The sequence below is a fragment of the Anoplopoma fimbria genome, chromosome 8 (genome assembly GCF_027596085.1).
Source record: "Anoplopoma fimbria isolate UVic2021 breed Golden Eagle Sablefish chromosome 8, Afim_UVic_2022, whole genome shotgun sequence".
Taxonomy (NCBI): domain Eukaryota; kingdom Metazoa; phylum Chordata; class Actinopteri; order Perciformes; family Anoplopomatidae; genus Anoplopoma; species Anoplopoma fimbria.
Window position 1 is genome coordinate 12,106,701 of NC_072456.1, and position 270,850 is coordinate 12,377,550.

Genomic DNA, 270,850 nt, shown 5'->3' on the forward strand with positions numbered 1-270,850 from the left:
GGATATGGTGAGGTCATCTCACAGTGTCAAACTTTCCTTCAGAGAAATTGCATCCAAAGAGTGCAACGGCTGTAGGCCTACAGTTTGTTTTAAGTTGCTTAATCACTTGCCAAGAGTAAGATGAGAAGAGGATGTTCTCATCCAACTCTCGGCAAGAAAGCAAATAACCATATACCCAAAAAATATCAAATTATTCCTTTAAAAAAATAGAACACTTCACAAAACAGCATCATGTTTTTTCCATGTTTACAAATTTTTTTTTTTTTAGGAATGAGATTAAGTTATGCTGACAGCTGTGGTACTGACAGCAGCATACAGGACAATAATAGAGAGGTTTCGCCAATTTGTACCAAAGGGAAATAGCCGATGAGCCTTAGGTGTCTTTGGTCTCTTTTTCTAGCACGCAGAGGATTTACAATCTGGCTTCTTTTCTAACTGAGCCTCTGGGCTGTCTTGTGAGAAAATACAACACATATGTACGCACAATCCTTTTCTACACACACTGCTGCACACACAAAGCTATTCAAACCACTTGCTTGCTGCTGGCTCAGGCTTTACAGACATTGCAAAGGCGGTCTGAGTCCGTCCCATAAAGTTCATGGTAATAGAAGAGAGGAGCAGGGAGAGGCCCCACTATCTGAGGGTGAACATGTGATTACCCTTTGCTTTGTGGAGGCAAGGATTGTAAACACGCAGCACACACACACACACACACACACACACACACACACACACACACACACACACACACACACACACACACACACACACACACACACACACACACACACACACCTCTCGACCAAAGAGAAGAACAGGATAAATTCAGCAAAACCACCTCCTCTCCAATTTAATCCCTACCTGTGCATACACTCAATCTCACATGTATATGTATTAAACTAAAATATCTCTAAATCATGATATGCAAAGCAGATCTCGAGGCTGTTAGATTAAAATACTACCACTACTATGATACAACCAGTATTAGTATGATGCTTCCACACTGACGGCATAATTCTTCTCCTCACTGTCTGAAATGCTGTCAATGGGCACCAAGACAGATGAGAGTTGGTCTCCTCCATATTGATAAGACATAATGCCCCTGTGGGTGAACAATTGCCCTTGTTTAAGCAACGACACGATGCATTTGGTATCTTCTAATTGGATGCAGAGACTCTCTCTGCTTTTTCTGTAGATTCCCACTCGACCCCACAAATCCCAAGAGGTCTGCTTGTTTTTTGTTTAATTAATGATGTGTGTGACTTGTGTGCATGTTACAGTGAGGTTAGCACATCAACAAGGTGTGTCTACTTATGTGCATACAAACTGGAAGACGGCCGACTTGTGCGTGTATCGGTGTATGTGTGTTGTTTTTTCAACAGGGGGATTTAATACTTAAGTCACCGTGATCAGGAAATATTGCCATCTGGTAGTTTGAGCGGAGTGCTGAGACACGTGCACATGAGCGTGTACACACACATAAATATCAGCACGTAATAAATAATTAAAATACACAGAAGAAAAAAAAGGCAGCAATGTCCTTCGCTCTCTTCCATCCGTATCAGGCAATCACACACTCATATACATAAATAACACTACCACCATCTAATACTATGATGGTATTTCCATACGTACTCTCTTGTTCTTACAAGATGCTGCAGATTTACTTTTAAAGTTCCTCACACTAACACAAGAGGCTGCTTTCATATTCTCTCCAGGAGTAATGTGTAGACTCACGTGAGTATAAAACACAAAGTCTGTAAGGAAGAGTTGAATGTTTCTAGGTAACGTGTTAAGCTCTTTGTGTACTGAATAAGCATTTTTACACCTTAGACATAAAGACAAACTTCTTCCGTTTTGTCAGTGTTGCCTCACACACACTCACACACAAACACACAAACAAAACTTCATTCCACTGTTTATGTGCACAGCAGTTAAGATTAGTTTGACCTTGAAAGCCACTGAGACAGGCTGATGCATCACAGCTTGTTTGTTGTGTTTGTCCATGATTATAACCACAATTCCCTTTGTGTGGTGTCAGAATTGGCCACATTTTGACCAAGATAAAGGTCAAAAATGTTATCAGTGTACCTTATGTTGGTAGGCAGTAAGCAGAGGTAACAATCATGACCTTTGCTGGCAAATGTATTTGCAATTATCTTGACTTATTTAGTGTTTCTCCTTTTAGAAAAATAACACAACAAACCATTCTGTTGTAACACTGGAGTTTTAGCTTTCAGCTGACCTTTACTGAACCATTTTCACACCAGAAGGAGCACATAGCCTTGATGCATTCTGAAGTCAGGTAGGGCTGGAAAGGACTTTAATATATATATATATAAGTATGAAATTACATTATATGTTTCTTTGCATCAAAGAGCTTGTTAAATGCCACTTTTTCAGATTGCTAATTGAATAATTCTAACCTTTTTACCCAACTTAATCTTTAGGCAATGTCAACATTCATGACAATCAAACAATTTCACATATTGTTTCATATATTGTTTAGATAACTTGAGAGATTACTAACTAACTACTAACATGTTGTACGGTTACCTGTGTCAGTGACCACATCCTTCTTCTTCTTCTTCTTCTTCTTCTTCTTCTTCTTCTTCTTCTTCTTCTTCTTCTTCTTCTTCTTCTTCTTCTTCTTCTTCTTCTAGGCTATATCCGATTACAGGGGCAGGGTATGTAGGATTCATAAATTATGTATTTTATAGTATGGTATAAAAAATAGGTTTTTGAATACTAATATCCTGCTCCACTTTAGTTTTAATTGTGTGGCCACACAGGTACACACCTTTTTTATGTTTTCTTCCTGTATTCTCTGCTCAGTGTGTTCAGTGTTCGTAGCTGTAGCAAGAGTTTTTTCATTGAAGTCAGGTTACTGACTTGCTATGTTTTTCTTAGTCTGTGTTATGAGGTTGGCAATTTTTTGGAATGGGCACAGTTTGTGCTATTTTCAGATCATTACTCAGTGTCACAATTTTCACCCTCATACTCATATAAATGAACACATAAGGACAAAATCATTGCACTCCCCTCTCACTGACTGACTTCCCCCCCACACACACACACACAGACACACACGCAGATCACTTGTTTGGAAAGCTTCTACCCACTGCTCATCCTGTGTACAGTGAGCGAGGCGTGCTGAGAGGTTTTGCCTACACACTGTGGTATCTCACTCTCCTCTTTGCGAGTTTAACCCATGAGTCCTCACAGCATGATCTCCAAACACGACTCACCAGCATAACATTGCATCTGTTCACACAAACACACAGATAGACACATGAGCATACATGTTACGCAAGAAAATGTGGAGGCACAGTTTATTCATCTTCATTTACACTTACATCTTTCACCCCCATAAAGTAGACCAGTGGCACCCTGCATGAGCTCAAGTTCGGCTTCATCGTCATCACCCGTTATGTTACAAATGTGTTCAGTTGAATTGATAACAAACTGGAGGTTATTTAATACTACTAACTGTCAATGTTTAGGTTTATTTGGTCAAATTTGTGCTACTATGTGGCAGAAGTCGCATTTTTCACTTTATTCATTACTTTGAGCAATTTCAAATATATATCCACTACTTTAACTATCTATTTTAACCATTTATCCATGGCTTTTCTGTTAGACATTCCTGTTGCTAATTACTTCACGCACTCTCAATCTCAGTAGTTCAGGTGCAAATTAGCTGATGCAATCTTGGCAGTAACCTGTGGTCGACAAATACCCCTGGTTGGGAATAACTTCTATAGACACACACACACACACACACACACACACACAACCAAACAAAGTAGAGAGATCTGCATATTGTCCAAATATTAATATTCTGTGCAAGAAAAAAAGCAGTCAGGCACACATGCAAGGACTAGCTTTTGAAACTATACAGGAGGTGTAGGTTCTCACCACAAAAGACGGTAGATAACAACGCAATAACACAAAGACAATTGATATTCATAACATGAGCCATGCATTCAGCGCTTCGTACAGTCTATTTTCCAGATGAAAGGGTTGAAAGAGTATGATTTAATTGACAGATCATATGTGCGTTCTGTTTCAGGGTCAGTGTTTTTCCCCTACATCTCTCTTTCTCCTGGCGCTCAGTCTTAATATAGTAATACAATCTTTGCATATAGGCTAATAACTTAGCACTGCATGCAGTCAAAGGGCCTAATTTGGAAGCCCAAAGAAACGTAAATTCATATAAATGCATGTAGAGATATACAACCAAGAGTTGACCTGCAGCATTTTTTGTGTCATTCTGGTTCCACAAATATGCAATCAGAGAGAGAGAGAGAGAGAGAGAGAGAGAGAGAGAGAGAGAGAGAGAGAGAGAGAGAGAGAGAGAGAGAGAGAGCTGGGTTATTATTTCCATCAGTGGACAATTTGTGGACAGGTTAAGGTGAACACAGTAACACACAAGCAGTTCAGTGAAACAGGCAAACAACCTTAAAGAGCTATTCAAGCATCTATACTGTTTCTTCTTTACAGTTTTAGCAAAAAACACAAATACATTCAACCAATAATACACACTTAGAGAAATACTTCTGTTGAAACAAACATGCCTTAGCCTCTAGTATGTTCTCACGCCAACATGCTTTTACTGAAATCAAGCCCTCCCTCACACACGCACACACCCTCACACACACACACACGCACACACACACACACACACACTATAAATCCATTAGGGGACTAGCCGGGGGAAATAAATGCTGAAATATTTACAGCAGAGTGTCTCTATATCTATGTCCATATATGTTTATCAACATAAATGTCTCTATCCCGCAGAGTATCCTCTGTGGGGTATTTTTTTAATGGCAGACACCAGTGGGACACAGAGAAAACAGGAAAAACCATATGTGTGCTGAAACACTGCTGTCTTTGTTTTTATCTTCAGCAAAGGCTTCACAAAGACATTAGAAAGCATAATCAGAGGAAAAAGACATGTTATTGCAATTTTTCTTTTTAGGAATAAGTGCCCGAATACCTCATTTGATTCATCCATCTGACATCTATTATTGTTGTTCATGGAGTATGTGTTCATTACAATGAACGTAGCCCGTGGAGTTTATTCTGGAAAGCTCTGAGATCAATGAGCCCAACGATTCACACAGCTTAGGTTGCTGATTTACACTATTTTTCTAGTTTGACAAGCTGAGCGGAATAAACTGCATGTTTGTTGCAATGACAAATACAATATGACAAATATTTGGATGACAATGAGGTGTATGGCAGGGAGGCATGATGTATATCAGGCTGGTTTTATTTGCCACAGGTAGTATCATTAATTACTATGAATGCACCATGAGCAGTACACGGAAATTGGTTCTATTGTGTCAGTTTCTTTGTCTTATAATGAGTCATGAAATAGAGGCTCATGATTTCCATGTAATCTGAAGGACAAATGGGTTGGCAGAAAATATCATAATCAACCAGAGTCTTCTTTGCAACGACACAACAGCTGTTTCTCTGGCTCGAAACACTACCTCGTCATTCTATTGTGGTTTCTGAGACATTTTCTGTCTCCTCTCAGACAGTCACATCAAGCTAACATTACTCTGAGGAGACACAAAGACACTTTTCTCAGCCGGAGAAAAGGCAATGAAACTGTAATAATACATTTTGCAATGCAAATAAATCTTGGGAGTTAAAAGATTCAGTCTCCTCTGCAAATGAGTCAGGTGTTTGTATGTCCCAAAGAATTCTGTTACTAAAATTCCCCTTGGTGGAGTAAAAATGCCATGTTGAATCTTCTTTGTAAGAGTGTTTGGAGAGCAATCACTGCAAACCCAAACACTCTGCAGTTTGTTACATGGTGGTTAACAGCAGAGTTTTAGCTCAGGGATGATGTAAACAGAAAAATGACTTGAAGAAAAATGACTGAAGGTGAGGACATTTTTGGCAAGTGAGGACACATTGGCCTGTCTTCAGGACTTCAAAGGGCGGTTTGAGGGTTGTTCAGATATAAGCTTGTTTGCTTGCTTGCTGAGAGATAGATTATAAAATAGATACAACTTCCATGTTGTGAGAAATATATCAAACATTTAAATGTTTTCTTTATAATTCATCTTTTTTTAGAAGTCACTGCTCCCAGCCTAATAGTTAGGCATTCAACCCTCCTGTAAAATCCCTATTTTCTAAACAAACTTTTGATGTTGCTTTGAGGATTTTGTAAACTCTGGCCAGAACCAAGCTAGCTGTTTCCCCCAGTTTTCAGTCTTGATGCAAAGCTACACTAACCAAACGCTAGCTCTTGCTAGATATTTACTGTGCAAATAGTGTATGAGAGAGCGGTATTGAACGTCTCAAATAACTTTCAGCAAGAAAGTAAATAAGCATAGTTCCCACAATTTTTAACTACTCCTTTAAGGTTTAAGCTAGAAAATGCCTTGTGTGAATGAGGATCCTTACAAGTACAGAAAAACATGTCTGTGTTTGTTTGTATGTATACTGTTTAAACCCACAGGCTGTATGTGAACTCATGTATAATGTATGTAGTGTAGGTGGGAGGTAGACAGCTTCGCCTTGGGAGAATAATAACTGTGGACAGAGAAACGGAGGAAGACTTCACAGCCAGAAAAGGAAAGTCATAAACAGCATCAACATCCTAAACAACATCTGTGAAACAAATCAACTTTTTTGGACTCAATGGCAAATCCATTGTGTTATTCGGATTCAAATATGGGAAATTATTCCACCAACGTACTCAACAAATTACAGTCATTTATCAACCGTTGCATCCTGGGAGCCTACTGGCCGGACACCATCACCAACAACAACCTGTGGGAATGCAAGCAAGAACAAGTGAAGGACGTGGCGCTGGAACACCCACACACTCAGATGACCACGTAAATCAATCACTAAGCATGCATAACCATGAAACCTACAAAGCAAGAGAAGGAGAGAAAGACCTTGAACAACATGGAGAAGAAGCTGATGGCAGCAACTGGATCAAAAAGCACAAGACTGGAGAGATGGAGGGCTTTTGACGATGGCCTATGTTCCCTAGGGAACACAGAGGCCTCAATAAGTAAGTAATCATCGGTATGCTCAGCTGAATGACATTGACAATGACAATGAAATTGAAATAGACAAAGAAAAATCCATTCAAGAATAATGAATGTGCCACAGCTGTTGACTCACTCTACAGGTAGCTTCTTTTGTAATTTCTGACAAAGAAGCTACCTGTAGAGTGATCGTTAATGGCGACGATGACAGAGACATTTAGCTTTGTTTTGATGCACCCAAAGGACATCGTCATGGCGATGAGGAAGGAAGTCGTAGTTCATATGGAGCTCTGCGGAGACAAGGAAGGAGGAGGGTCTTACAGCAAAGTGTGTGTGTGTGTGTGTGTGTGTGTGTGTGTGTGTGTGTGTGTGTGTGTGTGTGTGTGTGTGTGTGTGTGTGTGTGTGTGTGTGTGTGTGTGTGTGTGTGTGTGTGTGTGTGTGTGTGTGTGTGTGTGTCACTCTCTGCCTACTTCCTACCTCCCTGTATTCTACATTTAGTCACAAAGGACTGGAAATCATCAGTCAACACCTTGTTTGTTTTTTATGTGTCACATTCCAATAAAAGTGTATAATGTAATAAACTGCTTATAATGTAATAGAAATGTTGGGTACGTAAGTCATACTTTGTTTTGTAATGTTAATAAGTTATTATTATGTTATATGATTATTCATTTATATGATTTTGGTGGTATAACGTGACATATATGTATTGATATAGAAACTAAGACACAAATAAACCAATATGCACACACTTAAAGTGCATTTTCTGGAAAGCTTTTTGTCATGCATTTCAACTATATATGTTAAAGCAACACACACGACAAACATGGGTTCCTATGCCTGTAACTTGGTAGAGAAATGTTCTGTATTTGCCCTGTAGTACTTTAAGATGATATAACTTGATTTAATCAAGGGAAAATGCTGTGCAACAATTGCAATACAAAGTGGGAGGAGTACAAATATAAAGATCCAAATATCCAAATTATGTATATTTTATACTATGAGAAAAATCAGGTTTACAATATGGATCATAGAATAAAAGCAGGTTAACTGTAAGAATCAGTCTCCATGAAGGAGGTTTGCACATATGTAAGTACAATATCAAATCTGATGTAAGTGAGAACTCACAAGGACATTATACCAAACAGCTGAGAAAATGAATTGCTTAATAGACTGCAAGGCCCTGAAATTCTTGAAGCTCTTGGATATTGAAATACTGACGTATCTTTTATTATTGCTTTTCTCCCCATTATAGCTCTCAACACTCAATAAATGAGACATCTGTTTTAAGCTTCATTATTGGTCTGTTCTCATATATCAGCTAAAAGACAGAAATTCGGTTAAACCTATTTTACACACTATTGGTGAAATCATATGTGGTTTTATTTATAGTAAAATCTGCTGCCAACGCTGTTTAATCAACGTTCCACGACTAGCTTATTTCATTGTTTATGCATCAATCTACTGACTCTGGTAAACAGCACAGGCATCATGGTATTATTATAACAATGTTGTTGGAGGAGGGGATGATGAGGGAGATTAAGATGTCCATCTGTTGCAGAGCAGTCAGCTCGGATCAGCGTGCGGATTTGGTAAGATGCCTAAATTGAAATGATTGAAAATAGGAGATATATGTCTCTTAAATGGGGAACAAGGATAATTGATTAGCAAATTCAACCTTTGTATAAAACCAACACTCAGGGTGTTAGATGTTCATCAGTCAACCGCAGTATTCAGCAAGGAGAAGGCGAATAAATACTACTGGGTCTGTGTGGTGTTTACAGACGGTAAACACCACACAGACCCAGTAAGTTCACCTTTGGACCCATGAGATGTATCGAATCAGAAAAAGACAAAATTTAAGATATTGGTATGATTTAGTATTCAGGGAAAGAAAGAAATATACACTTTGAGTATATTTTCAGTATCTCATATTGCTCTGTTGTGTCTAGGCAATCTATGGCACGTTCCTTATCTTAATAAGCTGACTAAAATAGAAGGAGTTTGTCATTGTGAAGTTGTTTGAATGAGCAGTTCTTGATAAAACACCGGAGGACAAGCAACCCATTAGGAACAGGCACTCCATTAGTTTACATTATTATTATATTCCTTTATTCCTTTACATACAGTATACAATGCAGAATGTTCCTAAACAATTATGTATAGACTTGTAATAAAGCAATTTCACTCAATATCATGACCCACTAGAAGAGGATGGCTGTGTCTGTATCTGTACAGACCATGCCTTAGGCATGTAATGTCTTATTTACGTGGGCTTTTAGTCTGGTTGAGCCGGGGAGAGGAGGGGCCAGCTTTTAATGTTTACAAAAAGTAAGCGACTTTTCCTGCACAGTATACTCAAAGTTCATGACCCAAATTTTGCAACATGGAATTGGTGGAGCTGGTGGCTATCTATGAGCGAAATGCAGCGTGGCAGCCATTAGCTGGCCCGGGGACACAACAGAGAAACTCACAAAGCAAAGAGAAGCTCGTTTTACAACACACACACACACAGAGGGAGGGTAACTTCATTCTCTGCTCAGGATGACATTACTCCACTATATATTTACATTGCAAATAGTTGTTTGCTGCTATATTAATGCTCTGAATTTCGAATTTTAACACCTTTAATGTATTTAATTCATCTTGTTATTAAGATGTCCTGGCACATGTGAAAGAATATGTTCACAATTTTTAAGTCTGTCTTCAAACAATAAGATAAAACAAGATTCAGGTGTACAGATTTTTCTGGCTGTCACCATTCTTCCTGTTTTAATACCGGGAGTATGGAGATCCCTTTCTAATGAGCTTTCAATGTAAGAGATGGGGGACAAAATCCAAAGCATCTGTGCAAAAAAATATATTCAATTTTTTTATAAGCTAATATGAGACTTCAGCAGTCTGTCTAATCAAGTGGATATCTCCGTCTCTTTCAGTATGAAAACCCCCCTTGTCTTCCTCCACACAGTCTTTCCATGAAAACGACATTTTTGAATTTTCATCTACCTTTATTGGACTTTCTATTTATCTAAGTCTCATCCATGTTTTACATAACTACTTGCGAAGTCTCTTATCTACATTTATTCAAATGATCCCTACAGCAACGCCGACCTCAACGGATCTTCCAAACGTCCATCTCCATCTCTTAATCCCGGTTCCTGCGGTGCTCACCGTATCATTCTCAAAGTCCTTTTACGGACTTCTTCTCTCCCCTTGTCTGAGCTTTATCCTCCCTTTGTGACTTTCCTCTCCTCCTGCAAAAATAAATCCCTCTTTTCATACACACTTCACTCCATCCCACTTCTGCTTATCCTCCCCCTCTGTTTCTCATTCCTTTTCTATAAAAAGGTTTTACTCAAACAATGAAATTAAGCAATCGATCATCAGTCTAAGTAATTACTAGCACTACTGATGGTGGTGGGCTATTCAGAGTTACTCTCTGTATTTGGTTCTTGCAGCTCCCAAGACAAATCTGGTGTGCTTCTTTAAGGCCTGCTTTTTTAGGACTCAAGTCAAGATGCCCTTCACGGCTGCTTTGACCGTACAGACTGCTCCGTCCTGGAGGACTCATTTAATGAACAGCCAGATGTGTTGTATGTCTACTTCACAAGTTTTTGTACAAAGAACAAAGCCATGCCTGACAGGCACTCATTATAGAGGTAATAAAATAATCTCACTGGATGGTTTTTACTTCAGCTGCCAGATGACCTAAATCATTTTTATCCGATAGTTAATACTTCTATCATACTCATACTTTGTTCACTTCTGAGATTATAATTTATGTGATCTTTCCAGGTCTGCTCCTACAATTGACTTAAATGGAAAGTGCTAAAGAGTCTTAGGGCCCCTAAACTCTAAATCAGTTCACAACAGGTGCTTTCACGTCCCTGGTGATGAGTCACTGAAGATCATTAACCTTTTTATTTTAACATTCAGAGCCCCCTTCAATCGCCTGCATAGCTTGTTTTCCAGCCTTATGTGTTTGCTGAAACAAAAATGTAATGAACTTCTTAGAAAAAATTATTCAATAGTGAACCTCCTTTCCAACTTTTTTCATATACAGTCTCCACGAAAAGCAAAGCAGCCTGTACAGTCAAAGCAGCCCAGCAGGACTTGACATGTCCACTGTACATAGTCTGTAGCAGTACAGAATTGTGAATTGGAATCAAATCACTGCAGGTAGCATAATTAGAATTTGCAGATCTAATTTAATCATTAAAAGTACAACAGTCTGCCATTGCTGACTGCTAGTGTCTTATTTGATACAACAACTCAGGGGGCACCTATGTCAGAGATTTTCATTTTTCTTTTACCATCGTGGCTTTAATCATAAGAAATGTTTCCAGAACCAAATACATGATCAGTGATTTTACTGGTCACCAATCATTGTGCACTAACATGAATCATAGTAAATGGTTTTCACTTCAGTACTCTGATGAAGGCCATGGGCTGAAGCGTCTCTACATCTCTGCACTCTTCATTAAAATCTTTGAAATGCCTTCAGCATATATGGTCATCATTAGTACTATAAATTTGTTTATGGTGCCCAAAACAAATACCAAGCATGCCAGAGACTCTTCCAAAGGACTAAATGTTTTAATGTAATGAATGCTGGCACCAAGAAGTTGGCTCTTTACACTGAAGCACTTTACTTGGACCGGTTCTTACTGTTAGGCTTTTAAAACGTCAATGTGACAAGAGCAATTCTGAGTTATCTGTCGGTGTCTTTTGAAGTTTTTATTTATCAGCAGTGGGGACTTTATTTCGACTTTGATCTGTTATTTATTTGATTTATTTTCTGGTTTCATTGTCCTGTTTGTGGGAAAATATTTTGTTTTATGTGATGTTTTCAGTATTTTTAACCCTGGCTGCAAAACAAATTTCCATTGGGACAATAAAACAGAAGTTGAAGTTCATGGGCTCCAGACACATAGGCATCAGGGACAAGAGGATATTTTTCTGAAAAGCCGACAGAGGAAAATGGAGTGAAAGTAAAGGACAAGTCCAACTGAGGGATGATATCAGACTATTTTTATCCAACTCTCACACACAGGAAGACACACTTTTCTCCTGCCTCCTATCGGCTCATCCTATCATAGTTTACCCACTTTAGAGAGATGAAGCAGCACTTTGCAGCACTTAACCTGCCTGTGTAGAGCTGAATTAGATTCAGTAGGAGAGGAAGACAGAGACACCCTTACCTACTGTACGTCCAAACTGCACTGCACACCCTTAAAGCCAACCTTCATAATGATGCTTAAACCAAAGGAGGCAGAACTGATATCCCTATTCTTTAGCTAAGAGCTGTGACTTGGATGGATTGGTCAGAACAGACAATTATTGACTCCAAAGGGTGAAAATGAATGATCACTGGACTTTTCCATAAGCACCACCAGGAGGTTGACATTTGTGGTTTCCATCGAAATGTCTCCACATATGTTGGATATAATGCCCTGGAATTTGGTACAGACATCATGTCCTCCCTTGGGATGAATTGTATTAACCTTTGTGATCCTCTGCTATCATCAGGTGAAAATAGATAGTTTTTCATTCATGAACGAATAGAGAGGCAAAGTCCCTCCCAATGGTACCTTATATTGCTGACATAAAACACGTCAGTTAATAGCACAATTTGGGATTTTTTAAGCGCTTGTGTATCCTAGAATACATTAAACTTGTTGCTAACAAGTGGCCTAATGAGACCTCAAACACGATCATGTGACTGTGGTGTAGTTCATTTATAGGCTAACGTCAGTTTATTACTTCTGGGGATTGCATTTACGCTTCAAAACTCATGGGTTCAATTGTGAAGACTATCTTTTTGAACACTATGTGTAAGCATCATAAACCTTTGATTGCCACAGAGTTAATTTACTGCAATAATCCAAATTTCAATGGCCTACAAAAATACGTCATCCAGAAAGCGGTACTGATAATGGAAATGGTTGACTTTGTCTCCTGGAACCACTTCACAACATTTTTAAAGTGCTCAACAGAATCAAATAATCAAGTGCAAAACAGGCAGCACAGTCCACTGTATATTAGTTGCGGGGCGGCTGTGGCGTAGTGGAGAGCAAGGTCTCCAATCAGAGGGTCGGTGGTTCGATACCCGGCTTCAGCAGTCGATGTGTCCTTGGGCAAGATACTTAACCCCAAGTTGCTCCCGAAGGCTTGCCATCGGTGTGGACTGGATGTTGTATGAATGTTAGTTAGAGTCTGATGGTGGCACCTTGCATGGTACCCTGTCATCAGTGTGTGAATGGGTGAATGATATGTAATATACTACTGATTTTAAGTCACTTTGGATAAAAGTGTCTGCTAAATGACTGTAATGTAATGTAATGTTGTGCATATCTGAAGAAAACACTCCCCACAGGCTGAGATGATGAAGCCTGAGCAGTAATCTGCCTTTATATAATGCAGATAATTAGCATAAAGCTGCGCTTAAAGGTCAATTCATCTACAGGCCTGTGTGATGCTAATAATGAAATTAAAGTATGTAGCACCAAGATAATCAGATTTGCATAATGATTAGAAGACCATCCTTCATCAAATTGGCGGGTCAACAACCTCGGTAGGTGTTTCTCACTGAGGAGCATTTGAGCAACACAATCAGACCTCAATACAACTCCAGGGCCACCGTTTCTGACCTTGTGCTATGGATGGGTGCCAAAGAAAAAAATTATAACTACAGCAAGATAATAATTGCAGATAAAGTGCCCCCTCTTCTGGTAATTATGTATAAATGCAGTAGTTCATTAGGCCCCAGCTTCAGAGCATAGTTTTGCCACAATTTCCTTTCATCACATGGATGCTTTAGGTCTTTCATCACCCGCTAATTCAGAGATCTGATCATTATAAGAGATTATTTTTAAGATTCAACTCAAGTCTTTAATGTGGAGATAAGGTTGATAAGAAGATAAGATTATCTTTGAAGTTACTCTCACACTATCAGTGGTTGAAGGACAGATTTAACTTGAAGGTCCCTGCCGTCATATTCTTACTGAAAACAGGGATACAAAGAAATAATTTACTTTATATTCCCCATAATCCTACTAATATATCAGTAGGATTATGGGTAAAACTGAACAGAATCGATCCAATTCCTCTCCTTACTTTTGGCTATGACATTTATTTTCTATTGGTACTGGATCTCGAGGACATCTGATAAAAGGAGAAACTTTAGAAACAAGCGCTGCTGGATAAATGTAGATATCTGTGCAGAGAAATTGGTTAGAAGGGGATATTTTGGGTGGATATTCCTTAATTATTGCTACAAGTAAAGCTTATAAGACGTCATCCATCCTGAAAATATAAATTGCTGCCTTTATGTTTAAGCATTTTTGTGATTTTGTTATTCAAACCATTGCAATACTCCTTCAAAACTACTTGAAACTATAGAAAAGCTCATTCGCAGCAGTATTGGCCTTTTTAATAACAACAATAAAAACAGTCAAGAAACAACTGTGGTTTTTAGCCAAAGCAAGCATTTACAGTAGTAGGCCAGTAAAAGTACAATACAATCTGTAAATACATGTAACTAAATATAACAACAAAATCTAGTTTGGACAGAAGATTTAAATCAAAATAGCTGAGGTCCACTTGTTTCTCTGTGAAGAGCCTACTGGAACTACGGCTGTCTGCTTCAGGCCTCGATACTATGAAGTCAAACGGTGGTCCTCACATCAGCAGCTAGCTGTACAGCTTAACATGAATTTTTCAAACCAGCATTGCATTTTCAACTCAAAATGATGGGTTCGTGGTCATAGAACAGCTTTCAGCGGAAAAAGGCAGGAAAACACTTGTGCAAAACATAAGAATGTGATCACAACCAAACAAAAAGGCAGTAAATAAAGTGGTGGAAAAACTGGAATTTTAATAAGAAATGATTTGGATTATGGTTTCAAAAAGTTGAACTTAAAACAAAAAACTACTTTAAAAAAAAAAATGCTATCCCTGTTTCAAGCCTCAGCCAAAATGTGCCATTAGGCGGTACGGTGCTGAGTCTGCACCCTGCGAGGCAGCCGGGAAGAATATGTGATCAGTACATTCAGTCGATACTCTAGACTCTTCAATAGATAGGCCTCAAACCGTGCAAATATCGGTAGTCCAAGAGAACAAAACCAACTCAAACCTTCAAGTTTTAAGTGAACAGCTGGTCCACTAAATCAAAACATCCTAACTTTATTAAAGATGTTAGAAAACACGCATATAACTGTAGGTGTGATACTTCTGTAAAGTTCAGCATTATATAAACAGTTAAAAATGTTGTTCAGGTTAAAATGGCCATTTGGGATGTAAGGCCACTCCATTTGGGATGAGGGGTCCATTTCGTGGACCTACGCAGCTCCAATGCCCGTGATCTCAGTCCACGTCAGAGCTCCCTTGTGTCCATTTGGTTGAAATCCATTGGGAAAGGTAAATGTAGAAAGCAAGAACAACCTAGTGGGTTCAGGTCCTGCATTTCTGTGGGTCAGTAGGGGGCCACGTCAGTAGTTCCTTGCAAGTAAAAAAAATCTGCTTAGCCACAGACTGTTAAGTCAACTTCAAAAGTCACCAAAAGTCCAAATGAGCGGCTGCTCTGCTGTCAGTCAAACAGGAAGAGTGGCAGTGAGGGCTCCCTGGTGTACAGAGGGCCGCGTTGTGTTAGCTTATGTAACAGACTGTCAGGAACACAGGCCATCTGACTTGGACAGACTGTCTCATAAAACCAGGCGAGCTGCAGTGAGTGAAGGCGACCATTATTCGTTCAATCGCTGAGGTGACAGTCACACAGCTCCTTGTGGATTCTCTTGCGGATACGTGGCATGTCCTCCTGCCTGAACAGTAGAGGCTGCTTCACAGAGAGACAACGGCAGTACTGACAGACCAAGACAGAAAAGAAAAAACAGTGAGGCGAAATGATCCATAACCACAGCTATTATTAAACGTGGACAATGACATAAGCTTCTCCTCTAGTGTCTTTCGCCTCCTTTGAGACTGAGCAATTATCAAATGTGTGGAGAAACCTGGGGCAGGAAAGACATGCTGAAAACACAGCTAAGCTTAATATCTTTTTCTCCCAGGAAAAAAAGACAGATGAAGCAAAGAGATTGGAGGTGAGGAAAATGAAATGTATGAACAGAGGACGGGAGGACAATGTGGTAAAGGTGGGAAAGAATAATGACTCACCTCAAGGACAAAAACTCCACAGTCGCTGTCGTTTTTCTGCTGAGGAATACCCTGAGGAGGCAACAAGTCACAGTCAAGATGACAAAAGATGTCACACTCACAGTTACTGGGATGAACAGTTGATGTCCCTATATGTATGCATTTACTGTGCACACAAGCATCTTTATTATATGTTTGACTCTGTAAGTTAGACAGTGATTAAGAAATAGTTACTGGGGGAAACAAAAGAAGAATGCAACAAAAACTCGATGTACTGTTCAGGGGTCATTTTCTGATCACATGTTACTCCTGACTCCAGCAACAACAAAGAAGACTACAACATATGTGGAATTTACATTGTGTTGCTGAGTCTTCAGTTTATATCTTAAGTAACTTGGCAATATTCAATTTGACTAACATTAACTGTGCCGGGCAATATAAATGCTTTCAGGATACAAGGTGACAAACAGAGCATGAGGATTACAGTCAGGGTTTAGCGTTACCTTGATGATGGTTATCTTCCAGCCTTTCTGGAAAGCTGCCTGTTGCTTCTCTCTGGCTTCAGACTGAAGATACTTCATGATGTTCTGACAGGGAAGCACAAACACACAGGAGGACAGAGTTATGCTGCGCAAAGAATGCAAAGGACTAACAAAACATGTCAGTTTGCCACTGTGAGACAGTATTTATTTGCTTTTATAAGTGTTCAATACTTTCAACAAACTTTAATTTCAATTCAGATTCCAGTATGCTCTCCTTCTGCACAACTAGCGGAATAGTTTTAAAGAAGAACGGCCATAGTGTCAACAAGAAAGGGGAGGTTTAGTAGGACTGAAATCAACACTTCTCAGTCTAGTTAAGCAGATTGTGAGAATGAGCAGAATTTAAACCGGAAAATGTCTGGTTTGACATCAATGATTTGTTTTTCACACATTAATGTACTAATTAACTGTCAAAGTACGTTCCGCCTTATTACAGCCTTATGATGAAAAACCTTGATTTTCACTTGCAAATGATGACTATCTAACATTACCGCCATCAAACTGAGAAAAACGGAGTCTCTCGTCCAATAATTTATCAGAGCAGAAACGCCGGATTACTGATGATCTCGTTTGTTCCGCAGAGATGCAAAATCACCCAAAAACCTGAAACAAAGAACGACAAAGACATCAACATGCAAAGAGGCCCTCACATCTGTGGTGTGTCTGAAGACGATGCCTTGGCTGTCGTAGTAACTGATGGTTTTGGTTGCCATGGTGACCGTGATGAGAGACCAGTGGATTTCTAAATGGATGGGAAATAGCAGCAGCCACTTGGAGAACAGGTCAACCTGAAATAATCCCACAAAGTAACACACACACAAACACACACAGACACACACAAACACACACAAAGACACAAAAAACATTAGATATCCAAGATACAAAATGTTGCATGTGTCTACTAATGTCAGATGATCGGGCAACACTTCCAAGAGTCAAACTAAAGGACCAACAGGCTTTTCGGCATTTCTGTTTGATAACTTTACTTGCACGTCTAAGTGAGGTGATTTGGGGTGATTTCATGAAATACTTCACATTCTCTATGTATTTAGCTAATTTCATTTAGACTGTGGTGGCCAGCCATGGCAATGACTCCACAAAAAAAAAATGGTAGACGGTGAAATCTAGTTTCCTGCAACAACTTGGCAACTGAACCTGCGAAGCCCCGACTCTGACAGGCGAACTAAAAAACGGAAATAAAATAGTGACATTAAAGTTCAACTAATACTATACCGTGAAAACAACCGAAAAATGGCAAAACTCTTTTATCCAACTACTTACTTTTTTAGTCCATCTCTTCACACCGTCATAACCCTTGGCAACCAGCTGTTTGTGGAAAAAACTGTTGAAAAAATGAACCTGAGAGAGAGAGAAATAATAAAATAAATGAACACCCAGTCGACATTTCATGTTTACATTTATTTAAAAAAAACGGAAAAAAACAACTAAATATTATCCCAAGTCTTAAAACATTGTAATAAAATTCTCCTCACTCCTACGGTGAGCTAAATTTATATTTTACAAGTTATATATCCTTTTGCTATATTTTTCATTTTCAGCATACAAACACAGCCACACTTACCTTGTGTTGTGTCGCCTCCATGATGAGTTCTCCATACATGTTGATAATCTGAGCAGACAGAAAAAACAGAAAAAGTCCATTTTAAATTGAAAAGAAAATGTGATCTTTCTTTTCATTATTGCTAAATTCCACTTTTAAAGTGACTTTTTTGTTAGAGGGCCAGACAGCGTAAGAAGAAGAGTGATAATGGCTGAACGAAGCTTCATCCGTCTTCACCTGGTCATTAAGCCAGTTCTGTTCCTCCAGCGTGCCGAGGTCCTCCAGGCCCAGAGTGTGTTTGTTATACGACACCATGAATCCTGCGATGGGAGCAGAGGCCAGCCCCGCCCTATACCGAGCAATCTCCCTTTTGATGTCCAGCTCCCTAAAACAAAAACAAGGGGAGGAATGCAGTAGAAGTTAAATGCAATCCTCTGAAATATTTATTATACTTTCAAGGACATTTTAAAAGAATACGATGCCACAGGGTCAGAGATTAAAAATTAATATTCAAAAAAAGGAAGGTGACAATTTTTCAACAGAAATGAGACTGCTACAGTCAACATTAGGATAATTTGACAACTGGCCTGATTTAACATATATTAACATGATGACATGCGCAGATCATGGAAGTTCCCACACTTACTGTAAATAACACACATCATGTTGATCATAACAGCAAAAATTACCAGCACATAGTAAGTTATAAATGTTATGGTTCATTGTGTTTTATTCGTGTTTCAGTGTCCTGTTGGGAAAAAATATGTGTATATGCCTCTTTGATATACGTTATTGTGGTCCACTGCTGCTTGCATAAACTGTTTTATCTGTATCATTGGATTATTGTGTGGTCGATGCTTAGTGCTGAAACATCTGATAAATCCACAAACATTCAGGCAGATTGTGTGTGTGCGTGTGTGTGTGTGTGTGTGTGTGTGTGTGTGCGTGCGTGCGTGTACTAACTTGCTGTTGAGGTCAGAGTTGCCTTTCTTCTTCAGGTATTCCAGGACATCGCTCTCAGTGAGAGGAATGAAACTGCCGTACTTCAAGTAGAAGCTCTCCAGAAACTCTGAAAGGGAGAAAATCAACAAGTTGTTGTTTGGATGATGAGCAGTTTTGTTTTCTCTGTTGTTAAAATCCAAATCCCACGAAACAAATACTGAATCCATTGCTTAATCATGGAATTGCCTGTTCAGGCCTGTGTGTCCATTTAACTGGAGTAGAATAAACATTGCTGATATTTGCAAATCCTTTACCACTTGTCTCTGAAACAGTTTGGGCTTGTTTGTGTTAAAGCTGCAGTCCTGTTTTTTTCACTTGCAAACATGAGTGATGCCAACAACACGCTTTCCCGAAACAAATACATAAAACTTTATTCTAAGCGGGCAGAACTATATGTGTTGTCTCTTGAAATTGCAAATGAGAAAAATTCTATCCCTATTTTTTATGTGCAGAGGACCAATTTTGGTCACCAATTTGGAAATATTTGGGGTATGAGGGTTGATCTTAAATTAGGGCTGTTATGAAAACCAAAATACATCTTAGCTTTCTGGACAGTTTCTTAACAATATAGTCAATGATAAACAAAACATGCAAAGATATGCGTGTCTCAGCTTAAAAATTGCAAACATAAACAGTTAGGGTTTTACCCATATAGATAAGTTCTTATTTAACAACAATATCCTATAAAAGTTAAACATTTCCTCGGCCACATGACTTATGACAGAAAAGGCGCCGTCCTCAGCACTTCTTTTAGTTTGTGTGCAAAAAAACTCCATGATTTACAATGCTTAACTTCAACAAACTGCGAACACATCTTACCGTGGATCATATCAGTAAGCTGCTCTAGCCTTTCTTTGTTCTGCTTCTCTCCATCTACCTCTCGTCCGTTTGTTGTTTCGGACACTTCCTCCATCCCCTCCTTGTCCCAGGTTTCAGGCTGACAGTACAGCCTGTGGTCCCTTAATGCCCGGCTGTACTGCATGCTGAGCACTGTAATAGGGCCCTGGAATGGAGGAGCAACCACAGCTGGATGAGAAGTTTCCACCTCCATAAGTGTGGAGCAGTGGTCAGCATTTGCGGGTGTGGGGACATTTCCGTTGGACAGAGTTGCCGGTACAGACATCGAGTCTGTTCTGTCAGGAGTCTTGTCCACCTGCATGTCGGAGTCCAGGTCCTGGGCCGACCCTGACCTTGAGGCACCTGACTGCCATGAGACAGAAAGTAGCCCATTTGCCATTTCCCTCACCATCATGTTACCCTCCTTCATATCCTCTTCAGGTTCAGTGTCACTCAGGTTTACCGTGTCTCCATTTCCAAATGAAGATTTAACTGAGCTGGGGTCGGTCTGCCCTCCATGGTCCATCTCTGCGTCTTTGTTTTGCCCCTGTGTCCGCACGAACCCTAATGGAGCCTGGGCATCCATTTTAGAACTGATGATAACACCACCTAAACCTCCCCTCTTTATTCCACAGTTTACATCCATTTTTGATGCAGTCTTAGGTTCCATCGTTACCCTCCCTCCTCTCCCTCCAACTACTGGTGCTCCCCTGCCTGCTGTTCCCGACAATATCATCTCCACATCCGTGCTCTCACCAGCTCCTTTCCCCCCTGACCCTTCTATCAACATGTCTTCCATTTTCTGCGCATCCCTTTTCTCTGGAGCAACATAGTTCCTAATTGGTTCATCCTGCAGGGAGACTGTGACAGGGAGAGCAACATCCGTATGGGACGGTGTATCAGCCACAACTAGAGCCGTTTGCACCTTCTCAAAGCTGTCATCCTCATCCTCCGTTTCCTCCAAATTCTCCGTGGTCAAATCAAAACACCTTAAACGCGTCAGCTGGCCCTCCACTTTCCTTTTTGGGGTGTCTCTGAGGTCACTTCCAGCACCCCTCCCTCTCCCTCTCCCCCGCCCTCTGGCTGAGGGTCTGACATTGTGTCCTTTGCTGTTGGGGCCACAGCAGTCACAGGCCTTAGGAGTCCTCTTCCTGCCTGACGTACGGCCATTGATCTGGCTCTGAGTAAAGGTAGGTGTCTGTGTGGAGGAGCAGGCTGACGCTCGGCTGGAGTTACAAGCAAACGCTTCTGCTGAGGTGACAACAGGGGGCTCAGGTTCAACAGGAATTAGGGTAGAGGGCTGGGTCAAGACTGAGTTGGAGGTAAGGTCTGTGGTGAGGAGCTTGGCAGGGGTCAGGTCCTGGTCTGTAGTATTTCCATGGGGAGGCACTAGATGAGGAGCTGCTTGAGGAGCAGGTGCTGTAGCAGGAACAGTTAAATGAGGTGATGCTGATGGTGTTGTTTTCACTGGGGATGCAGAGCCGCTGTGAACCATGACGTCCTCCTTTGGCTCTTCAACCCCATCCCCAACACCCCCTCTCCACACGCCTCTTTTTCTCCTTTATCTGAATATTTGGTGCTGTGTTTTATTCCTTGCTTGCTTTTTATCCTGACGCGTCCCTCCAGGTATTCTTCTGCAAAGTACTTTCGCTGTGTAGAAGAAACCGTTGTTCTCAAGCCTTTCTCAGGATAGAGGTCATTGACTTGACAACAGACTACAACATGTCAGATGTAAGGAGTTCCTCAGTGATGGGTAGACTCTAAACGGAACAGTAACACCATCATGGTCCCCTAATTAGAGCATAGGGAGAGAGAACGAGAGCCAATGAAAGAAATGTCAGCAAGCTCTTCTCAAGTAGATCTTTGATTAAATATTAACAGTGTAAATGTGCAAGGCAGGACTCATTTCAAATGAATATATATATGAATGTTTATTAATTGCGTAAGCCAACTGCAAAATTGAAGTAAAAACAGTGATATCATCTTCATTTAACAGGTGGCTCACTGCTCATTTGTTTTAGCAACTAACTCACTTTTTGCACGACAATATAATGACTTACGTTAGACAACAAGTAAGCAACTTAACTGACTATTGTGCCGCACCATCACCACGTCATAGAGGTGTCATTTAGTTTAGAGACAGTCGTATTTAGCTGATGTTAGCGACACTGCAGAGATCATTATTGCGCTGCACACATTCAGTGTACGCCGATAAATGAGCTATTAGCAGCTCTGATAATCATTAGTATATTTGACAGCGAATGCTAAAATCCCCTCAATCATTAAAACTAAGAAGTGAAATAAAAAACTAACGTTACCTCTGATATTGTGACATTTGAGCACCGGGGCTGCTAGATCATGCCCACATATCTTTACGAATATAACCAAAAAAAAAAACCCAATGATTTAATTACGAATTGCATTATACAAAGTTTTGAATAAGTTAGTCATTCCCTGGAAGCTAGCTAAGTTAGCTAACTGGAGCCAAAACACAGGCGTAAACACAAAGCACCGACTGCACACATTTCCTCCATTTTCAGTAGGAAGTTGAAGGCGTCTAAAGACAGAAGAGGTGCTGCGGATCTGTTTTTGAGGTAGTATGGAGTATAAGCCAAAAGCATGACGGAAAGTAAAAACAAAAACATAATCATACACTACCTTGTCTTTGAAATAACAGAGTTTCATCTGACCACGATTTGAAGAAACAACAATTCAAGCTGTCGTCGCTCTTTGATTGCGTCACGGCGTCGCGCTCTGCTTGCGTCTGCTGCGTCCGCATTCTCTCCGCAAGTAACTTTCAAATTCCCTTTCTTATCATCCTACCTCGATTATCGGCTCACAAAACATCACAGTAACGTTTCTTGAATCTGGACTTCATAACAGACAGCAAGAGGATCTACAGCAATCGAAATCCTGTTCACATTTTCTATTTCAGTGTGTTTTGTTAGGAATAACATGCAAATGAATCTGTGTTGCCATACCAAATAAATGAAAATAGTGGTTAATAGAAGGGCAACGATTGTAATCCTAATTTTGAATATTGTACAATAATATATAATGCAAAATATAATACAATCTGGTATTATCATGGTATTATCCCTGTTATTATCATTTCTAACCCACAGATCACTGAAAACACACGGAGTATCTTGGTAATATTTAATTACAAAAAAAGATGACAGGAAAACAATAAATAAAACTAATGATCGAAAAGTAAAGGAATTAAGTACAAATTATCAACAGTTAAATGTCATAAATGGTTACATATAGAGAATATTAACATGTTAATTACTGGTTGCTTGACACTAGTAGATTCCAGCCTTTTCAAAGTAATGCCACGACTTGCTGGTAGCAAAAACAAAGACATATCTACCACAGTATTATCTATATTAACTATTTTTAAATGTCATATTATAGTGAAATGGGTATATCATGATGCAAAGTAATGTTGCAAAAGGCCCAAAATGTATCAAACAAGAGATTTGAGTGAAAAATTTGCTTTTTTAAACATATGAACAAAATATTAAAATATATTTGAGCTTATTTCAAGGCTTCTGCAACTCAGACCCACTGGCTCCAAAAAATAATGCAGCAGATTATGCATTGAAATGAACACAGTCAGTCTGTTGCTATACATTTATATTTGTACATATGGTCAGTGCTATATCATTCTCTGCTTGCATGATCAAAAACAAAAGGCATTATAAGTCTCTTTACAAGTGTCATTTGGTTCCAGTGATGGCAGATGATTAGACATGACCTGATTAGTCCCATTTAATCACCAAAAATACAGATGCAGTCATGCAAGGTTTCTCGCTTTGCAAATACATTTGCTCTGGCAATGATGCCAAGAAGAATCATTTTGAAAATGCTGCAGCTTTAATAAAAAATAGAAAAATATGGTTTAAGGATACACTGGGCATCATGTACGGGTAAAGTTATTTTTTACAATTTGTACAACATTTGGTTTGAGAAGTTGATGTTGGTGAAGATGAGCTTGGTGCAGCAGACGGTGACAGCTGTGGGGTTTGGGCCTGGAAGAGATGATTGGTAGGTGTAAGTTGACAAAAGATGAAGGGTGTTATCCTTTCATAGAAACATATACTCGAAACATGACATGATAAACTTTTTCATGTTATAGCAAAAATAGAGTGACTAGTTTTTAACACACTTACACAAACAAGAAGTATGTTCCTTAGAAATCACCATTACCTATCAAAGTGAGGTATTGATAGCTGGAGTATGTATGGTCTTATAGACTGAGGCGCCGTTGCTGCCCTCTGCTGTTAGCACCTGGAGCTGCAGCTGGTAAACACTGTTAGCCTGAAGACCATGAACTGACACCAACCGCTGAGACTGAGGATGAAGCAGGGTAAGTTCAGAGACACACACGTACACTCGTCTTGCTTGACATTAACCACAGTATCACCCTACTTTTCCTTTATTGTACAGTATTTAAATGCTCTGTCATGATGATCCTTTTTGTACTACTTTCCATTCTTTTAATGATGGCACTGCCTCTTTTAAGTATAAACTAAACAGAAAGAAAAAGCAACTTGATACAGAAATACTTATTGACTCATCATCCCTACTGAAAAGACACACACACACACACACACACACACACACACACACACACACACATATATATCCTTCTCATTTTTCTAAGGCATTTTCGTCCTGATGCTGGCAGAACATAATGCTGTCACTTTGAACCTGTCTCTGTGTCTTACCGGTGCGATTGTCTGTGTCTGGGATATAAGTGTGTCATCATGCCCTTCTGTTGCCAAGGTAACTCCTGATCGCAGTGTCCAAGTGAACTGGAACCCCTCCACAGCTGCCGGGTCCAGTGCATGATGGGATATCCTCCAGCGAAGCGTCATGAGCAGTGTGCCATTGACTTGTTGAAAGTCTGCAGTCAGTCGTTCTGGACGCAGTACCACCTTTCTGCCTGCCAGGAGGCGCTCTGAGACAAACAAAAGACACAAAACATTTCCTTCATTTATGACAGAACACTCTTTTAAAGTAGCTAAAATATGATAATAGTTTTTAACATTGTGACAGCTATTTGAAGTGCATATAACGAGCTCATTGTGTGCATGTAAAAAAAGTATTTTTCGCAACACACCTGGAATTTAGTAATAATATAAAGTCTTACCCTCATTGTTGCAGGTCAAAGCTTTGCCTCCTCTGACCCTAATGGAGGAACAAGTTGGGGTCGTAACCCAGGCAACAGCCTCTGACCCCTGGTCAGCCTTCATCACCACGGCAACCCGGTACTTACAGGCAAACAGCAGGCCTGTGATGGTGTGATGGGTGCCCTGGAGAGAGAACATCAAGAAAGAGTTTAAACTACACGCAGCTGGTTGTTAAAACTGACTTATTACAAGGTTCCTTAAAAAAAACACATTACCTCTATTTTTGTTTGAGAACCTGTCTTACATAAGCTGCTTGTTAGCTCCATGTTAAAATAAACACGACAGTTTGAAGCAGCACTTGGCAGCTTTGCAGCTTGGCAGCTTCAAATTGTTAGAAATGACCCAACTGTTTGAAAAAGGCTGAACTTCAATGAGAGGAAATCAAGCTCTATGACCTCAGCAAATTGCACAAAGCACTTTGATATTTATCAACCTATCGGGTCTGTGATCATTTCAGATGAGAGGTTGACTCCAGGACAACAGTGGGTAAAGATCAAATGTTGACGAGTCCAGTTTTCTTCTGGTGAATGGGCTATGGGCAGATATCAAGTGCACTGTATGCACTCAATACCAGTTTCCTTTTAAAATTCCCCTCTCTATTGCAGCTTCACTTTGTGATTTGGGTTTAAAATAGCTGCATTTTTAAGATGGTGGTAATTCAATTTGTTTTTAAAGTAGAGTGTGTTTAGCCTATTTATATTTGGTGACGCATTTAATTCTACATGTCACTTTCCCATACAGCACTCATTCAAATCCCTCCCTATATTTCATTCTTTGATATGCAAATAGAGGATAATTCAGCCAGGGATTTGACAGTGTCATGGTAAAAGTGATGTTAGGCAGAGACAAAGCAAGTTGATGGCGGAGAGACAAAGTTACACACAGAGAATCAGAACATTCCAGACTGATCTGAGTTATGGTGATAAAATCTGATCTCTGATACGCACATACAGACAAAAAGACACAACAAGAATGTTCGCATAGAAACAGGACACAATTTCACAAATACAGAGAGACACATTAAACCCAGCCGGGGTAGTTATACCTGCACAGTTGCTGTTCTCTCTGTTCCTGTAACATTAGGACTGCAGGTATGTGGACGCCAACGCAAAATGTATGGACCAGGATGTCTCTGCTTGCCTGTGAAGCAAAAGAAAGACAGACAGACAATACATAAGAAGACATGTGTGTTTATCTTGTGTTTATATTCATGAATTCGACTGTTTGAAAACTGAGACAAATATGAGAGGATGAACGCTAATTATAGTTCTACTATTCTCAACATTTCTCTTATACATTAACTCCCTTTTCCATTTCCTGGTAAAAAAGTTTCATATATAGTATTTTGTCTTTATTGTTTTTGTATAATCAGAGTTTTAAAGTTTCATCTGAAGATTAAGATTTTTGCTAAATCTGCATCTCAAGCCTCAGTATATGCAGAAAACATTGCCATGGTCACTGAAAATGATGGATTCTGATTGGCTGGAAGGTGTATATTCATTTTTAGTAACCAGAGAGTTTAACAACATGATGCATGTGTTTGATTGCAGTTCTAAATCAATGTGCCTGTAGGTACAGACTACAACAATGAACGTCAGCCTCAATAACTTTATTAGAGTGTAATAGAAGTAGTTTCTCAATGAGAGCCAGGCTATTTAACCATACATGTGTCACAGGAGGAAAGAGAGGACTTTTGAAATAACATTAACTGCAATTAATTTGTTTTGCATCTTTCTTTTGTTTTCTACTGTGTTCTATTTTTTCTTTATGGTTGTGTAGTTGTTTGGAGTTTCAAAATCAACTCACCCTGGTGAGGCCATTTCCAGAACACCTTGACCTGCAGCTGGTTGTCATGGTAATGAGGGGCAGCGACCTCCAGGCGCAGGTTGCCAGGGGTGACAGGGTCAAGAGGGGATTCAGGGTGAGGCAGAGAAGAAGAGAGGGGGAGGTCAGAGGAAGAAGGGGAGGAGGATGAGAGGGAGGGAGAGGAGGAAAGAGATGATGAAGATGAGGAAGACGGGAGCTCGTTGGAGAAGTCTTCACCTTTGGTGGAGGAGAAGAGGAGAGAATATAATGTTACAATTTTTAACTTTGGCTGATTTGCTGGTATGTCTTCTGCAATGAGGGCAGTGAAAGGAAAAATAGTTTGAACATCAAGCTCATAAATATCTGACATATTTCTTGCACATTTTCACAATAAACCTTTCATGGGGTCAGAAACTTAAAACCTTGAGTGCAGGAGTGGTTTCCTAACAAATCTAAACTAAGCATTATTTATAGAGTGGCTGTTCTGAATACCTTTAACTTGCAAAAAACAAATGATATGAATGAGTGGATGTATTAAACCTGTTATATAACACATGGAATTTATAAATGTATTATATTGTGACAGGAATATCATAAACCGGTGACAAGAGTGCAGCTGGTAGCTAACTTTCCTGTTAATTCACTCACTCAGAAACACTAATTGGTTTAATCTGGCCTAACAGACCCGCATGAGGAAAACATGGCAAATACGTGGACTGTGTCAAATATTAATGCTGCTAAATTATAAATGGCAATATGTTCCATATAAAATTGTTGGTATGTGGTTTGATAATTGAGCTGCAGATGGCTGACCGACAGGTCACCTATAAATACCTCGGTTGCCTGGACGACCATTAACATTACCACTTTCCACTGTATATGTGATTTTAAACAGTGCAGCTGCAGGGAGACAAAATATGCTGACACCCAGTAAATCCAGGAGCTCTGAACAAAGTACTTACTAACTAAAATAATTGACTCAATAATGTATGGCTCTGTTAACAAATGGGTGCTGTGGGCTCTACATGGCAAGTTAATGAAATGTTCAAAAATGTGTACTTGAGTGTGTACTTATTTGGGGTAGGGTTGCTAGGAGAGTCCTTAGGTAACTGTATTGTTGAATCACAGTAACACAAACAGTACAGCTCCAGTTTAAACTACTTGGGCAAGAAACCTCAGTGTACTGGGCAAATCTTAGCTGTGCAGTCCCTTGCTGTTATTCCAACAAAACAAATCTGAAAAAAAAACATGATGTTCATCCAAACTGCTGAAAAAGGAAATGGTGAAAATACTGGATTCATGGCATGTAATATCAAGCTACATATATTCCATTACATTTTTTTTTATCCTTAAACCATGTATAAAAACTCTTTACAACCACAGTTAAGCATATTAATAATTAATAGTTAGACAGAAAAATAATCAATAAATCACATTCTATTAAAATTATGAGGAGAAAATGGAATATGGCAGTAAACAGTGTTAGTGTCAAATATACAAAGTATACCATGATGAGGAAAGTGGTTTGTTTGTTTGTTTGTTTACCTGTATGAGTTATGGTAGTGAAGACAATTTGGGCTCTGGGACTTTTCAGCCTCTTCTGACCCCAGTAGGCCACCGTCTGGACAGACAGGAAGTAGGAAGAAGCAGGCAGCAAACCCTGCAGCCACAGCTCACACTGTGCCTATAACACATTAAAGTATGGGAACATGGACAGAGAAGTTTTCTTTAGTCTTTGGGAACGGTGGTTCTTGGCTACATTTCAGTCTGTCCTGATTCACTTTCACTTGTCAAATCAAAGACAAATAGCTCAGATGACCTTGTGTTCTTAATTCCAAACACAAACTCAGGATCATCATTTTGGCCAGCACAGTTACTGCCGCCAATTTCATCATCCTCACTGTCATCACAATCCTCATCACCATCATTCTGATGTGTTGTGTGTCAGTCCGCTGGGACTGACAGTCCAGACCTGTTCTGCATTACCCTGCTGTTTGACTGACAGCTCATTGACAGCTCATTAACAGGCTCTTAGTCAATCAGGTCTGTCTGTCTGCATGGATTTGAGCTAGTCACAACAAAGAGATGCTTGGATGATAACAAGTGTGTGTGTGTGTGTGTGTGTGTGTGTGTGTGTGTGTGTGTGTGTGTGTGTGTGTGTGTGTGTGTGTGTGTGTGTGTGTGTGTGTGTGTGTGTGTTGTGTGTATGTAGTAGGCACACTTAAGACAGAATTAGTTAAAAGCAGTTTCTTGGTGACCTGCAGACGAAATGGGTTGAGTATTTCCATTACGCTAAGATAGACAAAACATATGGCATGTACAGCTGTGTGTGTGTGTGTGTGTGTGTGTGTGTGTGTGTGTGTGTGTGTGTGTGTGTGTGTGTGTGTGTGTGTGTGTGTGTGTGTGTGTGTGTGCGTGTGCGTGCGTATGTGTGTGTGCGCATATGTGTGTATTTGTAAAACAGAGAGAGTGAGAGCAGCCTGGATTTCTATTTTAGTGCATAATGTCAGTGGACATTATATGTAAGAGGCTGATGTATGTTTAAAGTATTGATTCAAAAGAGGTTTTTACGATCCTCCAATTTCCCCTTTTACTTCAGGTTTAATATCAAATCCCTTCAGTCCTGCATACATTCCTGACTGACAGGATGTGTGTTTCATACACATCTAGGGAAAGTATCATCATGTGCTAACGGAGAGCAATAAAACATCAGTTCTTTCTATGATATGAAAACTAATTCACACAGAAATGTTATTCCTCTACCTTCCTACCTGTTGTATGGCTGCTGTCTATGTGTGTGTGTCTAGATGCAGCTGCAAGTAGGAAACACTAGTAGGGGGGGCCTCATTTAAATTCCAGGCGCCCCAGCCAAGCAGAACAGAGGACCAGACTAGAGATAAATGGCTCCAACAGGCTCAGTCTGGGAACGCCATCACTACTTAGGACAGCTAGGTCCATATGAGCGTGCTTGCATTCAAACCTTCAAACTCTGATGTTTATGTTTTTAATTATGTTGTCTCTACTCTTGAAGTGAATGCTCATATTAGTGTTAAAAGAAGGTTTAAAGCTGATGGATCCTCTGCAAAGAGTACTCTTCACAAATTTAAGGAAATAATGCTCAGTCCCTACACAAGCAATCATAACTGTTGCATCAAAGCTGTAATATCTCTGCTGTTTACTGTTATTATGGGTACTTTGGCGCTGCTGACTGGACTTGGTTGCAGCGAGAACATATTACATCACCATCACGCCTATAATCACGATAGTAAAATCCACCCTCTTGACTGTTATACCAGCATTACATATAATTTAAAAAATACAGCAAGAAACCCTTTGTATTTCTTAAGGAGTTCTTGGAATTGAGCAACAACAAGACAGCAATGTTTCACTCTCTTTGTCTTTTGCTTGTTATCGCATGCACATGTTGTGCTAGCAACTGAAGTTATGAATAATCATCTAAACATCAGTTATATAACCTAACCTCTGCACAGATCTCATGCTTTACTTCTATGATGACTGAACACTCAGTCCCTAATGCCCCTGTGCTGTAATGACTAACATATTGTCAGTACATTCCCAGATGCTTTGACTTTAGTTAAACATGTTATCCAAACGCAGGAAACCCACTTCTCTCTGTTGTCAGTCACTCTACATGGCTAAGTTGTCATGTTATTTCAATGCTGTGAACTCTACCTGCATGTTTTCATAGTAGTCTAACAAAGTTATGTCCCAAGAAGATAATATAATGTCTCTCTGAAGACAATATTGCATTTTCAGGTACACAAGGAACATGTGCACAAATTGTCTGCAACAGAAATGGGAAAGCGTGCCAATCAGTGATTTCAAGGTGAATATGTCAAAACCAGGTCTAAAGTAGTGCACATGTTTAAAAAAAAAGGTAAATATATCATGTAACATCATAATACTTCTAGAAAACTTGAATTATCTTTAAAAAGTTCAATTAACTTTGGTGGGATGTAAGTTTCAAGTTTTAAGAATGTGAAATAATATGCACATCATTTTTGGTCATTGTATTAATCCAAATGCTTAACTGAAATGTCTGAGCAGTTCCACTATGCCTCCACCTAATTCTCATTTGTAGGCTTTTTTACTGGCTACAGATGGTTCAGCAGGACATTCTTTAATTTAAAGTAATTTGTTCCTATAGTGTGTGTTATTTTTTTTATTTACTTGTGTGATGCTGAACCTCAAACATACAAGTTTCTATTCTTATATTAAATTAGTTATGCACCACCACTGGCATACAGTAGCTGTTTACAGAGCCTGTTCTGTTTGAGCACTACAGAGACCTGTAAAATCAAAACCAGGGGACAACAAGGAATGTATGTGTAGGTGTGTTTGTGTGTGTGGGTGTGTGTGTGTTTGGTGCAGGGGTTTAAAGGCCTTGTAAAATCTCTCAGGTGCAGCTATATATTTCTTGTGCATGCTGTGTGTGTGAGTGCTTTTAATTATTTTTTTAAGGACTCATTTGAATTTTATCCTACCAACTGATGTTTGTGTTTGAAGAGTGGAGACATTTTGCCCAGTATTCACTTCAAATGGTTTTTTTTAGGGTTACAACTTGGTTTTAGGGTTAAAGTAATAGTTTGATATGATGCTTAATATTCACATAGTTGCTTTCTTGCCAAGAACTAACTGAGAAGAGCTCTTTTCTTGGACTGCAGTCTTATTGTCACCATAAGGTTGCCAGAAGACCAGTGGAGACAACACAAAGTCAATGATCCTGGCCAAAAAATAGTCCAGTCCAACAAAACCCCCCTTGAAACCACAACATGCCATTTTCACCCTTTAGTTTTTGGACAGATTTAAAAATGAGATATAACGTTTCCACCTGTTTCCAATCTTTAAGATAAGCTTATGGTCTCCTGACTTCATATTTGTCATACAGACATGAGAATGGTATTCATCTTCTCAACTAACACTTGGCAAGAAAGTGAATAAACATATTTCCCAGAATGTTGAACTGTTTCTTTAAGGTTAAACTTTGGTTTATGGGCTGTTCGAGCAGGTTTGTGGGTCCCTAGAAGTATAGAAGTAGAATATGTGTGTATGTGTCTAAGCACTTAGACAATGTGCAAAGAGGTAGCACATTATATTCATGGGATAGTATGTATATCATTAGTCAATGTGGTCGTACATGTTTGTATCTGCTGTGAATAGATTGCAGAGAAAGGAGAAAATAAAGAAATTGGGATAATAATACAAAATCAATCATACTTAAATCACTGTATAATCTCGTTTAGTGTGAATATGTTTATAAAAATGTTTCCTTACCCCTTGAGTCACTCTGCTGTTGCTTTCCTTTTTACCCTGTTCTGGTATGCGTGAGTGTGTAGGTTGTGTGTGCACTTTATTGCGCACTGTGTGCATGTGTGTATGCAGCGTGTGTGCATGTTTGTTTGCTGTGTGTGCGTGTCGAGACATCCAGGTGACTCTGTAGTTGTGGACTGGCAAGTCTCCCTCTCTGGGGGGCTCCCAGCTTAATAACAAAGCCACCGTGATCCCACTTTCCCCCGACCTGAGGGGAGACAACAACAAGTCATCAAACACCACCACATCATGGATATAAACAAATTTGTGGTAATAAAGTAGAAAGAAAGACAAAGTCAAGTTTATAAGTAAATGTTTTTGAACAAGTTACATTGATTGCCAGTAAAATATATGCAATTCTTGTTTGCCAACTGCTTTTAAAGTTTGGCTTCTTATCTTTCATTCGTTCTATGTATGTGCGGACATTTTACCATTATGTCGAACAGAAGCTACAATGTAAGTCCTCACCTCAGTTATTAAATGTTTTATTGGAATATTGCTGCTAATCTAAGATACGGTCTGAACTTTATCTGACCTAGAATAACAGCACACAAATAGAAGACGCTGCAATATATGATTGGAGGAAGGTCAGGGATGAACTGTAATTAGCATGCAGCTACGCCATCAGACAAGCACTGACTAACTACTTGACCGCATTTTATGACTGACTGCCCACAACGGTAGCCTGTATTCCTGAAAGGATGCATAACTACTAATCCAGCAAGGAACATAGCATTCATCTGTCTAATCATATTTCATCCATTGAGATACCTTTCTGTGTGGGTGCCTGGTTGTGAAGCCGTCCAGTCTATAGTTTGGTTGCTAACTCTGACATTTATTGGAGGTTCTGGAGATGAAGGGTCTGCAGTGAGAGAGAAAAATGCTGTCAGGAGAGAAATGGCAGAAATGATCATCAAAATAATAATGGGTGTTGGTACTTTTCTCAGCTCTTGGTAATGCCTGTATGTCAGAGCTTCTTTCATGGGGATTTTGGAGGTAGACAGTGGACATTGTTTAGAGAGACTGCGCTCAATAAATCAAAATTAAACTGTAAACATTCCCTGTGAAAATTACACCCTGAACCTGTTTGTCCCAACTGTTTTTAACATCCAATACCAGATCATCTACTGTCCCTGTGGCAAGGAAGGATATATTGAGATTTAGTGAAGACTAATTGGGGTTAAGATCATGATTCCCACAAAGCAGATGCCGTTCACCAGCTTGACTGAATTGTCCAATAACCCGATGCTCAATTTGTTGCAGCACAGCAAAATAGAGAAGCCATTCTGGGGGCAAAAGCAGAATTTCCTCTTTCTCTTAGTCTCAGTCAAGTCTACAAAGCCAATTAGATTTACAGCATCAAAGGTGAGCGATACTGGAGAAGCCTGAAGCTGCAAATTTTCAGTAGCTACCACAACCAAAACCAAAGGCAACCTCCACTAGTCACAGTTTGCCTCCAAGATTAAATCCTGAGGTTTCTGCGCTTTCAACACTGGCTCTGTATCTCATTAGAGACTCAAACCCCAATCCTGTATTTAATTAAAACAACAAAATGTATCTGATTAGAACTACATTCCCAATGGCAGGCCTCCCACAGGCTTCGGGCTGTTCTCGGCTGACCCAGATGCAGAGATCAAAGTTAGGGCAGCGTAGTAGGTCTGCAAGACCTGGCCTGTTTGTGTGTGTGTGGCTTGTCTTTGAAATAAGCAGGGTGTATCTCAATGCCAGCAGTAGATCAGAACCAAAACACACCAAGGCCCTTTTCACTGTGTGTTTCTTCTTCAATCAGTGACTTTCAGTCCATTGTTTCATAAGATGAAGACATCAAGATGAGTTTTCTGAAGCAGACATTCCCTCGTAATTACTGCTGGCAAGTACTGTGCAACCCTTATATCTGAACAAACAGGAAAGGGATTTGGAATTCTGATTCTCTCTCTGGTTCGCATCAGGTCACAGTGGAGGAACTCCAACCATCCTGACATCTGCAAGCTTCCTGATTTGGACCCCTGACATCCAGCCCCTGACTAATCAGACCAATGAACTGGAAACACAAGACTCTGACTCCTTCAAATGTTGAAGTGTGTGTCTTTAACCTTTAACCCTGGCCCTCAAAACACACACACAAGTGAACAAACACACACACACACACACACACACACACACACACACACACACACACACACACACACACACACACACACACACACACACACACACACACACACACGCTGTGTCTTAGAGCATTAACTAAATATTTTGGTATATACGCTTTCTTGCTTTCTTCAAAGTTAGATAAGCAGATCGAAACAATGCTAATATCTGTATGTTGTATCTATAGCCAACAGCCAGTTAGCTTAGCTTTGCATAAAGACTGGAAACAGTGGGAAACAAAATATCCTGGCTCTGTCAAAATCCACCACCTCTAAAGCTCAATCCATGCATTAGAAAGCACCCAGCAGGCTGTTTTGAGTTTGGCTGTAAATGTCAGCAGGGTAACGTCACTGCCATTAGTGATCTTCCAGTAGAATGAAAGGAAAATAAACTCCTCTTCAAGACACTGAATATTGTTTAGAATTTATGTTGATAAATCCAATTCTTTTACTTTTTTGTAAGGGATTTAGTGGTTTGTATGCACCGTCACTGGTGGAAATAGATTTCTGTTTCCTGATTTCTCCTCTGTTTACTTTACATTTTGGTTTGCTAAACATAACACTGCTTCCAGATAGACACGTACGTTATACTCTTAATCCTCCATTTGTAAAAGTAAAAAAAAATACATGCCGTCTTGTATGCAGGCAAGAGTAGTGTAATTATATATAATCTACAGACATAAGAAAGACTAACCCTCAGCAAGAAGTCAAATAAGAGTATTTCCCAAATGTCACATTAATTATTGCTTTAATATATTGACGGGCCACCAGGAGCTGACAGAGAAGTTTCAGGTTGTATATTCTCTTAACGTTATCACATGAGGAATTCTACTATTTGGTGTTTTGTTGAAGCCGGTGGAAAATGCTATCTCAGAAACCTCTTTTATAATCTGCCATAAGTGCTCAACTGATAAAGAACCTTTTTCCAAAACTCGGTCCAACTTGAAGTCATTATTTAAATGCAAACATGCTTCAGCCAATCCTGGCAGGGGATACAAATGACTAGCCAATCCTGGCGCAACACCAATATTACCTAAGCCTGCTAAGCATTAGAGCTAAGACCTCCTACAATGTGTGTGTGTGTGTGTGTGTGTGTGTGTGTGTGTGTGTGTGTGTGTGTGTGTGTGTGTGTGTGTGTGTGTGTGTGTGTGTGTGTGTGTGTGTGTGTGTGTGTACTTGTGTGTCTTATGCTTACTTTCACTTTGTCTCACAGACCTGCAACAGGGATTTGGCACTAAACCAACTGAACGTGTACGCGTTGGCCTACTGTATATGTATGTGTGAATACGTGCATGTGAAATTGCATATATTCTGTTTCCAGTCTGTGTTTTATGGACTGCCTTTCTGCTGGGTGTACCTTATCCATCAACTCTTAATAAAAGAGGGGGAAAGAACAGGGAAGGAGAAGACAGGAAGTGTCCCTGAGGTTCTGACTTTTCTTTAGAGAGGTGTAATATCTCTCATGAAATGACACAAATGGAAAGCAAGAGTCAGTGTTTTGGTCAGTGTCTCGTGACAGATTATCAAAAATTCAACAGGTAGGTTAGGGGAACATGCAGGAGGAATCATCACTCTCTGTGGGACTCTTCAAAATAAATTTGGAGCATGTGTTTAGACTTGTTTGTGGTACCTTTACTGGAGATGTAGTGTTTGCTGGGTGTGGTGAAACCTCTGCTGCCGTGGCTGTTGATGGCTGCTACTCTGAACTGGTACCAGCGTTGAGGTCTCAAATCTGACAGAACCACATCTTCAGAAAGCGTCTATAAATACAAACACATCACATATAACAATGACAACGTGCATGACAGAGAAATACTTTTGTTCAAATGCATTTTAATTACTTTTTTTGTCATCTAACAGATACAATTGTACATAATTCATGAACGATTTAGAGATTTAAGAGTAACTTAACATCCCTTACATATTTTCATTTTGCTGACTTCCAGTGATTTAACCTCTCACTTCATTAGAGTTATGCACAGTTGTACTCCATGACACTGTGACATCACAATCATCAGTGATGCTGGGTGTGGTCACAGGTGAATCAGGCTCGAAATGTTCAATCAGCAAAAAAAAGCAGCAAAACCCATCTTTGAGGGTAAGATACAGAAGATATTGATTCTTAGAAGACAAAAACTTCCACAGCCTAAAGGGCTTTACACACATCTTTTAAAAATCCATACTATATATATACACAAAAATATGACCTGTGTACTTTAAGACATATATGTTTCACAAGTTAAATAGGTAGAAAGTCAGATTGGAATTCCATCTGATAATAGTGAAATTAAATGATTTGCCAAAATGATGGTTCAAATTGCTAAAGATTCACATGTTTTGTCTCCCTGACAGCGCAAATGTAATCAACTGCTTAAAATCTACTCATTCACACACACAGAGACACATACACACACAGACAGACACGAGCTGCCATCTATTTAAGTCTATAATGAGTGTTCAGTCATTCAGAGTCAGCCGGTGGAACGACTGTGGCTGCCTGTGGTTCCTTTTTAAGCTCTGCTTATTTACCTAACCTCACACAGGCACACACACACGTGGACGTTCGGTGCACACACACACACTCACTCATACGCACACACAGACGTACGGTTTACCCTGGCAGAATAGGAGACTGGCTGGGTTGGAGAGGTTTAGACAGCAAGGCAGCAGACTGATGAGGTGGAAACAGAGTCTAACATCCATCTCCATAGCTGAGAAGTTTCATCATTCGAGGCAAATTGAGAGTTATGAGTTAAAGATATGTTACAAACGTTGTGGCGCTGTTCCAGTGTTAGAGGCACAGGGAACCATTTTTATAACTTCAATGACTCTTAGACAGAATCACTTATGTGCCATGTTGTTACATATTTTTTTTCTTCAAGCTATCAGCTTCCTTACATCAACTATTATCCCCAATAATGTAGAGGTAGTGATAATAACAGCATGGTCTCTTTAAAAAATAAAAGATGACACAAAATATAAATGTCTTTATGATCGCAATATCTCAAACTTTCTAATCCTCAATATAAAGACCCAGGGTGAAAGGTGAAAGGCTGCTGGCTACTGTACAATAGTTACCATTGCAACAGTAGTCCATGGAGAGGCATGGTCTTCACTGGGATGAATCCCGATGTTCCAGCGAGACTGGAGCATGTAAACGACCGGCTCCACACTGACGTTGAACTTTGACACCCACACTACCTTCACGCGACCCTCTGAATCCTCCACGAAGCTCATCTCTCTGCGAGGCTTCAGAGGAACACCTGGGGGAAATCAGTGAATTATTATTTGAAAGGCCAAAACAGGAAAGAAATGTACATAACACCAAATTACCTAAACTGATTGTGAGATTGATGGTCTGAGGATAAAAGGGTAACGTATGTTGAAAAAATTGTAATTGGTGGGACATGTAAATAAAATGACATGGCTATCAACATTGTGACACTAGGAATAGGTGGTACATGGACAAGTTTCACAGGATGTCTCAAACTCAACAATAATATCTAATTACTGGATAACACAAGGTATATAGTCAGTGCTTTTGAAACTGATGAGTTAATACAATATTCTCTTTGTGTTTAATTATTATGGCAGCCCAATTTTCATTACATGTGTGTCTGAGGCAGTTTGTACTCCAGACTAACTTCACGCAGATTATGAGCTGGAGCTTTTAACCATAGCGGGACCATCTGGGACAAGCAGACAATATTTAAGGATCTTTATTACATTAAATTGCATTCCTTTATTTGGCTGACACTTTTAACCAAAGCAACTCACAATAAGTACATTTAAACACCAAAGGAACAAGAGCAAGATGTCATTAAATATTTAAAAGGCATCCCTCCCAAAAAACAACAAAGTATGTTCAGTGTTATTAGTGCTAATAGCCTGCTTAACCAATGATCAGCACCAGCATCAATACTTTTCATCAGTTAATTGAAACAATCAAAAACAACTTTGTCAAGCAAGTTATCTCCATCGGTGCAGCAACCTCTTGCAGTAAAGCCACCAAGATGTTACAAACAAGTGCCAACCTGCCTTCTTTACCTTTATATAGATTGGCTGGGGCTTGGCAAGTGTGTCCACAGCCATTAGAGCAGCATTTCCTGGGGGAAGGACAATGCTGGTCCGATGAGCAGCTCTCCACGCAGGCTGCAGCGAATCCAGTGGCTCGCTGAGGCGCAGGGCAGTCCCCCTGACGAGACAACCTCAGGGAGGTCAGAAAGTCCCTGCTCGTCACACACTCTGTCTGCTTCTGAGAGAAAGAACAGGGGGGGGGAAGTTTCATCATTCGAGGCAGTATAAACACACACACAAGGGCAGAAAAACACACAGCAGAGGTGAAAGGGTTTCCTTTGGTTAACTCCTACTGACTCTTTGAAGGCAGCCTGGTCTGAAAGGGGGTTCATATGTGTATTACTCTGTGTGTGTGTGTGTGTGTGTGTGTGTGTGTGTGTGTGTGTGTGTGTGTGTGTGTGTGTGTGTGTGTGTGTGTGTGTGTGTGTGTGTGTGTGTGTGTGTGTGTGTGTGTGTGTCTGTGCACATGGCTGCAAATCAAAATGTAAACATCAGCTTTAGCTATTAGCTCTGAATTACCCTGTGTTCCCAACAAGCCAGCCAGTCAGCCATTCAGCCAGTAACATGCTTCAGCTATTGTGATGAAAAACTAATCTGAAGACCCCAGCGACTGGCTTCACAAATAATAATTTAGGGCCCCACACACACACACATTATACACTCATGACTACAGCACACTCACGCATATACATTCTAAATCTCACAAACATGTTTTTCATAACACATAAGCTTGCATAAACCCACACAGGAATGCTCTTTCATTGCATTCACAGTCAGAAAACAGCTTCATGGTGCCAACAAAAGCAAGTTTCTATTGCAGGAGTGACACAGCCACCAAGGGTGTTGTCACACACACACACACACACACACACACACACACACACACACACACACACACACACACACACACACACACACACACACACACACACACACACACAGTTATACACTATGCGTTCTCTTTCTGTCTTACCTCACAGGACTTTGGAGAAAGCACCTTCCTGGTTTCCCACAGTTCTTTGCATGGCTGAAGGCACTACACATAAACAAACAAATAGAAATAAACAAAATATGAGGCTTTAGGCACAATAAAGTAAAGGTTTCACAATCCACACTTGTTTCATTCAATTTGATGTTATCAGCTGTTAAATGATATCTTCACATATAATCCCTTACAAATTGTTGTTGAAATTGTTGTTTATGCACTTTGGTTTTTATTCGGATTAGACAGACAAGATATAAAATGTTACACACGTAGACACATATAGAGGTCCAGTTAAAGACAGATTTTGTCATAAGGCTAGGTTAGCTCTGTCCCCTGTTACCAGTCTATGTGCTAAGCTAACTAGGTACTACCTACAGCCTTATATCTAAAGGGAACTTATGAGAGTGGTATTGATCTAACTCTATGCCAGAAAGTAAAAATAGGAATAATTCTAAAACTGCCTATTAAGTAGCTGAGGTTTGAAGAAATACAACAACGAAAAGTGTTTGAAAAAGAATAAATTATAAAGTGTCAGAGGGTTTTAGCGTTTGCAGAGCTCTCAGTGTTTGAGCAGGTCGGGAAAACAGAGGAAACACACACTCCTAAAGCACACATGCATACACTCATCTGGTTTGCCACCTCAGTGAACTGGTGAATGATGGCTCTTACCAAATTAAATCCAGACAACATATAAAAACTGCGGTTTCACCCCCAACCTCCTCCCCCGTCCTCTCTCACTCCCTCTGTCTGTCTCCCTCAGCTCCCTCAGTGTGCCTGGCTTCAATCATTTCTCCAATTTATTCCATCTCACTGATTCCAGGGGAACAAACAGAATCAACAAAAATACATATAAATGTCATCTTTTGTACAAATATAGCTACTGTTGGATGAAAAAGCGTTCTCCCATTTGCAGACTCATGGATTTGCATACTGTTACAGCTATCATCACACTTGAGCACTGCATTAAAACCATGTAAACTTTTATTTTATGTATCAAATAAGGGACAAACACTACATAGGTCGCTGGGATTCATTTAGCATCGACAAACCAAGGACAGTGAAGCCACATGTGCTGGTTTCTTGAACCTGTAGGACATAAATTGCAGTCTCAGCGTGAAGCATGATAACTGTTTAATGTTGTATAGTCGGCTCATTTCATTCAAGTCATGGAAGAAGAAGTTTGGGTAAGCTTGAAGTGATACTCCACCCCCAAAGTCTCCCTACTGAGTATTAAACATTCTGTAGGCTTGAAAAGTTTGTAGATTGATTCTCCAAAGGGCTGTAGTCATCTTAGAATTACGTAGGCTACAATGGATTCCAAAAATGACGATATAAAAATATAAATATGGAGAGAAATGACTTAAACACCTTCTCCACTGTCCATATATGTCCACTATGTTCCAGACACTCATATTTTCACTGAAATCAATGCACATCTTTAACAGAGAATTGATTTCGGTCTTCTCTTTCATGATTGTACAACTTAAACTTTGTGGGTCCTATCATAACACCTTCTTTCGTATATTGTCTGAAAAATAGGTAAACAAAAATCTATGTTTAAAGCTGGTTTGCTGGCTATCACACAGCTTACTGCCTCCGTCCTCATGCACGTTCTCAAAGAGTTTGTGTTGTCCATTAACTGTAAAAGCCAGCTAAGCACATATTTGTATTCTGTAAAATGTTGATCTAATAAGTAAGAGTTAGCAAACTAATTTCAATATATATCTCTGCAACACAATACAGATATGTAAAGAGAAGTTTTATTTTTTTTCAATGTTTTAAACTAAGATCTTACAAGTTGCAACTTTAAGTTTTCTTTTCTATTACATCCTCTGTAATTTTACTTTGCTGTGCATTCTCCAAGGAGTCTGGGTATGACAAGACAGAGAGATAATACAACACACACACACACACACACACACACACACACACACACACACACACACACACACACACACACACACACACACACACACACACACACACACACACACACACACACACACACACACACACACACACACACAGTATTGTAACCAGATCCTGTAGTGAGATGCGTTTCTTTAAGGAGCACTTGTGGGTCTCTTCACTCGACAACGTGCTACCCAGGTTTTTAAAATCTACTTAAAAACAACTCTCTCTCTCACACACACATCACACACACACACACACACACACACACACACACACACACACACACACACACACACACACACACACACACACACACACACACACACACACACACAGAGCCCAACCAACACCAGTCTATCTTGCATCCAAACCCAGCCCACTCTGTATCTCTGTATTCCCCCCTCTCCTCCTTTGCTGCCACTTTGATGAAATACAGACACGTATAATTTTTCATACCCTCCCCTGCTCCTTTCTCCACCTACCATCCCTTTCCATAATCCTCTGTTCTTTTGGTCTCCTGTCTTCACACTATCACTCCTCTTCTTCTCCTCCTTGACCTTTAATCATCTCTGTGCTGCCTTTCTCTACCTCCTTCCTTTCCTCACCTCAACACCTCTCCTCCTATCCTTCTGCTATCCCTGTATTCCAGGACTAACACTTCCATACCCACTAAACTTTATTGTTTGTTGTTTACTCATTTTAATAGCGAGCACTTGGGGCATCCCTGTTAAATAGAAAATGCTTAAAATGCTGACAAGGTAACAGCAATGTTACATGTTTTTAACGAATACCAACTCTTGCAAAAACAAATATCAATTATTGCTCTTCTTGTGCTTTTTACAAAAAATATATTCCCCACTGCAATTTTGATATTCAAACTGAAACTGTACATTGTTTTAAGTTTACACCCTGCACTCAGTTTACCCCTGAAAGTGTAGGTTTACACACATCATCTATATCTTGATGATGTGTACATTTGACATGTCTTAAATGGCACTTATTCTCACATTTTTATATTACTTTTACAAAATAATTGTGGTTAAAAAATAAAATGTCTTTTTTGTATTGTACAGTAGTGAAACAAAAAAATGTACTACTCAAGTACTGGTCTGAAGTAAATTACATTGAATGCTACTTTTTCTTTTTCCTCACCATATTTCAAAGGGAAAGTAGTATTTGCAATTAGCTTTACATTAAACCTAACTCCAACATTTAAATACTTCTCACATATTAATGCAAGAACAATGATAATCTAATAATATATTAATGTAACACTTACGAGGGAATTCAGCATAAGGAGTACTTAAAGTACTGTTTGATATTTAACGTATATATTTTTCTAGTAATACTAATAATCCCTTCTTTTACTATTGGTAATAGTGCATATTCAATGCAAACCATTTACATGTAACATAGTGGTTTATGTTAGTTGTACTTAAGTAAGATATGTAAGTTTTTATTCTTTTACAATAGTATATACATCCAATAGGGAGAGAAAATCAAAAGAGGAGGGAAAGGGGGAGTTGAAACAAATGGATTGAGGCTGAAAACACTTGTGGTATGTACGTGGTAGACACCTTACTCTCTCAAATATCACTTCGATGTTGTAAATCCCTGAAAAGTACATGCACTATATTTGTGTAAAAAGAGCTAAGGGACAAACTGACACTTTTGGCCTTGAAGGCGACATGATGAGTTATGTGTGTAAAAGAGAGAGAGAGCGGTAGACACAGCAGAGGTCAGAGGTCAGAGATGTTACTGTTTAACACACAGACACACTGTAGCAACAGAGCCTAGATTAATGGCCGCGTACGTGTCTGTTTGTGTGCAGAGTTTGCATGGGAGCTCCTCAGATATCTGTATAATAATTAATCAATCACACACACACATCTTGTCTCTCGGCCCTCCTCTGGCCTCCCCTGCTGTTTTATGGCCTCACCTGCCACGAAAGAGGGATGACAGCCACACTCAGCAAGAGGGAGGAGAGGAAATGGGTGAGGGAGGGGAGGAGAGATGTGGTTTCAGGGTGGATAGAGGGGGGGAGAAGTAAGTGTCAGTTGAAAAGGAGAGAAGAGATGAAAGACAAATAGTGAAACAGGTCCAAAGAAAAGGGAGCAAGAAAGAGAGAGAGAGACAAAGAAAGACAGCCACAGACCAGATGTGCTCTCTCTGCTTATAAAGTCAACAGTTCATTCAGTGGTTGCAATGTGAAAAACTATTTGCGTTCAATTATGTGTTCAGTCTATTTTAATATTTTTTAACATACAGTACGTGTGTAGCCTTTTGTATTGTGTAACAATTTTTATACTATTCCTTTTATCAATTTCAAAAATCACAATTCGACAAACAGTAACCCTGTATTTATTTAATAAAAGAAGCTCAAGTTCTTAAAAGTACACACAATCAGTCCTTTTATTGGTGGTAGCGACCTGTCAATCAAAAGGTTCCCTAAAGTACCCTGCTTTATCATCTATTTTACTCTAAAAGGGGCCATCATTTAGTAAATAAACAACAAGACTTTTAACTAGCAATTAAAACCATAAACTCATGTTTACAGTGCTTAGTGAGGTAATAAATCAAGTGACAAATAGGGTAATTTTCTCATAGACTACCATACAATCAGACTTATTTTTGCAACCAGAGGAATAGCACTCTGCTGGTTATTAGAAAGAATGCAAGTTTAAGGCATGTCCATATTAGCTTCACTTCTCAGAACTGGAGGTTGCCTCCTTGGTATTACCAACTATCTCTTATAGGTTAAGAACCAAATTTCAGATAAATCTTTACAACAAAAAGTTGTGGTTTCTTCTTCAATAAACTATTATCTTTAAAACAAAGAATAACTGGAAAGTGCTTAACATCAGCTTTTATCATCTTCCCCCAGCAGCTGTTTTGAGAATGTGAACGCTCTGTTTAAAGTGAAGAATAGCATCCTCGTTCTCTCCTGCAAAGCAATCCAGCAGATTTCCTGCGAAATCCGACCTGGTGGCACACATTGAAACCTTCAGATTAGTGGTTGATGGAGACCAACTAATATATATATCATATAGACATAAAGTAAAAAGTGTAGTGAGAGAAGTAGAGGGCCACCCCAAACAACAAACTGACAGGAGTATAACTGTATGGAAACAATAATAGCAGCTAGCTATGCTAATAGTCTGTGACTAATTCTGTTAATATATCTAATTGTAATTTCTTGGACCAATGTTGTGATTGTTATTCAAATCACAATATGTTAAGTATAGTATTTCAAAATTGATTTTGAGAAAACTTTACATAAACTACAAGTTTCTTAATACTTTAGGTAACAAAAACATTTTTTATCACTATTTTAATATTAATCAAAATTGAGCTTTTACATGTATTCATTCAGTTTTTCCCCTCTTCACGCTTAAGTTAGTCAATAATGGTCACACTATTGCCTCAAATTGAATTCATGTTATTGTTGTTGCAGTGCACCATACAGTAGTTTTAATACTGCCACATAAATGCACAATAAAAGGAAAGAGCATTAAAAAAGTGTTTGACTCTGTACACAACTAATTTATAAAATCTACATTATAATTGTTTTTAACTATGTTAAAATTACAATGTATTATATTCCCAGTAGGTCATATTCTTATAGATTACATGTACATGCAACATTTCAGGGCACGAGCATGCTTGTTTTATATTTTGCATATGGACACACACATAGATCCATACACACTCGCACACACATCAGGCTTTGTGGAACCCAAGTGAAAAGTAGACCAATTCCACAAATCCCTTTAAAAAGCATGTTAGACTTTTGCCAGACGTTTGAAAAAACATGTCCAACAACCAGAGCTAACGTAAGTCGGCAGCTTGCAGGAGTATAGGAAAAGAAAAAGAGATCAGGAGGACAGTCAAAAAGACAAATGCTTTAAATATGGTGGTTAACTTCCTCACCTCTCAAACCACACGGGCCCACAATAACTTCAGACAAAATCCTGACAAGCTTTCCCTCTCTGTGTTTCTCCAAATCATTTTCTTTCTGTGCCTTCTCTTAAGGATTCTAGACTGACTGGTTTTCATGGAGAGAAGTATGAATAATATTGAAATGGATATGTTGGTGCAGGGGGTGGACAAAATACTTCATCTACATGGGGTTCATTGTTAACAACACACAATGGTTTTAAACTGTAAGATCAGCCGGTTCATTAACTCTCTTAAAGGCGAAAAAGACAAACACAGAATCAATCAGGGGAAGATTAGAAAACCTGATATATTCCCTCAATGCTCCAGCATGAGCTGGCATTTCTATCAATATTTTGACAGAACTGCCACTTATGTCCATATAAATGTAACATATCTCAACCAGACATCATATTAAACTACTGGACGAGTCTGAACAGCAGAGGGAATGGAAATGATTGTGGGAAAAGGAGAATAAAGAAAAGCATTTGCAAGCTTAAACAGGCTAGCAAGCTGTTGTTTGCAGCTGTTGTACTGGGTTGAGTTGTTCTTTAAAATCTGTGGAGGAGAGTGCTTTGGAATGGCACACATGGATGACTGCCTTTCCAACATTTTCCTCTTCTATCATTTCCTCCCGTCAATATCACTTTAAGCCAAAACTTGATTTGCAGCAGACAGAGACTCAATTGAAGTGAGAGTCAGCACTTTCAAGTCGGCCAGCAAACAAAGGACGGACCCAACTGGAAAGAGAACGGACCAAACTTACACAGTTCGAATATCTTGTTCATAAGTGAAGGTATGATGGAGCATGTGTTCAAAGGTGAACTGGTGCACACTGACTGCAGTAGTGAAGGTGAAGGTTATGCCGAAGGTGGAACTGAGCCCCAAAATCAAAACGTTCAATCTCTACTCTGAGTAGAGATGGAAAGAATGTCTAAAAAAGAGATTGTGGATACAAACAGCGGAAGGTTTTCTTCATAGCGTGTTTGGCCTTACACAGACTGAATAGCCTCTTTTTGTTCTTATGTTGTGTCTCTGTGTGTTAATTAAGCATCTACCTCTTGCTGTTTGTGTCTCTTTGTAGTTCAATTTAATTCAATTTATTTGTATGGCCGAAAATCACAAATGTGCCTCAGAGGGCTTTCCAATCTGCACAGCATACAGTTGTTTTTTTCCTCATTGTGGTCATTTTGTGTCTCTTTGTGGTTGTTCTGTGTATCTTTGTTTCTGTTTTGCATCTCTTTCTATTAGTTCTGTGTCTCTTTGTGGTCATTTTGAGTATCTTCCTGGTTGGTACTTGTGTCTGACACTGACAGTTTGGGCCCCTGGGCCTGTGCACGGTAGGCCCGTTCAGTAATCCATCTGTCTTAGGGGGGAATGGGGTAGAACACAAATTATTTCTGTGCTTTCTATGAAGAAATCAAACAGCCTCTTATAAGTTGAATGCATATGACAATTGTATAACTAGAGGTCTAACTTACAGCATGATGGGACATCTAAGCATACAGAACTATTTCCAACGGGTATTACAAGTAATGTGATCCTCTTAACAGCGAGTAATGAGGAATGAACAATGAAGAGATGATAAGAGGGAAAGTAACAGTGACTTGATAGCTCTGTTCTTTGTTCTGCATCAGACCTGTTTGTTAGTGGACATCCCGCTGCCTCACACACCTGGTACACATTACTATGTCTACTTTGCATGTGTGTAAGAGAGAAAGAGAGAGAGAGAGAGAGAGAGAGAGAGAGAGAGAGAGAGAGAGAGAGAGAGAGAGAGAGAGAGCAAGATAAAAGAAGGAGGAGATGGACAGATTGAGGAATTGAGTGAGGGCTGTAGTTCAGTTTTAGTGAACTCTCTCATGTGTTTCCATGAGAGAGGGTGCAAACATAAAGTGAAACAAACCATATGTGTAGGGGCAACATCTGCCTGGTGTGTGTTTATGCGTCTTCAATCGAGAGACTCCGGATCCTTATGTAACAAAGGAAAAGATAAAGCACCACAGTCGATGAAACCATGCTTACCTTAATCGCTTTTTCTTATCTCATCCTATCTGTACTGTAGTCAAAAATGCATTCCACTCACTAGAAGAGTAACTTAAGAACATTTACACCCATTTTTTCATTTTTAACATTCTTCATGTATAAAGGAGAATGTCCTACATGTCCTGCAGATGCACTTAACTGTCCCCTATACATTCTGAGATTAAAGTTGCTTAAAGAGAAGGCCATGAAATTTAAAAAGATTATAATAAAATATATTTTTTAAACTTGCTATTGTTTAATTGTGTAATTGAGAACAACCTCCTTCAGTACAAAAAAAGTACTGTAGTTTCCTGAGACTCTGGTCTCATATCAGCACCAGTCTAGACTAACGGCTGTTTATTGGAGTTGAAATGAGGTGTTATCTATACGATGCCTCCTCATTACTGTAAAAACCTAAATAAGGTCGCAGCTGGCTGGAGGGAGATCACCAGGGAGCTGAACATTTCCTACTTCTTGTTGACTATATTGTATGTAATTTCAAGTAAATATCAAAATATCAAACGTGTGTTTTCTGTTTAAACTGTTTAAAAGCGTCTGGCGATAGCAAGTACTACTAAACCGTTATGAATGCATTAAGCCTGTGCGAGGCCGTGGTAGTGCTGCTTTTTTTATTTCTCAATTGCATTTTAATTTTTGTATTCAAATGTCTGTTGCTGGGTTTTATTACAATTCAAAAATGTATTCAGATTTAGAATATTTGTTGACAGCCCTATTGCGAAGATCACTAGTAATGCAGGTATTTTGACATAAATCAAAGAATATAGTTACATGAATAAGAATATAGTATTATAAGCTGTTGTTGGGATCTGTAGTTTACCTTCTTATAACAAAAGTGGTACTAGAACAATTGCAGAATAAAGAATAGAGTAGAATTGAAACCTAGGAATATTAGTTAGCCTAATATAACCATAATACAGTGGACTGTGCTCATTGTATAATGCTCCCAAAGCGCATAATGAATTACAACAAAATAGCAAGTCTTAAATATCTCCCACATATCCTGTTAACAAATATACACACCTTGGGAGCATTAAACAGTGTTGGACCTTCTCCCCTATATAATTTATTACTTTGATTAATCTTAGGAAATTAAGGCTGAGGGCTGGGATACTTGCTTTTCTGTTCTAATTTATTTTTGTTGGCCCGCTCTGGTGACTTTTACAAATTGGGCTGCGTCCACTTTCAACAGACTGTAAAAACGGTAAGAATTAATAACTCTGCAATTCAAACAAGCAAGAAGAGACACTGTGTATGTCTGTGCAGTATCAGCGTGTCTGAGAGGAAAATTATGGTTTACACAGCGGCAGCCCCCACTGACTGTTGTTGGACGTTGGTTACAACACAGTGCCACACTGGCATTCACACATGTACAACAGCAAGACACGAAGCCAAGGTCATAAAATGTAGACGTAGAACATATTTTCTCATCTCTCTGTGTTGTTGTTGAACTCTAATTATAAGGGGACAGAAACAAAGGAAGCGAGAGAAGGAAGGAACGGATATAGATACGTTTGTGTAAGGTCAAAGGAGCTGTGTGTGTTTGTGTTTGAGGTAGTGAGGGGGGTTAGGTAACGCTGAAGTCTGCTCAGTGAGTTTGCTCAGTGCGGTATCCACTGAAACGGTCTGTTGGTGGGAGATTTGGAGGAGGCCAAGTTCTTGACTGTTGTTGATATTAACCCGGACTGACCTCAACATACACACACTACTGATATACACGCTGTACAGAAGAAAAAAAAAAAAAGGTTTCCTGCTTTTTTGCCTCCATCCAACTGAGCATTTGTAAAAGAATCTTGGAAGTGTTGCAAGATGTAAAATATGACTCAGGTGTGCTTTCAGCTGGGATGAAGCTCTTAGGTCTGAACCTGAACGGAAAGTTCAGAACACACATCAATAAGAAACCAGACAGAATCTTTCAACAAGTCATTAATATTGAGTAAGTTAAGGTCAGTAAGTAAAAGGTCACGGTGGATAGATATTTTACAGACATTTTTGGGCTGCAGATTTCACAGCATCATTATTCAGTCTATAAAAGAGTTTCGGATGTTACATACTTTGTTTAATAGTAGCAATTTTCTTTTCCTCTTAAGTGTAAAATCATTTTTTTTCAATACTGAAGATTTTTTTCTGATTTTGTCTTGTAGCCACATAAATAAAAACATTTCTGTCTCATCCAAAAACTGTGGTTAGCGCTCTAAAACACCCACAGTAATGTTCAGGAGGCTGTAACAAGCTGGACCTGCAGCAGGGACTGGCAGCTAAAAATACACAGCATGGAAACTCCTCTTGAATCAAACAATGAACACACACACACACACACACACACACACACACACACACACACACACACACACACACACACACACACACACACACACACACACACACACACACACACACACGTGAAGCCTCCTGGCAGGCAGTGTTAAGTGCATAAACAGGTGATAATGTTTGCTCCAGGGTGGATGGATAATGTGGATATAGGGGAGGACGTTGTTTTAACTAAAAACACAACCTTTGCTATTACAGGAGACGTGCGGCGGGGAGTTAAGATTCCACACATACGGGAGGCAGAAGAAAGACTCTCTCTCTGTCTCTTTGCCTCTTGAGGCAGAGTTGAAAAGAGACACTCTGCCTCTGCTTCTTCTGTTGTTGAGTCAGGCTTGTTAGGATTATCTCGTTGTGTGTAATCACTCTTATACTATGGCCACTTACTACAGCCACAAAGACAAGATGGGCTCAATTCATCAATCTCTTTTTTTAGGGCTTCTCCCTCTTAGTCCCATTAGTTGACTAATCCATCATTTTGGTCTAAAACAGAAGATTAAAAGTGGTGCTTTTGCATGATTCTTTGTGGAGAAACTCAGTTTTACAAATGTGTGCATTCAATCAACTTATCTATTAGTTGGCTAAGAATGTCGTTTGTTGAGAACCTTTTCCAGTGAATACGGCCATTACACCAGTGACAGTTAGATTGTTATGTAGCACAAAGCAAACACACTGTTGTTGCTATGATTAATTGCATTTTAATGTACCTTGCATGCTAATTTAAACTGTTAAACAGATATGAGTTTGAGGTATGTGCCAGCCAGTCAGACACGCATAGTTTCCATGGCCCTGGTACAATGACAAGACATGATGCTTATATATAATATGATGTCACAATCGTTATTTTTTCTTAAGTGCAAGCAATGAGCCTCACTGGGAAAATGTAACATGGAGAGTCCAACCTATTGACCCTCCGGTCTTTTCTCCTACATCGAAGACTCTGTTTTTAGGGTTACACGGGTTTAGGAACAGGGTTATGGTTGGGGTTAGGCACAGAGTGATTCAGTTTTGAGTAAGACTAAGGAACTGAATAAAAGTCAGTAAAATATCTTTATAAGTAAAGCTGTAAGTTGTAAGTTTGTGTGTATGAGTATTTACCTGCGCGCAGCGTCTGTGGTTTTCACACCAAACCAGAACTTGGTCACTCTGTAAAGAGACAGAGAGGATGAGGATTAAAACAAACACAGAGAGTGAAATAAACAGAAAATCCTGTGTTTGACACATTCTGCCCACATTTGACCCATTCGTATGAGCCTTCTGTCTAACATGCAAGGAGACAGAAAGCTAAATATTGTTAATAAAAGGTTAGAATAACCAGAGCAAGCCTGACAGACACAGACTCAACCTTTCTCTTATTTACATAATTATTCAAAAGGTGCAATATGACTTAAAACACTGTGTTTGTGGTTTCTCAGCCAGACAGAGGCCGCGTCAATCGGTGAGTTGTATGTTTATGGGTGTGTGTGTGTGTGTGTGTGTGTGTGTGTGTGTGTGTGTGTGTGTGTGTGTGTGTGTGTGTGTGTGTGTGTGTGTGTGTGTGTGTGTGTGTGTGTGTTTGTGTACAGTAACTGCTAAGTGAGTCAAGACCACCAGTAAACATGGCTGCTATAACCACCGTGACAGAGGAAGACGTCATCTCATGACCACAGGGACAGAAATCCAGATCAACCAAACCTCCCCCTCAAGTCCTTTCCACTTTTCAAATGTGTCATCAATCCAAATAAGACACCGTAAAAAGAAAGTTCTCCAAACTTGATATGTAATGCACAAGAACACACAGACCTGCAAGGTGTTACACAAAGAAGCATGTTTGAAGTATTTTCTTCGCATAATTACATCATTGTGAATTTTTTATTATATTGTTACAATTACCATCAACAAATAATACCATGGCAAAGATAACTGCTAGCCTCTGTTAGTTCTGGTAACTTATGATTATTTTAATTATCAATTAATCCATTGATTATATTTGTTAAATCCCAAAACAGTTTATCCTATATCCTGCAATAATGCTTCAAGCCGACATCTTCAATTTGTTTGTTTTGTTGAAATAAAAGTATATATATATATATATATATAACATATTCAATTTACAATGACACAAAACAGAATAAAGCAAAACAAACTCTATAAATGACTTAAACAACCAATTATCAAAATGTTTTAGGATTTATTATCTGTCGGTCGACTAATTCCTTTATCAACTAATCATTTAAGCATTGTTTTCCATAAACCCTTTTGGTTTCACAGTTTGGATGTTACATTATCTTTGAGTTATTCAGTTTTATTTTACTTTTTCAGCACTTTTTACTTAAATGGTCTGGATGCAGACTGAAAACCTTACCAGCTATTTTTAAGATAGTCAGTCAGTGTGGCAGAACTGCGGCTCTTTGCTTTGTCATCCACAGCACAATCTAGAGGCCATCATCCAACATCAAAACAGCTATTACAAAACTAGTGTGTGTGTGCAGTTGTGTATCTGTCTGTTGTCATGTGTATGTGCCTCCAGGGAGTATATGAGTCTCCATTGTGTGTGTGTGTGTGTGTGTGTGTGTGTGTGTGTGTGTGTGTGTGTGTGTGTGTGTGTGTGTGTGTGTGTGTGTGTGTGTGTGTGTGTGTGTGTGTGTGTGTGTGTGTGTGTGTGTGTGTGTGTGTGTGTGTGTGTCTGTGTGTATGGGATAAGCCCTCTTAACGACTCCTAAACCTTCTCCTGAGCGGGCTGTATTTAGCCTGAACCAAGCTCATCTCTTTCCACACACACACACACACACACACACACACACACACACACACACACACACACACACACACACACACACACACACACACACACACACACACACACACACACACACACCTCTCAGGGCTTCTCCTCTTTAAAGTAGCCTTTGTGCTTCTGGTATGATGAGGGTTAAGGGTGAGAGTTGGGGTAACAGTGCAGAGGTTAAAGGTTAGAGATTAGGGGTTAAGGGCTTTCACGGTGCAGAAGATGCAGATTTGACTCATTCACTCTTACCATTCAAAACAGATGCATACTGACCATTCTGGTGAGATAGCTGCTAAAGGAGCTAAATTAGAATTTAATGTATGAAGGTGAGGACGTATTCCCTTGATAAGCCCTATAAAATGCTGCATGTAGCAGCTTAAAGAATTTACTTTCACTGCAACAGCAGAGGATTTTTTCTGAAGTGAGAGTAAGAACAAGGCTGTGACTTACTGTCGTGGAAATGTATTACTCATGAAGAAATGTATTATTTGTTCATTGTCACGGTTTGGTATTTTGAGAGGCTTCAAAGTCCATCCCAGTTGGCATGCCTTGTGTCAGGAGGCTCTGGGTGTCTGGAGGTTAAGATAAGACGAGGACCTTGATGATGTTCCTGAGTCCCACGGTAAACAGTCTGGACCAAAGGTTATACATTGTTTTGTCTCTGCTTTGTGTTGCGATCATGTATTTTGTGGGGTGTACTATGTTACTTGAAGTTTTTGGTATGACTGTGTGAGATTTGTGTTGTAATAACTTATAAATTAGAAGTAAGGACAACTGAGAATCATAGAGTTATTATTTTTTTTTCATCTAAGTGATGTTTCCCACATCATATTCAGTAAATAAGTGCTGGTCGGATGGTAAAGATAAAAGCTTCTTTCTGACTGTAAGACAGGAAGGGGTTGCCTCTCACAATTTTGGTAAATTTCCCAAACTGACAAACTATCAGTCATGCCTCCTTTCTCCAGAGACTGGCCATTGATAATATGTGTGAAAACGGTCAGAGTTCCAAGTTCTCTACAAATTCTGTTTACATCATTCCTCTCATACTATCACCCTTGTCCACTGCTACAGCTGTTTATTATTGGCTTGGCTGTCCAGCTGTTGGCAGCAGTGACGAGATGGTTAGTTTTCAGAGAGGAGACATCAGGAGTGCAACCAAAATCAGGATCAAGTTCTGAACAAAGACCACAACCATTTTGCTCGGAGTTTAAAATGCTTGAAACAGAAATTCTGTCTGTCTTGTTGTTGGACATAATATTTGAATAAATACAAGTGTATTTCTTGCCCATGCTAGTATGCCTTTAAGACCCTTGGCTTAACAGTAATCTGTTAAAAGGATTAATGCTAGGACTGCCGCCTCACCAGCCAATAAATTAGATAAGAAAGAAGAAGAAAGCAGTAGCGCATAAAAGCAATGGTTTATTCTCTGATGAATAAATTAGTAACACGTCTGTGGGGAGGGAAGAAACACAGGAACGGCTGTCATGGTATCACTACAGAGAAAGAGAAACACCTTCCTCCTCTGCCAAGCTTTTATCTCTTTCCTCCTCTCTTCAAAGCACTTTCTGACTACGCAAAACTGACGCCGCCACAGTGCTACTAAATTCATTAAAAAGTTGCCATGGATACAGCTCTTAAAGTAGCAGTTTATGTGAAACAGACACCAAGTGTCCCACTGCATTTTAACTTATGTTCTGAATCCACTGGTAGTTTATCCAGAGACAAACTTTTGAAGACATTCAAAAACACAAGTGTTACCCGTTCGCAAGTTTAGGTGTTATGTGCTTCCTCATGAAACATTTGCGATTGCACTGTTTTATAATAATTTAAAAAATGGGAATAATGTGAAAACACTAGCAAAAACAGGGATCCACTCACAAAGACATTGCTCACAGTGGTCAAAAACTCCACAAGGTATACTTTAAGTTGCATTAGTGCTGTAGAATTTGGGCACTGGGGGTGCAGCACCGAAGCGAATTCCACCCTCAGATCCCCTTTCAGCATATGTTTGTGATGTTCAGTGAATTTTATGTGTTTGAGTGATATAATTTACTGCCTTTATTAGTTTGGCTTCTGTTACAAACTCTCCACATTTGCTAGAATGTCTCTCTAAAGGTGCCAAATGAATGTAACTGAACTGGTTGGGTTTTATATGTACAGTACTGTGAGCGACCAATAAGTGTATTGCAATCCAGTCTTTGCAGGTTGCTGTAAGTAACAATTCTGGTACGCTGCTATGAAATACATGAGTAATTAGACAGAAATAGTGTGGTTAAATTGCAATATTGAGCAGAGCTCTCCTGCTCCTAGATGCTCAATCCAGGTGGTAAAGATAAAAGGTGGCTTGAACAAGTTTGTCCTCCAGCAGAAGGATGGCTAATTCAACCGGCCACCTTTCTTTCTTCCTTTGGGTGGAGAAAAAGCAGACAAAGAAGAACAATTTGTCATTCTTTGTGTCTTTAATTTGTACCCTCCAACTCTTTGCCTCAACATCCCCACATTGCTGCCAACTTCTCTAAAAATGACAGGAGAGGACTTGAAAATAATGGCGTTGACATAATGTAGGTGCTCAACTCAAAGAACTGAGGACAGTTAAACATCTCCAGATTTTCATTTTGGAGGTATAAAGCTGCTTTCCCCGCTACTGGCCTCACATCTTCATCCCCTATCTTAATCTTTTTCACGCTCTCCTTCTTTTTCTGTCCTCCTCGCCATAACATCCCCCTGTTTCTGTCACTCCTCTTAAGAACCCTCTGCAACACACCCAATAGTGCACGTAGACGTGGATGTACACGTATGCACACTGATCCCAAGTCAATTTCATGGGACATATTTGCTGTCAGAGCCAATCAAGGCCATTTTGATGGGCCTGTGTGCCGTATGGCTATTAAATGGTGGTCAGAGTGGAGTTTTGTGGGGTCTCAGTTCGTGTGTGTGTGTATGTGTGTGTGTGTGTGTGTGTGTGTGTGTGTGTGTGTGTGTGTGTGTGTGTGTGTGTGTGTGTGTGTGTGTGTGTGTGTGTGTGTGTGTGTGTGTGTGTGTGTGTGGTGGCAAAACAGCTGCACATGTTGAAGAAAAGTGGAGACAAAGTTAAGGGGAAAAAGGGAGGATTGGACCAAGGTGACTGGGAGAAGAGAAGAGAAGTTGGATGTGGGAGACTGAGAGGAAATGGTAGAGAAGGAGGAAGTCGAGAAGAGCAGAGGGAGACGGACAAAAGAAGGTGGAAGTTGGAAATAAATAGTAGTTAATAGGAGCAGAAAGGAGACAGGCTACCGCTCTTGATCTGTCCGGAGTTATTTTATTAACAGGAAGCCAACAGTATTTTCATCCATAGTGGAAGAACATTTAAAAATGTACAAATGCATTTATTATGGCACTATAACTCTGGTTATAGATTAAGTTGTATGTGAGATATTTAATAACAAATAAGTATATTAAAATTCATATAAAAACCAACAAAACGTTTTGGTCCAAAAAGCTTTTGTGCAATGCACTAAAAAACAGTGTTGCTCACAAGAACCCTTGCATGAAAAATACCAAGAGAATTTCACTCCAACCCAGTTTATGATCTATGATATGAATTAGAACGAAAATGTGCAAAAATACTATTTCATTTTTATGATGGATTTTCACATGGCTGGATTTCACACCAACACTAAAAACTCAAGGTCTTAAAACTGTTTTCCATCCTGAGAAATTTGTCAGAGCCTGAGACACGAGAGACACTTCAGATCCAGAACCGATCCACGGAGTAGGAAACACTTGCACTAAAGGACTTCCACATGGCTCTGATGACTTCTGCCTCCACGGTGATCATTGTTGAAAAGTAACAACCTGATATTACTGGATGCAACAGGGGGGACACAAACACACATACACAGAAACACCACAGCTGCACACACCCTTCAGTGTTTGAAAGAGAGTGAGATATAAATCACACTTCTGCCAGATGCAGCGATAAAAAGTGTGTGCGTGTGTGTGTGTGTGTGTGTGTGTGTGAGAGAGACAAAGGCAGAGTGTGTGTACATATTATGTGTGTGTGTTGTGGTCAGTGTTTGCGGTGAGGCGCAGTAGAAAGTCTATTTAACACGAGGCATTAACTCCGCTAATCACACCCAGATGACCCAGAAGTAAATCACAGCTTTGTGTGTGTTGTGTGCGTTGTGTGTCCGTGTTTTGTGCGAGTGTGCGTGGTGAATGGACCGTGACTAACTTCCACTCAACAGAATATGAAGTTCTTCCAAAAAAGCCCATGTTGAGGTCTGAGCATTCCCGACAGAATCCCCTAATTAGCTAACGTGCGTGCGTGCCCTCGTGTGTGTGTGTGTGTGTGTGTGTTTCTGTGCAAGTGTGTCAACGTTAGTGTTTGTGGTGCCCCACATCCTGTAAACAACAAGAGTCACAACAAAGTGGTTGTTACATGGTTCTGAACTTTGCCTCATCCGACAATTACGGCATCCGTCTTTCTGTATCGGTTCACTTACAGCAGCAGTGATGGTGACATACCGTCGGTAAACAAAATACTCAAAATGATCAAGATATTATAAGAAAAGTTCCAACATTTTTTTTAATGTGCTTTCTTGCCGCAATTTGGATGAGAAGATTTATACCACTGATATAACTCTATGCTAATTATGAGGCTACCGCCAGAAGCCAGCTAGCTTAGCAGAAACACTGTTACCTGGAGACCAGTGGAGACACCGGGAAGTTGCTGGTCCAGACAAAGAAATAGTCTGACACATAGCTCAGTGTAAAACTGTGATTTGTCTTTTTTTTTTTCTTTTTTAAGAATTAAACAAATAAGTGTCACTCCCAGGGTAACAAAAAATGATGTTTTGGCACTTACAAGGCGTCCTTTCGCATCTGTATGAGACGCACCAGGCTTTCAAGTGACACTCCGATGTAAACCATTCTGCAGTGCTATTAGACAGGTTACGTAGTATAAGGAGCAACAGAGTCCCAGAGGGAGGAGGATAAGATAGATGGAAGTCACTTAAAAAAACTTACTTCAGGTAACCAAGGCTTTATAAAGTTATGCAACAAACATGCTTATTTTAACCCAAACCATGACCATGCTTCCATATGAGAGGAGTTGGGAATGAAAACGGGTTGTTTAAACGGCCAGCAGCTGTAGCTTCATATTTGAGGGGGACAAATAAGAGAGGGATCACCACTGTGGATGCTCAAGTATCAGATATAATATGCCGTCAAGGTTTTTATGTGGTAAAATAGGCGTCCTGTCTGTCTCTCTTTTCAGAGCTAAAAGAACAAAGCCATGCCGCTCAATGCCATGCCATTCCAGCTGTGATTTACTGTCAAGGAATTTCTTGTCCTGGTTTCAGGTGAGAGTCACTCCTACGCTGCCACAATTTTATCACCCATCTATCCCTGCTTCTGCTGATCAAATGACAGGGCAGTCACAAAGCCGCAGAAAGAGGCAGATGCTTTATCTCTGAGCTGAATCAAACAAGCCTTTGTCTCCACCTCTCTGCCTGTCTCTCTGCCTACCTGTCTGCTTGCACGTCAGTCCACTTTTAAGCCAGTGTATTAGTTTGTCTGTCTTCATGTATGTTTGTTACACCTGTCTGTGTGCTTCCACCTGCCTGCTCACCCTCCCGTCTTTCCATCTCCCACCGTCTGTCTTCGTGCTTGACCGCATCTGTCTACCTGACCTTATCTCCCCTTCTGTCTCTGTGCAACCTGACCTGACCGTTGTCTCTGGTCTTTTTCAGAGCATGACTGGTTGGCTGACCGACCTCTGGGCTGATTAGAGTTACCTACCGCAGAGCAGCTGGGACACACACACATGCACATAAACACACACTCACACACACACACACACACACACACACACACACACACACACACACACACACACACACACACACACACACACACACACACACACAACACATAAATGCACAGGCCGTTCATTCAGCCTCGCGCTGGCCCTCAGCCCTGGCTCGAACAGCTAACCAGCTCATCAGCACCACAGACCTGTGAGTGTGTAAGACACTCCAACTAATCTGTTCTACTACGTATGTGCAAAAAAAAAAAAAAGATCCAGCTCTGCAGGCGAGGCGGCAGTTTTTTTCGTATTTTTAGGAGTTTACATCAAGTAGGAATTTGGGAATATGACAACATACCAGCAAATATATACTCATGTGCACTCACACACACACACACACACACACACACACACACACACACACACACACACACACACACACACACACACACACACACACACACACACACACACACACACACACACACACAAAGAGCTGTAATTACACTATTACACCATACAAAGGAAAGTAGTGGAAAACCCAGAGAAGAAGCAGAAAGAGAGGTGTAAATAGAAAAGTGGTGACTCACATTCTTGTGGCTACACACTAGCCACACACACACACACACACACACACACACACACACACACACACACACACACACACACACACACACACACACACACACACACACACACACACTGAGAGAGAAAGAGTCAAAAACACAGGGTTCAGCCACATGAAGCCAGAGGAAGCAATGTGTGTGTTTGCGTCTTTTCGTCTGAGTGTGGTGACAGAGTAGGATGAGTAAAGCTCTATTTGCCGTCACTGATGTTATAGTTACTGGAGCTGTTATCAAAAAAGGTTCGTTATGTGCTTTAAATAAATGAACACTGTGACACACGGTCTCTCCCAGCCATTAATCACTCTGTGTTCTGCTACACTGTCCTATAATAGGTTCAGGGAGTGATGCTGTTCCCCAGGATGTGGCTCAGAGGAAACTTGTTTCCTTGTTTGCTCAAAGTTTAGAGGCTCTTTTTAATTTGCTAAAACATACAAAGTTTTCAGTGCCCCTTTATATCCAAGAATGAGTTTCTAAATCGCAGGACAACATCGTTCTTTCTTGTTTGTCACTGTCCCGCCAAACATTAATGACGTCAGCGCCAAGTTCTTTTTCTTATACATACTTCAATTAGCGCTATAACTAATGCTTACCTTCATTATTGATTAATCTGACTATTCATTTCTTAATTCAATACACTTTAATTCCAATGAGATTATTTCCAATGTCTTGTTTTGTCCAACTAAGAATCCAAAATCCAATGATATTAGTTTTGCAATGATATAAAACAAAGTAAAGGATGACATTTTTGAATTGGAGAAGCTGAAAAAGCTAATGTTGTCATTTGTGCTTTAAAAAATACTCAAATAATTATTTGATGATCAAAAACGTGTAATTCAAAAAGTAGTTAATAATAATTACTTTTCTGTCAATCAACTAATCAACTGCACACTGCTAATTTAAATGACGTAAAGCAAAAGTTATTCATTTGAAGAAATCCTTCCATGTAGCGTTGAGTTGTCCTCTTAAAGTGAGTAAAAGATCTGACTAATGGAGTGAGTTTACTTCAAAAACGACTTCTTTCAAGAAGTTTCATTAAACATGTTTTTACTATCTAGATTCTTGTATATTTTCATGTTAACGTGTAAGTTGATGATTCGTTCACAGGTATCAGCGTACGGAGTCAGAAAATCCTGGAAGTCTAAAAACTCCATGGAAGTAAAATAATGCCAAGAGTATGACAGAAAATAAACTCACACAAGAAAGAGTTTTTCCAAGGATTAACGCTTCCACAATAAATTGTGTTTTATGGTCATTGCGGTGTCAACTTTCCACATAAACTGTCTGCGAAAGACTGCAATTTTTCACTTTTAATATAGTATCATTGTTTTCAATTAAAATCCGTCTGTAGACTCGATTTTGTCCAATATGGCCCATGCTGTTAACTCTCTGGCCAATCAGACAAAGGCCCTCCCCATTATGCAGGTGGTTTCATTTCCATTGCTGCCGTTTTGATGCTCAACATCTGACTACTGACGTGCACTTCATAAAGTTTAAACCAAATGTTCCCTTTCTCACACCTCCATTCCAGAAACCCACAACACACACACACACACACACACACACACACACACACACACACACACACACACACACACACACACACACACACACACACACACATCTCACTACTAGAGAGTCATCCAGGGGCCAACCTCATTACCCAATGCACAGGTGCCGGGAGTCTATTCTGGATGGACGCAGACCAGACCAAGCTTTCGTTTTATACATGAACATATGTAAACCCCCCCACAAACACACACAAAAATACACACACTTTCTTCTACACACCTCAGAGCCACTGGGGCTGAACTCTGTGGTTAATGACTTTCCCACCCACTACACAGCAGGCACATGCTGAAGCCGTTAACGATAAGTGGCTTTTCGAACTTGGTAACGTCCTAATGTCCCCGTTAATCACATTCCTCACTACAAAGGCCACAGAACATGGGCAAGCGATTTCCCTGGGATGAGTACTTTTGTCAACTACTATAAACCAGTAACCTTCCCTTTTTTCAGGGTACCTTTGGCCCTCTGAGTTCTAACACAGGGCAATTTCAATCCGAGCAACATCAAAACATTCGTTCAAAACATTCCTGAAGAAAAACCATGTTGGAAACAACGCATTGTTTTAGGTGAGATCCCGCAGTTTCTTCTGGTAAGGCAGTAAGGGCTCCACTGTGCTCTTGCTGTTTTGCATTACAACACCTCGAAGTCTGATTGAAAATATCTGCACAATATGGCATTGAGTGGCCATTAATTCTGTAAAGACTCTTAAAAAGGAAAGATTTTTTTTAAAGATTTGGATGAAAGCCATAAAATTGTAATGATTACATAATGTAGCAATATCAGTGGGGCCTTTTCATCAATCATACAAAATAAATATTATTTTATGTGATGTTTTAATGTTTTGATGAAGTTTAATGGCCCAATTTGGAGTTAATGTTAATGTCTGTGGCTAACTGCACAACTGGGAACAGTTTCAGAAACGTATGCACTGTAGCTGCTTCTGCTTCACTGAGGTCATCATGTCAGCGGATTATGAGCAGATTATTTATTAGGCCTATCAATTTGACACCTGACTGCACCTGATTGATTCAAGATGATCATGCCTGAACCTCATTTCAGTTAATTCCACCCTTCAATACCCCCCCTGTGTAATATTTTAGGGAGATAGGTCAGTCTGAATATGAAAGTAAACATATTAGTTAAAATAATAAAATAGCATTACGCAAAATCAAACAAACACGATTTATAGTGACCCCATTGGACTATATGGAATGATGCTGATAGAGATGCATTAACCAGTATGTTGTCAACAACATTAAGCAATCACGGCAGGTGGCCTGTACAAATATCAGTAATCCACCTGAAGAAACAATGTAGGGTAAAAAAAAATATAATATATATATATATATATTTTGTAGAGACACTGGTTGACACATTGACCGGTCATATTTGAACCAGAGGATCGGTTAACACTGTTCAATAAGGGACAAGGTGGTGGTAGGTACCTGGAGGTGCCTGAAGGCAGCAGTCAGCTGAGTCATGTGCAGAGTGAGGCACCTGGACGTGCATCTTGCGCTGCCGATCTTCTCCTGAACGTCCTCCTGCTCCGGTGAACTCCTGCGGGCACCAGTCACCGCCAGCAGCGCGCACAGGAGCACAAAAGCGGAGCGACAGACGGACATCACACCGACGAAAGAAAACGAGTTAAAGGAACGCACGAGTTACACGGTACACTTTCTTTCCTCGTGTCCCTAATCGTCAACGTCTTGCTCTCGCGAACCTTTGCGATCAGAATGAAAACATCTGAGCGCTGCTGCTGTGTGCGCGCACTGAGCAGTGAGTGGCTCCCCCCCGCGGACACTCCCACCACCGGTACAAGTTTTTTTAACTTTAGTGTCCTTATCATCATCATCATCATCATCATCATCATCATCATCACAGCCTATTTGTTTTGATTCACTTCCTCCTCCAGTGAGTCTGTCAATTATCATCACCATCACTCAAAACTATCACTCCCATCACCTGAAAGCATTCAGCTCATATTATGATTATCATCATCAGATTCAAATGTACCTCGCTCACCTTCATCATCATTCCTTTGGTTATATGCCATTGCATCATTGGTGCTTATGCAACATCCCATCATCAAGTCAACATTAACCTTCACCACTCCCTTACTTTCACTCTCGCTCACTCACTTACTCACTTTGAACCTGTGCACATAATAGTTACCCTGCATGTCAACATTATCCTCACCGCCATCAAGCATCACCGTCACCTTCATCATCATCATCATCATCATCATCATCATCATCACCATCATCATCATCGTCATCACAGGTGCATATGCAGCAGGCTCTTGTTGGTCAGCACCACAGTGCTAGGAGACATAGACCTTGTTTTGGCATGTTACTGTAAACAAAGTGCAGGTGTAATCAATTAAATTAACAATGGCCGAGTTCCATTAAGCTGCTCCAGTTCCAAATCTTGGTATTGTTCATGCAGGCTCACTGTCACTCTTTTATGACTTGACCTTTTACTTTTTATTTCTGTCTTCCCCTCTTCAGAATTATTCATTATCCCCACCCCATCATCATTATCATCATCACCACCATGACAACCATAATAACCACGATAACCCTGCTTACAAGCTAATAACCAATACTGTACAATAATCCTATTTTCTCTTGTTTCACTGATGGTCAAGCAATTATGCATCATCATCATCATCATCATGTTCATTATCTTTGTTCTCCTCTTTTTCATTATCATCCTAACCTCCAACATAAAGTTGGTCTTAATATCTTCATTATCATCATTATCAAGGTTATCGTCATTACATCAGCATTTTCAGCGTCGCTGCCTCACTTTCACCTTCATCATCATGCATATTTTCTCCTGCCTCACTTTCACCTTCATCATCATGCATATTTTCTCCTGCCTCACTTTATCATCCCAAACTTCATCTTTTTCATCATCCACAACATCATCATCATCATCACAAATAAACAGATTTGCTTACATCAGCTATTTACTCAGTGGAATATAAGGAACACTTTGTTAAAAATCAAAAAGGTGCTATTAATAGATTCAACATGCAAAGATGCAGTGAGTGCAGTGAAGCCAGAGAAGGCATTTATGGCCTAATGGTTTGCATGGCAGGCTATTGTACTGGGCCTATTAACACTTTTACTCGGTTAGTATTCTGAACAACAAACACCCCTTTATAGTCTGGGAATTCTCTCTGGTAATTATTAGAACAGACTAATTACAGAGCATTTATTTATGGCAGAGAGACCTGAAGCATGTGTTGAGGTAGGTGTCTGTCACAGAGCCAGTCAGTGTGTTAGTCACCACTTTTCAACAGCAACTGCAGAGCCAAATGTGGTTTATTAGATCCAGGGCCAAGTCAAGATGTTTAGGACACATGGTTGAAAGCCCTTTTTGTTTACATGAAAGACTGTAACCCAGCAGAGGAGTCATCTCTGCTGGCCATGAGATGTAAAAAGAATCACCTACGTTTTGATTTAGGGGAAATGGAAATGTATAAATATTTAGTACGTACTGGCAGGACTGTTCTTTGCCCTGCAGTTTAAACCAGCCTTGATTTTGTCCTCATATAGAAAGAACTGCATACTGTAGGTATAATAACAAGAAAAGTGATGTAGAATCGTTCTGGTTGATTAACCCTCAAAAAAATATAAAGATATTGGTAGAGCTGTAACTAATGATTATTATTATTTTTTGATTGAAAGTGCCAAAAAGCCAGATCTGGCCGTTATAATTCCCTGCAGCCCAAAGTGAAGCTTTTAAGCAGCTTGTTTTATTCAAAGCAAAAAGGACCAAAGTTTATGACAAAGATCAACATCAAATTCTGACATCTGAGAATCCTGAACCAGCCAATGTTTGCCATTCTTGCTTGAAAAACGAAAAGACAATTAACTATAGACCAACTCGCAACAAGATCACACCAGCAACCGTGCAAAATCTGGCCGGCGGCCTAAAGTTGGGGGGCTAGATCCCATTCCCCACTTCTTACCCCCTACACCCATCTTCGACCTCTGCCTCAATTTGATCTAAACTAAACACCTGTAAAGATGTTTGACTGCATCTTGCATGGCTGCGACTGTACCACCGTGACAACATTTGTTCACAGACAGACAGAAGGTCATATTAACACTTGGCAAAGTACTCAAACCCACTTCTGTGGTAATCAATTGTAAAAAAAGTCTATTGATAGTCTGTTGAGCCACTAATTGATAACTGACAAATTGCAGCTTTAAAGATTTAAAGATATGCAATATGTACTTGTGACCCCTCATTATGGGCTATGGACTTATGTTCAACCAAATAATGATATTTCCTCTGGGATTCCTTCATCTGAAGGACTTTTACAGGCCTAAACGTATAAAAGTTTAACAAATCAGGAAAAAAATGCACACAATTTTGTATAACAGATGTGCTTTTTTATTTGTATTCTTCCTTATTTCCCATAATCATTCTGTTACCCCTTGTGATTTATCTTGGGATCATCATGGCCCCCAGATTGGGAACCACTACTAATACAGCAAGACCTGATCAAAACTGCATCGCTAGTACAAGTGAGACAAATATATAAAGTTAGAATGAGAGACAAAATGTGAATAAGTGATGTGCAGTGAAGTCGAACACGTAGTCACTGTGTTTAAAGTATGTGTGTGTGTGTGTGTGTGTGTGTGTGTGTGTGTGTGTGTGTGTGTGTGTGTGTGTGTGTGTGTGTGTGTGTGTGTGTGTGTGTGTGTGTGTGTGTTCACTTGACCTCAGAGGAACTATGCAGTCCTTAAATCAGAAAGCATGGAATCAATTCTTGCATGGACACCTACTTTTTCTCTCTCTCTTTCACACACGCACACACGCACACACAGTAGTTGCCCATTATTTATTCAACAAAAATAATATTTTCATATTTTCATTAAACACACTGCTCAGGTTTCTGAATAAACCAATAGCCGAGCAAAGACCCTCCCCAACACCCCAACACATACTCAAACATCACATAGTTTCACACACACACGCACACACACACACACACACACAGAAGCATTCACCATCTGGCCAAATCTATTCATTGATTAAAGCCAAATGTCTTTGAATTTCATGGAAAGTGAGAGAAACACAAAAAGGAACAAAGAGATCGAGAAACAGAGTGATAGAGACAGAAAAACAGAAAGAAAGAGGGACATACGGACAGAGGGTCATTAATGGGCCAGAATCTCAGGTCTTAATCAGTCAGTAGAAATCATCTAGAAGGTGAATAAATGATCAATCAATTATTTATTTTTTTAACTCGATTTTCAACCTGATTTTACTAAATTCATACCTCTAGCAAGCAAGTTCTAGCCTGGCTTCAGACCTCTTAATCAATGCCTGCTATCCTATTATTTCAGCAATCTATCTATATTTACGCTGGAAATCTCAAGTCTATACATTAATTAGTGAATACACTGACCTTGTTTTATTTATTTAACATATTTAACAAAACTTTTTTTAAATATCATAGAGACAAGCTGATAAAACAAGTTGAAAGGTTTGCTTCCACACAGTATCTCGCTCATGTCATGGACTATAAAAAAACTGTAGTGGAAAGAAAATGTCAAAACTTTGAACTATTCATATTTCAAGTGATTTACAATGGCATACAGACTTAAAAAAAAGGATTTGGAATAATCTTTACCTTTACATGTAAACAGACTGTGATGTAGTTTTATTTCTTATATTTTACTGCTTTAGCCTATTTGTTTGTATAATTGGTGAAACAATGTTTTCGCAAACTTGAACTTTTCTGTAATAATATGTTGAGTGATTTTTTTACAGTTTGGTAAATCTGTATATGCGCCCCAAAAAAATGTTCACCTCGTTTTGGGGAGCTCAATGAGAACTCAGACTTATAAAGTTTTTGTTGAAAAAAGAATATCATGCATGTGATTTTGTAAAATGTATCTGGACTTCAGATGGTGGGTTTTTAAAGGCTCATTCTTGTGTTGTATTGAGCAAAATTATCTAATGTGACTGTTTAGATCAAAAGCATAAATTAAAGTGAAGGTTTTTTGTATTTCTCCACCATAATATTATTTCTAGCATTGTGGAATCAAATAAGCAGAACACACATTTTAACAGTTAAATTAATAAAAGCTGGTTTTGTCAAGTATGTGTGAGTCGGTTTTGTGTGGAGTGATAGTGTTCTAATTCACTAAGAATAATGGCTTTTCATGTTAACAGAGAAGCTTGAGTTTCAATATTTGTGTTAATAAGGGAAGCTATAGTACCAAATGTAACCCCTGTGATGATGACATTTTATGAAGTGGTCTGTTGGACGTCAGACTTCTGGACCTTCATCACAACGCACCACATAAACACATCCTATCACAACTAAACCCAATAGAATTAACCGTCTCTATGAACAACAAAACAAAGCTGTTTCCAATTTTTACAAAAACAATCTTTATGTGTTTAACATGTCACTGATCTAATCCAAACTGTCATCTACTAAATCCCAATACATTTAACTGTTTCCGTCACAATGCCTACATGTTGTTATTATTCCTGTCCCAGATTATTGGAGCGGTCATATATTATTCCCTACAGCTGGTAATACTCACTGTTCATCTGTTAGTCGTCTGATCTCTGTCACCGTCAAAGTCTTCAACAGAACTGTTTCTCAAGCCATGGTCCAGGGACCCAAAGGTGGCCCACTGTGAATGCTTACAGTCAGTGTGCATATCAAGAGCAAAGGAAGGCAGGGTGTTTCTGAATGGAGCTACAGTGTCACTATGTGGCATGTTACAGCAATTGTTGTTTCAGTGTTGGTTTAATAAAGGACCATGCTGTATAAATGTAAGGTTTCAGGGAGTTAATTTTAACTTTTAATTTAAACCTTACTTTGAAGGTGAGCTTTTTGAAAACTCTATAAGCATTAAAAGGAAATATGGGGATCGTTTGCAATGTTGTTATCACATAGCACACCACACAGTTATCACTGACAGAGTAGCAGTGTTTTCTCTCTGTGTATGATTGAACACAATATTTCAGGGAAAATATGTCACTCATATCAAACCAAATGTTCAGGAATTATCAGCCTCACGTGACTCAATGGAAACTATTATAAATGATTTTTAAAAGTTGTTTTGCTGACGGATAGACAGTTTCTCCTCTCCAGATAATTATTTGTGTAACCTATATCCATTCTTTCCGTCAGTGCACAGCAGATCAACTGACCATGTACACCTTTTTATTGTGTATTTGGGCAAGAATACAGTTCAACAACACAATACCGTTAAAAAAAACGTAAGCAGATTACTTGTATTTTTTTGTTGTTTTTATTAATACATTTAAAAGATTCAATGTAAAATCCACACTATCCAACAGGCTGACATTCTGCTGAATTGCTGTACATCTAGTCTGGTTGTAATGCTCTAAAATGTAACAATGTGAGTGGGAAACTATTCTCTCAACATCTGTACAGATTTCAAATGTTATGTAACCTTGGTGAAAAGAATGTTTGTGTAAAGAGGACAAGATAACCTACTCAGCCACAACACTGACTCCCAAATAACCTTGGGCTGTCTACTCCCCCGTCAAGACTGCCTTTGTGTTTCTCTTCAGAGGACTCACATACTCGCCTGCTGTGGGTTTCTTCTACTACAGAACTAATATTCTTTATTTCTCACTAGATCGAGTCTCACTCCAGTCCAGTCCCTGGCGGTAATGTAGCAGCACGAAGAAGAAATAGTCGTAGAAGAAGAAAGACCCGGAAGCGCAGCAGTTGTTTATGGAAACTGCCAGATTAGAGTCACATACATTGGCTGTATATTACACATTTATTCCCAATAGACGGGCTTTATGCCACTCAGTTCGTGTACCGCAACGTTTCAGGCAACAAAGAAGACAGTTTGCTGCAGGTTTGTGTTTATTTTTCAACGATGACTTTCAGCTTTTGGTTGTGTGTTGTGTATCTAGCATTCAGCTCAAAACGTCTATAGTGCTTAGAGATAGCTATTCTATTGTTTTACATTATATACAGTACCAGTCAAATGTTTGGACACACCTTCTCATTCAATGGTTTTTCTTTATTTTTATTTTTATTTTTTTCTACATTGTAGATTAATATTGAAGACATCCAAACTATGAAGGAACACATGAGGAATTATGTGGTAAACAAACAAATGCTCAACAAACCAGAATATGTTTTATATTTTAGATTCTTCAAAGTAGTTGAATGAGAATTAGTGTCCAAACTTCTGACTGGTACTGTACATGAGTTGAATATAGGTTTACCAAAACTTAAGATGTGAGCTAGTCAAGTTTGTGTCACTACACATTGTTTATGTAATAAACAACTGGTTTGAATGGATGTCATTGACTTGGATGACGTTACCAGTTACAGCCACAGGAGAGACGTAAACTTGGTCTAATCAGTTTGTATGAAACATTATGAAATGTGTTTGTAGATAAAGCGTCTAATCATGTGACCCTAGATAGATAGATAGATAGATAGATAGATAGATAGATAGATAGATAGATAGATAGATAGATAGATATTTTTTTATTTTCGTGTCATGCACAAAAACGTGCCCAACCCTCATGGGTTTACAAGACACCAACAATACTTATATTGTTGTTATATAATTATACTAATATAAAGGGATATTTCCATTTTATATTTGTAGTTCCTCATTAAAATATTATGTGTATTATTATATGTATTTCTAGTTCTATTTATGTTAAGAGGCAAATAAGGTGCTTAGTTGAAGATCAAAATGGATTGTTGTGTAATGTGTAAGGATGATGCATAGTCACTGAAGACCTGCTTTTCAAAATTACGTTTATAGGAAAATGTCTAAAATATCAAAGAAGAGAAAGCACAAGAAGTCGTCCTCAAGTGAAGAAGATGAAAAGGTAAGAAGGGATTCTACAGTTGTTTTGTTGCTAGGTACTGTCTATATGGATACACTCCTCTGTTTCAATGCATGTTATTTTATGTCATGATATCAATACATATTGTGATATAATATCAACATAAATTTGTGGAAAACCCCTCGAACAGTTGTTCAGGAATAAAGTAACCGATCAGGAATGTCTGTTTTTGATTGGTGTAGCAGATATCGGACAAATCAAAGTGCTTCGTCAAAGTCATGCAAAAAAAACAAAAAAACAGTCAAAGACTACAAATAGAGATATTACAGGGTTAGCTACCACAATATAGACGGTATGGCAAAATCTCTTACTGTAGACAGTAGGTCTGCAAGTAAAGTTTCATTATAAATGAATCTGAAAATGATGTTTGCGATTAATCATTTTGTCTATAAAGTGTCACATCACAGTTTCCTAAAGAAGAAATAGACATATATTGATTGTTTGTCCAACAAAATAGTCCAAAACCCATAGAGATATTTGAAAACCTGGAACCAGCAAATATTTGAAAACCTGGAACCAGCAAATATTTTTTTTATTAATAATTTTCTGGTGTGCAAAATAAATGTAATTTTTTTCCCCCATGTTTTCAGTCATCCAAGGAACGAGATACTATGAAGAATTACAAAAGTGGCAAGAAGAAGCAATATGTAAACAGTCAGGAGAGGTAAGATACATTATACTTGACTTTAACAACAAACATATGTTGATATTGTGATGGAAATCTTAGAGCTAGTTCCCTCGAGACAAAAGAAGTTTCAGCAGACCCAGATGTCTTAAGCAGCAACATTTATTGAAGCTTGATCGAGGAGAACAGGGAAACACCACGTGTGAATCACAGCGTACAGCTACCCAATGCTGAAGATGGTGTCCTTGAGCACAGTATTTAACCTTCCCCAGACCAGTTAAATCCGGCTTTATCCAAATAGGGTTATTTCTACATCAGCCTGGCATGTGTGAGGATTCTATTGGATATAAGATCTAAACAAGGAAATACATCTACCTTTGCTGTGCTAGAAGCAGCATAGCCTATGTACAGTCTGTCTTATCCAGCGTCTCCAACCAGGCGCCAGCCTGTTGAGTCCAAACCGAATATAGAAGTTTTCTAGCTGACCTTGGCCTACCAGTCGCCATAGCCAGCTGGGCCTTATCAGGGTGAGGCAGGCGAAGAGAGACAGACAGTTGACCTGATCTGTGAAGCCCTGTCTTAAGTTACCTTTAACCTACATGAGGGAAGTTTAACATACAATAAGGAAAATTCCTACACAGATATTATGTAGTTGAATATCATCACTTAATTAATTTGTTTGTTTATTATCTCTGAGTGTGATATTTCTTCTGTTCTTCTACATGTAGCGGTGCAGCAAAACAGGAAAAGTGTGCTTTGCCTACCGGTAAAGATGTTTCCCAAAGCACCCGCCCCATCAAAAGGCCTGTCTACAGAATGTCAAAAACACAATCAACAGACCAGAAACCTGCTTATAAGCAAGAAGAACGTACAAAACCAAAACATGATATTTCAAGTAAAGACATTACTGTCAGTAGGTGTAAGACTGTGGAAAGGGAACCCTCCAAACCCTCGAAAAATGCAAGTACAGTTCCTCAGAGGAGAGAGAAGACATCTAAAGGCAGCACGGATAAAAAGTCTACCCAGAGTAGCACATCCAAATTAATGAAGCAGCAAATGAGTCCCAGTTTGGTTTCTGCTGAACAGAAGGAACAGAGGCAGGATGTACTGAAGAAGAAGTGCAGAGCTGAGGAACCACCAAGGACTGGAAATGAAAGACACACTGTCACAACCAGAGAACCAAGCAAAGCCTCCTCTGTCTCTAAGGATTCTTCATGTGAGAAGAGAAGAGAACTGTTCAAGAAGATGTGTCAAAGGCATCAAGAAAATAAGGCCAAAAGGAGCCCCTGTACAGAGGCAAAAACTCCCTCTGTCTCTACCTCAAAGAATTCCTCCACTTCCTCCAAGCAGTCTACCTCAGTTAATAGCTCAAATGTGGTGAAAAATGTCAGAACCATCCCAGGGAATGTCACATCGATGTCATATAAGACAGTCAAATCATCATCTGCTGAGGTACAAATAGGCTATCATCCATCACTTCTGCCTATTCGGTTTAAGATATCAAAAAAGGTTCAACCAAGACCAGTAGATTGCACCCGTAACAATAATGGTGCAAGTGTTTCTAACAGAAATCTCAAGCTTGGGACTGAGCCTTCAGACTCTGGGGCCTCGAGAAGCAAAGCCACGCAGGAAACTGTCCAAAGAGCTCCCTGCTGTTTGGATGTTACACCTAGTTCTTCATCTGAAGGGCAAGATAAGAGGTCATATTCGTCAGGTCAACCCCCATCTATGTCTCATACAGTCACCGAGCCGTGGTATGACCAGGTAATATAAAACAATATTAATTTAATCTGAACAAGTCAATGTTTGTTTTACATTTATTTACTTTTCTTTATAATTTATTCACACAGAAACATTTTTAAATGAAACCATTTTGTCAACTAGTATATTGAAATTACATCCACATTATGTTTTTAAATGATTTATAATGGAAAGGGGGCATTTGTATTTTATTTGTTTTCTAAAATGTGTTTTTCTGTAGATGCAAGTGGTTGAAGAGCTTCATCTTGCCCGCTCTGAGAAGCGATTGGAGGTGAACGTATTGCAAAGCTATGGGGAACTCACGTGTATGGACATAGACCCTCCAGAAGAGGGAGCTGCAGACACACACTGTACGTTTTATTGTTTAATTGAGAGACGCTTGAAATTGTGTGCACTGATCGTAGTGTAAATATAAACTCTCTGTGGAAAGAAGACTCAAATGACCACATAGAGGCACTATAAGTTGAGTTTAATAGTGTTAGCCTTATGATGGCCTCATTTATTGTGATTAACATGAAATATGATACATATTTGATTTACTTTTGCCTCAGAATGACACATGAAATGATTATATACCAAATATTATGTGTCAATTTACATTAAAGCAAGATTGAAGATATTCAAAAGAATAAAGCTTAAAGGTAAAGAGTAACCCCACATAAGATGCCAAGATGATAATAGTGCCATGTAAAACATGAGATCACAGAACAAAGTCATCACAAAATTCTGTTAATGAAAGAAAAAATTCTAATCCATCCAATTTTATTTTATTTTATTCTGTTGTTTACTTTTGACAATGAACAACTAACAATTTTACTATATATGAACTTGCTTTTTACAGGTAAACAACCTCCGCAGCAAGACCTGATCCTTGTTTTGGACACCAACATTCTCCTCAGTCACCTGGATTATGTGGAAAAGATCAAATCTCTCAGTCTTGGAGGTGTTTATAATGATTTAGTACTTGATGATGCAACATGCCATTATAAAAAGTATCCAGTTAGTTTTCACTCCCAAGTTTTTCCAGTTGTGATCCAATTGCTAGAAGTTCTTCTGCAGCAGTGACTTAGCTATTATTGTACATCCTCAACAGATGTCCCCACCTTCTAAACAGATCTCCAGTTCAAAGGCCAAATACATGTTTAACTGTCCTTGGCCCTTTTTGTTTCATTTTGTAGTTGCCCTTATTCCTTGCCCTTACATTTTCCAGATCATTTTAATTAATTTCATAATATTTTATGGCCAATGAACATGTCAAGTCCTTATACAGTGATTGTAGCACACTTGAGGAGCAGGAAGATAATCTAAGTTTTTAAAGAGAAGACCACTCTAACAAGCATCTGCTCACAAAACCTTCATCACACAATCAATAAATAAAAAGGACATTATTGTTGGGGCATTATCATAAAAAACATACTCCGATAAACTATGATACCTATTTTTTTCTAGTTATAATAATGAAAATGCACTAATGTTATGAAATATGGAATTATCAATACTTGCTTTCTTCCCACTTCATGTTCTCTTAGCCCTGGGCGTCCCTATAGTCCTGATCCCCTGGGTGGTGCTTCAGGAGCTGGATTCCCTAAAAAGGGGGAAAGGCATGTCAGGTTCTGTGGCGCACCTGGCAACTCCTGCCATCTCGTACATTTACAACTCTTTGAAGAATCGGGAACCTCACCTGTGGGGGCAGTCTATGCAGCAGGCCTCTGAGAGCAGCAGTGAGTGTTCATTTAAGGAAAATATGGGAATTTTCTGCGCATTGAAAGTAGTACAAATTTATGTCAACCAAGTACGCAAACTAAAAGTTAAGAGTGGTTATTGTCTCCATAAGCTGTCCATGTGCACATGTCAGATTTCTACAGGGAACTGTTGGCTGTTATCTTAGACAGAAACATTAAGGCTGAGCAGGCTAATATAAATGTCACCCTTGGTTACAAAAGAGCACACATAAACAAGACAGAAATTGCAGTCAAAGAAAAAGCACTTTTTAATTTATTTTTCACATCAACAATCCAATCCTTGTTTAATTTTTGTTGCAGTTAAAGCCAATATTTTGGAAGTATATTATTGAGCGTGGTACAGTGTTTCAGGTGTTTATTAAAGGCTCTATCCCATAATTAACTTAACTACTGACACTATTGCATTATGCACATATATAGAGCTTTTCCACCTTTACACTAAGTTGTTACAGTTATTACACACAGCTTCAGAGCTGCCATGCATCCATGCCCAACACTAACACAAACACTAGGTGGCACTATCACTAAGCTAGTCCTCCAGAATTCATCATCATTGCACATGTTGTGAATCTCAAGGGCAGGTTTCACCCTTGCATAAGGTAACCCACTTCTTAGCTGTATATATTATTGATCAATTGTTTTCTTCAACAGTGCTGTAAGGTTCTCTTCTAAAAGATGTGTGATAAAGGAGATTTAGCAGAGATTTTGTTTACTATTTAGGAGCATACAAGCAATTAGTGCATTTCTTGAAATCGCCATCTTGTGTTCTTCCTCTTTGAATCTTACACCTTGTCTTGACACCCTGTTGTACAGTGTGGTAACACGCTAACCATGAGCTATCATTGTACTGAATTAAACATGTCTCTTATACAGACTGTCATGTTTTTTTCTCTGTCACTCTTGTCTTTTTCTTCCACTCCCTTCCCCTCTCTCTTTGTGCATCCTTGTCCCCAGATGGTCTGAATGCTGAGAATAATGATGACAGGGTGCTGCAGTGCTGCCTGCAATACCAGAGTCTGTACCCAGAGTGTGCTCTCATTCTATGCACGTGAGTTCCCCCTCCCCCTATGGCATATAGTGCTGCTGCTGCAGAGTCTCTGTCCTCTGCAAATAATGCACATGCATGTGACTGAGAGTGGGCCCAGCCAGATAGTTCCAGTTCATGAGAGAGAGGGCCAGACAGAGTAATTGGGCAAGAATAGATGTGCTGAGCATGGAGAGTTTGGTTCAGGGATTTTTGGCTTGCATAGTGGGTGGCCATTGTATTGTTTCACCTTCTTTTTCCTTTTGACCTATTTACTCCAAATGATGTAACTGATCATTTTGCTAAATTAAAGTACAAAATGAGTGGGCAGGCATTCCATTATTGTTGCACAGCTACAGCTCAAATAATTCAGAATTTGATGCTAGCGACCAAACCTCTAGGCCGATTTAAGAAAAAAGAAAAGATGCATCTTATTGTTGTTTGTGTTATCACTGCTATGTAGACTTGCCAGATAGAAAAAAAAAACATGTTATCCTCTCTTTCCTCTCTAGTAATGATAAGAACCTATGCAGTAAGGCCCTTCTGAGTGGAGTGAAGGCCCTCAGTAAAAATGATTTGGAGGCAGAGATCGGAAAGTCCAGACGTGGCTTTCATCCGCCGCGAAACATTAAGAGTCCCATGCTGCCCCACGTCAGCCCTCACCTCTCATCACCAATGCAGAGCAGGAGCTATACACCAGCCCAGCCACACAGTCAAGAGAGAACAGGCCTTTCTGTGGAAGAGAAAGGTGAGCCAAGGATTAATGTGTACTTGTTGCAAAACAGGAAATGACTTGCCATTTTCCATCATGGTGTAATAGTTAACAGCACATACCATCCATGCACTTGCCATTTCTTCCCAGCCTTTCTAATTTCCATGTTTTATTTGCCTCACTTCAAGTCCATCTGAAGTAAGTGTTTAATTCATGTGGCAATTTAGCAGTTTTAACAAACACAAAATACTCACACTATAGGGTGTCTTTGTTGTGTAACAGCTGCCATATTACCTAGTGTGTATTTTGTGCTGCCATATGCTCCTGCTTGATCTCCTGCTGCAAATATATGCATATATTCTTTTGTAAAAAATGACTACTGTCCTGCATTATGGGTTTATTTAATGTGTCCACTTTTATGCATTATGTATGTATGTAACACAGTTAACAAGCGACTGAGCACAAATGAGGACGAAGAGAAGACAAAATGGAACCCCAGCAGTGTTTCTGAACTAGAGGACTGCCTGCGAGACGTGTTGTCCGATGTGTTAGAGGTGGAGATGAAGGCCGCTTATGAAGACCTCTGGCTAGAGGTAAAATTGTGAACTGGAATTTCACATTATCTTTTAGACTATATTTGAATTACTGTTTCTAAATGCATTTAAAACATGGGGAGCTAATATCTGGTATTCATGAAGGTATTAAAGGTGCGTATTTGGTTTAACTTAATCATTTTAGATCAGATAAATATGTTTTTGGTGGGAAATTATAGATCAAATATCCTCTTGTGAGCTATTCAAGAGTCTAGATAGGCCAGATTGACTGTTATTTTGAACATTGCAATCATTTTCATTTTTAATTTTGGTGATTTCTATTGTGGTTTCTTCTGTTAACAGATAGTTTACATAAAACCACCCTGGACTCTTAAAGATGTCTTGCAGTGTTTAAAAAAGCACTGGATTGCTGTTTTTGGGCAAGTTGTCCCACGGAGGAAGCTGCAAAATGTTTTAAACCTCATCGAATTCTTCAACTCAGGTATGTTGGTGGAAGAGGGTTAAGGGTCAACAGTCTTCTAGTCAGCCTACGTTTTTTAAATGTTTTTCTTTCTATGAACAAAAACACATTTGTTTTTTTACCCCAGGCAAAGGTTTCCAGTAAAGCCTTTGGGGATTTGTCTTGAATCTTGTTGCAACTATGACGACTATGAATTGTTCAAAGTTAACTTAACAATTCACACTATATATTGAATAACGTCCAATGTTCAATAAAAGCTAGTAAAGATATGATAAGACAAGGAAGATAATACATGAAACAGTTAACTGTGGATCATCTGGTCAGGTATATGTGTCTAAATGTTGGTTAATGTAAACACTCTTGTCTGTCTTGGCCATAGTCTAAACACTTAAGTACTCAGCGTGCAGTTGCAAACTTAATATGTAACTCAGTGAAAAAATTAACAATCTTTTCCTGTTGTTCAGACAAATATATCAAGCCTAGTTAGAACTGAGTTCTTGTTTTTAGCTGTGTTGCCATAAGCTATGATTTCTAATATTTTATTTAGCTTCTGTTGCTGGTATTTGGTGGGGCTTTATAACATCATACACTGTAGATGAAAACATTTGATGCCAGTTTCTCCAGAACAGATTTTAATCTTCCTTTGAATGTGAAATAAACTTGAGCTACTACATGATACATGATACATGAGCATAATATTTCATATCTGTGGAAACGACCCAGCTGAGCTCCCAGAGGTATCTTAATGCAAAAATATTCTTTATGCCACTGTAATAATTTAAATACTGCATTTGTTTCCTTTTATCCTTCTCCGGAGAGCCGGAGTTAAGATACTGAGTAAATCCCTCAGATAAAACACGTACTCCACTGGGGTATGACGTGGTCTGCCCTGCACTGCGCTACAACCCTACAGAACTACATACAGAATCAGGTCATCTGCTAAAAACAGGACACTAAAATGTGTGTCAGAAAGATGCTGAGTTGTCCACTGCAGCACTTCTTTCCCTGGATCTCATGACTCAATCTCATTACACTATGCTTACAGTGCTGTGTGTGTTGGTCTCATCCTCTCAATCATTCTCTCTATCAACCTGTGTGGGGGTGACTGCTACAACAGTGGCACAATGATTTTGATCCCTCCAAGAATGTTAATAGATGAGACAATGGAGTTTTTCCCCTTGCCCTGTGTATCCTTTATACACTAACATGATTCTGGGTTTCTTGGTACCACACAGCCTGGCTCTGTGCCAGGACTGTGAGAGTAGGGGGAGGAAGAGGAGGAAGGGAGGAGGAGGAGGAGGAAAGGAAGGAGGGATAAACTGTATGTGAGGCTAAGAACAAATCTTGTAGTGGAAAAGTACTGCCTGGTCTCCCTTAAGCAGGCTGTGAGCGTGCACGTGGTAAGTTGTAGCTACACTTGGGAGGACAGACCTTTTTACAGACTCCCAAAAAGTGACACAAGCAGAATTTTAAGGACATACCATGCAGGAATTGTTGTGTTCTATTTGTTAACACAACATTCAAAGTTGTCCCCTCCCCTCCCCGGCTCAAAAACAACAGAAGCGCACATCCCCTGACAGAAGTTAACAAAAAAACACAGCCCAGTACAGCACATGCAGCATCACACAGTGCTTTACTCTTTACCAGAGTAAAAGCCAGATCCACTGACATTCGCCTCACTATACTTCCATTGTTTCAATGTGTGTCCTCCATTTTCGTAGCTTCCTCGTGGATGCGTGCATGCAAATTAGTGGGGGCTACACACCCAGTACCCAAAAAGCTGACGCCAAGAATTGTCCTGAACACAGCAAAATGAAAAGAGAAGAGAAAATACAGGAAAAGGGCAGAGTCTCTGCAGAAACAGATGCTGCCACACACTTCTAGATGATTTGAAAGGGATTTATTTTGTATGAGTCGTTACATCGTTTTATTTTATACCTTTTAAGGCTTGAGTTAGATTTGCCTAGAAGTAAGTTAGGTCAGGGCTAGAGAATGGTTTCACCTGTCATAGGGATGATTTATGACGACACAGCCTGATACCACTACAGGTCCAAGTGATGGCTTAAAACATCATTTAGCATGAGTAATGTCTTTCCATAGGAATTCTCAACCACCTTCTGGCACATTTTAATGTGTATTGATAAACTTATGTTTACAATGACGGTTAGGATTATGGATAGGTATGTATCTGTTATGTTTAAAGTCCCAGTATGCCCCAAGGGAATTAATGTAAGACCGTACAATGCCCTTTTAAGTATTCAGTAACTCTAATGTCTCAAAACAGAGTTGGACATAAGACACAATCACACAAGTCCAGTCTGAGACTTGTTTTTGGTCACCTGGCTGTTTTGCTTTACATCTATCTATTCATAACAGTTATTATCAAAAGGCTGCAGACACAGAACATACTCATCATGAATGTATGTATACCTTCATATGTATCTACTGGCACACGTCTGATGGCTCATATCTATTCATCATGTGTTTACTCAGGTGAAACAGCAAACCGTAGCTCTACCTCAGCAGCCCTCCAAGAAGCTAAGGAGCTTGTGAAAGTGTTCCTGAAAAGCTCAAGACTTGTTCCCAATGCCATCTCCATAATGGACAACATTTACAACAAGCTACACCCGCAGGTCAGCTCATTTTGAAGTAGCACGCAATCACTAGTCCAACAATTTCCTCTTCTGTTCTGTTCAAAAAGTAAACGCCTTTTCTTGTACTGCACCCTCTGAATTGTGTTTTACATTGTGGTGGTTTGGAAGCACAGAAATACACAAAGATACCTGTTTCTGTGGTGTATTGTGTTTATATGAAGATAGCACTTGGGGGGGAATCTATTCTCTATTAGATTTGAAAGGGTTGATAATGATTACCAAAACTGTCATGACTCAGACAGCAGGAAGCATATTCATATTATACATTTTTCTTCTGTTCCTTTTTATTTGACACATTGCTGTTTGTTTGTGTGTGTAGTCAGAACCTCCACCCTGTGATGTTGTCATGAATGATAATGATGAAGAGAAACAACCCACGTCTGCTCAGGTCTCTCACCAGGAAGTGTGGGCCCTGTTTGAGAACATCTGGTCCTGTGTGTTTCAAATAAGGTGGGTGTATCAGGGATTAGACTGGTGCAGTGCTGGGATGATAATACTGTAGAGAACATTTGAGGATGATGTGTTTTTTTGTTTGTTTTTTTACATGTTCTTACAAAAGAATGCCTTGATTTTTTTTTTTGAAGGAACAAAACATTTCTGTACAGTGATCGAGGTCTCTTGCAGCGCTGCTGCTGATAGAAAGTGGAGAGGAAAATGAGGAGACAATTTCAAATAGCGAAAACAGCTCTTGAGAGGATGTTTATTTGGTTTTGTATCCCATTCCATGGGCCCCTTTGGTCATTTTTTTCTGTCCTGTTACAGCTTGGAAGTGTTCAAAGCTCTGGGCTTTGACCCTCACACCATGCAGAGACCTCAGCCGGCGGGAGGTCCTCCGCCACCACAGGACGCCTTGGTCTGTTTGCACAAACTCTCCTCCACGGTCTCACAGCTGCTCCAAGCCTTCAGCAGGTATGTAAGTCTGCTGTAAGTCTTAACATACCACTAGACATTCTGCTTCTCTACCTGTTGACTACTATGCCATCTATGTCAATTGTATATTCAGTCTACTCACTTTTATCATTCCGTGTTAAAGAGGCTATACTGTGGTTTTATATTAGCAATGAGTCACGTGACACCTTGTATGTGAAAGGAAGTCGATTGTGGTGAGGAACCCACAAAGAAGTAGCACCTGACTTTGCAGTTCCTCTCAGCTCTACAGAGCCTTATAGCACCTTTTAACCCACTGTTTTAGTTTGACAGCCTGCAATGTTTGCCCTCATAGTGTAGTGGTTTTCATTTTTTTGCAAAGTTGGCAGTTAGCTGGTGAACGTAGTGTCGCAAATAGCAGCCATACATCATATAGTTCCCTTGGGAGATGTTGGAGACTTTGCTGGGTGTGTAAATACAAACTATTTGCTCATACGTTTTCATATTAACTTAAAAGGTGATTATATGTCAGTGTTATATAGACATATATTATATGTCACATTTAGTTTCCGCTGCCCCCAAGTGTCAAAAAAATCTATTTTTGCAAAATGTAATTGGTCTTATCTACTCCTACTACTTTCTGTGCAGGTTTGCCCTGTTTACAAACGTTATACTTGTTTGCCATAGCAGTATCCATTATGCAAAATCCTTGGTGGGTTTAAAGAGCCTGGGCTCTAAAGCATGAGAACAAATTGAAGTCTAGAAATACATTTTGAGCAGGAGTTTGTGTTGCACCTCTGAATACCTCTCCCTAAGCTCCTTCCGTAACTATTGTAATCGATTTTCCTTGTCCCCACTTGTTCATGTTCTTTAATCTCTTAACCCTCCTTATGCCGTCACAGGTGTGTCTCACCTTTGTATTAACAGCCAGTCCTTCTGAGAAGCCCCTGTAAACTGTCCTTCACCTGTCCTTAACCAGCCTACTCCTTCCTGTGTCCTGGTTATATGTGTGTGTTGTATGCTCTCAGCTCTCATGCACTATTCGGCATGTAAAGTTAATCAGCTTGACCTTGTAGCTTTGCCTTATCACCTTTACCGTGACGCAACAGACAGCGCTACACTGTAGCACAGTGCAGTTTCTCACAGTGCCTTCCAAAAGAAAAATGCTAACAGTTCTCCCTGATATTTATTCACTTCCTGTAGGCTTTCCTTGTGTATGCTTAGGCCGTCAGTGGGATCTGAAAATAATTGCACTTGCTTACATTTCACACAGATTTGCACACATGTCAGAATGGTTATCACAAAGGGGAAAGAAGTTGATTGAATCTTTAGTTGAGTGCAATGAGAATTTTCCACAATAAAGAATTGATGCCATTGCAAAACAACATATCAGTGGGGTCTTTATGGGTTTTGTGCTCTTGTTCTGTCTTCTTTCATAATATCACCATGTGTCTCAAGATGACATCAGTTGCTTGCAGTCACATCCTTCAACTTGTTTCCCATTAAGTTGGTGAGGATTCGCATTGCTGTCATGGCAGGTGCAAGAAGACATCCCACAGTTTAGAACTCTTTCAGCTCCATTAATACAATATAACTGCTTTACAAAGATTGCTGGACTTTAATTATGAAGTTGCTCAAATCTTAACAATATATCTCTCCTATTTATAATTGTTTACAGTCTCTTATACACACATCCCAACATCACACAAATATAAGGTCCAGTTAGGAGTCAGTGAATTATTTATTTCCCGGATGGGATTCACGGTGACATTTTGGCCTCTTTCATGGAAAATCAACTCTTGACATCCAAAAGGGCAAAGTGTCGATTGATCCCTCTGTTTCATCCACGTTTCACCCTGAACTCCTACTGTGTACACTTTAGGTATCAGGTACTAGTGTAGAACACTTTTCCTTTGACTGTGATATGTGCCGAAAATGTAATCATGAAATCAGAAATCAAATTGAACATTTGCTGAAGTTTCACTTTTTAGTTTAAGCTGTACATCAGCCAAGACAATTGATTTGAGATGTCAGTTCTTACCTACCACACATTGCAGTTAAATGGCTGTGCTTCTTACTTACTTCTGCCATCCCAGTTTGTTCATTCTAACCATAAAACACATGATGCTATGTTTCCAGGCTTGCTTTATTTATTGTGCTATGTGTCTGCACTCTGCGGTGCTCTGTTTAGTTATCTCTCGGTCGCATGTGCTGCCCTTTAAATCTGTTTCATGTTGCTTCAATATTTCTAATAGTGCAGAGGCCGTACAACCAATTAAAAATGTTGATAAGAATTTGGAAAATAATGTTTTTAACTACAAGGGTGTTCCAGTAAAGGAAGATGATGATGTGTTTTCTCCACTCAGTGGCTATAAAACAGACAAAACAGCCCTCTCAGATTATAGCCCACTAAACTCAGTATGTGTCATAAAGTATGTGTCCCAAGTGCACTTTATTACCACTTTAAGCATCTCGGCCCTCTATAGCTCACCTGTTTAGTGTTTTTGCCAATATACGACAATATAGTGGTACTTCATTACCAGATGTTTTCTCATTTTTGGAAGGTGTGTGTTTTGATTTAATTTCCTGTTGACGATGTCATGTGACAGACAGTACACCTGTAGCTTCTTAAGTAGGACTTTGTTTGATGTTAATCAGTCTCAAGAGGAGAAGTGTCCTCAAAGCATCACTCAGTAATATTGATGGCCCTTTTAATACTTATTTTCATGTGCTGATTTAAGTGTGCAAACCCATTCTTCATGTGTGTGCATCTTTGCACTTATGTGCTTATTTATGCACATGCATGTGTGTGTTGGGCTGCTCAAGTTCAGTTGCCCAGGAGACAGCCAGACTCATGTTTTGATATGTTTGAGCAGAACTATGACTCATTCCATACAGGCTATCTCTCTTTGCCTCCTTATCACTCACTTTTCTCATTCTGTGGACACTAGATATGGATCATTTAGGGGAATTTTCCATTACTCATTCTTCACTCTTTTGCTGTCATTACTTACTCCCTTTTTGTCTGTTTTTATTTTTAATTTTGTTTCATACTCAACCTTTCAAGCTGGAAGAAAGGTTATGCCTCTAATGGTGATGTGTGTTTTTTATGTCCATCTCAGAGTCTTGTCATCAGCCCCTGGTTTAGAGGAAGTTCAGGCACTACTCGGCATCATCCTCTCTAATAAGGTTGGTGCCATTTCACATGTTATTGGGATCAAATTAGATTGGAGCCATTTATTAGAGTAATTTGACCTTTATCTGCCACAGTGGTCGTTGTCATGTTTAACTCACCTTGGCCTGTTCATTGTTAGCTCAGCTCATATGCATTGTTTTTCAGATTGTTGAAATGGATTCCAGATTGACAGCCAAAGACCTCCTTGATTGTTTCTCACAGCAAGACTACAAGTAGGACTAGCACGCACACACACACACACACACACACACACACACACACAAATAATTATCATTACTGTATATATATTGTTGATACAGAGCAGAGTGCTGTTACGCTATGACTTCAGTCTGTTTGGTAAATCCGATGGGTATTTTTTGACACAACTCCATAGTACAGCTGGAATCTCACCGGTCTATGTTTTTCTTTTTCTATTTATTTATTTCAATATTTATTTATTTATTATTCTATCTATTTCTTTTGCTTTTTGTTTTAACACTCATACTTTTGGTTTTCCTTCTTTCTCCTTCCTTCCCGCCTGACTAAATCCTACTGCTCATTCTGTTTTCTTTGGCATCCAAATCAACTTCCAAGTATTGAAGTCGTTCTTCCAGAGAACGAATTATCTTTTCTTGTGAATTGACATACACACCTTAATTGTGTATGTCAGAGACGAGAGATTCCATTCTCGTCAACTGATTCAACTTTAGTTTCAATAGGATTTCTTAGGAGGATAAGCATATTAAAACTAGTGAAATAGATCCAGCAACCTCTGTACCCACTCAGTATGATTTATGCCCTTAGCAATGACATTCTTCTGACCCGAAAGAGACAGTTTGATTCCAAATCAAACATTCTCGAGTTCTCTGAACTCTTGTGCTCTTTGTTGAAGCATGCCTGGGCATGTCTGTGGCCTTAACCCAGCGTCATAGCCATTACTTTGTCATAATAGCCCTCCTCAAAGATACCCCCAGCAGAGTTCTGACAATAATGGTGGACATGTCAACAATTCCAAACAATTGCACTCTCTATTAACATATTTCATCAAATGACCGCTTAATAGATCTTTGTACTTTTGTAATCTAATCAACCCATATCATTCACCACGCTGGCATGTAAGGGGCCTGCAAGCACCGTATTCAGTTGCCTGGATTACAAATCAGTTGCTTTGTTGGCTGTTGAAACATAATCACACCGGCGTTGTCTTGTAGGGTCACGATTTATCTGTTGCATGGACAAGAATGAATGCTGCTCCTGCACTAGGACTTCCTTTTCAAGTGGCACTGTGAACGAGAGATACATGCTTGGGTGACATTATTTGAACCATGGAGATTAAACAGGACTCAAATATACTCTCATGAAGTTAACATAGTGTAGACTTACTAAGCGTGTTCTGAATTACAGTTAATAAGAGTCGTATGTCACTTCAACAAGCTATTGTCGATGTCATTATCTTAACACATAATTTTAACCTGTGGCTTACATATCATTATTTTTAAGAAATAAATTATCTATATAAATTACTTATATTAAAGTATCTTTACGAAGTAGGTGATTGTGTGCAGCTTGAGAAAAACGTAAAGCTGCCTGACGGGCTGAATTTAGGACTACGTAGTGACCTCTACCGCTCATCTCACTCCCTCATGTAACACAGGCTTTACTCTTACGTCTTCTCTAAGATTATCTTGCCGGACTTGAGACTGAATATTAACACATACAAGTACACAGTTATCCTACCTGTGCTTTTATATTTTTGCAGCTTTCTTCTGCTTGTCACACAAGTGCATACAACTTAAGATTTGTGAACAGCTTTGTTACTGACACCGACTGATGTGCTAAGCTACCACATGTCTTTCTATTTAAATGTTAGAGATACTATTATTTAAATGCTACTAAACTGTTACAGTTCAACTTTTGCAGTGCTGAAATGATTATTGGTTGTTGGTAAGTTGAACTACAGAAAATGAATCACCAACAATTTTGATAGTCAGTGGATTGTTTTATTTCGAAAAATCCCACATACAGGGATGAACAGAATTAGTAACATCACTACAACAGGGCCATGATAATGTACCTCTTAAGCTAAATCCCTGCTGTATATATAACTGTAGGTTGAACACAGCAGCTTCCATGGAAACGAGCCAAAGTTCTATGTATTCAACAGTTTATTTGTTTTCCGGCCATTATGTGTCATCTCTTAATGACTCAGCCTGACTGTCGGAAGCTGTTTCTGATGATTTCATTACGACCTAAAAGATATTGACTTTCACTTAGAGTATAAGAGATTTTATAGCTCTCGGTCACTTGAAAGATAATTCTAAATTAGTACTGTGGTTATTGATAATAATTATCATATTATCATAACCAAAGTAAGATTTCTTGTTTGGAATAGTGGCGTGAAACCCTGATGAAACTAAAGGTTTATCAGTATTAAAGACAACATCTGCTGTGTCACAGCTTTACGGGCACTCACCAGTCACGTCATTCCAGCTTTTGTTAGAGCAGGCACCACTGAGAGATATAGTTAAGCTGAATGTGTTGAGATTGTAAATATTTTATTTGGTACATTCATTGTGAAGTGATGTAGGCCTTTACTTAGCGAGCGCATTATCCGTAGTGTTAAATATTTGATTTCGGTGCTCAGTGCAGCGTTATGATGTCATCAGTTATATAAAGCCCTAGGGGAGGCCTTTTCAAGGAGCATGTTCGGTCACCGGCAGGCAGATCTCAGTACAAGTGGGCCTCAACAGCAGATAAGATTTTTAGAAATGTCCGATTAAAAAAAACATGTTCTGTGTTGCTTATCACTCTCAACAAACAAATGCCTGTTGGCTTTTAAAAAAACACCAATCAAAAAGTAACCACTATACATATTTATTTATAAAACTAGAGGCATAAAAACACTAGTTATTCAGCAATCGATAAAGAACAAGTCCACGTCAATAGTTTTAAATTAGAGGAGTGTATGGTACAGTCTTAAATGATTTGTATTACCGTTGGGAAAAACATGCATGAACATATTTGCTCTGTTAGCTGTCTGCTAGAATACCTTCAAATCCAAGACCTATTTGAATATATGCAGCATTTCATGTCTTTCTACTGTACCTGCCAAGTTTTATGTGCATGTGTGGTGCTCGGTTGTTTTCGCTACACCTGGATTCTTTTCACCCGTGGATGTGTCATCGCGGTTGCTGCCTAATGCATTTTAATACGGCTTCGCTGTCGGGTTGTAACGGCTGATAAGTGAGAACAAATGCCTCAGTTGTATAGCGACCCCTCCTTTCAGCATTATTTTAAATCATAATATTTGCACTTATGTTTTATGTAACTCAGTCATAGAATGACCAGGAGCAAACACTGACTGCTGTTATATAAAACTTACCAACCTATAGGGAACAACACGTAGTTTATTTGAAGAAAGCCCAAAGTCTTACATAAATGAATCTTCAGATTTTCTTTATTCAAAAGCCACACTGAAGAGAAACTGCTTTGTGTTTGATTAGACAGATCATTCCCATGCTGTTTTTTCAAAACTAAATGAAAAATTGATTATAGCCATGTGAAAAAATAGAGGAGAAGGCATATAGAAGCATTCATTTCATCCTCTATTCCATATAATTACTGAAGTTTAATACTATTTCATCATTTCTGATTGGACTGCAGCAAGTCTTTTGAGGTCAAACATGTTATAAGCAAACGCAGGGCCACCTTGTTATCATTAACTGGCATTCCTTCATAAGCCTTTCTGTGAGTCACACTCGTAAGGTCAATGTTTTGTTTTTTAAATGAAAGTCAAATGGAAAAACTGTCTTTTAAAACAGCCTTGGCTTTACCATTTTATCAAAGTGTGCAAGTAGATTTCAACACAAAAGCCATCACAGCATAATTGATTTCCTGTGAAATACGGCAAACACTGTTAATAACATTATGAAAAAAAAATATCTCAAAGTATGTGCAATGAGTGTAACTTAAAATAACCAAAAACCTAACCAAACTATCTTTTATAGGTTTCATATGTGAACCTCCTAGCCTTTTTTTCCTACTATTCTTCTTCTCTTTCTATTGATATTAAGCAGTAGATTGAGAAGACCAACAGTTAGTCGCCATGGAGATGATCCATGTGTCCATAGCAGCATAAGATGATTGGCATGAGGAGAACAGCAATCAGTTATGTCATCTCGATTCATCGTGTGGTTCTATAATTCAGTGCTAAACGCTATTATCTCCTGGGGTTATCCATTAATTACCTATCAAACACATATAGGCTGTTATGTAACGCACACGAGCAGCTCAGCTCTGCCTCTTTGTGTATACATTGCCGTTCTGGGTCGTTGACTCTGCACACAATTGATGTGCGTCACTGACTTTGCATGACTGAGTTCAGAGATCCTTCCTGGTAGAGCTTGATGCTCTTCATTCGTAGTTCTAACAAAGTAAACACATTGACAGGAAGCCTTTCACACAGTCCCTCTGTCCATGGAGCATGCCGGAATGGGAAACCGGATCATTTGTGACGGGCCAACACATTCTGGGTCTAAATCCAGCAAAAGTCTGTGACACAACCTGCTGATTCCACAGGTTATGAAAACACACAGCTGCACTATTGGATGAAGTAGGGGAGGTGGATGATGGATGTAGTGTGAAACTGGGTGGGGGCGTCGTCAACAGCCGTCAAATACTGCTCTTTTTCTTTCCTCCTTCTCTCCGCCCTGAAGTTGCATAATGTTCCACTGGAAACAAAGAAGAGGAAGAAACAAACAAGCAACAAGCTCCTTCAGTGTCTCCGCTGCTAGGCAGCTGTTGCTAAGACTCTAGCAGCCCATTTGTATACGCGTTTGTGCTCCCAGGGACGACCATTTCTGTGTTTTGTCTGTGCATGTATGTAACTGCTTAGATGTATGTGGTGTTGTGACCAGAAAAAAAATGTACAATGAAAAGTGTCCCTAAACAGCTGTCATTGAGACCCAGAGCTTCTGGAAGCTGCAGCCGACACAGAAGCTCTTTTGTCTGTCGTGGACATTCTGTGCTGAACATGATTGGCACATAGAAAGTTGACGCATCAAAGTGTCTGTGGGGTTATCCAGGTTCATCCAGATAGTACAAAGTGAACTTGTACAATTATTCTCTGGACAATTCAATGTGAAAAAAAAACACGGGATACTTTGGCTTTTGCTAAAACAATAAATAGGACAGAAGAAATCTCTTAATGAATATACAAAACGCGTTCACAGCATTTTTTGATACCTGAAAATTGGTGCTAAACAAATCCTTTCTGCAGCTTGGCTCATTTGCCATACAGCGATAAATGTACAGATCTGTACAATGGTTGAAAACAAGTCATTTGCCCCATTGATGCATGACGGCAAACTGTAGAAGAGCAAACGCATAAAGTCAGGATTCAGCAGTAATAAGGAAACACTGTTTTCAGGACTAGATTGCACAAACCCCGGACAGAGAGTATTGAGGATTGTTTAAAATATCCAGTCCAATTAACCACACTAAAAGAAAAACACATCTCTGGCAGAGATGTTTGTGCTCATGTAAGACGTTGTCGCTTTTAGAAACAAGACGGTTGGGGTCTTTAAGGCTCACCATTTGTCAAGCACAATACCCGGTCCTGTCTTTGTATCTAATTTATCTCTTTGCTTGTGTTCCCAGGGAGAAGCTGAGAGTTGGAGGGAACCAGTTAATGGGGCTTAAAGAGGCCCTGGATTGTTGTGTTGGGACCACGGGTCAACACATTAACTTTACCACAGCACCGCCCTGACTGGATCAGAATCTGGGAGTCTGCAGCCAAACAGACACACTGAATAAACTGATATCTTTTACTTGAAGTAAAGACTGTTATTTAAAAGGGATGTCTGATTATAATGTACCTCTGGTGACTGGAACAGTTTACCTTTTTTCAATTATTGGATAAAAACACACATTGTTGTTCTGTTTGCCTAAATGAATGGATCTCTCTGGATGTTCTCCATCATTGTAAGGGGCAACACATTTGTTAAACTGACCGTTTTTAGTTAAATCAGTGCTTGCTTTCATTATTATTAGAATTATTATTTAAACAATTATATTTGCTTTTGACACATAGTTTTTTACATAGTGTGCAAATAGAATAAGATATATATTTATATTGACATTGAATGAATGAAGGTTCACCTCTCGGCCCAATGTTCCTATTATTGATGATTATTCAACTTCAGCGTAAGCTTCTGTTCACTGGGCTTAAAGGAATAATTTCATGCTGACAGGTAGACAAGAAGAAAAATATACCACCTACATGTCAGTCCATTACATATTTAGGTGGAGTTAGGAGGTGATTAGCTTAGCTTAGCATAAAGACTGGAAGCAGGGGCTAACAGCTAACCTGAATCTTTCCAAAGGTAACAAAATCCACTAACCAGCTCACGTCTTAACACGATACAAATCTCTTTTGTTTTTTTCCATACACTATATATATAATATATAACTTTGTTTTATGGTGCCAGGCAAGCTGTTTACCCGTTTTCAGTCGTTATACTAAACTAAGTTAAGCTAACTGTCCCGTATTTAGCTCACAGACATGATAGAAGCATATATGCTCTCATCTAACTCAGCAAGAAAGTCAGTAAGTTTATTTTCTAAAATGTTGAACTGTTCTTTTAAAGACTGACAGATTGTCGCATTGGACTGTCCAACAGAAACTGACACGAATGACTATTATTTTTTTACTAAAGCTATTGGTGAGGTTGTCACACATAATCACAAATGATTAAGAACAAGGCTTAAATATAGACTAGATTGAAAACCAGTGAGTTTTCAGCTTTTCCTATTTTTGGTTGATTTTTAAATACAAATGTAAATAATTTGAGAACACAAAATATATTTTATGTAAAAGAGTTAAATGTTTACAACAACCAAATAAATGTTTTGAAGTTTTGTCTTATTATGGATTTCTTTAACTTTTATGCATCATTTTCTTCTGTTGATCTTTGATTAGAAATGATTTCCAAACTATTTCAGCCTTAGAAACAGTAATTACAGTATCTTAACATTGTGTAACTGCTTTCCTCGTGGTATTTCCTGCAGTATGTAGGAGATTCCCACCTGTGTGTTATAGTATGTGTGTATGAGTGTGAATGTATGTGGTCGCACGTGTGTGAGCATGACGACTAAGGGGATTAGACCGCAGGTGACGCCAGCAGATGGGCTGAGATTACACCCACTGCTGCTGTGACACACACACACACACACACACACACACACACACACACACACACACACACACAGAGGCTAAAGCATCAGACGTCACACAGGTGTAGGGAGGACAGGAAACGAGGGACAATGATCGTCTTAACTCATTGAACTTCCTGTCTCATTAAATCATTGCAGAATGGGATGCTAATCAGACACAGCTGATATTGAACATTTTGTTCAGTTGTATGCATTGATTTTTAAACATACTTAATTTCTAAATTTAAATCATTTTCGTGCCAAGCAGTCTGTCAAAAGGTATACATGTCTTTTTAAATCTCACTTCGAGTCAAAGGGACCCTTTCTCTCATTAGATACTGTATTATGAAGGGCCTGGCTAATGTGAAACAGCTTTCATTTAGGGTTGTTGATGTGATGGAATTTTGCCATTCATTTCCAGAGTTACAACCACCAGTTTTATTTCCTCTTAAAAAAAAAAATGTCGGTCTAAATTTGGCTTTGAGTGCTGGTTGTAATTTGTAATGTGTAAACAGAAAGATCCAGAAAATGACTAAATACATCATTTGTTTATTATCTATTTGCCGGCTTAGTAGCTTTTACATTTCAACAATAGATTATGCCTTTCCTTTTGTCAATTTACCAAGTATTTGATTCGGTCTGTTCCATTAAAGGGTTGTATAAATCCAAAAGAAAGCAGAAATCAGCAGAACTTGTTCCCATTAACTGTGAAAAGGAGAAGGGCTGCTGATAATAAGCCTGTAGTTTTTTGCTTGCCACATAAAAGAGTACAGACTCATCAGAGTCCAAGTATTTAGTCCCTGCTTCCTGTAGCACATGGCCCCCTCTGCTATGTTCATTGCTGTGACAGTCAGTGTATCAGCGGGTTATCAGAGGCAAACTTGTGAACGAGTGCAGCGTAGGGATTTCATAAACTGTCTGGCAGTCTGTGATGTCTGAGGTCATGCAGATTCAGCTGGTCCCCTCTCAACACTCCCACAGCGCAGAGGGACTGTCGTAGTCCCTTCCTGCTGAGCGCTGTTAGCCAGCTTAGGATAATCGCTTTTCTAAAAGACACTTAGAGGAGCAGAAAAAAAAAAAACGTGGCTTAGTGTGGTAGTCCCTGAGGAAAATGGTGGCACTGAAAGCTTAGACAGCAGTGACCAGGAGACTGTAATTACTCCACAGAACACGAGGTGACAAGGGGGCAGTAAAAGCTAAATTTAGGTTCAGCAAATCAGCTGTTGGAAATTTAGTCAAGGCTTGAAGCACCAGCTGCTGATCTAGACCTTAAAAATGCTGAACCCTATAAAACAATCACAACCAGACATGTCTTCAATATTAACTTCTAGGGCCTTCTTGGTTAAAAAAAAAAAAACATAAAAACAATCAGTCCTGGCAAGAGATCCAAACCTTGATATTAAAAGTGAAAAACATAATGGCCAAGCTGCTTTTCCCCCATCATCCCTTAATGACATTTAAAAAGTAGGCATGAGACAAATGTTGATTTAAATGATTTATTAGTTAAGAAATGTTACAAATGTGAATTTCTTGTTCTAACATTCCTTCCAGATGAATCTGCCAATGCCTGACACTTTAAACACACACACAAAAAAAAAAAAAAAGGATCTTCAATAAATTGCATCTCTACATACATCAATTAGTTCAATCACAATAACAAAAGTTTGGTTAGCAGAAGCATGGTTGTGCATGTGTGGTGTGTGCACAAAAACTATACTAAAACTGGCACTGGTTAGATTCATTGACTCTAAGCTGTCTGCTACTACTTTTATCGGTAAATCAGCAGTGTATAAAAAATATAAAAAAGGCCATCATTTAAGATTCAAAAAGCAATCCAGCTTTAAAATGACACAAAAAGCCATGAGGTGTTTATCAACTTGCACTCTGAGTAAGGCTTCGAAACCACTGACCTTTAAATATGTGAGCAAAATTACATTTCCCCAACAGAAATATTCTTGAATAAAACTTTTTAACTTTGAAAAGTCAATTGTCACCACTTCATACTGCCACGTTGACCAAAATCTGTTAGCTCAACTGAAAACCCTCAAAGTGACGGTTCAACTCTAAGAGAAAAGAAAAGCACTAAATGTGTATTAAATGTTGGCATATGACAAAAAATGAGGAAGAAACAAAAAATATATACAGCACAAAAAAAAACATTGTATGCAATATGCAAAGGCGTCATGTTGCTTTGGGCAACAACCCCCCCCCCCCCCCAACCCTCCTCCCCACCCACCACATATAAGCCAGTCTTCACTGAAGACCCCTCATCCCAACAACCCACCCCCACCCACACATATCCGCTCATACACACACACAGAACATCACGAAACACGATTACATCACTAAGCCTGTTAGTTTGGAAAAAGGTGAAACACTGTGAAACTCCCCAACCCCCCCTCCCTCCCTCCCTCCCTCCTCCTCCTCCCAACTCCCTGTCTCCCCCATCTTCAGTCGGAGAGGGGAGACGGGGCCTTGGTGCAGTCGTTCCACTCGTCCGTCTCGGGGCTGTACACCTCCATCGTGTTGAGGAACTCGTTTCCGTCGAAGCCGCCCACAGCGTAGATGGTTTCTCCCAGCATGGCCACACCCGCGTTGCTGCGGGAAGAGGTCATGCTACCCAGCATCCTCCACTCGTTGCGGGCGGGGTCATACACCTCCACACAGCGGAGCGCGTGGGAGCCATCGAAGCCGCCAACAACAAAAAGTTTGCCTTGACAGAGCGACAGAAATTAGTATCGGCACAGTGTCAAAAACTGAAACACTGACTCTGCACAACATGATGATTTTGTACAATGTCACAGTAATGAAGCTGCCAGCTGATTACGCTGCTCACAGCCCTGTTTGTGGTCGTGGGCTTACCTGCATGGACAGCAACGGCGGCTCCCCTGCGAGCCACGTTCATGGGGGCAATCAGGGTCCAGGTGTTGTTCTCAGGGTTGTAGCGTTCCACAGTGTTTAGGCAGTTCCAGGACTCCGCCCCTCCGATCACGTACATGAAGCCATCCAATTCACACACTGCTGCCTGGTGCCTCCCTGAAAACAAATGTACTTGATGAATACCACGTTCCAATTTCATTCTTAAACATAGATTTACTCACAGCTGCAATAATGTAATTTTCCAGAGGGAATAATTAAAACTTCGTATGAAAGACAAACATTTGTAATCATGCTGAATAAAGATTTGATCAGCTCTATGGTCGAGGTTAGACCACGTTATATACGTGTCAAATGGAAGGTTCCGAGTGTATGCGAGACTTTGTGGACACGTACTGATGTTAAGAGAGGCACAGTTGGACCAGGTTTTGATCACAGGGTCGAAAGCATCACAGTTCTTCAGGCCCTTCTGCCCGCAGGGGTCCGACCCTCCCACAACGTAGAGTTTGTTGTTCAATGAGCAGACACCTATAGACAGAGAGGACAGGAATGAGCCAACAAGGCGAAGTAGCCTGAAGTCAGTAACAGAGAGGCTACTTTATTGAAGTGTTTCCCTGGAAAAGATCTTTAAATTCAATAATCACTTTACGAATCCTTGCAGGAGAGACTCACCTGCATTGCAGCGGTTTGTCCTCAGCTCTGGCACCTGAGCCCATTCATCAGCATGTGGATTGTATGTCTCCCCGCAGCTCAGCTCGTCAGAATGTCCATTCGACCCTCCGATCACGTACAGCTGACCCTGTGAGGCGCAAAGGAACTCAGTCATTAGATAACAATATGTAAACATGGCACTTAAAAACGCTCAATTCAATTTTTGTTTCCTTATATGCTTGGAAGTACAAGGACATGGAGTTAACAAAACTTTGAAACCCCAACTATTTGGACAGGGTGTAAGGAAGCAAGGAAGTATTTGCACAAGACAATTGAAACTTGTTTAAACATCGGATAAGTGCACTCCTAGAATAATATGTAAAATGTAAATTCATTGTAGAGTCAATAAATCTGAGATTATGATGAATAGTAAACTGTACCATGAGCACAGCCATCTGAAATCGAGCCCTTGGAGTCCGCATGGGAGCGATGAAGGTCCAGCGGTCCTCTTTGGGGTCGTAACACTCCACAGTCCTCAGACACTCTTCTCTGTTGTAACCTCCTGCAGGGACATCAAGATGCATCAAGGTTACAGTTGAGCTCTGTGGTCGGACTTTTTCCCCTAAACCTCATTTTGATATATGCATAATCACGATTTCTACGCTAAAAGAGAAACATGCATATTCCCATGTATCCCAGCCTCCAATACCGTACTCCAACCTTCCAGCCATGTTAAGTGCTAACCTGCTGCGATGAGTCTTCCGTTCAGGGCTGCGGTGCCCAGGCCAGAGCGAGCGTAATGCATGGGTGAGAGCGGCTGCTCCTCCAGCTCCTCGGGTTGGGCCTCGAAGCTGAGGCTCTTCATCAGGCAGGGGGTGGCAGAGGGAGAGGTCTGGGGGCTGCTGCGACCGTGCAGGAAGATCACACACAACACACCGTCCAGCACAGCCAGACACAGGTAGGTGTTGTCTAGAGGCAAGATTGGAAATAAAAAATATAAAAAAAAGTCTTCAGATTTAGCTCAGAATTCAGATGCTATGTCCTTTCATGTTACACCCGGGTTTTGAAGCCAGCAGACTTCTGACTCTAATGTCACATTGTTCAACATCTATGGGTCTTGTGCATAGAATATGTTTTAATGAAAAATATCTTGACAATTCACACGTAGTTCATGCACACACACACACACACTCACTTGTGGTCTTCTCAGAGGCGATGTACTTCCACTCTCTCCTGCCGGGCTGTTTTGGGGCATTTGCTGCTTGGTTGGAGGGCGACAGGCTTCCTGAGGAGCTGCAGCTCATCTGTCTCTGGGTGCTCTCCCGTACGGGTTTCTTCTGCAAGAGCACAGCGCAGCTACAGAAGCCAAGCTTGCACCACGGGCCCACCAGTGGCCACAACACCAGGTAATCATACCCCGAACTACGCTTTGATCCAACGGTTCTAATTTTAGACGTTTGTTGGGTACGTATTGAAATCTCACGCATCTGAAGCCAACAACTCCACACTGCAAACAACAGTCTCAGACCACACTACAATCAGAGCTAACAGCACACAGTTCAGTGACAACTCAAAATAGCGGGCAAAAAGCTGGGACAGCCATTACTGCCCACTCCCAATTTGTTGGGATTAGCTTAAAAGATAAAAGTGTTGTTTTAATATATGCTCAACAGCAAAGCAAGGCAGTCATCATAGCTCATTTCTTGCTAATCTACTGACATTAGTCTTTACATTGTTGCTTAACTGTGGTATCAAATGAGCCACATCTAATTCTTACCCGGCACAGGCTGTATGGTATTTTTATGCATGGCCAGGCACAAGCTGTACAATTTTTAAAAAAAGCTACAAACTGCCAAGCAAAATGTAGTAGAGACTTCATTACAGTGAAGCCAGGCACAAGCTGTTGAGTACCTGCACAAACTGAAGGTGGTCCTCCTCGCCACCAAACACCTCACTGTGCCCATCAATCACCAGCCCTCCATCCACCAGCTTATGGTCAGGAGAGTAGTACAGCGTTTGCACCTGAAAGACAAACAGGAACAACACCCATGTGGCTGTCTCCATGGCAACACACTCAGAACCCCAGCATTAAAAGGGGGGGAGGAGGGAGGAGGGAGGAGGAGGAGGAAGGGGGAGGGTGCTGTGAAGAGGAAGAGGGGGAGGGGACGAAGGTCTGGATCTTCAGTCGCTTGGATGGAAAGCTTCCTTTAAAAAGACACACGCTGCTGCTGCCACTGCACAGAGTGGGTTAAGTGTTGGAGCTCAAGAAGGTGTCGGACAGAGGCTTTTCCTTAGTTTGCATCTAAAAAAAGAGGGAGCTGGTGAAGAATGAAAGACTGCATCTGGAAAGATCTTCAGTGAAGAATGAAGAAAAAGGGGAGGGGGCTGCACGCGGCCATCTTTCCACCTCTGCTGTTTGGAAACCGGTCCTCTAGCTGAACAAGTCGGTCATTGTGATGGCAGCCACAACGGGCGGTCAAATCCAGATGACTATTGATAGTGTAGCATCTATTACGCCAATTTGAAACATTACCCATTTATAGAAAATAAACGCAAGAAATAAGAGCAAACCATATATGTTCTGTTGATGCCAGACAAAATTATAGAATTAGAATATGTGTTGAAGTCACTCAGTTGCCCATCTGAAGGGCAATTTTTTGAAATTGAGAAAAAAAATAAAAAAATAAATAAAAGCAAAAGGCTATAATAATTGAAGTGAAAGTGAAATACAATATTCGTGCTGAGCATATCACTATGCTCATGTGCAATGCTGCTTTCTGTCCAATGCCATATTTGAGTGGTTCTTGAATATGTTGCTAGGTAAGTAGGCCTGTATGACGTATATTATTATGTGAAATATAGGGGCATTCAATTAGATGTTTTTAATGCTTAAGGTTTGTGAGGAATGTATTCTGGTAAATGCAGAAATGGGATGCATCTGTATATATGTGGCATGGACAGATGGGAGCACAGTGTTGCTTGGCTGCAAAGAGAGGCTGCTGAGAGGCAGTAGTGCTCCTCTCCTCCCTCTTTTTTCTCTCTGACTCATTACCCTGGTGGCTCAGTCCTGGCTCTTCAGTCTGGTCTCCTGCTGCTGCTAATAAACCTACAGGAGAGATAAATCAACGGGGAGGATTGTCTGTTAGTGCTGGAGCAACAAATACGAACCTGTTCAGATAGTAAAGTGGCAGTGAGACAGCAGAATCAAGGGTCACACCTTTGAGAACCTGTGTTTTTGTGTTTCAGAGGAGAAGAGCACTAGAATACTCAAATGGGGTTGAACGTAAACCAACCACATACCCAAAAGAGAACAGTGTAAACAAAAAGACATGAGCAGACCGCAGCTCTTTTTGGCTCACCTCTAACTTGTTGTACGGTTCAGGGGTACAGAGATTCTGACTGCAAAAACCTCAACAAATCAGAGGAAAAAAAGAACAATCCTGACATAGCAGCATGACAATGGCATGCCATTTCTACTTCAGCCCCCTTGATGACTTCTTAACGTCAAAAACAGGAGTCAGAGGGAGGGGAAGGGTCAGGGTAGGAAAGAAGAAAAGTCAATTCAGACTGCACGCCCTGGTACTGACCTCCTCCATCAGTCGCTCCAGTTGGTCTCCATTCTCCCAGAGGCTGCGCTGCACCCAGTTGAGCACCTTCGAGTAGAGCTTTCCATTGCTGGGCAGGCTCAGGTTGTCTTCTAGCATTACTTCTAACTGTAAACACACATAGGGGATGAAACAGTTGTTAGATGTACACATGGTAGGAATACAATGAACTGAAGAAATGTGTACCATCACCCTTGTTGTTTACTGAAAAGCTGATTATAAATTAACCTTAGAATTAGGTATACGCAATTCATTGCCTGTATAAACCTTTAATTTTGCTAGTCTGGTGGCATTCACTTTAGTATCACGTAAAGTTGCTTGGGAACCACCCGCGATATTCATTCAACTGGTGAGCTTGGGTAAAAAAAAAAAGATATGGATTAATCACTGGATGAAATGTACTTTCCCCAATATGTGACTCACGTAGGACAGCAGCAATTAGCTAACGGGCAAAATAACTGCCAGTCATCAATTTTCTAATAATGATCAATAAACGTCAAGTTTCAGGTTCACTTCAGAAGGATTAAACTATAAACAGGCGGCATTCACACCAAATCCGACTTATATAGTTTTCTACGATTTGCTGTAGAGTTTAGCGGCGCTGCTGGAGTGTCACTTTTAATGGCCCATCCACGCGTAACAATTAGCATTTTTTTGATCCCATATGACCGGATAGTCGATTCAGTTCAATCTATTGCAGCAGGCTGCCGCATTTTCTTTTCCTCCGGCAACCACTACCCATTTAAAATGAATGGAAGGGCTGCCGTTTTCAGGGCAGCACCTGATTCGGTGTGAAGGCAGCCTCAAACCATTAGATCTTAATCTCCCAACTGGGGCTTTAAACAAACCAAATTATTTAACATCATATCTTCAAAACTCTTATTTTGTATGTCTTATAGTCAAAAAGGCCCAAAGTAATGCATTGACGATGACCTAGATCTAGAAGAAAAAGCCAAATGCTTACATTTGAGAAGCTGTAATTAGCCAAAGTTTGGTATTTAACAAATACAGTATTTCACTGTCAAATAAATAGTTGCTGAATAAATCAATTAACCAATCATTTTAGCAATTCTCCCAGAGTATTTGTATTCCAAACCAACAACTTCATTTGATTCATCTGACTGGAACAGCCTCAACCAAAGACTGACCGTATAAACCGCCTACACTTGACCCAACTATTGCATACGTTTTAAAACCCCTGCCCTAAATACGTCCTCAACAGGCTTTAGCAGTAGGTAAATCTATAAGAAGCACACCTTTATACTATAAATATTGTTAATCTCATGTCAAACTCAAGAAAGGTAAAAATACAAAGCCTAATCCAGTATGTGTTATTCAACTCAAGACCACCAACGCTGGTTAGTTTAAGGGGAGGAACCAAGGGGGACTAGAACAGACAACCATCCATCCGTGTTGCCATGTAGCTTCATGATCAGAGAAGGCTCCAACTCTGCCAAGCGATCTATAACTTACTAGGACCACTCAAACTGATAGTACTAGTAGTAGTTTTTTTTTTTTTGTAAATTACTTTTAAATATTATGACATGTTCAAATTTAAGTACCTTGAGACGGGGAAGTTTGAGGAAGTCCTCCTGTTCAGACACTTCCAGTAGATGGTCCTGGATGAAGGCGTCCACCTTGGCCAAAACTCTGGCATCTCCCATAGAGCTGGAAAAGTTACGGAAAGAGATGGCGCTCTGGGAATCCATTTTAGACAGCAGGTAGTCGCCACAAATCTGAGGAGTGAGGGTAATATTTTGAAGTCATTCAAATGTGAAGTTCCTTGTAACCTGTAAAATGACTGCGGAACCAAAATTGTAACATTGGAGAAGTAGATGTAATAAAAAGCAGAAGAGTGAGAACAAACCTGTTTGACTCGCTCCATCTTGAACCTTTTGGCTGCAGAGTAAACTTCCTTAACCCGTTCCTTGTCTGCCTTTAGCCTGTTTTACACAGAAGACAAAAGAGAAGAAGAGGTTTTTAATCATTTAAAAAAATGTTTTTGCTTTGATAAGATAAGAGGAAAGGTCAAAAGCCAAAATGCTACGTACTGGGCAGTATAGGCGTAGTTGAGCAAGATCTCCACAGCCTCCGGGTCCAAGTCCTCAAAGGTGACATGTGAGACTCCATGAGGTTCGATGTCACTATTAAAGATCTCAAACAGGTAGGGACTGCAGCAAGCCAGAACAGCACGGTGAGCCATCAGCTCATGACCACACACCTGGAGAAAAAGAAGACGACAAACAATTATGTCTTTGAGTTTATTAAATCTGCTACCAAACATGATATTCAGAGTTTAAGCGTTAAAGACAACTGGAGAAATAAACCCAATATTGATTGAGAGACTGTTCTGAATAAAAAAGCAACATGATCATTAGTTACAAATCAAAGACATTTGAGTCCCTTGTGCCTCAATGGCTATCTAAATGTTGATTCCTGATCGGCTTCTTTCTCAGAGGTCTACATTATAGAAATGGTGGGAACAGGTTCTCCCATTTGAGATACGAGGGCAACGAAATAATAACAGGAAATAATAAAAATAAATTCTCAAATCTTTTCCTGGTTTCCAAGTGTTGCATGACCATTGGTTTATTGTTGTACGTCATTCTGACAGACAGGGGTGTTAAATTCCGTCATAATCTAAACTATGTATACTCCCACGAATTAATTTAGCCCCACGGGTAGTAGCAACATCTCAAACTGTTTCGTATCAACATGTTTCTCTTGTTATCACTGAAAGTACACCATGGCCTCTTATGCGTTTCACAGAGGGACTCTGTGGCTTCTCTGAAATAGTGTCCGAGTGCATGTTTGGATGAACCGTACCTGCAGTCTAACATCGCAGAACTGACCACTCTTTCTCAGAGCGTTCATTTTGGCCACAGTGGAATCCAGGAAACTCTCATCCTCAAAGATCAAATAACCGTTTGGAATCATCTTGGCGAATTTTGATGGTATGCCTGCAGAGAGAATGTTAAAAACAAAAATGAACGTTTGCCAAGTAAAGCAATAACACCCAGCATGCTTGTCTTCTGCACTCCATCCAACATTGTCATAGTGGGCTTCATTAATTGATAACCGGAGAGGGGATTAGGATAAGGTGCCTGTAATGTGCATTGTGTATTATGATCCGTTTTATGCATTAGTCACGGCCTTACCTAATAAAGAATAATGCAATTCCAGGGAAGCAGCACTGCTGAGAGTAGAACCGAAGGTAGGCGATGGGCAAAGCAGACTGAGATCACAGTGGAACTCAGGACTTCTTCACACGAGGAGGGAAGTTGTTAGAAGAAATGCCAGTTGACTAGACGGGCGTGAGCAGAAGGGAGAGGGGGAGCAGCCGCACGGACAAACTATCAGGCTTGAAGCGACTGTAATCAAGTCCTTGGGATCCCGTTGGCTATAGAGTTGTACTTATTCTGTGTTGGTCATACATTATAACCTAGAAGAAAAGGAGAAAAGGAAAAAGGGACATGAATATTCATTAAGTGGAGAGAGGCCAAATTCTGCTATGAGTCAGTTCCACGTGGTAAATCTAGGCAGCCTTGCACACGGGATGACAGTTGAACACTCACAACACAATCTCCTTTTCACAAGCCATTTTACAAACATGCAGCACAGTAAACAATGTTTACATCTCCCCCACATGCATACAAAATTTAAAAAATCGATTATCCGATTCAGGACATATTGGTCACTTCATCTGATCGCTCTATCCTCATCAAATTCAGAGAGAAAACTGTAATTCAGCATTTTATCCCAATACGCTGTTAACAAAAATGCCTCCATAAATTGGGAGCTAAGCCAGTGCCTTTGATACTCCTCCCTCACAACACCCTCTATTAAGCGCTTTAAATCTCCACACCTGCTGATGCGTCCCACCAGGCCGAGCAAGACCGTTTAATCCGTCTCATGCCTTGAGCTCTGTCTCCACTCTCTCTGAAGCAGCACCCCCCCCACACACACACACACACACACACTCACCTCTATCTAATGTGACAAGCCCCTTTGACTGGCTCCACCCTATAGAAACCCTATAGCACATAACCCTGGCCCACAGGCCCCACCCACCTGCAAGTCACATCCAATAGAGACCGCTCATCCCGTATCCCTCCATCTCAAGATATTCTATTCTGATATTTAAGAGTTTGAATTCCACTAGCTGTAAAGCCACTGGCAGCCCAAACTGAGCTAACAAAAACACAAATCACTTTTACCAATTAGATGTTCACAGCAAAAACTCAACACAACTGACACAACTCCATGCCTAACCAACTCAGCACCATGCCATCTGCAGCCCAAAGTTCAATAACTAAATTACACTGCAGTCCCAACAGTTTTATCACTATACCAAATGGGGAGAGAGGTCAAGACAGACCACAGCAGCTGCCCATAGTCTAAAAATTGTATCGTCACTCCATGTGACAAGGCGTTCCTCAGTAGCCCAGCTTTGTGAGAGTGTTGCATATCCAACTTGCATGCCGTTCAAAAAGTTGTGAATTACTCAACTGCTGCGCATATAATGTTCTCGTGACTCTAGCTGCTGTCAGTGGCACATTCAGAAGCCCCGTGTGAATTATTGTGGAAGATTTTTGTTCAGTGAAATCCTCTAGTTAGTGTGCAGGTTAGTACTCTTCATTGTCGCCATAAAGCCCTGTAACAGATAAAAGCTGGTCTCTATTCCTCAAAGGACCATGCAACTCTGCGAAAATGTCCTTGTCAGGCATATAGCAAAAATACTAAAATATTGACTTCATGAAATAGTGTTCAGCTGAAAAAAAATGAATTCATACAGTGCAATACAGTTATTTTCTGCTGCCCTGAGCTGTGCCCTTACAGTATATTATGACAAATAGATTTGTGTAAGGTGCAAAAAAACTGGTTGAACAAGAAAATCACAACACCAGTTACGTGCAAAACAACGATTTGTATGCCAATAATCTGAAACCACTAGACATCAATCCTTTATTTAAAATCACCCACAAACACAATACATTACATACGTGTACTGTGGCAGATCGCAAAACATTAAAATACTGAAATCCATTGACGTACTAATCAAGATCACACTGTGTTAATTTGATAATGATGAATTTTCTTTATCCTTTTGACAACATTTACACAGCACAAGACAAACAGTCGAGGGGAAAATAAGGACAAAATGCACAAGGTGGGGGAGAATTAAAAAAAGAAGGAACTGTGAAACTAGACTCCATCTTGTGATGGGATCACAACAGCTGCAACACCAAATCGGGACAGGGGCGTAACGTGGGACGGTCAATGGCCCCTTCCCCACACCCAACTTGGTAATGGGCCGTCATCTTAATCTCAACTACACACAGTTTTGTGACGGCAACTTGCACAGTTGTGACACTATCACGTTTACGAAATCTGTCCTAAGACAGACAGGCATGTAAACATCTGGCAAAGTATTCAAACTCGCTTCTGTAGTAGTTCCAACTACAGATGGTGCCGATACTGTTACTGTCAAGTCACTGAACATTTCTACCGGCCACTTCATTTTAAAATGGCACGCTGTCACGGCTGATAATTAATTGCTTTGCTCTGAAGAAGAACATTGCAATATTTAACATTCACCATCAGATGAGTTGTAGTTGAAAGTAATCCTTCTAGAAAGATGCTACTCATAAGCCGTGAGATTTTTAAACACATATGGGACATAAGTACAGCGTGTGCTGCACTACTGTGTGAAAGGCGAATGTGTAAAACTACCAAGTTAAGACTGCTGGAAAGCGTGCCAGACATTTCTATGGGTAAATGCTCAAGCATGATAGCCAATGCTAGAATACAGTCTTTTGTATTGCACTGAACAGCGTGAAAAGCTATAATTCAGCCTGTGTGTGGATGGAGGGAACACTGACCCAGTTTTGAGTTGTTATGCAATATCTGGCAGAAGGCTTCTTGTGAAGGCTCAAAAGCTCAATTCCTCCACATGTTTGGGTCCAACAAGCTCGCCTGTTGCTTTGTGCCCTTTGCATGTCTCCACCTAACACTTAACCCAACGCTCTGCCAGGCAGGCCGCACCTTCAGGTCTCTGAATGATTATTTAATACAGAGTTGCCGCATTAATCACAGCTGTGATTAAATAAAAATCTTCTGCGGACTGATAATCAATCTCTTGCCATTGCCAGCGTTACCCCGATAACCAGGAAGTGGCTACATGAAAACTGCTATGTTAAGCATAAACACGCTGTCTATATATTAAATTGTTGCCGTCTAGAGAAAATGTTAATCTTTTGGTCACGTATGTGGACACAAGATCATTGTACAAAAACTAGAGTGAGGAGATCAGGTCAGTGTCCACGCATTTGGGAATGTATGTATAGAAAAAAAAAAAAAAAGGCAGATTTGGTGGGCTGTAAATGTGGATATTTGGGCATACACTAGCAAACCAGGCATCAACGGGAGAGAGAACAAAAGGCACAAAAGAGAACAAGTGAGTTTGTTCACAACTTTGTCACAAAGGTTAGCCCTAAATGTTGTTTTTTTCTTTTCTTTCATTTAACCATCAGATTAGTCATTCACATAAGTGCAGGCCTGACACTGAACAATCAATGCTTGTTAGACACCCCTCCAGTGGAGAAGAGAGGCATTGCTGGATATTACCCAGTTCAACTGTATGGAAATTTACTGCTTAAATTTAACACATCCTGAAAAGGGAATCCATTAAAGGTATGACAATGAAGACGAAGGTCGAGTTAACACTGTATTGGTTGTGTGTCCATAAAATGCATAAACTGATGAAGCACAATTGAGAAACTATATTAACTTAAATGCAACAACATGATTGTGAAGACAGTGAAATTGAAGATGTCTTATTTATTTATTTTTTTAATCAAAAAACACCCACATTCAACTCATTTCGATACCACTAAAGGAAGTAAAAAGGAGAATATCTGAGCATGACCACTCAGACAGAAATCATGTTTTATTAAATCACCTATTGGATAAGCCTTAAAGAGCACACTAAAAGGATTTTTCACCCTTTTTTTTTTTATATAAAATCACTAATCCACAGCATGTCATTTGTAAATCATCTTCGTTGTTGCCAGATTCAGGACAGATTAAAAAGCACAGTAGGTCAAATACTACCATGAACACTGAAGCACTTTAGGAAATCTGAAACGTTGGACAATTTCCTTTTTAACCAGACAATCGATACAATACAGCCAATAATGCTCAACGTCGGCGCATCAATACCATGTCAAGACAGGTCACAGCCCAGAAAAGGTCTGTCACTAAATGCATGGTGCGTAAAGGACAGGATGTACCCATGCTACCTTACCCACCCAGCCACCCAAGCCTTACAACTGGCAACCCCACTATCTGCTGCAAAGCAATGTCATTCACAGGCCTCTGGTGGAGTAACGTACCAGGCCCCATGTCTGGCAATATACACCCCCCACCCAACCCAAAAAAAAAAATGCATATAGCAGAGTCTGTGCACACATCCCGCCACCAGAAACTGGGTCAGAAAACAAGAAACCCCACCCCCACATCCACCTCTCCACCCCTCCACAATCGGATTAACTCAAAAGGCAGAGATATGCTTAAACTTGACCACACTAGTCCCTCCGTCCCCCCCAAGTTGGAGCCGAGCAGCGCTGACTGGAGATGGAGGTCGGGCACGCGCGGAAGCTAGTGCGCGTTGGCCTGCTACGTTATAGAGACAACCTGCGGCCAGATGGGACGCCATGAGACAGCCATGAGACAGCCATGAGGGGTGCATTTTGTTGAATTATTGGCCAATTTATCCCGCCGTTTTCTCTCGACTCGAGACGTCTTTAACACGGTCTCGTCATGCGGCCGCAGCAGCTGAAACAACGTTACCCGCGTCATCACATGTAGTCCGCGCCAGTCACGTTACAATAGGTGTTTCTAGCATTTTCCACCCAGTCTAAAAAAAAAAAGACAGCGCAAAATAACCATCTAGCAACAGCGTAGTGTTTCTTCTTAAACTCCCGTCAGCTGTAACCAATGACATGTTTAATTAGTCTAATTTGCCAAAGACGTCAAACAGCAGCATTTCCTCTTTGATTGTTGGTAAAGAGCGAGAAAACGTCTTACCTGAGGCGTTTGACAGCAAACGATGTTAGACATATTTAATGCAAATTCAGAGTTGGTTGGTTCGGGTTAAAGCAAAGACGCAACGCGACTACAGGCTCGGCTCGGCTCGGCTCGGCAGATGTCTGATTCCTCTTTGTAGGAGAAGCACGTCCTCTCTCTGTCTGCTCTGGACTCGCTCTGACAGAATGGCAGGGTCGGCGACGAGGAAAGCGCGCTCCCGACAAAAGCTGTGCGACCGCCACGCTAACTATGACGTCAGCAGCGGTGGGCGGTCCTACAACGCCCACTCGCACTGGGGAAGGTGATGAAATCCAGGATGCGGTGTATGGTGAATGGCTTCATAGGCAATTTATGTTTAACAAAAAAATCAGCTTAAGATAAGTGCAAGCACTTCCTAGGTATTACAGTTCATCAGACTTCTAATGAAGAGGAAATAGTGAGTGGTTGAAGTCGTCTACTCAAGATTAAAGAGATTTAATCATTCACATACAGTACCAGTCATTCAATGGTTTTTTGTTTTTTTTCTACATTGTAGATTAATATTGAAGACATCCAAACTATGAAGGAACACATATGGAATTATGTGGTAAACAAACAAATGCTCAACAAACCAGAATATGTTTTATATTTTAGATTCTTCAAAGTAGTTGAATGAGAAGGTGTGTCCAAACTTTTGACTGGTACTGTATAAGTATTTCTATGACTACAACATTGTACAAATACTTCATTATATAGTTGGAGTACGTCCCCTGTGAATGTTATTCCAGACTACAGTTTATTACTTGATTATTTTTTACTGACACATATACAGTACATTTACTCTGCATTTTAGTTGGTAAAGTTGGAACTGGTTTTACTGGTTTGTGTATTAAATTTGTGATTTGTAGCCATGGCTGTCAGATAATTAACATTTAGGTAAATATTTAAAGGAGCAAACAAATGGGTGTTATTTAGTAAAGTGCAAGCTCCTCAAAACTGTACTTAAGTAAAGTACTTTAGTAAATGTAGTCACATGTAGTTACATTCCATCATGGTACTGTATGATCTGATGGTAATAACCATTTGCTTTTTGATGATCCAATTCTTTTTTATAACAAAGCTTCAGTGGAAATATAGGCCTAATTATTTGTTATGTTCATATATTGTTAATTGTTTGCCTCATGGTGATCACCAATGGGTGAATTTTGTTCACCCAGTGGCAGAAAAAGTTAGATTTTAGAACTTTCACATACTAAAGTTGCGAATCCATAGTGAAAAACATTCCAATACAATTAAAAGTGCTGCATTCAAACAAGAAGACAGTTGTACTAGTATCTACAGTAGTCATTGCAAAGTAGAAGAAAGGGAAGGAAATATAAATGAAATAAATTGCGATGAAGAAATGAAGATAGATGATATCAGCATTATTTTATGACATGTTCCTTAAGCTTATATTTGAGTACAGAATATGTCTGGACCAGTTGGATATTCAATAATGAATGTTAATGAATATTCTTCAGGAGTTAGGTCAGAGAGCAGTCCATTAAGAAGGTACATCCAGGCTCAACCCTCTCCACTACTGCTCATCTAGAGGAGGAAGGACCCATTCACCTGCCTTGACTGAACAGAGCTTATTACTACCTCAGTGCATCAGTAATTAGATTAAAGGATAAGAATTGCTTCAATACCAATGTGTCAGCCAGCTTTTGTATCTGCATAGTGAGTGTGTGCGCATGTCTGTAATTGTCTGCATGTGAAGTTGTTGGTGAAAGTCTGGCACCGAATGTAACTAGGGGACAGCAGCACAAGATCATTTAGCCGTAGCCCTAAAACCATGCTGACCATTGTGGTAAAAACCACAGTGTTAACAACCAAAGCCAGGGGTCCAGTCAACGCAGATTAGGTTTATCAACACAACATAATCTCCTCATAAAAGCTCTTGTGCTGGAATTATAACAACAACACGTTGTGCTTCCATCCGTGTGGGGGTGACATTCCTGTCAAGGTGAAAGAACTTATTGCTGGCTCATTGGCAAGAAAATGAATGGCTGGTTTCCAAGGATGGACACCTGCATCGTATTTCATCACTATTTTTTATTTATTTTGTAGCTGTGTCTTTGTGTGCCTGGATTGCAGAGGGAGAGCCAGCATACAGACGGGCCAAGAAACCAACCAGCTTTAAGGTCATATCACCGAGGGTGTTTTCAACAAAATTGAATTGAAATTGAAGTACGATACAGTGCATGCTATCACTGATGCATCACTATGCAACTTCCACATGATGATAATATTTATGTCTTAAAATAGATTACAGAGTGCAAACCTTCAAATCAGCACATTTTCCTTCATTTCACACAAAATAAAAAATACTCTTCTAGTCTTTCATTCACTAATCCGTTTAAGTTTTGTCTTTGCAAAAGCTCCTTTGTCTGACTTCGGCATTTGGACTGTCTGCAAAGGTGAATGAAGACCTCTGGCAAGCAGTCAGTCCGTCTCCTCAGCACAGCGTCTGGGGTGTCAAACAGGGAAGTGGTGATTACAGCTGACGGTGCGCAGCCAACCGACAGGGGCCTGACTAAGTTTCTTAAGTAGGTGTTTTTATGAATTGGATTGGGACCAAAAGTGGGAAAGAAAGCTTACCTTTCCATTATGAGATATCATCCTGTAAATCTAGCCTACAGGTTTTAAGTTTAATCTTCGTCTTTTACCTGTCCCTACCAACAATGTGTTTCACTGTAAATATATTATTTGCAGCACAGCTGTTGAACAATTTAATGCCTTATGGTTAACATTTATACTCCCCAATACTCACTATGGCTATGTTTTATCAGACATATTGACAGTAAAATCAAGAGATATCTTAAGGAAGGTGATTTTCTTCATTAAACATCTTAGATTTACTGAGGAGTTTTATCTCTGAGTTGTTATCAAGTACCTGTGTGTGTGTGTGTGTGTGTGTTGGCTCCGTCTTATTCCAACACAAAGGATACGGCCCTCATTTTGCTGAGTCGTCTTGTAAACTCTGGCGCCCCCTCATTCTTTCATTCTACAGAGGTTTGTTCAGTGAGGCTGCACAAATGTGTTCTGACAAGGACACTATGAATATTTTAGGTATCTAGGCCCGGCAGTAACACGTGGCAGGCACTGCTGTGTGGACGGTGTTGATGTAAGCAGGATGTTCAAGTCTTGTGAAGAATGTAGAGCGACATTGCAGTGTTGAAAAACGCTACTGAAGAAGGTTTTTTGCTATTGCTAAAACAGAATTTCTGAAACAAGGGCCTTCTTTGTCAAAACTCTACACACAAAAAACTAAAACATGCACAAAATAAAAAATATCTTAAATCTCTTTAAGCAAACACATCATTAAAAACTATATAAACTCTTCTATAATTGTATTTTTTGCATCACAACAGTAAACACAAATATGTAATAAATAAATATTTTCAACTGCATTTGGCATTTTCATGTGTAGCATGCTGTAAATCTAGACTATGAACATAAAAGTATTAGGGAAACAAAATAATTTGTTTATTCTCAATACTCATAACAGTATTAGTCAAAATTAGTCCTCTAACTCTCTCCAAAATTAGCATCCGTTGCACTCAAAAGATTAAACTTGAATCCTATTCATAGTGTTCAACCTCTAATTTCTAAGTGATCTAATTGGTTACCGTAAAGCTTGTCTTTTTTAAGCCTAAATTAATTCAATGTATACTGTCAAATATTTCATTTAGCAGTATATGGAATTAATTTACTGATATCATGCACTTCATTCTCATCAGCGTGGATTATTTTTACACTAAAATTATTCTGATATTGTTATCATTATTATCATAAAGTGTATAGCTTGGTTTTGCATTCATGTATTATCATATTTCATTGTGTATGGTAATGGCCAAGATGGCATTGTGTACCTTTAGTGTAACAGCAGCCTGCAAACTTGTAGCTGCCTGTCGGAGTCATTTAACTGGACTAACAGAGAGTTTTGAACCTCCCGACCCCTCACCCTGGGGCACTGAAAAAAAGAACAGTGCCATGTGAGTTACATAGTCCTCTGATAAGGTACTGATAAACTGTGAAACTCTTTAAGTTAACCTTCTCATGACAGACCAATGACATTGACTAAACAGAGGCAGTTGTTTTTCAGTGGGGGCCAGCTCATAGGTGAAGACAATCATTTATTTTTACTTTAGTAGCCTACTTTATGGTCTGCCTCATGAAAACTTCAGTCAATACTTATAACTCTTCTTCAAACTCATTGAATCCCCAATAAAGTCAACATAAAGTCCTAACACTCTTTGAGTTACAACAGTGTGTGTATGTGGTTAACCATAACTTTAATTTGATGGACGTGATCATGTAAATAAAACTGATACTGTGTTGTGAAGTGGTGCATGCAAAACAGCTCAATTTTGCCACATTTAGATAAAAACAATAAAAACAGAGTTGAAGTCACCTCTTTAAAATGACTACATTTTCCAGACTGCTTTTTCAGAGTTGCATTGAACTAAATGTGGCCCAATAGAGCTGTTACTTTGAACCGGCACCACTTGCAACCCATTAACCTGCATCTGCATAAACAGTTGACACTGTGAGCCGTCAGTTACAATTATATTATAAGTTATCGCAAACAACATCTGCTATAACTGATTAGTGTGAATGTGCAGATCCACAAAGGCTGCCTGTAGTCAAACACCCTCACTAGTGTTTCCCACAGATCTGTGCCAGGCTCTTCTCTCGTCCCAACAGAAGGAAAAGTCACAAGAGTGTCACGAGAGTCTAGCTTTGTGTCCCATGTCAGTACACAAAATCTCCCAGACAATCTTTTTTTTAAACCCTCCGGCCTCCTGTGGTCCGTCCCACTCTGCAGGAAGTGGGTCAGTTCAGTGAAAATACACTGTACACATGCGTGTGAGCACACAGACACACAAATCCAGATTTTGTAGGAATAAAAGGCTTGGTAAGCATCACAATGAGCTGCTATGTTGACTTAATGTTGAATTGATCTCCCTGCAGGACACACATATAGAAACAACAGGCCCTATGTTTTGATTACAGTAAAATACTGCATTAGCCTCACTCTCTTATTTCTTTCTCTAGTCGGCCAGAACCTACTGTCAGATTCAGTTTCAAAATTGCTAACATAAAACTACTCAAAACGCATCAGCATTGAAAACAAATGTGAGGAAGACAAAGTCATGCATGTATCAAATTTGCACAGAATTTCAAGCAAATGGACGACATACCTACTACACCCTTAAGCAATCAAATGATACTGTGGTGTCTTGGTCTTGTAATGTGCAGAGAGATCCAGAGGTCTTGAAAACACTTGCGTCACGTCTTGCCCTCTGATCTCTGCATTTAAACAGTGATGTAACAGCACCAGGCTGTGTAGCCTGTTTTGGTTACTTTAAGTTATGTAAAAACTTAAAAATAAAGTATAACAATAACTAATAATGTCCCCGCAAAACAATACCTTGCACAGTGTTAAACGAACACATTTATCTCAAACAATTCTCACAAGTTAGGATGATGTCAACAATGCACAATGCATGCAACGCAAATCTGACAAGCATATCTGGGTCCCTTTAACTGATCAATGACTTTAGAGAACATCATATCCACATCTATTGATGGATTGATTTTATTGTTGTGGTAGAAATCTATGTACAGATGTGAGCGTGTGTGCAAACTTATGTGTTGCGTAAATGATTAAGACAACACATGATCTCTCGTACTGCTCATGCTGGTGACCTAGACAGCACCAATTCAAAAACATGCAAATCTGTAGACTTGCATGTGACAGTGTGTTTGGTCTCAGATAATTTCAATCACTGGCTGCTCCTATCTGCTCCTCTGCTCTTCTCTGTCTGTCGGTCTCATCTCTCTCTCTTATCATCCTTCTGTATTAGCCTATGATTCTTATGTTTTCTCTTTTTGTGGTGATGATTTGTGAATGCTCAATCTTTTCAAACACAAAAATAACATCAGTCATTCTTTTTACTCTTTATATAACTACGTGGGGTTTTTTTTAATCAGATGCCGAGCTGTCTTCTCTTTTCCTCACAAATTTTAAAACAGGATTATCTCAACTGAATTCATAAAACCTCATACATATTACACAGTGCCAGGAGCAAGCGTTTCTGTTATCCAGAGATAACAAATCTAAACAGATCAACACATCACATGGAAGCCTAAAGTCAAGAACGAACGCAATGCATCATCAAACAAGCACATGTTTACAACTAAAAATGTATCCGTGGATGTAAATTATTCATAATAAAATCCACATTACAGTACTACAATTTCTGTATTCCCTCATGTACAACAGATTATTTTAGGCGTTTGTGTTTCCTCCAGGACAAGTAGCTGGGTGGAAAGAGGACATCAAAAAAATAAAGAGGCAAACACGATATGTGGAATTGAAGTCAATGCACTCTACCTTTCCCTTTGGTGTTTAATTTCTCTGTGTCTTTCTTAACGAGATCTAATATGGCACAGCTTTCCTCTTAGCACCCATGGTGACAACTTGATCAGTTGTGTACCAACGGCCAGCTCATCACACACTGGGCTTTCCCTAATGAGCTAGTTAGCAGCATTTCCCCTCTGAGGAATAGTACAGCGATACACATTAGTGTTGTGATTGCCAGGAACGTGTTTTTGAGGCCATGGTGAATGGACAGTTGTATGACCACCAGTCAGCTGTCTCCACTCTTATTTGAATTTCCTTAAGAAAATTGTCAATTTCAACTAACTATAAACTATGACACATGTATGGCCAACAAATAACTATGACAATACATTAAACAGGCAGTCAGAGAATTTGTCAGAGAACACTGCATACACATTTAATCATTATTCTGTTCACACACTGTGTTGTTCAAAGGGAACAACTGGGGCCTTTAGCAGTACTGCTGATGTTGCAATGAGATTTTTCTGTTTGTCTTGCTGAAAGGGGTTAACTCTAAAACGGGTGGACATGAAATCTAACCTGGATAACATCATGGGTCAAACTTCAAGTGGGAAAAGGGACACACAACTCAAATTCGTGTTGTGCACACATCTGCACACGCACAGTGGCTGTTGGAGATCAGTAATATTCTGTTTAAGCAGTTTAACTTTTAACCAGTGGGCCTCCAGCAAGGAAGCCTTCGATCCCTTTAACCCCAGTCACATTTATATAGTTATAGCCAGAGTGATTGGCAACTCACACCACCAGCGTCACAGTAGCAAGTAATACTTTTAATCCCAGGAAGGCAATTACTTTTCACAGAAAACCATCACCATTAACAAACCTTGTTGTTTGCACAGATTGATTGTAGAAAATACAAAGTACATTTTACTATCTCACCACACTGGCAAGAGTTAGTATTAAACTGTTGTAGTTGTACCTGAGATTCACCCTTATCAGCTCAGCTGTCTGGGTCGAGGAGCTTAACTCAGAATTAATCAAGGGGCACCAAAGTAAACTGGAACATTTTAGATTTTCTACTGATTAACAGGAGAAATGACCAGACATAGAGTCACATGTTAGAGCTTCAGAATTGAGTGGCGTTATATGTAGGTCTGGACATTTGCTTCCACATCCTTTATTGGGCAGTTGACCTGGTTTCTATATGCACTGGTTTCTTCAGAGTTCATTTGGTTTGCAGCTTTCATTGTGACTGTGAATTTTGGAGGCGCGTTTTTTTAAAACATTTATGCCTGTATTGATATTTAAACATGCTTCATGCCTACTCTTGTTTGAATGTATCACAGGTAGAATGCCTGATCTTATCACTGCAAGAAAGGTTGCCTCTTAGAAATTGAAGTCAGGGCTTCTAATGTACTTCTTTTTCAACTTCACCATTTTGTGATTAACTAAAGCAGACGATGTTAAAGTCCCCAACACAGCAGTGCTGTAACAGGAGAGGCCATGACATTTACAGTCCAGGCTAGAGAGTGAATTAATTGTGGAGCTGTGGAGAGACCAGAGTGCTAATGCAGGTTGATAAATATGTGGTAGTCCCCTGTCTACCTTTTGCATACTGTATGTACTACAGAAAAACACAGACACAGTATGCTTTCGACTTTCTTTACAGCTACAGTTGTGCAAGTAAAGAGAGGTAGCATTCTGTTTGGGGCCTAAGGTCAAAACTGGCATCGATGTTTCCTGTTTAAATTCAGCAGCCCAAACAGACACAGAGCCAGTGGCCTTGATCATATGACTGCCCTCTCTGCTCGTTAAAGTATATAATAACGAGAACCTGTGCTTATCTTGTGGAAAATTTGCAGATCATTCTCCGTGTTGTGATTCCAGCAGCTTCTGTTTTTATCATTGTTGTCTGTGATGTCTTTTGTTATGGCAGCAACTGTAAATGTCAGAAGGCATATTCCGCCGTGGCAGACCATAATATTTACTTTAGAAATTGGATCATAACAAATCCATGGCTGTCTCGCTTCATGAATATACATAATTGAATAAGGCACAACAATGTACCATATCATTGCATTAAGGGAAATTACATATTCATGTTAATTACATAACAATTTGCACAATATTATATAATAGATCTTTCATACATTATAAAATACATTATATTATTTAGCATTTTTTTTGCTGTAATTATTGCAAAAAAACTGGCTTGTGGGAAAGGTTAAGTTAGATGGCAGTAATACAGAAGCTTGATAAATAAAAATGTTTCATCACGTGTCACTTTTTATGCTTTGTTTCTTTAAAGAAATGCTTTGAACAAGTAAATATAATAAGAGCTAAAGAGAGAAAATAAAAGTTTTTTTTCCTACAAAGCAACCAGAAAGAAGAGGACAGTGGATAAATTGCAGCAGCCAGACAGCAACGTGAGGTGCTTTTTAAGATGTATTTTTCAGCCTTTTTTGTCGATGCATTAATAATGCAAACCGCCTAAGATGGAGAGGCTTCTTTAAAAATAGTCTAATATTGTGGCTTGTTTCCTTGTGTATCTTGTATTTTTCTCAAGGTCACATTCCAGCAGTGAGGGACAGTGTTTACATTTTGGCCTGGACCTTATGTTTTGGTCAAAAACAATAGCTCACATTTTCACAATCCTTTCTTTGGCCTTCCTTAAGGTCTCACCAAGATGTTTTCATATTATAATCAGGACACACAAACAGTCCTCACAGGGCTGAGAACAGGTTTGTTCAGCTGGAACTATCATGTTTTGTTAAGGTTGCCATCATTTCCTTTTAATGCAAAGGACTAATAGTCTTTGTTTTTCCATAAAACTCAGACATCACACTTTGGTGCTTAGAGAAAAATCTAAATACCCACATTTTGCATTGGTTGATCTAAAATTTAACTTTTTAGCCCTTGACATGCACAACAAATGTAACATTGATTACCGCAGGCTGCAGACTAAATGGCCCTTTCAAGTCTAATATGCATTAGTGCCAGTCAACTCGACATTGTTTATACACAAAAGATGGATTCTTGGAAATGATATGGAATAGATACATTCTGGTTGGATTTGATCCAAAGCTCACAAAAGGTGCATTTAGTTTGAGAAACCTCTGCTGTCCATTTCCTCAATTACTGAACATTTGGGTAATCTTCTGCCTTTTGCCCTCACTATGCATGACCGGAAGCATTTGTGAAACTGTGAAAACTGTATCTGATAAACAAATTCAATAATAGTGATGCAAATCAGAAAACGATGAGATTGTATAAAACAGAGTTTGACCACTGTGCTTGGAAGAAACAAAGTATGACTATTGAAAGATGAAAAGGCTAGTACAACACAGCAACTACTAATTAAACATTTTTACATTTATTTTGGTGCATATTTCCCCTAGAAACTGATTCAATATGCCAATTTCTCACTAGATACCATAAATGAAGGAAAGACTAATTAAAGGCTAAGAGATTGTAAAAAAATATTGTTAATGTAGATCAAAACTAATTAAACTTTCTGCCTACCCACCAGGAATTTTAGCTATAAGACAGATATTTTTTCATAATCCAGTGCATATAGACTTCCCAGTCAGATGTAGGCTAAACAAGATGACACCAGAGCTAGACACACATATTAAACTGTTTAAACTCCCCCCCTAGACCTTTAGGACCAATGCAGACCAATGAAACCATCTTTAACTAGTACACAAGTTAATAGTTTTCTCAAGGAAGATTACAAGCTGGTAAACTCATTTTAAAACACATGTCACATTTGACCTTTAACACAATTGTTTGTCATATTTTACTTTACTATCCAAATCAGTGGCATTGGTGTCCTTCTTTTAACTGACAAGAACTAGCTAACACTATCTGACGTTAGCTCCCTAGTTTCAACAGGTGCATTTTTGTCACCCAGTTCTAGCTTAGGTTAGCATGTGCAGCTAGCTACAGGCTATAACATATTTGGCTGTAAAATATTGCCACTACAATTATTAAGACACATAGCATAGTTAATAGTTCCTATATCATTTGATAACATCCTTAATGTGGATATTTTTGACTGAGTTGATTTGGAAATAAAAATGTGTTGTTCCATAATTTTAGTTTATTTATGTACAACTTCAGCTAGAATACTGTAGCAATTGACTAATTAGCAATCAGTTAGCTAAGCGCTAGTTATATATTTCACTCTTTATACCTGTCCTGTATGACAACATAAGCTACCTAGTTTCGTTTGCTACCTAGCATAGGCTAGCATGCAGAAGATAACATGATTGGCCATAAGAGCCTGCACTCTACAGTGATTTTGGCCTATGTGGATTATGTAGTGACCAACTTTTCTCATTTGTCAGCAATACTTGGATTTTAAATAATTTGTCAACGTTACAGATATCTTAATGCTAACATTACATGTAAAGGTTATATGGAAGATGAGGACATGTGAAAAATGTTGTTATTATGACCATGAGCTAGCTCCCATTGCTGTCCATTCATTTACTTTTGTGAATATTTATTGTTTTGACTGACAGGGACAATACTTTACTCTCTTTTTTAATCATATGAAGAATCTATGATGCATGTAACGTTATCTCAGTAGCCGCCTAATGGTGTGCAATTGTTACATTTTCACTTGCAGGCCTATCCGTCATGCTGCTCATGATAAGTTTGACCAAGGATGTGTCGATAACTGCACTGTACTGTGCATTGTGGTCTTTCTTTTCTTCACGTGTATGATGTTTAAGACATGTAACTCATAGTTTTACAAACAAATTGGTGGCAAAAAATGTTTTTGGTATGAGTCCACCAGACAGATATAGTATGAAAATAAAGCACTACATAATGGCAGACACTAAATCGGAGAACATATATATTTTGTTTGCACAGAGCAACAATTCTGTGGAGAGGCTGTAGGAAAATATGTGGTGGGACTCACATGCTAACTAGAGGCAGAGAGCACAAATTATGGAACACTTCCTGACCTTGCTCAACAGAGGCCAAGTAAAAATAAAAATACCTTGAACAACATTGAATTAATTCTTGGCATGGTTTTCTACAAGTGATAGAAACCTTTGATTTACTCGACTGAGCAGATGTTACAATGATGAGGCTTGTTTATTACGCATCTGTTCAACTGAAGAAAGCCTGTATTTCCAAACATACAGCAGCATTTTTGTCCATTCTCTTATGTAAGATAAACATCCATGAGTCAGCTTCCTCAAGGCCATGGGAAGTGGGACTTACTGAAACTTGTCTATTTTTTGACTTATGCTTCCTTGTTGGGTTGCATTTGGAGACATTATGTTCCCTTTCATACAAACACATAAATGTATATGAACACATAGTATGTCTGATGCACACACAAATGCCTTCAGTCAACAGAAGATTTAGTGGACTGTGAAAGACTTTATTGTCTGAAAAGCCACTGTGATTATAATAGAAGTTCTTCGGTGGGATAATGTCAGGGAGATGTTTTGAGAAAAGGTTGTATGGGAATAGATAAAGTCTGCTTTCTCATAATATTCTAGTGCACGTGTGTATCTACTTCTTGTTTTGTATCGTGTGTTTGTGAATGAGAGGGGGCTGCCTACATACAGGTGTGTGGGTTAACTTAAAAAGGGGAGAAAGAAGCAAAGGATGGAAAACAGGAAGGAAAACATGGGAAGCAGATGTTTATGACAGAAAGAAAAGAGTGGAGTGACATCAGCAATAAGGGTAAGAGGGATGCAAGGAAGGGAATGGGATGGAGACAGAGAGATGAATGGAGTAAAGTAACAGAAGATATCACACAATTCAGTAGAGTTCTCTCTTCTCTTCTCTTCCTACTCTTGTACAGTGTGTGCTGTGGACAGATTGGCACATAGACAATAGCCAATTCGTCAATTTAGTTGAGAGGTAAAGAGTGGAAACTGAGTGTTTCTCCTGCACAGACTTAGATATTACAGTAGTATGGAACATGGACAGCATCATGTCCTCCTAACAGCTTTGGTTTTACTGTGAATCAATTTCTGCTGTAGGATTAAACTTGGTGTATTTTTTTTTGACAAATCCTCTGTCCCCAGGAGGCAGCAGTAAGTGAGCACAATAAATGCCTTGGTTCTGTTTATTACTTTAAATTCTGTATTTATCTGTTACTTTTATGAAACCATGTATCTTTTTAATGTTCAATAATTTGTATTAGCAAATCCTTACATTTAAAAAACTGGAACAAACAAATATTCACCATTTCTGCTTGAAAAATATGTATCAAATAGTTGCAGATTAATTTGATTAAATAATCAGTTAAGGGGGAGGGGGGTAATCATATGTGTATGACCATGGATACCAAGGCAGTGACAGCCACAATGAATTGGGACAAACAAGTTATTCTTCAACTGTAAATGAGGATTTCGAGTTTACTGTCGGTCAAGTTATGTTCTTGCTAAACCACAATTTGCTCTGCCTCTCTCTCTCTCTCTCTCTCTCACCCTTCTTCTCTGTAAATCTCTTTGACTTTGTGATACGCCTGTACACTTACATGCGCACACACACGTACACACACCACACCTGCAGAGACTGCTTTTATGGTCAGTGAAAAACAAAGCCTGAATGAACGCTTAATTACGTGATCATCATTAACGGTAGCTTTCAAGATAGGAATGTGCAGACCACATGGTAGCAGATTAAAGAGGGTGACAGAGAGGTGCAGTCCAGTCAGATCTGGGTCAGACGGAGAGAAGCTTCTTCTTTCTTTGTCTGTCATTTCCATTATCAACCAACTAGTCTGTATATATTATTTTTAGTTATTGTGGATTTTTTTTAACCTTTTAACTTATTTAATATTGTTTACTGTGTGATTACTTATTTACTTATTTATAATACTTGTTTTGATCTTGTTTTTACTATGTCTCTTGTTTGCACTATCCTCACTGCTGCTGTAATCCTGCAAATTTCCCCGCTGCGGGACTAATAAAGGATTATCTTATTTTATCTTATCTTATATTATCTTACATAGTGTGATGAACGACCGCTGTCTGTCATAACTTTTCAGAAGTCAGATGTTGTAAATTCTCATTGTTTGAGTTCTGCAGTGGTTTATGCATTAAAGTTACAGATAGTAGTAGCCACATACTCGGTTAAATGTCTCATTGTTACTTTTTTATACCTTTCCCTTGATGTATACAAACTCCTGATAAAAATAGCAAGGAACAAAGAAATATTTTCATTGTGTGTGACTGATGTCTGTGTTGGTGAGAGAGAGGATGAGAGAGTAAGAGAATGGGGACAATTGTTTGTGCACACAAATGCCGGTGTTTGCGTGGTTACCCATGCCTATACTGTACAGTGTGTGTTTATGGAAGCAAAAGACCCAGAGTGGGAGACAGAGAAAAAAAGAAAGAATGGAGAGGGATTACAAAGGATATGTTGGTGTGTATGTGCCCAACCAGTGAGCCTCATTGGCCAGATGAGTTGTGTTCCCTACAAAAGAGTGACTTTAGTGAGATGAGAGGCAGTAAACCCAGGGATTAGGGTCTGTTGGGCAACAGAGCACAAGGCCCCAGGGCAGGTTTCTGGTTGGTTTACTGGGGGGCTGGAGCCCATGTGTCATGTGGATCATGTTTGGAAGACAGAGGGGCTGGTGTTGGTGCTACAGTCATGCCTGTCCTATGACTCTGCACTCACAAGCCAGTAATTAGGCAGCTTTAGAAAACTGCACACACTCACATTGGGGAAAGAAACAGCTTAATGTGGTTCACCTAGTTTATGCAGAAGGATTATCTCACAAAATGATCACAAACATATGCAAAGGAGCTCACATGAGGAACAAACTCACCTTTTCTGGAACTTTCTAGCCTGTTTCCAGGTTCTTTCAGAGAACAATCGAGATGAAAGATGACGTGACTGACTGCTAGAGGCAGAGAGCAGTGCAGGAAGGAGAAAGTTATTGATGTGAAACTATTGTGCCATGAGTTTCTCACTTTTTGCCTCATGTCATTACCTCAGATTTCTTCCTTCTGACAGGCTTTTGTGCACCTCTCTTGAGTGACAAAGGACTCGATTTTATACAGAGAAATATAACAGAATTGACTTGACAATATATATTCCCACAGCTGTTTTGGTATGTTAAGTGAAATATTCTCTCTCAATGATATCTCTTGATATCTCGTTTGTCAGCACAGTTTTGCAAACAACATATTATTTAATTCATAGTAAAGACTAAAAAAGACTGCAACATGTAATTTCCAATTTCTAGATGTGCATAAAGTTGTCCTTATTTTTTGTCAAGGTAGAGACTGCCAACGATTTACCTGAACATTTTCAACTGTGGCCCCTCATTGTTAGTCATCGAAAAAACATCCTCCCACCATATTTCTCAAACCTGTACTGCAGGATTTTCAAAATCATCAAAAGCATTTTGTGTAACAAAAATACTTGAGACTGTATATTTTCCTCCTCTCTTTCCTTGTCTCCTTACTATATTGTCCCAAAACTACTGGTAGACAAAGGGGAAAGTAAGTCTCATATGATTTTGTAAGAGCTTGGGTGCGTTTTGTTGCCCAATGGAAAAGGAAGTTATGCAACTATAATTTCGAGTCCATTGGATTCTCTGGTTTGTAAAGTTCCGTAAATCTTTGAAGGAACTGCCTCAGGTCAGTGAATTCCTGTTAAGCCATCAAACCTTCTTCAGAACATAAAAAACTGTTCTGTAGCATTTTTGTGCAGAAAGAAACAGACGCAGTGTTTTCCAATTATACCTGCATTAACAGCCACAGGAAGATCAAGTTTATCTATTTTAAGCAGCAATTTTGAGTTATTCAAACCTAAGCAGAATTATGTACAATTCATAAAAAGACAAGAAAGGTATTGCATTTACAGTATCTACAGTTTTTAGAATATAAATACAGAATCCAAATTATGTAAATATGTTATAGATTCCAAGAAAGTGTAAACAAATCTGGTCAAACTAGACTGTAATATGTGATGTCATTGTGAGACAAGTTGTGGACCTGATGCAATGATAATGTAAGATCCATGCCATCTAATAAGTCTAATAAGTAAATAATTAACTCATTGTCTTTTGCTACAGCTCTTGTAGCCTTGGCGGTTGCCTTGGGACAGTGTTTGTGCCAGTGAACAAATATCCTGTTTGTACAAACTGTTCAAGCTCTACAGTAGAAAGTTGAAATTAAATATTTTAGTTACTGCAATTTCCCAGATTATTATATATTATTATTATAATTATTATTATTCAGATGATTAAGGGTAACAAATGCGAAATGAAAACTGAATTTTCTTTTCTAATTGGATATGATCCTACCACCTAAACTGAATATCTTTCTGTTTTGTGAATGGTTGATGTCTATCTCCTTATTGAGTAACACTTTTATAGTCAAAAGGTCATGAAGGTCCATTTAGATGTGGGCCTGCTGAACTGGGTTGTTGCATGGAAACAAACGTACAACCTTCTACTGAACGCCAACAATGTTCACCTCCCATAACTGATCGTAAATCTCTTCCCTTTGGCATTGCAGAATTTGCCTTGAAAACAATCTAAAGCATTGTGTGTGTGTATCGGAAAGAAATATCCAGCTTGTGTGTGTTTGAAATGATACACTTACATTCCCTTATACACTTCCTGCTCTCTTTCTGAAATGACAACTACAGTATCTCTCCACCATTGTAAATTTCCCCACTGCAGTACTAATAAAGGATTATCTTCTCTTATCTTATATTTCCAGGGAAGGGATATGTATTCATAGTATTTTAACACATCTACTTCAGCATATTGCCTTTGGATGAGTGTGAGTGAATGTTTTAACAATCCCTTATTGTTATTATTATATTTGTTCCTGTATGAACTTGTTGGGAACAGGATGCACATCAGATGTGATATATTTATGTTGAGAAATGTGTTGTGTAATCACTGCCTGCATACTGGATTTGTCATGGTCCATTTTCAAAAAGCTCTATTTGTTTACCATGCAAAATTCTCGTTCCACATCATTTGAGTGTGCCTTGGTTTGTGAGATTTGGATTCTTATTTGAATGTTTCCGTGTAACTTTCAATTCACATCCTAAAGACCTGGGGAAATGAACTAGGGGAAATGCAAGACACTTCACTTACCAATACCAAATCCCTTAACAGAGCCATGTGATTTGAAATAGACTGATGACATCTCTTTATCTTTACCTTTTTTGTGTTTTTTTCCCCCTGATCTCACTTATTCAGCAATATACAAATATACAGTTTTAAAGCCCTGCACTAGCAGTAATATGAGATATCTGCGGTGTACCAGCTCCTCCTAGTGGCCAAATATGCACATTGTTTGCAGTTTATTATTGTCCAAGAGGAGTGAAGAACAAATAATGGTTGCAGAGAAATCAGCTATTGTGAACATTTGAGTGATTTATGATGCACAAGATACACTTGTATTTGTTTTCCAAACAATTCTTAAATTGGATTACTTGAAACTAAAGCAATGCCTCACAGATAATTCATAACCAGGTAGTGCTGTCAGTTCCAAACAAAGAGCTATCTAACTGACCAGGATATTATTTGCAGTCAATTTCTCCCTAATTCTCCTTTAATTTTGTTCCCAACTCATTCACTCACTTTTCATTTAGAGTTTTGGCTGACATGGATGTGATGGTATTGGTTATATGTTGATTTAGAATTTTTATTTTGTGAAAATTATAACAATTTTAGATTTAAGTATGCCCAACTCCATCTGAAAAATATTTAGAATATAGTACACAGTTTTGACAGAACTAGTTGGTGCAATTAACACGTAATAAGAGAATGTTAAAAATAAACATATTTTTGTTCTTAGAGATGTTCAGGAGACCACTCTCTATTCATTTCTCATAAAATACCCCTGCAACTTGAATACAGTTTAACACTGAATGAACATCCATCATAATTCTAACACATCATACTTCTGATATTCATCAGCGGTAGCTCTTCCATGATTAACCTTTAAATGGTTATTGTTTGAAGTATGATTTTAAGTTACAAAGACTACTTCTTAGCCAAAGAGGCCTTTTTTAAAAAAACATGAAAAGCACAGGTATAAATAACTTAACTGGTTATGGCTACATTATATTTAGCTGCTTTGGTTTCAGGCAGCTGGTATAGACCTTTTCACAGCAGACATATTGGCTTGAATTATTTCTACATACATTTAGTATGAATAATATAGCTCTGGACTTGGAACACCTAATTCAGTAGCAAAGACCACACCTTCATCAGATGCGTTTTAAAGATTTATCAAAGAAAAACATGGTTGATGAGCGATGCTTGAACCACTAGTAGCTCATCTGTTTTGCGAAATGTGTTGTGTGGAAGCTTCGACAGGAATCCGCCGCTGCACCTGGGCACGACGAACCCAACCAGGTATGGTTGAGGAATGGTGATGCTAACAAATGGCTTGGAGCTGACATTAATTGTGTTAAAACACCTGTGCTTTTTCTACTATCACAAGTGAAAATGTCTGCTTTGATAAAAGCCAATGGTTTAAACTCTCAAAAACCTAAGTTCGATACAATCTCACTTGATAAGTGAGTCTTGTAGGTGTTAGGATGTGCCCAATCCCTAAGACTGGTTAGGAGGTTGTAGTTTCTCTCACCAGTTACTGTCTGTGGAGTCTCTTCTCCAGTCAGCTAGATAAGATGGAGACCGGTATTACTTATTGAAAAGTCAAAAGGAATTTACATTTGAGTCTTATAGCCCCTCAGGTGTGACAAGATGGATAATATATGATATTTAGGGCTGAAATCATCAGTGAAAACTATTGATCAAATTGAAGTTTCATCATACAAAGACTGGCTTTCAAAGGTATTGTTGTCTGTATGCAATATTGCTACTAGTACTTGATATCTGTTTTATTTGTGCCTAATTAATGACATCCACTTTATCGTCTTTCAAAGTACACATATCCGTTACTTGAGTTAAAGTATCAATACAACTAAAAGTAATCAATTACAAGTAAAAGTCTTGCTTTCCAAATCCTGCTGAAGTAAAATTACATAATTATTATCAGCTAAATGTAATTCTAAAGTAAAAGTAATGATCGTACGATAAATGACCCATGTTACTGATTTATATACAGTTATAACATTATCGGAATATAGCTACTAAAGCACTATTTAACTGTTGTAGCTGGTGGGGGTGAAGCTAATTTCAACTCTTTTATATACAGTCAGCTATCCTCCAAAGGGTCACAAGATCAACCCGAGGGGTTGTCTGTGTGAAATATTACATCATTGGAACTGTTATTGCTATTAAACCATGAGAGAAGTTTAGAGGGAAAATTCTCTTCGGTAAAAGTGTTAATAACAATGAGACAATGAAATCATCGCAAGGAGCCCAAATAATAATATCAGAGGTCAATTGGCAAATAGGCTGGGAAGCACTGTTTTAATTTTGAATTGCTTAATTTGTGAACTTATCACATGTTATTTTAATGACAAATCTTACTTTTAGAAGTAACCAGTAACTGTAGGGGCTGTAGTGGAGTAAAACATGCAATATTCCTCTCTAAAATGCAGTGGAGTAGAAAATGGATATACTCGAGGGACGTACAAGTACCTCAAAAATGTACTTAAGTACAATACTAGAGTAAATGCACTCAATTACTTTCCACCACTGCTTTTGAAGGACAAAATATTGGCAAAAATACACAGAAGCCTTACATAATTAAAACTATTTAAATGGGGTTAAATTAAGAAAAAAGGCTCAGAAAAACTTTATTTAACTTTTTTTCTTGTATTTGTTACGATGAGATGCTCCTGAAAACCAAAATGCTGTTTTTTCTACTGTTTAAAAAAAAAAAGAGATAAAGGTACAAGCTGACATGTACAGGTTGCTGGTTTCATTCTCAGATGACGCCATTCCGGAAATGGATTCCAATGTTTGTTTTGTGTGTTTTGACAAGCTGATGATAATTTAACTGGTTTTTTTTAACCACATTAAAAAAATCCTTAAATTTATAGTTCTTCACTTCCATGTTTCACTTTTTTTCGCCCCATTTTTTTGCCACATTTTTTTTTATGAATAAGCAAAATATCTACAATCAAGACTTTTTAAGAAAAAGTTTATTGTCATTTGCTCACCGAATATAAATTCTAAAGTGTCTTTAGTTGTAGGCACTTGGCTTTGTTGTAGGCACTTATTTTTTAGGTTAAAAAGCAACCACTAGGTGTCAATAAAGAGCTCAAAATCACCAAAAAAGCTGCTTTTTTAATTGTCCTGGTCTCAAACCAGCTTGTGTCGTGCAAGTTCAGCATATCAAACTATTGCGTCCTTTCTGTCAAAATGTTATGATTCACAAATAGTTCGACATAAGTTGCCCTTTTTTTTCCAAATCGCATCAGATTCCTTATTGACTCTAGAAGAAAGTCAACGAGACATGCAACAAGTGTGTTACTTGCATGGAAATCCAACAACATTACGTATTTATTACTGTGGCCTATTTATTTTATGATGGGGGAACATGACTGCAGCTCTTTGTGTGACGCCTTCAAGTTAATTGCAAAACACGGTCCCTCGAAGTAACCCCAAAAAAACATCTCGTCCAATCAGAGCACGGCTACTCTGCGCCTTGGAGACCTTCTGCCCAGCTGAGAGGTGGTCTTTGTATGACAGAGCTGAACAAGGGCTCCTGACTCTGCAGACACCAGACAACACACTGCTGCAGCTGCTGGGACCGCAGAGCTTTCTGTCCACAGAGAAGCGAGAGGTTGCGACTTCTGCGCAAAGACACTGCAGAGGAAGACGCGCACACAAGAAAGCTCCTATTCCTTTTGTTGTGTTAGCTCTTGCACCCCCCCTTTTGTGAATTGTTCTGCATTACGTTTCAGTCCACTTGTAAAGAACCCGATGTCTCTACCTTTACTTCGAGACTCATCCTGAGGTTCCAACTGGCGAGAACGAAAACATCCAAGAACATTTGCTTGAGAAGAGCATCTTGGATCTGAAATGGGCAGCAGATTGGTGTGGCTGTCCCTTGTGCTGTCGGTGCCGTTTTCCGCCGGGCAAGACACGGGGCCCGGGGCCACAACAGAGGACATCCCGGAGGGGGCTTCCACCCTGGCGTTCGTCTTTGATGTGACCGGCTCCATGTACGACGACCTGGTCCAGGTCATCGAGGGCGCGTCCAAGATTTTGGAAACGTCCCTCAACAGACCGAAGAAAAATTTGTATAACTTTGCGCTGGTGCCATTCCACGACCCAGGTAATATAATGAAAGTATGCGGAGTGAAATGCTAATCAGTTGTGGTCTTTTTTTTTAAAAAATGACATTTTTGCTTTTTTTGTGTGTGTGTGTGCAAAATGTCTGCACACACTTTTGTGATTCTTTTGAGTTTACTGTCTCTTATGACAACAAAAAGCACACAGAAAAGTGAGAAATGTGATAGTTTGCCCACAATCCGCCCTTTGAATGCCTAATGCTCCTCACACCTCCAGATGAGGGACTCTGGGGGGATTTTTGTCTCCGCACACAGATGTTCAGCCTGGCGGTCACTATCATTAGCATTCCGCCAGGTTAGTGTGTGGCTTTATGTTTGCAATGCAGCTCAATGATTATCATCACCCCTGGGTGCCCTCTCATTCTCAACAGCTAATATTGCCTTGACTGTATATCACTGGGCTACTTAACAGTAACCCTGGCTTGAAGATCAGAGTCATGTAAAAAATGAGCTGGTGTTAAATAATCAGTAGTGTTAAATAATCTCCTGAGGAGTGGTTTGGGTGTATGGCAGTGTAAACAAAGCGTTTGTAGAGCATTACATTCGATGTAATGAATCACAATAGTTTTTTCTTTCCATGTCAAATTCATCTTTTCTATCTTAAACCACGTTACTGAAGGTTATGTTTGAAGTTTGAACGTTTTGGTGATGGACAGACTCTGTGTAAGCATTTTAAAGTCCCTGTAATTACTATTTTCTGAGAGGGAGGAGAGGTCACTTACCTGCTTGCACCATCAAAGGCTGCAGTGATGCCATGTCACGGGGGTTTGTGTGCTGATTTGGAGGTGAGACATGTTAGTCATCCACCTCCAAAAAATGCTCCATCAACGGCAAGAACAAAGGGTTCATGCTCGAGTGTGTCTCTGTAGATTGACCTAATAAAGGTCAACGGAGACAGCTAGCGGCATAAATCATAATGTGTGTGTAATACTTAATAGTGTCCTTTTAAGCATTTTAGGAACCGCCCTTCTCACCACAGACTCTTAATATTGTATAATTTGTATAATATCCTGCCAGCACATCTAAAAAGTCCTAAAACATAACATATGACCCCCCCCCCACACTGTGTTTAAAATATACCTAGTTTAACTTGAGTACACTTAGTAACTGCAGAGAGATAGTACAAGATGAATCGACAGAGGTGATCTGGTGAAGAGGCGGATTCCTTTTCCAGATGTTTGCGCTCATCTGCTACATTTCAGCATGTCACATTTCTTATGAAGCTCAATTCCTCATAGATTCTGTGCCTAGAATAATAATTATATTCAACGAGAAATATGCTCAGTGTACACAAGTGTAACAAATGATGAATTCATTATTGTGTGTTTGGGAGGGAGGGAGAGGGGGGGGCACATTTTAAATCATTAGCAGATGATAAGAGAGCTGTGATGCATTGCATCTTGGACAAAGCAACAGTTTTTTGACCGAATCCTGTGAATACAACCCGTATTCACTTTCAAGGCTTGATTCATAGCAAATGTTACTACTACTGTCACTAGGAAGTCGTTATACGATACTCCTCTAACAGTAAACTGAAGCTACAACAGCGCGATCTGAAATTCTGTGTTTGTCTTTGTGTTTGTCCCTCACCATCAAGTGTCATTTATTTGTTCTTAAAATGTTTACAGGGATGTGAGAATGAAACCCCAGGGGAAAAGAGGAATGATTAGCACAGCAAACACTGCAAGCAGGGGCAGCTGAACATTTCCCCAACTGTTGTGCTGCCCCTGCCTAACTCTTTGTCCTTCTCCGGCAGTTTACCAGACTCACTGAGAGAATCCATTTCGTTTTCATAAGAACTTTTATTTTGGGTTTGCTTCATTCTTACACATACATTTTTCTCCGCTTTCCATCCGACCCAGTGCGATAACGTGGTCCCTCCTGTTTGATTTGGCTCCTTTTAAATCAGAGGCCTGGAGCTTCCCCTTTATTTACACTGCAATTTGACCCGGTAAACACTAGAGAGTGTGTTTGTGTATCTGTGTTTCTCTCGGCCTGTGTCTGTGTGAGCTTGTCTGTGTGTGTGTGTGAAGCGAGAGTGTCAGGAGGATGCCTGGCTATTGGGGTCAGGCTTGTGTGGGAAGATCAGTCAGGAAGCCTCCCCCCTTTCCTCCATCCTGCAGGGGGAGAAAAAAGAAAGCAAGCAAGAGGATACTTCACAAGTCATTTTACAGCAGCACAGGGGTTGTGTATTCTGCACTACAGTTTGAAAACGCTCCAGTGAAACAGTGGGACGTTTGAAGAATAACATTCACCTTAGGAGTTAATCCTCTGTAAAATGCCTTCCTGGACTGTACAAATAACAGTTATAAACATCAACATCTCTCTTCTGTAGCTACAATTCAGAGAACGATGACTTATCTTTCATTGAGAAATCCAGTTTTAGGCTGAGTAGTCTAGGGTGTGCTGCGAGCAGACTCTGGATTAATGGAACATTTATTTGACAGTTTACAGCCAAATAAACTTAATTTCACAACACTCCTGCAACTACCAAGTCAGGAAATCTGGCATTTATCCCAGAATTAATGTTAATCTGTTCAGGTTTCCAATTAACCATATAAAAAGACACTACAAGGTCAGAATAATTTACTCTGAGGAGGAAAGGTGAAATAAAAAGATTGCGCGTGTGTCCAAAGATTTGTTTCCAGAGTCCCCTGAGATTCTACGTTCTTCATGACTCTGCTGACGTCATTACACACACATGCTTGTCCTTGTAAACACTACCTTGCTGTGAGAGGGTGTGTTTGTGTGCGTCTCGTATGTGCTTTTGTGAATGTTAAATTAGCTGAGTATGAGATGGGTCAGAACCAGTGACACTTGTTTGTTGTGTTAGCTGTGGTCTCTAGCATTACGGATTTAAAATGTATCAATGACTGTGAGGTCAACGTTCTGACTTGGTGCTTTAATTGGAGGGTGTTTGCATCTACATCAGAAGTGGCACATTTTATCCCTTTTCCATGAAGGTTAGCAGCGAAGTCCTCCAATTTTAAATGTCAGAGGGCAAAGGACAAATTCACATAAACTTAAATTAAGTCATTATATTTATTATTTGGTTGCAAAGCCTTTGCAGTCAGTAAAGTTTTGGACCTCATCCAGGATGCAATCTCTCTCAATCACATATTGTAACATCTTGAACTATTTGCTTGTACCGCGTGATTGTCTTGTCATTTTGTTCTTCTGCATTGTCCTATTCTGGTTAGAAGTGGCTACTAGTCCCACATGATGCTCCCAATATGGATGTAAAAACTCTCAAACACAATGAAAGCTAATGATAGAGGTGCGCTAGTTTGTAGAAACTGTTTGCCGACATGTCGAAGGGAAAAGGGTGGTAGCTGCTGTCATAGAGACCACTTTTGGACCTGTCTTTTCTGGAATGCATTCATAGTGTGACAACTGTTTGTACATAACATAAGTGATGAAAGAATTGTTAAGAAAGCTTGACAGAGAAGATCAAATATCAAATATGTCAAGTTTATCATCTCCACACACCTTGCCAAACACTGAATAAAATTCGAGTGCCTGCTGGATTGAAAATTTCGGAAAGTTGCAAAAAGATGAACCCCCCCCATAACGTCATTGGAAAAGTTTTGGGGGGGAGAGGGTTTTAAACTATCCCATATATTGAAGCATACTGACCATTTAAAAGTTGGCACTAGTAATTGTTAAAGAAATTGTTTGAGAAACAGAGCCCAAACAGAGAAACATATCTCTGTCCTTTCTGACTGCACTGGATGTGTCAAGAAATGGCACAAGCCAAACAGAGAAAGGCTGAGTCATAGACTGACCGACTAGTTACTGAGCGATATCTGACTGACATCAGCTTGCTCACATCAAGAAGTTGGGACTCAGATTTTGACATTCTATCTAGTGTCTGTGTTACAGCTGTGAGTTCCGTAGATTGGTTACCCTTAGTTGATGGCCTGCCTTGCCATCCTTTTCCAGCCAGCCAGTCCAGGTCTGAACTTTAGTTAGAAGGAGATGAACCAAAGCTCTGGGCGTGGAATGATGAGAGGAGATGACGGTATTGCTTCGACCTCCTCTGCATGATCAAAGGCAGTTATCTCAGAGCTCCCTTTGTTGGTGGTCAGTGTCCATCTCTTTTTCCCTTTGTTTCCTTCTTTCCAGAGCAGCAGTTTTTGGTCTCGGCCGCCCCGCCTGTGTGAGATTACAAGGAGCCTGCGTTTAGCTGGACAGAGTCAATAACGATGCTATTAGGCAGGAATGCCAAAAAACAAGAGGTGGAGGTTTTTTGTAGAATTAGAGGAGGAGAGAGGCGTGTGGCATAGTACAATGTGTGTTTCATGTTTGCACTCTATTTAACTTTGTAATCGGTGCTCAGAGGTTATCTCTCTTTCATCTTGGAAGGCAGCACATACCTGAAGGCTGCATCGGACACTTAAGACGTTGTCCATTTTGTTCCATGTTTACAAATGCATGTATGACAGCTTTAGAGATTCCAAGGTGTTTAGAAAAGTCACAGGTAGTTAACCTCTGGATCCGGTCGTTGACATGAATAACCCATGTGTCAAATGTCTCTGTTATTTTGTCTTCCCACCATGTTGGTTTGGTTTCCTACCAGGCTTTGGATTTGTTTTTCAAACTCTGATGACTTCTGAGGCTCATCCTGAGGTCTGGAGAGTTCCTGTGCCCTGGTCGTGACCTTCAGGGCTCTTTGACATCACTGTCTGGGCTCCAATCAATATCCTCTTGACCTCTTGTTCCTGGTCTTTTGTTTGTGTTTCAGCATCCCTCAGGTAACTGTCTGAGTGCAGAGGCGTCAATGTTGGATAGGTTGTAGTGAAAAAGAGGAGAAACAGACTTGAAGGAGAAAGAAATAAAGACTAGGAAGTTGTTTTGTTACAGGATCATTTAATGATTGAGGCCTTGGGAATTCCTTGGGCATTTATTTTAGTGAGGCCACTCTGTTGGCACAACATCAGTGCCAACCATAGACTGTATATAAGAAGTTCACGCAGTAATAGTGACTGCCCCCATTGGTTTGTGGACTATGGTTTTGAAGCCTCAAGTTCGACGTTTTCGGCCATCGCCATATTGGATTTTCTATTGAGTTTTCTATAACAACTCAGGCCTTTTTCAGCATTTTTCTCAAAGTCTTATAATATTAACTTAATAAACAAAGTACGATTATTTAAATGCAGAGAAGTCAACAATGTATTAAATCCTTTTTTAAGACCTATGTAAACCACAAGTCCCCTTAAGCATTGTCGTCCAGTTTTCAACTACTTAAGAGTATAATTTGCCTAATTCAAATTAATCTGCATCGAAACAGGTTAAAAAAAGAACTGTCTTATAAAGGCAGTTCACTGTGTCACAAACACACGTTTTTCTGCATGTCTAAGATGTGTTTTCCCTGTTCTGGGGCAGACATGTTTACCTGACCTATCCTTAACTCTTACCATGTGTCCACAGTATAAGCAGCCAGTCACTCCAAGTCCATTTATCTAGGAGAGCGCCTTTTTAATGCGGCTGTTACAGTTTGTTTTGTCCAATGCTTTGTAGTAGCTTGAGAAGGCTTGAGTCACAAAACACGTCAAATATGATTATGAATAACATACTGACCATTTTTATGCCCCTACAAAACAAATGTTGGTCCCAAGCAAGTCTTTCAAAATGACTGCCCTGGAATCCAAGGGGATAGTTTCCAGCTGCTGATTGCCAGCTATAACGGCTGCAGACATACGTACACTATGTTATATATTAGTATTTGCCAGTCAGCATTTTCTGTGCTTTATTACTCATAATAATAAGCAACAACCTCACTACTTTTACTGTTGGTCCTTTAATGAGGGCTTTCCCCAAATCAGCATTTTTTTATAGTCAATTTGGGCTCTAAAGATCGATGTCTAGACGTTGTTATTAAAGAAGGTTTTTTCTATGTTTTTAAGGCAGATTCATTTGATTTTATCGTTTTACGTCATACTTTCAAGGTCTGGAGGACTCATTTGGAAGATGTTAGATTTACGTCCATATAGATCTGGTGCCAGAGTTAACATTCCCATGGTTTGGTATGGCATGACCTCATTGTCTTTACTGTGTAAGCTGTTTATGTACATTTTAGTTGAAACATATGCAAGGTTTGAGCAGCTTGGCTGGTGTGTTCAGAGTGAAAATTACTCTCAAACCATTAATGCTAGTGAGATGTGGTTCTTCCCATAGAAACAGACAGAGGACACATATGTTTTTAGTTATTCTGTCTTGGCCACATGCAGTCATTTAATTGAGCTTGATGATCCTCGATCACATGTCATGTACATTGGGAATCTTCAGGACAGCAAGATAGCAGAAGAACAGTGGCTATACTTTATTTTCATTTTTTGGTACGAATTTGGAATACCAAATGAATTGAAAACATGCTGACTAATCAATGTCTTCATATTAACAGGGGATCAAATAAAAATGTTCTTAGATGCTCATTGTGACAAACCCACGGAGAATCCACAGCATTAGGAAGCTTTTTAATTGTTTTTACTGATTTGATAAACAGATACATTCACTGTACACCTACTTCCCAGCTCTACAGGGCAGACAAGTTCTGGGCTAGCTGCTGAACATAATGAAGCATTTAGCTCTAAAGAGCTCGATATTTCCCCTCAGCAGTTAGTCCTGACCATAAAAGAGGTCAAAAGGAGTGTGAATATTTGACTTACATGTGTCACAACTCTTACATGTGACACAACTCTTAATGAATACTAATATTGTTCGGTGTCTGCTGCATATGTGAATAGGAAAGTGTTTGCTAACACGTTCAATAATTATTGTTAGTTAATTAAACTCTGTCTACTGGGCCAGCTTTATTATACTGAAAAAGACCAAGCAGGCCATGGCAACCTTGTAAAAGTTTAATGATCCTATTAATCCCAGGACTTTAGGCTTACAGCCATACATTTTCAGTGACAGTATGCACTAGATGAGCTCATGGGTCGCTGTCAAACAAGAATTGTCAGTTTTAGCTTGCTGGCAGTGTTCTCAATGAGCTTCTGCCATGTGATGAAAATTGCTCTCTGGACGTGCAAGAAAACATTGTACCTGTTGTGCTTGATGCAATTAGCCCTCTCACATATTTGCAGGTACATTCTTTTCCCTTTCCTCTTCTTCTCGTCCTCTTATTTTTCTCTTCCAGACAAACTTGAAGCATTTACTGAAAGGCTACACAACTGGTGACAAGTGTTTACACCAGAGGAAATGACATACAGATAGAAACAAGGCAATAGAGGGTTGACTGACATGGAGGCCTGTGTGGTTTTTAAATGTGGCAAATGTGTCTAAACCAGACAAGTGTTTTGGGAATCTGAATTACAGGCTGGTCAGTGCCCTCTGCCCCCTGCCTCTGAGGGGTATGCATTGGGGGAAGTCATGTATCATTAAGACAATCTCAGAATGGTGTTTCCCAATGTTTTTTATGCCATAGCAAACTCTCTATTTAAAAAAAATCCCTGGGCACAACATACAGCCCTTATTCCCTATAATTATAGGATAATTATGCCTCAAACCTGAGCTTGTTTTAATGAACCATGTATTCTGTTTCAAATTGATGAAAAGTACATCCTGATCTCACGGAAAACTGGCTAACTTAACTCAACAATAATCTCCTTTTCCATATAACCAAACCTGGACAGGTCTGAATGCACTCTTGTGGCACACTGGTTGGAAGTCACTGCCTCAGATATCTGAGTGTGCGTCTGTGTGTGGTCGGCAGTGCTGATCTGCTCAGCACGCACAATTAGAATTTCCTCAGGAAAACAAAAGAGGCACACAAAACAGAAAACAACACCCAGTCACTTTTGACCACTCTGGAATTACAGCGTCACGTATAAAATACTTGGTCATGAGCTTTACAGTTTTGTGGTTGTTATATTGAGGTTGTTGCCATGTATTTTAAAGCCTTCAACTTAATCTTTTAAGGCACATTAACCCAATTAAAAGGCCACATTCAATCGGAGATGTAATTTTTTTCTCAGAGTGATTCATAGAGTCAGCATCAGCCAAGTGTCTGGGTTTTGTCCTGTATTTCTACGATGGAGACCATATGTAGATACGTCACAAGGTTCTCTGTGTGTTTGCAGCCTGTGCCAGTTTTTGCCTTTTCAATGAGAGGCATTTAGAGGCTAAACACTACCTGAAGCCTCTCTAAGCCACAGCTTTGTCTTTTTCATCCTCTTTCAGCCCTCCCACTCGTCCTGTTGTCAAAGCAAGAAAATGAGCTTATGTCTGACCTATTTGCTGTGATGCATTATGGGTAAGGGGGATGTTGCACAACACAACCCATCAGTTGTGGGGTCAGTTTTGTAAGATGTTGTTTTAGTGATGCAAATGTATCACTCCGCTCAGAAACCCCCACAAAAAATTGAAGTTAGGGATTTGAGAGAAATGAGTGCCTATACGTAGGGAGTGGGGAGGTGCTGAGCCGAGAATCGATAACACAGCTTTTACAACAATAATCATAAATCAGACCCAAACTCTTTCTCTCAGAAAAGTAAGTTGAGTAATAGAGCGGCGGTCAAATATATTGTTGAATTGGGGATGTCTTTTATGTAAAACATCTCCTTTCGAAAAGTGCTGAAGCATACTTTGCTCCAAACACAAAATCCTCAGTGTGTTTTTGAACTAAACTTCATAGCTCTCAGAAATATAAATAAAAAATATAAATGAGATAAATAAAACAAAACTCAATAGTTCAGAAAACTAAAATGAAATTCTGAAACAGTAGAGAAAAGTAAACTAATGTGCTTCAGGTGGATTTATTTATAGATTACTCTGCCTATTCACAGAGTTCAAGAGCATCGTCGACGAAGGTCTAAAGTCGACCTTGAGGACAGGGTCTCCAAAAATGATAACTAATTTCTCCTTGTGGTGCTTTTCTTTGAATATCATACAGGAGCACATACGTCCCATGCAACCAAGTCAGTTTTATATACACAGCCCCAAATTACAAATTTGTTCAGCAAACTCTCCACTAAGAGATTTATTTTGAATACATGCTATGTATTCTAACACCGCGCAAAATCTGTACTCAACACACTCGCCCTCCTTGCCTAATAGTACTCTATACTGTTTTGAGCAATAAAATATTCACTTACTTTTGCCCTGTTCTTCCTTCCACATTTGTTTGCTTTCTCCTCTTGTGGCTGGTGTTCAGACTCAAAGTCTAGGCGGCCACCCAACCACAAAGACAAACCAAATTCAACTCGCTTTTATGTTTTTCTTTGTAGAAATTTGCAATTCCACAATTCACATTATGTCAGATTATGGTAAGGATCACACTAAAAGCTTTGTCTGCTAACATGTGATACTGTTTATATTGATCCTCATTAAAGAAGTCTTTGTTGGGTCCAATACGATCAGTGTCTCTGACCCCACCCTGTCGTAGACCAGATGTAATGGAGCATCCAAAATATGATATCATTATTAAATTCCTTAACTGTACTGCCTATCATGCATTTATGACATCTCTTTATGAAGATCAGTGAGCGATAATTACATGCAGATGGCCCATGTTGACAGATATTTTGAAATCTTTTGTCGTCCACAACAACTATTTCATCAGTTTCAGACTTTAAAAAGGACGAGTGAGGTATACATGTGTGTGCAGGCCAAAACTGTTCAGTTACAGGAGAATATAGTTTTGCAAAGAAAAATAAAATGAACAATGTCATGTGGACTTTACACTCAGATGTTTTATACAATTACCTTTATGCTATTTTCTCTTTCCTTGAAAGTGGACGGTGACAGGAAAGATAGATGACAGAAACACCATTTCTTTTTACACAATTTCATTGTCTCATCAGTTTTCACACACTCACAGATTGATATGTATATACACATGTAAACATGTACAAACCCCGGCAGGAACTTCCATTTACTGCAAGGTCGCCGTGTTTCTTTGGTTGCATGAATGGCCACACCACAGAACCACACATCCCCATAAATGGCAAACATACATTTACACACACACACACACACACACACACACACACACACACACACACACACACACACACACACACACACACACACACACACACACACACACACACACACACACGTGGCACGCACTCAATTAAGACTTACCCTCAGGCTGCGTCCCCTTCTGTGTTCTGTCTCTGGCTCCAGTTATCAAGTCAGAAGGATGACTGGTGGAGGTTTCAGAGCTGTCATCTTTCTCTGGAACACGCTCCCAATGCCATGCATCTGGGAGGGATTACATGCTGTGTGGTTTGTGCATTGGTCGGGTCCCATGATATGTTTACGTGTGAAAGACTGTGTGTGATCATTTGAACTCATGGGTGCCATTATTAGAGATATGCAGTTTTGTGGCACATCATACCGAGGCAGATCCAATTGGGTCGAATGAAGTGAAAAAAGAAGGCTGTGCGCAGCTAGCAGAGTTTAGCTGCCTGCTGGTCCTTCTTTTTGTGTTGGTTAAGGGAAGAAATTTCTCTTTTACGAGTTCAATTTATTGTGGTTTGAAATCAAGCCTGTCGTCAGCTCTGTCGCTCCGGGCTGAACCTCAATAATTAGATGGCAGCTGGTGAAGTCAGTTAGGGTAAGAGATGCAGATCAAAAGAGCAAGGGTGAGGAAGAAAAGAGGGAGACACATAGGGAGGCACTGTAATAAAGGAAATAGCAAAAGGAGAGCTTTTGAATACAGTAATTTTGCATCAACCCAAAATGTGATGTTTTTATGCTGACAGTGATGAGAACATTGGCGGTCTTTGATGCATTACGGAGAATTAAACTGACAGCTGGTCGGATGTTGGAAGTAGTACTTGCTGCTTCAATGTATTTTCTGCGAAGCTACATTTGAATACTTTATTTGTTACATTTTTCTCAAACCTCATACTGCTAGAGAGGAAATGGATAGTACCATTACAAGTGTGGTTATTGTTCTGGAGCAGTGAGGACATGGTTGTGTCTCTGTCAACACCAGAAATAACCACTGCATTTAAATGACATTATCCTGTGAGAGAGGCAATAACCACTTCCTCTTCACTGTGATTTTCCTTTTTAAATAAGCAGCACATATGAACTTGGTTAAAAGCATGATCACACTTTTCACAAGGCTGCAATTTCCTGTTTGGGAAATTCTTTCATGCTGATTTCACCATTGTGTCTGAGCAAAGCTGGCCAATTTAACCAAAAGCAATTAGGGATTTATATCCTCATCAAAAAGGCAAGAAAAAAAAGGAAGAGGAATTAAAGAGAAAATAATGGAATAGAAAGTAAACATTTTAAATAGTAAAAGCGACCAGGAACTTTCGTTTTGTGTTGATTTTGGCGGTCCCTGTGGACTAAAGCGGTAGTGTTTCTGACCACCAGATTCCCTTTAAAGATCAAATTACTGCAGCAGAGTCTGACAGTCAGCCCCGTGCAATCCTAGTTCTGGTTCTCCAGTACTTCCCATCCCTCTAGCAACCCAGCAAGATGGCCTAGGCCTCCAGCAGGAGAAAGTGCTCTCCAACTTCCACTGGAGCTCTGACTGCAGGTCTAAGGTGCGACAAAGCCGGATCTGGGTCTCTCTACTATGTCCTGGTCGCTGCCAGAGGACCTGCTGATGTCTGAGCTGAAGGAGGTTTTGGGGAACTTGCTGGGTGCTGCAATGACAGGCATTAAGAATAAATATATACTCTAGAAACTTTAATAAAGTTAATAGTTTAATTAATGGAATTAAGAGAGACTTACCAATTAACAAAGAATGAATGTTAACAATTAAGTACTGCACATTGTTTGCACGGAGTGTACTCAGACCTATTTGGTTTTGTTGCCTCTTTCCAAGAAAAACATAACATTTGTGTGCCCTCTGTTAGGAGTGATGGCTGCTTATACTGAGGTCATTACAGAGCACTATGTTGTTTACCTTTTATCCATGGCATATTTGTTTGTGTTTGTGTATTCATTAATGTTAAGAGTGTAAATGGACTTGCGTGCCTTACCTCACATATGTGTCTGCAAACATGTTTACTCCTTTGTATGCAGTATGTATAGTACTGGACATTTTACTCGCACTGTGTGCTTTTACTCGCACCGTGTGCTGTTTCACATGTGTTTTCTCTGTGGGGCTGACATAGTGAATTATGCCTCAAAGCTGACAGTCAAGACAACAGCCACTGTTTTTCTGGCAGATTTTACCCTGAGTCAGCAGAATGACAGAAAGCAATGTGTGTTTACGGCCTCAGTTGCTGTTAAGTGCTGCAACAGCTACATGTTGTGGAACTTGACGGATTTTGTTGGACAGGGAGGCATATAACCCCCTTTACCTGACCATTCGTTTAGTAGGTAAAAAACTAAATACATAGCTCATTAAATCAGTTAGAAAAATCTGGGCACATTGGGCACATTTTGTTAATGCAAATCTTGGATCGGGAATTAACTGGTGCCTGTAAATAGAGGATAGCACACAGCCCTTTGACTTTGTTACTGCTGGTATATAAGAACAAAAGGTTTAGTTTAAAGATTCCTTAAGTAGCTGTTGGTCTGTATGTGCACAGCACTGGTTTTCTGGAGGTTTGTGATTAGGCGTTTATAAAGCAGTTGTCAGTTAGGAACATTCTGGTCTTTGCCTTCAAGTATGAAAAAAGAACAAGGGTTAATGTGATCACTGCCACTGCTATATAAACTCTCCCGACTGTGGCAGAAGATCTTGGAGGCACAGAGCATTTAAAGAGCAGAACTTTCCCAAAGTGTTGCATCATTTCATGGTCACAACTTTGAAGAAACGTTGGTTCAATGCCTCTTTCCATTATCTGTCATGTACCTTAGCAGCTCTCCTGACTTGTGTATTGCTGCCAGAACTCAGAATGTATTTGGTTGAAAGACATTGACAGCTGTGACCTTTCGATGCATTGGCCTTGGAATTCCTTGCTGCTGATGTTGTCAGAAAAAGAGAAATTCACTCCACAATGATTCCCAGCAAATTACTTTAAGTCAAGAGATGAAACTAAGTTAGCGATTGGGAAGTTGCCAAGTTTGTTCCATCCCATTAGACTTTGTGTGCGTGTTTAAGCTTGCACGTGATCTGCAGATGCATGCTTTTACAGCTGGCATTACGGATGAATGCTGTAAGACTATTAAAGTGGATTAATTTGTTTTGATCATTTAGGACTATATAAATTATATCTGTGTCAACAATTTACACAACAGATAAAGAAAAACAGGATGAGATGCAGGTCATTTTCTCTCTTTTGTTGTTACTTCTTGTCAGACTTTAGAGCATTCTTTCACTCTGACTCCATTCACTTGGCAATGTTCACACCACTAATGTGTTCCTTGTTGTCATGACAGAGAAAGCATTAAAACGATTTCCTCTGTGGAAGCCAGGATAAAGCATTACGATTTCCCTTATATGTGTAGTCATGTAAGCGGAGTAAATCTCCTGTTTCCTCACACATGTTTTTATATAAAACTCAGGTGGTAAATGAGAGCAAAAGCTTTTCTTTGCCTAAGAAGTGGCTGGTTTACTGTGCAAGGGCACCATTGGTTTGACTCTCCAGGCCTGCAGGCAAAATGTGTTTGTGGAAATGAACCTGTAATGATTTCCCTTCTCTCACCTACAATTCATGAAGTGCTCTTGTCCAAAGCACCTCATCCCGAACAGTTCCTCTGGACTGCTGGAACTGGGATGCTCCCAGGCATGAATGTTTTTAACTGTTCGACTTCGGCACTGGCACTGAAAAGGAGCACTCGTGCTCTGATTTCTAAATGTAATTAAGAGAGAGAAAATAATGTCAAAGCAGTGCGCGAGTTATCTTGATATGTCAAAGTCAAAGACTGTTACACAACTAGCGTTTGGAGAGTTAGGTTCATGTTGTTTCTCACTGTTTATAGGTCTTATTAGCTATGGTTTTCCAGTTGGCTGGTGCAAAGAGGTTCACTGTAACCAAAAAACAGTCATGGGAACTTCTCCCATAGGGAAGGAGATGTCAGCCTTTCCATCTCTGAAAAGTTTGGCTCAAGATCCATGTTCCGTTCAGAGCAGCCAGACACATTTCCATGTTAGTTTTAAAAAGCGTCTCTGATCGCCCCAAATGTTCCTTCATTCTCCACCTTGAGGATTTACAAGGATGCCAAAATCTGTCAGTTGGAAAAAGGCTTTTTTTTTTTTCTTCCTGTATGGTATTATAGAAATGAAAAGGGCATACGAAGTGCTTTTCATGAACAAAGGTGATGCTGGTTGCAAGGAAAAGAAAATAATTGTGATTCCTCATCGCATGGGGTGTAAAAAATATGTCAAACTCAACAAACTTAAATGTTTTACTTTAAAAAAACATGGGCTTGAGACAGAAGGAGAAAAGAAGGTTCTCAATGATAATTATGTTTAAGGAGTCTCAGCACTCCACTAAATTTAGGGCCTGGCCTCTCGACAAAATTTAAGACTGTTGTAAAACAGTTCAAACTGTATCCTTTTTCAAAAGTCAGGGATCCTTTGTAATTGCCCTCCCTTCAACAAGGGAAACCTTGTTTTCCAATGTGCTTGCATGTGCAAAACTGCAGTGTGTGTGTGTGTGTGTGTGTGTGTGTGTGTGTGTGTGTGTGTGTGTGTGTGTGTGTGTGTGTGTGTGTGTGTGTGTGCCTACGTGTGTGTGCTTTTTGCAGCCCCTCATCAGGCTCATTCCACAGCACAGCTGCAGTGGCTGAAGTCATACAGTTTGACTCAAGAAGTGGCTTAGCAGCTCATTAACGGATAGAACAAAGTAAGCTGAGGAACAGCAGTGACTCCCAACACTGGCAGAGGAACAGAGCACAGGCCATGTTGTCCCTATCTAGAGGTGGTGCTCTACTTTCATGGTACAGTGAAAGATGGCCCCTCTTTGGGCAAATCCTAAGCAGAAATTTCGTTAAGAACATTACAATAACTGAATGAAAAGGTCCTTCATCTTTAACCAAAGAAGTGCCAATAACAATAGGAATGACAAGGAGAATCGTGACGATTAGTCAAATAATCAATTAGCATCTTTGTCAGCTATGTTGTAAAGTATATATTTTCTAAAATTTCAAATTTTCATCATCATTATCTTTCTTGAGATAACATTTTAAGACTATAATTCCAACCCTCCTTGTCATTGGTCTTGTGTTTTTCCTTTATCATCTCATCTGTCAGTCTAGAATTATCTTCCTCACATTTCCCTCTTTCTTTCTGTTAGTTAAATATATCTCCTTTCCGCAGTGCATTTCAAATTGTGACATTTTAATCTGGACATCCGACACGTCTGCCAAAAGCAATATTTGGCTAAGGATAAGAATTTAGGAAACAAAAATGCTTCAGTTATTCATCAGATGCAGACTTCCGCCTGTGGCCCTATTAATCACAGAGCCTCTTTCTTTCTGTCTCTTTGCAGAGATTGGACCTGTAACAATCACAACAGACCCCAAGAAGTTCCAGTATGAGCTGAGAGAGCTGTACGTTCAGGTAGGTTCAGTGATCTCATTCATCAAACCAAGGCACAGCAGCATCAGGTCATCTGGCCTTGAAAAAAGCAGTAGAGTGAGGTCATACCAGACGTCTGGGTAGGAACATTTGTTAGCTGATTGAGACCAAGCCTGATTGGTAAGTCTACATTGGACGTTGATTTTTTCTTTACTTTTACAAGAGATTTGTAATAGCTAGGGGCTCTAACACTCATGGCTTTGGTCATATGTTGGCCTTGCTGTTGCGAAAGAAAAATAAAACTTCAACCCATGTTTATTTGCCTTCCTGCATCATTACAAACAAATGTTTAAACAAAAACAGAGAACGGCTAGACAGCTAAACAGAGACTTGCCAAGTTTAAATGTTTGTGTAATCACTTGGAGAAAGAAAAGAAGTTGTGCAGAAGGAAGTTAAGCAGAAACCCTGCTGTGTGCTTCTTGAGCAAATTTGAAAAACTGCAAAGCTGGTACTCTTCACGTCTACGTATGACAGAGATACGGATGGACACGGACAGAGAAAAGTAGCATTCAGAGGTCTGTCCTTTGAAGAAAAAGATTTTGGCAAGTGTCTGTGCATCCTTGGCATGAGCTTTAGTTGATCTGGTGTGCGAGCGTGTTGTGTGTAGAATGGAAGAGATCCAGTTTCCTCTCACTTGCTGCTTCATTCCTGAGTCTGTTTTTTCCTCCCATCACCTCTTCACCTGCACAACCCAGAAGAGGTTTTGGCCAGAGTGCATGGAAAAGATAGTCTTTGGAGTTGACATTTTTCTTGAAATTGAAATGTTTAAGGGTGAAGATGTCAGGCAACACTTCATATATTTCAGTCACAAGAACAAAAGTGCACAGCGAGGTTATCAGGCTTAGTGTTGGGGTCAATTGGGGATTAGGAGGGTGAATTTTTGTTCAGAGGGGAGATGTTGGGGTTCAGGAGAGACAGAGGATTCCTGTCTCTTCACCTTCCGCCCCCTTCCTCGGCCAACAATCATGGGTCACTCCATTCCAGATGTTACTCTTGGGGGTGATGCATATTAGCTAGCTATTGAACCCCTCAGACAGACAGAAATGTGTCTGCTGGAATGCTGCAGAGGACATTTGTCTTTGACCCCACCAACAAGACAAAGAGTCAGACCGAATAGTGAATGAGAAAGATGGATCTGACACTCACAGTCACACATACCGTCACACATTTTATTTAACTATGTTCGTTACGGCTGTCAGTAATGGTCAGCAATGTCAGGAATGTCACCCCTTGGTCTATTTTTAGCGGCATATCATTGAAAGCTACAAAGTTCATGGATGTGTTGTTTCTACCAATTCAATTCTATTAATCTATACAGCGTCAGATTATAACAGAAGTTATCTCGAGACACTTTTCATATAGAGCAGGTCTAACCTGTACTCCAGCATTTACAGAGACCCAACATTCTCCCATGAGCAAGCACTTGGGCGACAATGGACATAAAAACCTTGTGTACAGGTAGAACGGGTAGAACCTTTGGCAGAACCAGGCTGTAGATGGGGACCATCTACCTTTTGAGAGAGAGAGAGAGACATACAGAGATGTACAGCAATTACAATAACAGCACAACAGCTATGATGATAATATAAATAGGACTTATGACTGTAATAATAGTAGCGGTGGATATAATAGGATGATACCACCAGACATTCAGTCTTTTTTAAGACATAATATTGGTTCTATTTATGTGCTATAATGCTGATTGGAAAGTCTGTCATCATGGACTTTTCACTGATGCTGCTAAAATACCATTGTACAGGTATACCTAATAACATGGCCGTGTATTACCTAGGACTGCATACTTTAACTAACACTATAACTAATTGTTCTGAATAAATCAGAGAACGCTGTTTGTGGCTCACTAACTCAGACATGTAGGTGTACATGCACACTATTTGATGATGATATCCTTCTCATTCTCAGGGAGGCGGGGACTGTCCGGAGATGAGCATTGGCGCCATTAAGATTGCCTTGGAGATCTCCTTGCCGGGATCCTTTATTTACGTTTTCACGGACGCCCGTTCCAAAGATTACAAGCTGACCCATGAAGTTCTGCAGCTCATTCAGCAGAAACAGTCACAGGTTTGGATATTACTGCAGTCTTAAGCACATCATATACAGGTTTAGAGATGAAGAGGTCACATTTTTATGTATGGTGTGTGCAGGTGGTGTTTGTGCTGACCGGAGACTGTGATGATAGGACTCACATCGGCTACAAGGCTTACGAGGAGATCGCCTCCACCAGCTCTGGGCAGGTCTTCCACCTAGACAAGAAACAGGTCAATGAGGTAAGAGTATCACTGAATGGAAACTGCACTTCAGCTCAAGAGGAACATGCTTTAGTCACAGATTTCACATATCAGCTTGGCCTTTGGTTCTGCCCTTAAGCTGTGTAAATTTAACGTCAGTAGAAGGTTTTACTGCCCTTTTCTATGTTATTTTGCTCTGTCCATGTTCAAGTCTGGACTCTAGATCAAATGTCCTGGAAACATTTAATTGATTGATGCATACCGTAGCTCTTTTTAACCTTTCCAAGAAGTATAAATCAGCAGCCATGGGCTGGGCAGTGCTTCAGAGCCTGAAGTTTGAATAATATTGCTATTTTATTACTGTAAGATAAGAGTCCTCATTAGTGAAGGAAGGGATTCTCGATTTTGAAGAATTTTCTGTAAGACTGCATGAAGGTCTTTTGCATTTCTCTTTAAATCCATTTTTTGACCTTTTCTTTGTTTCTCTCACATTGTCTTTCTGTTACATTTACTAATAAGCAGCGTCATTTCCACTTAAAAGATTTGCAAGATCAAATCCAACACAACTTTACAGTCTTTCCCACAAGGTCAAATTTCGTAGGAAGCAAGGAAGTAAATTAGAAATGCAATTTTTAGGTAACAATAGTTTAAAATATCTTGACCATGGTTTGGTTTGTTTGCGTTGTTAATTCTAAATAGGCTCGTGTCTTTAAGGAAAAAATGGATTCTAATTCATGACAAATCAAGAAATTGTACTTTTTTTTAAAGCCTTCAGTATATTTGAGTCAAGTCAATCGTTTTTCTTTGTGCATCCAGCTTTACCCTAAGACTTTGACTGTGCTGAATCATTTTACTCTCACGTCAGAATGGCCTGGTTTACATATTAGGGGTTAAATAGAGTCTATGTATGGGTCTGACACAGTAGCTGTTGAGTTCTCCATAGGGACAGGGGGGAAACGGGAGCGGCGGGTCACGACCTTGTGTGCAGCTGAGGGGGTAAATGTGTGTGTGTCTTAGTTGGTAGCTTATTCATATTTGAGAATAAATAAATGGACTTTGTTAAATATTGTTATTTTAAATTGTTAAACATTGTACTTTTAAAATAGAGTACCTTATCTAGCATCTATCGCATTGTAGAGATAGAGTACATTTGCCATTCTATAAAAGATTTGTTTTTCCTCCATTCTTCACACTTCCTTCCTTTTACTGTAGGTTCTGAAATGGGTGGAGGAGGCGGTGCAGTCATCCAAGGTCCACCTGCTGTCCACTGATCACATCAATGGGGCCAGCAACACTTGGCAGATGCCCTTTGACCCCAGCCTCAAGGAAGTCACTGTGGCTCTCAGCGGCCCAGCACCTAACATCGAGATAAAAGACCCCCAAGGTACGATAAGTGTTAGCATACATAAACAGTTTGTTGTGGGTTTCCAACAAAATCTTCACAGATTGATGTAGTTACTATCACATAATAGAAATGTTTATACAGAGGGTGACAAGGAAATAAAACAAGATAGATAAGATAGAAAGATAAAAACTGAAAAACTGGAAAACATGAGATGAGAAACATGAGAAAATGCAGATCTCTCAATACAGGATAAGAAGGCTCATTGAATGGTTTGATGAGCATGACAAAGATTTAAATCATTCATTATGGTCACCATTTCTCAACCCATCTGAACATCTATGGGAGATTTGTAATATCGTTCTCTCCACCACCCCATACTGTGAAAACACCGGATGAGGGAATAAATATCAGTTAGACTTAATGAGTCTGTGACAAGCTGCATGGAAGTCGTTGCATCTGGTCGTGGTGGCCTGACATCTTACCGAGCCACTTTATGTTGGATTTTCTCTAAATTTGTTGCTCATCTATATATAAACTAACCCATTAAATTGTATTTATTGTACAATATTTGGTTATATACTGATATTGGGTATATTAGCTATGATTTATGTTGAATATGAATAAAGGTGTATGAATATAAGTGTTTTTGCACATTTAATTTAGTTCGACCAGTCATAAAAGGCCATTTTTCCCATGTGAAAGGAAATACTATTGCAGTAAAAAAAAAAATACTGTAACGCAGAAAAAATCACTGTAAAAAACACAAAGAAAATCTGTGTGGTGGTTATTCACAGGCCTTGGATGTTGTTGGCTTAGATTATGATACAAACAGTGATAATGCAACATCAAAATACTTCCAGTGCACCTACAAAGGATTGTGAAAGCAGACAAACTATTTCAACAGCAAGTGTTATCTTCAGGTCTTGGTGTCATTCTCTCCAAGTAAAAGAGAAGCTTTTTAGACTATTTTGAATTAATGTTTCACAATAATACAGGACGAGTTTGAAGAACAGGAGGACATTTTACTTTTAGGAACTGAAGTTAACTGTAGAAGTAGAAGTACAGTTCACAGACCAGATATACAGAGTACACGAAAAAAATCTTTGTAGGACTGGACTGATTCCAACATCATCTGGTGTCCACTAATTTAGCATATGGTGTTTAATTCACCTACAGTATGCTGTGGATGCTAAAGACATATCCTGCATCTATAAATGTTGATAACTAACATTCAATACTCTATATGTAACTTGAAGCCATGATTCAAGAAGTGTTAATAATTCATTTGTATCAGTCAAAGCTGCACAACAGGTGAAATATCGTCTCAGTATTCATGTTTGGCCTCCAGGGAAGATCGTGGGGAAGAGTGACGGCCTGACTGAGCTCCTGCACATTCCCAACTCTGCCAAAGTTGTCAACATCAAGGACCCACAGCCTGGGATGTGGTCTATCAAGGTAAACAATTCATTCTTTCAGGGAATGTGTGTAAAATTACAGGCTTCTCCTCACAATTCCCAGAGTTGAGCTGTCTTTTAAAAAGACTTACTGCAAATAGTTCAGTAGAGTAACCTTGAAATTAGGTCACAACTCACACTCGGGAGGGAGCTGCACCCTTGAGGAAGGTTCTTAAGTTGAATTACTGCAGTAATATATCAGCATGTTGAGATACAGTGATATGTTATCAATATAACATGCATGGCATATGGTGAAGGCATCTACAAGCACACAACAACATGATCAGATGGACACATTTGAGCACAGAGATGATTTTCAAGACAGCCCTGGTAGATGAAGATAAAGTATGTTCAAAGACACTGCTGTCAAGGTAATGTGCTACATTTTTGTTTCGGCCACCCTTCCTGTTGTTTGCCCTTTGCAGAGTTGAAGCTGTTTGCACCCTGCTGACTAGGTAAAAAAAAAAGATCACACATTTGACTGCCCGCACTGTCAATGCCAGATGTTGTGAAATGACAAGCATTTTTGCCTGAGTGATTTGTTGAAGGGGCCCCGGTGGCCCCTGTATTCTCTGTAGACCCCTTCTGGGACACTTCTCTGCATAACTGTGTTATGTGTTAGAGCCCATTTGATTTACAGGGGAGGAGATTAGATGGAAAACTGTCATCTCTGAGTTTCTTCTCAAAGAAAAATGCAGTGTCGAGGAAAACAGGATGCCTTAAAGATTGGATTTCCCATGATTTGTTCTGGCACTTCTACACTTCTAGTCTTGCCCGCATTTACATTTTTTGGATGTAAAAGTATCTCAAAAAGGTAACATGAATGGGGAATTTACATTTAATAAGTAATGCATTTTTGTTTTTGGACTGAGATTGATTTACTGTAAAGGATGGAACAAACCCTTTCCAGCTGTGTCTACACTTAACCCACAGGTTGATCTCATGCTGTGGTCCATCACAAAACACCGGTGTAAGGAGCCCTTTCTCTGTTCACACAAAATGTCAGGAACCCAACATTTCTTTCCTAAGCTGTCATTTTCCTCCTGTGTTTAAGAGACTAGAAAACACTCCTGAGTAGTTTGCTGACCTCTGGAAGACCTTTTCAGGTTCAGATCAATTGTTTGGACTGGATTTTTGGCCTTCATAACACCCTGTTTTGTTTCTATTGGGGGTATTTGTTAAATAGAAATGTTGGGGTTAAAAGATTCCGAAAGATGAACAGTACTGCATCACTGTGTGCTCGCATTAACCTCATAACAGAAGTCTTTGATTGAGGCCTTTGCTATCTATTCAGATATGGTGAGCTGTACCATCCTCCTGTCTCATTTTTGTATGTTGCCTCTCATTTCACTCCCTGTCTCATCTTACTTCATGAGTATCTCTCAGTATCACATATCTTCTTTTCTGTTTCCTCATGCATCTTCCTGCAAAACACATTTACTCCTCTAATTATCTCCCTCAGAGAAACCCAGGTGGATTTTCTATTCCTTCTCTCTTTACACCAAACAAATCTTGTTTTTTCCCCATTTCTCAACTTGGAAACTGGCCCTTTTTTTCGACCTCAGTCCCCCACACCACTCTTTCTGGCTTGCCAGCTAAAAATATCTCCCTCTCATCTGCAGCCGTGTTTCCCAGGACATCGTAAGAAATGTGGATAAATACTGTTCTGCCATGCTGGGTTTCAGTAAAGCTAATAGACCATGACACCCCAGTGTAAGATCCAGGCCATAGATTGTCTGTGAAAAGGAATTTGATCAATTTTAATCTGCCTTTAATTGGCTGTTGTGGTGGAGTGTAGAAGGTGGGCTCACCCCAGTATCACCGCCTGCTTCTTCAGTTTTTCCCATAGTTTTATACCTTAATGACCTACTTTATATTCACTTTGTGCTGAATTCAGTAAATTCTATGACTATCACTAAGTGTATTCAGTGTGCAAATAAGTGTAATCGATGTGCAATAAATTATGTAAATCTGTTTCACACTAGGAGGAAATTATACCACGTGTACACAGACAGATGCCAGTCAAACAGTGACCCTGTTGACTGTTTGTAATGTGAAAACACTGCTACATTTAAGAAATGAATTATCTTCATTGGTAGTGAGCAGCTCTTTTATTTGTGCTTTGTGGGACTAAAGTGACTGTGTGTTAGTCTTTGTGTGTGTGTGTGTGTGTGTGTGTGTGTGTGTGTGTGTGTGTGTGTGTGTGTGTGTGTGTGTGTGTGTGTGTGTGTGTGTGTGTGTGTGTGTGTGTGTGTGTGTGTGTGTACGTGTCTGACTATATGAGACATCCAGGTGAGACCTCTTCGTGCTGTGGTGACCTCAGCATTGATGAGAGCATTGGAGCTGAATTGAATTTTATTGCCCATGATAACAGTTTAGCAAGGCTGTAATTTTCAAAGCATGCAAACAGCTCAAAGGAAGAGCGCCGGTAACGGGCCCTCCTCTTGTTCTTTGTGTCTGCTTTTTCTGCTCCTCTCTCGTCTTGTGTGTACACAGCACACAGATATCCTGCTGAACACAAAACAAAGTATAAAATCATTTGAATAATGGATGGAAAGAAGCAGGACAGTTGGACCTGGAAGGCTTTCTTTTGCCAAAATGCATAGAAAGACTTAACAATGTTTTTGGACTTCACACAACATATTTAAGTTAACTTCATCCTGTTCCATCTTGCTGCTTAATGATTTACAAATTAGGTCTAAATGCTTTACTTTGATTGTAGATTGCTATTATATATTTTTCACACATATTGGGAAAATAAAAATACAATAGCGCTAAATCCTTACAGCCTTAAATATACATTTGTGTAATTGAGAGAGAACTTTATAACATGAAGGCATTGCTGTTGCCAGTGAGAGATTTGGTATATTGACATGAATGGAAAGGCAAATCAGAGCAATTCATCATCATAGTACATAAAACACATTAAATAAATGTTACATAACCTTTAAAGAATCTCAAATCAGTGTGTCTAGGTCAGTTTTCTTGCAAATCAAACCGGAAGAATCACAGAAGGTGTTCAGTGTAAAAATCTGTATCAGTTATCTGATCCTGGCTGTACGTGCTAATGAACGGCGTTAGGGTGACTGGTCAATCTGTCTGGGTGTGTGTGAAATTAGGAAATGAGTAGCTTTAATGACAGGGACCCTTCTTGTCTTTGGTAACAGCGTGACCTTTAAGTGACCTCTCCCCTAATTATGGCCTCATTTACAACCAACTAATGACCCGGGGTAATTCCATGGCAGCCATTTAAGCAGGTTCGACGACCACAACATGTATTGTTTTCCGTGATGGCAGGCATTAGCATTTAAGGCTGTGCTGGATCCCCTTTGTCCTCGTTTTACCTCATTGTTGGAGCGATTTCACCTCTGGCTTTGTTATGTGTCTGCCTAAGTGCACCGCTCTACCCTATTTGGTGGTTTTCTAAGCACAGGGAAGTTTATGTCAGGTAGAACTCAGTAATTGAATGAAATGAAACTCTTTCATTTTAGGCAATTGCAAATAACAGTGTAGGTTGGCGTGCCTCACTCAGCATTGTGAGTCAATGTCTGTGACACCTCCAAGGTGTTTTACCTAAGATGAGGAGTTTCCACCTCTCACCAACCTGTATTTCATTGTAATTACTCTGTCTATATTTCTTCAGAGCTTCAAAAGACCTCCACTTGATACACCATGATTATAGTGGTCGTGTTTGTTTAATTAAAGTATGAATATCAGACTGAATGGGTCATCTCTGATTTGATGAGGTTTTATAAGGTTTGCTAGAGTGTTTGGCACTCGACAGTCAGCCTTGACTTACTTAGAGTGGCTTGTCTATACATGCAGGGATGGTTGAAGTACAAAAGGCTGTAACCCATCAGTCCCAGTCCTGTGTCTGTCATTTAGACCACTCAGTGCTGCCTTTTGATGAAAAAGCTCTCCTTTCTTTTGTTTTCTTGAGTTGTATGAAATGTACCACCATCAAGTGTCAGCCAGGGTTTTTGACCAAATCAGTTTGGAACAACATTCTTATACTACTTATCAAAAAACAGTTTCTAAATAATAAAGATGTGGCCTCAAAAAAATACTTTTTTCCATATAGATACTGATCTTTCACTGGAATTCATCATGGAAGCCAGAAACACAGACGTACTAACCAGTTGTTCTGACATACAACCAGAGTCCTGTACATATCTGTAAATATATATGTGACCTTTCTTTGATACAGACGTCAAGTGAAGGAAGACACTCAGTCCGTATCTCAGGTCTCAGCACCATTGACTTCCGAGCCGGGTTTTCCAGAAAGCCCACCCTGGACTTCAAAAAGACCTCCAGTAGGCCAGTTCAAGGTCAGTAAGATCAACCTTACCAAATTGGAAAAAAGATAGTCATCACCACAGCTGTTTGCTTTAGCTCACCTGTGGTGTTCACTTATATTCTTTAGCTTTTGGACATTTCAGTATACAGTATGTTATACGTCTTTTCCAGGTGTTCCCACACACATCCTTCTGAACACCACTGGGCTATCACATCCTGCTCGGGCTGACAGGGTCGAGCTCCTATCAATCAAGGGCGAAGTAGTCAAAACTTTGCCAATCCGTTACTACCCCGACCGCGAGCCATTCGGCCTCTGGAACATCACAGAGTTCATTCCACCCAGCGAGGCCTTCTTCCTGCGAGTGAAGGGATATGACAGGGACGGTTTCCCGTTCCAGAGAGTCTCCAGTGTTTCCTTCTCCGGCATTATACCTGGTTAGTTATGTCACCCATATTTAGATGTGTGGAATTATTAAGTAATTTGAGAGATTAATTGTTATTTGCCTTTATCTGTCTTTTAGATGCCCCTAAGGTGCTGATGCCAGCCATAAGTCATGGTTATTACCTCCAACGTGGGGCTGTCCACTGCCAGGTAGAGAGCCTGATACCATTCACTCTACGCTTCAGCAGGGATGGGAGACAACTTGGGATGGACCAGCTCTTCAGGTGAGCAGGGTTGGGGGGACTATGTGTTTAGACACCTGCTTTTTAGTTCAAGCCAATGAATGTAAAGTCAATTTTATTTATGTAGCTTCTGATATCACAAATTTGCCTCATCAGAGTTTACAGACTGTGCAGCATTCAACACTCTCTAAATCCTCTAAAGTAAAAACTCTGATGAGACAGATTAAGGACCCTTCCTCTGTTGTTGTTCTTCTATAATAAAAGCAAAATCCCAAAGGTTAGAAATCAAGAGGAGAAAACATGCTGTTGAGTGCATACCTCTGCCAAAACTGTGTAACTGTCAATATATGCCAGTTTGATGTACTTTAATCATAAGGTTGTTTTAATCATGTCCCATTTCCAACGTGTTTAAAGTCAGGCGACACATCTGTTATGTTCCTAGCCACCTTTGAAGCATCTCAGAAGATAATTTCTGCAACATATGTTTAGTCAGAACTGTATTTGTTCAGCAGCTGTATTGGTAGCCCTTCCTCTACCTTAGCAGGTTTTGGTAAAGCTATGCGGTCGAGTTCAAGCTGAAAATGAGCCGGTGTTGGATTGGGACAGTGATGAAGGGTTCGCCCCCTCTTCTCTCAGCCAAGAATTTGATGATGATATGATAGTCTGTTTCGTATTACATGCTGAGAAACAATAACACTTTGGCCAGTAGCTGATGGTTCCACATTTCCTGCAAATCTATTGATACCTTGTGAGAGATTACTTTCCAGCAGGCAGAAAGACAAACAGAATGGATCCAAACTGTGCTTCCTTCCCACCTTCCAACTCTGTTGGAGGGTAAAGTTTAAATATTGTGTTTCCATCTCTGCACTCCTGTGTGGCTAAATCTGATTTGATTTCCAGCTGATCAAGGAATGAATTATTAGAAGATAAAATGGTTTCAACATTATTCCCAAGGAATAGTGAAGATAAAGGTATTGAACATACTTTATTTTGATTCTAGTGAGTCTGACAATGCATCATGGGCGATAGCCCAAGTAACTCTGAAGGATGAAGGCTACTACGAGTGTATTGCTATCAGCAGCGCTGGGACAGGAAGAGCTCGCACCTTCCTGGATGTATCAGGTAAGCACACATACCAAGACTCAATCACGCTGTCACAGGATGATAACAGCGACTTATTCAACATATTTGGTTATGTTCTTGTAATGCAATAATTAAATTACAAGCAGGCATATAGCGTGGTCCTCAGAAAATCTAAACTGTCTGTCAGCACAAATCGACTATGTAGAGTACTACATTGACAACTAGTAACCCTATTATCAACAAAATTAACTGAAGCAAAATGAATTTGCAGAATATCAGACAAATTACATGTTAAGACACTATTACAACATGTCAGAGCGACTCGCTACATAGACAGCAGTGTTGACTTTTGTCAATGAACTGTTATACTGTAGATAATATTAATTCACAGTTTATGGTGAGCTACTCTCCAGCAATGTGTGTAATGAGCCAGGACTGTCAGACAGGAAAGCTTATGGGCTGGAAGCATTAGACTGTCATCAAGTGTAATTGTTGTATTATTTATGAGAAATTTAAAGTCCAACTGATATTAAATTACATTTTGTTTTATCTGCTACAACATACATACCTGCTCTGTAAAACACAACCTATGTTCTACTTTAAGAACAAAAAAATCAGAAACCAGGAAGACATTTGAATTTGATATTCTTTTGATGCATGACGGTCCCCTAGTTTTGCATTACTTCAATGGAATACAGATACTAGGTATCCATCTACGTAGATGTGTTCCTTGCTCTTCAATACAATTAAGCGCAAGGAACACAAACACAGACACGGAAACAGCCCTCCAGCCGCCTGAACAAAAGGGGCTATTTTAATTTTTCCCCAAATACTTTTTTCTTCCTTTAAGTGATACATTTAAAAAAAAAAATTGACATTATTTTATACGTCAGAAAAGGGCTGACTTTGATCTACTGATTCATGTTTAGACAATACTTTTTGTGTAATGATGCAGCAAATAGTTTATGTCATGCACGATAGGTTTACACACATGCTTTCACACACAAACTCACACTTACAATTTGGAATCCAAGCGTCAGTTGATGTGAGTTGTGTTTCACTGGGTTCAAGGTCTCCTGCTGTGGATCACATGCAGAGAACCTGCATGCTGGCAGATTTAATGTAGCTTTAAGGAAAATCTGACCCTAGCATGGTGTTGTAATCCATGCCTCACAGCGATCATGGCATGGGGTTTATGTTATGATATGTGTGCCTGATTTGTAATGGAATGTAAATATAATGTAAGATGAGAATACATATAAAGCTGTAAGTAAGTTCCAGGCTTTGGACCAAGAAAAAAACATTTATAGTATAGTTTAGGTGGCTTTACTGTGACTCTTAGCACACTTTCAAGACAACAGCACCACAATGATAAATGCATTACAATTTAGGATCTCACAGAGAAATTCGTAATCCATGTAATAAATTACTTGCATGGTTAGTTTTGTGATCATGGAAACCAGTGGGATCATATAATGATTTATACCTTTAATTTCACCGCTGGGGAAAAGAAAAAACAATTTTTGTCTTTTCCAAAATTCTCTGCAGTGCGTTTATTTCTCAGTCTGAGCCCTTTCCATTTCGAGACCCCAGAGCTGACACCACATGAGTCCCAATGCTGTCGTTGAAAATCTCCTTGTCCAAATTTCTTTTACCTGCTTTGTGAAAGTCACTGGAGCGCCATCAACATGATGAATGCCAAGCAGAAAGGAAGAAGGGGGAGTGCAAAAAAAAGAGAGTGAGAGGTAGTTGAAAGACACTTTTCTGAAACAGAAGAAGGAGAGAGGGAGCCAGGCAGGGATTTGTGTAATGTCTGAGCGTAACTCATTATTGTAACTCACCCACCATGTTCACAGTCCAAAGGTGGAGGTGGACTTAGTTTGTCCAGCTTTTACCTCTTATGATGTCTCTAAAGTTGGGTAAAGTTAATCCGTCTCAGCCACCACTCCAACCTTTGTCTTTGGTACTCTTAACAGGATGACAGGCCTCAACACTTAACATTTGAACACACAGAAATACACATAATACCCACTTAGGTGCCAAAGTTATGTCCTAATCTCAAGGACCGATGCTGAAATCTTCAGCATTCTCCTTGTATCAGTGCCAAAGCCTCTGCTACCTCTCTTCACTTCCATCTTCTCTTTCTCTCCCATTTTCCCTGCTTTGCTTTGGCTCACCCTTGAAAAAAATATTATTGAAGACACACTTAGGCTCATGGGATTGTTTTAAAGATGGTGATGAACGAAAAGACAGAAATAGTGGAAGAGAGAGAGAATAATATAGAAGATGAACATGAAGATCAGTCTAATAGGGGTTGTTTGAAAATTACATTTCTGTCTAAGATAAGCTACATGGAGTACTTAAGAAACGCTCACAGCCAAACACACACTGTAGTTTAGACACACATCATATGAGGATTAGAAAGACATCAATATGCTGGATTTGGTGAAGAAATATGGATTATTTAAACTGCTCATGCAGATGATGGAGGTTCCTACCAGACAAGAGCTACATTCGTAGAACCTCTAAAGTGAAAATTTGCATTTGACTTACTTTTGTTGTTAAATGGGTTCTCCAGCAATTTAATATTGAATTGTCATAAAGTTGGTTGACAGATTAAATAAAGAATAGTCAAAATGGAAGCAGCAGATGCAGAGAAATCCTGCATTTCCCATTATGCAACTGGAGAGCTTCTTTCATTAGTCCCTTCCAGCCTGGTAATCACCAAAAATGTATGTTCCTTCTCAGATTTTTACTTAATGTTATTTTACAAAACATTGGTTTGGTCTGATAAATTGTTTCCCATGACTGGAAAATCTATACCTACGTAAGTATCAGCAAGAAAGTAACAACTTGCTCAAAATTCCTGTTTAGCTTTCTTTATACTGTAAAGCCCACAACATTATTTTCTCGTCCTGCAGAGCCGCCTCCAGCCGTCACAGTCGAGGGTAACGTGACCGTGTCTCCTGGCTCCGGTGCTGTACTCACTTGCCACGTCGTCAGCACGGTCAGCTTCAACCTCACCTGGCTGAGAGGAGGTCACGATGCCCGCCTGGACCCACAGGTGCAAGTCTTGAGCAACCTCTCGCTACAGGTGTCCTCAGTGACCCCAGATCACTCGGGCTGGTATGAATGCATCGCTATAAACGAAGGAGGGGTGCAGGCAGAGCGAATCTACCTCACAGTGCAAGGTGAGTGGTGTGTGTTTAATATGATTCTGTGGTGTGAGATCAGAATTGTGTGAGAAGTGACATCGGAAACAAGTTGTTTTTAGTGTTCAAATACACATCATCCTACAACAACTGGGGCTAATAGGCCACAGTTGAACTTTATTCTTGTTACTGGTGTATGTGTGTGCGCTTACCTGGTCTAGCAAGACTTTTTTCTGTACGTGATTTATACCGTGTTGGAACAGAACTCTTGGCAAACACAACCCCCTTACCAAATAGACCATTGTGTCCCAAGTGCTTCCCTCCCCCAGTTGCCTATAATTCACCCTAATGCTTTATGGGACGTGTGAAAATTGTTTATGCTTGACCCTCAGGCAGCACTAAAGTAGGGATTTCCATCTCGAGACATCTGTCATACTCCTGTTCCTAACACTTTACTGACACTGAATCAGGAACACTGTGTTGTACAGAGTATCGCTGGCTATCTGGCTTGCACCACAGAGCATCGGCCAGAGCTTGGCCAGGAAATGCTGATGTAAAACAGCAACTAAAACCTGCCATTAGCAGATGATTTCAGCCAGAACACATTGACGTGAATCCAGGAGGTATAGAGGGTTGAAAGAAAGTAAGTGAGAGCAACAAAAAGCTTTGTTTTACATAATCCAGTCGAAAAGAACATCCAGTTTTATACAACCATCAGTCCCAGAAGAAGTTAATACAAAGACCATATTCACATATTCTTTCTCTTTTGGAACAACAAAGAAATAGTTTCACTTCACCTAAAGCTTACTTTTTTTCTTGACCTATTTTCTTGAGTATTTGAAAAGTTCACTGTGATTTTAAGAGAACAGTTGTCTCTGCAAGGTAAACCAAGCACAGATAGAAACATTGCAGGTTTAATACCACTGCTGCAGACAGGGTTGGAGAGGAGCTCTGTCATTTGGCTTGTCTTTCAGATAAGTGACACAATTTACCCTAAAACATTTTTCCTGGTTTAACTGGATACTTTTCTCTTCATCTCCTCACCTGTTCATCATTTTTCGCATCATCCTGTCACTACTTTCTTAGTAATTCTTTTCTTTAACCAATTTCTTACTGCTTCTTCAAGATTATTTTCTCGGCCTCATCTCTTTTTCTCTCTAAAACATCTGTCAGCAAGCACCTTAGGGTTTCCTAATTACCCCCTGGTCGGACCCATCCTAGTTATTAGTCTCACTTTAAAGTGAGTAAAGTCTGCTGTCATCTTACAACACTTTGACGGAACACAGTGGAACTTGTTCTGCATGGCCACATGCCAACAGAAATAGGATGAAGAAGAGTTGTAGCTGTTTTCCTGCTGTTTTAGTGCGGAAGGAAATCGGTAGGAAAACAACCTGAAAACACCATTGAGGTTTCACATTGTTGATGAGGGGAAGATAGTCAGGGACCAAGGGAAGTTGAGATAGGAGGGGGATGCATTGTAAGTAGGAGTGAATGTATATGAGCGAGGCAGAAAAATGGAGCAGGTGATGAAGGGAGTGCCAAAGACAGGCTTCTCTCTGGAACATTAAGGCTGCTGCTGAGTCAAGATAGAACAATGTGTCCTCCCCCTCAGGAACCTCCTTGTTCCTGAACTCAGAGGTATCCCTGCCCCCCTTTAGAAGAAGCCTTTGAGAATAGAGGCCAGGTTGGCTGTAAATAAAGTTGTTCCAACGCCCTTAATTTTGACCTTGTCCCAGTTGTACAATCAGCACAGTACAGCCTGAATACTGTGTCAGATTGAGGTATTTCAATTTGTTATAAATCAAGGTTGTAATATATCAAAAATATTGCCTCTACGTTTATTGTCAGCATCTGGTAAATGTGCTGTGTTTCTTTAAATGCTTGAAGTTGAAGCATCAGTACAAAACTCTCTACATTCATGCACACCTACTGTACTCAGGTATGTCAACCTATTGAACTTTTGACTACTGGCCTTCTCTTATTACAGTGGTTACCATCAGCCAACCCACAAACACTATCATACACTAGATCATAGATGGCATGCAAGGAATAAATAGTTTGACTTACTTTCCTCCTTCTGGTCATAGGAAAAAAAAAGACCTCACAATAAATCCCTCTCTGGCATCTTAGATGGACACAAATTGTTATTTTCTTTTTTTGGAAAGGTTCTGTTTCTCCATTGTGAAGACTATCTCACACTGTGTTTTCTACAGTTTGGAAAGAGATTTTTCTAGCAGTGGGAATAGAACAGAGAAAACATGGCTTTGAAGGGATGAGTTACAGTACACATCGTGAAGCAATTGAAAAAAAAAATTTGAGACCCAGCTTCTCTGGGTCTGGGTTCAATATTCCTCCCTGTTTTACGAATAGAGAAGTAATGAGGGGGAAAGATACGCTGTGAAACATTATTAGTTGAAGTAACAGCCATCACTCTTCCTGCTACAGTGACAATAAAAGTTTATGCTCTGTTACATCTCAAGGCTGCGCCTCATTCAGGGTTATGGAAAAAGTTCCAGACTTGAGAACGATATATCCATAACCTTAATGATGGGAGAAAATATTTTATTTCATATTTTCACATTGAGATTGGTTTTCACTTTCACATATTCTTATTGTGACTGTTTTCAAAGATAGATTATGTCTAATTGATTTATTTAGTCTGTGAAATCATGACAGTATACTAGGTGAACTGAATTAGACCAATATTGTTTAATTGTTTGATCTGGCAAATTTGTATCTTTGTACCTCTCTTTTCCTTAAATAAAATCTTATCTTATATATTTTCCTATAGAGGTGCCCAGGGTTTCAATAGAGCCCCTGAATCAAACCTTTACGGCAGGAGAGGAAATGAGGATCAGATGCTCGGCCAGCGGCTATCCTCCACCCCGTCTAGTCTGGACCCAAAATGACATGTTCATCATGGCATCCAGCAGGTGAATTAATCTCCTTCCACGTGAATAGATTTGAGGGCTTTTGTGTTTCTTAATTGTGTTTGTGTTTAATAATATCAATCAATCAGAATAACTTATTTACTTATTCTCTTTCCCATTATTCCAGTCATGCTTCCATGATCACTTTTTAAACTATCTCTGATATTTCATGAAAAATACTGAATTCTGTGTTTTGCGTGTTCAGACTCAGGATGACTCCTGATGGCACACTGGTTATAAGAAACATGGACAAAAAGGATGGAGGAGTGTATGGCTGCCTGGCCAGCAACAAGGCTGGCACAGACACAGTGACCTCCATCCTCACTTACATTGGTAAGTGTCCCAGAGCACATGCATCCATCCATCCATTAGCTTTACCCACTTATCCTTGAGAGGGTCACAAGGAGGTAGAGCCAATCCCAACTGACATTTAGTGAGAGGCGGGTTACACCCTGGACAGGTAGCCATTCAATCACACACACATACAAACATAGAGACAGGCAACCATTCACACTTACATTCACACCTACAGGCAATTATTAAAAGAGTCGCCAGTTAACATAACCTGCATGACACAAAGCACATCCAGTCAAATGGAAATGAATAAAGCCGACATTTACTTCAATATACACATCTGCATTTCCATTTGCTCTCTCTATCATACTGATGTTCTGTCTGTTGTTCAACAATTCTCCTCCCCTAGAATCTCCCGTGGTGACAGTGGCTTTGAGTGATATTCTCATCGGCATTGGAGAAACCACAGTGATGGCCTGTTCAGCTTCTGGAATCCCACAGCCCGAGATCTGGTGGTACAAAGGTAACACCTGAGGAGAATAAATACAACAACAAAAACAATATATCACTGGACAAATTAAAAACCTAAAACCATAAAAAACAATTTTAAAATCTCAGCGTGGAGCTACAGTAACGCCCCCTTGGAATATCAGAAACTTTTACTGTTTTTCCCACAGTTGATCACACAATCCAAATAACAACTAAGCTGACCACACACCACTATTGTTTGTTCTGATTGCTAGGTGATGTCCAGCTGCATTCATCATCCCTCTTGGATGTGGACGCGTTAGGAGGTTTACTGACAATCAAGGAAACCCAGGATGTCGATGCTGGAGATTACACCTGTGTAGCTGTCAATGCTGCTGGCACCTCGTCAGGAAAGATCTCTCTTGACGTCGGAGGTGAGTGGCACCCAGTTTAGCTGTAAAAGCACTAATTAGTTAAATGAACCCAGAATAAGACCATAATAAATAGGAAGATTACAACCTGTGTAACCTTACCATGGATGTGACTGTAGAGATTATAAGTGATGGAGTCATTTATTATTTCTTGTGTTGCAATGTTACTACAGGTAGCTGTTTCCTGGTTTGCTTCATATACCCTTTAACCCTAAACGGTCAATGAATTGGGTGTTATGGCTCACAGTAAACAATAGTGTGTGATGTCTGTTTATAATGATACAAAGGCTGCCTTGGTGCAGTTAATGAACGATGCCTTTGCCAGGCCAGAAGCACGTGTCTGGTTTACACCTAAACAAGGTCACACAGGAGTGTGTCAATATCCTTGTATGGTTAACTGTGCAAGCTAGACTTTTGTGCATGCACAAAATAATGTGCATGTGTAAAATATATAAATGAACCAACAATTTGTAAAATATTTGAAGACAGTGTGTTGATTATGTTATTTCATCATTGATTTTCATAATAACTGAACTTTATTGGATATTATTTAAATGTTGTGATAGACATTTTATCCAAGATGTTGGATGTGTTATGTAATAATGACTAGAAATAGAAGTGGTTTTGGGGAAAATGCCATTATGAAGTCAAAGCAGACTTTTGAAAAAGTGCATTTTGAAAAATAAATGTCTATTATGAAATAACAATGAAGTCCTATATAACACAATATATTTAGCATTTTTTATTTATGTGATTATTCATTATAACCAGCTTGATTTTCTATAGAATGCAGTATATGTGGATGGGTATCCCCAAACTTTTTGACCTTTTACATCTTTAACCTTGATCTTTCCAGCCACACCCAAGTTCACCCGAGAGCCATTTGATGTGGCGATGGACATCGGCTCCAATGTGACCCTGCTGTGCCTCGCCCAAGGTCACCCCAAACCACAGGTCACCTGGAAGAGAGAGGACGGGCTTTCAGTTTTCAACAGGCCCCGTGCATATGGCACTATTACACAGAGCGGGTCAGGTCTACATATCCCCAGTGAGTTTTTTATTGGGAAACATATTATACATTTCTCTACGTTTATGCCGACATAAATAATATACCTTTTTCTCTCAGACCTGTGGGTGGAGGATGAGGCGGTATATGTCTGTGAGGCTCACAATCACTTTGGCAGGATTCAGGCCCAGGCAAGAGTCACTGTGACTGGACTGGGTAAGTGCAAGTTTTGCCTCTGTGACTCTCTGTATATTTACTTCTTAAATAGTGGAATGTCTCTTAATTCTTAAATGAAAGATTGGTATTCACAGAAAAACAGCTGTTCTTTTTTATTTCCATCTGTGTGCTCTCTAAGTTATTATTGATTAAACCATTATCTTAAAAATACCCTAGGGGAAATTAATCATGGTTTGCATGCAATAAGTTTTGTGAAAATGAGGAATACAGAAGTGTAGCGGAACTGAAAAAGTGCTCAGACAGGCCTGTCTGCCTTGAAATGCATATACACACCCACACATGCTCACATTGCTTCATACTGACTATGCATTTTTTTATGTATGTCTAATCAAAGATCCTATCTTATCTCCATGGCCAGTACTTTTTCTAAAACAATATACAGTACCGTTGAGTGCCTATGTGCTGCATGTCCTTGTGGATGTGTGTGTGTGTGTGTGTGTGTGTGTGTGTGTGTGTGTGTGTGTGTGTGTGTGTGTGTGTGTGTGTGCCTCTGTTTCAGTCATAACATGTGAGTGTGAGTTCATTAGCACATTTCAATGGGTGTGTTTGAACACATGGACCTTGTTAAACACTGTTTCTATTTCACCTTTTTCTTTACAGTGGAAACACACTGAGCTCTTATATGTGGGCCAAAGGTTAGAAACCACAGTCCCACCCAGATGACATATTACTGCCCCACTACCCCATTTCTCTACTGACAACGTTGTCTCATGAGACACACACACCCAATGCAGAAGCACATGTAAAGTACCTTATTTGGACACTTGTGGAAGTAGAGAGCAATTAAGTTGACATGCATGTGTATGTGAGTTTTGTGTGTGTGTGTGTGTGTGTGTGTGTGTGTGTGTGTGTGTGTGTGTGTGTGTGTGTGTGTGTGTGTGTGTGTGTGTGTGTGTGTGTGTGTGTGTGTGTGTGTGTGTGTGTGTGTGTGTGTGTGTGTGTGGTTTTGCTCCCAGGTCATTCAGGGCGGTCGTCAAATTTTCCTCTATGACACCCTCTATCACAACCTACACAGATGACATTAGCATTGTCTGAGTGAACACAGCCAATCTATCTAGACAAATGTGGGCCATTATGTGTGTGTCATTTTCATGAAAATGTCCCTGTCATCCTCTCAGCATCCCCTTTTTATTATTTTTTCACACAAGCCCTGTATAATTGTTTGCATGGTATCTGCAGTCTCGCCTGTCATAGCGATAAGTCCAGCTGTGCTCAGTGTAATCGAGGACCAGCAGGTGACTTTGCCCTGTGTGCTATTGGCTGGGAATCCGCTGCCTGAGAGACAGTGGCTACACAACTACGGCTTGGTGAGGACAAACAGATTTGACACAGTTTGTCTTTGTTTTAAATAGCCATTAATTAATTTGAACCACTTCAACCTACAAATCTTTCAGGTGACCTCAGACCAGTTTGTGACAGTTAGGAGGGATGGCAGTCTGCATATTGAGAGAGTCCGGCTGGACGATACGGGTGACTACACCTGTTTGGCTGAAAACGTTATTGGGGCCAGCAACCATACCACCACTGTCAACGTCTATGGTAGTGTACAAAAACTAAAATACAAACTATAAACAGACATGCATTCTAGCAGTTGGTGTCATTACTTTGATGCAAATGTAACAATGTGCCTAAAAAGGAGAAACAGAAGATCCAAAGATAATGCTTTTGTTGAAACAGCAACATTTTACTTTACCTCGCCCTATTTAGCATTAATAGGCAGTATATAAACATTTAATAAACGGTTTATCAAACTATAGTGTCAGATTCCTGATATTGTATATACTGGGATACTTCCTAGAACGTAGCCTTAGTTATAGTTATTTTTACTTGGACTTGTCTGCTATAACAGGTCGAAACTTATATGGAAAAGGCTTTGCTTATTGCAAATGTTTAATCAGATATGAAATGCCCCCTGTGTTTTCTTTTCTTTTTCTTTTAGTCTGTTAACTCCTACATTCCTCACTGTCCTGTTTAAATGTATCCTCTACACTGCAGAGGGCTCTTAACCTCATGAATAGGATTATCTATAAGGTTGCATTAAATCCGGGCCGAGGGTAATGGCACAGTGAGAGGGGAAAATGTGCTCTCCATTTATACTAAAGTCAGTGTTTGCCAGATTCTACCAACTTAAGTGGGAATGGTCCGCAGCATCTCCGTAAAAGCACTGACTCAGTCAGTCCTTTTCAGCTGTAAATACACAAAGCATTGGACATTTACACTATGTAGGTCAGTGTTTAGTTACGTTTCCCATAATAATCCCTGAGATATACTTTCCGTAGAGCGTACATAATGCAATGTACGTGCAAAGACTCCAGATAGAAGACCACCATGCAATATTGGTGCGTTTTGTATATACCGTGTGTGATATTGTTGTTTAGTTTAATCACATTTTTCATTTCCAAGAAGATGCTTCAATCCTCCCAGGGCTGATCTTTTCTGCAGATTCCCAGAGACGTAACAAACAGCAAAAACAAGTCAAATAGTAAGAAGGAAGGAGAGAGGGAAAGGACAAGTTAGAGAAGAATAAAATAAAAGACACAGAGAGAGAACCAAACGCACAGTAGATACAGAGTACTTAATGCATCTTAATGGACAGATTTTACAAATACTCGATGAATGTATGTATGCACAAAAAACTAATATTTTTTTCCCTGTTTCCAGTGATTCCTACCATTCAGTATGGCCCTCAGGTGTTCAGCACAATTGAGGGCACACCCATCACTCTGCCCTGCCGTGCCAGTGGAGTACCCACCCCTGACATTACCTGGACTAAGGTATAGATTAGCATCAACCGTCTGAGTACCTGTTTTAGTATGAAGTGGGGTGCTGTTTTCCTGCCACTGAAGAACTTAATTTTCTCTTCATCAATGGCAAAATAATAAAATGGAGACTCCACAACATAATGCTCAGTGAAAGCTTTTATGCAGTTTATTTGGATTTGATTTGTGTACAATTTATGTGTGGCTGAGCAGTTTTGGGCAGTTATAACCTTAACTTGAAAGTGTCCAGATGTGGATGCACAGTTTTCAACTACAGGGGAACAGATCCTTGTGTTATTTTTTGTCATAGGTCAGCATTTCTATATATTTTGATAGCACATGATAGTCTGTCTGGGATTACATGTATGTGCCTAATGTGCTTCTCCATGAAAACAGCTCTACATGTATCCATTAGCCTTTACAGTGTGCTCAGTCTTTACATGGGCACTTTTGTGTGTTAGTGTGTGTGTATGTGGACGGTTCCTCCCTCTTTTCCATCTTTTACGCTAGTTTCTAGGAGTTGTAAAATTGATGCTGTTAAAGTGAACAGGGCTAGAGGGACACATGAAACTAGACCCTGCTAAGTTGTGCACCAGCTGTGATTTCCTCTGATTCTTTTGCTGTTCTCTATAACATCAATCAAGTCATGTCAGATCCAAAGGGACAGTACAGAGACGACATGATCCTGAGGCACTGATTTAACATTTGCTTTGTGTTTTAGATTATTTGATTGTATAATATATACTACATGTATATGGAACTTGAAAAGTTTTTATTCACAGCCTTCTTATTCATCAGCAGCAAAGAAAATCAAACCATAAATTTCAAGAACCTTTAGTAAGTCAAAGCACTCCTTGTTGAGCACCTTGACAAGTGTTAATAAAGCTGAGTTAATGAAACAGGCTCTGGCCCCTGCCCTTTCCCTGTTGTGATTTGTTTTGTAGGGTGGGGAGCTGATGTACTTGGGTGGTCCAGCCTTCTCCCTGGATTCTGACGGCAGCCTCCTCATCACCTCCCCCTCTGGAAATGAGACTGGAGAGTTCATCTGCACAGCTACCAATGCTGCGGGCTACGCCTCCAGGAAGGTCCAGCTCACTGTCTATGGTAAAACTCGTCACCAGCTTGAGGCTGGATAAAGTCTGTACAAAGAGAATGAAGCTATATGTGTATGTTTAATGTCAACAATTTATTACTAAAATAATTCAAAAGATAAATGACCCTGATCTTTGCCAAGAAGACTAGCAGCCTCTAAATGCTGGCAAACTACATTACAAGTCATGCCACTTCGAGGATTTTGTAAAAAAAAATTACTTCACAGCACAAATATAGATGGTTAACACTACAAAACAGGAACTATTATCCATTATTTTGGCTTAATGGTTTTTACTTAATTGTAGTTTAGCTTGTACATGTGCAGATCCGGTGTCCTCAATGAATGTTATTGATTCTTAAAGCCAATCTTAAGGCCAAACTTCTGAACTTAAGTGTTTCTAAATCAAACAACATGCTGTCACTCAAAGTCATGGCCCAATTACAATAGCATATGCATGAAAATGGCCAGAGCTCCAGTGCTCAGCAGGTAGTTGTCTCAAAGTTCTTCTCAACCAATCCAATCGCCCCCATGTGGTGTTGTGTGAGTTCATAGAGGAGTTGTATATAGTTTTCAGAAAATAGGGTCACAGATATGTGCCAACCTGCTCTCCACTTTTTCTATTTAAATGAAACAGCTGGTAGAAATTGCAGTTACCTGCAAGACAGCTATAAATGCAGGATTTTAAAGTTAGCCGCTCTATATAAATATATAGAAAAGGCTTCACTGACATTGCGGGCAACAGGTTGTATGACTTTGTACTGTATATGTATAGGCTTATAAATCTACTGAGAGCAATGGCAGATCATTTAAAGGAGGAAGGAACAACACCAACACTCATTGCAACAAGAGGCAATCTTATCAAAATCTCTTAAAAAAAAAAGCATTTTCTCTTATTAACTCTTTGTTTGTATCTTTTTACTTAATAAACATAGTCTGAATTTGTCACATTTATATCTAAGAACTTTGATTTGAGTCACTGTTTCTGTGTATATGTATGTCCAGTCCGTCCAAGGTCCAATGTTGGTGGAGCCGGAGGCTCAGCTGAGCCGATGAAAATGTCAGTGATTGAGGGTGAGGACGCCATTTTACCATGTGAGGTCCACAGTGTCCCACCTCCCACCATAAGCTGGGCCAAGGAGAGGCAGCTCATCTCACCTTTCTCTCCGAGGTAAAATTCATACAAAACCCCTTGCTCACTGCTGTAGGTACAGTTTTTTCACTAAATTCAACCTTTTGGACACACACCTCCCTGCCTTAAATTACACCCCAATAAATCATTTTGTACATTAACTATAAATAAACATTTGATAAAATCATATTTTACTGACTCTAGGCCCAAAGTTAGATTTGCAGTTCTAAAAGAGACCCCATGGTGTCTACATTGCTGTGCTCTGTGTCTGGACTCTTCATAGCTTCAGGGTACAGTTTGTGATTTTATAAGATGACTGAGTAATCATAGGCTTCTCTGTGATCTGTTGTACCTACTGTCACAGCACCTACAATTGTGGTTGATGGTGGATTATTAACAATGTTGGAGTGTCTGTTGACAGAAATGACTGAAATAGTCATTGAGTGAAGAAATCTGTGTGTTTTTGCTTGTTTTGTAATTGGAAGCTTTTGTAATACTTTGTACTCATACTTTCACTTTACATTTTATTGAATTGCTGCTTGTGTGTGTATGTGTTCCTCCCAGGCACACTCAGCTTCCCTCTGGCTCTATGAAAATCTTGGAGACCAGAGTGTCAGACAGTGGACTGTATGTGTGTGTTGCCTTGAATATTGCTGGCAACTTAACACAGTCCATTGAGCTAAGTGTTTTGGGTAAGTTCAAAGATCACAAACACACAAGCAAATATTTAATCATAATATTATCAAGGGATTCCTGAGCAGCAGTATCACTTGTTTATGTCATGTATGTAAGGATTCCTGTTTCTCTAAGTGTACTATGTTTAGGTAAATTTAAAGGCACTATCAAAAGATCACATTATGAAACCTGCAATCATTTAGATCAACATTTCTGACTGTTTTAATGCAATTGATGATTTTCATCACATAGCTGTCATGTAATTGATTGTATATAGCTGAACAGAATTTAAAACTACCCATGCAATACTCACTACTGTCATTACATAGAATAACTACTGAATGACAGAAACACATACACTATGGAATCTTCCAGGCCGATGTACCTGTGTGATTAATAACATGCAGGTGCAGAGGAGGAACTAAAGTACATTAAATCTGGTCCTCTGTCATCTGTCCTGCAGTGCCCCCCAGTATCCAGGCAGGACCCAGGGTAATGAAGGTTCAGGTGGGTCACCATGTGGAGCTACCCTGTGTGGTGAGAGGGGTCCCAGAGCCCACCCTCACCTGGACAAAGGATGGTAGGAAGTACCCGGTATTATCTGATGGCAGCCTGGCACTGAAAAATGTGGGGCTAGCTGACGAAGGAACCTACACCTGCACAGCCACCAGCACTGCAGGCAGAGACGAGGCTCGAGTACGGCTTCTTGTGCAAGGTTGGTCTCAGTTAATGTCTTTATCCCACACACTTGCACTGTGTTCATTATACATATGAGTGTTGAATAGTTTTCAGAGTTGTATATGTCAAGAAAATGACATGTGCAGCACAAAACATTGCACACATGCTAAAGTAAGACATAATGTACCGTATATTCATGCATTTTGTAGTCTGTATTTGTCATTAATTATGGGTTTCTGGGTTTTCAGTGCCCCCTGTGGTCGAGGTGTTGGAGCCGCCCTTCAATAGTCCTCTGCAGGAGAGAGTTGCAAACCAGCGTATTGCATTTCCCTGCCCTGCCAAAGGTACCTTCTGATATTATAAGTAATTAGATGATAGACAATAATTAACATTCACCTACACTTATATCAAAAGGTAAAAGTAAGATTAAAGTTAGTTGAGTAATTATAACTGTCTCATAAAAGTATACACTTTAATAATGACTATGTCAAATATAATGTATTTTTATCCTTTCACTAACTTCTTCTCTATTTAAGGTCTTCCCAAGCCAGTGATTCGGTGGTTGCGTAATGGCCAAGAACTGACGGGTGATGAGCCCGGTGTGTCCATTCTGGAGGATGGTACACTGCTGATTCTGGCCTCTGTGTCACCACTGGACAATGGAGAGTATACCTGTGCTGCTGTCAATGACGCTGGATCCACTGAGAGGAAGTACCAGCTCAAAGTCAATGGTGATTGACCTGTTCTCTATGTTTCTGACCTGTGACTTTAGAATATTTGCTTACGCATCACTAAAACAGTGTCTTCTATCTTATATTAGGCATACATTTGATTCCGTGGAAACAAATGCTTAAAGCTCGGTAATCCCTTTTGACACCTCCACAGTGCCCCCAGTTTTCCGTGACAAGGAAACCCCAGGCAACGTGTCATTGGTTCTGAGCCAGTCCACTAGCTTGGTGTGTGATGTCATAGGAAGTCCGACCCCTGTCATCACCTGGTACAAGGATGGGACTCCGGTAGGTCAAATCCCATAGAATATGCTGTTAACATATATTATTTTTACAAAAAAATGTTATCAATCGTCAGTCACTTTTAGAACACAAAGAAGATTCATTTTTGTAATACACATACTATCACTATCTTCATCATCATCATTATTAACATCAAAGACACAGTCTGAGAGATTAGGTAACATTCTGCCTTATACATTTCATAACCTCTACTTAAACTCTGGTCGAGTAAGTCATCTACAAGGATTGGATTACAAACTTTACAAGCATAAAAGTGACCTTTCCTTTCATTTATTTAGTGCTCATAAAGACTCAATGAGCTCTGATCACAGGGTACATCGTCCAAGAGAACAGACATGCAACCACTTGGATCCTGTGTGTATGTGTGTGTGTTTGTAACAGAGACCAGCCAGGCCAGCCATGGAGGCAGCATGGTCAAAGCTGTAATGGCAGAGTAATTATGATAAATTGATGCGAGAACAGAGAGTTAGAACACACTTTGCTGTAGCATCCCAGTTAGCTGGCTGCTTTTTGTTCCCTTGGCTGCCTGACAAATTATTCCTGCAAGACACAGATGGGAAAATCAGTTATTTTACTTTAATCTGTGAGTTATGAACAATCTCACGAAAGAAGAACTTTGAATGTTTTTGGCTCTAAGCAACAATTTAAAACTTTCATGTTTTGTAATCATATTATTTGGCTAAATGGATCATTGGCTCTCTCTCTCTCTCATTCTGCTTGAATTGTAAGCCGCAGCTTTTTCAAATTTAGATCCATTTATCATGATGTCTTGCAATTAGCCCCATAATTACTGTCAAGCAGTATTTCCTAAATTCTAAATTCTGCTGTTGTTTTTGTTTAATTCAGTTTATTTATGTTGATCGACAGGTTGTTGCTAGCAACAGCATCCAGATTCTTGACATGGGAAAAACCCTGAGACTACTGAAGGCAGCCACAACAGACGGAGGAAGCTACAGCTGTCAAGCGATCAACATCGCTGGCAGCGCAGAAAAGGACTTCTTCCTGGACATACTGGGTGAGTAAGAGCAGTCAGCAGTTGTATACGGAAACTCCCAAGAATTACAGTTAATGAATAATTGTGTGCAGACATGTGGACAAACAACACTTTTAATTATATCCACATTAATGGAAAACCATTTTGCACGAAAGCAGCCACATATGTAGGACTCATATGCTTTCTCAATTAATCAATTTATTGATGAGTCAGCTAATATGCAATGATACCTTTGCTCTCTTCCCCAGTCCCACCAACCATTGTAGGGTCAGGCTCTCCCCGAGAGGTTTCAGCCATTGTGAAACAGGAGATCAGTCTGGAATGCATTGTGCAAGGAGTGCCCTTTCCCACAATCCAGTGGTATAAGGACAGGAAGTAAGTGCCCTCTAATATACTTACCGTCTCTATTATGGTAAGAATTATCAAACAAATCGAATAAACTGGGTTTAACTTTTGTTTCTAGGCTGGTGTTTCTTGGAGATCCCAACCTAGAGGTCTCAAACAGGGGTCAGGTTTTGAAGATAAAAAGTGCTCGACTTGGGGACAAGGCCCGCTACCAGTGTAGTGTGATGAATACAGCGGGCAAACAGTCCAAGGATTTCAACCTCAGTGTCTTTGGTGAGTGTGGATTTTGACAGATCCTATTCAGTCTACTTGCAAAGCCTACTCTTTATACGCTAACCTAATGTGATTAAATACAGCTGATTTACAAATTTCAGATTAGTAATTATTTTGTGCCATTGTTCCAGTGCCCCCCTCCATCAAAGGTGGTAACATGACCTCAGAGACCACAGCCCTGCTGGACACGGTGGTAACACTGGAGTGTGAGGCACGTGGAGTGCCGCTTCCCACCATCACCTGGTACCGAAACGGTCAGGCCATCCTGTCCAACCGACAACTTCAGTATGTCGAGCGAGGCCACTACCTGAAGATTCCTCGGGCACAGGCGTCAGATGCTGGCCAGTACACCTGCAAGGTGACCAGTGTGGCCGGGAGTGCTGAGAAGAGCTATGAACTGGATGTCTACTGTAAGAACCTGACATCTGACACCTGATAATCTACAGACATTATGCTTCTTACTGTGCTGCTGTATTTAAGTTTAAAACAAAAAACTCATCTTAACTATCTACAGCGCATTTTGACATTAAAATTAGGTTTTCGACTGAGAAACTCTTTAAACACTAGTTCCCATTGTCTGTCCGCATTTGCAATCATTCTCATATGTTCTGGGCTCTGAGGCTTATTATTGTATTAATCAGAGCTTTAAGACATTTGGTTTCACTCACAAAGCATAAAGACATTTGCAGCAGTCACGAATAATTTCAAACAGCTGTGCATAGTGTGCGAACAATTTAGTGTAAAAGTAAAATCCTTGATCCTTGAAGAGCACAAAAATGGATACAGAGTGGAGGACATGATGCATATAGCAATTTTACATGTTGTTAGCTGATGAAAGCCTTGAGTGTGATATGTAAATAAGATATCAGTCAAGTGGAAAAGTCCTCTAAGCTTAACCCTCCTTTTGTTCTGTTTCTCTGTTATGCATCCCCCCAGTGCCTCCTACCATTGCAGGGGGTGATGACGGGCCAACTGAGAGGAAAGTGGTCCTCAGTAAGCCTCTGATTTTGGAGTGCGAGGCTGGGGGACACCCTCCCCCCTCCCTCACATGGCTGAAGGATGGAGTTCCTGTGCGTAACGGTGAAAGTGTCCGTCTTCTCGAGCAGGGGAGTAAAATAGAAATCCTCTCAGCCACGGTGTCAGACTCGGGACGCTACGTCTGCATAGCTACAAGCATCGCTGGAGAGAAGGAGGTCAAATACGACGTCAAAGTTTTAGGTACAGAAACACTACAGCCAACTGAGGACATGCACAGCACATACACACACATACGCCTCAATGTTTTTATCATTGTCACTGTCGTGTAAAACAAACAAGACTTGATGGGACTTCACTTATCTTTCCACACTGTTTTTATGTTTAAATTCAAGTAAGTTGTTCTCACATAGTATATGGTTTTAACAGGAATTGGGCTTTTGTGCACTACACAGACGGCAACTCCAGTTACCACAGTGTAGAGTTGAACAAACCTTATCACGTCAATGATAACAGCCTGTCATGATTAGTTTATTTTATCTTGAGCCAACTGGAAAAACATTTGTCCGTTGTCGGCAGGATTCGAACCTGCGCGGGGAGACCCCAATGGATTTCTAGTCCATCGCCTTAACCACTCGGCCACGACAACTGTGAATATCATGCTCACACCATGTCTCCTGATGCGTGTGTGATTTGTGCCATGTGTGCATTTCACATGGGAAACAGACACCTGCCATTTTACTGTGACTTACCATGTCTGACAAACGAGAACTTATCACAAACACCTTCCCATATTCATATAACAGAAGCAGAAATAGAGACAGAATAATTTCCAGTATAAATTCCAGTTCCAAACTTGAGATATTATAATGACTTATAATGACGAAACAAAAACAAAAACAGCTTTTAATTATTTTTTACAAGGTTTTCGAGTGTCAAATATAAGGTTATATCCATTTTGAAATTACACAGGTATTTGTTTGGGTTTTCCAGGGTCAAATGCATTGAAATACTACTTTAAAGCGTCACAGACAATAATGTTTTTCAACCCTAGTTCCTCCTTTCATTGATGGAGCCGATGATGTGACAGACAGCACAGTGATAATCAGCAGCCCTTTGGAGCTGGAGTGTCATGCCACTGGAACACCTGCTCCTGTCATCACGTAAGATCTCCATCTCATGCATACAGATAAACAGATTTAAAATACAAATGTATATACACACATGTTCAATGTAAAACTATTCTTTTCCAGGTGGTATAAAGATGGAAATCCAGTCAGACAGAGTGAGGGGTTGCGGGTTGCAGCCAGTGGTCGACGGCTGGTCGTTTCCCGCGCTCAGGTTTCTGACACGGCTCGTTTTCAATGTGTGGCCTCCAATGAAGCAGGAGACCACGAGAGGGACTTCAATGTGGTTGTCCATGGTAAAATGATAAAATGCTCACATGATGTGCAGTAAAATGTATTGTTTTCTGACTACAAATTACGAAAGTTGAAAGTTATGCATGCACTTTAATTATAATAAATGTAATTTGTGCTTTAAATGCAAGCCACAGGGACGCTCCCACTTTGGGTAAATACTACTTTGACTTGTTGTGATGTCCTTCTTTCCAAATTTGCTGTAAATCTCCCCAGTTCCTCCATCAATCCGTCCCAACGGGCCTGCTGAACGTTCAGTGGTTCTCCACAAGCCAATCAGTCTGGAGTGCATCTCCAGCGGCATCCCTCTTCCCAGCATTACCTGGCTTAAAGATGGCCGACCAGTTGACACAACACAGGGCCACTTTAAGGTTGGTTTGCTGATGGCTGAATATGAATTCCTCTGGAGTAGGCACAGTATTAGTCAAACCCTACAATACATGCAGACTTATGCTGCTTAAATGCACTGTACACTGTAGTCATTCAAAAATGTTTAACAGTCCCTAATTTCACATGAATTAAAAAAAACACACACTTTTTTGTTTCACGTTGGGCCTTGATTGACTATTTAAATCAGTGAATACTACAAAGAAAAAAAAAAGGCACTGTTTTTTTGGGTTTGTGCCAAGTGTGTTTTGTTTTTTTATTCTAAATGGTAGTCAATTGCAGTTGACGCTTTGACTTTTGGCATGTGATTTGTTTTTAGCAAATATCTAAATATAGGGTTATGCTTCAGGCAAAGAAATGAAGCATTGCTTTAGTTCAGGCAAATCACTGAAGTCACGCTTGTATTAGCTGATTGGCCTCAGCTGTTTGATTCTGAAACTGACAAATTCCTCCAACATGTAGAATATACTTCTATGCTCACATGGTAACATGAAAAGTAGTTACCAGTCTGAATTTTCTGTGTCCTGTATGTGTTTGTATCTGTCACAGCTGGAGTCAGCGGGCAGAACGCTAAAGGTCACAAAGGCAAGACTAGAGGATTCTGGGAAATACACCTGCCTGGCCACCAATGCAGCTGGTGAAGCCCAACAGCACATACGGCTCAGTGTCCATGGTAACTTTGAGATACACACAGCACTATCTCTGCATGTTTCCGTCCCTTGTCTCACTCCAAAAGTTTCTATCATGTATACTTCTCTCTGCATATTGTGTCAAGGGACTGGGTGGAGCGAGGAGAGTATCATCTGATAAAATACTGTTCTTGCGTTTGTCCTTCAGAGCCGCCCAGTATCCCCCACTCTGGAGAGATCCTCAACCAGACCATCCTGTCAGGCTTTCCCACTGAGCTTGAGTGCAAGGCCACAGGCAGCCCATTACCTGGTAAGACAGCTCACAAACGTTGTCCTCCGTCCTGCTGTGCTCACTCACAGGCTCCAGGGCGTAGTTTCCTTTGACTGCTGAGTTGGAATTGGCTGTTCTGCTGCTTTCCTTATCTTTAACCATTAATTGAACAGCAGAAAATTGATCTCAGATGACTCCCTGCAGGCAGCTTTACTCTCTTCCCACTGACTTTATTTCCTGTGTATAAGTTCAGTGCAGATAAGCATTCACATTCCAGTGTGATTGAACACTCTTTTCTTGGGCCGTTTCTGCATTTTACAGCAGGTGTTTCATTCCAACAATCTGATATCTGTGAAAATGTAACATGTGAGAACATTTTATTATAAATCTGCTTTTATGCTCCCTTGTCCAAAAGAAAAATATTGAGTTCCGGTTAGTTAATTTCACTACCACAAATAATAAATTCTATTCCTTAATGACAAAGCACTAAATGGGCAAATAGGTTAAAATACATTATGAGACCTTTAAGAACACCTGGACAGTGTTTCCCTTTTTTTTTTGAGGGTTGAAACAAAACATACTGAAGCAGCTTTAAGTTTCTATGCACCACATATCTGGAACAAATGTACGTTCTGAGATCCAGCTCAAAGCTTACTTTTTTTTGTTTCAGCACGGTAACTGTACTCCAACCTTTATCCCTTTATCTTTGATTCTCATCATTTTTGTATTCATTTTTCTTTTTGATGTCTTTTAAATCTAATTTCACATGTTTTTTTTGCTTTATGTAAGCACTCTGTATTACCTATTGTGCTTCAGCTATCACTTGGTACAAAGATGGCCGACCTCTGACAAGTGCAGCTGGCGTGACTATGATGAAGCGTGGCCAGGTGCTGGAGATTGAACGAGCTCAACTGTCTGATGCTGGGATATACAGATGTGTAGCGGTCAACCTTGCTGGAATTGCTGAGATATCTCACAGCCTACAGGTGTACGGTAAGTACATATATTAAACTGATACTTGCTGATCCTTTATGAAATCAGATAAGTAGACATCATAACAATGTATCTCTATATTTAGGAGATGATTAAGTAACACAGGGTTAAGATACCCTTCAGTTATCCACCTTATCCAACTTCTTATAATTTTCTTAAAAGCATTGTAGAATATTTTCTCCATCTGACTATTTGTCATGTATTTATGCAATAATTTCCCTTTCCTTCCTTGCAGTGCCTCCGGTCATCTCCAGCCGAGGTGGTACAGTAACAGTCGTGGTGAATGAAGCTGCCAGGCTAGAGTGTGAGGCCACCGGTGTTCCTCTGCCCAGCCTCACATGGCTCAAAGATGGCAGCCCTGTGGCAAGTGTGTCACATGGCATACAGGTGTATACACATTATTCTGATATTACTCTGATTATTTAGATTTTTTTAGGAGGCAAAATGTGGCATAACGTCTCCGCAAATTGTTATCTTGAATTTAATTAGACATATACCTTATATGCCTAAATTTTCATGAAATGTGCCGTGGTATTATTCTGTAGGTTTTTTGATACCTGTGTTTTTATGCACGTGTTTATGTGTTGTTCCTGACCTGTTCCTGTCTCCCTCCTAGGTGTTGTCTGGTGGCAGAGTGCTGTCTCTAACCAGAGCACTGGTTAGTGATACAGGCAGGTACACCTGTGTGGCTGTCAACGCCGGAGGAGAACAGCATAGAGAGTACGACCTGAGAGTTTATGGTGAGTAAATCTACACTGCAACAATTCTGAACATATATAACATATATATATACAGCTCCATACTTTAACGTACACAAAAGATAAATGAGTAACTGTTTGACAATAGATTTATTGCTTTAGCCTGATTTAAAGTAATATTGATAAAACATTCACTGGTCCTAGCCTCTAAAATGTGACAATTTTCAGCTTTTCTATGTCTCGTATGAAAGTAAATTAAATATCTCTCTGTTTTGGACCGTTATTCAGACATAAGGGTTCAAAACTGTTTAAATATGTCATCTTCAGTTAAGGGATTTTTTACTATTCTCAAAACAATGAATTGATTAATTGAGAAGAGTCAGATAAATGAGCAATGAAGTTGAAGCCCCAGGAGGTTTCAGTCGTATGTTTTGAATTTCAGTGGTGGGTTTCCCCTTTCGTTTACTTTTGGATCGCATATTTAGCCCACAATGACATAAGTGCCGTAATCATTTTGACAGAGACTTAACTATTGCTGCACTACATTATATTATTGGAATGCTTTGAAATACCTATGAATATATGTATTTAAACTGTTGTTAAGCATTAGCCTATTTAGGCAAGTTGTTGGCAGGCGCTGTTAAAAGACAAGTACTCATTATTCATTTCCTTTAAAGGACTTTGTGTTCATAATTTTAATGTATTTTCCTTGTTCCCTTCTTGTTTTACTGAGTAATTGCTATGCCCGGCTGTAGAATGTTTTTCAACAGAGCATCAGATCCAGCAGGGTACATGAATTGAAATACTGAAACAATATTTGAAAAAAGACCTTGAGCGAAATTTATGCATGGAGAGGAGGAATGATTTGATTAAGTTTAGCATTTCAATAAACCTTGTCAGTTTCCCTACACAGAGCTGAACTTGATGACAGATCAGTTGTTATACAAGTCTGATCAAAGCTAATTTCACTGAGCAAATAGAAGACAAGTAGTTTACATATAGAGTCTGTGCTTGTATGTGTCTGTCTCTGTATGTCTGTTTGAATATATGTATGCAAAATACAAACATCCACATGACGTGGGTTTCCTCAGAAAGATCAAAAGAGCTTGTCCAGAGGAATTACGGCAGATTTGTTGTGGTAATTGTTACCATTCTTCTGCAGCTTCCTGTTTCTGCCCTGAGCTGAGGGTCTGTTTCTGTCTTTCCCCAATGACCATAATGCAGGGGAAATTTGCCAGCAGTCTTTTCTAGATCAGACCAGATTAACCCCAAAAGGGGGATTGTCCTGTCTCATGAAATACTGACAAACAGAAGCTTTGATGAATCAAATTGCCAGTTGACGAAGATGTTATATTTAGGGAATCCAGTCTGCTGTAAGAATAAAGACATAGTCATACTGAGTCGTTGCATAAAGTTGTCAATTAACTTCTTTTTCGAACATTTGCCTCGTTGTTGCTCAGATATATGGGTCCCAGAAATGTTGTAGGAAATCTAGTTAACAGGTCTCAGCAACACCCATCTTTGGTTTTGATGATACCTAGTTAATCACAGGGGAACAAGAAAAATACTGTGGGAATGTCTTTGCTCTAGAGTCATTATGTTTCTCAGTGCATGTTAGCAATTTCCTTGGAGATTAGGTTTCATGAATTTCTTGGAAATGAAGCTTCTCTCAATTTTTATGCCACAAACAAATGATGCTGCCATAGCCCAAAATAGAATTAGTACTTAAAGAGCACCAGATGCCCAACTTAACAGAGCCTGTGCATCCCAGGAAGCAATTATTCTGTTTGCTTATGAGGTAATAGGAAGAGCTTACAGCATTTAGAGTGACCAAATGGACTAACTTTCAAAGTCAATAAACGCAAAAGAGCATGTGAATAGTGGGTATGCGTATCTCATTTACGGTCTCATTTTGTATACATGATTCTCTATAATCTGTCAGAGAAACATTTTCAGTAGCTTGCTGTCATGTCTGCCACAGTGCCACCAAACATTAAAGGGGAGGAGGTGAATGCCACGGTGATGCTCGGTCGCCCGGTGGAGCTGCAATGCCAGAGTGATGCCATCCCTCCACCTACCCTCTCCTGGCGCAAAGATGGCCGCCCACTCTTCAGGAAGCCTGGTCGGACTGTCTCGGTGGATGGGAGTGTGCTCAAGGTACAGCCAGATTTAGAAATGATAAAACTGTTATATTAATCTTTGTAAGAATCAACTTACAACTTTGAATAAACTTTGAATACACACTTTGGTGTATGTGCTGCCATTCCTCCTCCTAAACAGTTGTACTTTTACTATTCGCCTCTTTTTTTACTTAATAAATATCCTGTTTATTGGCTTTAGAAATATAAAGTTTGTCAGTGTATGGTTACCATAGCTCATGATTTGTCTGTGTATCTAATTGTTAGGTCGATAGTGCCCAGGTGCAGGATTCAGGCAGGTATTCCTGTGAAGCCACTAATGTTGCCGGCAAAACAGAGAAGAACTATAACCTCAATGTCTGGGGTGAGTTTTACTTCATTTTGATAAAATATTGCATGAGCCTGTTACCATAGTTACCTGCGTTTGAACTGACCTGAAGCTAGTGATTGATGATTGTGGCAATGGTTTGGGGGTAATTAGGGTTATATGTTGAGTTTTAATGGTGTGCTATTATATTGATAAGTTTTTATAAAGAAATTGATATAAACATTATTATAAACATTCTCTTTGGGTACCTATTTATATTTTTCACACTTTTAACCTTAGTGAAATGCACTAGCATGTAGCTTGAATAAGATGTGAGCGCCTCCTTTAGGTGTGTTGTCATTATTACAGTCTCTCCCAGCATCCGCGGCTCAGAGGATGTGTCTCATCTGACTGTGATTGAAGGAAGTCTCATCACTCTGGTGTGTGAGTCCAGTGGCATACCACCCCCCAGCCTTATCTGGAGAAAGGACGGTAAGTGTGTCTTAGTTTGTAGGTACACAAAACGACAACAAGAGAAAATGAAATATACTTTGGACATTGGGTGATGCACTGATGTTATGTGAGTGAATGTTTGAAAATCATATCTAATCTGTAATTTGTGTGTCCCAGGTTCTGAGCTCAAATCAGACCAACGGCTCAGGGTTTTGTCAGGAGGTCGCCAGCTGCAAATCTCCAGCACTGAGAGGACTGATACAGCCTCCTACACCTGCACCGCCTCCAGCACAGCTGGCATCACTTCCAAGGAGTACAGCTTGCAGGTTTATGGTATGTACGTGCCACCAGATCTGTGACATCTAGTGATCAAAGTAATTAATATTATGATTTTGTCTTTTATGGAGATTGCACTCAATCGGTTTAATATAATCAGTTACATGGTGGTAAAATAACTAAGAACCTCCTTTGAGAGGGCAGATTAATGTATTTTACAGGTTGGGGGGCTACAGCAGTGTGTCCTGGAGATTTTAAAAGAGGAAGTTCACAAAAATGTCCTTTATTTCTGGTATTGTGAACCAGGGCTTAAACTGAGAGGATGCCTACTTTGACAAAAAAAAGTACAAATTTACAAATACATGTTTGTTTCGTGCAGCAACTAGATATAGTTATGGAATATGCGCACCAACTCACTTGCTTCTCTCACTCCAGTCCGCCCTTCCATTAGACGCAGCGAGGGCAACACCGATGATGTTGCAGTGACAAAAGGAGGGGATGTGACCCTACAATGTGCTGCAGAGGGCGTGCCACGACCAGCCGTCACATGGCTGAAAGATGGACGACCTATCACAGGCCAGCACGGTGCAATGATCCAGAACGAGGGGAGGCTGCTGCAGATTAAAGATGCTAAAGTGTCAGACACAGGACGCTACACCTGTATCGCTGTTAACGTGGCAGGACAGGCTGACATCAAGCATGACATCAGTGTTCATGGTAGGAAGGTTTTTTTTTCTATTAATCTTCTTTTGTTCTTCAATTTGTAGAATTTCACTCATCTCAATGACTTAATGTTCTTTTTGTCTTTTTATCTAATTCACTCTCTTCTTGTTCAGTCCCACCTAGTATAATTGGTCAGGTGCAATTGCCAGAAAATGTGAGTGTTGTAGTGAAGAACCCAGTTGCTCTGAGCTGCGAGGCTTCTGGCATCCCTCTTCCTGCCATCACCTGGCTGAAGGATGGTCGGCCAATCAAAGCGACCAGCTCAGTGCGTGTCCTCTCTGGTGAGTTACCATCTGACTTTCTGGGCTTTCAAATTGAAATTGTTTTTCAACCTTGGCCCCCCCTGTGTTGTATGTCATATCAGATATCTTCAAACGTCTATAAAATTCCTTCTTAGTCTAGTGTCCCATCCATGAAGGAAACGACCAGTGGAAAGAGAGCCACCCAGAATATGAATGGTAGTCTAAATTTAAGAGGAGAAGAACTATTTTGGTACTTAGCTGGGTTCCAAAGGACAAGCAGTTACAATACATCACCAGTAATAAGATGTAATAGGCTTATTGCATTTTGGGCCAAATTCAACAGTCAGAGATTCTGGAAGGAAGACAAACAGTAGCAATTACTTTGAATTGTGTTTTTAAACATTTAACCAGATGTATTGGGTGTTTCCAAATTAAACTTTGGCCCCTGAACTTAAGCATACTACCTAGTTTTACAGAACAAGAAGTTGCATTCATCTGCCAAGTTGACCCATTTATTTTTTGACTCATCTCATGTTCAGGATAATGGAATTATTTAGAAAACAAATAAATGCCATTGTTTAAATTGTTTAGGTGTAGAAAGTAGAATTTACCTTGTGTCAATGTTTGTCACTGGTTTTCTGAAGAGATTCTCATGAACCCTGTTCAGTTGTGTTTAAAGACAGATGCAATTCAGCTCATTAAACTGGATTGTGTAAATGTTTTTACAGCTGTGAGCCTCAGAGACTAAATTCTTTCTGGTAATTGATCCCAGTTTTCGAAGAGAAGGAGATTTAATTTAATTTCAACAGACTTTAAATGTTGTTTACACATCCAAAGGATGTTTGTCTTTTGCGGAAAATGGGCAGATTTTATGACATACCCTTTGAAAAAATTCCATGATGACAATCAATAAATATTGGTAATTGGCCTGTTAAATCTCTAGGGGGCCGGAGCCTGCGTCTAATGCATGCTGCAGCAGAGGATGCTGGGAGGTACACCTGTATTGTGTCTAACAGCGCTGGAGAGGAAAGGAAAAACTTTGACCTCGACATCCTCGGTAAAGATATTATAAACCCATTATAATATTTTGTTCGACAGTATCATATTTAATGAAAGTGTCAAATTCGGTGTACAAATTTGAATACCATTGAAAAGTCTATAGGGGGGAAATTGTTTCCGTCTATAGATCCTTTGATTTCATCTATCATCAATCTGAAGAGATGTAATAAACATTTATCTCACTGTGAAAGCTTTTTAATGAATGGGAAGGCAGTGAGAACCATGTAATTGATTTTCAGTCTAATTCGACAGTTCCACCAAGCATTGTGGACGAGGGAACTGTGGTGGATACTAAAGTCAAGGAGAAACACAACATAACTCTCACCTGTGAGGCGTCAGGTAATTGACATCATACATACATCTCTGCATTGACTTCCAAATCTCATGTTTTGCTGATGAAAATTGTCTTGATCGATCCTAAATGTTGATAATATTAAAGAGACATTAATCCCCAACCTCCCCTAATAATCTCCCAGGTCACCCTGTACCAGAGATTAAATGGCTGAAAGATGGTCAGATGTTGGTGCCTGACAGACGCCACCAAGTCTTGTCTCACGGCCGTTTTCTCCAAATCTCTGTGGCCCAAGTTGCAGACACTGGCAGGTACAGCTGCCTGGCATCTAATAGTGCAGGGGATCGCAACCGCCACTTCAACCTCAATGTCCTGGGTACAAACACAACTATTTTAATCATTTCTAGTATGAATCAAACTATTTGAGATATAATCATGTCCTAGATTTGAAAGTTATGTGCTTAACCCCAATTTTTTGCCAGTTTCTCCCACCATTGCTGGTTCAGGGCCTGACGGTTCTGCAGAGGAGGTGACAGTAACTCTGAGCAACCCCACCTCTCTGGTGTGTGAAGTCCAATCCTATCCTCCTGCTCTCATCACATGGCTCAAGGATGGCACTCCGTTTGAGTCCAGTCGCCACATCCGAGTCCTTCCAGGTTTGAGATCACATGTACATTACGCTAGAATCTTACTTAATAGAATGCTATAGAGTGCATTTTTTGTCATTCATCACCCATTCTTTTACAGGTGGGCGAACCCTACAGATTCTCAATGCTAAAGAAGAGGATGCAGGGAGATATACCTGTGTGGCCACTAATGAGGCTGGAGAGACACTGAAGCACTATGAGGTCAAGGTTTATGGTGAGATTACTGCATTTTTTTAATATGTTGTATCCTATTTTACCAGAAAAAAAAGGGAGTGTAAAGTGCAAAGCTTTGCATATGGAAAATATCAGTTCTAGCACAGCCTATTTCATATGCTTATGAACAAGTAACAATTAAACTGATAATTATCAGTGATCACATTTTTCAACAATGATTTAACTTGGAAATTGTAATCTGTAAATTCTCAAATATAGATAACGGATCATCATACAAACATAACTATATACATACATGTAATCTGAAACATGTTTCTTGACTCCAGTTCCCCCTCAGATTAATAAGAATGATATCCCAGGGGAAGGACTGGCCCCGAAAGAGGTTAAGATCAAGGTCAACAGCACACTGACCCTGGAGTGTGCAGCTGAGGCTTTTCCTACCCCAGCACTGCAGTGGTACAAGGACGGACAGGTACAAAAATAATTTGATTCCATGGGAGATTATGGATGAAAATAAAGAAAATAAACTGTAAAAGCCACAAAACTTTTTCTACCACAGATCCTGCACGCAGATGACCATATGTCCATAACAGCCAACGGTCGTATTGTTCAGATCAAGCATGCTCAGGTGTCAGACACTGGCCGCTACACCTGCATTGCCACTAATATAGCTGGAGAGGATGAGAAGGACTTTGATGTAAATATACAAGGTGAACTGGGTTGACTGATGCCGATGTATTAACTGAGACTATTTGTGCATTTCATAGGCTTAAAGTATTGTCATGCTGTTGTTTGTGTTTTTATTTTAATAAGTAAAAAGTATATTTAAAAGGGAAAACAACTGCAAAAATGCATTGTGCTTGTTGAATAAAAACATCCATTTTAATGTCAACATCCTTTTAGATAAATGTAGAGCCATTGCCTTGATAATGATTCCAACCACAAATCAAAATAAAATTTCTGAATTTCTCAAAGAAGGACCTAAACATTTGTATTCTTTTCTCTTTTCCCCTTTTCAGTTCCACCTAATTTCAACAGGCCTGGTGGAGTTGGTGAGACCACGTCTTCCCCAGGCTTTGGAGGGGATGTTCGAGATGTGATACTCAACAATCCCATCTCTCTGTATTGTGAGACCAACGCTGTCCCCCCTCCAACACTCACCTGGTACAAAGATGGACAACTGCTGACCTCTAATGACAAAGTGCTGATCTTGCCAGGTGAGATAGACAACAAAAAAAAACAGAGACAAAATGAGTGGGAGGAAGACAGAGAACGGGTTCATACGTACTCACATTTGAAAATGTTATCCTCAGGTGGGCGAGTCTTACAGATTCCCAGATCCCAGGTTGAAGACTCAGGCAGATACACGTGTGTGGCTGTCAATGAAGCAGGAGAAGACTCCATTCAGTATGATGTGAGAGTGTTATGTGAGTGAAAACATTTTTCAGTTTGAAAGAGCTGTCTGAAAGTCTTTTTACATATATCAGTTTCTCATTGTGTATTTCTGTCCTTCATCAGTGCCCCCGACCATACGGGGAACAGACAGGGATTTGCCTGATGAGGTCACAGTCCTGGTCAACAGAACTACCCAACTGGAGTGCCACGTGGACGGAAACCCCGCCCCCAAGATCACCTGGTTTAAGGACAGCCAGCCAGTCAGCTCTAATGGGCCACATAGGATCCTGTCCAATGGGCGAACACTTCAGGTAACAACCAGGAAGCACACGTTCTGTGTCATGCCATAGCTAATTTTTTACTATTCCACGTTAAAGTTACTATATATATATATGTATATATATATATATATATGATAGTCCACAGTAAATAGAAACCCTTGTTCAATGTTATTCAGTCCGACAGGAAGTCCAATTACTGCTTTATTAATGCACAACTTACTACGGTTCAGATGGGTCAGCCACACTTTGATGTGGTATATAACATCTTTAAATCTGTGGTCTTACTTGGTTCTACATGTCTCCATCTTTCCCAACCATCAGGTGTTGACTGCTCAGGTATCTGACACAGGGCGCTATGTGTGTGTGGCTGACAATGTGGCTGGAAGTGCAGACAAATCCTTCAACCTTAATGTTCATGGTAAGTCACATGTGACATAGTAAATCACTTTTACATTTTAAATGCTCAATTTGCTCAAATTGTGAAAAGATGAGTTGAAGATAAATCTACATTTACTCTTGTGTAGAAATAACTGATTTCACTTAAATGCTGTTAAAGACTGCACCCTGAGATAAAAAAGACTACTGTTTGTTATACTGGATGTTTCTCATATTTTTCCTTTCAGTGCCTCCCAGCATTATCGGCCTTAGTCCTGAGACTGTGACTGTCGTGGTGAACAACTTTGTAACTCTGTCTTGTGAAGCTACTGGTTTCCCCCCTCCCACCTTGAGCTGGCTAAATGATAGGGGCCCCATTCAGGCCAACACCAATGCACTCATCATGCCAGGTGCTGAAATATCACATTTAAAAGAATGAACATAGAGCAGTGGGTGACAACTGAAGCCATTTTAGGTTGAAAGAATAATTAGAATAGGTTCTGAGTGTTTCTCTGTGTCCATTTGTGTCTTCAGGTGGTCGTACACTACAGATTCTGAAAGCTAAAGTATCTGATGGAGGAAAGTACAGCTGTGTGGCCATTAACGCAGCAGGAGAGGCTTACAAACACATCTACCTCACTGTTTTCGGTCAGTCAACATCCACAATGTGTGAACTATACACTGAGCGCCTGACTTTACATAATAATCTGACTGTTGTCGTCTCTCCTCTTTCAGTTCCTCCAAGTATCCGGGACAATAATGGGGACTCTCCTGTGGTGGTGAATGTTCTCGTTGGGAAATCAGTGACGCTTGAGTGCGAGTCCAACGCTGTACCTCCTCCCACCATCACCTGGTACAAGAACGGCAGGATGGTGACAGAATCAGCAAACCTGCGCATCCTGGCGGAAGGACACATGCTTGAGATCAAAGGCTCAGAGGTAAGAGATGAATGGATGCCATGCTGTGTCTGTTCTTGTTTTCAACATCTTTCAGCGATTGCATGTCAAGTCAAACAGTGTGGCCATTACTGTGATGTCTTTTTTCTTTGTTTTTATTTCAATGAAAGCTTCCACTTCTCAAGTTAAATAAGTTAATAAGGATACAACGACACTTGAATAAGAACGGTGTGAAATGTTTTCAGCTGTTTGTAAGACTAGTGGGGCAACATAAGTAATGCAAGATAACAGCTTGACAGAGCAAGCTATGGCATAAAGATGATACTGCCTATCAATTCTGTGGGGCCAGCCAAACCAGTTTAGTCTAAGCAGGTACAGTGTAGATTTAAGGGATCTGCTTTTTTGGCTTTTATTACATCTTCCTGTGTGTTTTTCTTTTCTTCAGGTGTCTGATACTGGACAATATGTTTGCAAGGCCACCAATGTTGCTGGACAAGTGGACAAGAACTTCCACTTGAATATTTATGGTAGCTCATGATATATTTATTGATTCAGAAATCTGCAAAAACTTTTTAAAACCACATCTTGAATTTTCAAACAATGCTAAAGACTTACAATATAATATTAAAGAAACTTCTCCCTCCCTCTTCAGTACCTCCCAGTATCGACGGGCCAGCAGAAGAGAGTGTTGTGGAAACCATCAGTAACCCAGTCACCTTTGCCTGTGATGCTACTGGAATCCCTCCTCCAAGCCTTGTTTGGTTGAAGAATGGACGACCCATAGGTACGACTTCGTTTAGGTTTAACTTTTTTGTGAATCACACAACCATAAAAAAATATTTTGTGTGATAATGTGCTCCTGGGAATAATATTCATTATTAAGCTGTATCTTACATTTAAATCAAATTACCTGTTGTTTCTCAACAAGTTTGCACAGAAAAAAAACACAAGTAAGGGTGGATGAGGAAAAGGGGTAACATGACGTAACTAAATTCTCCTTGTAATTTAATTTGTATTAACTTCATATTTCTTTAGAGCACTCAGAGTCTCTGGAGATGCACATCTTTTCAGGAGGAAGCAAGCTGCAGATTGCTCGCTCACAGCTTTCTGACAGCGGCACTTACACGTGTTTGGCATCCAACTTGGAGGGAAAGGCAAACAAGAGCTACCACCTCACCATACAAGGTACATGCACATGCAAAGCCAGTCACTATTAATAAGTTCTAACCCTTTTCTAGAGGCCAGTTTCAAATTAAAGAAATGCAAAAGCTGTTTTTTTCAGAGAAGCGTCATACAATATTATTACACACTTTTGTTAGGCTTTATGTGTCAACTGTATGCTGTCAAGCTTATATATTATCAAACAGGTACATGATTTACCATGTTATGGTTCCTTATGGTATTTATAGGATTGCTCTAAAGCCAGTTATTCTCTCTTAGTCCCTCCCAGTATCTCTAGATCAGAGCTGCCCAGTGAAATGGGAGTCCTGCTAAATGAAAGCATCCAGCTGGTCTGCCGAGCTCGGGGAACTCCAACTCCAACCATCCAGTGGTTGAAAGATGGGGAAGGCATCCACAATACAAGGAACGAGGGGCTCAGGTAGTGCTTGCCGCAAGAAAATGACAAAATAGAAAGACATTTCTGGGGTTTCGCAGCAACCCAATCCAGTGGTAAATTATGTTATAATGATGATAATGATGTTAATGATGATGCGATGCTGCCTTTGTGTGCAGAATCAGTCCAGATGGCAGCACACTCACTGTGACTAGAGCTCACACCGCTGATAGTGGCAAGTACACCTGTGTGGCCACCAACACCGCAGGAGAGGAAGACAGGATATTCAATCTGAACGTGTATGGTGGGTAGAATTGATTTACTGCTTTTATTGTCCAGTACAGACTTTTTCATTATTTTCATGTCTCTGACTTTGCTTTACATGTACTTTTTCAGTGCCTCCTGTGATAGACGGCAACAGTGAGACAGTTGATCTGCTGACCACAGTTTTGGATAGTTCTGTCAACATTGAGTGTGTTGCTGCAGGCTCTCCACCGCCCCAGCTCAACTGGCTGAGAAACGGCCTGCCTCTGCCAGTGTCCTCCCACATACGGCTTCTTTCTGCTGGACAGGTGCTCCGGTAGGTCAGTGGACAGGGCTCAAGAAGAGTTTGTATCACATGGTGCTGCATTAAGAACAACATCTTGTGCATTTTATGTGCAGGAAAATGCTGGTCAGTATCTTCCTGCACATAAATTGAAATTATTGCAAAGCAGTGTGTAATATTAGGGTTAGACTAAGGTATTAGTGCAATACTTTATCTGTTAAATTTGCAAAGAAATCTTATGTGTTCACTTGCACAGTTATGTTTTTCATGAATTCATTTTCTTCTGCAGGTCTTCCTACTGTTAATTCAGTATAAAACAAGGTCATTGTGATGGGTTGCATTGTAAAAGACAGAGAAATAGTTTGTTGGTTATTTTACAGCTTTAATGAGTGTGAAAATCTAACAAGATACGTTGTACTTTTTGTATCTGTTAGGATTACACGAACTCAGGTGTCTGACAGTGGCACCTATACCTGCATCGCGTCAAACAGAGCAGGAGTGGACAACAGACATTATAACTTACAGGTGCACGGTGAGTCTGAGAACATTACTCGCCAGTAAAATCTAAGGAACACATCACAAAAGAAAACTGTTCAGCAATAATGGTAATGAACTGTATATTTTATTGACCTCCTCAGTCCCTCCTGGCCTGGATGGAGCAGGGAGCACAGAGGAATTGACTGTAGTCAGAGGAAACTTGGCTTCTCTGATGTGTGTTGCTGACGGGACCCCGACCCCTTCTTTGTCCTGGCTCAAAGATGGCGTAACTCTAATTTCTGACCCCCACCTCAAATTTCTCAATCTGAATACCACTGTGCAAATCATCCAGGCCCAGGTCAATGATACAGGACGCTACACATGTGTGGCTAACAATACAGCTGGCCAAGCTAGCCGCCACTTCTACCTGAAAGTTCTGGGTGAGTAAAAGCAGAGTAAAGCTCTTATACTCCAGCTTCTGCTGTGATTCATGGATGAAAACATAAATATTGTTTGGTTTATGTTTTTGTATTCAGACCCTCCCCGCATCAAGGGCTCTGGTGTACAAGCAGAAGTATCTGTTGTGGTAAATAATGTGCTGGAGCTTCAGTGTGAGGCCTCAGGTATCCCGACACCCTCTTTGACCTGGCTGAGGGATGGACGCCCACTCCCACAGACAGACAGTCTACGCCTCCTCCGGGGAGGAGAGGTGCTCCGTGTGGCCTCGGCACAGGTAAGTGCCCAGGGATTGTTACATATTCAATTTAAATTATTTATAAAACATTAAAACCATACTTTGATAACATAATGTCTATGATTACATAAGTTCTCCAATTTTGGGCTATAGCCTACAATTTCAAAGTACTTTCATAGGCATTTTGTTACATCTGTGTCTCATGACTCATCATAATCAATGTCATACTCACTGGCGACAAACAAAGTTTTTCTGTCATCTATTTTAACATAGCCATTTTTTCATTCATATAGAAATAGAACGCTCTGTTTCAACAGTGCTCTCATTGAAGTGTAGAGCCTTACATTGGATTTACAAACGCACCCTTTGTCACACAAAAGTGTTTTTCTCTTGTACTCAGTTGGAGGATACAGGCAGATACAGCTGCTTAGCCAACAGTCCAGCAGGAGATGATGACAAGGAGTTCCTCGTTCGAGTGAATGGTGGGTAACACAGATGTTTAATACACGTTGTTTTTACCGAGCTAGAGAAACAATCTCTGACGCGAAGGTAATTAACTTGTATTACATGTAATAAAAGGATGCTTCAGTCAATGTGCTTACGTTATGTAATAATTTTAAACTAATAATGTTTCTGTTATGCCAGTAATAAATAGATAATAAGGTGACATGAGATTGGGCTATAAAATCCATCGCTATAGTCAGTCTATTTCTGATCTTTCTGTAACAGTTCCCCCTAACATTGCTGGGGAGAGCACACCTCAGGACGTGTCAGTGCTGCAGAACAGACAGGTGACTCTGGAGTGCAAGTCAGATGCTGTTCCACCTCCAACTCTGACCTGGCTCAGAGATGGCCAACCATTGCAGGTCAGAAATGAAACAAAAAAAAACAACTATCTACACAATGCTATGAATTCTCCTGAAATGTGTTCACAAATTACTGTCTTTGTGTAGGCCTCTGCCCGTGTGCGTATTCTGTCTGGTGGCCGCTACTTACAGATCAACATGGCCGAGCTCAGCGATAGAGCTCAGTATACCTGTGTGGCCAGCAACATTGCTGGCAAGACCACGCTACAGTATAACCTGACTGTCAATGGTACAATTCCATCTTTTATCCACACTTAATGTATGTAGAGATAATGTATATCCTTTCTTATAGAGCTGAAAAGGAGAATTTGTCTCTTTACAATTCCTTCTGTAATTATAGAGCAAAACTCAATGTCCAGGTATAAATGAATAAACAAATATGTATCTGTCACCTGTTTCCTCAGTGGCCCCAACTATCAAGGAAGGCTCCCAGACAGTGTCAGTGCACATAAACAAGCCAGTAGTGCTTGAGTGTATCGTAAGTGGAGTGCCTCCGCCTCGTGTCACATGGAGGAAACATGGTGCCATATTGGCGGGAAACAACCCCAGGTAAATCCACATGTCATGCAACAATGAGGACTTTTTGCTGATTCTATCTCAAATTAGTAATATTGTCATCATACAACAATTGAATGTGCAGTTTTTTATGAATATTATGTATTAATGGTTTCTAAGATCCAAAATCTGAAAAGCTGTTTATTATTGGGATATTTGAGCACAACTCAGTCATTTGCATTTCCTCTGTGCTGTGCCTTATCCAGTCTGTACAAATGTGCGCAGGTACACATTTGCAGAGGATGGGTCATTACACATCCACTCTGCTCAGGTGACCGACACTGGACGCTACCTGTGTATGGCAACAAACCCAGCTGGAACACAACGCAAGAGAGTGGATCTGCAAGTATATGGTGGGTGGTAAATATGTGCATGCAAAAACAAAACGCATGAATACTTTCAAACTGTCTCGATCACCCACAAAGACAGTCACACAGTAATCTTATGGTCGTCTGTTTTTATCTTTCAGTCTCTCCTTCCATCGCTGACAGCCGCACCAATGTGACGGTTACAGTCAACGTTCAGACCACGCTGTCCTGCGAGGCCACCGGCATACCAAAACCCACCGTCAGCTGGATGAAAAACGGGCGGGCCATCAATACTGACCAGAACCAGAATATGTACAGGTTGGTCCAGGTTTTCTGATTCAAGAGTTAAGACTGACAAATACAAAACTGGAACATTTTATCATTCCTCAATTTAGACGACATTAATAGCTTCATTGCATTAGCGTTTCATTGTAAGATTCACTATTTAAAATATATGTATAAATATCATTAATTTTGCCATCTTTTTATAGCGCAGACATCACAGTGAAGCTTCTCTTAGATCCTAACTTTTTTATATTTCCAGATTACTATCATCAGGCTCGCTGGTAGTTATCGCACCAACAGTGGAGGACACAGCAGTGTATGAATGTGTGGCCTCTAATGAGGCAGGGCAAGATTTCAGATCCATCAACCTCACTGTCCACGGTGAGTAACAGTTTGTTGAGAAATTGATCATTATTATTACAGTATGTTCATTGATATTATATCATATATTTCTGTTGTAAATATTTTGAACATTTAATTTCAAGATCAGACATTTTTTGTTACATGTTTTAATTTATGTCCCTCTAGTTCCTCCATCAATAGCAGATGAACCCACAGAGCTTGTTGTAACCAGACTGTCCCCAGTGGTCATCGCCTGCACTGCATCTGGCGTCCCAGTACCTACAATCCATTGGACTAAAGATGGCATGAAGCTTACTAAAGAGGGACAGGGCTACAGCATCCTGCCCACAGGTCAGAATTAATGTTACTAGTACGCAACTTTTATTTGGTGCAACTTTACAAACTGCCACCCAAAAAAATGTATTGCTAGCAAAATACGTTAATGACAGACTCTTATATGAGAATTAGTATTGTTGTTGTATTCAGGTAATTCTTCAGCTAGTCTTGCTATATTCAAAGAAAGGCTACCCCTGTGAGTCATCTAATACACAAATAGAGGTTATACCAGATGATAACTGTGTCAGGTTACTTTATTAGCTTCGTCAATTTTGTTGATTTGGTGTGTTATGAAATGTGCTCAGGTCCAGTAGAAATCCCCTCAGCTGAGCTCAGTCATGCAGGACGCTACTCCTGCACGGCCAAGAACGCTGCAGGCTCCACCCAGCGCCATGTGCAGCTCACAGTGCAGGGTAAGAACATCCTGAAGAACAATATATCAAGAAACACACTGCTGTTGGGAGGCTGTGCAGAGACAAGCCAAAAATATTCATGGTTTTGAAATTGAAATTGAATTAATATTATAGTTTTGGATTCCAATAAAATTTATATTGATGGTGATTTCATTAGTGAAACATAAAAAACAAACATTATTTTATATGAGGCTTTAACTGCTATATTACTCTTACGAGATTTTACTTTACCACTTAATTCTTTTTTTCTTGAGATCTTTCTGAGCATCACTCTTTTCCCATCCCTCTCCTCAGAACTCCCACAGATCCTGTCTCATCCCTCCACCCTGGATGTTATCCTGAATAACCCCATCACTCTGCCCTGCAGGGCCACAGGCTTGCCCAGGCCCACAATCTCCTGGCAGAAAGAGGGCATCAATATACCCACCACAGGTAATTAATCATGTCTGTGTGTGTGTGTGTGTGTGTGTGTGTGTGTGTGTGTGTGTGTGTGTGTGTGTGTGTGTGTGTGTGTGTGTGTGTGTGTGTGTGTGTGTGTGTGTGTCAGTCATCATAAGATATCAGTCATAACATCATGTCTGTTGCTTCATAACAGGTGGAAGTTTCACAGTGCTGCCTAATGGAGGTCTACAGATTAATAAGGCCTCTGTGTCGGACTCTGGGACATATATATGTGTGGCTCAAAACCCTGCAGGGACTGCGCTGGGCAAGACCAAACTCAGAGTACAAGGTAGGGGGATCACTGAAGTAAAGGAACCTGACTAACAGACGTATTAGGTCATATTCAGCAGATGTGTACAGGCATGTAAGAAGAACACCTTACAATCATGAGTGTTCTGAGATAATAGCGGTGCATTAAATACTACTTCTGGTTTTAAAAAAGTAGAATTTTGAGCTGCAACTTCAAACTTATTACACACATTTTTTGCAGAGCTGACTGTTTTAATCATATTCCATTTATACTGTAGGTATTAGTTATGAATCTTTAATTCCAACCTGCATTCCCTTCAGTCATATAAATTCATATTCAACAGCCTAATTGCATTTCTGTTTATTTGCTAATGATGTCAATAATTAAAAATAATATTTTTTACTTCATGTGTCTTTTCCAATTGCTGTGTCCTACAGTCCCTCCAGTGATCAGCTCAGTGACTCAAAAGTATCTGGCACCTGTGGACTCCTCTGTGACGCTACAATGCCAAGCTGACGGCTCCCCTCCCCCCTCTGTCACATGGCATAAAGACGGGCAGCGAATGAGTGAATCTGTGCGCCAGCGAGTGCTCAGCTCAGGATCCCTGCAGATCGCCCTCATCCGGCCCGGTGATACTGGACGATACACTTGCACTGCTGCCAATGCAGCGGGCACAGTCAGCCATGAGATGAGCCTCACTGTACAGAGTAAGTTTCAGTAAATGCAGTATTTTAAACTACATCACTAAACAACAGCATTTCAATTCATTTTTTTGTATACTGCATTTTCCCTTGTGCCATAAAGTAATCCAGCCTATTTGCCTCAAAATATAAAATGTAATGTAGAGGGAAATTGGGACTTCTCTTTCTGGGTTTGCATATTTTATAAATCCTTCACTTGACTGTTTTTAAAATTAATGTGATAATGACTTCTTTGCAGTCCCACCTTCCATTCGAGATGGAAAGCAGCAGGTAGCAGTGGTGGAAAACAGTCAGGCTCAGCTGGTGTGTGTGGCAGAGGGGGTTCCTCAGCCCAGCCTGTCCTGGGAGAAGGATGGTAATCCTCTCAGTGAAAGCAGAGGGGAGTACAAAATCCTGCCCTCGGGAGAGCTGGAAATAGACATCGCTCAGGTAAGAAAAACTAGAGAAAAATAACTAATTATCTATAAATGCTTGTTTATGTCTGTATAGATTGCTGGGAAGTGAAAGTAGCTCGTATTAAATTGTGCTTAGGTGGTTTGCCTTGAATCAGAAAGATGCCATTAAAGATATTTTTCTGCATGCTCTCCTCATCTCCCCTCCCTCCGTACCAGCCTGACGATGCAGGCAGTTATACCTGTGTTGCCACAAATGCAGTTGGACAGGACAGTCGGACAACGACCCTCTCTGTACATACTCACCCTGTCTTCACTGAGATGCTCGTAGATGTGGCCCTTAACAAGGGAGAGCGCCTCCTGCTGGCTTGTGGAGTCAGTGGCATCCCCCCACCCAGAATCACGTGGGCCTTCAACAACAACATCGTCCCAGGTAAATAGCAAGATCCCACTGATTAGGAAAATGTTGAAAAAATCCATCAGAGCTACGCTATTTTTATGTAGCTGTACTTTATGTTATATACTAGAATAAAGACCTATAACTGACTTTTTCTTATTGTCTTTTGCTGCCTTTTGTTAATGTTTTAGTGTTCTACAACCACATGAACGGCCACAGTGAGCTAGTGATAGAGCGAGTGAGCAAAGAGGACTCTGGCACCTACAGCTGCGTGGCAGAAAACAGTGTAGGAACTATCAAGTCACTGGGCCTTGTCTATGTCAAAGGTAAAACCACAAATATACATTTTAATCAATGTGTTTGTTAACAACTATAACCCCTCTAGTAGGCACACATAAGTGGAGGCTGGTTTATTAACAAATAATGCATGACAATATAGTAAATTACAGCTGTAATAATGTTAAATATCTTTTTATTGGAGACATTGTTGACACATATTGTCCCTATAGCTGCAACCAACTACATTATATTGTATTAGAAGTATGCTGCTTTCACATGCTAAGTAGAGGGATTTAAAGTAAAGTGCTACCATGTAACTAACAACTCAATCCTAATCAAGTGATCTTTCCATGATGTCAACTTCTGTCTGTCTCCAGAGCCTCCTATCATTGATGGTGACTTTCACTCCAACCGTATTGAACCTCTGGGTGGTAATGCCATCCTGAACTGTGAGGTTCGGGGAGACCCCCTGCCCATCATACAGTGGAGCAAAAGTGGAATAAACATCCAGATCAGCAACCGCATTCGTCAGCTGGACAACGGCTCTCTGGCCATTTATGGCACTGTGGTAGGAAAACACATGAGACTGAGATCTCTTATGAGTAATAGTCTGCAAATTAAGTTTATAAAATATAAAGTGCTCTGTTGGCTCAGTGGTCTGACATTTCATGTGAGCACAATTTACAACAAATATCTTTTGAGTAGAAAGTCTTTTTCACAATGTGCAGCTTTTCAGACAAGCTTTTAGTATATATCATTTTTTTAAAAAGTATTTGTGATTATGATAATGAATTGTGTTTTCATTACATTTATTACAGAGTGAAGATGCAGGCAGCTATATGTGTGTGGCAATAAATGATGCCGGAGTGGTGGAAAGGAGTGTTACACTTACCTTGCAGAGTAAGTGTCCATCTTCTCTGTGTCCTATTTAGGGTAAAGCCTTGCATTTGGGACAACATGAAATGCAAAAATTGTTCAAACCTAAAAGAATACTCCAGTCATTAAGTATTGCAACTTAAAAACTGTTATTAGTGCTCCCAAACTAATTTAAATGTGTGAAATCAGTGGAATTCCCCTTAAAAGGTTAGATTACATAGATCTGTCCTCTTCCAGGTGCGCCGACATTCATAGTGGAGCCAATGGAGACAGTGGTGGATGCTGGCACCACAGTTGTGCTCAACTGTCAGGCGGAGGGAGAGCCTACCCCCATGATAGAGTGGTCCCGCCAGGGGCGACCCCTGCTGGGCAACGACCGCTTCTCCACTTTGTCCAACGGTTCCCTCAGGATCAGCAGTGCCCAGAAGGAGGACACAGCTGACTATGAATGTGTGGCCAGAAACCTGCTGGGATCAGTGCTGGTCAGGGTCACTCTTACTGTGCGAGGTGAGCAGGACATGGTGGGGATTGTTGTCGTTTTGCCAACGTCCATTTTAAAAGAACAATAAACAATCATCCAAACTCACTAAATGGCTAAAGACAAGTTGTGTTAACATGCAGTCATTTGTTTTCCAGTCCATGGCAGATACTCAGAGTGGTCAGAGTGGGGTCCTTGCAGTGTGTCCTGTGGTGTCGGGTCCCAAAAAAGGCCGAGACAGTGTAACAACCCTCTACCTGCCAATGGGGGGCGTCAATGTGCAGGATTGGGCACAGAAACCCGTAGTTGTCAGGGAAAGCCCTGTCCATGTGAGAGTGCTTTGATAAATCAGAGGATTAAACTTCAGTACTTGTACAGGAGACTGTGCAAATGGCCCATGTGGTAACAAAGTCTTTACCTCTGTCCATCTACAGTGGATGGTAACTGGTCTGAGTGGTCCCTCTGGGAGGAGTGTTCTCGTACCTGTGGTCAGGGCAACAGAACGAGGGTTCGGACCTGCAGTAACCCTCCAGCACAGCACAGAGGCAAGCCTTGTGAGGGAAAGGCAGTGGAGGTCATCATGTGCAGTGTCAGACCTTGTCCTGGTAAGTGACCATATATGTTTCCTGTAACTTAAGCAGAATATGTATGAATAGTTGGTATGAGGAGGTACAGCTGGCAGGAATGCTTGTTTATAATCTCAGGGTTAGAAAGCACACATTTCTCAACTTCTAAGTACTTAAGTCAGTTCTTGTCTGAGGATGATGATGTTTCAATGCTTTTTATCTCAATTGTGTGACTGCCTAATAAATCACACATTTAAAATGAACAGGCTTTATGTCAGGTTTTATTATTTGCCTTGCTTTTCACAAGGTTTTAATAAACAAGCTTCCTTTATGCTGGATTTCAGGCCCTAACAGTGTGGAAGGACTATTTACATCATAATGGGGTAAATGTAGCAATACCACAGTGTAAAAATAGTCCTTGTTTATGTAAAAGTACATGAATATAATTCACAAAATGTACTTATTGGGCAGAACAATTGGTAAAAAGTACAATACTTCTCTAAGAAATGTAATAGAGTAGAAGTATAAAGTGTCATCAAATGGAAATACAAGTCAAGTACAACCACCTCAAAATTGCTCTTAAGTACAGTACTTGAGTAAATGTACTTACTTTCCATCACTGGGTATAAATATATGACTCAAGGACTGTATATATTGACTTTCTGTTAATACTCCTGCAGTGGCGGGTAACTGGGGCTCTTGGCTACCATGGAACCCATGCACTGAGACCTGTGGTAAGGGTATGCAGTCCAGAATCCGACTGTGCAACAGCCCTCCTCCAGCATTTGATGGGCCGCAGTGTGAGGGCACTGACACCCAAACACAAGTGTGCAAGGAGAGACCTTGTCCTGGTGAGGGCTCAGGGATTGTACTTAATGATAAAATTAAATTGAGAGAGATTTTAGTCCATATCCATATGTGTGTTCTCCACTGGATCGTGTTAAATCTGTATAACAGAGAGATGCTCAAGCTTCTTCCTCCTCCTTCTTTTCTTGTGCTGTCCAGTGGATGGAAAGTGGTCGTCCTGGGTGAGCTGGGGAGCCTGCAGTGTTTCATGTGGAGGTGGGACAAGACAGAGGACACGTCTCTGTGCCAGCCCCAAACCTCAGCATGGTGGCAGACAGTGTGAAGGCAACGATGTGCACATTGACTTCTGTAATACCGACCAATGCCCCAGTGAGTCATATAAACTTTTATTTGCTCTTTCTGTATTTGTAAAATCTAAGTAGTAACTTTTACTTTACAGTAAAAAAAAAACATATATTCTCCACATATAAATGTCTGTCTTGTATCTTGATTTTGTGTTTCTTTCCAGTAACGTACCTGGTCTTTTGGCTTATCTTTATTCCTTTTCTATCTTTGACATTTGAATTTCTTACTGTCAGTCAGCGGTAACTGGGGTCCATGGAGTAGCTGGGGCAGCTGCAGCAAGACCTGTAATGGGGGTCAGACGAGGCGCTATAGGACATGTGACAACCCCAGACCTGCCAATGGTGGGAGAGCATGTGCAGGTGCAGATACACAGATACAGAGATGCAGCTCAGCCAACTGCCCTGGTGAGTCAGCATGTTTAAGACCTTGTTGGGGAGAAAAAAGTACAATTGTGAGGCAATCAAGAACTGCTTAACTTGTTTTTAAGTGATTTGTGTGTCAATGTGTGTACTTATTATGTGTTTTGTGGGTGTATTATTGCAGTTGATGGTAACTGGGGTTCATGGCAGCAGTGGGAAGAATGCTCCGCTTCCTGTGGCGGCGGAGAGAGGACACGTGTCCGTCTTTGTAATAGTCCGTCTCCTAGCAACAGTGGTCGGCCGTGTCCAGGAGACTCCTCTCAGCTGTCCAGGTGTAACAGTGACGCCTGCCCAGGTGAGGCATTTCTGTAAATACATATTGTAGATGTTCATAGTTGAGTGTTGCACTGAAAATGTTCTTGAATACCTTCTCTTTTTTTGTCAGGTGGAGCACAGAAGGCACGAGGAAGCATCATCGGGAACATCAACAATATTGAGTTTGGCATCGCCATCCTCAATGCCACCATCACAGACAGCAAGTCTGGTGGCCGAATCATCAAGGCCACTATAACTAATGTACCAAGGACATTAGGTTAGTTTTCCAACAGTTCTATACATTCTAGTCTTCTACTTTTAAATGCACTAAATAATGCCTGCCTCAATGCAACTAGAGCATCTAAGTTGTTCTCAAGAAATCTCTGCCCTTAATTTCAAGGTCCTGCAATGAGAAAGCTCATCTCAATCCTGAATCCTGTCTACTGGAGCAGTGCACAGGAAGTAGGAGAGGCTGTCAATGGCTTCACGCTAACAGGAAGCATCTTCAGGAGAGAGACACAAGTGGAGTTTGCCACAGGTAAGAATTGAAAGACCTTGGTGTGTCTGTTTTGTCTCTATAATGTGACATGGTTGATGAAATTGTGAAAAGGTTGACTGATGATTCTGGATGTGAATAATGCTAGTAGGGTGAAACGGATCCTTACAAACGTCTGTGGTGTAATCTTGGTAGGTGAGATCCTGAGGATGACTCACATTGCAAGAGGCCTGGACTCAGATGGAGCGATGTTGCTGGACATTGTAGTGAACGGACAAATCCTGCAGCTGCCCTCACATGCTGACATCAGCATCAAGGTAAATAAATATGCTATGCAGGTGATTAGACTTTGTGGCCTATTGATAGGTATATTTATTACTCATTAATAAAATGCAACTTGTATCAAGTCTGGGCAAAAGTAGTAAAAAACAAACATTATGAGCCTAACAAATGCTATATTTTAAACCCTATTTTATCCATTTTACTTCAAATGGCATATCCATTATATCACTGCAGATGCTATATTGTGTGGAGCTTAGCTATAACATGTCAAACTACTTTAAAGCTGCCTCACATCTTCACTTTGTTTGACTCAGGACTACACAGAGGACTACATCCAGACAGGCCCAGGCCAGCTGTACGCTCTGTCCACCCGTATGTTCAGCATCGACAGGGAGAGTGTGCCCTACTCCTGGAACCACACCATCTCCTACGACCTCTCCAAGGGCAAGATGCCCTACCTGGTAGAGACGCTGCATGCCAAAGCCATCAGTGCTCAGTACCACCCCCTGGAGGAGGTGTTGGAGTATAGCATCCAAGCTAGTATCGCCAAGGGTGAGAACACTGTCTGTTAAAATTACTGAATTATGAATTGACTGTGGGTCAGGATAGATTCAACCATAACCATATATATAACCATATATATTTTTCCTCTGTATATTTACTCTAGTCAGCCTTTTAAATCTGTACTTGCTTTTTTCCCTGCATTTCTTTATTCGAGCTGGTAATTTAAATTGAATGATGAAATGTTTATTATTCCAGGAGATCGCAGCAACCAGTGTCCTCAGGGATTTACTTTGGTGTCTGCTGGGCCCTACTGTGCAGGTAATGTTTATCAATGCATATTATGCTGTTCCCAATCTCTGGCTATTGGTCTGATGACGGATAAGCCTCTAGGGGCAAGGGGATATATTTCTGAGGTTCCATTGTAGCCATGGTTCATTGTTCATTGTTTACAGTTGTTTTCGACTTGAGATGATTTTAAACCGATAAAAATCTAAATCATTGTCGGTCGATAGTTGGTGGGTTCAGAGATTGTATTGCGGCCAATGCGTTCTGTCTCTTTTGCTCTACACACATAGCCTGCTCAAACCAAAATCTCAGAGAGAATCAGCTGACCAACATTGTTGTCTTTTGCTAGATAATAATAGTAATATGTGAATATAAGTGAAAAGTTTATTAAAATTGTGCTTTTGAAGACATAGTGGATTTGAAAGTGCCTTTAAATCATTCAACAGCTTTTCCAAACATACTTAGCAGCACTTTCTCATTGTATGCTTGAATCTTATCTAATTGTTGCCATATTGTTGTTTATGTATCATTTATGTGCCACAGATGAGAATGAGTGTGAGGTAGGGAACCCCTGTTCCCACGCCTGCCACAACGCCGTGGGAACCTACTACTGCTCTTGTCCCCGAGGCCTCACTATCTCAGCTGACGGCAGGACCTGTCAGGGTAAACATCTCACTTCTAAATCAGTGCTCTCAGCAATACTATCACACACCCAGGTCATTGGTTAGATAATTGAATGCTCTTCATTCTTGTAGATATTGATGAGTGTTCACTGGACGGTAACGTGTGCCATGATGGACAGGACTGTGAGAACACTATTGGCTCTTACCGATGCGTCATGCGCTGTGGGCGCGGCTTCAGGAGAACAGCCGATGGTCTCAGCTGCACGGGTACATCCACAAGCTTTATTGATCAACTGAGCATTTGTCGTGAGTGTTGCTGATGTGAAACATTCATAACTGTTCTCTCTGTTTCTTAGATGTCAATGAGTGCCAGGAGTCCAATCCGTGCAATCAACACTGTCTGAACACAATTGGCAGCTACCGATGCGCCTGCGAGCCAGGCTTTCAGCTCAGGAACCGACGCTGTATAGGTAAGACAGCCTCATCCCTCCATATAGTGCTTTATCTTTATTATTTATAATAAATGGTTACCTTTTTATTTCTTTTTTATATAATTTCTTCCTATGAAACAATACACTTCTATACTTCTCTCTCTGATCACCCCAGATATAAACGAGTGCAGACAGAGGGTTTGTCGATCAGATCAGCAGTGTAAAAACACACGAGGTGGTTACACCTGTATTGACCTTTGCCCCAATGGTATGACTAAAGGTGCCAATGGGACATGTGTAGGTGAGTATTCACATCATTCACTGTTCATTGTTAAGCCAGAGAGCATTGGCTGACGTACAATATTTGAAAAAAGTACAGACTGGGAAAGATTTTAGTTCTGCAACAAGATTTAATTCTGTATCCTTTGTGCTGTAGACATTGATGAGTGCAGAGATGGCACTCATCAGTGCCGCTACAATCAGATCTGTGAGAATACCAGAGGCAGCTACCACTGCACCTGTCCACGTGGCTACAGATCTCAGGGAGTGGGACGGCCCTGTCTCGGTACGTGCATCCTTTTATGTCTCTCATAAGCATAATATTCAGTATTCAGGCAGGTGATACTTACATTTTCTTTTGTGTAATTCTAGCAGAGGGTATCTGCCAAAGCATACAGCATGTTAAGCAATGAAAACGTGTAAAACAATCTGTGCAATGCATTTCCAATCAGCTTCTACCAGCTTCTACCAGCTTCTGCCAGCATACTTCTCTCTTTGTCTCAATGACTCACTCCTGTTGAAAATCTAAAATAACTCCGCTGACATCTGCAATATAGCTTATATCCTGCCAGTGTTTGCTTACATCTTTAAAATGCTTTAGTTAAAACTGCTGACTAACTCTTAACTTCAAAGACCCTGCAAAGCTTTAATACATGGTATCAGGTCCCCAAAAGCTCTACATTGGTGCTACGTCTACTTACCTACACTGTCAAATAGGAGTAAGAGAAAGGGTGAGAAAGGACTGCAGAGGAAGGGAACTGAAAATAAATGAGTCATTCTGCGACACATCAACCATAAAAAAAGACCAGCACATGACCTCACAGTTCTGTCCGTCACTCTTCTTGTTTCACTCTCTTCCAATCCTTACTTTTAAACTGTTTATGTGTTTACTTTTTAACCTTTATGTTTGGATCTGCTTTGTAATGGCATACATTCACTGTTCCCCTTGTGACATCATTAACATTGTACGCTGATGTCTGTCTTTGTGAAATATTCATCTGGCATGAATTGGATTTTGTACCTGATATCAAATGTGAATTATATTTGATATTATTTCCTCAACTAAAAGGTTAACTAGATTCAAAATGGAATTTGAAGTTATTATCTTCAAAGCTTTACTTTTATTTGACATGAGAAGAGATAAGTCTCTCATTCAAATTAGACAAATGTATTTATAGTCTCAATACATTTCTGTCTTAGGGACATGGAAATGTATTGTTGTACAGTGGGGTAATTGACATATACCCTTTTTTCCCCCTCATTCTCATCTCCCTCCTCTTTCTTCATGGCCCACACCACCTCGTTTGTTCTTTTCATCCCTGTAAATATCCACTTTTCCTGTTACTCCTGTACTCTTTTTGCACCTTTTTCTCCTTTTTTTACTATCACTCTGTCTTTTCCTGCTGCTGGTCTTTCTTTATGCTGAGGGCAGACATAAATGAGTGTGAGCGGCTTCCACAGCCCTGTGCCCACCAGTGCATCAACACGCCTGGCAGCTTCAAGTGCACCTGCCCGCCGGGACGCCACCTGCTGGGCGATGGCAAATCCTGCGCTGGTCTGGAGCGTCTGCCCAGCTATGAAAGTTACTCATTTGGCTACCGAACATCACAATCCTCTCCTGAGCGCAACTCCAACCAGCGACTGTACCACAACTTGGCCTCTCAGAGCTACCACTCCTACACAGCCTCCACAAGGGGGCGTATCAGGAGACGGAGCCGCAGAGAGACTCCCATACGTTCCTCACAGCAAGGCTTCCTCGCTTGTCAGCAGGGGTTTGAGGCCAGGGGTGGCTCCTGCTTAGGTAACAATGGAGGACAGGCAGGGTTGAGATGAGGGAGAGGATAAAAGTTGTTCAGAGATGAACTGTCTCTTTGCTTTGCTGCCTGTGGTTTTAATTTGAATATGGAACTGAAAGCTTTAAAAATGTGTCTTAATATGTTATTTATGTTCTCTGATTTTCTCTCTCATCATTCTGTGGCTGTTTGTGTGCGCGTGTGTAACTCCATCAGACATCAATGAGTGTGAGGTGAGAGATGCCTGTCAGCATGAGTGTATGAACACACCAGGGAGCCACAGGTGTCTCTGTCCAGGTGGTTACCGCCTCATGACCAATGGCAAGACCTGTCAAGGTGAGAACCACCAGCTACTCCCTGTTTTCTTCCATCACCATCATTTAATGCTGCCATAGAGTGTACTGTAACGAGGAAGCTGTTTGCTGTTTGTACAGATGTAGACGAGTGCCTGGAGCAGAACATCCAGTGTGGAGTGAACCAGATGTGCTTTAACATGAGAGGAAGTTACCAATGTATTGATACACCCTGTCCACCGAACTACCAGAGGGATCCAGCTTCAGGGTAAACCTTCACAGACATACACTTAATAAGGTTATACAATTAGGATTGATCCATTAAAGATATGAAACATGGCCACACATCGTTTGTTCAATTAAGGGTATTTACAATTATGGAACAGTTTGTATATTTGGTTAATTTTCAAACTTTAAAGGACTAGTGTGTAGGATTTAGTGGCATCTAGCGGTGAGGTTGCAGATTGCAACTGATTGTCGTTTCTGGGTTACTGCAGAAACATGGCACTCCATGTTTCTCAAGGTCAAGGAAGGATCCTTCAAAGGCTGAATTTCAAGGATGTAATGTCATCATATTTGTTGTATGACTGTTTCAATGCCTTTAAATTCTACCAAGGAAGTATTGCATACTACATCCTCAATCAATATGTACGGCATACTGCTTATTTAATAAACATGTAAGTATGATTTTATTAGGGGTCTGTTCACATTGAAGTATACCCAAGCAAGACTTGTTACGCGAATGACGGCCAGGCTGGTCTGAAGGCACCCCACAGGCAGCCCTGTCAGATCTCCGAAAACACTGCAGCAAATTTCCAACAACCGGCGTTGTTTGGATGAACTAACTACATATTGAGAATCTAAATGGTTACTTTGTCGCCTGAAAACATATTTAAAATATTCTCAATGCACCCAGACGCAATGCATTATGGGACAGAAAGCTTACTTCACATACTTGAAATACAGACATTTTTACCATTCTGGCCATCAGAGTGACATACTCTAGTGACATATTTTTGGTTACAGGTCGGAGAGGTATGTCAAAAATAACTCTGTATGCTGATGATGTTCTGGTGTTTTTTATCTAACACTAAGACAAACAAAAAACACACTTTCTCAGTTTCAGGGGATTTAAACATTAATGAAAACATAGTTATGAATATTATATTCCATATCTGCCAGTAAACCCCCCTAAAACCTATACACTGTTCACCCAAAAAACACAATTTCTTCACATTGCCATTGTGGTGCGATATCATGCAGATAGGTTTTATCTGGAAAGGTTTTGAGACAAATAGTGCTTAGAACTTTGGGATTAGTAATGACTCTAGCTATATATCCTTGATATTATTAGTTATTTCTCTGCTTTCCCCCATTGTACTCAACTGAAATATGCTGTCTATGTTACGTCTAGGTTTTGCCTAAAGAACTGCCCACCAAACGACCTGGAGTGTGCACTGAGCCCTTACGCCCTGGAGTACAAGCTGCTGTCTCTTCCCTTTGGCATTGCAGCCAACCAGGACCTCATCAGGCTGGTGGCCTACACACAGGACGGAGTGATGCACCCCAGGACCACGTTCCTAGTGGTGGACGAGGACATCACGTTACCTTTTGCCCTGCGGGACGAGAACCTGAAGGGAGTGCTGTTCACCACAAGGCCGCTACGAGAGCCCCACACGTACCGCATGAAGGTCCGTTCACTCTCCTACAGCGAAGACGGAGGCATTGAGTACCAGACAACCTTTATCGTCTATATCGCCGTCTCTGCCTACCCCTACTGAGAGCACTTCAAACGACACGGGACAACGGTGCGGTGATGAATTGCCTCCTTTATGAGTGAGTGGGTGTGGTTTTAGGAAAAGCAGCCACATCAGTAAACAAACTGAAAAGACTTTGTGTTCAGTGTGAGAGGCCAGTGAGTGCATACATCAATGAAGATGCAAGGAAGTAGATTTAAAGTGGATACAATAAAAGGCCACTGGAGGTCAACAGGAGGCTTGGATGAAACCGGCTATTTACTGGCTTTAATCCCTGGATTCCTCACGTCAATATGTCAGGACTTTTTCAATGTTTAATATTTTGTTATTTTCCCCCTGCCCCTTCAGATTTATTTATAAGATCAGAAAGATTTTGCTCCTAAAAGCCAAAGCGTCCATCGCAGGCTCAAAAAGTAGTCCTCATCCCTACTCACGAAATCTTAGCTAGCCTCTTATTTACATCTACCTATTATTAATTTATTGGGAAGTGCTTGAACGAGAAAAATGGGCAGTTCCCATGTTTTGTTTAGCCCTTGTGTCATCAGTCATCAAAGTGGAGCTGTGACTGTTCAGATATGGTGCTCATTTTGGCTTTAGAAAACTTGACTGTCACATATTGTACATCCTCAGGTAGCAGCCTATCACACACACACATGCATCAAAAATAAACCCTATCTAATTGTTATACTGATTACATCATCAATGTGCCATGTACTGCTCCATCCAATAGTTGATACCAAGATGTATTTTATTTTTATGACTTGTACATATGTTTTTTCTCATAATGTGTACTGTACGTATTGTATCAATTTTGTAATAAAATTTAATAAATGAGTATACTCAGAAATTAAGCATAATGTATGTCTGTAGCTGTACTTCATAAAACATCCCTGATCCTTATTAAGCATTTTATACATGGGAGTAAAAAAAATGTATCAAGCTACTTACAGTATAAATCTCCAGTGATCACATTCTTTATCACATGTATACTCTGGAATAGAGAATCAGACAAGTATTTACCTTGTGTCTAGAATAAAAAAATGTTTTATCCTTACATTTATTCTGCAAAACAAACTTTTAACTTTTGGGACTAAATTGTATTAGTTTGAATTTCAATATCTCTATGTCTTATATCCCTACAACAATCTTATATTTATATCCAATTGAATATATGGAGCTGTATGGAAAGTAATTGTGAAGATAATATAAACATTATTCTTGATGTTTTCACTCCTGATAAATGAAAAAAAGAAAGAAAAATGCTGTAACATCCTGTCAAATCTTTAAATTAAATGCAAATAACAATGGGCTAAAACTACCCTGTTCTGAATTATAACCATTTTGCTTCAGTTAAATAATTATTCATCATGACCAATGATATTTAGTACAGTCTACTCTAAAACCCATCTAAGAAGTTGTAATCACACTTCTGCAGCTGCACAGCAGCCATTTGGGAACGGACAACATTTTTTACAGTAAAGGTAAAGGATTTTTACTTATATCTTCAACTTCACATTTACTACTTTTATACTTTTATTAAAAACAAAAATACCAAAATATCACATTGACATAAGTATTTAGACCCTTTGCACTTCAACTCTTGAAATTAAGCTCAGGTGCTTCCCATTCCTCTTGATCATCTTTGAGGTGTTTCTACACCTTGATTGGACATGATTTGGAACGGCACACACCTGTCTATATAAGGTCTCAGATGACAGCCTAAATCAGAGCAACAATGAAGCCATGAGGTTGAAGAAGCTAGCTGTAGAGCTCTGAGACAAGAGTGTATCAAGACACAGATCTAGGGAATGATACAAAAAAGTATTTCTGCTGCATTGAAGGTTGTCAAGACCACAGCGGCCTCTGTAATTATTAAATGGAAGAAGTTTGGAACAACCTGGACTCTTCCTAGAACTGGCTGCCCGTCCACATTGAGCTATCAGAGGAGAAGGAGGACCCGGGTTAAAGAGGTGACCAAGAACTTGATGGTCACTCTGGCTGAGCTCCAGAGATTCTGTGTGGAGATGGGAGAAACTTCCAGAAGGACAAACATCACTGCAACCCTCCAGCGATCTGTCTCTCCTCTGTGAAAGACACACGAGAGCCTGTTTGGAGTTTGCAAAAGAGCATCTAAAAGACTCTCAACTGTGACAAACAAGATTATGTGGTCCGATGAAACCAAGATTAAACAGTTTGGCCTTAATTCTAAGAATGATGTCCGGAGGAAATCAGGCACTACTCCTCAACTGTGCAATACCGTCCAAACAGTGAACCATGGTGGTGGAAGCATTGTGCTGTTTTTTTTTTTTCAGCAGCATTCAGAAAAGCTGAGCAGAGATAAGTACAGAGATCCTAAATTTAGACCTCTGTGTATTATGTCAATGTGATATTTCAGTTTTGTTTCAAATATGCATAATATTTCATATCCTATTTTTTGCTTTGTAATTATTTGGTATTGAGTGAAAACTGAGACGGGGCAAATTTGATGATGATTTTTAGCATTAAGCTGCAACATTACACTGTGGAAAAAGGTTCTTAATGTAGCTTTAAACAAAATAGACCCTGATTATTTTTGTATTCACCATATTCTGTTTAAAATAAGTCATGACAGTTAGGATCAGCAGTCACACCTTTATTATTTTTGTCAAAATAGAACAAACATAAAAAAGGAATATTGAGTAAGGCAGTTTGTACATCAGTTTGGTACGCTCCCTCGGCTAGAAGAGCATCTCTGACTAGACACACATGAAGCAGAAGAAGAAATCAGGCCGTTCTCCTTTGTTTTCATGTATAACTATAATTTACTGCATTAGAAAAGGAATCTAATGTCTGAATGAATCATCACTGATGACAGTATTCGAACATGAAATCTAAATTTGAACTTGTGAGTAAAACAGCTGTTTTAGAAAAAGCAACATCCATTGAGAAATACCACTCAGTGATTGATTCGAAAAGAACAAAACATTATGCTGGAACTAAATTCCTCTGATCATTATGTCTTAACAATATTTTCAAAATAGCGTTTTTGTTTTTTTGGAACCATTACACACTTTGCTTTAATGTTAATTTATACTGTTTATAGCTATAAACCCACCACTCTGTTTTAAATATTATCATCTAGTACACAGGGGCAACAGAAGCATGAAAATAAAACATTTGGCAACAGACTTAATCTACCTGATAAGGCAGATAAAACTTGACATTTCCAGTTTTCCTCATATTATAAAATGTATGGAAATACAATACAACTTCCTACTGTCAGAAAACATAATGTGAGGAGGATCTGTTTGAGCGAACAAGCATGAATTTAAACCCAAATTCAATACAAAAAACACTAAATGTTTCCAGAAGAGACACAAAATGTACAAAAGACAAGTATGAAATGCTTGACAGAATACTCAAAACTCTCAAAAGTGGGATCATGCAAACAATATATTCTTTTAATTGCATGAGAGACAAAATATCAATGATCTTATCTTAGTCTCTCCTGCAAATCAAGCACACTGATATTGTCAAACCTTTTAAGCAATGTTTTTTAATTTCAATCACGAAGGGATTTGGCCTTCAGGTGAAAATCGCGCAAAAAAAATATTTTCTGTTAAATGCCCAAATAAATCTGAGAACGGATTCTCAGGGTGACATGCCATTCCTGAAAGTACAGGAGCAAAGCCACATAATGCCCTGCACAGTGGCAGATGATGCATGAGACAGCCACACACAGGAGGGATGTACAGTAAAATGGGATTAATAAGAGTTGTGGTGGAGATGCATCGTGGGTTATAATCCTTAACTGGGGCAACGTTAGAGGATGGATGACACCAACCCCCACCCTCATCCCGCTTTCCAGGGTAAACGGCAACAACCCCCGTGAGCAAATCCACCACCCTCCATCTGTGACTGTGCTTTTCAAGAGCCTCCCACTGCTTAAGTGTTATAGGGAGAGGCAATGAGAGGATTTACTGACTGACTCAGGCTTTTTATTCATCAGGAAGTCTCCACTGATGAGATAACACAAGATGGAAAACAAATACTGTGAGATTTTTTTTCCTGAGAGAAGCAAACCTGGAACCCTCTGTGTGTTTGTGTGGAAGTCAATGGAGGATGCATTGCTAAGAGTCATGCCTGTGAGTGAGCCCGAGGGCTGGGCCAAAATCCTTTATCATTATAGAGGTTGGAAGTATTCTCTCATTAAATTAAGAAATTCAATGCAAAATGATCAGATTTTGAGAATTTTGAGTTGGTATGTGATAATTATCAATTTCGACAATATATTTGTCTAACACTATATTCTGATCTATGATTTCATCAAAATTACATTGAAAGACGACAAATTCTCAAATTGAATATCACCCAGCCCTGGGCATCAGTGGGTCTGTTACCATGAGTGTGTAGGTACAGTACTATGAACAGCAGTGGCTCCCAAGTGTAGGACTAACATGAAGAGAAAGGGGGGGGGATACTGTAATAAGATCAATGAAGCAGCACACAGACATATGACGCTCTCTGTAGCACCCTGTGAGGAACATGATTTAGTCGGCTGTGATCATGAATGGGAAGAAGGAAGAAAAACACTTTTTTTTTTAAACCCAATGTGACCCAGATTTGATTTTGATCACGGCAGGATCACATTGGGTTAAATATCAGTTTTTCCTTTTAGTCCCTATGCAATCTGTTATGATTAGATGAACAGTCTCCTGTGTCTGTCAGTGATCCTCCGCTCCTCTTTTAGACCGTCTTCCTTGCTGTTAGTACCCTGACGATGCTGCCAACTCCTCCAGCTGCCAGAGCCTGAAGCCACAGGACAAAAAAAATATAGTCAGGTTATTTCTTAGTACTGAAACCAAGTTTCTGTTCAATTCTGGTAGCTCATCATGTATGTAGAGTTGTGGCATCTTGTGGTCTCATTTAATCCATCTCAAACTGGCCTATACAGTCCCACCATGGCCTCAAACTACAGACCCCATACATGATGCTGTTAAAGAAACATTCAAACGTTAAATTAGTAATGACCATCATTACTCTGTCATCATTTCTAAATCGTTACCACGTTTCTTTGACACATTAGAGTAAAATGAATGCTAAAGCTACTTCTAAGAGAAACCAACCTCAGGGTACTGGAGGTGTTTATTCATCAACCTCATCTAAAATGTCAACCTCTCTCCCTCTAGTAACTACAGTTTAATAAATAAATCAAAAGTTTGTCTTTTAGGAGTGCAAATATTGACCTTTTCATGCCACTGCAGCAGGACCGCGCTGCTGTTTTCTGACGGCCTCTCGAAGCCTTTGTAGATGTATTTCATCAGCAGGTCCACGCCGTTCTTGTCGAGGGACTGCACCCCTTTCTCAATGTCACTGCTCTTAAAGGCGCTGAGCACCTTCAGCACCAAACCCTCAGCACGATCCTGAAAAGAAAAGAAAAGAGAGGAGTGGGAAGATGAGTGTTACTATGGAGTTAATCACTAGCCTGGTTCAAGACCTCGGAATCACTGAGCACTTTTTAGGCTGTTTGGACGGATAGATGACATATAAGACAGATGAATAATAAAGTAAAACAAATTTGCAGTTCAGTAAAAGTTCAGGACGGATCATCATTCAGTGTAAAAGCCTACAAAAGGGATTCATTAGAAAAACAAGAATGTGACAAAAGCTAAACCCACCTTGACATTCTGGTTCTTCGTGTTGATTGGCGGGTTCTTCAAGACTGCTTGTAAAGCCTGCATGAGGTTTCCTGTGCGGGGAGGGTTAAGGATGCAACTTTTTCTTTTTCAAGTTTGCCCTGAAACAATGCTCACATGTTTATATGTACATTGAAAGTTGAGTTATTGCTATAACTGACATCACTTTCTGCATAATTCCTCCTCTCCATACTGTCTGTGCCGATATTTACTTGAATGTAAATAAAGGCATGTCAGTTTGGTTTTCATGTTCCTATTTAGAGTATCTCCAATTGTGAGACTTGAATAAATAGGAACCTCTTCTTTAATTCTCCTACAACTGTAACATGTGGTGGGAGGTAACCGTCTTATTCAATGAGGAAGTGCTGCACTTTCATGCCTTATAAGGCCTACAGGCTGCAGACTTTACAGAAACAGAGAAGCACACCCAAATCGAGACTGAAAATTGATGTTTTTAACTCATGAGTCAAAGTTTCTGCAACACTTCTGTTACTCAGCCAACATGTAATAACATAAAGACGCTGCACAAGCATTCAAAGGCCGGGCGGTTAAATAAAAGCTTTGTAAGACATACACAAATGCATACTAGCGTGTCGTTATTACACATACATAATACAATTTTTTTTTTTTTAAAAAGCCTGTTCCGTCTTGGTGCAGAAATCATCGGAATGTGACAGACAGGCAGGTCTGGACAGTGACTGGCCTGCCTGCAAAACGCCCATTCAAAGAAGAAGCGACACATGAAGACAGAATATGGAAATAAATGGGAGCAATTAAGACACAGACTTTTGTCGGCTGTGTCTGTTTTTTCCCTAAGCAGACGGTGCATGCGAACAGAGAGGCTAGCTGATCATGTAGGTAAAGAGGATATTGTCTAATGAGGGAGTCCACCTCTGCCTCGTCGGGTCCCAGCTGGTTTTCTCCTCCGTCCTCCTCGTCCACGAATTTGTTCTCGTCGTACTCGTCCACGTCCACTCGCCTGAAGCGGGCGGCCACGGTGTTCTTCGACATGTCGGCAGCGCTTTCTGGCAGTACAGATCTCACAGAAAAGGACAAGATTTCAAGCTCAAGTCTGGCCTTTTTTTTCTTTTTTTTTTCTTTTTTCACAGTGCTCTTCTTTGATAAGGCTGTCACAAGCGAGCAGCTTCCTGACTTCCTCCCTTTTCCTCTGGGTGTGTTTTTTTTTTTTTTTTTTTGTGCTTCCGCGTACATGACATCGCCCCTAGTGGGCACAATGTGAAACTGCAGGTCGCTGTCTGTAGTTCTTATATTTGGTCGGTAGAGGGAGACAAGACATAATAAATATAATCACTGTCTTTGAAAGCAGCTCACTGGCAACATATCTATTAACTGCAAGTCAATGTCATGAGTCAACCAATGCTTTGACAAAGCATCGAAACATTCTGAAAATGATTCTACATATATATAAAAATCACAATTTACTAAAATGTATTAAACTTTATTGTTTTGTTATTTTTTATCTCCATACGTTAAGTGTTGTTCTAGAATCTTCTTTAAGCTGCCAGGTATGAAAGATTAAACGTTACTACGTTTTGCATAAACGATGGTCTAATTTTAATTTGTTTAGTCAAAAGTATCAGTCAAAAAAATGTATGTGTGTAATTGTAGAGGGCACACACTTTTTCTCATGTCAATAAAAAACCACCACATCCATTACTGACACAGACAGAAAACTTTTATAAATTACCATATGACATTGGTGACTGACTATAGTGTGAATATATTTTTATCTTACTATATTGACAATATGATATAATTGTTTGCCAAAACATCTATCCATCCATTTCCTTCCGCTGATCCCGAGATACTTGAACTTGGGGCAATGACTCACTCCCAACCCAGAGGGTGCAATCCACCATTTCCGGAAGAGAACCATGGCCTCAGACTTGGAGGTACTGACTCTCATCCCGACCGCTTCACACTCGGCTGTGAACCGCCCCAGTGCGTGCTGAAGGTCACGTTCTGAAGAAGCCAACAGAACCACATCATCTGCAAAAGCAGGGATGTGATTCTGAGGTCCCCAAACCGGAAACTCTCCTCCCCCCGGCTGCACCTTGAAATCCTGTCCATGAAAATCACAAACAGGATTGGTGACATTGGGCAGCCCTGGCGGAGGCCAACACGCACTGGGAACAAGCTCGACTTTGTGCCGAGTATCCGGACACAGCTCTCACTTTGGTCATACAAGGACCGAATGGCTCGTAGTAACGAACCAGGTACCCCATATTCCCGCAGTACCCCCCACAGGACTCCCCGAGGGACACGGTCGAAGGCCTTCTCCAAGTCCACAAAACACATGTAGACTGGATGAGCAAACTCCCACGCACCCTCCAACAGACCTGTATTGACAATATGACAATTGTTTGCCAAAACACACATTCATAAATCTAGTGGTTCTATTTATTCTACTTTGCCATCTTTCTTAGCTTTTAGCTTGTAAAACATACTATATCTTTCATACTCTTATTTATTATTGTGGTCCATTGTGATCAATATATCTTTCCTAGAACACCTTGTTGTGATTGTTCAACAAATGTTTCTCCCCTGAAAAAAATTCATACACAAACACAAAAAGTACAGTGAACATGGCCATACCCTATAGATAAACAAATGCATCAAAAACTAAATGATTAAAGAATAATATATAAATTCCATTCACCTTATTGTCCTTTTACTTGCATACAATGAACTATAGTCATATATTCCAAGATCTGCAACTTGCTTATTAGATTTTTTTTATATAGTATACAATAAATTGCTGAAAAGTTGGCTGCACATATATTCTAAGATCCAAGATCAATAGGCTGTGGATTAAGAAAAAAGAAAAAAGCTCACATAAAACTTTTAGCACCAAATTGTTTTGCCTTCAGCAAAAGTATACTAAAAAGTTTGACAATTAACTGATATAATAATGCAGAGAGTCTACATGAATGTCTCTTTCAAGTTTATAAACGTAATATCACGTTTTCGTCATTTTACCAAGTAGCGTCACTGAGATCAAGATCTCTCTTTCAGTGTGTAAAGGAAAAAAATAATGATATATTGCACACACACACACACACACACACACACACACACACACACACACACACACACACACACACACACACACACACACACACACACACACACAGGGGTGCTGTAACACTATGATTACTCCCTATGACGAAGAGGATTTAGTTTGCTTTATCTGATGGAATCCAAACAGCATGTGTTTGTGTGTGTGTGTGTGTGTGTGTGTGTGTGTGTGTGTGTGTGTGTGTGTGTGTGTGTGTGTGTGTGTGTGTGTGTGTGTGTGTGTGTGTGTGTGTGCTGAGTCATCGTTCCACTGACATGTCTGTGGATCAAGTATTTATTTAACTCAGCCACTAATGGGTAGACCACCGCGTCAGCTCCATGATGTCAGGTTTTTGCGTCACATGAAAGTGCATTTTTCCCTTTGCAGGAAGTAAGACACACTTTCCATGCTACTAATGCACACTCATCTCCATTTGAATGAAAGACAATTTGGAATAAACACAAACAGATATATCCGCTTGTCAAACTGCCAGATAAATGGGTGAAAGTTTTGACGCCTTCCATTCTTTTTCATCCTCAAACTCATAGGAGCTCATGTTAAGTTCTGGCTTGCAGTCCTGTGATGTTGCCAAGGGTAACAGGCACACAAGTTGTGTGTGGATCCGGACCAAGAGAAACTTGTTCATGACACACAGGACTTTTCTGGGAAGTATGGAAAGTAGGATACGCCTACATTTCATTGATGCCTATTTTTTGTTGGAAGAGGAATTTTTAATTTCCTTACCTGTCCTGGCCATTTGCCTCGGGAGGCGCCTGATAAATGGAGTCAATGCATCCCCATTATTTAAATAGGGGGAGCTACCCAACCTTTTGTCTTTAAAAAATATATATATATATTGCACTACTTCCATCGGTTTAAACACCATTGTGTTTCCTCCTGCTTTATTTAAATGAAAATCTTTAAAATTGCCATTTAAAAATAGATCAAAAGAAAAGATAGGCTTTAACCTTTGTGGCCCACTGACTCCAGCCAAACTTAAAATTAGCTTAAAGTAAGATTACATTACATTACATTACATTACAGTCATTTAGCAGACGCTTTTATCCAAAGCGACTTACAGGAAGTGTATTCAACATAGGTATTCAAGAGAACTACTAGTCACCAGAAGTCATAAGTGCATCTCCTTTCTTAAACAAGCATCTTAAAGCATAAACCAGAGCAAAAGTATAGTGCAGAAGCAAATTACTACGAAAACAATAATTGCAACAGACTAATACGAATACAATAAGTGCTCCAAACTACTACGAATAGGATAAGTGCAGTAAACGAATTCAATAAGTGCAGCGAACTGATACGAATACAATAAGTGCAACAACTAATACGAATGCAATAAGTGCTACGAGGAAGGCTCAGGGTAGTACTTCTTGAAGAGGTGAGTTTTCAGCCTGCGCCGAAAGATGGGCAGCGACTCTGCTGTCCTGACGTCAGTGGGGAGTTCATTCCACCACTGAGGGGCCAGGACAGAAAAAAGCTGTGACCGGGTGGATCGGCCGCAGGGACCTCTGAGCGACGGGGCAACCAATCGCCCCGAGGCAGCAGAGCGAAGTGGTCGGGCGGGGGTGTAGGGCTTGACCATGGCCTGGAGATAGGAAGGAGCTGTTCCTTTCACTGCCCTGTAGGCTAGCACCAGAGTCTTAAACTGGATGCGAGCTCTTACAGGCAGCCAGTGTAGAGAACGGAGAAGGGAAGTTGTGTGGGAGAACTTGGGGCGATTGAACACCAGACGTGCTGCAGCTTTCTGGACAAGCTCCAGAGGTCTGATGGCCGACGCCGGGGCTCCGGCAAGTAGTGAGTTGCAGATTAAAGCTGTCTCCGCGATACTGAACCGATTTCTGAGTCAACGTTTGCTAACTTTGCCTAACGTTAGCTCGCTGATCAAACGGGATTCGGCTGGGGAGATGCCACGTTTGCAAAGGAGCTGAACATTGTAAGTTTAATGTGGCTATTAAGATTTTGCATTACCCTGTTGATATTATTATTTGGGATATAGTGGAGGGTTAATCCAAGAGGTAAGGTGATGTAGAAATGCCGGAAATTTGTCTGAAATTCCTTCTTTTTTTTTCTGGCCCCCAGACCTCCCGCCATTTATATAACTTCACACACCATGTCATCTGACTTTTATTTTCTGACTCAGGAATGTGTCTGTACCAGGAGAGTACAAGAATGTGTTGCTCACTGCACCAGACATGTCTCTGTGGATGTAAAGCTTTATAGCACAACCAGAAAAGCAGGAATGTATGATTGGGAAACAGAGGAGTCTCATTCAACCCCCTCACTGCTGCTCTCCTGTAGACAGTCAATAGACACCCATGCATGAAAACATACCCATTTATTTTCCTTCCCTCTATCTGTCTTCCTTCCACTCCCTCTCTCTCTCTCTCTCTCTCTCTCTCACGCACACACACACACACACACACAGCCTTGCGTGCATTGGTCATGAGCGTCCTCATTGTGGGCTTTGTGGGGTGCCCCAACCCATCTGTGCTATGTGAATGACTCAGCACATCAAAAGGCGAAGAAACAGGCACATACATGACCTTCACGTAAATGTGCAAATTAACAAGCCCTGGAAAATTTCAATATTGAGGCCATTTCTCCTTTCTGCCGTATAGTGTGCACTGAGACAGACGGGCACGGCAGAGGGGATGAACTTTGAAAAAAGCCTGTTCTCCAGATTTCAAAGTTTAATCCGCAGGGCGCCGGACCAGGTGCTTCCGTGCCAGAGAAAAGGACTAAAACCACTGCAAAGCATCCTAAGCACTTAATTAGTACTTTCATATGCAGGGATTATTTCCCTTGGATGATGAGTTAAATGGGGAATGTAATGAGTTACTGGTGCTGCGTTGGAGCAGGTCTTCAGCCTGAGAGAGACTGTGGGTGGCTCCCTGCTCTCTGGAGGCGAAAGTGGTTCTGCTGTGTTGTTTTGTAACATCACTTTGAGCTATTTAGAACATGTTTTGAGTGTTATAGCGGTGATGCTCATGCTTTGAGATTTGTTAAATAACACGTTATCAGTCAACTCCTGACTAAATATGAGGCAAGCTAGTAAGGACTTTAGATATACATTGTCTCTCCTAACTCTTTATAGTTTCAACCCCTGGCTGAGATTTCTGCCACCTCACCAATACAGTGGAGGTAAATGGAATTTTATCACAGTAAAGGGACAATATTTTAAAATGGATACTCAAAACTTAAGTAAAAGCAAAACTATTTTAATGGCGATAGATACCACACGAGGTAGCACAAAAATGTGTTGTTGTTTTTTTGTAATTTGATGAACCAACCCTTTAAATTTAAACAGTTTAAGCAGATAGAGCATGTTGAGAAATCTAACTTTTTATAAATATATTCTTTTGAAGTTAAATGCTTTTGACCTGGTGATTTGCAAACATATGATCTACTCTACTTTTTACAAATCCAGGACAACTGTCAGATTGTACTTGCATGAACCCTTTGGGGTAATTTTATTTTACTGCCTCCTATTTTTCTATATAATAGCCTTGTTTCTAAGATAATCCTTTCTTCTGGATGATTTATGTGATTCATGCAATACATTAGTCGGCTCCCGACTGAATTTGAGGCAACAGATTTTTAAGAAAATCATTGACAATAGACTATAACTTATGAAATAGTTTTTGTAGAGTATAAGACACACAATTTACATTTTAATGGTCAGTGCACTCAAATTACAATCTTCCCATATAGCATCTGTCAAACTTCATACACCCTCCTTTCGTTGTGAAATTGTAGTCTTCAAGCCAAAACCAAGGTAACCTTGAAGACCTTATCAGTGTGATTTTTTTGTATTGTGCCATATCTACATCCGCCAACACTGTCATGTTTTTTTTTGCCTTGTGTGCGTCATGTTTCATTCAATCCTGTCTCTTAGTGAGCGAATGAGCTAGCTAACTAGTTTATGGACTATGCTAATAAAGAATACATGGAATACATGTGTGGAGCTGAGAGAGTGAGAGAAGTTAAGAGATTACAATGTCCAGCTCTGCCCCTGCAACAAAAGACATTAAACAACTGCTTTCAAATGCTGACTCAGTACTAGTAAACTGACCTATATGTGTATAATGATAATATGTAGTTTGATTTCAAATGTGCATCAGAGTTAAAATAATCTCAACATGCTCTAAACAACTGTTGTTACTTTAAGACAGGATGATCTTACAAAGGAACAAGTGAGAGAATATATTTTTTTCCTCCAGTAAAACAACCCTTTACTAGTTTTGTTTTAAGGTATTCATTTTTGGTTTTCTGAGATAACATCACTGAGGGTTTAAATGTTAGTCAGACAGCCAGGAATACGAACCTGGGTTTCCACAGCTCTGCTTTGAGCTACAGTCCAACACACACTAAAGCTTACATTGCAAATGGTTAAAAAGATCTATCCAAGATTTATCAATACAGACCAATCCTGCCACCCAATGTTTAAAAAAATATAATCCCATCAAAAGGAAACAAAACATGCTGGAACAGAGACCCTGCACTTTTTTCTTATCTGCTTTGTTATTTCAGGAGGGATTTCGCGGATGAAGGAAGGATATATTTTACCAGGAAACATTTCACACAAGATAAATTCTCTTTTATTACCGTCCTTTTTAAACGATGCACATAAACATTATGTATGTCGTGCTTTGCCAGTAAATTATCACAGGACTGACCGTTTAGCATCTTAAACATTTGTAAACATTGTCAAAAATCATAAAATGTATTATGACAAAAACATATTAGGAAAAATTATAAAATTACTAAATATTGTGTGTGGTTTCAAAAGGACCACACCTCCACCCTTCAAAAGATTAATGCTTGTTTTGTTGCTATGAGTAAAACTTCAGTTTAGTTAAAAGTAGTATTTAAACAGGAATGTGCTTAATTGATGTAAAGATAAGTACTACTTTCATATTTGGCTACGGCCAGCAGTTGGTACATTTTGCTTAAAGACTGAATACAAGGGAACAAGATGTACCATCAGATTACATGATAACACCTGAAGCAGAGCAGAGAGCAAAGGAAAGGGACCCCTCCTTCCTCAGGTGCAATCACTTCACTGTGATGAGTGACTTAGGCCATATATGCTGCCTTCCCCCTTTGTTCTTCTTTTTGTTTTTAGTTTCACGACAACTATGTTCTGTATGGGTCTCTCAAACAAACTCTGGCATCACCACTAGCAATTAGGGCTTGAGAAACTTGTAGAGCAGAGGCAAGATCAGACGTGACGTCATGACTTAAACGAAAGTTAATAGCTGTAATCCCCAAACTATTTCTTGAAAGGAAACATAATACAATGCTGTTGACTGCAGAAAACAATCAATGCAAAAATGGACACAAATGGAAAAAAATGATCAGGATAAAGGCACTTTACAAATGTTTTTTGGGGTCATGAACTCCATCAGCGAGACTGCAGAACAGTTTCTTCCAAACCAGAAGGGCTGAAACATGAGCATACATGGGTTGGAAGTGCTTCAGTGTAAAATTCCACTGCTCTGTGTGTAGCCTTTGGGCCCCTGCAGGTATAGGTGTAGTGTGTCAGATTCCCGGCCTCCACTGCTGCAGGTGTAGGTGTAGTGTGTAAAATTCCACTGGGTGCCGGCGAGAGCCACCGTTCTCAGCTGCGAGCATGTCTTGTGATCGCACTCACCACCTCCGCCCAGCCTGACCTGAGCTCCACTTTACCATACAGGGGGTGTTAGAGGTGTCCTGCGGCGAGTTGTGTTTGATGGATGAGGAAATGGCCCACAAAAACAAAACTGTGCTCGTGTCAAAAACGCAGCCTGAGACAACATGATAAGGAAAATAAACACACCTAGATAAAGAAAGTGAGGGGGAGAGAATAAGCGGGGCCGTTTCTATGGCATCAAGTCATGTTTTTACAAAATGGTGGCTTTAATATGAGACACTCCCTAGAGGGAAGCAGGGAGTGCCCCTTCCCTGTAGGTGGGTAAGCATCATTGAGATGTTTGAGGTATCCAGAGGGGGTGCACTTAGCGTGTTAAGGAGTTGCCATCAAACAAAACCAATGGTTACGAGCTCCTCTTCCATGTTTTCAAAAGGTATTGCATGTTTAGACGCCATCCAGTGAAAAAAACAAAACAGGGATTTGCATGATCTGTAGTCAATATGGAAAGAGTTCAACTAACAAACAGTTACAGGTACAGATGAGGCTTCTTACAGTGCATTCACACAGCTCCAAGCTAAATTTAGACATGGCTGAGTCATAGTATAGATGCAAATGCAGCTTTGCTCTCGGCAGCATGAAAACCAAGAGGCATCCATATGAACTGGGAATGTTGCAACTGGAGTTGAAAATTCACATTATGCATTTAAGTGAAGTGAATGAACACATAGACCTGAAGTGGACATTTCTTTCACTTATGGATAACTAAGAGATAGCATAGTTAAGGTTTTTTCAGAAAATATTAACAAAAAAAAAAGAAACAAAGGATCCACGAACAATCTCCTGTTGTTCAGATGGAGCCAGATGTTAGCTGTAACAATCCAGTCACACTGCAGTGTTGAGTAAGTGTTGATTCTCACATTTGTGCAAATAAAGCCAGATGAAAATTCTCACTGTGTTGTTGTATATGAATGCAATCATAAGGCTTTAATCAGTAAACGCTATGGTTCTTTACAAAATTAAAAATATGATTCAACGTGTACAGAAAAGAGATCATCATGATAACATTTTCCAAAAAGAAAACGCTTTTCTTTAAAACTGAAAAATTTGCTATATCCAAAGTCTTAGATCAGGCTACTAGTTGTCATTTCCCAAAAGGTTCCAGGGTTTTGCCCGAGAATCTCTTTTGAGAGATCTCTTGTTCGGGATCGCACTGAGGGAGAACGGGTGGGACATGCATGAGGGATTCTCCTTACGGGACACGATGCAATCCTTGATGGCTTCTTTTATCACCTGCGGGGGAAAAATACAGTGATTAAATCCCAAATTCCATACCGCAGTATTGAATATTATATCATCAATGAAAATTAAATATGCTATCTCGAGTCCATTGAATTAGGGTTGGTCATCTTTACAGTCCTAATGTTTTTTTTTTTCATATTTGTTGAAATTCTCATGACATCCTGACAGCAATCAATTAATCAAAGGCTTTGACAAAAAAAGAAAATTGGAGTAAGGACTGAAGGGACGGGCTTTCAGTTACGACGACTTTGAGACTTTCTTGCTAGATTTAGCGACTTTTGGAACTGTGCTGCTAGCTACTTTCATTTTAAAAGAGTTGCCAACACTGGGCTGGGTTTTTTTCAGTTTCATTATTCTCTAAAATCTAGTGATCACTTGCTAGTTTCTCAAGATAACCAAACCAAGCCATACATTAAAATCCAGGCGGTTCCATCAATTATTGTTTATTGTTCGAAGAGATCTTTAGGTCATCCAACGATATTCCAATCTGGACCAAAGTAGCAGACCGACTGTCAATACTATCCCTGGAGCCGCCCACCAGCATAAAAATGTCGATTGACACAGCTTTTTATTTACAAAGATCAGTATGCACACATGTGCGAGAATAACCAAACTTTGGTTTTGCTGGGTATTCTCACACATCAATAAATTATGATCGACTTAATATCAAGGGGCAACGAGTGCTGCTGTTCAACTGTGCTAGAATCCATCAAGTCAAGGCATCTCTATTGACAGTAAGTATTAGTCTGTTTGAATGAAACTGACCTTCCAGTGAATCAAAAAATACATTGCATCAAATGGAAGTGACTCAGTTACAGTGAGTGAAAGTCATGTCTGACCTCTCACAGTAACACACCTACTGTGAACTAGACTAAACTTGTTGTATCCGGTCTTAGACGGGCTTTTTGGGATTTGATATTGCACAACAAACTGATATTTGTGTCATGACAAAACAAAAATGCAAAACTTCCCCAATGACAACACTTAATGACGGCGGATTAACAAAGAATGATAATTAGTCATTTAGTCATTCAAAACCTGATCCCTTTTTAACCCCCGGTGACCTTAAGTCTTACAAATGGCTAATCACTACAGTTTAATGTGAAAAACCTTTGCGAACCATGAGAACAAAACTGACCTCCAGGTTGTTGAGAGTGTTGAACTCCATGAGGTCATGGAGTCGGGTGAAGGCCTCGTTAGAGTACTGGAAGTTAAAAGTGGAGAATGGTGACTCGGGATCGTCAAAGATGTCAAAATCAGCAAATTCCTTCTCCACCTCGGTCACTCTGGGAACACCTGTAAGTGTGAGTAAGAAAAAAAGTAAATGAAACCACAAAATCTGATCCACTGGCATGAAAACAGACTTGATATTAAGGACAAAAGAAAACAAAAAATGTTGACAGTTTATCTTTTGATCACTTCAAGGTCTATTAATAAATCTTTCTGAAGCCAATTCAATTTGATATTCATCAGATTGAGTTTGCCTACTTGTCAAGGAGTTGTAGATGTACAATTTTTCCTAGTACTTTGTGGACCTCTACTTTATTGATAAAACGAGAATAGACATAGAAACGTTTAAGCCAACATGAATTCAAAAGTCCTTTAAGTGGTATGAAAAAATATTTTCTGGTGAAGACAATATCTACATTAATTCTTATATTCTATTTGTAGGCAGGACAGCAAGTCAATGAGAAGTAATACTTGTATAGTGTTTTTTCTTATAAACCTATTAACCACTTCTAAGGTCAAGAATGAACTTTGCCACTCAATATTCAAAATATCTAGCTCTATTCACACTTGATTCATCAGCTACTTTTAGAGAAAAAAAAATAGATTAATTAGCCTTTATTGTATTATTACTGGAGTAAAGATGAAAAAACACATGCAGGAAGAAGTAATGGTTTGGAAAATCCATACATACAAGAATGAACCGACTTCATAATGGCCTTTACAACTTCCACAAACGGAAAGTCCATGTATGGCATATTTCCTTCTAATGACTTTTGGGTTTGAAATGCAAAAAGCTTATGTTAGGTCTATAAACAGACAGCGGAAGTATGTGGGCGGATGACGTACTGAATGCAAAGATACAGCAGCGGAGATAGTAAGTCTTTGTATGGCTCATGATATATGGTCTGTTTACACACAGAGCTCTCCCACTGGAGCGAGAGATTCCCTACCAGCACCTGGCTCCTTAAGAAGCCATAATTCAAATGAGCTGCTCATAAACCACTGAACATGCTGTAGTCCACACATATGCGTGTGGACACACATACACACACCTACACACTCAGTGAACTGCTGGTATGCTTAAAGAGAGACGCACCATTTCCATCACGAAACCACACAGACCCTGAACAGAGACCAGTTTTTATTGGGTTCATTCAAATGAGGGGCCCAACTTTTGGCTGAACATAAGAAAGAAAGTCTGCTGCAGAACAAATATGGTTAAATCACAGTGTGCAATTTCGAGTAAGAGATGCCTCATGTGCCATGACGGTAAAACAGCAGCAGTATAACAATACAAAGGCATATTTTCCTCCTCACACATGCTGTGGAAACCGGCACAAATGCACATACTTACCAGGTGCCTTGAATGTCCTGAAGTTGATGTTGACCAGGACAAAGTGGATGATAGTCGGGCAGTTCTTTTGGCCTTTTTCTGGTTTGAAGACGTAGCATTCCTTCAGGCCCTCACGGTCAAAGACTTTGGGGTCTATCTTGGGGAATTGAAGCTTGTTCATTCGAGCCCACTTTTCTGCCAAAAGGAGCTCCTGCGGCATACATTTACAAATTAGAAAAACATCTTCATGATTTCCTGTCTGCACAGTTCTTTTTTAGCAATTCGTGACTGTAAAAAGAGTTGAGACTCTGACCTTGAATGGGGGGCTGGAGTCGCTGGGTCGTGCAGAAAAGTCAAAGGAGATGATGAGGTTGACACCGCGCTGCGGCCGCAGAATGAGAGGGTAGGGAAGGTTGTAGGTCAGGCCGCTGTCCACAACATGAATCTTCTTGCTCTTCACATCCAGAGGCTCGTAGATACGATTGAACTCATCTGGGTCTGAGAAAAATCACACTTAATCAAATAAATGATGCAGAAACATGCAATCAGACAAATTGTATTTCACATGACTGACCTAATCGAATTAACTGTGAACTGACTCAACTATGTAATTTTCAATGGAAGTAGGGCTGGGTTTCATCTGAAAGCAGTTAATTGTGCCATCTTTCTTACCTGTCACGGCGTCCACCTCGTCTTCAGGTGTGGTGGCGTGGCCCATGATCTCAGCGCCCGGAGAGAACGGGAAGCTGGTGTTCAGGTTCAGGCCCAGCATGAAATTATGCACCTGGCAACAGCGTGAGATTAGAGAGAGAAGGGTTATGTGAATTTGAATACAGGAAAAGCTAAACGAGAATGCAGCCAGAGAACATGCAGAATTTTGTATGAAGTCTTCATGGTTTCATGGTGAATGAACGTATTGAGTTACCTTCCCAGCCCGGCCCTCTCTTGTGTTGAATAAGGATGAGTCACTGAAGAGCGACGTGAACATTCGTTGAACCCAGCTAGCCTGAGCACTACGACTGTACTCCTCTTCTGCGTTCTGGTTCTCTGTTCCACCTGAGCACCAAAATAATGACAGAGAAAATATTGTTAAATCAAACATTGTGGCAAATAATTAAAATGTGGCTCAGAAAATGAAGCATTGCCTGTAATACAAGTAAATGAGATATTGTTTATCACATAAAAAAAAAAAAAAAAAAAAAGACAAATTACCGGTCTACCTTCCAAAATGTCATTTAATCTACTTCACTGGAATTGCTACCAACAGGTACCAACAAACATTTAGCTGATGAAGAGCCAGATACTTCCATCAACTGTTGGTGGAGACCAAAAACAGAACTAAAAGAGAATGAATATTGGACTTACATTCATCACAAAGCCAGAAGCATGACTCTTAATGAATGATAATGCTGCTCTGCAACTACTGGATTTGTAAATAGTGTAATATAAAAATGTCACCATATCTACCTAAAAGGTGACAGTAGGTCAAGTGTTGCCTATTGAGTAATGAGTCTTTCAAATTTTGAAACAAGGTTTTAAGGGAGTATTCAAATGTTTTTTTATGCCCTCTACAAAAGAAATTTAATCTTCAAGGGTAATACATATGAGACCAAAGTAAGTCACTCATCTTACCTAACCCCTTCTCTTTATTTCTTCCTCTTTCTTATATCATGTGATATTTCAGTTATTGTGGATTCTTTACTGTTTTTATTGCTTATTTGCTTATTTATAATACTTGTTTTTGATCTTGTTTTTTTACTATGTCTCTTGTTTGCACTATACCCTATGCTGCTGTAAATCCTGTAAATTTCCCCGCTGTGGGACTAATAAAGGATCTTCTTATCTTATCTTATCTTAGGCTCACACTGTCAAAGAAAAAGCATTAACTTCCTAAAATTCAGCATTTACATTGTTATTAATAAGATGATGACGATCAAAACACAAAAACACCCCTTCATCAGACAACATTTATATCATATACAGTATGGAGTCTGCAAACCAATGAGTTACAAGTGAAAGCTTACACATCAGCATTTTTTCTTTCCCTGAAACCACATTAGATGTTCAGATGTAGCTGAGTCACGCTAACTTTGGTAACATTACCACAGAAATTTAGGAAAATGTGTTAAGGTGTCGACTTTCCCTCAAACTGACTGTGTCAAAATAGTTCATTCAAAGTTAGACATATCAGTTACATAATATTGTTTTATTTTATTTTGCACAATGTCTGTTTGTGAGCTCCTCGTTTGAATTGTGCACATCACCTTTACGTGGCTCGTCTTCATTGTCCAGGCTGTCTTCTCCAACAATGTGCTGTGGTTTGATGTTTTCTGTAAGACACAAGACTGCATCACTCATCAGGTTTAACATTTGTTAATTTATTTATTTGCACCACTATACCTGACAGAATGCTTTTGTTCAGTTACGTGACATTATCAAATTCAGTGTATATTGTTTATCTCTGTCATATAAGTCCTCAGAGAACTGCAATACACCTGACAAACTAAAGCATTCTTAAACTCTGGTGGTTGTACAACAGATTCTTTGTCTTAATGTTTAAAGGTCATGCCAAACAAATGCGTTCAAGCACAACAAACGTCCGATTTTCACAGGAAGGCTTCCTTCCCACTGTTGTGGTAACATTCCAAACACACACACACAGGTTACACATTTTTAATCTGGATATATAATTGTAGGTTGGCTATTTTTAAAGATGTGAGTATACCTACAGGTGTGTGAAAACTATTCTGCCATCAGACAAAGAGGTAAGAAAATACAGACAACAATAGGACCTCAGGCACGACTGAATGGCATGTGGACAGGTGCCCCATAGAAGTTATTTTTATCATTATTATCTGGAAAAACACACCGATATCCACTTACTAATGTATCAAGTACCTATGACTAAACACATATTTCAGAATATGTTCAAGGCATGATTCAAGATCCACAATTTCAAAATATATTGTCAGGTAGAGAACAACAAGGATCCCCATTTTCAATATATTTACACTGGAAATACATTTTCTTTTATGCAATAATTAAAGTACATCCACTTATGTAAATATGTATTTGATTAACATAAATATAGATACATTAACAAGCCAGATATTTTATTTTTATTTACATGGTTCCCTTCAACCAATAGTTTTGTTATCTTAAATCTTTGGTGCATGGTTTCATTTAATGATACAACTCGCAAAATTATTATTTAGGTGAGACTGAAAGTCCATTTTATCACCTGGTCCTATTATTCAGCCCATTTAGAGGTTGTTCTGGAAATTTCGTTTGTATCACATGCTCTATTGAATTAACTTCAAATCACAAATTTGAAGTCAACACAGATGACATGTGCTTGGAAAAATGGAAATTTGAACATCTGCAGTTTCATGACAACTGACAGACTCAATGTGTTGATGAAGATCATGTGATGTGATAGAAAGCCACTGAACAACTACTGAATTGACCTGGTGATGAGATTGTTCAGTCGAATAAAGATAATTAACTAAGTGATTTGCACCTAATCAGAATAGTGCAACTAGGGACAAAGCATACGTAAAAAGAGAAACATAAAGATTACCTAACTCCTCCTCCATGGTGCTGCCACCAACTGTGTCTTTGACTCCCAGGACTCTGTTGAACAGAATGGAGAAGGCACTGCCCCACACACCTGACACAGTGAAAACATACTGTTAGCAGGTTAATTAACGTTAAGTGCTCTGGCTGTTTTAGATGAAAAACATTTCTTACCCATCAGAAAATGAATAGGGTTCTCCTCGTATTTCTTGACAACGGTTCCCAAGAAGAACTTGCTTCCAAACAAGTCGGGGGTCATGAAGGTGCCATACTTTGCCATCCCAATTTCATACGGGCTGAACTCCACCCAGTCTGCAGGTTGAAGCCTCAGCATTAATGTAACACAAACTTACCTCTCACTGACTAATACGTCCGCTTCATTTGCATTTGTACACTCTAATTACAATGCATATACAGTGGGTAAAAATACTATTATATTATGCTCACACTGAAGAACTGAATGTAAAAAACTTGGCAGCCTTGGAAGAGACAGACACTTTCAATTCAAACTTTAATACCCGTGTTGCTGTTACGCGCCCCTCCACCTCCCCATCTCCGCCTATTCTTCAGCTTCATCAACTCATCATTCTATCAGCAAATCAGTCACCACCACCACCAGTGTCTGGACTCCACAGGGGGAATTATCTTGCCGCTGCTAAGGGCAGACGGCCCTCGAAAACAAATCTTCCTGTACAGTCAAAGCGCAAAAGACTACTTTATCATCAAATACAATCTGTTTTCTTCATCTGACCTGTCTCTCCTAGTTGAACTAGTCATCAGATCGCATTTGCAAAAGCTTTTACAGCAGCAACAGTTTTCACATACACAAAAATTCTGGCATGAAAGCACAAATAGTCACACAAATGGGTACACACAAACACAGAGACGAACGCACATACAATGGAAATACTTCAGCCTTTGTAACCTTTTAGACAATAATAGCCTCTTAAATGTGGAGAGAATGTCAAAGCCTAATTGAACTTAAGCTGTCATTTGGCAACATGATATTTTCCATTGAGCTTGGTCATAAATAAACAAGAGATTGTAGGTGAGTCAAATAAATATTTAAAAACTTTAAGTCGCACTTTAAATGACTAAGCTTAACTGTGTACTTTTTGAAGATCAGGTTTTTTTTAAGGTTTATCTGTGATTTTAGGATAAGCAGTCAGTGTGGCCTCAACCTGAAGCATATCAAAGAGATACTGCACAATATTTGCACTTTATCAGACAGAAAAACAAATAGTATGCAAATCTTCAGTTGTCGTCAAAACTTTGTGGCAGACATGTTTCATACTTTGTCTCCTACACTCTAAGTGACATGTTATTAATGATCTCTAAGTGTTGCTATGACTGTTTATTTTTCTTCAGTAGCTTTTCTTTGTGTTTGAAAATGCCAGAGTTTAAAATACATTGTTTTGTCCTTCCTTTGCTTGGTGCATGCACGTAGAGGAACTGAGATTACAACACAGAGGGAGAATGAAGTCATTCTCCCTCTGTGTTGTAATCTCAGTTCCTAAGTAGACGTTACTATATTACATTATATTTTTACAGCAAATAGTTGTTTGCTGCTATATTAATGATCTGTCTCAGATCAGTGGAGATTTTTGCTGCTTCTTTATTGTATTTTCTATTCAAATGTTTGTTCCATTGGAGCGTAGTGTACGGCTGCTGCACAGGTTGCATCTACAATGAGGAAGGACAACATGGGACAATGGGAGTCTATCATGGCCTACTTAGTTCCTTGATATAGCCCAGTTGATATACAGCACTGTTATTAATTGACAGCCTACCACGTCATGACACATTGTGGTGTCATGACTCTTGTCTGGTGGCGGAGCAGCATTATAAGGAGCGCTTGGGGGTTTTGCATGTGGCCAAATAGTTCTCTGAGGGACATGGTGTGCATGCAACACACCATATAACATAAAGGCACATGCAGATTAACAAAAAAGACAGACATTTACCTGCAAACATGAGCTCTGAAACATCTGGCTTGACATGCAGACATGTGAAGAGAGGAAGAGGACTCTGGGCATGGTTTATTTTGTCCTGGATATCGCTCAGTTTGATGTCCATCCTCTGGTGAAAGAGAACTCAGTCTTTTTAGTCATAAACATTCACACTCTCTGGTAGTTGAAGTTGTCTTTGTCATGGTTAGGTGGAAGCAAAAATTTATTTATTTTTTAAATTAAATGGAGGGGAAGAAACACGGCACTTTTTGAAATAAAAAGCTTAAATAAGGCATGGTCGGGATGTCAGTTCAAAGAAAAGAGAGGAAATTAAACATGAAGTGAAGGAAAGGGTAGGATGATGTACTGCTGGGGCTATAAGGAGATGGATAAATAAGTAATTCGATCAAAATTAAGACAAACAACAGCTGTACGGCGGCTCTTACCGCAGGTACAAGGGTCTCTCCTATGAGCATACCGAAGATATCAGTAAAGGTAACAGGCTGCCCTGAAGCCTTTTTGGTCCAGAGGGCCTGGATATAGTTGGTGATGTGTTGAGGCATCAACAGCTTCAGTGGATTACTGCTAACTCTCTTCTTCAGCTCTGCATTGATTTCCTTTGGGCCCTTGTCTGGAAACTCTGGATGAGAGTAGAGACTGGACATGTACCTAAAGGGATAAAGAAACCATTAATTAAAAAGAATTGTAGAAATCTCAATGCAATGGTAAATGTTCAGGGAAAAAAATCTGTAAATAGATGCTTAAAAAATATCACTGCTTTGTACAAGAATCATGAAGGAGGTGCTGAGAAAGGAAAGTTTGCCAATGAGCGGAGGAGGCCACGCAGAGTAGAGTCATACAGACAGAAAGGACAAAAGAAACATAGCTGTAACGACAAAGAAAAAGATTAAAAGAGAGAAAGTGTCTTTAGAAATAAAAAGATTCAAGAAAAGAGAAGATGGAAAAAAGAGAGGGTTGGAAAAAAAACTAACCATGTGGATCCGGAGAGTCCGGCGACATATGTTGCACAATCTAGGACCCCAGACTCAAACAGGGCTTTCATCACACCTGAGAAGCCAACCATTGCACGGAAACCGCCTCCTGAGCCCGCTATGGCTATCACTGGCACCTGCAACCAACACACACACACACACACACACAAAAGGAGACAGTCATAATGTGAGGAAGAAGACAAAAGTATGCTTAATCGCATAATTACATACTACACCGTTTAGAGTATGAGTCTCACATTCATTCTCATTCTTTTACGTTGAGTAACTTCCCTCTTGTGCCTCTAAACAGTGAGGGTGCCAGTCGCGTCACGCCTTTGCAACAGTTTTTCACTTGTGCCTTCAGATTTTCAACTATTTCATAATTCTCATTGTGCAACATTGCTTCCTTTCTGCAGTCTGTCTTTATCTCGTGGTCAGTTCTGAATATTCCAATTCGAGAGGAGTTGTTGAATGTTGGAAGACAGTAGCTGGTTATCTCATTCCTATGGAGACTCCGGCACATGTTGTGGATATGAGCAGGCCTGGCTGGAGATTACAGCCAGGCCCAAGGGCATCTTGCCAAAACCACACCAACGAGGAAAACGAAACTGATGCTAAATATGTAGCTACAGACAGGAAACAAGTAGCATAGATGGCAAATAAGATTGCTGAAATAAATGAACATGCTTGCTGAAATTTAAAAATAATTGAATTGTAAGAAACACTGACTGCCTTCATGTCAGCACACACAGCGGCATCTTATTTTTCATGACGCATGTTAAACATGAATTTTGATAATCAGGCATTATATGTATTGAAGTGCAAACAGATGGTGAAATTGAGTGCCTGACTAAATGAAGCTGTCAACTCACAGATTTACACAAAAGACTGAAACCTTTTAAGTTTCACATACAAAGAGTTGCCATGTTAAATCTGTGTTAAAACTTTGCTCTGTTCCCACCTCCTCTGGAGCGCTGGGGAGGAAACAAGGCTTCTCCATGTCTAGCAGCTTCTTGATGCCCAGCATCACTCTCTCTCTGCGGGTCTGTCTGAACTGCTTCTCTTTGTCACACAGGGCCAGGCTGAACCGCAGGTCCAGATTGGTACTGCGGGAACAAATAACAGAAATAAGGTTTAATAAAATCTGATGGGAATTCAAACAACTTGTCTTTTACATGTTCTGCTGAGAAGCAGATATGGGATATTATCTCTCTGTGTATGTGAAACTGATCTTCGGTCAGATAAGATCTGCCTCTGGGACGGTCTGGTGTGAAACACTCATCTACTGATAAACAACATCCTTTACTGCTTCTCAAAATTCGTTCTCATAATTATTAACCCTTCAAACACGTATGGCATTTCCAAATCATCCAACTCACACCTGTGTTTAAACCCTGTATCAGCTCACACAAGTATCCTCTTGTCACTGAGTCACGCTAATTCAAGTTCTTATTTTACTTTCTACACTGCTCCATGTGAATTCCTCTGCATGTTTGAAATTCCTGTGTATTCTTGCACCTGTGATGGATTTGTTAACAAGCCTTCAATCATATATAATGGTATCGCCTTTTCACACAAGTGCCTTTAGATTGATCACAGAGAGAACTGTGCAAAACAATTATAGCTGTAAAGCTTTATCAAATACACATTTTATTTTTATTTTATACATACCAGATCTCCAGTGTCATCTCTAAGTAAACTTTGGTTACCTGTTGAAACAATTAAATATGTGGTTATTGTCCAGTAAAGCAGCAGCTAAATTGGTAATTCTGCAAACAAAACTATGATCGGAAAAATAAAATAAAAAGGAAAGACACAGGAATGTCAGTTTTTTTATTGCAAATATTTTTTGCATCGCTTAACAGATTATTGCATTGAATAAATATAAATATCATGAATTGCTTTATACTTTTGTAGAGTTGTATCATTTAATTAATATGTTAAAATCATCCACCAAAAAACCCTAGAGTTATTCTGCTGGCACATTCTAGTCTTCTTACACATGCAGTATATCTTAAGTCGGCAATATGCGATATCATATTGTAGGTAATATTACATTTTGTTGTAATCCATCTTCACATATTTCATTTTTTTGGAAAACATGGGATCTTAAATAGAATTTAAAGGAAGCTCCTGTACGTTTCAACAACGTTTGCCTGCACAATGTGAGTACATAAACTGCCAAAGACTCTGCTGGGGTTAAATTTCTTACTTTGCCGATGAGGAAAGGCTCCATCGTTGTTTGGCCTACGGTGAGCTTGGTGATCTCAAAGGTCGCAGTCCCAAGCGTCTCATCCATAACATAGTTGGCGTCCATTAATGTTAACTGATTGGGATAAACATTATCAGTTAAATGGTTAGTTATTATTTTGTATGTGTTTAAGTCCGGTTAAGTTTTGTCATTAAGTCAAACAAAGATCAATGTCGACTTTCAGAAAAGACTTAGTTTATCAGTTTTTTTCTTAGATTACCCTAATGACTACCAAGAAGAGTCATTCTGATCTCAGTTTCTATGATGATATTTAACTCTCCACTACATTCCTTCTGGTCCTCATGTATGGGTATAGACTGTGTTAAGCAGACAAAAGATGCAGGTCTTTACCTTCAGGACGTTCTGCAGGTTGGGGTCTAATATAAATTTAAAGGTCTCGTTCCATTTTGGGTTGATGTCATTGTCTATGTGCTTGGTCCTCTTTCTGCTCTCTGGGGCCGTTGGTATGAACAGCTCCACATATGGATCTGGGGTGTCCACTGCACACACAAATTCAACAGTGTTACTGATTAGCAGAATCCCAAGCATGTGTACATTTGTATTGTTTTAAGGGATGGGGCAGCAATGTATCAAAACTCACACAGGTCACCCAGCGCCCCTTTGGTGACGTTCTCAGCTCGAACCACCGTCACTGTGAATTTGTGAGAAAACTGCTGCTCCACCTGCAATGCAACATTCATAAATTACACTGTAAATTGCAGGATTTATTATAAAGTGTATATAGTATAAAGGTCACTTCATCGTGTTGAAAATTATGAGATACATAAGCTAAAATACACCCATCTTTTGGAGGACATTAATCTCTAAACAATGTTCCTTTGTACTTCCTTCACAGATATCCATCACTGAAACCACATGTTGGATTAAGAGGTTGTTTTGCATTTTTGTGCTGCCTCATAGGCAGTCAGAACTTTCTCAAGAAATCTTAACATCTGGTGTTATCTGTAGATTTAAGGAGTGACTATTCATGAGGGATAATTTGGTTTCAACCCTCCATTTACAAGTTTTTAACGCAAAAAGTGTTGTGGGACTTTTGACAGATGTGAAATTGTCATAAAGAGCTGTGAATGCAGCTATTACACAGATTATCTCATGTTGATCTTTGCTGCTTAAAACAACCCACATTAATCATTGTCACCCGCTACTGTGATCGTAAAAATGGCCTTGCTGTTGAGTTTTTGCTATGGATCAATACGATTGAAATTCACTCTACTGTAGTATTGAAAAACCTATAAGTTAAGAGCTGCTATGGAGAGATTTGGGCCATGACTGAAACCCCTGGAATTTGTTGACTCGGTATTGCTGTACGCGTTGATACTCACGATTATATTGGAAGCCATTGTGTGTTGTCTGGTGAGTAATTCTCAGGAAAAGCTTTGTCAAGATGGGAACTTTAACTCAGGAGAACATTTCAGTCAAGAATTGGATCATTTGGAAAACTGGAAAATGAAACCAAAAAGTTCAATATCAGTGCAAATGCAGGAGAAAAGCTTTGGCAGACCGACAAGATAACCATTAAAACTTTTTTCCCTGGGTTTCAACAACATTTCATCACCATCAACATCAGGCATGTTACTAAAACTTCTTGAAGGAGTATATTCTCGTAAAACAGTCCAAGCTGTTTTAGAAATGTCTTGACAGGGGCAAGGGGAAGTGTGCTGAACCACAAACCCGCGATATGATGACTAGGCCAACAGAGTGTGAGTGTGAGTGCAAGTACTCCACATGCATGTGTAGAGAGAGTTAAAGAGAAAGACGGAAGTAAATAGAAATTTATTTTTGATGCCAAAGGCTACTGATATGACTGAACGATGAAGATGTGTGTGTATAAAACACAGTACAGTCAGTGTATGTATAGGCAGGCTTGCATCTATAGAAGACTATTATTTTCAGCAACAGGCTTTCTCTTTACAATGGTTAGACATTCATGTGTTGCTAAGAAATTTGTATACAGGGTGTGTATGTGTGAGTGTCTGGGTGCTGGTGATAGCATCAAGGTCAGCAAGCCTTTTCTCAGCTGTTCACCAAAGCGTATCATTACTGAGGGGACTGAGAGCACGTAGGGAGTCTGTGTGTTCACAGCTCTGGTCACGTAGTTTGCATCAGTGGTCCAACTTTTTCAAGAGCCAGTTCACTCTGCCCTTGTTCTGAAGCGTACAAAGAGTGCATGCAGGCTGCTGAGTGCTGTATGTGCCAACATAACCCAGAGGCTTCCACAGCACTATGGTAGATTTTCATATGTGGACACCAAAAATGAAAGAGACCGGCCATGATGCAAAACAGCCACAGTAAATGATCCGACCAACATATTTAACGTAATGTAAAAAGGACTTTTGACGGAGGACCCCAAGAACAAACTACTGTAAGAAACGACAGTCATAGCCAAATATTAACTAGATTCTTATAAAAACATTATAAGTTATGTAATTAATGTTTTTATTTTAGGAAAGTTACAGTTAATTTGCCTATTGTGTAAATAGTAGACACAGCACATTAGGAAATCTGTGACTGCTGCATCTTTGTTTGTCTCTTTCAAACAACTGACAGAGTGTCCCTACCGCCGTGATAGTGTGTGATACTGAATTAGTACATCATGGCAAATTGCATAGGCAGATAGGGTGGTTTTGACTAGGGTCTCCCTGGACCCCAATACATTGGTATTTAAAAAGAGAAAGATGAACAGAAAACAATGATATGAAGTCATTAGGAAGAGAATGATTGACAAGCAATTGATTGATTGTGAAAAGTGGAAAGATAGAATATAGCTCCTGTGAGACAAAAAGTATACCACTGGGGTCAGATTAAGGTTAAAGGCATACAGTAAATATCCAATTATACAAACATTCCTGAAATGTAGAAGGTAAAGGTTGGAGTAAAGAGAACGAAACTCACTTCTATGAATCACTTTGCATTTTCCAAAATAGATTACAGAGCAAAGTCATGACAAGGTATCTCTTGCCAAATCTTGTTCATAAACAAGCCACATAAACAGGTTTGCCTGATTCTAGGCAGAATAAGGTCAGATCTGATGAAGCTGGATGGTATGAGTTTGCCGCCTGCAATGAAAGATAAAGCATTGCCTCAGATGATGTAAAACAATTGGCACGATAGTGTAAACTATCAATCTGCAATGTTGTGAACACAAAACAAATGATTATGGAGACTTTGCTTCTTTAAAGGCAACTTAATGCATCTGTTCACGCTTCTCTGCCATATAAGAGCTAAATACAAGCTGTTGCCAACGGATTAATAAAGTATCATTGCTTTGTAAGTGTTGGCAATAGCGCGTTTCCTTATACTCTGAGTTGCGTAAAGTGAAATGCTTACATAGACGCTGGTTAAACCACAACTCTTACTGACATTGACATTCCTGTCCAAACGTGCCGTCTTATAAGCACAAAAACATCCGCTGTAAATGAAAAAAAAAACTGGAAACGTACCTTAAACGGAGAGCAAATCCTGAAAAATGTGTCATCGACAATATTGTTCCAACACTACAGGCTGGAGAAGAAGGAGGTGCTTCAGGGTAGACGAAAAGCACACACGGCAGTCAACAGAATTATGCTCCCAGACTACAGATTCAGCGACAATCAGCCAAATCTAACTACACTCGGAAGACTAAAAATAACGCTCTGTCTGAAATGTCTGCTTAAGAAACATGACGAACAGGAAAGAGTTATGGAAAACTTCGAGTGTCCGATTGTGACTTCTCCACCTCTTCAAACACGCATCAGTGCGCAATGACGTCCACGCGATGGCGCGTAAAGCCTGACTGTGATGACAGAATAAACTTTTTTTTTTTTGTGAATTGCGTAGAAACGCTTAAGTCAAACATAGTAACAACTTAGTAACACATTCCCTTTTTTTTATCAGTGTGCTGGTCATTACCAACCTTTGTTTTAAGCCAAACATTGAGAAGACCCTTTGGGTGTGACTCAATTATGATTCACTAAAGTGTCTATTTCTGTATGTAGTATTTCCATCAAAATCGTTTTCAAGAAGCACGGTTATTTTAAGTAATACTTCATTTAAACAAAAAAACAAGAGAGAGAAAAGCTCTGCTATTGATGACAACAGGGACCTGATTCATACTGTACATTTCATCATATTCATTTCATTACCTCATCTCTAAAAAATTAGCAGGTAATTTCTCATGATTAAATTAGTACAAATACATTGCATAGAATTTCATTTTTCCCTTGTATTAGAGATGGCTTTTGTTAAATGAATCATATCATTATCTTGAATTACACTCTTCCTCAGAAATGTGGTCTGTATAATTTGGGTTTAATCAAATACATTTCCGTAAAATCACAAACTTATCGTTTGCGTGTAAAGAAATACAAATTTACAAATGAAAGTTAGCACTTTTATTATTTGTTGTATATAAATCAATTTGGATATTTCTATTGAAATCAAAGCGTTGCTAGTAAAGTCGGCTTGGTGCCAAAAAAAACACACACACAAAACAGCATCATTAAGTATTGTGAAAGAATAAATATTCCTCCGGTATTAGTGTGGTCGATGTATTCATAGCCGATCATCATTCATTGAAGCAGAGGACGGACTCGCTCACTGGTCAGATGGCGTGACGTCAGCCCTTCTCCAGATATATAAAGGTGCTCCAATGAGCAGGTTGTCATTCAGACTGTTCGCCTCAAAGCGACGCCACTGCGGAGGAAAGGAGAGAGAAGGAAAGAAAAACGAGATCCAAGTCTTTGGAATATGGACAGATTTACATCTGCGGTTTTCCTCTTGGCGCTGGGGTTCCTTGTCTGCGAAGGGGGTAAGTGGAAGACACAGAAACTTAGACAGAAGGTAGCATTGTTGAAAGTTCCGTTTTAGGTGTCTAAAGTTTTGCATTCGTTTTAAAAACTTTTTTATTTCACTAATACCTTTTATATCAGAAGACAGAATTATAAACCACTCCACATGTTGATTTGGTATCAATTATATATAATATTATAATTATTATAAATAAATATTATATTGATACTATAGCCAATACCACCATTAAAGTATGTCTTTAGCTCAGAGGTTTATTATATTATTATTATAGCGTAATGGAAATTGTAGAGTTTTTGGATTCAATTACATTCTGAGGCTACTTTAACAGTTGGTATCTGAAGTGAACTGTCAGTAACCGTCCAACATTGTCTGTCACAGGTAACCTATGTTGCTCAGATCCATGTCAGAACAGGGGCGTTTGTACAGCGCTTGGATCTGATAATTATGAGTGTGATTGCACACGAACAGGATTTCATGGACAAAACTGCACAACTCGTAAGTATATGAATGGCACACAAGGAGGTGAATGTAAAAATTGGATGTATTTGTTGTGGTGATTTGGTCAATTATTAACTTTTCCCTCTTGGCTTTTACAGCTGAATTCCTCACCTGGGTCAAAATATCCCTGAAGCCATCGCCCAACACTGTCCACTACCTTCTCACCCACTTCAAGGGCTTCTGGAACATCATCAACAACATCTCCTTTCTCAGGGATGCCATCATGAGATATGTGCTGACATGTAAGTGTCTCCAGCTGATTGATAAGATGGATTTTCACATTGAATAATGCGTATTGCAGCTTGTGGAGAAACAGTTGTAACATTTAAACTAATAATTAAATGTTTTTTTCCCCCCTCTAGCTCGATCCCACTTGATTGATAGTCCGCCGACCTTCAATGCAGATTATGGTTACAAAAGCTGGGAAGCATATTCCAACCTCTCCTACTATACACGCACCCTCCCCCCTGTGTCAGAGGATTGCCCAACCCCTATGGGAGTAGAAGGTGAGTTACACTCTCTGCCGTTGGAGAACCAGTTTTCTCAGATTCTTGAATACTGAGCAAGAGTAGCTTGGCGTCGTTGCATCACGAGCAGTGCTCCCATTGAAATGATCCCTTATGCTGGGTTTACTGAATGTGAATGTGCTGAGGGAACACAGAAAAACCTGCCCCAGCAAGCCTAAACTTTCGAACATAAAACCACATTGAAGTTTTAGCAGGAATTTACAATGACGGTTAACCTCAAATGTAGCTTTTCATACAAGTAAAAGTCAATCATCACATTTTGATCACCTTAATATGTTTAATTCAAGTAAAATCTGCTTTGTTCTGTGTTATCGTGCTGTATGCTTACTGTAATGTTGTTTCCCCAGGTAAAAAGGAGCTGCCAGACGCTAAGCTATTGGCAGAGAAGCTTCTTATGAGAAGACAGTTCATCCCGGACCCACAGGGCACCAGCCTGATGTTTGCATTCTTCGCACAGCATTTCACCCACCAGTTCTTCAAATCTGATATGAAGAAAGGACCTGCTTTTACTGCAGCTAAAGGCCACGGGGTAAGCACAGCAGATTTCAAGCCCTGTCAGAATTTAGGTCAGAAAGGAGAGGGACAAGAGATTTGTGAATGAATCATTGGTATTTATGGTGTTGTGTTTGCTTTCAGGTGGACCTCAGCCATATTTATGGAGACACCCTGGAGAGGCAACACAAGCTCAGACTCTTTAAGGATGGCAAGCTTAAATATCAGGTATGAGAAGACGGAAATATAGCCAGTACTTTAAACAGGCAAATACTTCGGACCACAAGTGTCTAACAGTTGCTTCTTCTCTTGCGTAACTCTGCAGATCATGGATGGAGAGATGTATCCCCCAACAGTAAAGGAAGTGGGCGCTGACATGCACTACCCTCCTCACGTTCCCGAGTCTCACCGCTTCGCTGTGGGCCACGAGGCGTTCGGCCTGGTCCCCGGTCTGATGATGTACGCCACCATCTGGCTACGAGAACACAACCGAGTGTGTGATGTGTTGAAGGAGGTCCACCCGGACTGGGATGACGAAAGGCTCTTCCAGACCACCCGGCTCATTCTGATTGGTGAGCTTGTGCACAAACGTTTTTAAACCTTTTGCATTAATGTTGCTGGAAAAACAAATCTGCCTAAACATTAGCAAGAAAGGCTTCTGAAGTACTTTTGATAGTATTAATGTAGTTGCAATGGTAGTTATGGAATGAGGAAGTGGTACTTCTTGTTTTGTTAATCATCAACTAGCAACCCTTTTTAGACAGTGGACCAATTGAGCGCTGCTGTGAGAAGCAGGATGTTTGGTTTTTCATTTCATGACTTCACTGAATGTTAACCATCTATTTCTCATCACCAGAATTATTCAAAGATCCCCTCCATACATGTTTTAAGACATAAAAATGACACTGCTTGAAAAAGTATTTGTCTGATTTCTGAAAAAAGCAAATCATCTAGTTAAAAGTTCTTACAGCTAAATATTATTCCTGAGTGAAATATTGATAAACATTTGAATAATAAATATTTGCACAGTCATAGATAAACTGTTGGACAAGATGTCTCCTAATTCTAAAGTTTACTCTCATTATATGTGCACTGGAGGTTTCAAGATTCCTCATCAAACTTACAAAGAGCGAAACACATTTTAAGTGTAGAGGGACTTCAAATACTATAATAATAATAATAATAATAAGAAAATGTTCATCTTTTGCCCTGTAGGAGAGACCATCAAGATTGTGATCGAGGACTATGTGCAGCACCTGAGCGGCTATAACTTCAAGCTCAAGTTTGACCCCGAGCTACTGTTCAACCAGCGCTTCCAGTACCAGAATCGCATTGCATCTGAGTTCAACACCTTGTACCACTGGCACCCTCTGATGCCTGACAGTTTCCACATTGAGGAGAAAGATTACAGCTATAAAGAGTTTGTCTTCAACACCTCAGTAGTGACCCAACACGGCATCGGCAACCTTGTGGAGTCGTTCAGCAATCAGATCGCAGGACGGGTAAGAACTGTCGGAGCAAAATTTAGATTCAGCTTGTAACGCCACTGTTGCTTTAAGGCTGATTTACTAACTCTCCATTCATTCTTTTAGGTTGCTGGCGGCCGAAATGTGCCAGGACCAATCATGTACGTGGCCATTAAGTCCATTGAAAACAGCAGAAAAATGCGCTACCAGTCTCTGAACGCCTACAGGAAACGCTTCTCCATGAAGCCCTACAGCTCCTTTGAAGACATGACAGGTGAGACAGAGTTGAAAAACCTAACATGTACTTGCAAGTGGAAAAAGATGACGTTAGTGATGAGGTTATTATCATTGTGAAGTGAAAGGAAATGTTGCCTCTGGACAAATTTTTGCTGCATTATTAGTAGCATTGTCATAAACTGATTGCAGGAGTTAGTTGTGAGCTTGAATGACACAGATCTTATGATTAAAGTCATCGATCACTTATATTAAAGAAATTATGTGGACTTATTTTAGTGTACAGCAGCTGTGGAGGTGAGGAATTTATTTATGTGACTCTGAGAGCCAGATGTTCATTTCGTCTCGAGATAATGTAAGCAGATTGTCATCACAGAGAGCATTACATAAACAGACGAGAGAGGCCTCCTGTTTCAGAGGAGAAGTTTCACAAGGAAAGAGGATTTAACGCTCATTAAAAACTAAGCAGGATGAATGAGGAGAGAAAAATATCAGCATGCTCTTGCACTCATCTACTATTTTGGCTGGATTTGAATAAGTCAAAACACTGAGCTCATATTTAGACTAGCAGCAAGCTTTGCAGCTGCCGAGCAAGTGATATGAACCATATAACTAAAACTATGTCCTCCTTTGTGTTACTCAGGAGAGAAAGAAATGGCTGCAGTGCTCGAGGAGTTCTACGGACACGTGGACGCTGTGGAGCTCTACCCGGGTCTGTTGGTGGAGAAGCCCAGGTCTAACGCAATCTTTGGCGAGACCATGGTGGAGATGGGGGCACCTTACTCCCTCAAGGGCTTAATGGGAAACGCCATCTGCTCCCCGGAGTACTGGAAGCCGAGCACATTCGGAGGCAGCGTGGGCTTCGACATCATCAACACCGCCTCCCTGCAGAGGCTTGTGTGCAATAACGTCCAGGGCCCCTGTCCCGTGGCATCCTTTCATGTACCCAACGTAAAAGACACGGGGTCGATGATCATCAACTCAAGCTCATCACACTCACGCGAGGGTGATATCAACCCCACAGTCATTTTGAAAGAAAGGACTACTGAGCTCTAATTTTTTTTCATTTTTGTAAGGTTATTTTTTTAATATCTATTTATTTATTTATTTTATATTTATTGTATTCTATTTATAACACAAAACTTTTTTAATATGTAATTTTCTCTATTTTTGTCTGGTTTTCCAGAACAAATGTCTGTGGTTGTGTTTTATTTATTGAAAGATTTATTGTTTTATAAGTTATTGTTACAGTAATGACCTCAGACACTCAGAAACTTAATACTTGAATGTTAGTTTACAGTTTCAACTACATTTTAGCGTACATTACATTCTAATGCTCCCTTAGATCAACTGCTCCTCATCCATTTATGTTCATGAAATTGTACGGTTGCCCCAATGTTTTACAACATTCCTCATCATTCCTCAGTAGTGATGTTCACAGTGAAATTAATGACTGAACATGACTCACTGGATCCAATGTCTTACTTCAGTATTGTTTTACTGATTGTTTTTCTACTTCAGTCTGCGCACTGGCTTTGGGTAATTTGAAATGGCATTAACAACTTAGCTGTACTGTTGTTCAAAATTGCATTGTCATAATATAGATCAGTTCATTCAGTTATATTTCTTAACAATATCCATGTACTGTTTATAACCAGTTTGTAAGTTGTGTTCTCAATGTCTATTGACTTGCAAAGTTGACACTAATAAATGCTCCCAGGGAATGGAGCACATTTCTCAGAAATCCGCTGACGTTTTCATTTTCAGTTTGACTCTGATCTAGCTTTTATATAAACTCTCTGATGTGATAAGGGCATTATAAGTTTCTATTTTCTAAGGAAACAATGTAATCAGGTACTGGATTAGTGTTACTGAATAACAAATCAGAACTAATGCAATTTTAAAATCTTATTTTTCTTAGATTGGAGGTATTGCAACGGCAAGAAACAAATCCAGAAAACATTTAAAAAGATCATAAAGACAGACTGTAATAGTACTGCCAGTTTGCTAAATCTTCCTCATATTCTAATGTTGTCTAGTTGTGATTAAAGACAGACACCTAAATCAGATGTTTCACATCTATATCTTTCCAACTTTTTGTTCTGAATTGAACAGTAACAGAGATTTGGTATTTATTTTAAGACACATTGTATTAACAGAACAACAAGAGGACGACAAGAACAGTGAACAGAGGCCAGCAAACATTGAGTGGTGATGTCGATGTCTGTGTGTGTGTGTGAGCTATGTGAAATAAAAAATAAGAAAATTAGAATTTAAGTGCAAATAACATACATTACAAATAATAACATCAAGAAACATGTGCGTTTAACACTTATCACTTAACACGAAATATTGACTCCCTCCCTCAGTTCAAATCCTCTCTCAAAACCCACCTTTTCAGGATAGCATTTTCACTGTAGTTGTCATGTTTTTTACTTGCACTTTTAATGGTTTTGTTATTTGTTTGCCCTTGTTTTAAATTGTTTTAAATTTGTAAAGTGTCCTTGAGTGACCTGAAAGGCGCTGTTAAATAAAATGTATTATTATTATTATTATATCCTTTTGTAGTTATTGATAAGATATATTAAGTATTTACTTATATTTTCATTGTTTATATTTGTAATTGTTTTTATTGTTTTTTTTTGTTTTTGTTTTTTTACTGATTGGTCCAGCTTTGGGTTGCCCCCAGACCCCTCTAAGGAAAGGGCTGGCCAATTTTGGGTTTGATCCCTTTAAAAAGAAAAACAGCTCCCAGACTGAATGATATAATAATAAAATAAAATAAAATAATGACAATGAGAATAATGAGTGTGGGAATGGATAAGATAAATAAATAGTCAAGGATTAATAAATACATGGATGGGAGGTTTGTCAGAGCGGGATAGGATGTGAATTGATGTTAACACGTTTTTTTATAATAGTAACAATAATATTAATTATAAAATTAATGATAATAGCTTTAATAATAATAATTACATCATCATTATCATCATTTAATAACAATATAACATTGTCAGAAATAGTGACAGAAATGTAATTAAATAATTTCAGTAATATAATATCGTCAGTATGAATGACATGACCACAGAAAAAGATGGAGAAGAGTAGAATAAATATAATAATATGCTATGCTATAGCGGAATAATATATAATTAAAAAGACAGGCCCAGAATCAATAAGAATGTATATTATTATAAATACACATGTGTGTGTGTATGTATATGTGCATGTATGCATGTATGTATGCATGTATGTCCTTGTAGATTTCAATTGATGGACAGGCAAAAAGAAAATAATAAATAAATAATAATAATACATTATTAAATAATAATTACAACAAATTTAATATGAATAAGGTGGTGTCATGTTTTTAGGATGAAGTGATATTCTGTTGTAGTCTATCTGATGGAGGATGTTAGATTTTCCATTGAGTTTACATTTTTAGTCATGAAGTAGATGTTCAATTTGGTTTCCAGATGTCGGCATCAGGAAGGATAGACGTCTAATTCCTATTTTCTTAATGGTATAGATAGTGTTTTGTCAAACTATTCTACATATTTTTGAGATTATCTTTTTTGAGGAGGGGATGTTAATTTATTTTGAGATTGAGGGGGGGGTAGTTTGTTTTTTTGTCGAAGTCTGTGTATCAGGAATTGGGTTTTGTTATTCATAATTTAATATTAAGAATTTGTACTTTTTTAATTGGTTCTGGGTTTCCTCTGTTGGGTTACTTGCATTAATGATTTTGAGTCGGTTGATTTTTTTGTTCCAGTTAAGCTTCTTGTTCTTTTTCTTTCATTTTTTTTTATAAACAGAGATTGAAATGAAGACAATATTTTTTAGATAGATAGATAGATAGATAGATAGATAGATAGATAGATAGATAGATAGATAGATAGATAGATAGATAGATAGATAGATAGATAGATAGATAGATAGATAGATAGATAGATAGATAGATAGATAGATGGATAGATAGATATAATTATTATTGAATGCATGAATAGAAAGAGTCTCTAAGGTCAAGAACTTTCACGTTAAAACTTTATAGCTGTACTCATGTACACTTACTGTACTTATAAATATATTTTTATCGACAGGTTTGAAAGTGTAGGTTAACAACAGACAATGTTGTATAAAAGAAAAACAAATAAATTATCTTTGAAACAAGAGTTATGTAATTACTCATATTTTGAAGTGCTCGTTGTTAGATTCCCTGAGCTTTCACTTTTCGAAACATCAGTTAAACGTGTTTACACTTGTCAGGTTTGAGGGGATTTGCATGATCTCCTGGTTCGCAGGTAAACTGTGGTGAGATAAATCAGTTGAAGAACACATCATTTGTGACAGTAACTTTCCATTTCCCTTTAAAGGTAAAGGTAATTAAAGGAAATATTTTTATCTTTTCATATTCCTTGGGCAAAGTAAGAGTATCCATGTATTGCTGTATATTCCCAGCAACAGTTTCTGTGTGCTCTTTCTGTTTTGACATGAAGTTAACATTAACATAGCTTGGATCAAATAGAAAGTGGTGAGGCAGATGCAGAGGCTGTGGTGTTATGCAAATCCCTAACACTTTCCATACTTGATGTACTTGTTGCTGGGAAAAGATGCAGAGGGATAAAAATACCTTTTTACTGTACATGAGGTGTGAAGGTTAGCACCCAGTCCAAAAGCATACGGGAAACCTTGGCTCAGCAGTATAGGCTGGCAGTCAACTGAGGAATAAAGTTATTGTTCCAGGGTCGCATTTCAAATCAAACATGGTGGAAGGAATGTTGACGTGACTGGCGGCATAGTGTGGTGAGTCAGGCCGTCGAGGATCATCCCAACTAAACACAGACAATGACAAGCTAAAATTTCCCATCCATTCACACATTTTTCATAACAGATACAAGAGCACATTTACCATCTCCCCACACTGGACGAATCAAGCTTTAAACACAAAACCACACAGAGAAGCGAGTAGAATGACATTAATTAAGTCATGTGCATCAGTTATCATCCTAACTGAACCTCATGGACAGTTCCTCCTCCATCTCATAATCTTTGTCCTGTACTTCAAAGGACCAGGCTTAGGATTCCCCGTCAGAGGGACTTGGCCCATCACGGCATGAAAATGACCTAATTGTGTGTGCAAGTTATTTATTTTCCCCACTGTTAGCTGCCCGAGGGTGAGTTTTATTATTCCATTGTGCATCAACGGCATGTTCAGGTCCCGGTCTATGAGATTGAGTAGGGGAGCACAAATCTTGCTTTGTGTGGATGTAATGAACATGAGCAGGTTGTGGGCTCTGGTGTGGGACTAGATCAGGAGCCTTCATTGTGTGTTTTCCCTCTGACCGCTTCCGGACCTCTCTGGAACCAGACCCGGAGAGTGGAGCTACGTGACGCCTTGCAGGTGGCGGGACCAGGGGTCAACTGGGAGCTGGTGTCCACCACCTACAAATGTGAAGCTCTGGCACTGACCTACAGGGAGCCAATTGTCACTTACATTGATTAAAATGACACAATCACAAATGTATCTGAGAGTTCTCAGTTTTTCTATAGTTCCTTTTCATACAACAGTAGCCTTGATGCTTAGTTTTGCTATCACACAGAATTTTATCTTCCGGTGACCCAAAGATGCATCTTTCTAATTTTAGTACCCTACAACACTAGCTAACAGTTTATAGATTACTCCCTGATAAAACTAAGTCGTTTTTTTTGTTAAATGTTTTGTCTAATTGTGTGTATATTGTACTATTGCCGTTGAGGACCCCCTTGAGTATTAGTTATTCCTAATGAGTATTTTCCAAGAACATTGTTGGAATAGCAATTGGACAGTTAAAAATTAATCAATTGAAGCAGAACCAGAGATATCGTATTTTTATTTTCCACACATTCTTCTTCCTTGTCAAAATGTACAGCCAATTTACCCACATTTACCACAACTCGATTGCTGAGAGTTCAGTCAGAATTTGAGAGACTTTCATGCTAAACAGCTATTGTAGCCTCAAGCAACAAGCAGAGACGAGCTGATATCCTGTCATGCAATGCGCTAATTCTCTCCCATGATGATGTGAGGTGTTTTGCTGTTGTTAGGGCAACTTAACTGGCACAGCAAAGACCTCCACTTGTCATTGTCAATGATGTCACTTTGAAAATGATGATAGTTTCACTTGACTCTTGACGCACTCACACTAATAACATTTTTTTCATACTTTCATGAGCACACGATAGTTTAAGCCCTAGTGATTGTCGTAAGTAAAAGACCGGGGCGTATGAGAAGTCGTTCAGTTAGATTCCTGTCGAAACCCACATTTTGCACTTTGATGTCAGGTTGTTCTACGGCCATCACTGCTTTAACTGTGAACCTGGTCATTAGAAAATTCCTGTTATGGGCGGAAAGATAAGTCAGAAAGCTGGGACCAAACAGTTAATGTGCAATTGAGGTGAATCCATAGGGTATAAAAGAAGCCGCTGCAGGAAAGGAAGGGAAGGGCAAGAGATTAAAAAGACAAAATCCACAATGAATCATTGTGCAAGTAAGAGGAAGATAATTACTCATCTTTCTCTACCTGTTGCAATTATTGTTTTCGTAGTAATTTGCCTCTGCACTATACTTTTGCTCTGGTTTATGCTTTAAGATGCTTGTTTAAGAAAGGAGATGCACTTATGACTTCTGGTGACACTTCCTGTAAGTCGCTTTGGATAAAAGCGTCTGCTAAATGACTGTCAATCATTAATACTGCCCTTGATAAAACAATATTTGCTCGTTTATCAACAATTGGTGATTCTTCCACAAATTAGAAGATAAGGTGTCTGTTCTAAGAAACAAAAACGGAGGAAATTAAGGAAAAATGTAAAGAAACAAAAGGAAAGAACAACAGAGAGAAAATTATTAAGTAACAAAGAACAATTAAAGAGAGATACAGATTGTATGTTTTTAGTCCAAAGACAGAAGGAAGAACAGACAGATGGAAATAAAGAAAGAAAGGGAGAATACATTTTTGCTATATGGTCTTCATTCTTTCCAAGGTCTGACCCTCATGCTCTGGATGTTTCTGTGACTTTCAGCGAGAAGGAATGCCTGGCACCTGACTGTTTCCATTTCCGATTAGCCCGCATGTTTCATCTGATGTGGACATCACAGGAGTGTCCCTTAGACAGAAACTCCCTACAGCATCTCTATAACAAAGCCTTTTAAGGTCCCACAGGGGGTTAGAGGCCATCTTCATCTACACACTGTGTCACAGGATGACAAAATAAAAACATCTGTCTGGATGTGGATCTCACGAACATGCTGTCATGTCATCGACACATACTTACACATAGAACACACTTAATCATCTTTCAGACATACAGCACTGATATACATCATACAAGTTCATTTGAGGGCCTGGAGAGGCTGACTCAGCGATGACATCACATACCAAAGGTGTTAGAGATGATCTTTGTTTATCTAACTCCACTCTCAGATCTTTACTTAACCTGATAAGAATCACTGAATCTCTAAAACCTAAAACACTGGAGTTGTAAGTATTGTACCTCCAGCACCAAGCATTCTGACATTTTACATGATGGACATCTCAAATGCAACTATGTACATTAAAATGGTTATTGGTTGCTGTAATCATTCAAGTAATAGGGAACAAAATCCCGAGTCATTGTAGCGTTTTTCTCAATCTCAAGTTAGACAAAGTGTCTACCAAAGTTTTTTAGCATGAAAATCCCTCTTTTTGCCTCTACAGTAAGTCTTTAAGTTTGCTTGCAGAGTCATGGCAGAGGGATAGTACCACAATGGAGAGGACCACTTGAATTTAAGAAGTCATTTTTGCATGGGTAAAGCAGTGTGCATTTTGTCCCCCATCGCTGACAATGGCAATGTGTCAAGAAGAGATCTTTTTGGGGATAAACATATTTCTTAGATGCCTGAAATAAGTTCTGTGGTTTAACACAAGCGTAAAAAAGTTTTTTTCTACACTATACATTTTTTCAACAACAAAACACCATTACGCTGACTAGTCCATCTTCACAGCTGTGTTGTGCATACTCGCGATCATGCAATTGTGGTGTAATTTGTTTATAGCAGTTATTTTTTTACTTAAATAATAAAAGTGATGTTTATTTGTGAAGGTTATCTTGCTTGCTTGCAAATTAATTCTTAGAGTGTGTGAACAATTAAAGGGACAATTTTTTACTTTTGATAGTTTAACGCAGCAAAATCATATACTTAAAAACTCTTACATATACAGACCAACAGACAGTGTTCTCATTATGATATTGCAACACATTTTAAAGGAATCCGTTCTTTTGAGGAAACAATACATTTGGTCTGAAAACATAATCACCACTTGCCACACACAGAGTTTGGTATCGGTGTTGCTCAGTCCCTTTCTCACACTTCACTCTAGTGACTAACAGCATTTTACAATTGACTTGTAAAATATCAGTTGAACTGGTGTCTTGATTGCGTTCCCATGTTAGTAATAGGGTGTCTCAAGCTCTCATACCTGACACACCTTGCATATCTGTCACATCTGTTTACAAAGCCCTCTGTCAATAATTATTTTCTTTGGAAACGTTTGACGTATAACAAACAAAAAAGTATTAAAGGAATGAATGAGGTGTTTAAATTACTTACTGTAGCAGCTATAAATCATAAAGAAAACTATTTTAGATGATATCAAAACACAAGCAATGACCACAGATTAACAACATTACCATATTATAATGACAGCCATGTGATTCACATTTGGGACAATTCCTTAGAAGTACTTCCTGCTTGAAACTCTTTCAGTACTTTTCCCTTACAAAGAATATAACACGTTTCTCATTTATTTTTCCTCAGGCCATCATAATGAAATACCGTGTTTGCATTTTTTGGAAAGCCCTGAGAGTCAGACTCCACAGGGATTCAGGACTTGGCAGGATAGCCGCTGGATACTAAGAGACTAACTGGAAGCACATTCAGCAAAGCCACGCTTAATTGGTGTCCAGAATCAGCACGTAACTTGAAGATAAATGTGCGTGTATGTGTTTATTAGATTTTAGGACATTGAGCAGCCCTTTCCTTCACATTCAGACTGGCTCTTCAAGATCTCTAGACAAGTTCTTAGTGGAAGTCAAACAGAGGTTGAGTTTGAATTCTGATTGTAGGAAAATATGTTAATGTGCAGTGGTGGTAAAAGTTTTCAGATCCTTAAGTAAAATCAGAAATACTAAGCAGTAAAAAAACTCAAGTAAAAGCTCTGCATTAAAAACCTTACTCAAGTATAAGTATGTAAGTATCATCAGAAAAGTACTCATTCTGCATAAAAACAATCCCTGACAGTTATTATTATATATGAAGTTTCAAGATTAATATTACTGCGGCATCAATGTGTGAGTTGCATATAAGTGGTGTAGATGTTTCAGGTTGTTCAACTTGTAAATACATTATCTACTGTTGGCTTGTTTTATCTACAGTAATGCATCATATTCTATAAGATCATCATACGTTTGTGGCGTCGCTGTCCTGTGAGAACCACGTGTCTCTAAAAAGTAAACTATTGCAAAGCTCAGAAAAACAGCCCTGTTTTCAGCTTTGTGAAGATACTTTTTTTTTATTGTTTATTTTACTTAAGAGGAAAGCAAATTTTCATAACGGAGCACTTCATCCTTCAGTTTCAGAAAAAAAGGGTATGAAATATTGTATTCTGAAAAATAACTAAACAAACAAACTGTAGTGTAACATCATCATCTTAGTGGTCTGGGATGTAGTGTTGTAGAAGTATGAAGTTGCATAAAATAGAAATACTAAGTAAACTACAAGTACCTCATATTTATACTTGTGAGTAGGATGTGACTGCATCTAGGGATGAGGTAGCAGATTGCAAACAACTGAAACTTCTCCAGTGACAAGCGTGTAGGAGAACTACGTTGGCCCACATGAAAACACGAAGGTAAATGGCCATATCTAGAGGCAGTGTTTGGCCCGATAGCAGTGTCTCCTCTTCCTTCCAGGAGAAGAGCTTAGCCTTACTGGGAGCCAACACCGAAACGACGCTGCTGTAGACCCTGGCCTTTTTGCTGAAAGGAAGGGAAGCAGGGGAGAACCAGAACCAGGACTTAGTGGGGGGCTGGTAGTCCCCTAATGCAGTCAAATGGAAAAACTACCGCTTTTGTCCAAAGGGACCGCCAAAATCAGAACAAAATGAAAGTTTTATTATTGTAATTTGTTGGAAAAGTACTCATTTATTCTTGAATACAGTACTTGAGAAAATGTACTTATTGGTTACGTTCCGGCACTGGTATGGAGTGTCAGACAAAAGCTATGTCTGATAACATAGATCAAACTGGAAACTGGATTTAGTTTCTTGCTTGGATATAAAAATAGTAGTAATTTTGCTTTTAAATTGTCTTCAGTAGTTACGTTAAATTGGGATGCTGTTATAATGACAGATGCTGTGGAGGGGAATTCTGTGTCTGGAACTTCTTCTTTCTTTTTTACACTTTAACCAGAGGAAACTCAAAACATGAAACATAAAAGAAGTAATAGATGTTGTATAGTAGTTTAAATGTTAGTTGTTTACAATGAATAGCTGTTATTCAGATACCAAATAAGTTGTTTGTTTTCTTTTTTAATTCCAAATGAGGTGGAAAAAACATGTATGTACATTTAAACAAACTGGACAACTGGACAAAAAAAAAAAGCACCCTGCTGTTAGCTATCGTCATATACATTGAACAAGTGCAGGCTGGTTCTACAAAAATGCAAATATAAGACGCCTGTTTGAGGATAACTGTCTTTTCCTTGTAAAAGAAAGTGCAATAATAGATGTGTTTCCCCAGAAAACGATGAGTAAAAGGAAGTTGGAACAGGAACAATAAGATGGACAACCACGTCTTTCTCCAGAAATCTGAGCATTGGCTGTCCCATGGACTTTACTTGTAACCTTCCACCAACAGAAGCTGCTGCTAAACTTTAAAATATATTAAAATAGAAGATTTCCCAAAATAGCACAACATCGACGCACCTGTAACAGTGTACAATGTTGTCAACCGCCACAAACCAAAGAAGAAGATATTTGGGAAAAATATAGTTAAAATTGTGTTAAATAACCCATACATGAAATCAGACATCTAAAATTGAGCATTTTTTATATCTACTGAATAATTTTTATTGAATTATAATGTCACCTTTCATACTGTAAAATGTACAAACTCTATACTGTATAGGCCACATTAAGCTAAAGTAATTTTTTGGAAAGGAATAAGGAATAAAATGATATATCAGTAAAATAAAAAAAAGACAGGCTAAATAATTTACTTAAACAGCTTGGCATTGTTTTTAGCAAACATAACTCAAACAGTAGTTAATAGTGCATTTGTTGGGGACTATTTTAAGCTGCGGATAAATACACATGGTGCACCAGTATAGAGTATTTATGGCAGCATGACGTTGTAGGTGGGATCCACTCAAAACAAGCTACAGTTCATCCTAGTGAAGGAACATGTCAACAACGTACAACAGTGTTGGTCATTGGTGAGTTTTTTGGACAACACAATGATGTATTGACCTTTGGATACACAGACAATAATTGTTAGTCAGATCAGTTCATAGTTGGTTTTAGTCTTTTCATGCAATATGTTGACAAAGGGAAAAATACAGAATTTTGACATCCAAGATTTAAGCTTTCTTCTAATGCTGTGAATGAACACAAATAACAACATATTATCATAAATAACAGACAGAAAATCTTTAATTTCTGTCTTATAGTTTTATTTAAGTTGTGTGAATATTTGTCTGTCCTGATTCTCCTGTCTGTCCTGATTCTCCTGGATCTGTCAGCGGCGTTTGACACGGTGAACCACCAGATCCTCCTCTCCACCCTCGAGGGGATGGGCGTCTCAGGCTCTGCACTCTCCCTGTTTGCATCCTACCTGACAGGCCGATCCTACCAGGTGACATGGAGGGGGGCCGTGTCGGAACCACGCATGCTGACTACGGGGGTTCCACAAGGTTCAGTTCTGGGCCCCCTTCTCTTCTCGCTCTACACAACATCTCTGGGTTGTGTTATTCGCTCGCATGACTTCTCTTACCATTGTTATGCCGATGACACCCAGCTGGTGTTGTCATTTCCTCCCGGTGACACCCAAGTGGAGGCACGCATTGCTGCGTGCTTGGCTGACATCTCGAAGTGGATGGCGACACACCACCTGAAGCTGAACCTGGACAAAACCGAGCTACTCTTCCTCCCGGGGAAGGGTTGCCCGCACCGAGACCTGTCCATCACCATTGATGATGCCGTGGTGACGCCAACTCAGACTGTGAGGAATCTGGGTGTGACCCTGGACGACCAACTGTCGTTCTCAGCAAACATTGCATTGGTCACACGCTCCTGCAGATTCCTCCTCTACAACATCAGGAGGATTCGCCCCTTCCTCACTGAGGAGACGGCGCAGGTGCTCATCCAGGCTCTGGTCATCTCCCGCCTGGACTACTGCAACTCACTACTTGCCGGAGCCCCGGCGTCGGCCGTCAGACCTCTGGAGCTCGTCCAGAAAGCTGCAGCACGTCTGGTGTTCAATCGCCCCAAGTTCTCCCACACAACTTCCCTTCTCCGTTCTCTACACTGGCTCCCTGTAAGAGCTCGCATCCAGTTTAAGACTCTGGTGCTAGCCTACAGGGCAGTGAAAGGAACAGCTCCTTCCTATCTCCAGGCCATGGTCAAGCCCTACACCCCCGCCCGACCACTTCGCTCTGCTGCCTCGGGGCGATTGGTTGCCCCGTCGCTCAGAGGTCCCTGCGGCCGATCCACCCGGTCACAGCTTCTTTCTGTCCTGGCCCCTCAGTGGTGGAATGAACTCCCCACTGACGTCAGGACAGCAGAGTCGCTGCCCATCTTTCGGCGGAGGCTGAAAACTCACCTCTTCAAGAAGTACTACCCTGAATCTTCCTCGTAGCATTTATTGCATTCGTATTAGTTGTTGCACTTATTGTATTCGTATCAGTTCGCTGCACTTATTGTATTCGTATTCGTTTATTGCACTTATCCTATTCGTAGTAGTTTGGAGCACCTATTGTATTCGTATTAGTCTGTTGCAATTATTGTTTTTGTAGTAATTTGCTTCTGCACTATACTTTTGCTCTGGTTTATGCTTTTAGATGCTTGTTTAAGAAAGGAGATGCACTTATGACTTCTGGTGACTAGTAGTTCTCTTGAATACCTATGTTGAATACACTTCCTGTAAGTCGCTTTGGATAAAAGCGTCTGCTAAATGACTGTAATGTAATGTAATGTAATATTTAGACAACAATTAAAGGGAATTTGAAGGGAGTTCCTTATGATTAGGTCAATGACATAATGCTTAAAATGAGTCATGGCACGCTAGAGACTGCATGTAAACACATTTAGTCTTAAGTGGGAGAGAAGGTGGAAGTGAGACAAGCAGAAGGAGAGTGGTAGATCCTGAAATATATTTAGATGGCTTTTCACCCATCGACCTTCAACAATTGACTTTAACTATTTCTAAGTCTAAACCCTCCACCTGTCTCTTAGACCTGATTCCGACTAGGCTGCTTAAGGAAGTTTTACCTTTAATTAGCGATTCTTTATTAGAAATGATCAATCTGTCTTTACTAACGGGCCATGTACCACAGGCCTTCAAACTAGCTGTAATTAAACCTCTTCTTAAGAAACCTACTCTTGATCCAGAGGTGTTGGCTAACTATAGACCTATATCTAACCTTCCGTTCCTCTCTAAGATCCTTGAGAAAGCAGTAGCAAATCAGCTGTGTGACTTTCTGCATAACAATAGTTTATTTGAGGATTTTCAGTCAGGATTTAGAATGAATCATAGCACAGAGACAGCACTGGTTAAAATTACCAATGACCTTCTAATAGCTTCAGACAAAGGACTTGTCTCTGTACTTGTATTGTTAGACCTTAGTGCTGCATTCGATACCATTGACCATCAAATCTTATTACAGAGATTGTAGCATCTAATAGGCATTAAAGGAACCGCACTTAGCTGGTTTAAGTCGTATTTATCAGACCGATCTCAGTTTGTATATGTAAATGGTGAAACCTCGATGAAAACCAAGGTCAGTCACGGAGTTCCAGAAGGGTCTGTTCTTGGACCAATTTTATTCACCTTATATATGCTTCCTTTAGGGAATATTATCAGAAAATACTCAATAAACTTTAATTGTTATGCAGATGATACCCAGTTATATCTATCGATTAAGCCAGACGAAATTAACCAGTTCTCTAAACTGTGGTCGTGCCTCCTGCTATGGCCCTGCTGACACCCACTGCTACTTCGATTATTATTATTAGTCACTATTACTATTACCTGTACCATTACGCATATTAGCTCTGCTTCCACCCTGAAGCCCTTTTCGCTTTCTCGCTTAGCAGGTTTCCATGAATCGTTGTGGTACCTGGACCGTGGTCGTGCCTCCTGCTGTGACCCGGCTGACACCCACTGCTACTTCGATTATTATTATTAGTCACATTACTATTACTATTCCCTATTTCATAATTATAATTCGACTATAATAATTGCTGCTGTTATAATAAGTAGTCTTAATTTTTTCCTTCGTTACTCTGCTTACTACTCTTATTATATGAATAATTTATGTCATATACATTGAATGTGTTGTATCTCTGTTATGCTGTTCATTCTGTACACATGACATCTATTGCATTCTGTCCATCATGGGAGAAGGATCCCTCCTCTGTCACTCTCCCAGTGACAGAGTTTTTCCTGTGCCGATGTGAGGGTTCCGGGACAGAGGATGTCGCATGTGTACAGATTGTAAAGCCCTCTGAGGCAAATTTGTAATTTGTGATTCTGGGCTATACAAAATAAACTGAATTGAATTGAATTGGTAGGCAGTGAGGCGTTCAGGGAAGAACACCTGAGGAAGGAAAACTGGCTTCTATCCAGAATAAAGCAAAGTTCAATCAGCACTGAAAGCATTATCAGTGTTGATGTTTCATTTGGTATCAGGGCTCCCAGACATTTCAAAATGTAAGGCAGTGGCGTGTGGACTACTGTCACAGCTTGCTGGGGGAGAACCTGCCAGTTAACTCAAGGCTGGTTTGATCTGGTCTGTAAGCCACTCTGAGGTGCTTACTCAATTTCAGAAGCACAGAAGTACTCATGTCTCATGAGCCAATGACTCATCGATTTTGTATTATTTATTTTAATGTTTAAACTTCTGTGTTACTTTATAATTTTTGATTGATTCTGTAGCCTTTCATATTTTCTATTTGTATATGGTTAATGTTTGACCTCCATTTTAGATTAAGCTGTGTGTGTGTGTGTGTGTGTGTGTGTGTGTGTGTGTGTGTGTGTGTGTGTGTGTGTGTGTGTGTGTGTGTGTGTGTGTGTGTGTGTGTGTGTGTGTGTGTCTGGATCCAGCACCTAAAATGTGAGGATATGATTCATTCGTGATGTAATTGCATATTGAATCGTAGTTTAGTCAGTGAAATTAGTAATTCAAGATGAGCTGTGTACCTTTTTGACATTTAAACTTATCAAGTAATCAAGAAAATAACGATCAATTCAAGATCAATTATATATCAATAATAAAAGTAATAATCAGTTGCAGCCCTATAATTGCCGTAACATCAAGATCTGTGGCGATAAATGTGGGTTTCTTGTACTACACCGAAGAATAGCTTCAGAAAACTTTATCTTAGCATCACTAGCTCCTGTTCACCTACATATGTATCCTAGTATTCTGAGAGAGCATTATCAGATGGCAAAAGCAGAATGTATGTCAGGGGAAATTACATATTTAAGTAACAATGTATTTATGATGAATAGCATGAGTACATAAATATGTATAATATTTTTCACCTTAAAGTTGATTTGACACATTTATGATGAATTTTAAAACTTGAATAAGTGATTTGTTTACATATTTTCAATAATCTCATGAAAGCCCTTTAATATGACAGAGGGCATTTATGTTAACTTTTGTTAAAACGCTTATCACTTTTTATATTTTTTTATTTGGGAACTTTGTTCCATTGTTTTACCTTGACTTCTACCATGTGACCTGATTTGTTCTAGTTATCTCCTTTATCTAAAAATGTTTGTACAATCTTTATTTGTGTAACCTTGATTTGTAAGTTGAATAGATTTCAATATTGGTATTCATTTACTTACTTGAGATACAACTAGGATATTCATGATTTCATACATCACAAGTTTGATGGGTGAATAATGAAAATAGAAATTAACTTTAATGATTGTCTGTAGTCCTCCCGTCATCCCTTTCTTACAGACCTGCTGCATTCGGCTCACTGACTGACTGTGAGTGCAGCTTTGTCTTGTGGCATGCTCTGTGTTCCTGCAGCTCCTCCCAGTGGCATCTTAGATAACTATATCACAGTACAATGTTTTTAATGTGTGCGTCACTTTTTCCCTGTGAACTTGAAAAAGTCAAGAGGGGCCTCTAGGGTTGAAAACAGAAACACCAACATTACTGTGGTATGACTAATATTTATGAATGGGTTGCGGTAGTAGCAACAGTGGCTGGATAGAGGAGGTGGGAGACTGCCGCCTCGTCCCTCCCTCCCTCCCACTCACTCTTACACACTACTCACTCAACCAGCTTTAGTGTTGCACACACACACACACACACACACACACACACACACACACACACACACACACACACACACACACACACACACACACACACACACACACACACACACACACAAACATTCACATACATTAATCAGGGCTCTTTATGGAGATAGGTGTCTAAATCCTAATTGTAGAGTTGAGTGTGGAGCAGATTTTCTTAACCAAATGAAAAAAATGATTACAGGCAACAAAGTTCCAGACCTAAAGAGAGCTTTAGTGCCACTGAGAATAAACTCCTCTGTAACTTTGGAGTTACAAAGGAGTTTGGTTCAAATTTCAGAGAAACTTTTTAATCAATTATGTTCAGTTGGAGATGAAAAGTTTTCAGTTTGAGTGTATACAATAGATTAAAAAAGGGAATTAAGACTGCTGTTTCAAACAATATACTTTCTGGAACCAGTGAAGTTTTGGCCTTGAAAACTTTACCTGTTTAACTTTATGTTTATTTAGACCGTCTTCTAAGTGTGTTTATTGATTTAATCTAAAACTCATCCTCAAGCAGTTTCTCAAGTTTCTCAAGTCAAATCCAAACTGCATCAAAGCTTTTTATAAAAACTTACATTATGACATGGACTCAAGACTCCAAGTATCTCCACAGCAGGAACGAATTGAAAATAAATCTGCGCATATGATTTGTACCCTCTTATTGTTTGAGAATAACTTTAATCCAACTTGAGTGATGAATTTACTTGTTTTTTAATAAATAGTTGTAGATTACAGCACGATTATAAGTTTTCCCTTTGGCTTCAAAGAAGAAAGACCGTGTGGATTGATTTCTTATGACAGGACATTTCTGTTGTTTTGATCTTTTTGTCAATTTTGCCTCGACTTTGTTTGCAAGACATTCGTGCCATTTCACACGCAGGGAGAACTTTTAGAAAAGAAAGTTTTCCCACAATGAGTCACTGAAGAAACAAAGCATTTTTCTAATTTTCTCTGTAAGATCAGACGAGTGTCTGTGCATTTCCAGAGCTCACATCAAACACTGAGGCAGACAAACACATGCCTAGAGACATAACATTCCTACCAAAAACTGTATTTCTCTGTGAAACCATATGGGTCTGTCATGCCATTGAATCATCCTCGTCTCCATTGTTTATCCATTTTAAACCTGTGCTCAATCCATTCACACTTCATTATGATTTCCAGCTGTTTGCTTCAGAGTTAACATGCACTCAATGATTGTTTTGCATCATTGCGTGAAGGCAGTAGAAAGGAAGTGTTGGGTTCATCCACTTCATCACAGATTTAAAGGGCCAGTTCACTGTGTTTCCACTTAGTTTTAGTGGTAACTAGCCATGCAGGTTTATTTTGGTTTAACTGGTCCTGGTTTTGAGATACCTATGTCTGAGATTTCTCCCACCACCTCATTACAATGGAGGTGAATATATTTTTTGTTATAACATAACAAGTTCTGTTGATTATTATAATGGATTATGTTTGAAATACCAGGGAATTGGGATATGAGCTTTAAATGCTTTTAAGTGTTTTTAATGTTATCCACAGCCATTGGGTCATAGGTAGGTGGGAACTGGCATTGGGCCTTTATTTGTGTTGTTAATCTTCAAAAAAATAAGTTTTTATTTATTTATTTATATATTGTAAAGACCTAAAACAGATATGTTGGCACATCTTGTTTCCATTGGGATGATATTGTATGCAAGTATTTAATTTTGAAGTGTACATTCCTTGTTAAAGTGCATTCCTTTTTGCTGGACCTACGCCAAAAAAACGCCAAAGTAAAATTTAAATTGAAAAAGGTATATCAAAACAAAAAAGTTAATTTTCTAAATACATTTACGTACATACTAATTACATGTTATATGCTATGGGCCCAAGAAAAAAAAATGTCATCAACTTCCAGTTAATCTGGCCATATAATAAAGAATAGGGCCAAAACATAATTTTTTTTATTAAGAGCTCAGAGTTAATTAAACAAGATGAAAAAAGATGACAGGTGTGGCGTCTACACACACTTGCCAGAGCCTGCAGGGAGGAAGACAAAAAGAATCAAAGAGGCCCTTGCAGAATTTAACCGATTAAATTAACCAGAGAAATACATGTATCAAAGGTGTCATGTAAGGAATGTAGAGAAAACCATTTGTGGTGAAAGAGAACTTGCGCCTGTGTTCACCTGGCTGCAGGAAGGTAGGCGTGGTTTGTGAAAGCTTGGTAGAAGACACGATGTCCAAAAGGGTGAAAGCTCTTTGGGACTTAAGACTGTCGAGCACTAATGAAAAGAGTGCATTGGTCTTCACAACTTATCATCTGTTTGTTGCTCTTTAAATTCAAGGTAAGAAGGGGAAAAATCAAGCCTTTGGAGCGGACGGGAGTTAGGACCAATCACCTAAAGCTCACTTCACATCCCAGTGGCTGCACTAAGAGCCACAAGTCTCCCTCACTGCTACAACAGGAAGTGAAAACTCCTGAGTCAGAGCAGCAGAAATTGTTGGCTGTGGGCCTCAAATAAAGCAAGGCTGGACTTTCTTTCCTGTAATGGCCTACTGCTGTCATAACATTGGAAGACTCTCAATTCCTGTGAATAAAATGTCAGAGGGGAAACCACATCTGAGCCTGGCTAGAGGAAAATTACAGATCCCCAAATTTTTCCTTTTTACAGAACAAAAGACCCGGCACAAACTCATCAGGCATGCCTGTCATTGATTATGGAAAGGTCGAGTGTGTGTGTGTGTGTGTGTGTGTGTGTGTGTGTGTGTGTGTGTGTGTGTGTGTGTGTGTGTGTGTGTGTGTGTGTGTGTGTGTGTGAAAAATAGGTCAACACAAGGGCAACTTTGGGAATGCTTTACAAAATAGTTGCACTTAGAATTGTAAAGAGATTAGATCTTTTTGGTCAGAAGTAAACGCCAAAAAAGTTTCTCCAGAAGTTTGTTATCGATAGAATTAAGTTGGTTTCTTCTTTTGGTTTAAACACTCTTCCCTCTGACAGTTGCAATCAATCCCTGACAGGTGTAAGAAGAAAGAACATGACGTACATCACTAATTGTCAAAATTAATTATCTGTCTTGGAATGAAACTACGTCAAGAACAAAATTACATTGTGTGGCCAACTCAGCAGGCTCCTGATAAGATCAGTATGAACAGGCCACCTGTGCTTTCCTACCAAGTCAATGTTTAATAGCCTCTGGGGAAGCCATTGCTTAATTTAGCTGCTCCCAACACCACCACCTCATCTATGGTATGCCAACATGACCGGTATGAATGTATGGGAAGCAGTGACTGCTAGTAATTGCAGGCTTTGTGGCATGAAGTAACTCTATACCCTTTAGTTCCACATAGACCTCAAGGAGCCTAGGGGCTGCGCGGTGGTGTAGTGGTTAGCACTGTCGCCTCACAGTAAGAGGGGCCTGGGTTCAATTCCCGGGCTGGTCAACCTTCTGTGTGGAGTTTGCATGTTCTCCCCGTGTCAGCGTGGGTTCTCTCCGGGTTCTCCGGCTTTCTCCCACAGTCCAAAGACATGCAGCTTAGGTGCATTGAAGACTCTAAATTGCCCGTAGGTGTGAATGTGAGTGTGAATGGTTGTTTGTCTCTATATGTCAACCCTGTGACAGACTGGCGACCTGTCCAGGGTGTATCCTGCCTTCGCCCATTGACAGCTGAGATCGGCTCCAGCAACCCTGCGACCCTTAACTGGATAAGCAGGTTACGGAAAATGAATGAATGAACGTACATATTACCCATTGCATATATGTATATGACAAAAATAAGTATGAAATTATTCATTAACTAACTGAATATTTTCTATTGTTTATATATTTGTTATTAATGCAGAATTAGCATGACATTTTGTCATTGCAACGGACTATTTTACAGAAATATAATAATAATTTGAAAACCATAATGGAGATGGATTTGTGTTAACTAGGCAAAATATGATTAATGGCACTAATCTTCAATCTATGCTATTTCATCTTTGAACATAAGCATGTCTCTGAAGTGACAAAGCGAATGGCTCGTTGAGAACCCCGTGTTACTCATCCGATCCAATTCAACCTCTCGTGCTCCAGAGTAACTGTGTTTTGTTCACTGTTAACAGATGGAGCATATGGTATATATAAGAAAATCTGTCCCTCTAAATTCCTATAAGGGAGTTTCTCTTGGTCCTATATATCTTTTTAATAATTGTCCAAACTGCCAATCTGTCTTTTAGGTATAAATCAGTTATCATGTTTTTTGTTTTGTTTATTATCTCTGTTCTCTCCAGCCCCTGTGTGGAGGGGACATGCTGGTAGACATAAATACATATTTATAAACCAAACAGAGACATACTGGTGTTTGTGAGTCATAAGAAACATTTATTTTATTCAACTGAATGATTTTCTTTCTTTTATTGAAGTGTTCACCTGGTAAACACAGTCAAATGTTTTTGTGTACACTTGATTTCTTTAAGCGGTCAGAGATAGAGCACATTGCAAAATATATGTATTTTTTTAAGGTAAAGCAATTTGTTTTTCCATTGCAGAAATAAACAAACAGTTTCATATGTAAGGGCACAACACAAACTACACATAGTTAAATGATTTAAATCAGGCAATGTGGTATATTAATGTACTGATGAACTGATGTAGAGATGCAACAAAAGAAAAAAATGCTTTCTTTGTAAGCTTTGGTGTATTAAAATGGGATAATGCACTTAGTATGATATGTAATTTGCAAGATTAAATCTATAGGAGTAAATATATTTAGCTGGATATATAGAGTGTTGATGCAAAGGTGTATAACATTGACGGTCTGAAGTGGATGTGCTGGTATTTCAGCCAGTCAGTGTCAAGTGTTTTTTAAATGTTTACCCTAGACCTTGTGTAAAACATCATTATCTCAAAAGTTTTAGGAAACTCTTTTCAAAACAGCAGAACTATTGTAGGTTAATCACAAGGCTGACCTCTAGCTTTGAAAAGTAAAGATGTTAGACAGCTGACCTAGTTTCATCCTGTATGTCCAGCCGAGAGCAGTGATCCAATGATCCTTGATCATGTAACAGAATGACTCTGAACGGGGAAGAGACAAAAAATCCTCCATAGACAGATTGAAAGGCACCTCAAATGCAAGACTTTCTTAAAGAAATGTTTCCTCTTAGATAGATATTTGTGCATTACTCTGTTGTTATGGGCATGCACATACTGTAGTGTGTGACTTGTGGCTAACAAATACATCAGTTCTCTGCTGTTTGACCATGTTATCATGTGAGTTCAGTTAGATACGTAGGGAGTCTAATATGGGACTCTAAGCAGTTGCTGACAGACAGTTTTAGAACAGACGGCAGTGAACTGGTAATAATGAAACCCCACCTGACGTCGACACTCTGTGTGACTAAATAAAAAAGTCTCGTAATCCTTTAAGCCAATAAATACAGGACGCAGCCCAGGACAGAAGTCAAACACGATTGCATGAGCTGTCCCAGAAAATACCCTGAGGGTGTGGGGAGCATTTACTGTTCCTGGTTGCACTGCAGTGATTCAGCACTCAGTTAAAGGAAAGCAAACAATGGGTCATGTAGGGAAAACTACAAAGAATTAAGATTGACTGAGGTATTTCTTTTCAAGCTGCAGCGTGTGGAAACATACTGTATAGCCTGAAATGTAGCGGATGAATGTATGTTGTTCTGAGGTAATACCTCATAATATGCACTATTAATAACTTCTAACAGGAGAATTTAAAGCTTTGCTGGTTGTCTACCTTACAGCCAGTCATCACTGACCACATTAAAACACCTACTTGCAAGAAGATTTCACAGAGACCCTTACATACAATTAAAACCCTTGTGGGTGTTTGCAGTGATGGGAATAATATAATAATGGTCGTTATTTCCATTATAAAAGCAACAGCGTTTGAATGTCACTAAGTACCATAACTTATCACAATTTGGATGTACTTAACTTGAGGTTTCTATTCTATGATATTTCTACTACGCTACATGTCAGAGGCAAATATTGTACTTTTTACTCTACTACATTTATTTGAAAGTTGCTTTGCAGATCAAGATTTAACACACAAAACAGATTATCATTTTACGAAATACACAACTTGAAATTACCTATCATTAAAATGCTGCTTACAAGTAAGCAATAATACTGCGATATATTCATGAATATATTAATGTAGCACTCTGAAAGGGGATATTTTGTGTTGTAAGTCTTTTTTTTTACATTGTCTTATTGTTACTTTATTTAAGAAAACATCTTAATCAAATCAATCAACTATTTTTTACCCTTAATTATTGTCCTTACATTAACTGCCTAACCATTAAGCATTTACTTATCAAAACATATTTGTGTATTAAAACTCTTCTTCTGCTCACTTTAGAGCTTCTTTTGAGGAAGTATGAAAGAAAATTCATAGTTTGATAATGGAGTAGAGACTACAGAGTGATTCTGTGTTGAATATAATTAAGAGGCACATAATAAAGCATCACAAGATATCTCCCAACCATAGCTAGCAGTGTTTTGTCCTTTTAAAGGTTTCGATCATGTGTTCATTTTCATGAAAAGCTCTATGCCTGGAAGGACTTTGAATTCCAGACAAGAACGTTTTATTTGAGATTTTATCTCAGGAATATGCGCACTTGTTTTATTAACTCTTGATGTGCTGTTTGTAATGGTCAAATGTAACACAATATCTATATATGTGTACTGCTCTTGATTAGTGTTGTACACAAGATTATCGGCTGCCTAATTGAGGGTGATTTATTAGATTCTCCTCAAATAAAAGAAACTTACAAAGTTTTGGAAGAAAATAAGTGTTGTGGTCTCTCTCTCTTTCTATCTCTGTCTCTCTCTCTCTCTCTCTCTCTCTCTTTCTCACTCTTCATTGTGTATAGTCGGCCCTTTATCTAGTAGAGGCTTCTAATTCCTGAAGTGAAATCCTCTTAGGATCTATGCTCTATTTCTGTTTGGTCTATAGGGTCTTTTTTTCAAATCTCCATTAGACCAAGCTCATTGGTTGGAAAAGACGCACGCATGCACACAAAATCACACACCATCCAGCAACAGATAGCTCAGTGAAGTGCTCGAGTGTAGACCAGTGCAAGGTTAACTACTGAAACAAAGGGAGGACTTTACTGTGACTGGTAAGAAAATCTCTATTGATATTTTTTATTTTGGGAAGATAATCGAGTGGACTTGTCTTTGAAATACGTAGATATCAGGAGTTTTGAATGGATGAAATGGAAGATAAATTATTCTGTTTGTACATTTTTGCATACATTTGAAACAGATTTTGAGGGCCATCTTGATTTTTCATGTATCTCATTTGCCATCGACACTTTGTTACAAATTGGTTATTATATAGAGAGTTCTTTTTTAGTGTATTCCTTGTTTTAAAGTGAAAACTTCTACATTGAATGAGAACAAACGGTTCTTTCTTTTGGTACTGAATTTAGTCATGGGTTTGTGTCTAATTGAAAGTCAGCTGTTTACAAGAGTTTATTGTCTATCTCTTGCTCACACACATAGAGTTGAAACATTTAATTTGCTCATGCTAGAAATAATCACGACAAATCTCCAATTGATTACTCTGGATTTGGGGGTTAAGAAAGGTGGCCACAAATCAGCCTGGATCAGCACTGTGAAAGCACGCAGGAAGGAAGACTGTAATTGAAACACTGGGGAAGGCCTTTTAATCCAATGAAATATTGGCTCTGCATACGTCACAAACTGTTCCAGTCACTGACACCACAGACATTACAAAGCAGTGTGCCAGTTCCATCTGCTAAATCTTCAAACAGTAGCCAAGCAAGCAAGAGAGAGAGATCTGTTGCCGATCAGTAATCCTCTTAGACTGCATTAATTTAATTAGATATTGTGGGACACACTTGGTATCCAGTAGCTCTGTCACAGTGCAAATATGTTACATCTCTAGTGATATGTAGGTTGTATTGATTGTAAAGCCCTCTGAGACAAATTAAGGATTTGTGATATTAAACTATACAAATAAAAATTTGATTTAAATTTTTAATTGAAGTGATACAGTTATCTTGTTGAGAACAATGATAACAAACAAATGTTACAGGCCATTAACACTTTAAAAAAGTGGATTAATTATTCATTCAAACATTGCAAGTGCACATCATGATCACATCAAATGAATTACCTACTTTAACATTTTAAGTCTGATTATCACATTTTTATCTTACAGCTAGCTTACCAGAAAAACATGTCTGACAAAATGATTGACTTGGAAGAGACCGCAACCCAGACAGGTGAGTAGAAGCAGGGGTTTCAAACATAACACAGTAACTTAATATTTTGACAACTTGGTGACCTTTCTTTGTTCATGTGCATTCGGCAATGGGTCTGGTCAATCTTTGCAAACCTAAATTTTGCTTGTAATATATTCATTAGAAATCACAAGCAGAAAAGCAGAAGCATTGATCACAGAGCGATTGGCTCTGAAGGCATAAGAGGAAGTCCAAAGCAAACCATAGTACAGATTTGTAGAGCTTTGGCAGTTTAACTGGCGCTCTAATCTCTTTTTGTTAAGCAACAGTGGTGCAATTAGTGCATTTACCAGAGGGTTGAGGCGAAGCTTTCATACCCAAATCAAAACAGGACATAATACCCACCAATGACTCATAGACTCACATTGCCTTTTTAAAAATTAATAAACCAATAATTTAGCTTGAAATCCCAAATATTATTGATTATTTGGACCTTGAGAGTAAAGTTTAAGAATGCTGCTTTATAAAACCAAGTTGCATTTGCTGGACTAAGATTGAATTGTGTCTGTAACCAAAAAAAAAATCATTTTTTTCTCTCCTCAATCAGCCTTTACATGGTCTTTTTAAATAGTTGTAATATTAATAATTGATATTAAATATTATTTATTTGTAATAATATACAATTTATTTTTTATGCATAAACATATTCTGAGAAAAGTTACAAAAAGAGTTTCTTGGACAGCCTGAGAAACACTCGTCCCTACCCTTTAATAACTGAATGCCATTTGCCTTCATTATAGGTCCAAAAGGAGTCATCAATGACTGGAGGAGGTTTAAGTTGGAAAGTATGGACCAGGAAAACTTGCCAGCTGCAAAAAAGGAACTGCTGAGACAAATGTCATCCCCAAGCGGACCAAAAGATGATGCCAAAGCAAGCATTAACCGCAAGGTACAACCAAACAGACCACAGCAAAGATGGTGGACTTTTACTTTGCGTTTGTTGTTCGTTGCAGTATTCTCTGAAACCCAAAGGGGCGTAAAAACAAACTGCACTGTATAGAGTCAAAAAGACAACGAGTGTTACCAGCAGCACCATAAACCAACCTCCTCAATGCCAAGGACGAATTGTAATAAACTATCAACTCATATCTCATATTCATGGGATTCTTCATTGCCTTTTAACAAGCCCTGATAGAAGTCATGTATTAAATGTATTATAATGAAACAAAGGTTGAATATCCTGTCAACAATTAGATTTGTCTGGCAAGATATATACTCAAAAGTATATTTTTAAGATCTCCAGTTTTTCAAGCATTTAAAAATGTTTTACTTAGTGACGTATATATGGGTCCAACAAACACAGGACTTTCAAACAAGAGAACGGTGTTGTAGTGGTTTTGTTGCCTAAACGTTATGATTTTCAAAAACAAACTTTAAATTTGTTGTCTCAACATAACCTTTGCTTTGTTGCCTAAACCTAAATGTACATAGTTATTGTAAGCCTGACTAAGTGGTTATGTTGCCTTAATTTTAACATTCCTTTAGTTCTGAACTTCTTCATAAAAAAAATAGTCCTTGTGTGTCCTTGTACACACAACCAATAGATGGCATTTTGTGACTTATTTCACAAACTGCCATGAGAAATGAAATGCACAACCAAAATTACCTTCTGGCAATCTTCCATATCCACGGAGCCCATAGAGCCAGAACTGGCCAGACGAATAAGCTAATTTAGCAGCAGCTTAGGGCCCCATGGCAACCAGATGGCCCCAAAGAGTGCCTGAAATATCCCATAGGCCTTTGGTCCCACCTCGTTCTTAGGATAATTAACACAAACAGAGAAAGTAAATAACTCTGCATTCGACTATTGTACATTTTACAACTTTTAGGACCTAATAATTCAAATAAGGGCTATTCATGTGTTCGTACTGCAATGTTGATTCACCTTAAAAAAAGATTTATCTACTGAGGTACAGATGTCTTTTTCCTAATATATGTTTATTGGAAAAGTATTTTGGGCCCCATGGCATCACATGATGGGCCCAAAAAATAGTTTTTACTACTTGCTTCAAAGCCTGGTTTGATTTCTGAGGGCTTGGCGCCTTTTCACCCCGGCTTCACTTCTGCTGAGTAATGCCAAACTTTATCATGCTTATGTTACGCTGGTAACAGAAAATGATTGGAAAATGGAGCTAATTACAAATAACTTTTCTTTTGATATTATTTTTTCAGATGAGTGTCCAAGAATATGAGCTGCTCAAGGAGGAGGATGAGGGATGTTTAAAGAAATATAGAAAACGATGCATGCAGGAGATGCATGATAAACTCAGCTTTGGGCCCAAGTTTGAAGGTGTGCATGACCTGGACAGTGGTGAGGCCTTCCTAGAAGTCATCGAGAAGGAGCATTACAGCACAGTGGTGGTTGTCCACATCTACAAGATTGGGGTCAAAGGTTGTGAGGAGATCAACAACTGCCTGGATTGCCTTGCCACTGAGTACCCCACTGTAAAGTTCTGCAGGATTGATGCTGTCGAATCCGGTGCTGCCGAGCGGTTCTCTGATGAGGTTTTGCCTACGCTGCTGGTGTACAAAGCTGGAGACCTACTAGGGAACTTCCTGGCCTGCACGCAGCACCTAACGGAGGAGTTCTTTGCCACTGATGTGGAGGCCTTCCTCAACAGCTATGGCCTGCTGCCAGAAAAAGAGTTGGCTGGTATGGAAGATGAAGAAGAAAACGATGTAGAGTAAACAAAGAGTTTGACTGCTAAGGAAGAAAGGAAGCTGGTTTGGAGGGCTGGATAGAGAGCGATTAAAGACAATATGACATAAGACGAATAGAAAAACCACAACATCTCCACTAGCTCACTAGTGTTTGAGAATTGTTCTCTAGAGGAGACATTTTTAAAGGAACCCTGATATACCATATGAGTGTTGAGGCTGATAGTAAGGTGAGGACATACATATTTTATTTATGAATATATATCACAAATCACCTCACCACCATCCAAAGAAAAGCCAAATCCAGTTAAATGTTATTTAAAATAATTGCAATGTCTTATTTTGTAATGATAGACAATATTACATGATGTATGTACTTGTAAAAATGTATTAAATCACAGACTTTTTTGTAGCATTTGTTTTAGTTGATCTGTAACCCAAGTTATTTATAATTCCAGGGTTTTACAGAGTGACATCCTCAAGTATAAGTTTAAACACATGTATACTTCAGTTCTTTGTGATTTTTGCAACTCGTAATGCATAAGAGGCCAAAGCACTCTGGATGTGGAAACATTTTTGTGCATGTTTTCCATCTGTTCAGTACAACATGACCTACCTGCTTCTTAAGCCAATGTGGTGGGAGGTGCATATTGTGTCTGGAAAAAACATCCATGAGTCTTTGGTATTTCAGCATCATCAGTGAAACATCATCAGTGAGGAGTTTATCCATGTCTGTGTATTTTATGTTGTAAAGTGGGAGAAAGTCATCAAAGTATGCAAAAAAAAGGAAACCATGACTTTTTGGTTTTCATAGTGGGATATGACTAAGCACGACGGTAAATTTCTCCAATGTCATGTTTGATTTTGCAATGGGTTTGGTTACTATTTTAAACTGTGTACTAGAATATGTTGAAACAAAGCCTACTATACATGTTGTCAAGAATAAAAACAAGGATTAAATTATTGTTAAGTTTGCATTTCAATTATGATACTACAAGGTCTGCTGGTTGCCTGGCAACCTCACATTGACAACAAGATGCTTGGAAATCAAAAAAATAGCCTCACCATAACCTCTGAGTTTTTATGCGGTGGCTCTTGTGCTGAATAAACAATCACTATATAACGTGTTGTAAAGATGGCTTTAAAGGTGCTGGCAGGTGGTTTTATTTTACTTATGGGCTGAGGAAGGGTTGCTTTTTCCCTGGTTTCCAGTCTCTGTGCTAAGCTAGGCTAACCAGCTGCTTGCTGTACCTTAATTTTCAGCCCACAAATAATAAGAGAGGTATCAATATACTCATCTAACTCTTAGCAAGAAAGTGAATACGCCCCTTGAGGCAAATTAGTCATTTATTTAAAAAACTTCCCAAATGTTGAACTATTGCTTTAAATGGAATTTCTTCTTACCGACAGCTTTGCAAATCTCACCTCTTCTTCAATCGTCACCACCGTTATCTTAAGATTGTCCAACGAGATTCAGCACAGAATGAGGCTCCACCATCCAACTGCTGTCTTTTCACCACCAACCAATAACGTCTAGACTCCAGAGGGGTGTCATTTCATAACCCCTCTGTCTTCAAGGGCTTCTTATGCTTATGAAATATTCCCCAATCCTGCAACTTAAATTTAATTTCTACTTATTTAAGAAAATTTGCAAGCATTTTCAAAAGATTATTATCTTACTTCAGTGGAATCCAATCAAAGCCATCAAGGGAGGAATTCTGCCAAATGCACGCATGCAAGGTTAAATAGCACTGCAGAAGAAATTTCTCTCTAGTTGAAGCAAGCATCCACATGTTAAATAACCTCATCTTTTAGTATGGTAGCATAGACTTGACTCCCCTGTGACCCCAATGAGCTAGAGGCATGCCAAAACCACAACATAAAAGCCAATTGAGATTTATAAGTAAAGACTTGCAATACTAACCCATACTCTGATATGTCGTGAAGCAAATTGAGTTGCCTCATGTCTGTACTGTAACTGCCAAACACATTACCACATGAACACATCCACTGCTACTGTGGGACCCAGAGGTTTGTAATTAAGGTAGACCTTAATTACATAATTTTATTCATAAGAAATCATGACAAATTTTTATAAAATGTATGTGTAAGTTTCTATATTATCAAAAAAAATTGATAGCGATGATAATCTCTTCACTTGCCAGGCTGTCCAGATGTTAGATGTTTGGTTATTTTCTTTTTGCTTCCTTTTATCTTCAACTGAATTAACTAATTCTGCAGTGATGCAGCCTCCCCTTTACCATGTTTAACATAATATGATATCAGATATCAGATATCAAGTAATGCTTCATCAAAGAGTGTGTATTTATGATGCATAGTGCAGAGACATAGGCTGGGTGGATCGGACCAATCCTTTTACAGGATTAAAGACAAAGAAACGGGTTCCAAGTAAGATCAGTCCCATTGTTGAATTGATTGATGAGATGTCATACACAGTGGCAATCTTTATGCCTTTTAAAAAATCTCACAGCCCATTCCAAGATATCTGCTTTTATGTGGTTCGATGTTAATATACTTCCATTAATCTTGGATGTATTGTTCGCAAAGGAGCAGTTGATTTCTAATTACTCAAAATGCAACACTTAAGGAACTGTGAAAGGCCAACACATATTTCTCTCAGGATATATGTGTCTGTATTTCCAGAGTCAGGGGCTATGCAAGCCGAGCCAGATGTGGTATCTGGCTCGGCTTGCATAGCCCCTGGCTGGTAACACCTAATTTCTTCTCAGTAGCGTGTCTAAGATTTATCAAAACCTTTTGGATACCTCCCACAGGAGCTTTCTGAGGAGTGCAAGGTTTCCTGAGATGCTCAAACATGTCAGCAAGACAGCAGCTGACCTAAACCATAGCACCGTATGCAAGAGTGGCAGCCAACTAGCCAAAACACCCCATTTCTATTCAGACAATGCATGTGTGCCACCACTGACCCACAAACTTCACACCAACTACTTTTACCATGGAATATGCCTCTGAGATGGCAGAAATGTACAGTATGTGTGGCATTCTTCCAACAGGGTTTAGGGTTCAGTGAGTGTAACAGAAGCCCTTGAAAGCCCAACCAACGGTTTAGAGGAGCACCACTTCAAAACAAGATGAGTCATGTGTAAACTCAGAATAAACAAGAAGTGAGATGGCGTACTTTGCCTCAATATTTTGCAGAACATTAACATAGCCAAAGCATGGTCCTTGTTATCTGCATGGTTTTACCCAGTTACCCCAGTGACCTTACTTCTTGGAAACAGGCTGCAGTGCATGATTTGACTCATCACTCCCCTCAAACAAATGTTTACCTCAATGTTTACCCCAGCTATGACCACCTGATCCCACCCCCACATCTGACATTTTGATTCCCCCTTTGTTTATACTGCTTCGCTAATTGGAGAACTTTTGTGATTTTTGTGTTTGGACTCTTGGAAAACCCAGCTGCCACGCTCTACTTCACCCACATAAAAACAATTTCACTGAGGTGATGTCATGGCAGTGGAGACCCAGTTTGATGCACACAAGGCCCCCGTGACCAAACATGGACAGCGGATGTGGGTGATATGAGATAACAACGATCTGTGCTCACTAGCTGTCATCAGCAATGTAAACCTATTTTACGTAGCTTCTTTTTATATATTGGTAAGTTCCTTGTGACTCATTATGTAAGGTCAATGAGGAAGTTATGATGGAAATGTTATCCTTTGAATCATTTACTCCTGATGTAAAACCGCTCCAGAAAATAAATTACAGTGCACATATCACCCCCACATCACACCTTTGGGTTGGTTACTTACTGGTGATTCTCACGCTAGGTTGACTTCACGAATAGTTGAAATGAATGAGAAGATAGATACATGGGCAAATGCAGAAATAGAAGAAGGGATGGGTGGACAGATAAAACTTACTAAATCATTACACAGATAAAGTTCTTTGGTATTTCTTTCACACTGTATTGTACTGTAGATGATGGGTCACTGCTGCATTTGTTTGCCAATGTTGTAAGAAACATGTCAGCATGAATCACACCTAACCTTGCTCAAACACCATAGATTGCAGGGTGTCTGTGTGTGTCTATGCTTATGGGTTTCACTCTGAAGACAAGTGCGGACAACAACCAACATGGCTGACTCAGATAAAGAGGTTTTGCCCAGCAATGTTGCTTTAGGTTACTGTACAT

General features: G+C 39.7%; 9 protein-coding genes and 1 non-coding gene across 11 annotated transcripts; 4 read left to right on the plus strand and 6 right to left on the minus strand.

The window, feature by feature from the left end:
• Positions 1–14,440: 14,440 nt before the first annotated feature.
• Positions 14,441–22,854, minus strand: LOC129094395 (uncharacterized). The gene is made up of 10 exons (XM_054602551.1): positions 22,774–22,854; positions 20,098–21,906; positions 19,240–19,345; positions 18,514–18,661; positions 18,298–18,345; positions 17,997–18,074; positions 17,366–17,503; positions 16,677–16,760; positions 16,195–16,245; positions 14,441–15,883 (listed from the first exon to the last, which is right to left on the minus strand). The coding sequence occupies exons 2-10, from the start codon at positions 21,608–21,610 to the stop codon at positions 15,773–15,775; spliced, it is 2,277 nt and encodes a 758-aa protein (XP_054458526.1). The 5' UTR covers positions 21,611–21,906; positions 22,774–22,854; the 3' UTR covers positions 14,441–15,772.
• Positions 22,855–23,303: 449 nt separating this feature from the next.
• anos1b (anosmin 1b) lies at positions 23,304–62,307 on the minus strand. The gene is made up of 15 exons (XM_054603224.1): positions 62,073–62,307; positions 50,979–51,026; positions 39,651–39,713; positions 38,648–38,855; positions 37,679–37,863; positions 36,231–36,360; positions 33,222–33,312; positions 32,415–32,658; positions 28,665–28,803; positions 27,120–27,356; positions 26,359–26,453; positions 25,274–25,436; positions 24,849–25,081; positions 24,328–24,471; positions 23,304–24,149 (listed from the first exon to the last, which is right to left on the minus strand). The coding sequence occupies exons 1-14, from the start codon at positions 62,247–62,249 to the stop codon at positions 24,331–24,333; spliced, it is 2,154 nt and encodes a 717-aa protein (XP_054459199.1). The 5' UTR covers positions 62,250–62,307; the 3' UTR covers positions 23,304–24,149; positions 24,328–24,330.
• Positions 62,308–68,359: 6,052 nt separating this feature from the next.
• Positions 68,360–89,984, plus strand: swt1 (SWT1 RNA endoribonuclease homolog). The gene is made up of 17 exons (XM_054602786.1): positions 68,360–68,504; positions 69,435–69,501; positions 70,110–70,183; positions 70,873–71,908; positions 72,126–72,255; positions 72,747–72,848; positions 73,435–73,626; positions 74,602–74,695; positions 75,184–75,419; positions 75,828–75,976; positions 76,280–76,418; positions 78,891–79,030; positions 79,371–79,501; positions 79,814–79,960; positions 83,041–83,107; positions 83,259–83,326; positions 88,752–89,984. Exons 1-17 carry the CDS (start codon positions 68,446–68,448, stop codon positions 88,858–88,860), a joined length of 2,940 nt encoding a protein of 979 aa, XP_054458761.1. The 5' UTR covers positions 68,360–68,445; the 3' UTR covers positions 88,861–89,984.
• A 2,739-nt stretch (positions 89,985–92,723) lies between these two features.
• Positions 92,724–105,731, minus strand: ivns1abpa (influenza virus NS1A binding protein a). The gene is made up of 15 exons (XM_054603129.1): positions 105,527–105,731; positions 100,597–100,880; positions 100,265–100,398; positions 99,490–99,659; positions 99,306–99,381; positions 99,001–99,174; positions 97,421–97,546; positions 95,745–95,855; positions 95,029–95,170; positions 94,578–94,802; positions 94,274–94,395; positions 93,855–93,981; positions 93,579–93,710; positions 93,168–93,341; positions 92,724–93,018 (listed from the first exon to the last, which is right to left on the minus strand). The coding sequence occupies exons 3-15, from the start codon at positions 100,373–100,375 to the stop codon at positions 92,756–92,758; spliced, it is 1,953 nt and encodes a 650-aa protein (XP_054459104.1). The 5' UTR covers positions 100,376–100,398; positions 100,597–100,880; positions 105,527–105,731; the 3' UTR covers positions 92,724–92,755.
• A 20,137-nt stretch (positions 105,732–125,868) lies between these two features.
• Positions 125,869–204,979, plus strand: hmcn1 (hemicentin 1). Its single transcript, XM_054602116.1, has 107 exons — positions 125,869–126,124; positions 141,494–141,564; positions 143,506–143,664; positions 143,748–143,870; positions 145,044–145,215; positions 146,525–146,631; positions 150,838–150,958; positions 151,098–151,361; positions 151,448–151,592; positions 152,551–152,672; positions 155,555–155,824; positions 158,577–158,718; positions 158,921–159,048; positions 159,419–159,532; positions 159,753–159,911; positions 160,765–160,956; positions 161,035–161,130; positions 162,331–162,458; positions 162,546–162,690; positions 163,813–163,925; positions 164,855–165,014; positions 166,006–166,171; positions 166,697–166,824; positions 167,271–167,522; positions 167,734–167,829; positions 168,022–168,216; positions 168,371–168,501; positions 169,384–169,531; positions 169,759–169,885; positions 169,974–170,128; positions 170,260–170,538; positions 171,065–171,346; positions 172,158–172,266; positions 172,357–172,526; positions 172,738–172,892; positions 173,458–173,581; positions 173,746–173,847; positions 174,625–174,801; positions 175,037–175,188; positions 175,418–175,541; positions 177,481–177,656; positions 177,905–178,001; positions 178,314–178,436; positions 178,575–178,730; positions 179,109–179,390; positions 179,510–179,677; positions 180,582–180,695; positions 180,950–181,036; positions 181,174–181,365; positions 181,472–181,645; positions 181,737–181,850; positions 182,137–182,282; positions 182,370–182,520; positions 182,830–183,027; positions 183,124–183,237; positions 183,329–183,516; positions 183,808–183,904; positions 184,110–184,271; positions 184,396–184,509; positions 184,597–184,799; positions 185,203–185,284; positions 185,410–185,541; positions 185,793–185,942; positions 186,198–186,357; positions 186,492–186,616; positions 186,709–186,892; positions 187,294–187,391; positions 187,498–187,776; positions 187,873–188,069; positions 188,431–188,512; positions 188,760–188,896; positions 188,984–189,125; positions 189,301–189,445; positions 189,677–189,804; positions 189,921–190,077; positions 190,304–190,425; positions 190,573–190,737; positions 191,028–191,135; positions 191,430–191,567; positions 191,731–191,865; positions 192,264–192,533; positions 192,766–192,956; positions 193,139–193,352; positions 193,508–193,642; positions 193,973–194,163; positions 194,414–194,495; positions 194,709–194,978; positions 195,108–195,278; positions 195,384–195,554; positions 196,196–196,366; positions 196,521–196,691; positions 196,901–197,071; positions 197,211–197,381; positions 197,472–197,618; positions 197,742–197,879; positions 198,033–198,154; positions 198,434–198,671; positions 198,879–198,941; positions 199,452–199,571; positions 199,664–199,798; positions 199,888–200,001; positions 200,138–200,263; positions 200,399–200,527; positions 201,674–202,042; positions 202,251–202,370; positions 202,469–202,595; positions 203,742–204,979. The coding sequence occupies exons 1-107, from the start codon at positions 125,869–125,871 to the stop codon at positions 204,106–204,108; spliced, it is 16,875 nt and encodes a 5,624-aa protein (XP_054458091.1). The 3' UTR covers positions 204,109–204,979.
• Positions 171,671–171,752, minus strand: trnas-aga (transfer RNA serine (anticodon AGA)). The gene has a single exon. It is a non-coding gene; the product is annotated as a tRNA-Ser (tRNA).
• Positions 204,980–206,701: 1,722 nt separating the features above from the next.
• arpc5b (actin related protein 2/3 complex, subunit 5B) lies at positions 206,702–210,932 on the minus strand. The gene is made up of 4 exons (XM_054602478.1): positions 210,630–210,932; positions 209,742–209,813; positions 209,310–209,486; positions 206,702–208,872 (listed from the first exon to the last, which is right to left on the minus strand). Exons 1-4 carry the CDS (start codon positions 210,768–210,770, stop codon positions 208,810–208,812), a joined length of 453 nt encoding a protein of 150 aa, XP_054458453.1. The 5' UTR covers positions 210,771–210,932; the 3' UTR covers positions 206,702–208,809.
• A 6,531-nt stretch (positions 210,933–217,463) lies between these two features.
• pla2g4ab (phospholipase A2, group IVAb (cytosolic, calcium-dependent)) lies at positions 217,464–234,857 on the minus strand. 2 transcript variants are annotated; one of them, XM_054602123.1, is made up of 20 exons: positions 234,577–234,857; positions 234,029–234,192; positions 232,459–232,575; positions 231,717–231,798; positions 231,467–231,615; positions 231,077–231,190; positions 230,536–230,573; positions 229,826–229,970; positions 228,865–229,001; positions 228,319–228,541; positions 227,888–228,002; positions 226,098–226,235; positions 225,928–226,017; positions 224,612–224,677; positions 223,273–223,403; positions 223,020–223,131; positions 222,661–222,845; positions 222,369–222,558; positions 220,923–221,080; positions 217,464–219,775 (listed from the first exon to the last, which is right to left on the minus strand). In XM_054602123.1, exons 3-20 carry the CDS (start codon positions 232,474–232,476, stop codon positions 219,620–219,622), a joined length of 2,247 nt encoding a protein of 748 aa, XP_054458098.1. In that variant the 5' UTR covers positions 232,477–232,575; positions 234,029–234,192; positions 234,577–234,857; the 3' UTR covers positions 217,464–219,619. The 2 variants fall into 2 exon arrangements, with proteins under 2 accessions (XP_054458098.1, XP_054458100.1); XM_054602125.1 differs by lacking the exon at positions 234,029–234,192.
• A 988-nt stretch (positions 234,858–235,845) lies between these two features.
• On the plus strand, positions 235,846–240,197 carry ptgs2b (prostaglandin-endoperoxide synthase 2b). Its single transcript, XM_054602126.1, has 10 exons — positions 235,846–235,922; positions 236,303–236,419; positions 236,521–236,664; positions 236,785–236,928; positions 237,297–237,478; positions 237,586–237,669; positions 237,767–238,013; positions 238,657–238,943; positions 239,034–239,181; positions 239,785–240,197. Exons 1-10 carry the CDS (start codon positions 235,862–235,864, stop codon positions 240,195–240,197), a joined length of 1,827 nt encoding a protein of 608 aa, XP_054458101.1. The 5' UTR covers positions 235,846–235,861.
• A 23,748-nt stretch (positions 240,198–263,945) lies between these two features.
• pdcb (phosducin b) lies at positions 263,946–266,697 on the plus strand. The gene is made up of 3 exons (XM_054602127.1): positions 263,946–263,991; positions 264,750–264,898; positions 266,182–266,697. The coding sequence occupies exons 1-3, from the start codon at positions 263,946–263,948 to the stop codon at positions 266,695–266,697; spliced, it is 711 nt and encodes a 236-aa protein (XP_054458102.1).
• Positions 266,698–270,850: the final 4,153 nt, after the last annotated feature.

Excerpts from the sequence above, each read along its gene's own strand:
- LOC129094395 (XM_054602551.1), bottom strand. The coding sequence starts at position 21,610 with ATGGTTCACAGCGGCTCTGCATCCCCAGTGAAAACAACACCATCAGCA. Across the intron at positions 18,346-18,513 it reads AGAACTGGCTTAATGACCAG|ATTATCAACATGTATGGAGA; the intron begins GTGAAGACGGAT and ends CTGTCTGCTCAG. Across the intron at positions 17,504-17,996 it reads TGAAGAGATGGACTAAAAAA|GTTGACCTGTTCTCCAAGTG; the intron begins GTAAGTAGTTGG and ends GGATTATTTCAG.
- anos1b (XM_054603224.1), bottom strand. The coding sequence starts at position 62,249 with ATGTCCGTCTGTCGCTCCGCTTTTGTGCTCCTGTGCGCGCTGCTGGCG. Across the intron at positions 36,361-37,678 it reads CATGGACTACTGTTGCAATG|ACGCTTTCTGAAGATGTGGT; the intron begins GTAACTATTGTA and ends TTGTATTTATAG. Across the intron at positions 25,082-25,273 it reads TTTGACCTGCAACAATGAGG|AGCGCCTCCTGGCAGGCAGA; the intron begins GTAAGACTTTAT and ends TGTTTGTCTCAG.
- swt1 (XM_054602786.1), top strand. The coding sequence starts at position 68,446 with ATGCCACTCAGTTCGTGTACCGCAACGTTTCAGGCAACAAAGAAGACA. Across the intron at positions 76,419-78,890 it reads CATCGAATTCTTCAACTCAG|GTGAAACAGCAAACCGTAGC; the intron begins GTATGTTGGTGG and ends GTGTTTACTCAG. Across the intron at positions 79,961-83,040 it reads CTGCTCCAAGCCTTCAGCAG|AGTCTTGTCATCAGCCCCTG; the intron begins GTATGTAAGTCT and ends TGTCCATCTCAG.
- ivns1abpa (XM_054603129.1), bottom strand. The coding sequence starts at position 100,375 with ATGATTCCAAACGGTTATTTGATCTTTGAGGATGAGAGTTTCCTGGAT. Across the intron at positions 93,982-94,273 it reads TTCAGATGGCTGTGCTCATG|GGTCAGCTGTACGTGATCGG; the intron begins GTACAGTTTACT and ends TGCGCCTCACAG. Across the intron at positions 93,019-93,167 it reads CGCCGTTGCTGTCCATGCAG|GCAAACTTTTTGTTGTTGGC; the intron begins GTAAGCCCACGA and ends CGCTCTGTCAAG.
- hmcn1 (XM_054602116.1), top strand. The coding sequence starts at position 125,869 with ATGGGCAGCAGATTGGTGTGGCTGTCCCTTGTGCTGTCGGTGCCGTTT. Across the intron at positions 169,532-169,758 it reads CTTCTTCCTGGACATACTGG|TCCCACCAACCATTGTAGGG; the intron begins GTGAGTAAGAGC and ends TCTCTTCCCCAG. Across the intron at positions 184,800-185,202 it reads TTGAGATCAAAGGCTCAGAG|GTGTCTGATACTGGACAATA; the intron begins GTAAGAGATGAA and ends TCTTTTCTTCAG.
- arpc5b (XM_054602478.1), bottom strand. The coding sequence starts at position 210,770 with ATGTCGAAGAACACCGTGGCCGCCCGCTTCAGGCGAGTGGACGTGGAC. Across the intron at positions 209,814-210,629 it reads TGGACTCCCTCATTAGACAA|GGAAACCTCATGCAGGCTTT; the intron begins TATCCTCTTTAC and ends CCTCCCCGCACA. Across the intron at positions 209,487-209,741 it reads CGAAGAACCAGAATGTCAAG|GATCGTGCTGAGGGTTTGGT; the intron begins GTGGGTTTAGCT and ends TTTTCTTTTCAG.
- pla2g4ab (XM_054602125.1), bottom strand. Across the intron at positions 228,003-228,318 it reads GAGAGACCCTTGTACCTGCG|AGGATGGACATCAAACTGAG; the intron begins GTAAGAGCCGCC and ends CTCTTTCACCAG. Across the intron at positions 221,081-222,368 it reads CAGGACATTCAAGGCACCTG|GTGTTCCCAGAGTGACCGAG; the intron begins GTAAGTATGTGC and ends TCACACTTACAG.
- ptgs2b (XM_054602126.1), top strand. The coding sequence starts at position 235,862 with ATGGACAGATTTACATCTGCGGTTTTCCTCTTGGCGCTGGGGTTCCTT. Across the intron at positions 236,420-236,520 it reads TGGACAAAACTGCACAACTC|CTGAATTCCTCACCTGGGTC; the intron begins GTAAGTATATGA and ends TGGCTTTTACAG. Across the intron at positions 236,665-236,784 it reads CATGAGATATGTGCTGACAT|CTCGATCCCACTTGATTGAT; the intron begins GTAAGTGTCTCC and ends TCCCCCCTCTAG.
- pdcb (XM_054602127.1), top strand. The coding sequence starts at position 263,946 with ATGTCTGACAAAATGATTGACTTGGAAGAGACCGCAACCCAGACAG. Across the intron at positions 263,992-264,749 it reads AGAGACCGCAACCCAGACAG|GTCCAAAAGGAGTCATCAAT; the intron begins GTGAGTAGAAGC and ends CCTTCATTATAG. Across the intron at positions 264,899-266,181 it reads AAGCAAGCATTAACCGCAAG|ATGAGTGTCCAAGAATATGA; the intron begins GTACAACCAAAC and ends TTATTTTTTCAG.